At 63.7% G+C, this 266,223-nt stretch overlaps 19 protein-coding genes across 41 annotated transcripts in view; 8 read left to right on the top strand and 11 right to left on the bottom strand.

Moving 5' to 3' along the window:
• The window catches only part of NHEJ1 (non-homologous end joining factor 1), a gene marked incomplete at both ends in the record, with an annotated part of 43,859 nt that extends 2,449 nt beyond the window's left edge, over positions 1-41,410 (bottom strand). The window contains 4 exons of the mRNA XM_082312459.1: positions 36,332-36,390; positions 37,899-38,037; positions 40,105-40,314; positions 41,225-41,410. Of these exons, the coding sequence (XP_082168585.1) occupies positions 36,332-36,390; positions 37,899-38,037; positions 40,105-40,314; positions 41,225-41,410 (594 nt within the window). The remainder of the gene's footprint in view (positions 1-36,331; positions 36,391-37,898; positions 38,038-40,104; positions 40,315-41,224) is intronic.
• Positions 41,411-44,426: 3,016 nt separating this feature from the next.
• On the bottom strand, positions 44,427-48,995 carry SLC23A3 (solute carrier family 23 member 3; the record flags this gene model as incomplete). Its single annotated transcript, XM_082311778.1, has 12 exons — positions 48,869-48,995; positions 48,459-48,619; positions 47,835-47,929; positions 47,431-47,504; positions 46,936-47,117; positions 46,663-46,786; positions 46,149-46,296; positions 45,815-46,068; positions 45,507-45,612; positions 45,247-45,414; positions 44,949-45,044; positions 44,427-44,767 (listed from the first exon to the last, which is right to left on the bottom strand). Exons 1-12 carry the CDS (start codon positions 48,974-48,976, stop codon positions 44,427-44,429), a joined length of 1,857 nt encoding a protein of 618 aa, XP_082167904.1. The 5' UTR covers positions 48,977-48,995.
• A 1,083-nt stretch (positions 48,996-50,078) lies between these two features.
• Positions 50,079-56,864, bottom strand: CNPPD1 (cyclin Pas1/PHO80 domain containing 1). The gene is made up of 8 exons (XM_082313549.1): positions 56,663-56,864; positions 56,320-56,422; positions 53,587-53,668; positions 52,869-52,989; positions 52,646-52,774; positions 52,407-52,468; positions 52,137-52,254; positions 50,079-51,607 (listed from the first exon to the last, which is right to left on the bottom strand). Exons 1-8 carry the CDS (start codon positions 56,729-56,731, stop codon positions 50,975-50,977), a joined length of 1,317 nt encoding a protein of 438 aa, XP_082169675.1. The 5' UTR covers positions 56,732-56,864; the 3' UTR covers positions 50,079-50,974.
• A 211-nt stretch (positions 56,865-57,075) lies between these two features.
• Positions 57,076-71,869, top strand: RETREG2 (reticulophagy regulator family member 2). 2 transcript variants are annotated; one of them, XM_082314182.1, is made up of 10 exons: positions 57,076-57,338; positions 59,757-59,863; positions 64,662-64,692; positions 65,437-65,572; positions 66,928-67,012; positions 67,792-67,929; positions 68,271-68,365; positions 69,312-69,447; positions 70,196-71,209; positions 71,657-71,869. In XM_082314182.1, the coding sequence occupies exons 1-9, from the start codon at positions 57,127-57,129 to the stop codon at positions 70,924-70,926; spliced, it is 1,671 nt and encodes a 556-aa protein (XP_082170308.1). In that variant the 5' UTR covers positions 57,076-57,126; the 3' UTR covers positions 70,927-71,209; positions 71,657-71,869. The 2 variants fall into 2 exon arrangements, with proteins under 2 accessions (XP_082170308.1, XP_082170309.1); XM_082314183.1 differs by lacking the exon at positions 57,076-57,338 and adding an exon at positions 57,538-57,736.
• Positions 71,870-72,118: 249 nt separating this feature from the next.
• Positions 72,119-78,204, top strand: ZFAND2B (zinc finger AN1-type containing 2B). 4 transcript variants are annotated; one of them, XR_014228389.1, is made up of 9 exons: positions 72,119-72,271; positions 72,923-73,017; positions 73,430-73,561; positions 74,187-74,338; positions 74,818-74,925; positions 75,096-75,165; positions 75,716-75,792; positions 76,199-76,465; positions 76,730-76,750. XR_014228389.1 is itself a non-coding variant. In XM_082314184.1 (9 exons), the coding sequence occupies exons 1-9, from the start codon at positions 72,217-72,219 to the stop codon at positions 76,766-76,768; spliced, it is 810 nt and encodes a 269-aa protein (XP_082170310.1). In that variant the 5' UTR covers positions 72,119-72,216; the 3' UTR covers positions 76,769-78,204. The 4 variants fall into 4 exon arrangements, 2 of the variants coding, with proteins under 2 accessions (XP_082170310.1, XP_082170311.1); XM_082314184.1 differs by having other exon boundaries at positions 76,384-76,465; positions 76,730-78,204; XM_082314185.1 differs by having other exon boundaries at positions 76,387-76,465; positions 76,730-78,197.
• Positions 78,205-78,444: 240 nt separating this feature from the next.
• ABCB6 (ATP binding cassette subfamily B member 6 (LAN blood group)) lies at positions 78,445-87,935 on the bottom strand. 4 transcript variants are annotated; one of them, XM_082314179.1, is made up of 20 exons: positions 87,846-87,935; positions 83,959-84,490; positions 83,267-83,404; positions 82,804-82,993; positions 82,536-82,628; positions 82,087-82,279; positions 81,879-82,000; positions 81,687-81,796; positions 81,517-81,582; positions 81,256-81,381; positions 81,091-81,167; positions 80,922-80,985; positions 80,739-80,824; positions 80,566-80,623; positions 80,278-80,382; positions 79,692-79,866; positions 79,305-79,417; positions 79,111-79,205; positions 78,860-78,928; positions 78,445-78,759 (listed from the first exon to the last, which is right to left on the bottom strand). In XM_082314179.1, the coding sequence occupies exons 2-20, from the start codon at positions 84,472-84,474 to the stop codon at positions 78,633-78,635; spliced, it is 2,523 nt and encodes an 840-aa protein (XP_082170305.1). In that variant the 5' UTR covers positions 84,475-84,490; positions 87,846-87,935; the 3' UTR covers positions 78,445-78,632. The 4 variants fall into 4 exon arrangements, 3 of the variants coding, with proteins under 3 accessions (XP_082170305.1, XP_082170306.1, XP_082170307.1); XM_082314180.1 differs by lacking the exon at positions 87,846-87,935 and adding an exon at positions 85,151-85,255; XM_082314181.1 differs by lacking the exon at positions 87,846-87,935 and adding an exon at positions 84,919-84,966.
• On the bottom strand, positions 85,563-96,317 carry ATG9A (autophagy related 9A). The gene is made up of 14 exons (XM_082314178.1): positions 96,158-96,317; positions 95,781-95,823; positions 94,377-94,442; positions 93,919-94,080; positions 93,674-93,815; positions 91,970-92,718; positions 91,442-91,595; positions 91,039-91,218; positions 89,912-90,157; positions 89,389-89,609; positions 88,896-89,013; positions 88,480-88,702; positions 88,194-88,336; positions 85,563-88,086 (listed from the first exon to the last, which is right to left on the bottom strand). Exons 1-14 carry the CDS (start codon positions 96,258-96,260, stop codon positions 88,081-88,083), a joined length of 2,556 nt encoding a protein of 851 aa, XP_082170304.1. The 5' UTR covers positions 96,261-96,317; the 3' UTR covers positions 85,563-88,080.
• Positions 96,318-96,458: 141 nt separating this feature from the next.
• Positions 96,459-103,593, top strand: ANKZF1 (ankyrin repeat and zinc finger peptidyl tRNA hydrolase 1). 6 transcript variants are annotated; one of them, XM_082313186.1, is made up of 16 exons: positions 96,459-96,502; positions 96,728-96,859; positions 97,341-97,450; positions 97,806-97,908; positions 98,305-98,489; positions 98,769-98,884; positions 99,169-99,322; positions 99,548-99,770; positions 99,967-100,068; positions 100,279-100,437; positions 100,552-100,668; positions 101,110-101,383; positions 101,842-101,953; positions 102,047-102,245; positions 102,361-102,431; positions 103,018-103,593. In XM_082313186.1, exons 2-16 carry the CDS (start codon positions 96,733-96,735, stop codon positions 103,189-103,191), a joined length of 2,226 nt encoding a protein of 741 aa, XP_082169312.1. In that variant the 5' UTR covers positions 96,459-96,502; positions 96,728-96,732; the 3' UTR covers positions 103,192-103,593. The 6 variants fall into 6 exon arrangements, with proteins under 6 accessions (XP_082169312.1, XP_082169310.1, XP_082169315.1 ...); XM_082313184.1 differs by having other exon boundaries at positions 100,255-100,437; XM_082313189.1 differs by having other exon boundaries at positions 102,078-102,245; positions 103,018-103,235.
• Positions 103,594-103,881: 288 nt separating this feature from the next.
• GLB1L (galactosidase beta 1 like) lies at positions 103,882-110,080 on the bottom strand (the record flags this gene model as incomplete). 2 transcript variants are annotated; one of them, XM_082311758.1, is made up of 17 exons in its annotated part: positions 109,960-110,080; positions 109,260-109,430; positions 108,611-108,783; positions 108,160-108,310; positions 107,849-107,909; positions 107,481-107,575; positions 106,912-107,092; positions 106,764-106,822; positions 106,454-106,575; positions 106,194-106,234; positions 105,778-105,896; positions 105,563-105,637; positions 105,402-105,491; positions 105,155-105,268; positions 104,730-104,861; positions 104,176-104,391; positions 103,882-104,100 (listed from the first exon to the last, which is right to left on the bottom strand). In XM_082311758.1, the coding sequence occupies exons 2-17, from the start codon at positions 109,371-109,373 to the stop codon at positions 103,882-103,884; spliced, it is 1,962 nt and encodes a 653-aa protein (XP_082167884.1). In that variant the 5' UTR covers positions 109,374-109,430; positions 109,960-110,080. The 2 variants fall into 2 exon arrangements, with proteins under 2 accessions (XP_082167884.1, XP_082167883.1); XM_082311757.1 differs by lacking the exon at positions 109,960-110,080 and adding an exon at positions 109,725-109,751 and having other exon boundaries at positions 106,912-107,137.
• A 172-nt stretch (positions 110,081-110,252) lies between these two features.
• STK16 (serine/threonine kinase 16) lies at positions 110,253-112,698 on the top strand. The gene is made up of 7 exons (XM_082313978.1): positions 110,253-110,345; positions 111,345-111,564; positions 111,645-111,778; positions 111,857-111,977; positions 112,078-112,173; positions 112,241-112,362; positions 112,452-112,698. The coding sequence occupies exons 1-7, from the start codon at positions 110,260-110,262 to the stop codon at positions 112,588-112,590; spliced, it is 918 nt and encodes a 305-aa protein (XP_082170104.1). The 5' UTR covers positions 110,253-110,259; the 3' UTR covers positions 112,591-112,698.
• A 932-nt stretch (positions 112,699-113,630) lies between these two features.
• LOC309591836 (tubulin alpha-5 chain) lies at positions 113,631-116,225 on the bottom strand (the record flags this gene model as incomplete). Its single annotated transcript, XM_082314681.1, has 3 exons — positions 113,631-115,205; positions 115,414-115,562; positions 116,045-116,225. 3 exons carry the CDS (start codon positions 116,223-116,225, stop codon positions 114,234-114,236), a joined length of 1,302 nt encoding a protein of 433 aa, XP_082170807.1. The 3' UTR covers positions 113,631-114,233.
• A 3,583-nt stretch (positions 116,226-119,808) lies between these two features.
• On the bottom strand, positions 119,809-123,684 carry LOC309590484 (tubulin alpha-5 chain-like). The gene is made up of 4 exons (XM_082311737.1): positions 123,657-123,684; positions 121,321-121,543; positions 121,032-121,180; positions 119,809-120,849 (listed from the first exon to the last, which is right to left on the bottom strand). The coding sequence occupies exons 1-4, from the start codon at positions 123,657-123,659 to the stop codon at positions 119,878-119,880; spliced, it is 1,347 nt and encodes a 448-aa protein (XP_082167863.1). The 5' UTR covers positions 123,660-123,684; the 3' UTR covers positions 119,809-119,877.
• Positions 123,685-135,332: 11,648 nt separating this feature from the next.
• On the top strand, positions 135,333-140,639 carry DNAJB2 (DnaJ heat shock protein family (Hsp40) member B2). 9 transcript variants are annotated; one of them, XM_082313202.1, is made up of 10 exons: positions 135,333-135,449; positions 136,312-136,507; positions 137,384-137,493; positions 137,937-137,990; positions 138,141-138,260; positions 138,442-138,531; positions 138,660-138,765; positions 138,903-138,973; positions 139,225-139,446; positions 140,409-140,639. In XM_082313202.1, exons 2-10 carry the CDS (start codon positions 136,374-136,376, stop codon positions 140,417-140,419), a joined length of 918 nt encoding a protein of 305 aa, XP_082169328.1. In that variant the 5' UTR covers positions 135,333-135,449; positions 136,312-136,373; the 3' UTR covers positions 140,420-140,639. The 9 variants fall into 9 exon arrangements, with proteins under 9 accessions (XP_082169328.1, XP_082169324.1, XP_082169321.1 ...); XM_082313198.1 differs by lacking the exon at positions 140,409-140,639 and having other exon boundaries at positions 138,144-138,260; positions 139,225-140,401; XM_082313195.1 differs by lacking the exon at positions 140,409-140,639 and having other exon boundaries at positions 139,225-140,401.
• A 920-nt stretch (positions 140,640-141,559) lies between these two features.
• On the bottom strand, positions 141,560-152,586 carry PTPRN (protein tyrosine phosphatase receptor type N; the record flags this gene model as incomplete). Its single annotated transcript, XM_082312525.1, has 23 exons — positions 141,560-141,631; positions 141,738-141,811; positions 141,916-141,980; positions 142,094-142,147; positions 143,203-143,369; positions 143,478-143,597; positions 143,731-143,808; positions 144,108-144,181; positions 144,342-144,489; positions 144,579-144,779; positions 144,908-145,120; positions 147,423-147,487; positions 147,727-147,806; positions 147,954-148,040; positions 148,497-148,783; positions 148,869-148,951; positions 149,080-149,196; positions 149,345-149,669; positions 149,852-150,050; positions 150,185-150,290; positions 150,530-150,643; positions 150,839-150,889; positions 152,490-152,586. The coding sequence occupies 23 exons, from the start codon at positions 152,584-152,586 to the stop codon at positions 141,560-141,562; spliced, it is 2,877 nt and encodes a 958-aa protein (XP_082168651.1).
• Positions 152,587-153,189: 603 nt separating this feature from the next.
• On the bottom strand, positions 153,190-158,413 carry DNPEP (aspartyl aminopeptidase). The gene is made up of 15 exons (XM_082312506.1): positions 158,395-158,413; positions 158,182-158,269; positions 157,996-158,084; positions 157,802-157,915; positions 157,375-157,500; positions 157,105-157,235; positions 156,648-156,732; positions 156,054-156,161; positions 155,772-155,849; positions 155,333-155,416; positions 154,891-155,051; positions 154,697-154,736; positions 154,206-154,307; positions 153,679-153,846; positions 153,190-153,302 (listed from the first exon to the last, which is right to left on the bottom strand). The coding sequence occupies exons 1-15, from the start codon at positions 158,398-158,400 to the stop codon at positions 153,252-153,254; spliced, it is 1,431 nt and encodes a 476-aa protein (XP_082168632.1). The 5' UTR covers positions 158,401-158,413; the 3' UTR covers positions 153,190-153,251.
• Positions 158,414-165,593: 7,180 nt separating this feature from the next.
• On the top strand, positions 165,594-171,294 carry DES (desmin). The gene is made up of 9 exons (XM_082312563.1): positions 165,594-166,209; positions 167,987-168,047; positions 168,250-168,345; positions 168,434-168,595; positions 168,687-168,812; positions 169,537-169,757; positions 169,891-169,940; positions 170,115-170,197; positions 170,346-171,294. Exons 1-9 carry the CDS (start codon positions 165,656-165,658, stop codon positions 170,385-170,387), a joined length of 1,395 nt encoding a protein of 464 aa, XP_082168689.1. The 5' UTR covers positions 165,594-165,655; the 3' UTR covers positions 170,388-171,294.
• A 2,539-nt stretch (positions 171,295-173,833) lies between these two features.
• On the top strand, positions 173,834-213,357 carry SPEG (striated muscle enriched protein kinase; the record flags this gene model as incomplete). Its single annotated transcript, XM_082311504.1, has 43 exons — positions 173,834-174,242; positions 185,532-185,571; positions 186,902-186,936; positions 187,370-187,459; positions 187,708-188,089; positions 189,185-190,716; positions 191,738-191,881; positions 192,581-192,763; positions 194,395-194,609; positions 194,886-194,974; positions 195,175-195,356; positions 197,440-197,700; positions 198,998-199,156; positions 199,294-199,483; positions 199,630-199,859; positions 200,039-200,158; positions 200,539-200,643; positions 200,755-200,961; positions 201,089-201,212; positions 201,607-201,779; positions 202,572-202,684; positions 202,895-203,063; positions 203,147-203,240; positions 203,603-203,803; positions 203,964-204,024; positions 204,206-204,283; positions 204,443-204,615; positions 204,721-204,747; positions 204,990-205,142; positions 205,357-205,399; positions 205,495-205,563; positions 205,720-207,910; positions 208,022-208,174; positions 208,247-208,363; positions 208,447-208,614; positions 208,889-209,011; positions 209,204-209,368; positions 209,559-210,249; positions 210,340-210,579; positions 210,652-210,875; positions 211,278-211,353; positions 211,606-211,755; positions 212,056-213,357. 43 exons carry the CDS (start codon positions 173,834-173,836, stop codon positions 212,261-212,263), a joined length of 10,557 nt encoding a protein of 3,518 aa, XP_082167630.1. The 3' UTR covers positions 212,264-213,357.
• A 550-nt stretch (positions 213,358-213,907) lies between these two features.
• Positions 213,908-218,751, top strand: GMPPA (GDP-mannose pyrophosphorylase A). Of its 2 annotated transcripts, XM_082314526.1 has the most exons (12): positions 213,908-214,033; positions 214,105-214,202; positions 214,277-214,380; positions 214,774-214,966; positions 215,137-215,196; positions 215,336-215,466; positions 216,237-216,371; positions 216,528-216,625; positions 216,781-216,827; positions 216,925-217,017; positions 217,109-217,277; positions 217,368-218,751. In XM_082314526.1, the coding sequence occupies exons 1-12, from the start codon at positions 213,991-213,993 to the stop codon at positions 217,466-217,468; spliced, it is 1,272 nt and encodes a 423-aa protein (XP_082170652.1). In that variant the 5' UTR covers positions 213,908-213,990; the 3' UTR covers positions 217,469-218,751. The 2 variants fall into 2 exon arrangements, with proteins under 2 accessions (XP_082170652.1, XP_082170653.1); XM_082314527.1 differs by lacking the exon at positions 214,105-214,202 and having other exon boundaries at positions 213,972-214,033; positions 217,368-218,750.
• Positions 218,752-219,729: 978 nt separating this feature from the next.
• Positions 219,730-224,352, bottom strand: LOC309590411 (rac GTPase-activating protein 1-like; the record flags this gene model as incomplete). Its single annotated transcript, XM_082311556.1, has 16 exons — positions 219,730-219,781; positions 219,856-219,973; positions 220,089-220,191; positions 220,267-220,399; positions 220,539-220,644; positions 220,724-220,925; positions 220,997-221,092; positions 221,238-221,399; positions 221,609-221,805; positions 222,027-222,141; positions 222,482-222,559; positions 223,190-223,243; positions 223,448-223,526; positions 223,720-223,856; positions 223,941-224,143; positions 224,268-224,352. 16 exons carry the CDS (start codon positions 224,350-224,352, stop codon positions 219,730-219,732), a joined length of 1,920 nt encoding a protein of 639 aa, XP_082167682.1.
• Between the last annotated feature and the right edge of the window lie 41,871 nt (positions 224,353-266,223).

Below are 266,223 nucleotides of genomic sequence, written 5' to 3'. Positions count from 1 at the left end.
GGGATGCTCTTGCCCTGGATGCCTCAGCCCCACGGGGCCAGGGTTGCACTCGAGGTTGCAAAAGCAGCGTCCGAGGCCGGGAAGGCGACTGCACTTCAAAGGCAGGAGAGGGGCTGGCAATGGGTGGCCGACACAGTCCAGATCAAAGGCACAAGCTGGAGTCATAATTCAGAGAAAAGCAAACAGCAGCTCCCAGGAAAGCCAGGAACAGTGGTGGAGTGAGCAAAGTGTACTAGATAGCACTGCGTGGGTCAATGCCCCAGCAGGGCGGGAGAGTCCCCTGCAGAGCCACCCGACCCTGGGTGCCACTACCCTGCTGCCCACCACCTCTCCCCACCACCAAGGGGTCCCCAAGGCAGTGGGGCAGGCTGTGCACCCAGGTGTAGGGTGCTGCCCACCCTGCTCCGCTCCAACCCAGCCTGGACATGGGCTGCAGTGCAGGATGGCAACCTGGGACATACCCCAGGCTGCGGGGCTGCCCAGGCTGCTCCTTTTCCCAGCATCCAAGTGAGGATCCAGGCAGGGCAGCTGCTCTCTCAGTGCTCAGCCCCAGCTGCCTGGAGCCAGCACAGCGTCCCCATGGTGTCCCTGCAGACAGGTCAATGCTGTGGTGTGCCCACCGTGCTTGTAACCATCTGGTGTCCCCGAGACCTGCGCACACGCACCCACTGGGGTGGCACCCTGGAAGAAGGGTGCCCCGTACCGCCAGCTCCCCGGGGAAGGATGGGCACCTGGGGTGGCACAGGGGTCTGCAGGTGCAGGGTACCCGCTGCCCATGCCTCTGGGAAGGGCCCAGCTCCGGCAAGCCCGGGGTGGAATTTGGGAGTCACTGGCCACCCTCTGCCGCTGCCCTTCCCGGCAGCTCGAGTCCGCAGGCTTGGAGCCATCGGGCCGCCAGAGCTGGCCTGCACCGGGATGGGAGGGTCACGCTTCACAGCCTCGGAGGGAAATGGGTTTATAACCAGAGCTGGAAGCCTTTCCCCGCAGAGCCGTGACTCAGCAGGGAGCGGAGCGTGCTGTGCCAGTCACCGGCCACCTGATGGCCCCGGAGGCTGAGAGGGACAAGAAGGTGTCCCCAGAAGGGGCTGGATGGGGGACAAGCCCTGGGTACCAGTGACTTTCCCCTTCCTCCTTGCCCCACTGCCCCAGTACATCCCAAAGCTGAACTTGTCCCCACTGCAACATCAGCCCTGGCCTCCGGTGACTTGTTTTTCTCTGATTACCCATCTCTGGGATAAACATGATGCCAGGGGTCCGGGGAGCGGCACGAGCAGAGAGCTGGCACCCGGGGCAGTGCCGGCCGGGTTGCCCCACGTGGCTCGCCGGGTGTCGGGGACCGATGCCCAGGGAGCTGGCACGGCTTGCCCTGCGTGTTATGACTACCTGGCCACAAGGCCAAGTGGGATGCCCCGGTATCAGGAGCGACTCAAGGCTGCGGGAGGCTCCGCAGCACACCCTGAACTGCGATTAGCCCAGCCGGGGGGGCTGCCCGGCGAAGGGGGGCAGGCGCCTGACCTCGTGCCAGGAGCAAGCCGTGCTCGCTGGCAGCCCTGCAGCGGTGTGGGTAGCTCACGGGTAGCTGGACTGCAGCCTCACTCGGTGCCCCCCATGCCAGACGGCTCTGCTATGGGGCTGTACCCCAGCGTGGGGAGGTGGCAAGGCCAGTGGTGGGCAGGGTACAGCATCCATCTCCCAGGAATCTTGCCTTCACCCACCCCTGCCCAGACTCCCTTCTCAAGAGGCCATAAGAGATGGCGATTTGGATATCCTCTTGACAGCATGGGCAGGAGGGGCACGCCACCCAGCCCGGCACTGTGCCACCGATGCAGAAGCATCACCTTCCCCTGGCCCAGGCCCGGGGGGGGTTTGCAGGAAGGCTGGACCATGCTGGGCCCCCGCGGTGGTGCCAAGCACCAGAGTCTAAATCGGTCGTGCTCAAAGCTGGGGACTGACCCTTTCATTATCACACCAGACGTTCGAAGTGGTTACCAACATTCTTCGCTACAAACCCCACATTCCTATTTTTTAATATATTTTTAACTGGAAAACAGAGCGAACGGGGCCTGTTTGGAAATTACAGCCTGGCTGCTGTGGCTTGTATGTCAGATCTGCCCACATTCCCGTGGCCAGCCTCAGCACATGCTCCACAGGGGCACACTTAATAATTCCTGCCGGGGCTGGGAGCCAAGGGGTGTGGGCCGGGGGGGGGCATGGCTTCCCCGGGCTCCCTCCGCCAGCGGGCTCTGCAGAAGCAGCGTGGTGGAGCGGCAGTTCGGGAACGGCACAGCGGCTCTCCGGCGATGGGTACGGCCGCCACCGTGCTGGCACAGGCGAAGCCTGGCGATGCTGTGGCAGCCCACGGTGGGCAGGGGAAGGGCTCCATGGCCGGGGCGTTCCCGTGCCTTGGGGCCAGGCTGCTCTCGTGCTCTCCCCTGCCATGAGCTTTGTTCATGCTCCTGGGAACGGGGCTAGCGTGGCTCACTGGATGCGCGCTGGGCATCTCTGCCCATGGTCGTGCCAACATCAGTCAGACTGGGGAGGGATCCATCCTGGGATCCAGGTAGATGAGGACCGATCTGTGCTAGCCGCTCACCCAGCCTCTACCAACAGTGCCGGACTAAGAGATCCCACCAAGATCTACCTGCAGGAGGACAGAGCTGAAGGGGTTTGAACTGCTCCCTCCTGGCTGGGGTCCAGGGCAGGCAAAGGGGCAGATCATCCCCCTGGGATGGAGCAGGACAAACCAGCCTGGCCTCCCACCCCAGCTCCCTCTCTCTCGGGGCAGAGCTGCCCCAAAGCACCCCAAGCTGCCCGAAAGCGCCCTGAGCTGCCCCACACTGAGTACCAACGCCCTTTCCCAGCTCCTCCAGCCCTTGGCACTGCTTGCACATGCTCACCCTGGCTTGCAGCAGTCCTTGGGGCACTGCGTACCCCAGCAGCGGACAAGCTAAGGGACCTGCCCTGCGCTGTCCCCATCACCCCCTACCATGCGCAGCCCTGGGGATGCGCAGCAGCAGCAGCGCAGCAGCTAGGAGAGCTGGCGGTGCTGCCAGCCCGCCCGTGGAGCAGGCAGGGGCAGGATGGCCAGGGCTTCCCAGGCAGGGAGCCAGGCTGAGCACACCTGGCAGGAAGCACGGTGCCGGCAGGGGAAGGCAGCCGGAGAGCTGCCGAGAGGTGAAGGGGTCACCCCGGGGAAGAGCAGGCGGTGAGGCTGGGACGGCCGAGCATCCCAGCCCAACCCAGCCCAGCCCGGCACGGCACGGCACTCCTCCCAGCGTCGCTCCAGCCCTGCTGCGGGCAATGTTTTCCTTTCCCCCTGACTTTCGGGGCCTTTCCAGCGAGCAAATGTCAGGCGCATAAAGAGCGGCACTGTGAGCGGAAGATGGAGCGAGAATGCCTGCCCGCGTCCCTCCGTAAGTGCTGTCTCACACTTCATCAAGGCAGCCTTTGCAAGCGAGGCACCCGCTTAACAACCAGCAGTCTATGCTGGCCGGTGACCGCAGCAGCCCCGCCGCTCAATACCCTTTTCTTTTCTCCTTGTGCTGTTTTCGCGGCTTGGGTTACAGCTTTTCTCGCAGACACTGAGCGGAGGGGCGCGGTGGCAGCAGGGGCTCTGCATTGTGCCGCCTCTGCGCCGGGGTGGATGCAGGTCCCCCCCATGCAGGGATGCTGGGGGGGGGGTCCTGCCCCTGCCCTGCCCACCCTCTGCTGCTTCCAGCTCCCAGGGATAAATCCCAGGAAAAGGAGAGTCAGCGGCAGTGCAGAGGTAGGGCAGGAGGTTGCAGCATCTCCTCCGCAGCCACGTGAGGACCAGCCCACCAGGAGCAGCTGGGGGCTTGGCAGAGGGCTGGTGGGGGGTGAGGGGCTCCAGCCCCCAGTGGGCACAGCCCCTACCCCATCACACCTGGAGAGAGGCCATCCTGCTGTGCTGCCCAGCAAACCCACGGGCATCAGCGCCCTCCCGCTGCCCAAGTGCCAACAAACTCCCTGAAAAAGAGCAGGGTCCAGCAGACCAGCCCTTGCTACAGGCACCAGCCTTGCCTCCCCGCCTGGGTGACCCTGCAAGAAGCTGGGCATGCCTGCCCAGGGACTGGGGGCAGCTGTTGGTGGCACCCCCAGCTCCATCCTGACCATGGGCACTTGTCCTCCCATCCAGCAGCCTGTGGGGCAAGAGCAGGCGAGTGTCTGGGGCATCTGGCATTGGGTGCCAGCTTGGCAAGGAGGATGTTGTGAAGAGCAGCAGGTCCCAGCATGCCAGGTCTTGTGAGGACTTGCTGCTGGCTTCCAGGAAGGCAGAGCCACAGGCCGATGGCACCTATGGGCATCACCCCTGCCAGCCTGGCCCACCACTGACATGGGGTGCCTTCTCCAGGGGCCAGTGCAGGCAGGGGAGGGCCTGCACAAGCCCAGGAGCAGAAGACATGGAGACCTGGTGGCCAGGGTCCCTCCTGTCCCAGGGGAACAGCTCAGGGACCTCTCTTCTCTGCGAGGAAGCTGGATGGCTCACACTGCCTTGTTATTGTAGGATGGCTCGGTGAATATGGACACATCACCCAGGCTTATTATTGTAGGGTTCCTCCACAAAGTGTGCCAGCTCATGCGGGTTTATTATTGTCTGTCCAGGAAAGCTGGACACATTGCGCTGGTTTGTTATTGTAGGGTTGCTCAGGAAGGCTGGCCAGCTCATCCCAGCTTGTTATTATTGCGCAGGGCTCGAGGGGGGCTGGCCGGGAAACTTCCTGCAAAGTGGGGTGACGGAAAGCGAGCCACACCTGGTGAATCACAAGGATGCTGTGTGGCGATAAGGAACAGCGAAGGGTGGGATCCAGCACCCTGGCTCCACCTGGTGAGGACAAGACGCTCATTCATGGGCACAAACACTGGTGGCTGCCCTGGGACCCGTGGGGCAGTGGGGCTCGCAGAGGCAGCAGGAGCGTGGGTCGGGGCTGAGGACTGGCAGAGCAGCCTGCAGACCCCTTGAGAAGCAAAATCTGGGGGTCATGGGGGGAGACCCACGGGGGTGCTGCACCCAGCGCATCCCTAAACGCGGCACACAAGGGATTAGCTGGGCTAACAGGGCCCAGAGCGGAAGCTGGGGCTGAGCCAGGTGGGATTAGGGGCTTTTGGGGGAATTTGGGCGCGTTCAGGACCGGGCTGAGCAGGAGGCAGCAGCCGCTCCACCCCGGCGGCTTTGCAGTTCCTCCCAAGCGTGGGTGCAGCCGGAGGGGCAGCCCCTGGGGACGCTGCCCCATCGTCACCCGAAACTGCAGCAGGAAGCGTTGCTGCGTGGGGCAGGGGGGCAGCAGGGCTCGCCCCCGGGCTGGCTCAGGCGGCTCCCCAGGCACAGGGCCCCGGCAGGGCTGGGTCCGACATGCCCCGGTGGCCCTGGCACCACTGCCAGCACAGCCACTGAGTCACCGTCACTTCCTCTTGCTCTGCGACAGTCCATGTTTCCCAGCCCCGGCAGCCTGCCGGTGTCCCTGCAGGCAGTGCCCAGGTGTCCCCCAGGCAGTGCCAGCTGCCCAGGTGTCCCTCAGGCAGTGCCCAGCTGTGCCGGGTGCCCAGGTGTCCCGCGGGCAGTGCCCAGCTGTGCTGGGTGCCCAGGTGTCCCTCAGGCAGTGCCCAGCTGTGCCGGGTGCCCAGGTGTCCCGCGGGCAGTGCCCAGATGCTCAGCGCAGATGTTGGTCCCCAGCCAGGCAAGGATTGAGTGTCAGGCGAGCTCTCTGTGCACAGCAGCGGCGGCAGGAGGCCAGGCTGCCCTGCGAGCACACAGCCCCTTCATTCATGGCAAAAAATAGCCCCCCGGGGTGTGGTCCAGCCTGGAAAAGCCCCCTCCAGCCCCGGCCAGCCCATGTTTATTCAGTACGGGGGGGGGACGCATTGCCCTCCCACTGCCCGCCGGCCCTGCGCACCATCTCCCTGCCAGAGCGGCTGCTCTTGGACGCAGTTCCCTGGGTCCCCCCTGGCCAAAACACACAGGCTGGGGCGGGGGGGATGGCAAACCCCTAAAAAACACTGGGTTTCTCTCCGGGAGGAGCAGCCCCCGGTGATGTCATGAGAGCTTGCGAGCGGCCACATGAAAGGGACTTGCTGCCCAGGAAATCCACAGGTCCATGCTCCGCCAGACAAGCCAGCGATTCTTCAGTGGGCCAGGAAGGAAACCTCGGGGAGCCCGAGCCAAGCCTGCCCTTGCCCCGGGGACAGAGCCTACTCCCAGCCCCACAGGCCCCCAGGGTCCCCAGCCTTGCTCTGCAGTCCCCCTGTATCCCTTTCTCAACATCTACAGTTCACATCAGCTCAATCCCTGCCCCCAAATTGGTACCCCTGGGTACCAATCCCTGCCTTGCGGTCCCCAGGGCACCAAGCCTCGCCCCATAGCCTTCCAGCATCCTAATCCCTGCTCTGCAGCCTCCAGAGTCTGGACCCCTGCCCCACAGACCCCAGACCCTCTCTCTCCAGTGGCCTGGGGGGCAGCACCCCCATTTCCATGGTGATCCATCAGGCTGGGAGCGGCAGGTGATTTAGGGCCAGGCGGTGCTGCCACTAGACAACGGGGATGCAGCAGGGCAGGGGATTCTCTTTCGTGAGGGATTATGCTGGGGACAGCTGGGAACACACAGACACAGCCCCCGCCAGCCCCCTCCCCAAGAACCAGCCGCAATCTCGCCCCGCTCCAGCGGGCACTGGAGACATGGGCTCTGAAACCGAATCCGCTGCCCAGGGCCTCCCCTCCCCATTTCCCACAGGCGCAGGACGCAGTGGCTGGAGCGATGGGGAGGCTCTGCCTTCCTCCTCCTCCCCATGCAGGCGACACCCCTGGGCTCCCATTCAAGCCCAGAGCCCCAGCTCTGCACCCCACTCTGCCCTACATGTCCCAGCCCCACCACGGATCCCACATCGCATGGGAACTGGGGATGGAGCTGCCTCCCCTGCCCCATCGCCGGCTGCAGCCCAGAAGGAGCCGAGTGGCAAGTGAAGATCAGGGTGGTTTTGACTTCACACCCCCAGCACCTCCCATGCACCATTTTAGGAGGCTGCAAGCATCCAGCCCGTCCACCTGTAACTTGCCCACGGAGACACTCTCCTGCTCCACTTGCTCCGTCTCCCTCCGCACAGGCGCAGGGTGACAAGACCTCTCCACACCCCCAAAGGTGTCTGGGGTCCAGTGCATACCCCAGGCTGGTGCCGCGGCACATGGGGCCACCGGCTGGGACACCCTCTGTGGAGCAACGGGCACAGGTGTCTTCACAGCACAGTGCTGGGGCGGAGGGCTCTTTGGGGCGAGCTGAGCAGTGACAAAAAGGACCCTGTGACTGAGACCCCGCTGCCCTCAGCAGACAGAGGCTGCTTGCAAAAGGGCTGGCTCCGAGCAGACCACAGCCTGGGACATCTAGGATGTGGGGCATCTCCATCCTGCTGGTACCCAAATCCATCCATGACAGCACTGGGCTCGTGGAGGGGATAGGGCCAGCGGAGAAGAGACGGGAGCCCCCAGGGCCAGCGCAGGGCTCGCAGGACTGTTCCCTCTCCCCGGCAGGACCAGGGTGGGATGTTTGCTCCCGCTGTCCCTGTCCCAGCAAAGAGAGGGGACTCAGTCTCTGGGACTGTCAATCAGGCACCTTTCACCAGAGCTAAAAATGCACTCTCAGAAGGAAAACAAAATAAAAACACAAAACAAAACAGAAAGGTGAAAAATTCCTTGACATTTCTCTCCTGCAAGTCCCCAGGGCCAGCAGAGAGACGAGAGCCCCCGGAGTTTGTCAAGCAAACACTTTCACACCCTCGGCCGCGCTCGGCACGCTGCCGCTGGAATGCCAAATATATATTTAAGCCCTGCTCATCAAAGGAGTCTGTTCGGAGTCGGTCTCGGGCAACGTGTATGTGGGTTTGGCCCAGAGAGAAAACCAGAGACGCTGAGAACATTTCTTGGGGATGGGAGACAGCTCGCGCGCGCACACACACACACACACACACACACGTGAGATAAATGACAACCTTCAAGGTCGTGTGGCTGTAAGGTCGCGGGCTGGGCACGAGATACCTGCCCGCTGCGGCACTCACCCTTATCAGCTCCTGTCGCACCATGGGGTGGGGATGTTTAGGCTGGAGGGAGGCCAGCAGCCATTCTGCATTCCAGCGCACTATAAACTTTGTCAAAGCTGAATGAGCTCAGCCAACAAAGCTGGGGTCCAGGGAGACGAGCGGGAAGTGACACTCCGGGAGAGGACAAGCTCGCGGGGACACGGAGGGCTGGCCAGGGCTGTGCATCCCGCGAGGAGGGGATGAGTATCCTCAGCCCAGGCACAGCACCATGCAACAGGGAGGCGCAGATACAGTGCTCATGCAAGTCCAGGGTTGGTGCTTGCCAGGGTGCCACGGCATCCCTGGCCGCTGCATGGATCCTGCCCTGCCTCCCGCTGGCACTAGCTGCCCCAGGCGGCCAGCCCCAGCCCTCCCGCAGGGCACCGCTGCTCATCTGCTGCCAAACCACCCCCGGCCCCTTGCTTGGAGGAGCCGAGGGCAGGGGGATGCTGGCTGCATCTGCACCGTGCTGCCCCACAGCTCCTCCTCCCAGCCACGGTTTTGGTGGATGAGCTGTCTGAGCATGGCAAGGAGCACTTTGGGAGGGACGCTGCAGGCAGGAAAGGGGAGAGCCCTTCTGCATGGACCACTCCGGTTCCTGAGCTCCCTCCCTTGGGAGCATCCCCTTGGTTTGCTGCAGACGGCCCAGGGACCTATGCCCATCTCATGGACCACCTCAGAGCTGGAGAGATGGGGGAGTCTCTGCCTTCCTCCTTTTCTATACAGAGTTTGCTCCCAGCCATGGCGGTGCCATGGTGTTTGCAAAGCCCTGGTGCTGCCTGCAGACCTGCGATGCTCCTGCCCCATCTCTGGAGACAGGTCTGGGAGCTGCCATGCGCAGGACGGAGGGCAGGGCAGGAGCTCCATCTCCAGAGATGATGGGCCGGGCTTTCCCCTCTCTGTCATTGCTCCAGCCAGGAGCAAAGAGGTCTTAGCCTAAATCTTGTGTCTAATCCCAGCTGACAGAGCTGCAGGTCGGGGTCTGGCCAGGGGCTGGATCTGGCCGGGGCAGGAGAGATCATTGCCACAAGCAAACAGAGTATGCCGGCGCTGTGAAATCAGGCATTACGCGCCTGTCGCCCGTGGCAGGACCAGCCCATCAGGCTGCTGGGGAGCCGCTCTGGTTACGGCAGGGGTAATCCCGGCACCGGCGGGGCCTGACCCTGCACAGTCGTGCCCCCCAACCCGGGTTCATCTCCAGGTGAGGGGAGGGATTGCTGAGCTGCGAGTTGGGTTTCAGGCACCTGCTGCTAATAAAACACTCTGTCAGGGCACCTTCTCCCTCTCAGCCCTTGGAGAGAGGGATGGGGTCCCTGCGGTGCTGCCTGCGGGGGGCACAGAGGGCTGGGGGAGCTGGGAGCCATGGCCCTGACCCTGCCCCACGCTGTGCCCATCCCCCCGGGCAAGCAGACCTCCCCTTGCTGCTGCAGCCTCGTCCATCTCTGCCCTGCCAGGCTCGGCCGCTGCAGCCCAAGTCGCTGCTCATTTTCAAGGGCAGGGATCCCAGCCTGTGCCGGGAGCGTGATCCTCCAAGCCCTACCACTCCTCTGCGGGCGATGAGGAGCAGAGACCTCCCCCGGCTCCAGCGACTGCTGCTTTTTCCAGCCCCCTGCCCACTCATCACACTGCTCTCTCCGTTTGGGCTTGCCTTGCTCTAAAGGGTTCACCCACCCCTTGCCATCTCCAGACAGCAAAACCATGCCCTTTGGCTAAATACAGGGTTTTTTAAAAGCCTCACCATTTTCATCCCTATTTTTCTAGGCGTTTTCTTCCATGCAGCACTGGAAAACAAGGTACCCAGGGCGCTGGCTTGCAGCTCCCCTGTGCTCACGTCAAACCTCATCTGTCTGCAGTCACTCTCTCCTGGACCACCACCTTCCAGTGTAAAAACTGGTTTATCTTTAACCTTATCCATAATAACATGCTCCAATATATTGTCTCCTATACGGTGCCAGGCTAGAAAATCCTCCTCTGTAACTTAAACCCCTGCCATCCCCATGGCCCTGCTCTTTGCCAGCCTTAAAGACATCAGCGGGCTTGACAAGCTGGACCGTGCTGGCTCCTGCCCCTTCTCCCCCTTGCCAGACCCCAGCTTTCAGTGGGGCTGCTGGCTGGGGGGCCAATTTCCAGAGCTGCTGGGGCACTGTGCAGCATGATCTTCTCCCTCCCCAGCCAGGTCTTTCTGCAGCCTCGGGGGAAATGGGGGACCTCTACACCCCCCCCTGCACTGCCGCCAGCTGCCGTTGTCTCAAAACATGAGCCTGTCACCGACAGACACAACAGTGACATTTGGGGAGCTGTTTCTTTGCACCCCAACAATCCCATCTCCTCCAGAAGTCCCAAGACAGGGCGAGCAGGGTCCCCCCAAATCCTCTGCCTCCAGGAGATGAGGCTGGGAGAGAACCTCTCCGAACACCTGGAAACTCAAAAGGCAGCTCTTAAGGCAGATGCCAGAGCCAAGGCAAGGACTGGGCTGCTCCTTGCCCTGCCCGGGCTGGCTCCTGGAGCTGGTACCCACAGCCCGCTGCCTCCTACCAGGCTGCACATCTGCAGCCTCCACCCGCGCAGGAGAGCAGGAATCAATTACAGGGCTGGCAAAAGGCAGGGCTGCTCCGGGGCTGGCGAGCGGCACCAGCTCCAGCGGCCGCAAAGCACGTGGCGCGGCACCGGAGGCAGCCCGCCGGCCGGCCCCGCGCCTGGGCTGAGCACAGATGTGCCACTGGCTCATGGGGAAGAGGCAGGGGAACCACTTGAAAGCCATGGTATGAAAGCGCTGGTAAACCAGGGCCACTCCTCTGCTCCTCTGGCTCCACACGCTATTTATAGTGCTCTGGGTGCCCACCCCAGGGGAGTTCAACTCCTGGGGTGCAGACTTCTGCCAAGCCAGCTCTCTTCTCTGCCATGCAGCTCTCTGGACTCCCAGCAAGGCCTGCAAAACGTCCTGGACTCACCTGATAGCTAAGATGCTCTAGGGTGGGCTGTCCCAGCTGGGTCTAGGACCCAGCCAGCCACAGGGGCTCACAGCACAGCCACGTCAGCCTGCACTGGAGGGGCCAGTCTGCGTGCAGCACCCTCGGACAACCAGCATGTACAGCAGGAACATATGGACAAGCCCCGCCACACCGGTCTGGAGACAAGGAAAGACCCAGCCAAACCATGGTCCCTCCTTGGAGCCCCACCGCCAGTAACCCCGGGTGGCTGTGGCTGGGCTGTGGGGAGATGACCCTGCTCTCTCCAGCTGCAAAGGGAGGGCTGGGTGGAAAGGCTGTGGGGATGCTCCTAGTTTCCTTGTTGCATGGGAGGGTGTCAGGCTTCGGCCCTGTGTACCAGCACCCAGCACCTCCTGGGCATTTGTGGGGACCTCTTGAGTCACCGCGGGTAGAGGAGAGCTGAGTTTGCACTGGTGAAACATGATTCTGCCAACCCAGAGGGCTTCGGGGAAGGTGGGCAGCGAGGAAGAGCAGCAGTGCTATGCCCTCAGCAGCTCCCAAGGCGCTAGCCCCGTATCCTCTCCTCCTGCCAAGCAGCACGTACAGGCATGGCTCTGCGCCCAACACTGGCTCTGCCAGCTGCAGCATGGCAAGAGCAAGCTGTGGGGAGGGATGCCAGCATTCCCCGTGTTGTGGCTGGGGGGTCACAGCCATCAGCAACCACAGGGCAGGGGACAAGGCAGACCCCTCCCATGGTCTCTGCAGCACAGACACCCACCTCTTGCAGCCCCGTGGGGCAGGACAACCACTGCAGTGGTGGTGGCAGCTGGGGGATGAGCCAGGCAAACACCAGGTCACACTGTGACAGCCGAGAACCTGGGTGCCCGGGCTGTAGCCCCATGCCTCCTCACCCCCCCGAGCAGAGGTTTGGAGGCTCCCGGCATCTCCCGAGGGCTGCAGGGTGAGGATGCTGCCCGCACAGCCCAGAGCGGTGGTGACGCCCGGGGTGGGGGTTTAGGACCGCGCTGATCGGGAGCAGGTGGCTGCTGCTGGCGCTCCCCCAGCCAGCAGCTGAGGAGGAACTAAATTTATTCCACTAATATGTGGGCAGCGGGAGGGGACCGGGGGGCTCCTCCAGCCCATCTGCCCCATGCACGGCGCATGTCCCGCCGCCCTCCTCGGCGCTGGCGTGGCCGACCCTGCCTCGACACCAGTGACGGGAACAGAGCCCTTCTGGACCGTCTCTTTGGCACCCGCGTGTCCTGATGACTGGCCCCGAGCGGACCCAAGTCCTTCCTCCCCCGACCACAGAGGGGAAAGTTTCCAAATTAAAAACCTAAAACTGGCAACAAGGTGCCCATGGCAGGAACCTTTTAAACTGGCCATTAAAGTTTATAAGTTAGACGGGCACCAGGAGCAAGCGGTGGAGCTGCAGGAAAACAGCCGCCCCTCCTTGAGCAGCCTAACCACGGCTGTCCCCAAAGCCGCAGGGCTGACGTCACGGCATGACTTCACCTCCATCACCCACCGCCTGGCCGGCCCCAGCCCCGTGTTTACCCCTGCCCGTCCCCGCTGCTGTCCCTCGCAGCCCGCTTTTCCCTTTGAGGTCAGTCAGCAGCCCCGGGGCCTGGCGAGGAAGAGGAAAAGAGCAGAGAGAAGGAAACCAAACCTCAGCGCCCACAAGGCGGGCTGCAAAACACGGAGCCCCAGCAGTCACGCTGCGGGGATGGTGGGCTCTGTCCCAGCCCTCCTGCCTCTCCCCAGCTGCGTCCACCCTTTCTGCCCCCAAGCTTCTGTCCCTGGGGTGGGAGACCAGGAAAACTCTGGTGGCCAGGGCTGTGTCTCCTGTTATTCTCCCGTTTTCCAAAAGGCAACACACTCTATGCCCTCGGCAAGATGGGCTGGGGCAGGGTATTGGGCCCGACCTGGTGTCCCGTCCTGCCCCGGGATGCTGGGATGCACCATGGGTACCTGAGAGAACCCAGCCTCTGTCCCAAGGTGTGAGATGTGATGGGGTGGGTGAGATGCACAGCCGGTCCCCAAGCCCAGCTGTGAACATGTGGCCAGCCCCGGGGTGAAGCACAGCACAGGGTTTCAGCTAGAAGAGCTTTGGGAGTAGCAGAAACAGAAGCCTCTGGTGCCTGGGCGCAGACTGGGGCAGTCCTGTTCCCCTCTCCCCTGCCAGCGCAGGGGCACTTCAGCTCTAGACCTCTCAAAGAGGAGCCACCAGCCTCAGTGAGGTGTTGCAGGTGCGTGTGGAATGCGGGTTTGCTTTGCACAGCGGGGTGGGAGGGCAGGCAGGGAGGGATAAAACCCCATGGATAGTGATACTGGAAGAGCCCTGGATGAAACGCCACGGTTGTTTTTGGAGTGGCTGTGCACGGGGGCCAGTGCTGAGCCCTCCGAGCCCTGTGCAAAGCCAGCACTGCACGCTGGAACCGGCCTGAACGATGCACTCAGCTCGGAGATGCACTTTGCCAGAACATGGGTGAGAGCCACAAAAGCCACACGGGTTCAGGAGGGGCAAGGCTGGGGGCTGTGCGGCTGCAGAGCTGCCTGCAGCAAGCCCAGGGCACCAGTCAGAACAGGCTGGGGAAGCCACCATCCCCATCGGCTGCTGTTCGGAGCCTCATGGGGCACATTTTGCCCGCCGTCACCTCCCGGAGAGGTCTGTGGGTTGCATTTATAGAGTCGGCCACAGACCCTGGTCCTTGTCCTCTGGACCACACAGTGCTGCCCCTGCATCCGGAGCATCTCCGGGAGCGGGGAGCCGCGCTGACCCCCTCTGCGCCCTGGTGAGTCGGTGCACGCACGCGAGCCGCTCGCACGCCTCCCCGCGAGCATCGATCGATGGGGAAGCACACACACACGCGCGCACACACACACAAACAGGGCAGCCTCTGCAAACAACTGCTTGTTAAGTTAAAATTAAACTCTGCACAAATATTGACCTTTGGAGGGGACACAAACTCTGCCGATATATTTACCAGCTTTATAAATGGGCCTGACCACAGTGCCCTATACGCTGAGCTGGAGGAGACGAGGGCTGCAGAGGTGCCCAAAAGAGGTTCACCCCCCAGTCCCCGAATGAGGCTCTCACCAGAGAACACCACTGTGCCCCCCAGCTGCCCCCTCCCCTCCCCAAAGTCCCCACTCCAGCCTGAAGGAGGATGGGTGCTGGGCATGAGGATGAGCTGGATCCTTTTTTGCCACCAACTCATGGTTTCGGCAGCTCACAGACAGCCCTGGGGCACCCAGGGGAACCTCTTGTCCCCTCTGGACTTGTGAAATTGGTCCAGCAGAGTAGTCCTGAAGCTGCCTCTCATCTTCCAACCTTTCCAAACCTCTGCATTGACCAAAGCCTCACTCTCTGGCAGGGGCACCCACTGCCAAACCCCAGCCGCCCAGCGTTTGGGCAGGCTGCTCTGCCCACGAGTCTATGCCTGCTGTGCAGAGCGCTCAGCACATCCTGAGGGTTCCCATCTCTCAAGGGGAATCCAGAGCTCAGGGCTCAGTCCTCCATCTGGGAACACTTTGGGAGCTGCAGAAACACCGGCAGCCTGAAGCTGAGGGGGCAAAAAGCACCCAGCGACAGAAACGATGCAAAGAGAAGGTGCAGCACTGCTCTGTGGTGGGAAGTCCCCCCTCGCAAACCCACCAGAGCTCTCGGAAGGGGCCAGCACACCCAGATGAACGTACTGGGGGATGCATTGGGACTGTGAAGATACTTAGGGCAAGTTGTTTCCCCAAGGATGGCTGTTGTGGGAGAAGAGGCAAGCTCTTCTCACAGCCTACGCCTAGGGTAAAGCACAGGAGGCAAGTTGGAATCAAGGGTGGCTTTTGCAGGCAGAGGGTACAAGTGGGGTAGCACAGGAGGCACGGGCATTTCTCAATGATATAAAACTCTTCGGGGCAGTGGGAAAAACTGCTGAGTGCAACAAGTTGCTGTTGAATAGCCGGGCAATGAAGGAGGCATGAAATCAGTGCTGATAAATGCAGCACAAAGGACATGGGGAACTGCCAGCTATGCAGTGCACGGTGCAGGGGAGACATCCCCGTGTTAATGCAAGGGGAACACACCAGCCCGGGGCTCAGCAAGAGAGAAAAGGACTCTGCACATTCCAAGGAGACCAGGATGGGGCCAGTGTGCCCAGGGCTGTCACTGCCCCTCAGTCCTTGGCCAAAGAGGATGACAAGGCAGTGGGCACAAGGTCTGGCGGAGCGTGCACCAGCGGGCAGTGGTGCTCAGCGTGCAAGAGGGATGATGGAGGGTGGATTTAGGAGATGGCCCCAAGGAGCTGAGCGTGCAAACCCAAGGCTATGCACACCAAGGAGAGGGGTGCAGAGAGGGTGTGCACGCAGCAGGCACAAGTCCTGCGCCAAGAGAAGTGCACGCACCGGCTGGGCGGTGGGAGGAAGGCTGGTGCCCGTGCCAGCTGCCCAGTCCCCGGCCCCAGGGATGCAGGGAGGAGAGCACGACACATACAGCAGGGGATGCCCAAGTTCCAGCGCTTGGAAATACTGAATAGAGTCTTATTCAGGCTGATGTAAAACACTGTTAAAACACACAAAAATCCTTTGAGTAATGGGCGAGCGGGAAAGAGGCATCTATAATTAACAGTAACTGTTCGAGACGGTCGCTGCCCAGAGACGTGTACTGTGCAAAACCACTTGAAAAGGCCTCGTCTGAAAGGCGAAGCCTGGGGTTTTTCAAGAAGCCCGTCATGTAACGATCCTGGCCCTTCCAAAATAATTCTGCCATATTAAAAAAACCCAAAACCTCAGCTTAATCGCCCTGCAGCACTGGGACTGGAGAGCTCTGAGAAGAGGGGAAGGGAAGCACAACCGGCTTCCAATTAGAGCCTCGTTAGAAAGGAAAGCTGGGGAGCTATTAGAGAGCAGGCCAGGAGTGAGCTGAGCTGAGCTGAGCCAGCTGCCTGGAGACCCACTGCAGGAGGGGTGTCCCCACCAGCCCTGCCCCTTCTTCCCCCCTTGGTGTGTGCTCTGGGACCCCAAGGGTGGCATGGTCCCGGCTGTGGGCACTTGGCGCGAGCAGATGTAGAAAGAGGTTGCTGCAGTTGCATGCCTAAAAGCCCCCCGGGAAGTCCTGGCCCTACACAGGGCAGGGTTTGGGGATGCTCATGGAGCTGTGCAGGGATTGCCAGGGATGGAGAAGGGAAGTGAAACAGGGGTCTGTGGGCTTCACTGCCTCCTGCCACCCTTGGAGGCACAGAGCCAGGGCCAGAGACTGCCGCAGCCTGCATGTCCCTGTGACACCAGGATGGGGCTCCTGGCTCTGCCAAGCCCTGGGTTGCAGCTGTGGGGGGAGAGGACAGTCCTGCTGTGAGCGCATCCACCCTCCTGCCCCGCAGGCACAACTTGCCACCTTCCCTGGCACCCCGGGTCCCCATCCATGCCCACGCAGAGCAGTGTCTCCCAGTGCCCAGCGTGCCTGCAGCTCAAGGATGGCTTGTACAGTGGCTACAGCCAGTCATCAAAGTGCCAGAGCTCGGCCAGGTTGGCGTGAGTACCAGGGCACCATTGCCCGCAGCACAGGTTCAGCCACAGCATCCACCCCAGACCATTTGCTTCGTCAGCTCTGGCTTTAATTGTGCCGCCAGCCTGGGCCAGGGCACCGGGCACCCACTCGCCTGCCTGCAGCCCGGCTCTGAGGCCGGCCGGGCGGGAGGCACGCTGCCCGGAGCAGCCTCCCCTTCCCATACCACAGCCTGGGACCCATCCAACACAAAGTTAATTTCTAACCATGGGTAACCACCAGTGCCCAAGCTGGGATGATTTATCCCCTATCTGCCTGGGTCGGATTTATGAGCCACACATCCCCTAGGCTGTGATAAAGGCCATGTCTGTGCTCCTCCATCCCCCCGCTTCCCGTAGCCCCTCCATGCGGACACACTGCCCCCCCCCCCATTTACAAGCCTTCCCCCAGCGCGGAAACCTGACAGCCCGCAGAAGAACAGTAAACAGCACAGAAAATAGCACACGCTGGAGGCCAAGGAGAGACGCGCCGGCCGGAGAAGCCACAAATGGTTCCTGCTTTCAGGACCTGTTCAAGAAAACAGAGTGGGATGTACCCTGGGCTCCCACCAGCCTTCAAAAGGGAAGAGGGGAGCTGCTATTAATAGCCAAGGCCGGGTGCTGCTCGCATGCAGGGCTGGGTCGGATGATGCCACGGCCGTGCTGGGGATGGCCAAGCAGTGAGGAGCGGTCCCCGTGGCATCGGCCAGAGGCAGCGCCGGGTGGGAGCGGGCATTTCCCCTGCAAATGGGAAGTCACATGCGGAGTGGAAAATTCCTCAGTGCATTGGTGCAGAGTGAGGCGGGGAGAACTGGGAACTCAAAGCAGGGCTGGGTGCTGCTACAGTTGCCCCTGCCATGTGGCACTGGGCAGGGGGTGCCAAGGGAGGGCTCATCCCTGCACCCACTTGCCCCAGTCCATCCTCCACTGCAGATGGTGCTCAGCAGCCCAGCACCTGGGCATGCTGTCAGGGGGATGCCCTAGATTTGCACTTCAGGATGCTCCAGGGTCTGACCGTGGTGGTGATGAAGGCATGTGTCACCTGGCTTCTTTTTAGACAAGGTCTGAAGCTTCTCCCCCTGTGCTGGGAACCCAAGCAGCCACTGAGCAGCACTAGGCATTACTGCAGTGCTGGCAGCCTCTGCAGCATGCCAAAATGTGTGGAGAGCACCTGGATCCATTTTCTGTCCCTTTGCCAGCCAGAGACTGCCTTGCCGGAGCTCAGATGCTCTGCACGCACTGTGGCAGCCAAGATGCTCCAGAGCCTTGTGCGGCAGCATCACTGCCCTGCCAGCCAGGATGGCATCACCCTTTGTACCACCACCGAGGGCTTCTAGTCCCCGCAGCCAGCTGGATGCACAGACCAACAGGCGGATAAACGGGCCAGATCATGGCAACCTGGCCATACAGATTGTGGTCCTGAGCTGCACCGAGCAGCCCGGCCCAAAGCAGCTCCCCACCAGTGGCAGCCAGCTGGGGAGGGAGCAAGGGACAGCAGTGACAGCCCTGGGGTTTGCAGGATGAGGCCACAAGGAGCAGGATGGATGAGGCTGCAGGCAGCATCCTGGCTCTCGGGGCAGGCACTGCCAGCCCCCCGCCGTCCCCCAGCCCTCTGCAGTGCTGATAGCGGCAGCCCCGGCAAGGGAGAGAAGAGAGCCTTGTTCTGGGGCCAAGACTAAGGCGATTCAGTGCTCTGCTCCCCTGAGGTTTCTCGGGTGAAACCTGGCTCTGTAATGGCTGTGTCTGTAAAACGTATGGAAATGCCCATAAAACCTGTATCAAATGCTATATGGATGTATATGGATATATGGAGAAAACTATGAAATTAGGAGCACGCGGGGAATTGGGGCAGGACGGCTCCCTCCAAGCCATAAAAACACACAAGTGAAAGGCAGGGGAGGCAGCAGTGCCGGGAGCCGGGCAGACAGGCCGGCACGGCCAGGAGCCAGGGGAAGGGCACCCCGGCTCCGCGCTGTGCGGCTCTGCAGAGACCTGCGCCCACGGGAAGGCTCCGGGATGGAGGGACCTCTCTGTGGGGCTGCATGGGACAGATCCAGCAGCCCACTGCGGTATCAATGTCTGAGAGCCATCGGGAGCCTAAAGCGAGGGATGAGAGGACAGGGGAGAGGTGCAGGGGCAGTGGGAAAATAACCACTGAACCCAGCTGGAAAAAAAGAGCCAGCACTGGCTGAGCACGGTGGAGCAGCTGATGGCAGCCCTGGAGATGCAGCAACCTGTATGTCCCTTCAGGAATGCCCCGTCCCCAAGGGAGAGTACAAGCGTGAGAAGATGGCATGGCACTGACTAGAGCAAGTGACTTCTATTTTTGCTCCAAGGGCAGACACCAAATGAAAAGCACATGTGCAACCCCAAACACGCAGTGCTTCTGAGATGGGCTCACGGCACAAGGAGTTCTTGGGGGGGTCTCTCCTTGCCCGCTGGGCTTCATGCCCTCCTCTGCAGGGCTAGAGATGCAAGGACATGGGCAAAGGGACACGCTTGGCAGCAAGCAGAGCCTTGCTGCCATCAGCATCCCATCATATATACCTGCCATGAGCAGGCCGAGCCCCTCTGATCCTATACAATGCATTCGGCTTTTTCTACAATCCCATCACTTCGAGAGCTGAGGTTTTCGGAAAATCTCTAATATCAACAGGTTTTGCAGCAAAGTCATAAATGAATAGGCAAACAGAGGGCCCTTGCCAAGGAGTAAGCAATAAATGATGACAGAGGAGGCGAGCCGCGGCAGTTTGCTGTCACCACTGACGCTGTTTGCTCCCCGCACCACTCTGGGCAGAACCCAGTTGGCTCCAGTCCTTTTTGCCTTGCCCCAGCAGGGGCCGGGGAGCTGTGACCCCACACCCAGGCCTCTGTTGTTCCCACTGAAACCTTTCCTCTTCTTGTAGCCTTCCTAAAGAAGAAAACAGGCCCAGAACCCCCAGATCTGGGGCCTAACCCCACTCATCTGCCCTGATCCATTTGCCCTGAGAGCAGTGAGCATGGAGGGACCTGTGCAGCAGGGAAACCCAGGGCAGGATCCAGCCCCAGGCATGTCCCTGCTCCTAACCCACATGGGGCTGATGCTGTGGCGATGGGGGAAAGCTCCTTGGCTGCTCCACCTGGCATCCGTGCTGCGTGACAGCCCCTACGTGGCTCCCCGCTGAGCAGCTAACCAGGGCGAAAGCACAATTCTGGTACCAGCCCCGCTGCCCAGAAGCATCCTTGTCACAGAGGCTGCAGCCAGAGCGATGCAGAAATGCAATGTCAGGGCTGCAGAGATGCAGCGCCCGGGCTGCAGAGATGCAATGGCAGGGTTGCAGTGATGCAGTGCCTGGGATGCAGAGTTACAAAGCCAGGATGTGGAAATGCAGTGCCAGGGCTGCAGCGATGTGGTGCTGGGATTGCAGAGGTGCAATGCTGGGGTTGCAGAGTTGCAAAGCCGCAACGCAGAAATGCAGTGCCAGGGCTGCAGTGATGCCGTGCCCAGGATGCAGAAACGCAGTGCTGGGGTTGCAGAGATATGAAGCTGGGATGCAGAAATGCAATGCCGGGGCTGCAGTGATGCATCAGGCAGCCGCTGACCGGAGACAGGGCGCCATCTGCCGCGTCCCTGTCACACGCCAGGGCATGGCATGTCCCCAAACCCGCCAGCACAGAGCCAGCCACCCTACCCAGCCAGGGGGGTGAGTGCTGCCTGCTCTGCTCACCCCTGTCCCCTTCTGCCTGCGGGCGTGACAACCAGGAGAGGTCACAGCCCGGCACAGGATGGGTGCAGTGCAAGGTTTGGTGCTTCTGGGGTGCAAGGGCAGCCCACAGCACTGTGGGCACAGCTCGGAGAGCCTCAGCCACCTCCCCTGTGGCTCTGACACCCAGGGCACCCATTTTCTGGCAGTGTGGTCGTGATGAGGATGCAAATGCCTCCAGGCTGCCTCCTTTGGGCTCCTAGTGCTGGGGCTGGGGGGAAATTAGGGTTGTCCTACAAAATAAATCCAGGGAGCAGGGCAGTTAGGTGGCCGTTCAGGGGGACATTGGCAGCAGAAACAGCCAGAGAGGGACAGAGAGGGAGTGAGGCATGGAAGGGACAGGATGGAGCATTACAGGGGACAGAGGTACCTGAGACCCTCCTGGCACTCTGCTCTACATCACCAGGCTCAGACCCTGCCAAGGGCTTCCAGAGGCACTGGGCAGCTTTTGCAGGACAGGTTTAGGGGGTGCCCCACCAAGGCAGGGGTGCCAGGCAGGGACAGGGCTGCAGGGACTGGAGGCCATGCCAGGCTGCAGGGGAGAGCAGGGACACTGGAGGGTCCCTGTTGCCGAGTGCTACCCATGGGTCTGCCTGGCTCTGAGCTCACCTGGGTGGCCACAAAACAGGGCAGCACCCAGGGAGAGCCAGTCCCCAAATCCCCATGGCAGAAGCACCCCACAGCTGAGCCTGTGCCAGCACTCAGGGCCATTGCTCCCGGCACCACGTGCTCAGCCCCAGCCGGTGGCAGGTTGGCACCTCCAGCTCTGCACGGTGCCACCTTCCCGGGCACCACACTGCCAAGCAGGTGAAAATCAACACACAGGGGCTGTGCAGTCGAGGGATGCGGCATGAATATGGATGAGGCCGAGTGGGCTCATGAATATTAATGCCCGTTGTGGCTTTCAGGAACACTAACGCGGCGCAAAGATCTAATATTACTCTTGGCCGTGCAAATACAGCGATATCCTCACGTCAACTCTGACTGCCCACTGCCAGGACCGTGCCAGGCGTGCTCCCGCTGGCAGGGCCGGGGTGGCATGCCCGGACTCAGCCCATGCCCCCAGGCTCTGTGCCCCAGCGCTCAGGCAGCCCCCGGGGGGAGTGGGACGGGAGCCCTGCTGTCTCTGCAACCCCGAGGTCCTGAAATGCAGGGAGGAAGAGCCAGGCAGGCAGGGAGCTGACTGCTCTGCGACCGTGGCACTTGTGCCCTGCCAGCCCCGGCAGCCAGCCAAGGGATGCTGCCTGGGGAGCAGGAGGGTGCCTGGGGCTGGCACACCCCGTGGCTGGGGAAAATTGCACTGACCGGCTCCAGCCCCTCTGGGCAAGGGGCAGCCCAAGCTGGCAGGGTGCACACGGGCCAGTAATGCTTTAAAAAGGCACGACTGATGAAGGTTACAGAGCCAGAGGGAGGATTCCCCAGGGAGCTGGGAGTGTCTGAGCATCCTTCCAGCCGTGCCACTGGCAGGCTCCACGGGAGGGGAGGGCAGGCAGGGCGTCGGGGAGGCACGGGGATGGCAGGTGGGATGTGACCGCACTTGGGACACACACTTCCCCTCCTCCCTGTCCTTGGGCAGGATGGGACCTGGGGAGCAGCTGTCCTGCAGCTTCCCAAAGACCCTGGGCCAGAGAGCTCCCAAGCTGGGACCTGAGGATCAGCCACGCTGAGGGCCGTGAGGACCTAAGGTTGCTCCCCCACATCCGTCCTTCCTCCCTCTGCCCAGATATCCATCTGCATCTCCTCTCAGCAGCTACACCTCCCAGGACAGCACTGCTGCCAGCAGGGACACGGCTGGGAAGGATTTTAGGGGTGTAAGCCTTTTGGCTTGGCAGAGCATCCCACCACATACCCCCAGCGCCAGGCTGGAGGGTGCCCTGGGCCACCTGTGTCCCCTTGGCGAGGCTGGCAGGCCCGGGGCCGGCGCGGCGGTCCCCGGGCACGGCGGCAGGCTCCCGCGCTCGGCCGGTGCAGCGTGAGGTCACACCCAGGCCCGTGAACCCGGGCAGGCACAGGGGGAACCTTCTAGTCACACAATTACTATATTATGTAGCACCAATAAAAAAAAAAAGGGGGGGGGGGAGGAAAAAGGGCTTGAAGTTTTCTTAGTGCCACATAGTAAACTATTTATAGAAAGCCAGGCGTGAATGGGCCGCTCACAGGCCACACTCCTCCTCGGCGTCAGGATCTCCAGGAATTATTCTGTGCAGTCACATTGTTGTATTCACCCAGAGATTGAGTTTAATTACAGACACGCGGGCGAACAGGCTGTCAGTGTTCCAGCCTCGCCAGGGAAAGGGCAACTGAGCTCCCTTTAATGAACGTATTTTAAAAAGACCCAAGGTTGAAATAGAGAGGGGGAGGAGGGGGGCTGGCAGAGGCAGGGATGGGGGTGGCAGGGTTGGGGAGAAGGGGCCACGGGGGGGATGCGGGGTACCGGGAGAGCCACGGGGGCTCTCTGGGTGGGGGAATAGGGCTGGGATGCCGGGGAGAGGACGGGGACAGCGGGCACGGGGTGTGCGGGGCACACAGAGCAAGAGGCGCGCGGCCCAGATGTGGCCAGAGCTGCTCACAGGATGCAGGGCCCCGAGCATCCGCTGCGCGTGGGATGGCAGATCCCTTTGGAGACCCGGAGGAGCTTCCCAAAGAAAACGGGGGGGAGTGGGGAGGGCTCCCAACTTATTACAGAGCAGGGTATAAACAGAACAAATAAATATAGAGCTGCTTTATTACAAGGCTGGCCAGCTCTGGTGGCTGGCTGATTACAGGGCAGGCTGCTCCAGTGCTACGCAAGCCCAGACCTCAATAAAGGCCAGATTGGAGCTGCCTTTTGCTCATTGACAACTTCGGCGCGCTCCCGCCGTGCCGCTCAGCTCCAGCGCGCCGCTGGCTGCCCCCGCGCCCCAGCACGGGGAGAAGGGGAAAATAAAAGCTTAAACAAATAGTGAGTAAGCGATGAGCAGGGGCAGGCGGGATCAGCAGCCTTGCAGACAAGCACTAAAAATACAGCTTATTTTCCTAAGGAGCCAGCAACTTCCAAAACTGGAGATTTAACCAAAAAAAAAAAGGAAAGAATAAAATGCCATAAGAATTATAGATCCATGACGGGGGTGGGGGAAAGACCCAAGAACAAGGAAAGAAAAACACAGCGATGAGTAAGACACACACATGACGTACATAAATACACCGAGACGGAAATGTATAAGCCTCCTGCACACAGAGCCACATGCAGGCACACGCAGAGGCACACGTGCGGGGCCGGCTCCCGGCTCCTGGCTCCCGGCTCCTGGCTCCCAGCTCCCGGCTCCCGGTTCCCGGCGGGGATGGAGCCAGCCCGCGCTCTCTCCTCTCCTCTCCCTTGGGCCGAGGGCATTAACCTCCGCACACACACACACACATCTTTCCAGGGCTCGGGCTGAAAGGGCACTTTGTCTCCCGGTCCCCGGCACTCTCTACACCTGGGCTCCCAAGCCACCACTGGCGAGGTGGTGGCCGCTGTCCCCGAGGGCTCCCGCGACCACCTTGGTGCTGAATCCTTGGCACCCGTCACAATCCGCGGACCCTGTGGTGGGACGGAGGGTCGGGGCACAGACCCAGCCAGGCCAGGAGCCTCCTGGCCAGCAGCCGAGGCAGCCCCATGCCCGGGCGGCCGGCCAACGCACCAGACCCCGGCGTGCCCACAGGAGATGAGGGAGGGATGGAGACCAGCACGTCCGTGGGGCTGCGGGTCGGGAGGCTTTAAAGGAGTTGATTTAGTATTGTCCCACCTGCCCTGAAATGGGCACTTGAGCAAGGGATGGAGGTTGCCTCGGGTCATCCTAGTGCTGAACAGAGCCCTTATAGCGCGGGGCAGGAGAAAGGGGCTGTTTTGGGATGAGCCGGCTCCCCTGGGCACAGCTGGGTGGGACTGCTGTGGTCCCACATGTCCCCCATCCACAGCTCTGCCAAGGAGATGCTCCCCCAAACACCTCCCCATGGTGATGGATGAACATTGCCCTGACCACCAGCCCCACCAAAGTCCCCACGGCACCTCGGCACCCCTGCATGCTCCCCAGGGCATGAATTTAGCAGAAGGGGCAGAGCTGGAAGGGAAAGCAGGCAGTCCCGCTGCTGTGCAGCCTTTCTCTGGTTTGCAAGGGTCCCTTCCCTGAAGGCATCACTGTGTGCCCCAAGGGACCCCGGCCCCCAGCCCCACACACTGCCCACCCTGCTCCACAGCAGAGCCTGGCCATGGTGCTCTCAGGGAAGCTGCATGGGACAAAGCGAGATACAGCAGAGCCCCAAATCTCCTTCCATGCCCTGCATGGGATGGCAGCACCCAGGCCATGCCAAGGCACCTGCCACCTCTGCTTTTCTTTTGCCCTCACCATCCACCATCATCTGCAGGGGCAGGTCCCCCGCCAGGCGCACGGTGCACATCACACGGCACACGGTGAGCCCGGGGCTGGCCGGGGCCACCGCGGCAGCCCCCACTGCTGTCCCCCCCCAACCCAAGGAGCGGAAAACAGATCTCTGCAAAGGGCAGCTCATGCGGAAGCTGTTCGCATCCCGTACTGCGGGCTCGACGGGTGAGGAGCAGGGCAGCTCCTGGGTCGCCGGGTTATCGGATGATAACAAGCCAGCACAGCCCGAGCACGCGACTTCCAGCAATGCAAGGCTGCTTCCTTTGTTTTGGGAAAACAAGAGGGGAACAAGACCTTTTCTGGCACGTTCTTGCCCGGCCTGAAGCTGTCCCCCACTTGCACCGGCTCGGAGCAGGGCCATCCCCTCTGCACCGCTCCCAGCAGGAGGAGGGGGCCGGGGCCAGCCCTCGCCCTTTTCGCCTTTCCCGCCTCCGTGAGGAGCAGGGCTGGACCTGGTGACCCACCAAGCAGGGCTGGACAGCCGCTCCTTGCATCTGGTGGGGGTCCCGGCTGCCTCCCCAGCCTGGCTGTGCCACGGGCTTGCAGTCCTGCTGGAGACCCCCTGGTCCTGCCTGCACAAGCCCATCTCCTAAGCACCCTCAGAGGGCAATGCTAAGGTTCAAGAGGGCCAAGACACCCACACTTTGGGCTGCAGGGACCCTACCATGGCAGGGTTAGCTCAATGTCTCCCCCATCCCCAAATGTGGGGCTGAGCTCTGTATCAGCGCAGGGGAGCGGCACAAGGCGGCACAGGGCTTGGGCAGCCATTCCCACCTTCCCCTCCATCCCATGGACCTGCTCTATCCTCACAGCGGTACCCCCCGCTCCCCAGAGAGCTGCGGGTTTGATGGGGGGGGTGGGAGACCCCCCCACCCCTTCCCCAGCGGAGGAGGAAACATAATAAGAAAAATAAAATTTATAAGCGAGGCAGTAATTACAGTGTGGCTACAAAAGGCTGCCTCCTCAGGGCCATCATTATGTGGCTAAATTTAACACCCCGCGTGGCTGCTCGGAGGGGGGGAGCCGCGTCCCAGGGCTCTGAGCATCCACACAGACGCCGGCTCCTGCTACCTTCCCTCCGTGCCGGCCAGGGCAGCACAGCTGAACGGCAGCCAAGAAAGCCATAAAGCAGGTCAGAATTTTTTAATAGTCTATTTACCAAGATGCTGTTTTTACTGCCGAGGTTTCTCTCGTTTTATCTCTGGCTTTTTTTTTTTCCCCCTCTCTCTCTTTTTCCCCTGACTCCTGAACAGACTGGGCTGTATTTTCTGTTTTAGGTTCCTCTCTCTCACTTGCTCTAAATACTATTTTCAGAACTCTAATTTTATACGGTATGTCCCTTTTTTTTCTTTCTCTTTTTTTTTTTTTTTTTTGGTAAATATTTGCCATGACTAAGCCAGGACACATCCCGTTTAAAAGGCTCCCATCCCACAAAACATCAGCCCTTTAATGACATGAATCTCATTAACTCTCCCCATGAAAAGAGGTATAGAAAGGGAGCATCACTCAGCCCCTCTGAGTTCCTGTATCTGCACAGACATATATTTAGCTGTGTGTACTGTACAGTCACAGGAGGGGACAGTCTGGGCACACGCACACCACCTCATTCAGCCAGAGGGACCCAGAGCAGGGGCCCCTGGGACCAGTGGGTTTTGGGATATCCGTCTGTCTGGGATGGGGTTGGGAAGGGCTCCGGGCCCAGTGGAGCCGGAGCCGGTCCCCAAGAGCTGGCGGCCAGGCACAGAAGAGCCTCAGAACCCCTCCAAGCTGGGATTTGGGATCCTCTGAAGGACCTTCTCCAGCCTGCAGGGCCGGTTGTGTAGAGCCCACCTGTGCAAGGAGCAGGGCTGTGAGGGGAGGCCAGGCACTGCCCTCTCCAGGTCCTCAGCCCCACCAGTCGGGTTCGGCACTGGGCGGCAGACGTTGGCTGCACACTTGGAGCTTGACCCTGAAGGGCCAGCACAGGGTCCCGGGAGAGCTACTGGGTCTGACAGCCCAGTGAGGTTTCCTTACTGAGGTGAGGGTCCATCTGCACCCACTACAGATACCCAACACTGGAGCTGGCAGAGCATCTGCAGCCCAGTTGCAAGCACCGCATCCCTGGGGAGCAAGCAGGGCTCCCAAGAGCTCAGGCTCTTCCAGCCTTCCTCCCAGCAGAGGAGGAGGCTCTGCCTCCATCCATAACAGCATCTTCTGTTGGAGAACCTGTTCATCCACAGTCCCATGCTGGGCATGGTCATCCCTACTTCAGCATGGTCTTCCCTTCCCCAGCATGGCCACCCCTTCCTTGGTTTGGGGTTTCCTTCCTCAGCATGGTCATCCCTTCTTTAACATTGTCATCCCTTCCTTGGCATGGTCATCCCTCCCTCAGGATGGTCACTCTTTACTCTTGGTTCAACAGCTGTCTGGTGCCAAAGGGTGAAACCCCAGGAGATGCCACAGGCTTCCCCATGGCTGAGATCTCACCCACAGACCCTGAAGCCAAACACAGCAGGAGAGGTCCATGGAGAAGAATCTGATCTCTCTTTCCCAGATGCTCTCTGCGTTTTCCCTCTCATTTCTAGTCCAACCAGGTTATAGTGCTATCCCTCAGCCCCACCACACCCCTACCATGCTGGCATCGGGTGAGCATGTTAGCACGACCTCCTCCTCCTCCTCCAGAGCTGTCCCCAGCAAGCTGGGTGTGAAAGCTGTGCAAACGTACTGCTGAGCCCACAGCATGGGGCATGGCTGCGCTCACCACCTTCACATGGGTGCTTCTCCACATTTTGGGGGAGACAGCAAGAGAAATAACCCCAAGAAGGGCTGCAGACAGGCAGTGCCGTGCAGAGACCAGCACTGCTGCAGTCGTTGCACTGAGCAGCACAAGCTCTCCAACCCATAAATAAACCTGGGGGGATTTCACTTCTCTGCTGTTTTCTTTACATTGCTTTAAAGATTTGGTTTCGGCAGCCGAGGAGACCCAGCATTAAGCAATACCACCGGCTCAGGCAGCAGATGCCCACAGTCAAAAGATAACACATCCACACTGGCTTCATGCATACTCTCTGGTTTGGGACCCTCTCCCCATGACAGGGCCACATTTCCAAGCATTACCACAACCCGGAGAGCAAGACACGACTGGAAGGGGAGACTCACACCTCCCCAAGCGCATGGCTCCCAGAGCTGGGGCTTTCTGCAGCCGTGCCGGGAGCCGGAGCCCGTGTGCCGGGCAGGGTTCTGCGCGCGCATGCCCCGCCGAGCCAGGCTCCCCCCCGGCCCCCAGCAGCCAACATTAATTCATTAACAGTCCCATTAACACCCAGCTGTGGTTTCCCCCCAAACTCAGGCAGGGACCCGCTCCCCTGTGACAGCTGCTGACAGGCCAAGTTTCCACCTTCAGCCCTTCTGGAGTTCTATATAAAAATAAGCGGGGCTTTTTTTTCAAAAGGAAAACTGTATTTCCCCTATCCGCACGCCCGTGCACACGTGCAGGACTGCAGCAGGAATTTGCTCCAATTTCCCCCACCCACAAACACATCACCTTTGGCCAGAGACCAAACATGGGCATTTTCAGCCCAAAATATCAGGTTTTTCAGCACCCAGAAGACAAGAAGCTGGCATGACCCTAAGCTGGGCTAACTAGGGCGCCCGCTCCCCTGCCACGGGGTGCTGGGAGACCCAGCGGTGCTCCCGCCAGGGCCTCATCCAGCATCTTCAGCAAGGCAGCTGCCAGCTGCCCTCCTGGCATGGCCGAGCATCCTGTTTGCGGTCTGGTACCCAATTTCTATTTTCCCCTTTTCATCGTCTTTCCCAGACAGCTGTGAGCACCAGATGCTCCAGCATCCCAAGGAGATGCCCAGCCCAGAACCTACCTGGGACCTGGTAACCAACATCTATTTTCTCCTTTTCCACATCATCATCTTTCCTTGACAGCTGTGAGCACCAGTTGATGTTCAGGAGGCAACCCCTGACCCCCCAGAAGCCCTGGACCACCCTGTGCCCCAGAGGGGCTGATGTCCTTGCCCTGCTGCAGCCGGCTGCATACCAGGCTCTGCAGCCTGCGTCAGCAGCACAGGAGCTGGCTCTCTGGCTCTCTCACTGGGAAACTGGAGACCAGGGAGCAGAGACCTCCATGAAATGAAGGCCCCAGGGGATCAGAGCACTGCTCAGGGCTGGCTGGGTGTGCTTCCTTGGGTATGTCACCAATGGAGTGGCTTCAGCTCCCTGGAGAGGACAAAGCAAGGGCCACCTATCCCCCAAGGTGCCTGGCCCCTAGCAGAGTGCCCTGCTTCCCTTTGATCCGGAGGTGTTTGCCTCACCGAGAGCCCTTTAACTACTCGTTCCTTTAAATAGCAAAGCTCACAAATGCCCTATACGGCTCCGTGTCTATACGTTGTCTATATATTTGTGTACACACACGCACACAACACACAGAGATTTATTCGTGTTTTCAGAGTGGTTCAGGATACATTCCAGGACGAAATTCCAGCCAGTGCTGGAGCCAAGAACATCAGTGGCCCCGGCGTTCGCTGCCCCCTCTGCCTGCGCACACACTAAATACGGAAAGGGAGAGGTATAAATAGAGAGAGAAATACATGAATGGCCCTGTTTCCTTACTCAGATAGATAGGACGCGAAGGTCCGAGCGGAGTGGGAGCAGGCAGCCTCAGGAATCCGATGGTTGTGCCCCCTGGGGTGCAGCGCAACCCTCCCTGGGTGCTGCTGCCTGCCCAGATGTGCCCAGCTGTTCGGTACCACCTCTGCATGGGCTGGCACGACTGGCAGAGGCTACAGGGGCATTGGCTCGAGGGATAGGGATGGACCAGCTCTTGGAAACACTGAAAAAAGCTGCCCGTGTATGTCATAGGAGAAGGGGCACAGCTGGAGGTATTGGGGGAGCCTGGGAAGGGCTCAGGACAGGCAGGGACATGGTGAATAAACCTGGCAGCCTCTTTCGGGCACAGCGGGGGTGCAGGGTGCTGGAGAAGGCAGCACCGGGGGTGCAGGCAGCACCGCTCCTCTGCCCTGCCCGTGGCCGGTGGAGCCGGCGGGGATGGCAACCCCCCAGTCCAGACCCCATCAGCTGGGGATGGAGAAGCCGCCACATCCCTTGCTGACACAGAGCAGTGCCTTTAGAGCCCTGTCAAAGTCCACCTTGTTCTCCTCCCCAAAAGGTCCTTTGCTTGTAGGAGCCGCTGCCACATCCTGAGCTGAAGGGCTGGAACAGGCAGCCGCGGGGCACAGCAGCAAGGGGCAGCCTGTGCCCTGTACCTTCCCCCTGCCAGCCATTCCCGCATCCCCCCTTTGCCCTCCTCTAACCCAAACACAGCCCCAGCGAGCTCAGCCTGGTGAGGCCGGGACCCCAGACGCCTGCGCGCTCCCCGCTGCCCCCCGCGTGCTCCCCAGTGCCGGGCAGCTGCTGTGGCCGCGGGGCCAATAATGCCCAAGATGTGGGAGCGGGGCCGGGGGTGGCAGCGGGGGGATTGCTGCTCCGCTTTCCGGAGGGGGAAGGGGCTCTCCCCCTTCAATGCTCCCGTTTGAGCTGAGGCCTGGCACTGGCTCAAACCACTGCTTGCTGACACGAGATCAATCATCCCCCGAGCTGAGCTGCTGCTCGGCAGCACCGCACGGCCGGTGCCCATGCATGGGCTGGGGCCTCTCCTGCAGGAGTGGGGTCTGGCCCCTTCTGCCAGACAGCCTGTGATGCCCCTCCGCCTGCTTGCAGCAGTACCCGGCGTGGCGTGGCGTGGCGTGGCACAGCATGGCACGGCACAGCTTTACATGGCATGGCACAGCATGGCATGGCATGGAGAGGATGAGGAAGACTTCGACTTGCAAAGGACAGTTCCCTGCACATGCCAGACCACATACCACTGCAGAGCCAAGGGCCATGCAGTGCCCCAGAGAGGGTGGCTGTGGTGGCGCTTGTCCATCCCTCCATCCCCAAACAAGCCATGCTGGGCTGAAGTGGGGCCGGGACCAAGCAGGCAGCTGCCCACACCTGGCCCGGGTGCCACCCACTCTCCGCAGTAGCAGTGCCAGAGCTGCGGCCAGGCACAGCCGCAGTCACAGGGGGTCAGGCTGTGAAACCCCCTCATCCCCACGGGGCTCCCAGGACAGCAGCCGCTGCTGCCACGGCACATCCCCATCCCTGGCAGAAGCAAGGGCTGGAGCAATCACAGCCAGCCCGGCCCCGGCCCGGCTGCTGGGGGCTCGCTCCTTGCCTGCACTCTGGGTACTATTTTGGGCAGGCTGCTGCCCCAGGGTGTCTGTGCCAAGTCTGGTTTTAGCAGCATGCAGCTCCACTGACTCACTGCTTGTGCAAGCGGCCTGTGGCTGCCGGCGGCAACCCAGAAAGCACGCCCTGGCCGGGCCCCCCTCACCTGATGGGGCCTCAGCAAATAAATAAATAACACCGCAGTGCCACAACACCGCCTGCCACGCGCCTCCACGGCAAACACCGCGGCGGGGCCAGTGCCCATGCAGCGGTCGGCCCCCACGCAGTAATGAGTGCCTGTGCTCCTCCCCAAATGCCCCACTGTGGGCACAAAGTGCTGGCCCCTGGCCCCCGTCCCCTCCAGTCATCAGATGTGGCACTCTGCCCCTTGCGCCCGTCGGTGCCGGCATGCACGTTCCTGCTCTTGTGAGCATGCTCGTGCTCTTGCACACGCGCTCATGCTGAGCACAGGCGATCCTCTGCTCCTCCCAACTGCAGCAGCGTGCAGCTCCTTGCGTACATGTGTGCCCCGCTCCCCCCCGCACGGCCACAGCCCACCGCGTTTCCAGCATGGGACCCAGACCCCAGGGCAGCAATGAAATGGGGTGACCAAGGTTTGCTCAGGAATGAAGCAAGGACCGCACAAGCGGCCCCAATCCAGAACCGGACACTGGCACCCATGGGTCTCACTGGACTAGCACAGCACAGATGCTTGGCTGCACACAAGAGCTTGCTCTGCTCATGCAAGCATCCCCAAAAGCCAGTCCCACGCTGCCACCTCTGCCCCGAGCCAGCCTGCCTGAGGCCTTGCAACTTTTGCACTGTTCAGCCCTGCTAGCCACAGCGCCACGGCCACCGGCTCCTTCCCCAGCTCTGTGCCGAGGGAGCCCGGCATGGCTGAGCACTCGCAGCATCTTCTCCCCCGGACCATGCACCCTGCGTGCAAGCAGCCCATGTCGCGCCCACACCGCCGGCCCCACTCTGGCCCGGTCACAGCTGCAAAGCCGCAGCCACCTTGCGCTAATTAAAAACATCCCTCATTGGAAAGAGCCAAAGGGCTGCTTCCTCCCCACCGCACCAGGCTGGCGTGGGTTTGAGGGATGCCGTCCCCGCCCTGCAAAACGCGCGGCCCACCACCGCCTTCGCCCTCGGCCAGACCACGGCAGATCCGCTCCCCGGGGCTTATTTTTAGCGCCTGTTAAAAAGGAGAGGCAGGGCACTGAAGGCCGGCAGCGTGCAGGCAGGTGCCTGGCTGGACCCTGAGGCAGTGATGGCCGGTGGCTCCAGCGGGCGCCCTGGCCGCCCTCCACCTGCCCCGCTGGCCCGTGTCCCCTCGCGGGAGGGGGACGGGCGCCTGGCCCCCGTCCCAGCCCCGGTGAGGAACAATAAGAGGGACACTGACCCCCGGGCGCCCTGACGTCAGCCGGCACCGCCGCCGGCACCGCCGCCAGCCCTGGCTCAGGGCTCCCGCTCGCCCTCGGCCAGGGCCGCGCTGGAAGCCGCCTGTTTGTTTATCTTCCTCTCCGGCATTGCTTGTTTTGATGGCACATCCTCCTCCTCCTCACCGGGCCCCGGGGTCGAGCCGTGAACCCACTGCGTCCTGTTTGCCGAGGTCCCGCGCTCAGCTTGCAGAGGCATGGAGCAGCCGCCCCCGTGCACACCGGCCGCAGCAGATAAAAATACGCAGGGCGAAGCATCCTGGGGCGCGGGGGGGACTATTTGCACTGATGGTATCAGTGGGTTTGTCCCCAGAGTACCTGTCCCTGCCTTCCCCAGGGTGGGGGGCACGGTGCCACATGGACCCCCTGACCCTGCCCTCCTCGCAGAGCCGGACCACAGGCTCTGGCAGAAGCTGTGTCACAAAACTCCAACCATAGCCAGGCCGGGACAAGCTCTCAAAACCATGCGTGAGCACCCCATGCTGCCCCATGGGGTCATCTCTGCAGCCCAAAGGGACACCTGAGGACAAAACACCTCCAACCCGCTGGGTCTTAGGCTGCTGGGAAGGGTGCTGAGGCAGCCCCGGGGTGCTGAGCCCTCTCCAGCCGCCTGCTCTTTCCCCTCACGGCGTGAACCCCTGGGCTTGCCAATAAAAGCTGCCGGCTTTGCTTCGGCTCGTACACGGCCGCCGCTCTCCTTCCAGCTCTGCCCAAGCCCAGGCAGCTGCTCAGCAGTGAACCCTTGCCAAAAACTGCGTGTGTGAAAGCGTCGTTTCCTAAACGTATAAATATTCCCAGGGCTTTGCTGGAAAACTCCCCATGATTAGTTAAAATGCCCTGGACAGCCGAGTGCACACAAGCCCAGGGAAAGGGCATGTTTAAGCTGAGAGGCAGGAGCGTCCATGTACCGTTCTGCCCTGGGGAACTGGCAGGTCCTTTCCTCTCCATGGGGGATGCAGCAAAGGTTTGGGAAGCAAGCGCTTTCCCGCATCCCGCCAGGCCTGCACCACACCATCACAGCCCCTTCCAGCCAGGAGGTGCTTACCGCTACCAAACATCCACAACCTGAAGCCCCGTTTCCCAGAAGGAGAGGCTGGAAGGACCATCAGATCTCTCCTCCTGACCTCCTGCCCACTGACGTTCAACCACGCACATCCCGAAAACAAGGCCAGCAACTTGGTTTTCTTCCAGGCGGGCTCCCAGCCCACTTTTGGAGACATCAAGAGATGGAGGATCAACCACTGCCCTTGGGAGCGTGCCCCGATCACTAATCACCCGCGGGAGCAAACCCAAGTGCCTCCATCCTAGCTCCAAATTGCCTGGCTCCGTCTCCCAGTGCCTGGCTCATGCTCCGCTGCTCTCCATGAGATTAAAGAGAGCCCTTCACTAACCAGCATTTTCTCCTTGTAAAGACCCTCACGCACTGTAATCAAGGCGCCTCTCAATTTTCTCCCTGATAAGCTAGACGGAGCTCTTCCCTTCCAAGTCTCTCAATGCCCGGCTCATTCCCCAGCCCTCAATTCATTCCTGCGACTCCACGCTGATTGTCCGGCGTCTTTTTGAAAAACCAGACACAGGAGTCGGTCGCAGCATTCCCAGCTTGCCACAGCATGTCCCAACGGACCCCAGCCCCTCTTGCTGCTCCTTTTTGGAGCTGGCAAATGGAGTACAAAATTGTGTGGGGGCTCTGAAATGCCTGCCCAGAGACAACAAGATCATCTAGCCCACCCTTCTGCTGCAGGAAGAGATGGGAGACTGGGGTGAACAGCCAGATTTGGTGGTGGAGAGCTGCAAAGCTATATTTGGAGTTCCTCACTAACACAAGACCTAGGAGGCATCAGGAGGAACGACGAGGTACCACGTTCAAACCAAAGGCAGCAGCTGCTCGCATCTCCTGGCTCATTGCCGTGGGATGGTACATGGGCCAAAAGCATCATCAGCAGGTTTATAAAGCAACGGGATGAATGCAGAGAGGACAGATCCCCGCGGGCAAACTGAAAGCACAACTGCATCCCTCAGACCCGGCTGCCTGGGGATGCAGAGGGGAAGCATTTCCCAAGCCCTGCCATTCCCTGTCCAGTGCTCCAGCCCCAAGATGATGCTCCTGGGCTGTTCCCGGGACACACAGTGCCAACTGCCCTCCCATCTTTTAAGTCTCTGCCGGATGAGCTCCCCACCAGCCACTTTTGCCCAGCTTTGTGCAGGGCTGCGTTGCTCCCCTCCTGCCGGCCCCGCTGCCCGAGCAGCCACCTGGCACCACCGAGCACCTTCCCCCGTGTCCCACACCCTACCAGCTCTTGGAAGACTCTGAGTTTCAAGCCTGATGTTCATCTTTAGCAGATGTTGTTCAGCCGACCCTTGGACAAAGACGTACTTCATCATCCCCTGATCCTGGCACGTCCGCCTGCATCCTTCCAGCGACAGCACCGAAACATTTACTGACTGCTTCTGCCATGTCTGCTCCAGTATCAATCATTTTACCACCTCCGTCTACTAATAAGCTTATCCCGTTGCTGGGAGCTTGGGGTTTTCTCCTACTACACTAAATAAAAGCCTTTCCTTCTGTCCTTCGCCATGATTTTTCCCTGATGTCTTTAGCTTCTGTTATCCATTTTCTACACTTCATAATTTCTAATTTATATTGATTGCTATCTACTCCCGCTTTCCCATTTGTTATAAACTGCTCTTTTATTTCTAATTGCTGCCTTCACTTCGCCGCTGAACCAGAACGGGCTCTCGGCCAGCGCTGCCCTCTTTCTTGATTGTGGAATTGTGGCTTTTTGTGGCTTCTGAAATTCTTCTGAAAGAGCTCACCATTTTCATTCACATTTTTCTATCTAAATGTTTCCTCTGAGCTGATTTCACTCATAATTTTCCCTCTGCTTTGGGAAATTAGCCCTTTCAAAGCATGAAGGATATAAATTACTATTTAGGAATGTCCTTTCTTTGCCCAGGGTGAATGTAATCTGGTCATGATCATCAGTCCCTAGGCAACCTCCAAGTTGCAGTCCAGCAGTGAATTCATCTCTATCCATCATAACCGGGGGGAAACAAAAGTTGCCTGCGCTGGATGCAATGCCTCTTGTATAAAAAAGGGATCATCTCTAATTTTTAGAAACTCTGCAGATGCTTTATTGCTGGCTGTGCAAGAGCATCAGCGTGTGTCTCACAAAGTGATGTCCTCTCGAAGCCCATGTGACCCCACAGACACCCTGGCTGACTCCCTGGTCCCCAGCAGACACCGCTGCTCCCCACTCCTGCGCCTTCACAGCGAGCACAGCAACGCTCAGAAGCATCCTGAGTCTTTTTTGCATTGATGGGCATCGATCATTTCTGATCTTGCCACATCGGTTTGAATCATTTTAGTGCTTCTGTGATTATTTCCAGTACTGAAAAAGGATCAGAGGAAAAACTCTCTCCTTCCAGCCCCAGTTTCTCCAAAGCACATGTCTCATTTTAGAGCTGAGCGTGCCAAGGGGAGAGTGGTGGGCACAGCACAGATAACAGGCAGAAAGGCACTTGTCACCGCAATGCACCACTGCAAAGCCACCCCTAAAAGCAGCAGAGGAACCAAAAGGACCAAATGGTTTCTCCTCATTCACCTGCTCCCTGCTTGCCATCAGCATCGGTGTTTCAGGTCCACGGCAAGTGCGGGAGGCAGGTGAGGATGCCCCAGCCATGGCACGCTCCCATGAAGCAGCCAGCCTGGCTCGCACCCCTGGCAACTCCCAGAAGCCAGGCAGCAGCGAGAGGGTGACAAAATACGGCGCCACGTCCCCATCCAGTCATGCCAGATGTGCCCCCAGCTCTGCTCACCCTGCAGACAAGGTGCAAGGACACAAGGAGGGCCATGGGGGAGCCAGTGGGCATTACCTCTCTCCCAGCAAGTCCAGCCATCCCCACCAGTGCCCCCATCCAGCCCAGCACACCCCACAGTGGGGCTGCTGGTGCCGGCTCCCCACCACCCCTTTGCCAAAGAAGAGAGGATTTGCACCACTCCTTACCTCAGCCATGAAGTTCTGCTGAAACATCTTCTCCTGGAAGGGCTCTGTCCGCAGGCGGTCTGCAAGGGAAAGCAGGGATCAGCTCGGGCAGGTCTGGCCAGACCTCCCACCCTAGCTTCCCCTTCCCCTGCCCATGAGGCGAGGGGGCTGCAGTGGCACAGCTCCAGCATGCTCATCCCAGAGCCAGCAGGAGAGGCCAGTGGGCCCCTCAGGCTAGGGAGACATCACCCGGCTAGCAGAAGGTGCAAGGACCACAGGGAAGTGGAGGAATAAGGTTGAGCCTGTTGATGTACGCAGCAGCCAGGTAGCAGAGCCCAGAGCGCACCCACGCTTGTCCCAGCACCCTCCTGCAGAGAGGAGCAGGGGACAGTGGCAGAACATGCTCAGCACCATTCCCAGCTTGAAAGAGCTGCCTGGGTCTGAGCACCACACAGCCATGCTCCACGGGGCAGGGGACTGCTTGTCTCCAGCTGCTTTTCTGGAGGAGTGAGCCAGGCTATGCCTTCCTCTTGCAGGACAGGGACAAACCCCTGTTATCCCTCATTCTTCTCTGCACCTCCTTCAAAGCACTATTTTTTCCCCATCATTGCTAAGATGTTGTCTGGAGAAGCACCTGGCCAGCTTTGCTCAACAGCACTGGTGCAAACCTTCCTCCCAGCTTCCTGCCCAGGCAAGGGACAAGAGAGGATGCCTGCCCCCCAGCATGAGTCCCTGGACCCAAACTGGGTTGTCCTGGCTGCTCCAAGCCCTGAAGAGCGAGCACACAGCAAGGGAAAAGAGAGCATGGCCAACTGGCACAGCTCTAGCGCAGCTGCAGGGCAGATCCAGGCTCCTGTGGTGGGGTACCTGCCATGGTAGGGGGTCTGGACCACATCACCTTCCTGGCCATGATACACAAGTCAGGGCTGGCCCCCATTGGACCCCACATCCTGGGGGGGCAAGGTTCACACGGAAGGGCAAGTATCACCTCTGGCAGCAGGACAGAGCACGGTGCTAGCAAGGGAAAACCCAAAAAACAGTGCCCAGCCAACCTCCATGGGCAGAGAACACCCCCCCGGGTGGCTCCCCCAGGCAGGTCCTGACCCACGTCCTACCTGACGGGGCTTCCTCCCGCCTGTCCCCCCCAGTGGTGAGGCAGGCTGGGCACTGGAGGGGGGCCCATGCACATGGCTGCGCTTCCCGTGGTGCGGAGAGCTGGGAGCCCCTGGTTGCTCTCCAAGTGCTCGGCGAGCTACCGCACTCGGGAAAGGAGCCTGACACCACTCCAGGGCCAGCCCTTGGCATCCCCGCCGGCTCCTGGGGAGCGGCCAGGTGCTCTCGGCGAAGCGGAGAGCCCCTTGGCGACTCCCCAACTCCTCTGGCTACCGGTAAGGGCTGTTCCTCCCCCAGCTCTCCCCAGGGGCTACTCCCCAGCCTTCTGGCTACCATCTCTCTGCCAGCGCGGCTGAACATGAAACACAAGCCTGGCTGGGTAATAGCCAGAGGGAGCAGAGCACGCCAGCCCCGTGCTAAGGAGGAAACTCGTTCCCTGCTTGCTTGTCTCTCAGCCCCGGGCATTCCTCCTCACCTCTGCTGAGAGCAGCCCCGCTCTCCCTGTAGTCTTCGATCTCAGCATCCTTCTGGAGCAGCAGGGAGGTCAGCTCTTGTACCTGGTACTGCAGCGCCAGGCTCACCCGAATCAGGGGCCGCACGAGGTGACGGGACACCTAGGATGGAGGAGGGACACTCTAGGGAAGGTCCAGGGATGCACGCAGCTGTCCATAGAACGGTCAAAGCAGGGCAACCAGCAAGGTCCTAGCAAGAGCTGCACTCCTGGTCACACAGGGCTCCCCAAGACACCCCACATCTCACCCAAATCCAGTGGCAAGCAGTCAAAAAACATGAGCTGGGAGAAGGGAGCCAGAATGCTGCAGGACACGTCCCTCCATCCCAGCCCCTTTCACAGCTGGGGACTGCAGCATGGGAGAGTTTGGGTGGGAGAGCCCAATGGGGACAGGATGCAGGGGTGGGCAATGCTCCAGCCGCCATTTGGGGTGCAGCAGGAGGCAGAGAGGCCCCGCTGTGCCACCCAGACCCTCCCCACAGCTCTGCACACCCCAAGGCATGTTCCTACGCAGGAAACGGGCACAGCTGGATGAAAAACCAGAAGGGCCCGAGGTGTGAAACTGCGGCTCGGGGAACAGGAGAGACTTTCCCAGGGAGGCAAGATCAAAAGCAGCAGGGATCCCAATGCGCAGGACTCGCGCAGGCTGCAGCTCCCCATTGCAGCCCACTGTGCCCACCCTTAGCTTACGGCCGTGCAAGCCCGATGCAGAGCTCTGGGCTCGTCCCCTGCCCCGGAGCCAGGCTGGGCTGCCCTGGCCCACCATGTGTACGAAGCAGCCTCCTGCCCGTCACCTCTCGCAGCCCCTGGGAGGGCGTTTGGGATCCCCCCACCCCAGCACGCCCCTTGTCTTTGTGGCCAGGCTGAGCCCATGGGTGAGAGGGCAGCAAACCCAGCATCGCCTGCGAAGCCTTCTTGCTCCTGTGGCAAGCCCACGGTGGCCTCCATGCTCTGCTCAGCCCCAGGCATGAGCCACAGAGGTGACGGCCATCAGCCACCCAAGCGCTCAGAGGGCACCGTCCGCTGCAGAGCTGGGACGGGGCAAGCAGCGGTTTGCCAGGTGGGCTCCGTGCCCATCTCGAGCCCCTGGCCAGCTGCTGAGTAGAGCTTAGCAAGGCAGAGTTGGTCCCCATTCCTTCATCCACCCCAGCCACGCTCAGTACCCCAACTGCTTCCCGCCTCCTGGGTGCCCTGCAGACATCCAGCACGATTCCAAGCAAAGGGAGAAGAGCAGCTACCAGCCGAGAGCTAGGGCTTTGCATCAGCTCAGCCTCCACGCTTCTTGCCCAGGGAGGGACAGCAAGTCCCTAGGGCGAGCCAAGCCAGGACCCCGAGTTTATTTGCTCCCCAGTTCAACCTTGAAAGGAAGGACAGACACCCGGACAGCGGCTGGGGAGCCCAGCTCTCCTCCCCCTGGTGCCCAAGCACAGCCAGCCGCGGGGGAGAAGGGACCCGGGGGATTTCGGGCGATGCCTCCCCCGGCCGCCCGCCGGCAGCGGAGCCGCAGGGCCGGCCCCGGGGCCGGTGCTGCCGCCGGAGGCTCCCGCCGAGGCGGTTAGCGGGTACCGGGCGCCCTCTTGTGCGCGCAGGGCCGCAGGGCCCCGGGGTGCCGGCGGCGGCGGGGGCCGGCCCGGGCAGCCCCGGCCCCGCAGCGCCCATCCCGCCTGGCGAGGTGCTGCCCCGGGGTGCCCGGCTTGCCACAGCGGGATCCAGGGGCTGCTTCCCGAAACCCAGAATGGCAGGCAGCCCCGTGGTAAGAGCAACTCCTTAACAGCCGGGGAGACCCCGCTTTAATTCCCTCCGTCCCCTCGGGTACCTTCGGGGGTACCCGCCGCTCTGCGCCCCGCTTCACGGCGCGCACAAAGGAGAAGAGCATCGCCCTGCTATGCGGGGCGCTGGCAGGGCATCGTCCCAAACTGGACATCTCCCTGCTGCCCTGGTAGCAGCATGCGCTGGGCCACCCCTGCCTTGCCGCAAGGCACCAGCCAAGGTGCCAAAGCCTCAGTGGGAAGAAACGGGGACAGTGAACCCCTCGGCAGGGGCAGCAGGCGGAGCCAGGCACCCTACAGCCACCAGCAAGGCCCGAGACCACGCAAAAGCCTCCAAGCATTAGGAGACAGTCCTTAATTTTGGCCGTCACCCTCCCCAAACTCTCTACAGCTTTGCTCACCATCTCCACGGGCGCGGGGCAGCAGTGGAAGTCCCAGTAGAAGGGCAGTCCCGAGAGCTCGCTCTTCACGTGCAGGCTGAGGCCGCCGGCAGCGCGGTGGCAGGAGAAGGAGGTGGCGGCGTCCGGCTGCCCTGCCAGCAAGGGGCACATCAGGTTGCACAAGCGGTGCAGGAAGGAGGACACGGGGACCGTCAGCCGCTTGTTCAGCTCCTGGGGAAAGGCAAGAAGGTTAGGGGTACAGCTCCCGGGGAGCTCAGCACTGGGAAAAAAGCAGCAGAAACTCCAGCATAGAAGGAGCCAAACTACTTCTGTGTGTCCCAGTGCTGCAAAAAGCCATCCCTCGGCCTCGGCTTCCAGCCCCATGACAGGACGTTCCCCACTGGTTCTCCCAGGCCAGCTGAGCTGGAAAGGCTCTCCTGCCCCGCCAGCCCAGGAGGGTCTGGGTGGTGGGCAGGGTGCAATAGCCTCCAGTAGCGCATCTGCCCCACATGCCACCACAGTGTCACAGGCTGGAGGAGAGCTGTCACAGCTCAGCTAACAGCCAGAGCTGGGGGATGGCTGCCACTGCATGCCCACCCCTCCTGCCACCAGCCGCTCAGCACAGCCACTCTGTGATACAGGGACATGGCAGACAGGGGTGGCACATGGGGGCCTGGGCACACAGGCTAGGGTGAGGGGATGAGGCATGGCCCCATGTGTTTTGGGGGCCATGCTGACAGGACACCCCATGGGAACTTGTGCCTGGCTATGAAGGCGAGCAGGAGTCTCTCCGTCACTGGTGGGAAGACAGCCTCGTTTCAAGCTCCTCCTTGGTCCTGGGGAAATCAGCTGCCCATCCAGCCCACAAGTGAAACGAGTGTGCCAGCCTCAGCACGCAGCCCCAGTGAACACCTGGCTGCCCTGGGCATGCTAAATAGCCTGGCGCACTCTCCCAGGAGGAGGGTGCTTGGCCAGCCTGGGGTGACAGTGCTTGGGCAGAGCCGCCCGGGGACTCCCCAGGCTGGGCGTTTGCACCTGAGCCCTGTCAGATCCAACAGCCATTGTGTCACTAAGCAGTTTATGCTGGGATGTCAGCTGCTGCGAGGAGAAAAGGAGGTCCCTGGACTTTCCAGACACTCACCTTGGACCTTTGTCCCACGGCCTCAGCGTCTGCACTCTCGTACCAGACGCTGCTGAGGTCGGAGATCAGCAGGATGTAGCCAGTATCCCTGAAGCACGCTTTGGCAAGAAAAGCAGACTCACCAAAGCAAACAGAAGCCCAGGGCTGTGTCAGGAGGCTGCTCTCCAGCTCCTCAGAGCTCTCCATCTGAAAAAGAGCAATCAGGTCTCTGCCTCACACCCCACCCAGGAAGACCCGGGTCCCTGAGGTGGCCTCACGAGGACCCTCGGTCCCTGCTGGCCCCTCCATGATGCCAGCCCCACCTTGCAGCCAGGAGGTGAGGATGCTCAGCCAGCTCTGGTCACGTACATTCCCACACGTGCATGCAGCTCTGCTGGCACTAGCATTTTGGGAAGCTCTGTGCAGGGCAGTTCCTACCCCAGCTCATAATAAACACCCCCAAATCTACCAGCAATGTAACTGCTGCCTCCCCGACATTATCCGGCGCTTGCTGCCATTAATACAGCAAGACCTCTACATCCAAATTAACATTTAAGCTGCCCTGCTTGCATTAGGATGGGGAGCAGGATACTGCAGCCCTCCTCCTGCTCAGACGTCCCGTCCCTGTGCTCCGCGTGAGCCACGTGCCGTCCCCTGCCTGCACTGGTGCTGGCAGAGTGCCGGCAGCAGCCCATGCTGCCCGCCAGCACTGCTGCTTCCCACTCCTCCCTGTGACAGGCTCCATGCCTGCCAAAACACTCGGGGACCCGGTGTCCCTGGGGTGCCTGCAGGACTGGGGCTCTGCGGAGCCGCGGAGTTACCCGAGGGCAAGAGGAGCAGGCGGGCCAACGGCTGTCGGGGCAAGGGGCTTTGCAGAGGCGAGCAATGCCAGGCCGGAGGCAAGGGCCAGACTACGGCTCCCAGCATGCTGCTCTCTTCCGCAGCGTGCAAGGTGCCAGGGCATGCTGGGATGTGCAGCACCGCACGCCATGGGCCAGCGGTACGGGGAAACAGCCACGGCCGTCGCTTCCTCAGGGCCCAGGGAGCGACTGCTCCTGCTCCCTTGCCTGCTGACGAGGATGGGGACCCAAGCTGGCACATCCCTCTCGAGCATCCCCAGTTGTCACAGGAGGTGCCATGGCCAAGACGCTGTACAAAGCGATGGGGACTGAAATGCCTTAAGACTTTGTTTTGCACTTGCTTCTGTTATGAAATGTCCTGGTACAAGTGCCCAGCTGGGTACAGCCCTCAGGCTGCGGGCACGGTACAGCCCGGAGCGGCAGCAGCAGCCGGGGGCTCCTGTCCCTTGGCCCCGGGCTTATTCCTCAGCCCCAGCAGCCGCAGGGTGCCCGCGCAGGCATGGCACAGGGCATGCACCTGCACCGCTGCTCTCCCCGCCTTGCACTGGGACTCGGCTGCTGCACCCCAGCAAGCCCCGCACAGCTGGGGCTGCAGGTCCCTGTCCCCCCCATGCCCAGGGACTGGGCTCACAAGAGACCACAGAGCAGAGCTGTGCCGGACTGGCAGGGGCTGCACCGGACTGGCAGGGGCTGCGGACACCGCGCACCCCCAGCCCTTGAGCCTCCTCCACACTGAGCACAGCCCCCTCCTTGCCCTGGGCACCGACCCCCCCGACTCCCAGCACCCATGCACTGACTGTCATCCCCCACCTGCACCCATGTATTGAGGCCATCCACCCTGCACCCACAAACTGCCCCACCCCCCACCCATGCACTGCCCCGAGCCCCCTATTTACACCCTATTCACACCCCCTCACTCGCCCCTCCTCCCTACCGTGCAGGCTGCAGCCACCCTTGGGGTGGGGCCGGGGGAAGGTGGTCATCCCGGAGGGTTTGCATCCCAGGGAAGGTGGGAGCAGGCAGGGGCTTTGGGGTGCAGGACCCAGGCAGGGTGCAGGACAGATTGGGTTGCATGGCCAGGTTAGGGCACAGGAGGGTTTGGAGTGCAGGACCCAGCTGGGCTTTGGGCACAGCTGGAGTGCAGGGCCAGGTTGGGGTGCAGGGCAGGGTGCTGGCTGGGCGAGGCCGGGCTGTGCATTGCACCCCGTGCCCACTGGGTGCACAGGGCCCAGCTGTAGCAACCACAGGTAGCTGAGGAAAGGGGGCTCACCCATGGGGACCTGCACGCAGAGTGGCACCGTGTCCCTCCCACCCTGCAGCCACCTTGGGGTGTTCCTGGACATTGGGGGCTCCCCAGGACCAGGTGGAGGGGGTAGCCACAACCTGGAGCTGCGGCCCAGCCTGAGCATGTCACTCCTGTGGACCAGCTCTGTCGTCCTCCCAGCCTAAGTCAGTCTTTCCTTGGAGCTTGCACCCAGGGCCGGCTTGCATCACCCAAAGGCTGCAAAGCTCCAGGCTTTCCTAGCCCAGGATTGGGTTTTCACAGGCCAGTTCAGGCTGGTGGAGGCAGCACTGGGAGCGCAGGGCCCTGCGTGCGGACTCTGATCTGCTGTAAACACTGGAGCAGCGAGCAGGGCTGGTGCAGACTCCACTGCAGTCAGCGTAACCAGCCAGCAGCGGGAAGCCAACCCAGGCACTTAATCATGGGGGTCAAAGGCGATGTTTTTTTCCCCAGAGAACTGCTGCTGGCTCATTTAAGAGCAAGAGCAATACCTGGGGGGCAGTTAAGCAGTGAGCGCTTGTTGGATCAACTCACTGCAGGTGAAAGTGGGTTCACTGTTTTGGGGAACTGAGCTGCACCCCCAGCCTGGGGCATCCTGGTGTGCCAGAGCATTAATATACACCTGGTGCCATGGGCATCAAGGGGTCCTGGGCACAGCTAGGCGATGGCCGTGAGGAGGGGGAGAGCCAGCCCTTCCCCAGCACGGTGCCAGCAGGTGAGCAGAGCCAGGGGCGACAGCTCTTTGGGGCTGGACAAAGCACTGAGCCCTTCCCCAGCCACATCCAGAAGGTGATGGTGGGCTTTAGGGGCAGCCCCAGCCTCAGCTGCAGTGGCACCAAGTGGAGGGTGGGCTGGCATCTCCCAGGCAAATCCTGGCTGGAAAGGAAACCCCTGGAAAGGGTAAAGGTGGTTGAAGGTTTTTATAGCTCACTCCCAAGAAGGGACATGAGGTTTGTGCTGGGAGTGTGGAAGTGCAGGTCCCTCCAGTCCACGTGGGCTTCAGAAACGAGGAGCAAAGTGGCCCACAGCTGCCTTGGGGGCACAGCCCCGGACCCCCCTGAGGTGTCCCTGCGCCGCAGGATCAGGCCACGGTGTGCCACACAGGCATCTCCGTCTCGCTCAGCCTCCTGACCAGCTGCAGCTCTCCTGAGCCGGGTTTGGGGAGCAGGTGTGTCCCTTCCCCTGGTGCAGCAGTCCCCTCCTCGGTGGCATGGCTGCCCTCCTCCTTCTCCTCCTCCTCACTCCCTGGGCAGAGGAAGCAGCAGGGGAAGGCTTTGCAGGAGGATGGCAGCAGCCTCCTCAGCCTGGCAGGGAGCCCATACGCATGACTGGCTTCTCCCCTCTCTCCACAGGGGTGGTGATTGCCTGCCCCGGCTTTCTGCAGCGCCAGCTCAGAGAGCAGCCCTCGCTCCTCCACGGTTCCTGCAACCAGGGCGGCGGGCAGTGAGATGGGAGCCCCTTCCTCCGGCTGCACCCTCCCAGCCCACGCCAGCCCCGGGACCCCCAGCAGGGCTGCCGGGAGGCAGAGCCGGTGGTTCGGGGAGAGTCCCCTGGCCAGATCCAGCCCTCAGAGCAGGGGCTCATGCAGACATCATCCCCTCACCTGAGACCGTGTTCTCCAGGAAAAATGACAAGAAGCCGGTTAAGAAGACAGGCACCATGAGCAGGGAGAGGAAGAGGAGGTCCAGGGGCACCCAGCCTGCAGGGACAGCACCAGAATCACCTAGGATATCCCAACCCAGCAGGAGGGAAGAGGCAGGAGCTCCTGCAGCAGATGCAGGTGTCGGAGAGGGAGCTGCCTGCTGCGGTGAGCCACCCCAGCCTCCCGGGATATCGGAGATGTGTGGTCACCATGCCACGGGGCCCAAGACTTTGCCTTGCCCAGGGAGCGTCCCCACTACCTGTGGCCAGGTGAGCTGGAGCAACGCCGAGCCACCGTGGCACCAGCAGCGCCATAAACATGGCAAAGCCGACGATGAAGATGTTCCTCCCCGAGTCGATGTCTGCGTACTGGAAGTAGGAGATCCCCGTGCCCACGGCCACGGCATAGGTTACGCAGAGCACCCCCCCTGCGAGAGGCAGGAGTCAGGCAGTGCCAGGCGTCAGGCAGTGCCAGGCAGGCTGTGGGCACCACAGTGCAGGGGAAGGGCAGGGTACGCACCGTGAACTGCCAGCGGGATGCGGGTGAGGAGCCCTGCCAGCCTCGGGGACATGCCCAGCACCACGCACGCCAGCGCGCTTACTTGCACCGAGGGGCGAGAGCCAGCCTGGCAGAAAGAAGGACGGGAAAGTGAGGATGAGGAGTGTCAGTCCCCCACTGTGTATCCCCATCCTGCCTTAGAGACCTGCCTTTCACCTCCAGCACTGGCTCAGGGACAGCCTGTGTGCCACGGGTGCCCCACACCTACTACCCCCTTGCCTCCCCCTCCCCATCCCTTGCTGACCTTCCTCTCCCCACCCTGGGCGTACCTGCGTGAGGCCGGTGGCGCAGGTGTTGGCGATGCTGGCGGCTGTGCCCCCCGGGGTGCCCAGCAGCCCTGCCAGGAGGCTGCCCAGCCCTTCCATGCAGAGCCCCCGGTTGCAGGCATGGGGGGGCAGCCGGGGGGCTCGCAGCAGCCTCCCGCACAGCACGTAGCAGCCCACCGAGTTCATGCTGCAACCGATAGCCATGGCGATGCCCGCTGCCAGCGCCCGGAGGGTGAGCAGCGGCCACCCCCACTCGCCTGCAGCAGAGGGAGAGGGGATGGGTGACAGGGGCCCTTGCTGAGGGCGGATGGCTGCACCCAGCCCTGCCGTCCCCCACCTGCATAGGGGATGCGGAGCCAAGGGGCATGGAAGGTGCTGTTGGCCCAGGACAGCTGTGCCATGGCCAGGTCCAGCGATTCCCAGGGGATGTGGAGATGGCTGAGGATGGCACAAATAATGCAGACACCAGCAAATGGGAGCAGTACCTGCAAGGCATCAAGGGGAACCTCAGCAGGGAATTCTCCTCTGCTGGCCAGCACCCTGCTTGCTGTGCCCCAAACAATAGGCCCTTGTCCTGTCACCTCTCCCAAGGAGCCATGCCACATCTCCCCTTACCCCTGCAGGGAGCATCCCAGGCCCTGCTGCTCCAACACCCTTGAGCACAGGTCCCCTGCGCTCCCCCAGCAGCACCCACAGCCCAGGAGCTGCACCAGAACTTCCCCCTGCCTCTGCTCCCAGCACCCAGCTCTGCTCCAGGCCCACTGGGTTCAATCTAACCCTGCACCAAAGAGCCAGGCTTGGAGAAAAGCCTGGGCGCAGTGGAGGGGGCAGGGGTAGACAAGCCCCAGTACCGAGAACGTGCGCAGGGTGGGGACGGATGGCTCCGTGGAGCCCCTCCGAGCCTGGGGCCAGGCGCAGAAGGGCAGGCGGCAGGACCCCAGGTGCTGGGAGAAGGTGACAGCAAGGAACATGAGCCTAGGAGAGGAAGGACAGGTCACCATGCAGCATCACGGCGATGGGCCCCAAATGCATGCCCTGCGCTGCAGGGATGCCCTGTTCCCGTCCCCATGGTGAAGGGAAGCCCCAGGGGCTGCACACTGGTGTGGCCGCCCAGGCCCACGTACAGCAGGGCTACCCCCCAGTTAGTGGAGCAGAAGAAAGCGGCCTCCTTGTATGCTGACAGCCCAATGATGGAGAGGGTGGGGGCCAGGACCATGGGCCCGCAGTGCCGGGCTGCCCACCCACACATGCCGGACACTCCCAGCGCCAGCTGAATCAGCCCAGAGACCAGCACAGCTCCGGAGACCTGTGAGAGGAAAGGATGGCACCCATGGGGCAGGATACACGGGGAGCAGCCCAAGAGCCCCTCCTTGGCCACACTCCCACTGCCCCAGTAGCATCACCCGTTCCCTGTGTTCCAACCATGCTCTGCTTGCCCAAAGCCCAGGAGAACATATGCACCATGACCTCCATTACCTTCGCACATCCCCTTGTGTCCCCCCTTATTTGTGGTGATCCCCAGGAGGGCTGGAAAAGGGGCTGGGGGAACAGGGATGCAGGTGACACCCGGGGTGCTGGTGGAGCAGGAGGACAGGGACCCCCAGCCCAGGAGCACCCACCTCTCGCAGTGAGGCAGCCCGGCTCCCCACAACGGCGCAGTGTGGTGCAGGGCATGCGCTGGCCACAGCCGTGCCTGGAAGGGAATTTCGGAGGGATGTGATGCATGTGTATGCTGGGCTTCTGGAGCCGGGTCCAAGAGCGTGCCATGTGGAGGCTGCTGGCTGGAGAAGGGCCAGTGTGCTAGCATCCCCGTCCCCATGAGCCCTGACCCTGGGGAGGGGACCAGATGCGCTGCAGGTGCGCTCAGGGGTGAGTAGGGTTCTGTGTACCATCACCAGAAGGGCGAGCAAGACAGGACCCCTTGCTACCCCTCATCCCTACCCCGTGCGCCTCATCACTGCCGTTCCCCTGGCACCGGCATGGCCCCGGCCCTGCAGGACACAGGCTCCAGGGCTGTGCTCACCGTTCCTGTTTGTGCTGGCACCGAGGGACAGGTGGGAGCTCAGCACCATGGCAGGGACCAGGTACTCGAAGGATGGGATTTGAACCAGCGGCAGCCTGGGGAAGGGGACAGCAAGGGCACTTTAGGGAGGAAAGAGGGGACAGGGCTGCTCCCAAAGCCCTGGCTGCCAGAGGAGCAATGGATGGGAAGAGGAGATGAGAACCCCAAAGCGGCAGGAAGTCACCCCATATCCCAAATGTGCCCTAGCGCATCATAAGCGGCAGCACGTGGGATGTGCGCAGAGGCCGGGGCTTTGCCAAAGCACACACCCAGGCCCTGCCTGGGGCACGGGCAGCTCAGGCACGGGACGGTCTGGAGGAGCTGCGTGCAATGCCGGAGCAAGGCAGTGAGGAGCTAGAGGGAAAGCACAGCAGTTTTTCTAGAGGGATGTGTGAGAGAGGAGGATGGAGTGATGGCAGGGAGGGACAGCCGTGCAGAGATGCAGGGCAAGGGGTTGTCCTCGTGCCCCTTCCCACCTCCAGCAAAGCCTGTCTTCCCACAGCCTAGGAGTAGGCAGAGGCATGCCCTGCCATGGCGTCACCCTCCTTCGGCAACAGCGGCATCCCCTTCGTCCCCCTTGCTCACCCGCTCCCCAGGGTGGTCTGCAGCACCGTGGAGATGCCGCAGGCAAAGAGGCTGCGTGCCAGCAGCTCGCTGGTGGCCTGGGCGTGGGGCGGCTCCTCGGGCAGGGCGGGCAGCAGGAGGAGGTGGAAGATGCAGAGCAAGGAGGCCTGCACGGCTAGGTGCTGTGCGGGGAAGAGAGGGGGTGGTCGCAACTCCCAGAGCTGCAGCCCCCCACACCCGGCCCCCCCGAGCGGATGCAGGCTCACTGACGCATCCCCAGCAGCGCCCATCACTGCCCACTCCCCTCCCAGCACACCCAGGCCAGAGCCCCACGCACCCTTTGCCTGGCAGGATGCGGCCCCTGCACTGCCATCCCAGTCCTCTCCCCATCGCCCCATCTCTCTGGCTGCTCACCGTGGTTCCCCCCTTACCTGAAGGGCTAAGCAACAGCTCAGCATCCAGGAGCACATCTTCTGCAGGGAGCAGGATGGGAGCATGGGGCTCCCGGCACCAGGCGCTCCGCAGTGGCCCCCATTCATGCTGCTGCCTCCCTGCACCGCTCCCAGTTTGCGGTGCAGAGGGGGTGGGCGGGCTCCCACCCCCCCCCTCCCCAAGGGCTCCTCGCAGCCCGCACACAGCTGAACTTCCACCTTCTGCAGGAGCTGCCCCAGCGTTAGCCATTAACTCGAGTTGGTGAGTAACCTGCCCTTGCAGACAGGAATGCAAGTGTCACCCTGGGTTGTCACCGCAAGGGCCAGGCAACAGCCACCCATGGCCAGGACAACAGATGCTGGCACAGTGCCAGCTGCCCTCAGCCCAGGTCCCGTCCCTGCCTCTTGGGGTACGCGGCGCAGGGACTGGGGGGGGGGGCCACAGCACAGCTTCCTTCACATGCTTGGAGCATCCTCACCAACAAGCGTCCTCCAGCTCCAGCGTGTCCTGCCCGTGCTTGGAACAAGGCTGGAGGATGGCATCCCCCTGCCCTCCTGGTCCAGCCCTTCCTCACCATCAGGCCCCGAGGAGCCCGTTAATAGCTGCACAGCTCCCCCCGGGTCCTGCCACTCCCCTCTGTGGGCACCGCGCCCACGCCAGGAGGGTCTCCGATGGGGTTCTGTCACATTCCCCATGCTCCTAGGAGAGGGGCATTGAATCCTGCTGTAGGACGAGGATGCCAGGGATGAGGTCAGCCTGTGTGGCTGCGAAGGTCCCCAAGAGGGCACAGGCAGGGGTTGCTCGTGTTTTTGTCACAGAGCAGAGGTGGCTGTGCCAGCGACCACAACGGCGACCCTGCCAAGCCCTTGCCGCTCGGGGCTCACTCATTAACCGGACAGACTTCGGAGAGCAAAGAGCAGTGAAGACCATGCATTCCCCACATTCCCAAGGATGGGGAAACTCCTCTCTCCCGCTGCCCCGGCCTTCCCCAGGCACCAGACCTGATGTCTCTCCTGCCCCCTGTCACCAGAAAGCCTGGTCCCTCCTGAGCCCGGCAGGACAGGCCTTGCTGGTCCGGGGCTTACTTGCCAGCACCTAGGATCTGCCTTGCACCCTGGCTCAGAGAGCAAGCACAGCTGCATCGATGGGGCTCCGCAGTGGGGTACCCGTGCTGCCAGCACGGAGCGGCTCAGCAGGACAAGGCAGGCGCACAGCAAGAACTACTTTTATTGGAAGATATTTGCATCTACAAAAGAGTGAAAAACAGGTGTAAAATCCACAGTAAAAAGAAGGGGCACAATGAGCCGGGCTGGTCAGCAAGACACAGTGCCTTCTCCCCGCCCCGAGGAGCAGTCAGGCACCGTTTGCTCACAGCCAGACAGCTGGGGTTTGGGATGGGGTCACAGAGCACCCCAGTTTCAAAGCACCCAACACAAGCAGGATAAGGAAGCTCAGCCTTAAACACACCTCACCACCTCCAAACCCAGCAGGGCACAACCTTTCCCTGGGGCACGGCCACATTGGGGTCCCCTTGTAGTGTGACCCTTGCGCCTCCTGAGAAGTGGCCTGGCAGCCCCCAAGGCAAATTGCCGCTATGGCCAGCCAGCTCGGGCTGCTCGCTCTCCCCTCCTTCTACCTCCTCTCCCCTCACCCAGGCACCCCACCTCCTCCTGGAGCACCCCGCTGCCCCACTGGGGTCACTGCCCCAGGCCCTCCACCCTGCACACGCAGCCCCAGCATCCTACATCCCACACACCACCTCTGCCCAGCACCACCAAGGGGCACCCACTTGCTGTAGGAAGAGGTAAAACACCCCCCTTGCCCTAGCACCCCAGCCCAAGGGCACCCCATTTCAACCCTCCAGATAGTAGGTTCCCACCCCAGCACCCCAACAGCAAGCCAGCTCTGCCCCAACCTGTCCCAGCAGCCCCCAAAGTGAAGGACACCCTTGCCCTGGGCCGGGGGACACACATAAATGCTGGTTTGGAAGTAACGCAGGGGCCTCCAGCCCCACGCAGCCCCAGGGATCAGAGGTCCCAGAAGTGCAAGGAAGCAAGTTGTGCCACACTAGGAGGGAAGGGGAAAGGGGCTGCTGCCCCGTGCTCCTAGCTGGGAAAAATGAAGCTCTTGATTCTGCTGAGATCCATGGCAGTGTGCAAGGAGCACTGCCTCAGCCCCAGGGGGTCCAGCCAGTCCTTGCGGTTTGGGGCTGCATCCCATGTGGGGCCCGCACCGGTTGAGCAGGCATGGCAGTGGAGTGCCGGAGGAACCGGGAGCACAGCAAGTCCAAAGGGGCCAGGCTGGCCGGGGGCTGTGGCGGGGGCACTATGGTTAGATCTCTCACAGGCGGTGGGTATCCTCCGGAAGGGGCCTTGCGGGGGGCTCCTGTGTTGGGCTAGATCAGGTGCCTTTGGGTAAGACAGAGCCGTCATGACGCTGCCCCACAGGTAGAGCGCAGTCGCCGTGACACCTCCGCGACGCGGCTCCTCGGTTGTCTCATTCTCCCCCAAGCAACGGGTGCCACTGGCTGGAGAGATGTCAGGCAGCTCGGGCTGGGGCTGGTCAGGGGCTGGGGCTGGCTGGGCATCCAGCTGGCAGCTGCCCTCCTCGGGGAACAGCACAGGCCGGGGGGCTGCGGGGCTGATGCTCCTCATGCACATGGACCGGTGCACCACAGTGACGGAGGCGAAGACGGCAGCAAAGCCAGTCAGGTACACTACGCCCAGGAGGCAGGCCAGCTGCAGAGAAGCCGATGGTTAGCCCAGACCCCCCAGCAGCCTCCTGCACCCAGCTGTGACCCAGCATGGCCACGCATCGACCCACCAGCCACGATGGCAAACGGCACAACCAGCACCGGGGCCGGATGCCAGGGAGCAGGCAGACATGCTGCTAACAGCGGGGGGCACACAGCCTGTTCAAATCAGGGCCTAAATACCACAAACAAAAATGCCCCAGCTGAAACCTAATGGTCCCTGTTTAAATCCCCAGCCAGCACCCCATTCCCTCCATGCCACCACCATGACCTTGCACCATGACTTGTGGGGCTGTGGGCCAGCCACAGGGCACAGACTAACCCAGCACCAGGCTGCAGTGCCTCAGGCAGCAGAGCTGCAAATCAGCATCTTCTGGCTTCTGACAGCTTCCCTTGGGAATAAACCAAGGGAATAAACCAAGCTGCTGCTTCCAGTGGAAAAGAGGGTCCTGCCCCAAACCCATGGCCTGCTGGGCCAGACGTTGTTGCAAGCAGCTGCCGCCCCATTCCCTTACCTTCACCACTTGCTGGTAGAACTGGCCCAGCACATGCTGCCACACGGACTGCTCCATGAGGACACACAGATCTGTGTAGGTGAACCAGCCACGCCACATGCCCTGCTTTTCTGCCACACTGCAGGAAAAAAAGGGGAATGGTGGATGTGGCATGGACCTTCTCCATCAAAGAAGCTTCAGCCCAGGCAGGCTTGGAGAAGAGCCTGCTCCAGGTCTATGGAAGGGAGCTGCAGAGCGGATGAAAGGCTCACCCCCAGCCCACACACCTACCGTCCTTCCAGCCAGCTCAGCACTTCAAACAGCTCCCGGGGGTCTGTGTAGAGACTCCAGTCCTGCGGGGACAGCAGTGAAACATCAGCACAGTCAGGGCAGGCCACCCAGCACCCAGACACATCCTTCTCCATTCTTTCATGGGAGCACATTGGGGAAAAGCAGAAATCCAGACTCCCCTTAACACCTCCTTTCCCCCGCCTTGTGAACTACTTGGCTGCAGTGACAGCCCCACTTACAATGGCGCTCAGGAAGTTCATCTCCAGTGTGTTCATGGTCTGGACGTCCACCTTCCCTGCTGCTCCCCACTCATCGTTGAACACCTCCTCCTCCTCACCCTCGTCGTACAGGTACTTGCTAGCAACCATCTAAAAGCAGCACAAAGGACAGGACCTCAGTCCCCCTTGCACTTCTCCAGGCCTCCCTCCAACCCAGTGACCCCCCCCAGCCCACACTGCTCACCATGGAGATCAGGAAGAGGTCTGAAGATGAGATCTGTTGGAGGTATTCGGGGTTCCGGTGCCGGAGTCTCTCAATGTAAACCAGTGCCAGCATCATGGAGCAGGGCGAGATGCAAGCTTCCCTGTGGGACCAGGCAAGAGCCAACCCGAAGGTTATTTGCGTGCTACAAACATATCAGTCACCGCAGCACAACTTGGCTGCTCCCTCCCCATGGAGGTAGTGGGGAGGTTTAGTGAACAGACAGCTAGACATGTCCCAGCCTTGCCAGCTCTGCGCTGGCTGCCCTGAGCTGCAGCAAGAGAAAGCGCAGGGGATGCAGGATGGAGAGCAGAAAGCCCTGGCTCCTGTACCCAGGCACAGCCAGCTCCGAACTGGGCAGCCCTGCCTGCAGCCAGGCACGCTGCAGGGGCTTGGCTGCTGAGAGCAGAGCCAGGGTTCAGACCTGGCTGCCCAGTGAGCTCCAGATCCAGCCAGTGCAGACTCCCAGTAACAAGAGCACCCCTGCACCCCAGAGAGCAGGACCAACCTGAAGCAGGCCTGGCTGTGTCAGGAAGCCACTGTGCCTGCTGGCCTTGCCACCCACCCCCAGCTCCTCTTTGACACTAATCAGGCCTAAGCACAAAGCCAGTGCTGGCCCAGGGGACAGCAGTGAGTCACAGGCAGGACCAGAGCTCCCAGTTCTGACACAGGACACGAAGGGACAGGTTTTGCTTCTTACCGAGATACATGAGACACGTATTTCTTCTGGAGTCTGCGGATAGGGCTGGGAGCCACTTTCTGCAGCAACTCCACAGCAATATCTAGGACAGAAAAGCATCAAAAGGGGTTAGCCCCATATGGCACAGTCTACTCCCACCCTTCCCTTTTTCCCCACAAGCCCATTGAGCCTTGGTGCTTGCTCAGCCCCCCAAGTTTGAATTAAACTATGAAGGTAGGGCAGGCCTTATCAGAAGTCAGGGATGAGGGAAGAACAAACAAATAGGCAGGACAGCCAGACCAAAGCAGGAAGAGGATGTCAGTGTCCAAGGCCCAGCAGCAGCACCAGATCCAGATTAGCATGTCTGCGTCATGGGGAGTTACCAGCAGTCAGCTGCAGAGAGAGGCTAACGCCCTCCCTTCAACCCACAAGACCTCAGGCAGCCCTTTCGGAGGCTTTCCAGGACCTGATGTCAACACCAGGTCTTCCCAGTCCTTTGCTCCCAGGTCTTCCCAGTCCTTTGCTCCCCTCCAACAAGCATCCTCCTCCAGAGCTGGTCAGCACTGGCCCAGCTTTCTCCCCAGCACAGCCCTAGTGCCCCCAAGATGACGATGGACAACACATTCATGTGAACAGGAGCCTGAAGGCACTAACAGGGTACGGAAGCAGCAATACGATATAACTGCAGCTCCTCACCTCAGCCCGTTTCCCCCCCACCCACGGACATGCCTCAGCATTCAAGCACTGAAAAGGACAGAGACTAGCGGATGCTGGCAGATGGCTTCAGCAGCTCCTGTCTCACTTCTCAGTGCGATAGGACCAGCTGGGAGCATCCCAACCAGCACTGCAGTCTGGTGCTCGGCAAGAAGTGTCTGACAGGCAACTCCAGCTCCCTTGTGCTGCTAAGCCCTTGGCTGGCAGACTTGAGAGCAGAGCTCATCCCAGCAGCCTCGCATTTCCAGCTCCCAGAGGAAGCACCACCACACCACCTCTTCTCTCCACATCCCTCCTTTTCATGTCTCTCCAGCAACTACGAGAACAGCTGCAGTCCCACAGGAATTATTTGCCTGACAGCAGCCACCAAGCTCAGAAACACACTGCTCTAAGGGACCTTCCCAGGTCATTCAAGCTAGGATCCACAGCCGGGCAGACACAGCTCCAGCTACCCACCAGCAGCTCCCACTTCTCGCACTGCTGCTCCTCTCCCTGCCCTGCTTGGCCACCCTTGTGCTGAGCAGGGACACACACACCGGCCAATGCAGAGACAGCGGCAGGGCTCTGAGGGATAGAAAGTGCATGAGATCCGCTCCCCCCGTGAGACCTTGTCCCAACACCACACCTAATCCTTCAGCTCACAAATCCAACCCATGACAACGTGTCCTGCCCTAGAGGACAAGGAGAGCAGCTGATCGCGGTCCCCATGTCACAGCCACGGCATGCTGAGGGGTGGTGACGGTGCTTCCTTTCCAGAAGGAACAAATTCACTTTTCAACATCTTTCTCCTCAGCCAGCCCCACGTTGCCTCCTGCGACTGCCCCCCAATGCCAAAGACCTTTTCCAGCTCCTCTTGCTACTCTGGACTCTCCCCACAATTGCCTCTATCTCGTCTGAAGAGCAGCGCCAAGAAGTCTCCATGTAGCAGTGGCACAGCTGCACCAAGACAGATGCCGTAGTGCTAGATCCTGGTTTTTGACAGCGGCTGATAGCAGCTGGCCAAGCAAGGCTGTAAGAGCAGATAAGCTTGCAAAGATATTCTCTGCGCATCGCTCCCGCCCCCAGCTGCTGGAGCCGAGGCATTTCCTGGGAGTGAGGCAGTCTTAATAGTTAATAGCCCTCTAGAGAGTCTTCTTCCATGAGTGTGTCCTTTGAACTCTCCACACTGGTAGCGTCCTGTGGAACAGTCCCATCTCGCACCTGGGTGTGACACCAGCCCCAAAGACGAGCCGCGCGCCTCCCTCGCGCCGCTCGCGTCAGAACTCATGACTCCCAGCAGCGCCCAGGCAGCCAGCTGCCCTGCCCGGCCCTGCTCCGGCACCACGCGCCCAGAATCCCCCTCCTCGCTTGGGGGGATCACACGCAGCCTCTCAGCGACTTCAGGCCGTTTCCCCAAAACTATTGCAAGAGTTGTGAATGCAAGCACCCTTCCCCACCTGCTCAACGCCCCCTGCAAGCTGTGCGAGCATGCAGCTAATGGAATCGCTAATGTGACCCCACTCTGAAGGCCCTCCAGCAAAACACTGCTTGCCCTTGACCGCTCCTCTCAGCTGTCACCTGCAGCAGCTCCTCAGCCTCAACCCAGCTGCATCCTTCTGCTCCCCCAAAACACTGCTGAATCAACAGGAAAAAAGGGATGCGATCCAGACAAACACGTGGCATGAACTTGTCCCCTTGCTCACAACTAGAAGTTAAATGAATTCCTCAGTACCTTGCAAAGCACAAGAAGCTGTCCAAGACACCTCTCATCAGGGACAGGGACGCAGCCTTCACTGCCAAGGAATTTCAAGCAACCTAAAGGAATCTGCACACCAGCAAGGTGCCAAAAATGCAGCAGTGGGCCAGACAGGGCAATAAAACAGAGAGCAGGAGCCATGAGGCTCTGGCGCCCTGCCCGCTGTGCTGCGCACATGGAGGAAGGCTGGGCAGGGGTGGGATTTGGCGCTGGGGAGGGAGCGGGTGACTTGTTGGTCTCAGCCCCTGGGCTACTTCCAACCCCCTTGACTCAGCATTCCCGCCTGGGGACGCCCAGCAACCCACCTGCCACGGGGCTGGAGAGATTATCCAGGCTGCAGTCTTTGTCCCAGCCATAATAGAGCCGCTTCCGCACCCTCTCGCTCAGCTGCTGGTGCCTGGGCAGGAACTGCAGGCAGACAGGAGGAACGTGAGAGAAGCCCTGAGCGCTCCCCGTACCGGGCTCTCCACCTCGGTCCGGCTTAGGGGCAGGGTGGGCCCGGTAGGGCCCCCCCCAGAGCTCGGCCAGGGGCCCGGGTGCGCGGCCGCAGGGGCCGGGGTTGAAGGAGGGAAGGCCTCGGCGGCCTGCGGAGGCGTGGGGCTGGGGACAGGCTGGGCCGGGGACCCCGGGCACCGCCAGTTCGCTCACCGTGAACTCCTGGAAGCCGCTGAGGGAGAAGGCGCCCTCCTCGTCCAGCAGCAGCCCGTCCAGCTCCATCCCGCCCGCGGCGCAGGGGCCGCCGGGTCCCCTCCGGTGGCCGCCGGGTGCCGGGCCCGCTCCGAGGCCGCAGGGCCGCGCCGAGGCCGGTGACCGGAGCCGAGGCCGCGGAGGCGCCGCCAGGCCGAGCCCTCCCGCCCGCCTTCCTCTTCCGGCGCGGGGGGGCGTGGCCTGGGGCGCGCCTGCGCGCAGCGCCCCGCCCCTCCCGCCCCCCGGGGCGCGTGCGCGGCCGGGCCCTCCCCGCCGCGGGGCGGGCTGCGCATGCGCGCGGCGCCAGCGGCCGCCGGTCCCCGTCAGGCGGTGCCGCCCGCCCGGGCCGCTGCAGCGCTCGCCGCCCCCCCCCCCCGCCATCGCCGGCGGTGACAGCGGCCCCAGTCTCCTCCCCTCCCGCAGCCATGGCGAGCGGCCGGGCCGAGGAGGCGGCGGCGGCGGCGGCCGAGGAGGAGGAGGAGGAGGCGGCGGCAGCGGCGGCGGAGCGGCTGGCGGCGGCGCTGCGGCAGCGGCTGCGGGGCTGGGAGGCGGCGCTGGCGGCGGCGCAGCGGTTGTTGGTGTGGGAGAGGCCGCTGCACAGCCTGGTCACCGCCGCCGCGCTCGGCGGGGCCCTCTGGTGAGCCGGGGCGGGGGTAGGCCGCGGGGCGGCGGGGGGCCGGGCCGGCAGCGGGGCCCGGCCCCGCCGAGGCCGGGCGGGCGGCTCCGGCAGCGGCCGGGCGGCTGTCGGGGTGCTGCTCCTCCAGCCCTCGGCGGCGGCAGTGGCCGGCGGCCGCCCGGCAGCCCTGCGGGTGGGTGGCGGCCCCCCCGGGCGCCCCCGGCCTGTGTTGCCGCAGCAGGGCCAGGGCGGCCGCAGCCCCTAACGCCGCGGGTGCGCTTCGCCGCGGGCCACCGCGCTGTTTTCCTCCGACCAGCACCAACAGGCCCCTCCCCACGGGGAGAAAGTGCCAAGAGCTCGGGCGGGATTTGCCCCCGCGATAATAAAAGGCGGCTGGGCCCAACTGGAGGCTCGCCCAGGCACGTTTCTGGTTAATTTTTGCATCCGCGCTTTATCGGTTCGCTTCACCCCCTAATCACGGTCGCTAAGCCCCGTGGCCTCCTGCAGCGGCAGGCTGCCGTGCGGCGTTTTATTTAAGCTCTTCTGCTCGTTAATCTTTTCCTGGAGGGTGCCGATGTTTTGCATGGAGGCTGCGGCCGCTGGGTTTGGGCGTGAGCGTATTCCCCCTGCCCTGCCTTCCCTTCTCCTCTGCCTCTCAGGCAGGGCAGCCGCCCCAGGAGCCGGGAGTGTGAGTGGCAGAGCCCAGCTGTGGATGGGAATGAAAAACATCCTGTTTGTTTGTGTAAACAGTGAGTCAGTTTTACTGGCAAAAACGCTCTCAGCCAGCGGCTTTCCCAGCAGGAAAGGTCAAAACTGGCCGGGTAAAGAGTTAAAACATTGGTTGCAGATGAGATAGGAAGGGACAGACTCTGAAGTCAGAGAAGGGGAAAGTATGTGACCATACAGCTTTGAAGTCACCCTGAGGAGGCTGCTTACGTTCTGTTCCTGCATCCATATGATTATCAGAGGCGTATGTGGTAGCCGGGTACATAAATGGTTTCGGACTCCTTTACCAGCTGGAAAGGTCTGAACGCAGAGCCCTGAAGTTAGTGGGAGGGGGAGAGGCATGCCATGAGATGGCAGGGCTGGTAGACAATGATGGCTAAGGGACTGTGCATAAAAAGGCCAAAAGGAACAAAGAGTGCCCAGAATATGGGACAGCAGAGAGAGATTTAAATATCATGGAGGGGGAGGGATTATTTACAGTCCCATGGAGGATTCAGCCGGCATCCTTCAACTGCAATCCATAAATGAGGCGGAATAGGAGGAAATTCTTCCAGAGCTGACGTGTTAAGCTACAGAATTGTTGTCCCATGAGAATGGATAAAAACATTGTTGTTTAGGTCATTACAGGTCCTGTAAGCCCTTGGAAAGCGTGCGGCTTTCGTTCTGTGCTGCCCAGTGAGACAGATCTCTCTTCCAAGTCCTTTGCCTCTGACTGTGGCTCGGTGGGGAGTGCAGCCCTTCCCTGCGCTGCACGGCGAGATGCTCTCTGACTCTGATCAGTTTGGTTCATTTGAGATTAGTTATTGGCAAATATCTGCTGAAGAGGAGCAAGGTGAAATAGCGGAGCGGCTCTTCCTTTCTGGAGAGGAGTTTTCATTAAAGGAGAGAGGGTGGATGCATTTTCCCAGCAGTTGTTTCTGGAGAGACTTAAAAAGAGCTCCTCTGAGCTGGAGGGGAGTGCTGAGGCTCTTTTTCGGAGGAAAGGAGGAATGCAGACAGCCGCTGCTGGCACAAGCGCCACCCTGGGACCTTTGCTGTTGAATCTATATGGAGTGGGGAGATAAACTCTTTGATGGTGGGATTGCGTGTCTATGTGTGAGTAGTATTGTGTGAGCTGGTGTTTGGCTCAAGCCAATGTGTTGTTGAGGGACATGAAAGGTTTTGCGATAGAGTCAAGTGAGCAACGAAAGCATTTAAGTGCTAGGCCCTGATTAAATGGGGAGAGGTTTGTGATAGAAATACGGGAATCTAGAAGCAGGTGCAGAATGCGTTTTGGTGCTACTTGTGGGTGGTGCTGGACCTTGTGATCACAAATAGGATGTAAGTTTTCAGCAAACAGGCTGATTCTCAACCAGTCTTCTGCTACAGCAATCTGTATTTATGTTATTTAGAGCCTCCACCTTGAGGATTCAGAGGTACTTGTACTCATACAAGGGAGCATTAGCCTTGTTTTACAACCGAAGGAGTTGCTCAGGAGCAGGGGAGGAGGGCACTGGGAGACGGCAGGTAGTCAGCTGCCTGGTGGTGGGCAAAGGCGCCATTTGAGAACGTGCTGTGGTGGGGGTGGGCATCTGTGGAATACAATGCTTTCTGCAGTGGCCGGTAGCAGTCGGATGTTTCTGCTTGCCGTACTCTGAGCTGTATCTGTTTGCTCATCTAGAGCAGTAACTTACTGCCTTTTTCCTGCGTAACAATTTCTCCTTTGGTTTCTAGGTTGTTTTCCTCCACCTCCCTGAGACCCCTCTTTCTCCTCAGCATGTCCCTTCTTGGCATCCTCTTGCTGGAGAGGTGGAAGCCCAGGTTCCTGTTTGATTTCTCAGGTACGTGATGAGTAGCACTGTAGCCAGTGACACAGTTCTAGTGTTACCAGCTGCTGGGCTCTGGCCACAGCCAGTCCTTGCCTGGCTCTCTCATAGGTCACGTAAGCCTTGTTCCTACTGTAACCGCAGGCTTTGGTGTTGGTGCTGCCTCTTGCCTATTTGTGTCAGAGTATGTATCAGAGGATGTATCCTAATACTCTGGGCATGGGGAGAATTGCTCCTGGTGCTGAGAAGTTCTGGGAGTAGCTCGTTTTGAGAGTGACTAAGGGGGCCCAGCTAGCTTGTCAGGGAAGCTGGTGACAGGGATGATGCAGTGTTTCTGCTCTGTCCTTTCTCTCCTGCAAATGTCATGGTGAAAAGATCCTTCCCAGGTCTGAGCATATATGGCCAGCTGAGCTGGGGGAAGGAAACGGGGGGGCTGAAGCGTACTGGTTTTAGTTAAGTGCAGCGTGGGCTTGTGCCCTGAAAGAGGCAGAGCAGATGAGAGCCACTTCTCCTTGCGGCAGGTAGCAGAGTGGATGATGAGGTCTGACAGCAGGGACAGTTAGTGTATTGTACCCGTACTGAGCAGCATCTGGTTTCCAGCTAATCAGTGAGTCTGATCACTTGGCTTATCTTTCCCATTTACTGAAGGGTCTTTGCCAACATTAGACACAAAAGCAACAAGAGGAATAGCCTCATAACGATGATAGGCATGGATTGGCTGCTGTCTGCTTTGAGTGCCTCCTTCATTGGAGTTTATTAAATGACTGGACCCAGACCTGCCTCCTGCATCTACTGCTGCTGTTCAAAGGCAGCTTGGGGCCCTCCATCCCTGCCCCCCTACTCTAGGGAGGCTTTCTGAATGAAAGCCCCTCTATATGTGTGTTTGTAAGGTGCCCTTTATTTGACCTAAAAGGGTACTGACTTAAAGGGTGCTTTCACAGAAGGTCTGATAAGATTAGATATGTTTCAGCTGTAGTCTTGAAACTGTTTGCTTTGTGTGGTTCAGGTAACTAGGCAGCCAAACTGGACTGGCCAATTTAATTTCCTGCTTATTCACATAGTTTTTTTAAGGGAATAGTTTAAAGCCAACCCAAAACATCTCACTTGAAACATGCCCAGAAATGCAAAAGCCTTGTGTCCAGTACAGAATAGTGTCATTGACGCAGGTGGGGGTAGAAGCGCTCCAGCAAGTACCAGGCCTGTAAAAGTTATGTTATCACAGAAGAAATAGGAAATCCCTACTGATATCAATTTATATGATACAGAGCAGTGAGAAATAAAAAAAAAAAAAAAAAAAAAAACAAAAAAAAACAAAAACCAAAACAACACACCAGGGGTTAGACTGATCCTGTGTCATCAGCTCTGCAAGAAGTCAGTGCACATCCTACTGAGCCGCTCCTCAGTGGTGTTCTTCCCCATATTTCGCTCCTTGCTGCTTCTCTGCTGCTGACAGCAAAGAACAGGGACACCTTTCTGATGTGCCTGGTTAGGTCACAGCCCTGATTTCGACATGGTCCATTGGACCGTGTTTCCTCAGCCTCTGCAAGGAAGGAGTGGTGCTCTGCGTTCCTGAGGGGCCTCCTGTTGAATTGGCACTGCTGAATACTTAGGGGTTCTTGTGTGGCTCTTGCTTCCCGCTGAAGCAGAGTTGCAGCTCTGTGGCTTTCCTCCTCAGTGCTTCCTGTAAGCCTTTCCTGGAGATTTTGGAAGTAGGTCAGTACCACACCTTCAAGAGTCAGCACGTATATACACAAACCTCAGCTTGTGGCAGTTCTGTATGTCTCGGGTGACTGCTTACAACATCACTTCTGAAGGAATGCTAAAACCTCAGCGTGTATTTTGCAGTTACTCACACACTGTGATCAGGGATGCGCTAACATCAGCGAGATGCACAACCTTTTTAGGTCCCGTCAGAAGGGACTGCATATTTTCAGCTCCCACGCAGGGTATTCTCTCCATATGTAACCACCTCTACGTAGGATTCCACTTAAATATTATTTAAGGACTTAGGAGGCACCCCCACTTTCTCCTGAAATGGGTATCAAGTAGGGATGTTTTCTGTACCGTTGTTTGGCAACTTGTGTTTTGGTCAGTGTAGGGGAGTGTAGCATGGAAGAGCTTTAGCAAAGCCTGCATTGCAATTGAATGCCGGTACTCCTTAAAAAGGACCCCTGCTTTCTAGCTAAAGTTTACGCACAGATGAAGAATGCCTCGTGGGGAAGCGTTGAAAACCTGTAAGAGCCAAGGAATCCATCAACGATAATTTGTCAGTACCAACATGGAACGTAAACTCTTGTGCGGCTGACCGGTCTCCCAGAAGAGTCTGGTGTATGTCAAGTGGTTTGTATTAATCCACAATCCAGTGTGAAATGGTGACGGCAAGATTTCAGCCGGTTATTGATGATCTGAGGCTGGCTGTGGGTGTCCTGCTTGCTGGCTTAGTTGTACCAGTGCTAGACAGTGTTGCAGCACAGGTTGGAGTTAAGCCTTACCTAAGTGAACGTTTCCTCTCAGAAATGCTCTAGGTTTTTTGTGGTTGGGCTGTTCCTCCAACTGGTGTAAGACTCCAGTGCTTTGGGATGGACAGCAGGCAGGGTACTCTACTACAGGAAGCAAGATACTGTTGATTTTAAAGACAGCTTGTGTTTTGCCAGATAGTTGAAGTCACGTGAACACTCTGCAGCCTGCTGAAATGTTCTGCAGCTCCCCAAAGTGTCTCTGAAACCTTCAGAAGCAACCGAGAAGAATTGTTTCACTCCCTCTGCTGGCATATTTTGGATGGCTTGGATTACTGCAGCCAGTCGGAGAGGAGTGGGGTTCCTGTGCCATCCCGCTTACGGTGTTGCTGGCACATCTGTTCCCCAGAGTACGGCGAGCATCCCATCACCTCGTTTGGTAGCTGGTACAACCAGTATAGCCAGCCGTCACGGAGGGGCCAGTGCCAAATGTAATTTATTTGGTGATTTAGTGCAGGTAATAGACGAAGCTTTGAGATATAGCTGGATGTCTGCATGCTGCGATTAAGCAGCTTTAGATTCCTGAGCACAATAACAAAATACAGCAACGGCAGTTGTGCGAGAGAAGCAACCGCCCCGTGGTGGGTGGAGCTGCATCCATAATATTCACTTCACACCCCGAGCTCCCTTCGTGAGCAGTGCTTGCCAGCTGCTGTGCCAAACGGAGAGCAGTTGACTCCTCTTGTCAAGCCCGATTACTGGAAATCTGGGTCACGCTCTCAAAGAATCGCCTCCTCCCCTGGGCGGATGGCCTCCCGCTCCGCTGCGCAAGCCGGCTGCTGCGGTGCCTGCGGCGGTAGGAGGGGTCTGACACGCTTGGCCCAACGTCCTGCGTCTTGGGAGAACGGTGGCAAGGCTGCTGCAAGCGGTTGCTCTCTTCTGTGGCTGGAACTGGAGTCTGAAGCCTCACTGGGCGTTGGCAGTGACGGATGTTCACCTCTTCTCTGCGTTTCCCTGGGGGAGGCATTGCCGCTCTTGGGCTTTGCGTCTGGCTGATGACTCCAAGAAAGATTCAAACCCCTTTTTGCTGAGGTTGCATTTTTAAGCCCGTTTCCAACAAGTAGCCCGGACTTTGAACATAAACTCCCCACCTTTATTTTAGTCCTGTTCACATGGTGACGTGCAGTGTGGGGGATAGGGTCCCACTGATTTTTGGAACCTCTTGGATGGCCTGAACCAAGTTTGCTGTTGGCCAGACAGCATCACAGTTGTATCTGTCCCCACCAGCTTTAGGACATTAGGCGGACAGGTAGAGGAGGGTAGACCTCAAGGGGCCTTTACAGCATGATCAGGGCATGTTAAACACAAGGGACTTAGAGAGACTCTGTTGCTGCAAGAGCTTTGGTTGAGCCCTGTGCATCCCCAGACACCAGTCAGCTAGCCAGGACACCCAAATCCGTGGGCAGCCAGGCTCATGAGTTCCAGTTGTCATAGAAATATTTGGGTTTTTTTCCCTCTATGTATCTAAAAGCAGAGCATAATCGTATATGAGCTCTGCCATTGAAACACTTCTCCTCCCTTCAGTACTGCATGGAGTAAGTCCCTGTTTGATCATCACTGGGTTGGGTGCAGAGAGGAACGGGAGAAGCTTTCCCTTGCTCTTATCCAGACTGCCAGACCTTAGGAGCGTAGTTATATCTGTGCCTGGCACAAAGGGCTGTCAGGGGGTATAAAAGAGCCCTGAAATTAGGTAATTATACACAAGACTGCTATTTGTTACTTAATTCCGTGCGAAAGGACAGAGACAGCAGGGAGGTCTCTGGCATTTGTACACAGCATCCTGCCAGGGACTGTGATCTGGACTGGTCAGTGGGAAGCGCGGCTCAGACCTGCTGGTGCCATGATGAGCTCCGAGGTGGGAGCTGAAGCTTTCCCCAGCTCAGCCCTCTGTGCATGGCAAGGGCTAGGCAGCTGCCCTGGGGATGGCACTGCCCGGACGCGTGGGACACCGGGGCAAGCTGTGCAGTCCCTGCAGCCGAGAGCCCACATGCTAGCGGCAGGGTGCACCTCGGATAACAAGTGTCGTCCCACGTGTTTGTCAACACAGGTTGCAAGTGTGCTGGGGCACCCTGAGACCAGTGCTCTGACTGCTCCAAGTCTCCAGGCGTGCTTCACTGAAGCCTGCACAGCTCAAACTCCAAGCCAGTGATTCCTGCTTGCATGAGAGCATGAAGAAGGTCCCCAGGGTGCATCCCTAGCTAAGGATGATACATCTCCAGCTCTGCTCTGTTCAAGTGGTAAAAATGTCAGGTTGTGTTTTTCACTTGGCTGACTAATCTGCTGTCTTCTCTCTACAGCACAGCCGTCGGAGGAGCCGGGAGGGGAGAGGTAAGCTCACTGATGTGTTCCTTGGTGAGAGGGGAGAGTGGGCAAGCCTTAATTCAGTGTGGTGATCTCACCTGCCCTTTTTGCTGTTGTCGATAGACTGCATGGCTCCTGCTGTGAAACATTGGTAGCGGTTTCTCCTGCACTGGGAGCTGCTTATCAGCTCAGGAGCTGGTTTTAGACTCTGGGGAAAGCTAATGTTCTTTCAGTAGCAATAAAGCTCAAGTGCTTCTGATGTTAGGAACTCTCGAGTTTCTTCCCTGGATCTATTCTGGACTATTTTAAGAATCCTCCATAGAGAAGGAAATCCCCAAGACTGACTTTTGCAGGTCATATGTGCTGTCTGTGGTGGCGTAGCTTGCATCCCGTGCTTGGCCATGGTTATAGGTCTGAGCACCACGCTCTGGCTACCTCGGACTCGGTGCCAGAGGAGGCCACGTGACTAGTCGCACCTCCAGCGCTTCTGTCTGCCTGGCTTTGAGTAAACCGCTTTGCGTCTTGGGCCTGTGGCACAGGGATGCTGTGGCATGGTGTCTGCTGCTGCTGCTTGGCTCAGGTGTCTCTCGGCTGTCTTCCTGATGAAAGGAAAAAAGTATCTCCAAATCGAGCGCCTTCCATAGTTCAGTTGAAGATGCAGTCAGTATTGTCAAGCCTTTGGCAGGGATCTCCGCTTCCCAGTGCAGCTGTTCCCCCCCGACAAAACAGACCATGTTCAAAGATTGTCTTCTTGCTCTTGTCTGTCTCTAGTGAGGGGGTGACTTCAGGGGCACAACCTCACCTGCTCAGTGTCCCTGAGCTGTGCCACTGTCTGGCAGAGAGCTGGGTCACCTTCAGGCTGTACCTGCAGGAACTGCTACAGTACAAGAGGCAAAATCCTGCCAAGGTAAGCTGGAGATACCTACTCTTCTGTGCAGGGGCTTTTCTTTCCATTACTAGTGGCCTAGGAGATGGAATAATGTCAAATCAATATTTTTACATTTGCTATCCCTGTTTAACATTTGCTGTTCATTCCTTTCAGACTTTGTGCCATGGGAAGCTTAAATAATGAGTAATTTGCTTCCAGTATTTGTAAACTGGAGCTGAACTTAACCCCTTCTGTGAATGGCTAGCTAAACTTAGTTTTATTTCTTAGCGTGCAAAGGAAGGTCTTAGATTGGGAGTGGGGAGAAAAAAGGGGAGCCTACAGTCTCTGCCTCTTTCACAGGCTCCATTCAACCCTTTAAGCTGGTCTTACATATTTTGCTAGCCAAGTCCAAATGCAGCGGTGTTTTTGAGTGCATGGGAACTTGTCATAAACCATGTTCTGATGGCTGACGTGTTTCTAGACAGGGTTCTAGAAAGGGTTGGAAAGGGTTTCTAGACAGGAGTTGCCTCAGCATCACAAACAGTAGGACAGACCAGCCAGTAGGATTGTTATCAGGCTTGCTGGCATCCAGTGTGCCGAAAGGAGTGGGTTTCTATCACTGCTGATTACTCCTCTTCCGTTAAAACACTGTCCAAACTATAGAGAGTAGGAGACCAGGACCAAGATGCCCATAAAGCCTGAATTCATTGGGAGCAAAGCCCTTAGAGGGCCCTAGCTTTTGTAGACCCTTTCCGTTGCGAATGAAACTCTTCGTTGCTGGATTTAGTTGATATTTGAACCCATGCCCTGGCTTGCAGGGTGCATGTTCTCACTTCTCCCCCTCCCCAGGAGAATGCAGGGCAAGCCCTCAGGGCTGCACCATTATACTTCCACTTTTTCCAGAGGAAGAAGGTCCTGGTCCGGTGGGAGCCTGGGTTCTGCTAATGCTTCTGCCGGCTGGTTTATTGCGTAGCAGTGGCACAGCATCTGGTGACTCCATAACAGCTTCCTGTCTCTGTCAGGACAGTACAGGCTTCTCTTCAAGTGCTGAGCTCTTCAGGGGAGATGTACTCTAAAATGGCAATTTGCAATATACCGTCCTAGCCTCAGGGAACATCATTTACTTCATAAAGAACTGTCTGATAAAGTTTTGATTCATTTTACTGGGGTCTTGGGTTACCTTGGTCTTCCTGCGCTTGAACCTCTAATGCTTACAGCTTAACCCAACCAAGCTGAGTTGTGATTGTCAGCATCTGAATGTACTCAGTGCAAAGCTGGTGTGCTGACTTTGTTAGGATCATCCCTCGTTTTGCTCTAACTGGGTTTCCCGCACTGGTTGCATAGATGTATCTCTGCCTCTTGTCACTTCTGTTTGTTCCTCTCTCTTCCTTCAGTTCTGCATGAGTGTCTGTTCAGGCTGCCTGATTCTGGCTGTAGTTGGACACTATGTTCCAGGCATAATGATCTCCTACATCATTTGTGAGTATGAGCAGCTCTCTTGTCTTACTTAAGCTGAAACATGACCTAACTGTGCTATTGATAAGCTGGTAGAAGCATATTTGTGGTTTTCTTGAGGGGGTCTGTGCTAGATTATTAATCAATACAGGCAACGTGACCTGGGAAGTTTCTTACTTTAAGTGCATGCATGCAGTACAACTGCAAAATCAGGAGAGGGAGCCGTCGCTAAAACATTGCTTTCCTCTTCTACCCATGGCTGGGGCTGTGCTGTGAGGTCCCAGAGAAGCAGAAACCTGCAGTCTCTCAGTTCCTAGAGTGGGCAAATCCATATCGAGAGAGTTGTTAAAGAAGCTGCATGTTTAGCAAATAAGACCTTTTTCACTGCATCGTGAGTCCCTGCTAACTCTGAAGACTGTTCAGGTGGTCTGCTGCTAGCGCATCTACATATGAGCTCTGTGCTGCTACCCTTATAAAAGGTTTGGTGATTTTTAGTTTTAATAACCTCATTTCAGGGCCTCTATTGCATGTTGGGGCTGCGATGCAGTGGCTGAAGAGGAGGGCTTGCGCTTCATCTTAACATAAATCCACATCCTAACAGAGATCTGTTAGGAAAACCTGATTAATCAAGCAGCTTTGGAATGAGCAAGAATAGCCATGGATGAGGATTTTAGGCCAAGTCAGATGGGAAAGCAAATGCCATTCAACTGGGCTTCCCTTCATGCAGAGTTTCTTGCTGGCGCCCCGTAAAGGGCTGGGTTGTGCTCGGCCTGTCTCACACTCCCCGCGTCCTGTGTTCACAGTGCTCAGCATTCTGCTCTGGCCTCTGGTGGTCTACCACGAGCTGATCCAGAGGATGTACACGCGTTTGGAGCCTGTCCTGATGAAACTGGACTACAGTATGAAGGCAGAGACGCTGCACCACAAGCATGAGAAAAAGAGTAAGGACCCAACTTCGCTCTGATGTTTTCTGGTGCCGTACTCCCAGGGTGGAGCCTTAGCAAAGGGACCATGGGTGAGCAGGCCTGCCAACGCTGTGTGGTGAAAGGCTGCAGCAGAGCAGGGGAAAACAGACCGAAACCTGAGGGTTATGGGGAGAGCAACTGGGCAGGTGATCCTGGGAATGGCAAACGAGAGCAACAGATTACAATTGTCTCTGGGAACCTCGGGCTTCTTGGAAACCTGTGCAGTGTCACAGGGTAGTAGAAGTAGTGGGAAGGTGGTGCATAAAGGCATAAAATTCCTTCAGTCTCATGTAAAGCCTTTCTTCTCTTTCTCATAGAACGACAAGGGAAGAGTGAGCCTGCAGCAGGTGATGAGCCAACAGCAGAGACGGAGAGTGAGAGTGAGGCAGAGCTGTCGGGCTTCTCCCCAGTGGTAAGAGCATGAAGAGCTGTGCAGGAACCAGTCCCTCCTCTCTGGTCCGTAGCAGCTTGAGAGCTGAGGGGTGGTCTGAGTACAGCTGCATTGATAACGAGCAGCAGAGCAACAAGTCACTTTGCAGAATCCTAAGGGGAGAAGGGTATTAGTTGTATTAGTTTGATGAAGGCTGTTGTCTCCAATCTGGGTGTTGAGAATTCAGTGCCACAGGGCTGGTGATGCAGCAGCTGGACAGGGCGAGCCATGCTCCGGCCTCCTGCTGACCTGTGGAATTGCTTTGATAGCTATGCTTCATGCTCAGAGAATGCAAGTCTCTCCTAAAGAAATCAGCTGTCCTGGTGTCATGTACAGAGGCTCCTCACCACCGGAAAAGGGAGATGAGCAGCACTGGTGTCTCTTACACAATTCCCTGCTCTCAGTCAGACTGAGTGGGACCTTTCTATATGTGCACCACAGAAATGGACCAAGTGTCTTCCTTTACAGAAGCTCTGGGCATGTAGCTGGGCTGTGAGATGGGAAGCTTCAGCTTCCAAAGGAATGCAGATGCTTGAACTGCAGGCTTCATTGGGCCCAGCGTAACTGCAAAAGGGAAGGGGTGTTTTGCTCCTTGGTGATCCCAGGAGAGGAAGAAGGATCAAAGCCTTCTGAGACTCCTACAGGCTGATCCCATCTTGTGCTGGCTCTTTTGGGTTCTTCGCTGAGGGCAGAAAAAGCTTCAGGCAGTGAATTATTGCAGGAAAGCCAGTGAGCTGAGACTGTCCTTCCCTGGCAGTTCAATGAGCTCTTTGCCCAGCCCCGTCCTGCTTTCGTACTGTCCCTGTGCAGCAGAGTCTCTCCAGCAAAGCATTTCTGCCAGGAAGCTCTGGTCTGTGCGGAGGTGCCTGTAGGCAGTGCTGGTAGTCAGACACCCAGGAATTTGTCCCTCTGCCTTCATCCCATGCAGGTGGATGTGAAAAAGACTGCCCTGGCGCTGTCAATCACTGATTCTGAGCTCTCTGATGAGGAGGCTTCCATCCTGGAGAGTGGGGGCTTTTCTGTCTCAAGGGCTACCACCCCACAGCTGACGGATGTTTCTGAAGGTACGTGACAGGACACTTTGCTGCCTTCCTGACCCTGAGCGTTTTGTCCCAGAAAAGCTGTCCCTCCAAGCACGGGGAGAGAACCTAGCTATTTGTAGGGGGAAGAGCATTCAAAGGAGGAAGGGGTAATAGCAGTGCAGCGTGCCTGGCTTCGTGGCTGATGAGGAGCTGGTCCTGAGTGGACATCTGCCTCTGATTACTGCCCCACAAGACAATGTTCTCTTGTCTCTCCTGGAAGGGAGCAAGGCCATCCACCAAGTCTCGCAGAAATAATTGCATGGTATAGTCACGCCCATATATGATGCTGGGTGAAACGAGTCAGACACCCTGCCCTGTCAGACTGGCAAGCTCAGAGAAAGACTGGTTCATGGTGAGAAATGTGAAGGTAACCACTCGGATGTGGTCACTTGAGTGTCCAGGGAGGACCAGGCAGGTGATGTGCTGTAAGCACAATTTTCCTGACCCTGTGGGTTTTAGTGGAGGGCTCTAGATGCAGAGAGTGTGAGCTGGAGAAGGAAGTCCTCTGTGAGCACAGAGCACGTAGAACAGGCTGAGAAAAGGGACGCTCCAGGTGAGTCGTGCCACTGGGAGAAGGGAATAACTGCAGACCCCTTCCTGCTGTGCTCCCAGCGCTGGGAGGATGCCCAAAAGTGAGCCCTGGTGTGTCAGCTGGGGGGAGGTGGGCGGGAGGTGTTGGTGCCCTGGGTTGAGGTGAGGGGACCTGTGCCTTAATGCTGGTGCCTTTCAGACCTGGATCAGCAGAGCCTGCACAGCGAGCCGGAGGAGTCGTTTTCCAAGGACCTGGCAGAGTTTCCCTCCGTGGAAGAATATCATTCCAGAGACCTGGGACCACAGAGCGATGAAGATGCGTTTGGCGTGCCTCTGGGTCCTGAGCTTGCCCACGCTGCCCGTGAGCTGGACTCGGCAGAGGAGGCAGCCGCGGACTCTGACCTCTCCATCCTTCACCTAGCGTCTCCTCTCCATTTTGTAAATACGCACTTCAATGGGAGCGGGCAAGCGGCAGGAGGCAACGCAGAGCCAGAGACTGTCCCTGCCCCGGGCCTGGGCATCTGCATCAACACACTGAGCGAGGAGATCGTCACCACTGCCATTACCACGGCGGTGCAGAACACCCTCTCTGCCCTGCTGCGGTCCTCGGAGGCCAGCGAGGGGCCCTCCCTCTCCGAGTTCCTGCCCACTGAGCCTGAAGAGAAACTGAGCTTCCAAGCACAGCTGTCAGAGACCGAAGCGGTGGAGACAGAGACAGCGGCTTCACCGGAGGATGAGGAGGAAGCAGATGACTTTGAGCTGCTGGATCAGGGGGAGCTGGAGCAAATGGATGTAGAGCTGGGGCTTGGAGAGGAGCAGGAGGCACAAGAGTCTCCTGCCGCGCCGGCTCCCCCCTCTCCCACGCTTGCTGAGCTGCCAAAGCAAGGAGATGAGGAGGAGGCAGTGATGACAGCAGCATCTATGTCTTAGGTCTTCTTCACGCACCCCCTTTTCCTCCATTGTCACTGGAAAGAAGGAAGAACTCACGTGGTGAACGTGCAGTGGGTTTTTAGATGTTTGTGTTGACTGGGATGGAAATGCGTCAGTGTTAATGTGCTGTGTCTGGAATAACGAATCCTTTCCATCCTTCTAGAGCCCGGCCTTCGCTGGCTGAGCGGGAGATGCCCCTGCCCTGTGGCGGGGGAGGAGCCGGCTCCTAGAAGCTTTACGCCACAATCGAAACACCAACCCCAGCAAATGCTTCCTAGTAATGGTGCGGTATTTTGGTCTGTCTTCTGTTTGTCTTTTGTTTTGCACGCAGAGTACCAAGCTAGCTGTAGCTGCTGCTAATACCCACATCCCCAGTAGGACATATGCAATCTTATTTTATTGGGTTTTTAAATGGCTAAAAGTGTAAATAATTTTAACTTTCATTGGTTTTGTTTGGGGGGAGGGATGGGGTGCACAGTCAAACCTGGGTCTCGGGGGCTGGGGGAGGGTGAGGGGGCTTTGGAGGGGAGGGTAGCAGCACGGGGACAGGAGCGGATGGGCGCTGCGCGGCGAAGAGGCCCCTTCTGCGCACCGTCACTGTCTTTCACCTCGCTGCTGGCACCGGGCATGGGGTGATGCCCGGGTTGTTTCCCCTGTCGGATTTGAGCGCTGCTGCTGGGTGGCTGTGGAGATTTTGCAATCAATGAAATTCGCTCCTGGCCCTGTGCAGTACTCCGGTTTCTTCCTGCCGCCGCCTCTCCCGGGCATCCCTCGCCGTCCACGCCGCTGACCCTGCCAGCACCGGGTCGGGCACGGTGGTGTGGCACCTGAAGACTTCGAAGCGGCTTGAGGAGAGCCAGGAGCGCCCTTACACAGCGGAGGACGGGAGTTTTGTGCCTCTTTCGGGGCTGGGGAAGGGAAGGAGGGAGGGCTGGGGCGGGGCAGGGCACGGGAGGAGAGGGACGGAGGGAAACACGGAGGGGAACCCCCCGAGTCCGAGCTGCCGCCCGCGGGCGGCCTCCCCTCCGCTCTTGCCCGGGTCCCGGCTGGCGGGGGGGGGTGGGGGGGGGTGGCTCCCCCGGGCTCCCCCAGGCCGGGGCCGGCCTCTCCGGAGCTGCCCGCGGGGAAGCGCCCGCCCCGGGGCCTCTCCCCGCCATGGCCGCGCCGGGGGCGGGGCTCGCGGGGGGCGGGGCTCGGCCGGGGGCGGGGCCGGGGTGGCCCCGCCCTGCGCGGCGCCGTGCCGGAAGCGGGCGCGGCGGGAGGCGCTGCCGGTACCGGTGGGAGACTGCCATGGAGTTCCCGGACCTGGGCGCCCACTGCTCCTGGCCCGCCTGCCAGCGCCTGGGTGAGGGCCGCGGGGGCACCGCAGGGGCGGGGCGGGGCGGAGGGTGCGGGGCGGCCCGGCCCCGCTCCCGCCCGGGCCCGGCAGACCGCAGGCCCGGGCCTAGGCGGGCGCCCGCTCGGCGTGGCGGGGGGTGAAGGGCGGGCCGTGCCGCCCGGCCTGCCCTTGGCGGAGGGGACGCCGTCTCCGGTCCTTCCCTCTGCCCGCCGGGGCGGAGCTGGCTTCCGGTACCGGTAGCCCGGGGCTGGCTCTGCCCGCGTACGCGGCTCTCCCCGGCCGGCCGGGGGCAGGAGGGCAGGGACCGGAGGCCCGGCTGCCCGGGCTGAGTGCCCCGGGGGCCGCCCCGCGGCCCGTCCTTCCCCCGGGGCGCACGGCAGCGGTTGTCCCGGGGGGGTCGGCCCCGTGGCGGGCGCCGCAGCACCGCTCGCCTCCGGCTTGCGGCCAGCAGCCCCCGGGGAGCTCGGTGCGATGTCAGGATGCCAGCCCTGGACGCGGGGAGGGTGTACTTTAAGGAGGAGCCCTAGGTGTTTCTGCAGACATGGACCTGCAGCCCTTCTCTTTCCACGCTGGGAGCTGGGGGAAGGGAGGAGCGGCCGTGGCTTGGCCGGGGCGGGCGCCTCGGCGCTCCCTGCCACTGCCTCTCCCTGCTCCCAGACTTCCTCCCCCTGAAGTGCGACGCCTGCGAGCGGATCTTCTGCACCGACCACGTCGCTTACGCCCAGCACGACTGCACCTCCGCCTACAAGAAGGTAAGCGCGGAGGGGAGGGCTAATCCGGCTTCGTGCGCGGAGCTGCTGAGCGTTCCCAGCCAGCGATCGGAGTAACTGGTGACTTCTTCGGTCACTTGGGGTGCGCGCTGAGTCCGGAGGTGTCCCTGAAAGCCAGGACCTATATCTCAGTGCCGCAAACTTCCAGCCCGCCCTTTCCCACTGGGTGAAATGGTTTGGGCATCCCCCGGCCCTGCTGCCTTCCCTTCCCAGAGCGTGTGTCCGTGCTGGGTCAGAAACAGCGAGCTCTTTGGAGGGCGGCGAGCAGGATCTCAAACTGCAGGTGACGCTGCGGAAGCCACAGCAGGCAGATCCTGCAAGGGAGAGAGATGGCCGCACAGCACTTGAGGTTGCCCAGCTGCATGCTCCCAGCCCCCTTTTCTTGTCTCCACAGGACGTGCAGGTGCCTGTGTGTCCCCTCTGCAACACCCCGGTCCCCGTGAGGCGGGGAGAGATGCCCGATGTCGTGGTGGGTGAGCACATTGACCGCGACTGCAAGTCCGACCCCGCGCAGCGCAAGCGCAAGGTAGGAACCCAGCGCTCTCCGTCTCACTGCTGAGCTCCGCTGGGTCCCTGCCGAAGCCTGGGGGTGGGATGAAAATGCCACACAACTCTGCTCTGCCCGGTGCCCTCCCTGTTTGCACAGGCCAAGGGCAGGAGGGCTTGGTGGGCTGGAGGCGTACGCATCTGCGGGGCTTTGTGGTGTGGGGCTGGGCAGCTGCGTGGGACACAAGGAAAGGCAGGATGAAGATGGGAAATTGCATGCTGCCATTAGGAAAATGCGATCAGCAATTAGCTGCCCCTTCTTGCCAGGAGAGGAAATTGCCACAGGGAGCTGGTGCTGCAGGAGCCCAGCCCAGCAGCAGCTGGAGGGCTCTGGGCTGTCGCACTGCCCTGGCAGGGCAGGCAGGAGTCCTTGGGCGAGGAGGTCTCTCCTGCTGCGCGTTCTGTGATCGTGGAGACCGAAGCACTAGTGAATTACTAAAAAACTACCTAAAGAAAACTAGTATTCAGAGACTAACTCCAGAGCCCCACAGAAGTGGCACTGGGAGAGAAAGCTGCTCAGTGCCCCGGGCATGGTGTGGAGGGAAGGGACAGCCCCAGCCCTGCCGGGTGTGTTCCTTTTTCACCACCGCTGTGTTGTCTTTCAGATATTCACCAACAAGTGTATGAAGCTCGGCTGCAAGCAGAAGGAGATGATGAAGGTGATCTGTGACCAGTGCCACAAGAACTACTGCCTCAAGCACCGGCACCCTCTGGACCACGACTGCAGTGGGGCAGGGCGTCCCCTCTCCAAAGCAGGGTGAGGGCCTGGGGACAGATAGGCTGGCAGGGATGGGGCTGTGCTTGTAAGATGGGTGACAGGGAAGAAGCTGAGCTCCTCCTGCCCCATTGTCTGGGACTGCTGCATTCTCACATTCCCTGTCCTGGGTGCCGGGGTGTTCTCCAGCAGCGTTAAGGTTTGTCGAGTCAGCACAGCTGTATATGTAGTCTCTCCTTCCTGCAGCAAAAGCCGCCAGTACTGCCTGTGGGCTGTTTTGTTCTTGCTTCTTCGTCCAGTCCCTTATTCTGTAGCCGATGATTTCTGCCTATCATGGCACAGTGTTTTGTGGAGAGAAACGGCACTTGAAACTCTTGGGTGTAGCTGAGCTGCCACATGGGTTGGGAGGAAGAGAGGGAGCTGGATGCCAGGGAGGTGTCTTATCCAGCTTCATCTCCCGGGGTATTCAGTGCCCAGGGATGGCCCACAATGGTAAAACAGTCGCGTCCTGTCTGTCCTAGGCATGCTGCAGTGGCGAGAGCCCAGGCATCCTCCTCCAAAACAGTAACTGCATTGAGCAGCGGAGCTGCCCGGCCAGCGGACAGCCCCTCTTCTCCAGCCTCTGCCAGGTATGGTGACAGCCCGACTTGTAATTCCGCGGTGGGCGCGACCAGGCTCAGCTTGGCTCCCTGCAAGACACAGGAGCGATAGCTCCTTGCTTCATGTGCACCAGCAAGGCTGCGTGCTCATACCAGGGCTCCACGCCTTGACAATAACCCAGCTTCTCTCCTGTTTGCAGAGGAGGCAGAGCAGCTGCGCCGCAGGCTCCCAGCACCTCCCCTCCAGCTGTCATGCTGCAGAATGGGCTGGTGAGTGGCCTGGCCCAGGCATTTGGGGTGGGTTTGGGTGGTTCCTGTGCCCTGGGGAGCTACTGCAGCAACTGCTTTGTAACCCATGCTCTGTAGGTGACCATGGTGCTCCCCAGCTGGGCCTCCCCTGGCAAACGGGGATCCCAGACGTTCGGTGGGGCGTCAGAGTTTGCTCTGGTGCCTGCGAATGGCAGCTCTCAGCTGTGCTTGGTGCTCAGCTTTCCCCAAAGGGGCAAAGCGTGCTGGCTGTTTTCCCTGGGTGTTGTCTTTCTGTTCTGTAAGCCAAGGGCAGAGGAGGAGGCTGGAAGCTGCTTCCCGCTGGTATTCTTAGCATGCTCCCTGCACTGGCAGGCAGGGCTGCACTCCCTCTGGCACGGGGAGGGAGAGCTGCAGGTCTGTCCTGAGCCCCAGGCCTTCACCCTGGCTGTGTCTGGCCTTGGAGAGGGGAGGTGCACCCACCCTTGGCCAGGAAAGACTGTGCCTGCTGCATGTCCCTCGGGGCTGCCTCCTGCCACCTCAGCCAAGCTGGTGATGAGATGTTTCGTTTCAGAGCGAGGAAGAGGCCCTGCAGCGAGCTCTGGAGATGTCCCTGGCAGAGTCAGCACGCAGCTCGGCGCATCCACCCAGGTGCGGTCCAGGGACACGTGGTGTCACGCCCCAAGCCTACATGCGAGAGGTGCCCGGGGCAGTCATGGGGCTGCAGGATGACATTCCTCTCAGCACGTGGCTCTGGATGATGCCTCAGTGTGGCTGACGGGGGGGCGGGGAAAAAGGAAGAGTCCGGAGCCATCACGGAGCGCTGTACAGTGAGCAAGCTCTGGTGTGCTGGGAGGGGACAGCGACTGACAGCACAGAGTAGGGCGAACCATTGTCTGACCACTTGTCAGCTAATGAGCATGGCTAGACCGTGACAGAGGTGGAGTAGGGGTGCTCACAGGGGACACCCGGGAGCCCACGTCCTCGGGCACATTACCTGATGCTGCTAAAAGCACCATCTTACAGACTGGAATTAATGTGGTTCTCCTCGGCCCAGGGTGCTGGCTGCCAGCCCCAGCTGGATCCCCTGGTCCCTCCCCAGCCCCTGGCTTGTTCAGGGCGATCCTCAGTTGCTCCCTGCCCTTAGCTGTCCTGGAGGGTTGCGGTGACAGGAGACCCTGCCACCCCGAAGGGCTCTGAGCCCGGGGGAGCCTGAGGCACACAATGCACCGCTGTCCCCAGCAGCACGCAGGAGGAGGAGGATCTGGCACTGGCCCAGGCGCTGTCAGCGAGTGAAGCCGAGTACCAGCAGTCGCAGCGGCAGGTGAGTGAGGCTGGCTGTAGGCTCTACACCGTGGTGGGGTTGATCCCAGCTGGGCTGTGGCATGGTGGGGTCTTCCCTGGGTTCTGTTTCCTCTGGGCTCTGTCTTAGGGTCACTTTTCTCACCAGGACAGCCTGGCCTAGGGCAGCGGCAGCATCGCTGCTGAGCACACAGCCCTGGGGACTCGAGCACTGGATGTGCGCCCTTGTAGGACAGAGGAAGAAGCCAGTCTTCCCTTGCTTACTGTGTGCTTCTTCCCGTTCCAGGCGCACGGTTCAAAGCCATCAAACTGCAGCATGTCATAGGCAGGCGAGGCAGGGTGTGCCAGTGGACGTGGGATCCCGCTTGTGACCTGAGGAGCAGCTCTGGCCTCCCACGTGGATGCCAAGGGGTTCTGGCCTGGACACTGATGACAAGAGACCCTCGCCAGGGACAGTTCCTCTCCCTGGGGGCTGTAAGCGAGCCACCAAACACACACTGACACCTCAGCCCTAGTACCTGTGTAAAAATCAGTGCAGCAAATTGCTGATGCTCCTGGAGAGGTGAAGACAATGTGGGACAAGGCTGAGCACACACTGACCAAAGCAAGCAGCAGCTCATGGCATGCACTTAGCCACAGCTGCTGCGGCTGTGTCCTGGGACTGTGGGGTGAGGGCACAGCCGGCCTGGCGGGGAAGTGCTGCGTGGGGACATCTCTGCATGCTCGGACATACAGCCAGGATGCGGCTGCCTGCTGCAGTAGTGGGGAGCTGGATTTTGTGCTCCGGGGAGGGCTGTGCCAGCCCCTTGGCAAGAGCAGCTGTGGCTGGGATGGTCTCTCGCACAGGCATGGCATGGCTGAATGTGGGGCCAGCTGGCAGCGTGAAGGCAGCCCCTTCCCCACTCCCCATGCCCTCGGTGCCTCCCCTGCTGTTTGCATGCACAAGAGCACGTTGGGCCTTACCCAAATTGGCTGGGGCCCAGGACCCCTCTGAGAGTGAATGGAGCTGTGTTTCCTTTCTGGCTTAATTTAACAAGGGCCATTAACTGAGAAGTAACCTCAGCAGTGACTTGACAGTGCCAGCGTCGCTCGCACGGGAGGACTGCAGCTGCCTTCCTGCTGCTGGCTGCTCCTCTGCTGCCCTAAGTTATTCCAGGGCCCTGTTTTAACGCTGCTGGGGCAGGAACGCCTCCCTCCTTCCAGCCGTGCTGCAGGGGTCCCCTCCTGGGGAGCAGCAGCACAGAACCCCTCTTTGCAAACCCAGCCCTGAGCCTGGAGCCAGCCCTTCCTTGCTGGTGTTTGGCAGCAGGAGCTGATGCCTGGGTGGGGGGGACTTGTCCTGCTGGCCTCTTGCAGGGGGGTCTGCAGCCGTGCGGAGCCGTGCTGCTTTCCCACCCGCTCTCTCGAGTTTCCCTACTGGAATTGCTCTTGCCTGCAGGGCTGGGCCCAGTTCTGCACAGGGCTGAGCTGTCCCGCTCCGAGCAGCCTACGGCTGAGGGGGGGTTAGCTGCTGGCAGTGCCTCCCTGGGGCGGGAGGTGGGTTCCATCTGGGCTGAGGGAATGCTGAGACTTGTCAAAGTGCTGCTTGGGAGAAAATAAAAGCATAGCATAAGGTGCAGAGACACTCTGTGGGAGTGATCCAGCTTGGTGTCCAGCGCAGAGCAGTGCATCTCTGCAGATGGGGGCACAAGGAGGTGCAAGGTGGGGCATGCAGGGGTGAAGTGGGCACCAGCTGGGCTGTTTCTTCCCTCCTTTGCTGTTGAGCCCAGGCCCCTGCCATGCTCAGCCCTCTGTGCGGGGATGGGGCAGGCGCTGACAGCCTGCGCTGACAGCCTGCTCTGCCCCTCGCCCGCCTGAGCCCCGGGAGCTCAGCCCCGCAGCGGAGCTGCTGCTCGACCCAAGGGCAGCGGCAGTAACCCTGCCTGCCCTGCCCGGAGCACGGCCCCTGCCGGGGGGGTCCCTGCAGGCGCATACCCTGCCCAGAGCACACAGGCACAGAGCTGGGAAGGACCTGGTTTAAGAAACTACACAACAGCAAACCAAACGGGTACAAACGTAGTGGAGTGTCCAACCCAGCCCTTGCAGCTCCCGGGGCACGCGAGGCCCCGGCCCGCAGCCGGCAAAGGGCTCCCTGGCAGCACGGGGGCCGGGGCCCCGGGTCAGCGTCACAGCAGACCCCCCAGCCGTGCTCATGGCCCCTTCTTGCTGCCCTGGGGCTTCTCGGTGCGGCGCTCCTTGCTCTCGCCCTCGTCCCCAGCCTGCTGCTGCAGCCACATGCCAGCGTACACGCCGCCCTTCTGCAGCAGCTCCTCGTGCCTGCGGGGAGAGCGTGGGGGTGCAGGGTCCCGAGCTGGCCCCGGAGCCAGGGAGGGGGTCCCCGCGGGCAAACAGCACCAAGCCCTCCCCCTGTGCTCACCTCCCTCGCTCCGCGACGCGCCCGTCCTTGAGCACCAGGATCTGGTCTGCGCCCACCACGGTGGAGAGCCTGCAGGGAAAGGCAGGGTATTATCCTGGCTCAGAGAGAGGGTCCGGAGGGCTTTGCACAGTGCAAGGAGCCACAGTTGTCACCTCCTGGGCAGGAGGACAGGTCTGCAAGTGCCTCTGCGGGGGCCTGGCCAGCTCGGAGAGCTCAGAACCTCCCGGATCAGCCCGTTCGCCTGTCCCTACCTATGTGCAACAACGATGGTGGTGCGGTGGGCGCAGACCTTGGCGAGGGAGGCCTGGATGTTCCTCTCGGTCTCTGTGTCGAGCGCAGACGTGGCCTGCGGGAGAGGCAGGGCGTCGGGAAGGGATGCAGGCAGCCACTGGGGCAGGGGCTGCTGCAGAGCAGGGCAAGGCTGGCTGGGGGCCGCTGCTGTTACCTCATCCAGCAGGATGATGCGAGGACCCTTCAGGATGGTGCGTGCGATGGCAACGCGCTGCTTCTCCCCCCCGCTCAGCTTCAGCCCCCGCTCCCCTACCTGGGTGTTGTATCCTGCAGGCACAAGGGCAGGAACGTGCTGTGGGATGGGGATGGGGACCGGGGCTCTGCTGCACGGGGGGGGTCCTGCCAGGACCATGCAGCCGCCTGGCGCAGCCTCAGCCCATCCCTGCCCAGGGCCTGATTTAGCCCTAGAGAGACGGCAGGGAGAGGGTCACACAGGTGTCCCCATGGGGAATGTCACCCAAGGACAACCGTGAGGGCAGCTACAAGGTCACGGGGGACAGGATGGCAGGGGAAGGCAGGGAGGGGACTGCGGGGGTCTCACCATCAGGGAAGGAAAGGATGCGGTCGTGGATGTCAGCAGCCCGGGCTGCCTCCTGCACCTCCTGGTCGGTGGCCAGGATCCGCCCGTAGCGGATGTTGTTGGCGATGGTGTCATTGAAGAGCACCGTGTCCTGGGGCACCACCCCGATGTGAGCGCGCAGTGATGCCTGCTTCACCTGGGGAGGGGGAGAGGGCTCAGCCAGACACACACCCCCAGCAAAGACCCCCCAAAACCCAATCCTACCCCTCAGCTGCGAGCCCAACACCCCACTCCTCGCAGTGTCTGCTCCAGGGTTCCCCCAGACCACAGGCTCAGCCGCATCTCCACCCTGCGGTGGGGGAACCCCGCCAGTGTCCCAGCCCTTCCCGGGGAGCCCTTGCCAGTCCCCAGCATTTCAGCCCAGGGGGTCCCGCAGTCGCCCCACTCACCCCAATCCTGGCACAGACACCAGCCTTCAAAGGGGCTGTGGGGGCCGTGTGCCTCATGCCTGCCCTGGGGAGATGCCAGTGCCTGCACCGAGCAGCGTGGTGAGGCCCAGAGGAGCTGGTGTCCCCCCTGCCGGTCCCCGGAGGTCTCCCACCCTCACCTGGGAGATGTCCTGCCCGTCGATGCGGATGCAGCCGCCCCGCACGTCGTAGAAGCGGAAGAGCAGGCGGATGACGGTGCTCTTCCCCGAGCCCGAAGGTCCCACCTGCACGCGAAGGTAAAGGGACTTGGAGACACCAGAGACTCCCTGCTGCTGGAGGCCAGGGGCTGGGCAGGGAAGCACCAGCCCTGTTGGGGGTCTCTGTCCTTCCCACCCCCATACTTCCCAGCCCCTCTTCCCCCATGCCACCCTCCAGCAGTGAACCCAGACCCAAGGTCCCGCTCTCACCAGGGCCAGGGTCTGCCCGGGCATCACAGAGAAGGAGACGTCCTGCAGGATTTCCTTCCTGGGAGAGGGAGACGGAGAGGGGCTCAGGGCCACCTCCCCTGCCCCACGTCCCTGTGCCAGGCCCCATAGCTCGACGCGTCCCACCCTGCCACCCCATGCCTGCCGCCCCGTACCCATCCACGTAGCTGAAGTGCACGTTCTCAAACTCGATCCGCCCGGCCTCCAAGCGCAGGTCGCCGGCGTTCACCGCATCCTTCACCTGCCGGAGGGTGAGACAGGGCCTCAGAGCCAGCCCTTCCCCGGGGCAGGAGCACGGGGCCGTGCCAGGGAGCAGGGTCCAGGAAGGTGGCACCCACCTCCTGCTCCTCGTGGAAGAGCTCAAACATGTTCTCCATGTCTATGAAGGAGTTTTGGATCATCCTGGAAGGGGGCGAAGACCAGAGGGAAGGGTTTGGGGGTGCGCATCCCAGCCCAGGTGCCCATGGGGAGGAGGACCCCAGGCACCCCCACAGCTCCCAGCATTACCTGTAGTAAGTCCCAAACCAGTTGAGCGGCGTGTAGAGCTGGATGATGTAGGTGCCGAAGAGGACAAAGTCCCCCACCTGGAAGGGACAGGGGAGAGGTGCCTGTCACGGCCAGCCCCGGGGCCCCACGCCAGGCAGGGGCTGCCCAAACTGGCACCAGCTTTACCTGCAGCTTGTTTTCGGTGACAAAGTAGGCGCAGAGCAGGGACCCTGCCAGCAGCCCCAGGCCGATGACCAGGTTCTGGGTCTGGTTGAGGAGACCCAGCGAGGCACTGACCTTCCACTCTGAGACCTGGAAGAGGCAAGGTCCTTTGGGATGCTGCCGCCTCCAAACCAGACCCACGGTGAGCTCCATCCTCCCACCAGGTGCCCATGAGGCTCGGCTCCGTCCGCCCCGGCTCCCCCACTGGTGCTGAGCGCCCCGTACCTGGTACTTGACGATGGCATCGTTAAAGCGGTTCACCTCGTAGCTCTCTGCATTGTAGTACTTCACCTGCAGGACACAGAGCCGGGATCAACGCCCGGATCAGCCCGCCCCCCCCCTCCCCCCCCCCCAGCGCCAGGCAGTGCTCAGCAACGCCCCACCGCCTACGGTACCGTCTCGAAATTGAGAAGCGAGTCCACAGCCCGGGACTTGGCCTCGTTGTCCCGTGTGTTCATGTCCCGCCGGTACTTGGTCCTCCACTCGGTGATGAAGATGGTCAGAGCTGCAGGCAGGAGGGGGCTGTGTCAGCAGGCGCCCACTGCTCCACAGCCCGGCACAGCACCCCTGCACGACCCCCTACTCACTCAGGTAGAGGCTCATACAGACGAAGATGATGAGGCCGAACCAGGCGCTGAAGACCGAGGTGAAGTAAACGATGCCGATGACAATGTCCGCAATGGTGGGGATGATGCTGAAGACGATGTAGCTGGGGGGTGGGAAGGGGGATGCCACATCAGCCCGGCCTGGTGGAACTGCCCGGCCACCCCCTGCCCACCGCGGGCGCGCTCTGACCTGAGCAGGCTGTTGATGCTGCTGGTGCCCCGGTCCACGCTGCGCAGGACCTCGCCGGTGCGACGCCCCAGGTGCCAGCGCAGGGACAGCCCGTGCAGGTGGGCGAAGAGCTGCACCTGCACCTGCCGGTTGGTGAACTGCTGCACCCACACCCACAGGAAGGTGCGCAGGTTGCTCACGAAGCCGGTGGAGCCTGCGGGGCACCACGGGACGGTCAGCGGGGACTGGCACCACTGGGGCATGCAGCTAGCTCAGAAAGCCCAGCTGGGAAAGAGGGATTTGGGATGGGGCCCCACTGCTGTCCCCAGCCCAGGACCAGCCCTGGTTGCTGCTCCCAAGAGAGAGAAGCAGTGATGGAGGCATAAGGGCATCCCCGGCCACCCCAGCCCCAGCACGATGTGCCCCACGCCATCTCTCCCCAGCGCCCTGTCCTTCCCGCCAGTCCTTACCAGCACCTCCGCCCTGCAGGAACTTCAGCCCCACGTAGATGCAGACAGTCCAGGCCAGGGTGTGCCAGGGAGCGCCCTCCGTCAGCTCGTTCACTGGGGAGAGGGTGGCAAGGGTCAGGGAGCATCGCCGGGTGCCCCATGGGAACCAGCCCCAGCACCCAGTGCTGGGCCCTGACCCCCTGGCCCCTGCTCCTGCCAGGTCCCTGCAGCCCCCCAGCACTTGGTGAGGCCGTGGGCAGCCTCCCACGCCGAGCTGCAGGCGCCTCACCGATGTTCTTGTAGAAGATGGGGACGAAGACGTTGATGGCCCGCTCCAGACCCATGAGCGCCATGCAGAACAGCACCAGCCCCTGCAGCAGGTGGTTGCCCCTCGGCCACAGGTACGGCACCAGCAGCCGCAGCTTCCTCCGGAAATCCTTCCAGGTGGAAGTCGTCCTGCCGGCGTCGGGCAGGAGCGGCTAGGGGAAAGCAGAGCGAGGGGTCACTGCCCCGGCACCCCAGCCCAGCTGGCAACGGCCCCGGGGGAACACTCCAGCAAGAAAACCAGCCCCGTCCTCCCAGGGCCCCCGCTCCATCCTCCCAGCAGGGCCGCACCCCGCTGACAGCGGGCAGGGAGCTTGGGCAGCCCTAAACCTCGCTCCTCCCCGGTCTCCTGAAGATGCTGATCCCAGGGCATCCTGATCCTCCCTCCCATGTCCCCAAGCTGCTCCGGCTCCGGCCCCGGGACTCACCTGGCTGTTCTCCACGTCCCGCTCCTCCTCGTTGACCAGCAGCATGTAGGGCTTGCGGGGCAGCCCCGGGGCCTTCATGCCCAGGATGAAGAGCATGAACGTGCAGATGTAACGCAACAGCCAGAAGCCAAACTGCACCTGGATGGAGAGCAAGGGGTCAGCACCGCAGCCGGCCCTCGGCAAAGCCTGGCGCGGCACGGGATGAGTGTGAGCTGAGAGAGCAAGGAGCCAGGCACGGGAATGGGGTACAGTGCAGCCAGGGGAGAGGGGACACCCCACACAGCTCAGCGGGACCCCCTGGCTGAGCACAGCACAGCACAGCACCTCAGGCAGCACCCAGACCCCTTCCTTCCTCCCTCCCTGCCGCGTCTGGCTCTGTGCCCTCCGGCTTGGGGTGTGCCTGCCCTGGGGGGAGCAGGGAGGTAAAGGGCTGGGGGGAGCAGGCAGACACCCCCCGCCCCTGCGCTTGGGGCTGGGCCAGGCAGGAGCAGGAGCTGAGCTGGATGAGGACACGGAGAGATGCGCGATAGCTGGGCTCGGGGCCGAGATATGTGGCAGATGCGTGGGTGCAACCCTTGTCTGGGCATGGCAGGGCAAGGCACGCACACCCCACCCCAGCACCGCGATGCTGCAGCCCCTCACCCTGCAAAGGGCCCCATCCCCCTGTCCCTGCCCACCGCCCCCCAGCCCACCTTCTGGTTGGTGTCCTCCAGTGCCCACCACCACAGCGGGCTCCTCCAGCACACCAGGGTCAGGTTCTCGGCGGCGAAGGCCAGCGCCCAGAAAAGGAGGAGGACGGTGCCATGGCCCCGCGTCCGGTCGTGCGCCAGCACCCGCGTATGCTCCAGCTGCAGGAGGGCGACGGCGCAGCCCCAGCTGAGGGCCCAGAGGCCGGCGTGCAGCAACATGTACCCGTAGAGCCGTCCTGGCCCTTCTGCTTGCCACAGCAGCCCGCCGAAGGGCTGCAGGGCCAGGAGCAGGGACAGCAGGACCTGGCCACGGTAGAGGCGGGAGCGGGGGATGTACTTGGGCTCCATGGCGCGGCCGAAGCGGACGTAGCAGGCGTACTGCAGGGCTCCCAGCAGCAGGCAGACGCTCAGCAGCACGGCCGGCACCAGCGTGAAGAAGAAGCAGGGCTGGAAACCCTGCTGGGCCCAGGCCTGGGCGATGGAGCTGTTGCCCTCACAGTAGCCCCCCAGCACTGCCATCCTGGCAGGTCACCGGCTGCGGAGAGAAGAGGGGATGGAGCAAGGTCTCACGATGGGTACGGCTGCAAGGAGGGACCCACGGTGGGACGGCACGGCCGAGGGACGGGGCAAGCACCACCGGACACAGGCACAGGGGACGCGCTGCGTGCAACACGCACCCCCGTGCATGCAAGCCGGGCCAGCTCTGCGTCGGGATGAACACGAGCCCTGTGCCAGGATCCCCTTGCGGGGCCTGCCAGTGCCCTGGGCAGGGGGGGTAACCCTGCACTGGGCCCCCCCAGAGCCACCGGGGCCCTTGGGGCTGCAGTCGGACACGGGGGGTGGTGAGACCGCGGGGACGGGAAGGCAGAGGGGTGCTGGGACCGGCGTTGAGCGGTGGGGGGGGGCAATGGGGGCCATGCAGCGGCAGTGCGGGGGGGGCGGTGTTAATGCAAGGGAACGCACGGGGAAACGCAGGGCGACGCTGTGGAAAGGCAAGGGCGAGGGCAGGGGACACGCGTGGGCGAGGGCAGGGGACACGCGTGGGCGAGGCAGCGGCCGTGCCGGGGCCGATGCCCGTGCGGTGCCGGCGCCGCTCGGCCCCGGGACAGGCGGTGCCGGTTCAGCCGCCGCCCCGCTGCCCGCGCAGCCGCCGCCCCGGCCCCGCCGCCCCGCCCGCGTCCCCGCGCCCGCTCACCTGCCCCGGGCCCGCCGGCCCCGGCCCGCTCCGGGCCGCCGCGCCGCCGCCGCCAGCCGGGCCCCGGCTCCGCCCCGCCCCGCCCCCGCCCCGCCGGGCTCCTGCGCGCCCTCCCCGGCGCCGGGACCGCATCCCCCGGCCCCCCCCGGGCCTCGGTGCCCGGCCCCGGGCCGCAGGGACCCTGCCCCCCCCCCACCCCCCCGCAGAGACGGGACCGGGGAGGTGCCGGTGGCGTGGGACCAACTCCCGGGCCGGGGGCCAAGGTGGGGTCCCCGAAGCCGAGGCGGGGTGCCCCGTCCCCGCTTATCGCCGCCGGCAGCCCGGCCCTGCGGCACGGAGATAGCCCCCGCCGCCCCGGCGAGGGCCCGGCCCGCCGCAGAGGTCAGGCAGGACGAGGCGCTGCCCTTCCAGGGATAAATATAGCCCCTGCCTCCGGCGGAGCGGCCGGCGGGCACCTCGCAGCCTCCCGCCGCCATCACGGCCACCAGCCCGTCCAGCTTCCTCCGTCCTCCGCGCCGTGGCCGGCTCCGGGCGGGCCGCAGGGTGCCGCAGGGTGAAGGGAGACTCGGAGCAGCGTTGGGATGATACAGCCCATCTTTATTAGACGGCTATACAGCTGTACAGCGAGGGCACGGGGCGTGCCATGCCGCGCTCCCCGGGGACCCCCGCGCCCGCACGCCCCGGCGGGAGATGAAGAAGAGTGGCTCGCCATGCACATGGGACACCGACGACACAAGCACAACATGCGGCAAGGACTCCGGCCTGCTCCTGCCCGTCCCGTCCCGTCCCTCCTGCCAGCCCAGGGAAAGGCCCGGACGTCCCCCCAGCCCCAGAGCACTGCCAGCCTTCAGCCGCTCAGCTTAGAGACCGGCAACAAGTCTGCCGGGAAGCCCAGACGCGGCATCCCGCAGCCCCGGGGGAGGCTCACCTCCATGCAGGGTGGCAGCCCTGAGTGCTAGGGGAAGCCACTGGAAAGCTTGGGTTCCCGGGAAATTTGCTTTCAGTTTCCCTTCACCATGCCATGACAGCCCCAAGCTGAAGCTGCTGCGGGGTGGTTGCAGCTGCTCCTCCGTGGGAGGACCCCAGCAGCACCCAGCTCTGCGGAGCTCCTGCCCAGCTCAGTCCTGACCCCATCTCGAGCTCTGCTTTAGCACACTCTGTTCGGTCCCTTACAGACCCCAGAGCGGCTGGAGCTCCGTCCTGTCCTGCCCCACGGCAGCCAGGAACCTGCCACCCCCAAAAAAGCCTGCCCCTGCATGAGCACCCCGTCCCTGCTCATGCCCTGGCTACCTGGGTGCGCGCACCCCTGCAGCGCTGGGAGCAGCCGGATCATCACCGTGCGCCCAGCCCGGGCTCAAAGGGCAGAGGGTGACAACCCTGGCAGGGGAAGAGAGGCGGCCCTGGGCTCCGGGCACGGCAGAGGAGGCCCTGCAGTGCTCACGGAGGGCATGGCAAAAGCAAGCAGCTCCTGCCAGAGGCAAGGGGAGGGAGGAGGGGAAAGCAAAGCCTTAGCTGGGATGCAGATCCTCACAAGCTGCCGCTGGAAGAGAGGAGAGGGGAACCAGAACGATGGTGGGAAGGTCTTGTCTGAGGCCACGCTGCACAGCCGGGATCCTGATCCCCACCACCGCCACCCCAGGGCTGGACTGGGGTTCGCATCTCCCTTCTGGGTTCAGGGCACCCCTCCTTGTCCCCCCCAGGCACGAGCCAGCTGCTTGGTATATGGTCTCTGCAGCAGCTGAAGCCATGTTGCAAGCAAAAGGATGGTTTCAGGAGGGAAGGAGGAGCTGGGAGCCCCTGGGTGAGATGTGAGACGCACCAAAGCCTTTGCTTGGGAAAGGGGAAAGGCCTGATACCACAGAAATGGCCACATCGGGAGGACAGACCTGATACACCACAGCCTGGGCGTGGGGAAGAGGCCTTTATCATGCCTGGGGGAAGGGAACCAATACGCAGAGCACGAGACCTTCAGGGCAGGCTCCGAGGGGGCTGCGAGCACTCCCGAGGGACGCGGGGCTGCCCCATCCCAGGGTCCCTTTGGCACTGCAGGAGGGCCCGCTGGCAGCCCGCATCCCATGGGTGCCGCGCAGGGGGGAGGACGCTGCCCTAGCCCAGAGGTATGGCACAGGTGCTGCCAGCTGGGAGGGACATCAGGGACCCCACCGACCCTTGCTTGCGTGCAGGGGACGGGGCAGCTGTCATGGGAGTTAGGGAAGAGCTGCAGCATCCCTGCATCCTGGCCAGAGCTGTCCCCACCAGCTCTGGATCCCACCCCTACCCACGCCAGCAGCAGCTGGGGCCTGTCCCTCTGCAGGGTGCTGGGGCAGAGGGGTGGGTGACTGCCCCACTGCTGTCCTGCTCTGGGCTGAAGGGCACAACACTGGTCCTCTCCAGGAGGGCGAACACGGCCCTGGGCACCTCCCCAGGGCCGCAGGCAGGGCAGGTGTGGTGCTGCAGGCTGAGCCAGACCCCCCACAACAGCTCCTGCCTTCATGTCGGAGGGAAGTCCAGCCCCAGGCAGACAGCTGGAGCTGGTGCCATCTCATGTCCCTTCGAAGAGCAGCTGCTGCTGCCACCTCCAAGCCAGTCCACAGTTCCCCACTGCTATTCCTGTCATGTCAGCTTTCGCAGGCTCTGCAGCGATCCTCCGACACGGACGACACAGATGTGAACACAGACACATGTATGTACTCACACACGCATTCACCCCACGAGTCAGAGTGGCGTTGACTTGACACACGGCTGGACACAAAGTGCCACCGCAAAGCCGCCGGCCTGGCAGTTTTGTCTCTTCGGCAACTGATGGCAACAAAATGGAGCCCAGGACTATCCTGTCCACTCGGGACGGGAGAAGAATCAGGCTGATGCCACATCCTGCTGCCCAGGCGGCTCCCAGTCTGCAACCCCCACGAGATCCCCAGTCTACAAGGCTATACCTGCAAGACAGAGAGGGGATGTGGCACCTATCGGGGCCAGCTGCCAGCACCCCAACCTGGCGTCCCGAGTACACCTTGCCCCTCTCAGCCACAGCCTTCACCCCTACCTTGTGGATCTGCGGTGGAAGCTCATCCTCTGAGCTCTCCTCTGGCACGGGCTCTGGGTGTCTCGCTGACTGCCCGTCCTCAGCCCAGCCTCCCAGCGGGAGGCGAGAGAAGTGTGATGGGGCTCTGTGTACTGTGCCTGGGTCTGCAGGAGAGGCAAGGAGGAAGATTAGCTACCTGGGGGACTGTCAGTCTTCAGGGGCAGGCAGGCTGCTCGTGCCAGTCCATACAAGGCATCGGTTATGGGGCTTTGACCCGGAGCTCAGATCTCTGCCCTGGCTCCCATACCTGTGATGCCACCGTATCGCCGCTGGAAGCCGGTCTGCAGCGTGGCCGTCTCCTCGGCAGGCTGCCGCGGCGAGGAGAAGGGATAGCTGGCAGAGCGAGGGATGGGGACGGGGGCACCCCGCTGAGTGTCCAGCTCCTCATGGGTGCTCTCCCCGCTCTCGTCACTCTCTCGCCGGTGCCAAGTGTGCCGCTCGGGCTCCAGCTGGGCGTGCTGCTTGTGCAACTGCAGGCAAAACATGAGTGAGTTGGCTGTGTGGGAGAGTCCAGACGCCTGAACACGCCCTCTCCCCAACACTGCACACACACTGGTCTCAGCTCTCACTCACACTGGTATCCCAATCACACCAGACAGGGCACCCCAGCCCTGCCTGTCCTGCCCCGCACCCCTCTGGCTGGCCGAGCTCCAGGTTGCTCACCTCGTGCATGTAGAGCGCGTGGAGACTCATCTCAGTGGAGGCGTACTCCGACAGGATCATGCTCTGTAGCTGACCCTCCCAGGCGCTGCTCCCCGAGCTCACGGTCCTCGCATCGGCACTGCCACAGGACACACAAGTGGTGTTTGCTGCCCAGGTGCCCCTCACGCCACCCAGCCCCTCTCTGCTCTAACGTCAGGCCTGCAGACATCCGCTCCCCAGATGCACAAGGTGACCAGCCCTGCTATGGCACTGCCTCTTCCCCACCAGGGGTTTCTCACCACTGTGGTACCTACGGGAGAACAGCAGAACCCCAACACTGTCCTCTGGGGCCAGCCTAAGCACCTGGGCCTAACTCTGTTTATGAACATGCCCCTTGCTGGTCCAGGCTGCAGAGACAAATGCCACGTGCACTTAGGACAACAGGATGGCAATCAGGCAAGGGTTTAAGGAATCTGCAAGGTGTCCAGCTGCCCCTCTCCAGCCTGCAGCTTACCCAGAGGCTGTCATGGCACTGGCGCCACGAGGCTGGGCTCCCTCTCCATCCCTTCCCGCCGTCTGAAAGCCACTGGGAGGCTGCTGGGCAGACTGCAGTGGAGAGAAGGAACGCAGGGCCGAGGCCACTTCGGAGAGATGGCGGGAGGCCTGTCCATCCCGGCCCATGTGGAAGCCCAGTGCCGAGGAGCCCGCTATCACATTGGCAATCAGGCTGTGAGGCTGGAGAGTTGAAAGAAACAGAATCACTGTCCTGTGCAGACTTGGAGGCCTGATTCCCATCAGCGGCACAGAACTGAGGCACCCCAGCTCTCTCAGTCCCTCTCCCGCCTCACAGGGCCCCAGGACAGCCTGCTGCCTTCTCTAGAAATCCAGCAGCAGTCCCAACTAGTGCTGATCTATCACATTTGCAACCCCAGATACAGCCCAGGCAAGGGCAAAATTGCCCAGAGGACCTGATGATCAGTTTGCCAGCACCCAGCAAACACCCCAAGAACACCCCGCATCCCCCCCAGCCTGGGCACCTCCGACTCTGACTGCAGGGACTGGATGGAGCTGAAGAGGGCGTTTTCGGGGAGCACAGCCTGCTGAGCCAGTGCCACACTGCTGTCCCGGTGCACTCGCTCCTTCAGGAAGCCGATGAAGGCTGTGCTCTCCCGAGGCGGCTGCCACTTGGGGTTGGTGATGGCAAAGTGCATGAGGGACAGCTCCGTCTTGCCGTCCTCGGCCTGCTGGTAAATGGAGGCCTCCGTCTTTCCTGCTGACATCCACTGCAGAGCACAGACAGATAATGAGGGACAGGATCTGCTTTACACCCCCGCCAGGCACAGGAATCCTGCAATCAGTCTGGGCAAAGCACGCAACACCCAGCATAAGCTGGGCCACGGCTCCCCATGTAGCAGGCACTACACCAAAAGCACCCCACTACTTCAGCCCTCACAGCCTGGGGAAGAAGCAGCAGGCACAGCCTCTGCCACCTCCACCCCAGAACATGCACCGCTGCAAGGGAACCGGAGAGACAGGGACTGGCCACAAAATACAGAGCTGAAAGCCTCGAATTGCATTCTCCAGCTCCCAGCAGGAGCGACAACAGCCAACAAATGACTGCTCTTAAAAGCTTTCTGCCACAGTGAGTCCACCCCCTCCCTCGTTCATGGCCCTGTCACTAGGGAGTCTTTCCTGACAAGTGTCCTAAATTCCCAGGCACAGGAAATAGATGGATCCCCTTTCCCTCTGCACTAGATTTTACATAATGGAAAATGCTTCTCGTCTCCCTGAGGCTGCCTCTCTCCTGGGCACAAGCAGCCCAGCTTCTTTAAGTCAGTTCTCAATGGTCACACTTTCTAAATGTCCAAATAATCCCATTCCTCTCTCCTGAGGATACAGGACTCCTCATTGTGAAGACAGGCAAGGACATCAAATAAAGAAATGACAAAGCCTGGTTCACAAAATATCGGGTTAATAATCACAGCTGGGCCACAAGAGCCTTCTGGGGCTGGTGACCTGTGTTCGCAGCCCCAGACACCCAGCAGAGAGGCGGGTGGCTGGGCTGGGCTGCCAGGAGTGGTGAGTTACGGCCTCTCATGGGTCTAAAGGACCAGACGGGCTGGTGGGGAGCCCAGGCTGCTCCCCCGCCACCCACGGGACCTACCGCCGGGTGGCCATGCTGGCGCACGTCCATCTGGGCAAAAGAGCAGGTGTCGCCCACACCCACCACCTCCACAGTGAAGTTGCGGAAGAAGTCAACGATGTCCAAGGACTTGGGTCGCAGGAAGACGATGAGAATCAGGGGGGTAATGATGGGACTCAGGAGCTCCTCCAGGATGAAGACCTGAGCACAGAGACAATAGGCTCAGCACAAGCTTGAGGATGTCAAAAACCCCGCAATCCCAAAGCCAGCCCCCAGCTCCAGCCCATCTTCTGGGGCAGGGTGTTTCTGAGAAAGCTGCCTTGTTCCTCTGCCAGCCCAGGAGCTGCTCAGCTCTCCGGCAGCTTCTCCTTCCTGCAGGGATGGGGGTGAGTGCCCATCCCCGCCCCTTGCAAGCCAAGCTCACCGCTTTGTACTGGAAGAGCTGGGCAAACTCATCCCTGGTCTCATAGCGGTGGGCATTGCCCTGCCAGTGGTCAGGCATGTAGTGGATGTGCGCCAGGATGACTCGTAGCAGCTGCTCTGGGCAAAACACCAGGTGCTGGTCAGGGATGAAGGACCTGTAGGACAGGACAGGGAAACATCACACCTCAGTTCCTGGGAGATCTCATCCTGGGAGGGCGGGGCGATCGGCCCATATCACAGCTCCACCTGCAGCCTTCACACCCAACCCAAACCTTCCTGCCAGCCCAGCCCTGGGGTGTTGCTGTACAGCTCCAGCATATCATATCAACCCTCGTATCATAGAGCCACCCCACCCAAGATCACCACTACCCCCTTCTCCTGCCTGCCCTGACTCTCTCCAGCCGTGCCCTTCACTCAGGCAGATTCACGTCCGCTTGCAACCAAACAGCATGTTTGCACGGAGGGCTGTCAGCCTCACTGCTCCCTGCAGCGCTGCCAGGAGCACGGGGGCAGCACAGACCCACCTCACCTGCACACCGTGATGCCCACCCCGAGCAGGGTGACCGTGGTCAGGACGTGCTCGACCGCCAACACGTCCTCATCGTAGATGGTGAGAGCGATGAGCACAGCCAGGATGGAGCCAGCAAAGAAGGCCACGTTCTTGGCCACGATGGTGAGGAGCGGCGAGATAAAGCAGTTCATGTACTTGGAAGCTGGCTTGTACCCCTTGCTGAGGCGTGAGTGCAGTTCGTGGTCCAGCTCGTTGAAGTGACGGAGGTAACAGCGGCCATAGAGAGACCAGCAGCGGGCGCCCAGGCTGCCCGGCTCCCGCTTCAGGATTTCCGTGTAGCTGAAGAAGGCGTAGAGGATCTGCCAGATGAGGATGAGGGGGCAGAGGAGGAAGTTAGCAATGCCAATCCAGAGGATACGAGTGCTGAGCTTCTCAGCCAGCTCCAGGCGGTTCCCGGCCCGCTTGTACTCGGCCTTCAGGCTCCATTCGTTCTCAAACAGGGAGCCAGGCCCCCAGAAGAAGATGAGTTCAAAGTTGTACTTGAGCCCACGCGTGTAGAAGACGGTGTCTCCCAGCAGGGGCAGGCGGAAGCGGATGGGCAGCAGTGACTTGTTCACCATGGCCACCATGTAGTTCTTGAAGCGGAGGATGCGGTGGTAGATGTCCAGCTCTGTCAGCTCCTTCTTGTGGATGCAGATTTGGTGCTCCTTCTGGATCTGCACGATGCGGGCCTGCACCTCCTGCCAGGTGTAGTACGGCAGGGTGGACTGGAAGGGGGCAAGCGGCAAGGTTAGGCGCAGGACGCGTCCAGGGACAGAGGCTGGGCTGAGCCCCCTCACAGAGCCGGTCCCAGCGCACGCCTCGGGGTGCTGACGAGGCACATGCAACACCAGGACACGAGGCACCTCCTTGCACCGCTTCAGCCTGCAGCGAGCAAATCCCATGCCTTGCCCTGGTGCCCTTTACCCCTGAATTAGAGCAGATGACTGTTTCCCAGCCACTCACAGGCCAACTGCCTTGGAGGCACAAATGCAGCTCCAGGCTTGCATGGGTCCTCCCAGAGCTGCCAGTTGCAGTCAGCAAGCAGACAGGAACAGGGGAAGGGACTTAACCAGTGTCCCAGAGGGGGCCTGTAGGAAAGCCGGGGACAAACCAAGCCTCTTGGCTCACCCCACCTTTCTCAAGACACAGTCTCTCCTCAAAGGATGCGCACACACCTTTTGATGTTGCTCGTCAGAGCAAGGACTCTGGACTAGGATATATGTGCAAGCCTCAAACCCCATCTTTGACACTCCAATCTCCAGAGTGGCCTTCAGCAAGGCACTGAGGAAGCTCCATGCCTCAGTTTCCCCCCCAGTAAACAAGGAAGATGACGTCGTCCACAACCCAGGGAGGTATGCGGATATCGTTGCTTATGCCTTCTCTGCTGAAAGGCATCACAGAAAAGGCCACTGCCGAAGAATAAACATATTGGGTGGCAGATGGCAGAGGCGTGTGCCAGCAGGCAGAGGCAGGCTGGGCAGAGAGGGGTTAACAGGCTGCTGGAGAAGAGGCTGAAAGGACACCCATGCGGTTATGGAGCAGAGGGAAGAGCGCTCGGTACAGGTCTCCCGGAGAAGCTGGCCCCAGAGAGGAGTGAAGGCGAGTTGCTTCTCACCACTCAGCAAATGCCTCCCGTGTCCTTTAGTGGCCCCACACGTGACCCTTGGCCCAGCTACTTACCATGGGGATTCTGAGGGCATTGATGTAGAAAGAGTGAATCTCCCAGTAGCAGCAAATGTTGTAGATGAATTTGACGAGTCGGTGGATCCAGAAAACCCCGGCTATCACCAGGATGCAGATGAGGAAGCTGTTTGCCTGGATTCTGCAAGCAAGAAGAGGCAAGTAGTGGGAGACAGGCCCAGGCAGCTGCCCTGAGTAACTGGGAAAGGAAGAGCAGTGGCTAACATGCCCTCGGCTGCCCCTACCTCGCGCTGCAGACATTTGGAGGCAGGAAGGCATCTGGCAGAGTCACCTTAATGGGCTCACTGGGATGCTGACTGTGATTTACCGCTTTGTTGGCAAAAAGGATGTCGTAATCAACGCAGCTGATAAGAAAGGTGGTGAACGCCACCACGAAGATGAACTGCCTGTGAAGAAAGGGAGCAGCCGTGAGGGAATCGCCCTTCTGCCCCCCAAAACGTGAAGCAGGCAGGGTCACGCGTCACAGAGATGCATTCCCACAGCCATGGCAGCAGGAAAGCTCAAGGGCACCAGTTCCTCGAAGTGGAATGCAGGTTTGGGGCACGGAAAACCCTAACGAAGGGGAGACAAGACAACTGTAAAGGGAACCCTCCCGCCCACCCAGCTGCAGGAGCTCGGTGGATTCCTGTGGCTGTTCCCCAGCAGCTGTCACAGCCACAGCAGAGGGGGAGCCTGCACTTACATGAGCTCAAAGATCTCTCCAATGAGCATGCAGGTGAAGCCATTCTTCTGATGCAGGTTATAGACGTGAAAGCTACAGTCAAGGAGAACAGTTTGGAGACTCCTTCCCTCTGACGAAGGATGGAGAGGCTTCTGTCCCACTGGCATCCGCAGCTCCCCAGCCAAGTCTCCCTCCACCACCAACGGAAACGCCCTCACATCCCTACTCATCAGCAAGCTGGTTCTCCACTGCAGGGAAACACACTCTGCCCAGGTAAAGCACAGCTGGGATAAGAGGACTTGGCTCCATCCAAGCTCCTTTCTTCCCCTACCTAACACCCAGAGGGGGGTCTATCCCAGCACAGAGCAGAAACTCAGCGTGCCCTCAGGCCGCACAAGGGTGGGCAGGGCAGGATGACACAGAGACAAGCAAAAATGCATTTAATACCGCCAGCACGTGTGACCGGTACCCCCTGCTCCTGACCCCAGTAATGGGATTAACAGAACTAACACCATTTTATAAGGCAAGCAGCCATTCTCCGTGACTGAGCAGGTCACGTATTAGTTTCCTTTCCCTCATTATCAGGCCCTGAAGGTCCTGTGAACCAAGGAGACAAACCAAACAGATTTCTTCTTCCCCTCCCTACCGGCCTCAAGACTCCTGGGCACCAGGCCAATTACTCCCTTCCTTGCTGGCCTTGGAGGTCCCAGGCACCCAGCCAACCCAGTTGCAGTGATGATCCCGTCACAGAACAGGGAAGCGTAACAGCACACAGGGCGCTGTCCACAAAATCACAGAGTTGCAAGTCCTAAGTGGGAACTTAGACGGGAACTGCTGCTGGACAGCGAGACCATGGTCAGGGACACCTCCACCATCATCTGCTTCCTCCGAGGACTGAGTGACTTGTATGCTTTTATATGATTTTCAAGTCTAGATGATGATTGTTATACTGACACAGCAAACCATGTGTTAAGATCTGACCCGATCTGCAGAGAGTCCAGGTGATTAGAAACCATAAGCTAAGCAGTGCCATAAAATTTTGTACTAGGCTACTTATACAATTGCACTACACTGATTCTGCTTACAGAAATCCTGTGCTATTCTGATTATAAATTCTGTGCTATGCTAATCATAAAATCCTGTTAAGGAAATAAAGCTTTAACTGTAACTACAACTCAGTGGTGTCATTGCTCTGCCAAGGATCCCTAAAAAAACCTGCCTGTCCCCTCAGTGTCCGTGACAGCACCCCAAAGGCATGGGGGTTCTGCCATCCCCCAGCCCCTCTGGAGCCGTGCCGTGTCCTCCGGAAGGGGCAGACGCTGCCCCAGCCCCGAGTACCACCAAACCCAGTGTTCCCAGCAGCACCGAGAGCTCAAGAGGCGGTGGGGTGCGTCCCGCCTGAACCCCCTCCTGCCAAAGGATATGCGAGAGAAGAAGAGGTCCAGGTTCTCGATGTGATGCCACGGAGCTGATAGAAGAGAAGCGGGGGGTGAGGGTCCCTCGGGCACACCCCGCCTCCCCGCCTGTGGGGCACAACCCCACCTCTTCCCCCCGTCCGGGCCCCCCGAGGCCCCAAACCGGCCCCGCAGCCCCCAGCCCCGGCTCCCTTCGGTCCCTGCCTGCTCCCCCCGTCCCCGGCCACCCGCACCAGCCTGGATCTGCCCCCCGCAGCCCGGCCACCGCCGGTCCCCAAGGCCTCCGCCGCCTCACGCTTCCCCACCCCGCTCCCCAGCTCCCCTCAGGCTCAGGCCGCCGCCGGCCAGGCCCCAAGCCCCGGTGCCGCTGCCGGTGCCGCCGCTCACACTTGGCGCCCTCGGGGACGTGGACGAGCAGGTCCCCGCCGCCGGGGGGGGACTCGGTGGAGGAGCTCTCCAGGCGCTGGTACTGCGTCTCGAAGTGGGCCATGGCGGGGCCCCCCGCCGCCGCCGCTACCGGCCCCGGCCCGGCCCGGCCCGCTCGGCCCCCGCCCCGCCCCGCGACTGGCGGCCGCGGCGCCCAGTGGCAATGGCGGGGCGGGGCGGGGGCCGGCCAATGGGAAGGCGGGAGGGAGGGAGGCCGGGCTGAGCCTAGCGGCGGCCCGTAGCTGGGCAGGATGTGACGTAAGGTAGCGGAGGGGCGCTTCCGGGCCGGGGCGGCAGCGGCCGCACGTGAGTGATGGGGCGCGCGCCGCCGTTACCGGCGGGGGGGGGGGATCCCGGGGGTAGCGGCCCCGGCGGGGTCCCGGCCGCAGGGAGGGCTCGGGCGGGGGGAGAGGGGCGGACCCGTGTGGCGGGGACCCCCGGGGGGGGGCCCGCCCGGTCACCCACGGGTGGTTCCCGCCGCCCCCGGGGCCAGGCCCGTCGCTCAGGCGCTGTCCCTTCCCCTGGCCGCAGGAGCGATGCCGGCCCCGGAGAGCAGGTCGGTTTTCGAGGCCTCCCAGGACGCCGGCCTCCTGCGCGGGCTGATCCTCCTCACCGGCGCCGCGGCGGATGCGTGGGCCGCCGAGCCGGCACCAGCGAGCCACGGTGCGTGGGGCTCCGCGGGGGGGGCGGTGTTTGGCCACGCTCGTGTCCGCCAGCCCCGAGGCGCGAAGAAGGAGCTCTGTCCTCAGCAGGGCTTGGGTGGCCGCCCTGGAGCGGGGCGGGTGGGCTTTCCTCGGTCACCCCAGGGTCCCCAGAGCTCCTTCTGCAGCCACGGGGCTCTCTGAGTGCCTGAGGAGAGGCCCAGGAGGCCCCGCTCCTTGCGGTGCAGCTGGGGAGCCGCCTGTGCACAGACCTTCCTTCTTCTGATATTACGAAAAACTTCTTCATTGAAAGGGCAGTCAGGCCCTGGCACAGGCTGCCCAGGGAAGTGGTTCAGTCTCCATCCCTGGAGGTATTTAAAAGGCGGGTAGGCGTGGTGCTCGAGGACATGGTTTAGTGGTGGACTTGGCAGTGCTAGGTTGACAGTTGGACTTGATGATCTTAAGGGTCTTTTCCAACCTTAACGATTCTATGGTTCTTGCAGAGAAACCTGCAGATGCCAGCAGTGAGGAGAAGGCCCATGGGGTCCCTGAGGTGCCGGAGCGGATGTGCTGCTTGACCTGCGGGCAGGTGTTCAGCAGCCGGGAGGAGCAGGTGAGCGGGGCCGAGCGGCCAGCGTGAGGTGGGAGCGGGGCTGGTGGGGCCCTGCTGCGGAGGCTCAGCCCCAGCGCGGTGCAGCCCAGTTCTGGCTGCTTCCCAGAGCTCCACTGCCTGCATCCTATTGGGATCTGGCACTCAGATCCTGCATATTATCACTTAAAATGCCATTTACTGCAGCTAAATGGTATGTGCAGCACAGTCCTGCGCCTGTTCAGGTTGACTGTTGCGTGGGATGATGCAGAGTCCCAGCATCGGTTCAGTCCTCTGAGTCTGTCACCTCAGACCCTTTGGTGCTGGGGTTTCTGTGGACCACCAAGACCCTGCCAGCTCATACCTCTTTCTTCCACAGACTGAGCACTACCGTCTCGACTGGCACCGCTTCAACCTGAAGCAGCGACTCCTGGGGCGCCGGACGCTGCCGGCAGAAGTGTTTGAGGAGAAGACCCGTGCAGGTGAGGAACAGGGCTGTCCTCAGCGGAGCCCAGGGGCCATCAGCAGCCCGCTGGGGCTGTTCTGGCCAGAGATGGAGCCCCAGCTACCTCTGCCAGCTCTGGGTCCCTTTATTCTGCCCCTGTGGGGTCTCCTGGGGGTCCAGTACTGCTCCTGAGTCCTGCTGACTTGTTATGGGGAGAAGGGGGTGTTCTGCCTGAGCCCTGCCTATGCATACCTGGGGGTCCAGAGCCCCAGACGCCTGTTTCCCCAGCCCACAGCCCCCGTGTGATAGGCGGGGTATCGGACAGGACAGTTCTGGGGCTGTGGGCTGGCCCTTGGAGCCACCTGCAAAGTAGTGGGGAGGCTGTTTGTTAATCTTTGCCCTGCTCCACTGCTCCATTTTTTTTCCCATGCAGGTGATGTTTCCAGCATCTCGGGGTCCGATTCGGAGAGCTCCGATGCGAGCAGTGAGTCAGAGTTGCTGCCTTCTGCCAGTGACAGCCCCGGGACCGCCCAGACTCCCCGCTCCCACAAGGTGCTGCTCCGCAATGAGAAGGGCCAGCTCATCTCCGCCTACCGCTGCGTGCTGGGCATCGGGAAGGCAAGTCACAGCCTAGCTTGTTGGGAGAGGGACCCCCGAGAAGGCGAGTGGCACTAGGATGTAGACATCTGTATGACAGTCCCTCACGTCTCGCGATGGGAAGGGTGGTCTCTGGTGCTGGGTCAGAGCCCCAGGCTTGCTGGTGGCCTGTTTTTTGGCTCTGGGTTGCTCCCAGAAACCTGCTTCTGGTGCCAGCAGAGGGCCTGGTCTCTGTCCTGGGGGACAGTAAGAGGTGGCAAGGTGATCCCGTGGGTGCTAGCAGGGGTGTCTGTGTCTCAGGGTGGCAGCGAGGACCCAGCAGAGCTGACAGCGTCACTGCAGAGCCTCAGCGCGAGCACGTGCTGGGTTGTGCTGATGATGGGCGGCGGGCACTTCGCAGGAGCTGTGTTCCGGGGGTGAGTACAGGGGGACAGAGCTGGGGTTGCCCCTCTGGGCAGGGTCGGGTGGGGCTAGGCGTTGGATGGCCATCCTCTCCCTGCTCCTCCATTGCAGTGCTTCCCACACCCTGGGCACCTGCAGCTCCTGGGCTTTGCTTGAGAGTTGGCTAAGCCCAGTTGCGCTGCAAGGGAAGTATTAATCTTTAGGGCCCCAGGGGCAAGCCCTCTGGGGTCCCAGGAGGATCAGCTCACCTCCTCTCCATGCATGGGCCCTTGTTGCTCATGCTTGCCCCTCTCTGCAGCCCCCAGGTGCAGGAGCACAAGACCTTCCATCGCTACACGGTGCGAGCCCGTCGGGGCACAGCCCAGGGCCTACGGGACGCCCAGACCCCAGGGTCGGCACCCAGGTCGGCTGGAGCCTCCCTGCGGCGTTACAACGAGGCCGCGCTGCTCAAGGTGGGGCTGGACCACAGCACCGGGCTCTTGGCAGGGAGATGTGGTCATGGCTGGCTCCCTGGGGTGGTACCATACTGCTGCTGGAGGGCGTGGGTGGGGTGTGAGCTCCGGAAGGGGGTCAGGGCCCAACTGAGGCTGCTCTGTCCTGGGTCTGTCCCTGCTCCAGAGGTGCCTGTGCCCACGCAGTGTGCTCAGGACCCCATAGCGCCTCCCCTTCCTCCCCAGGACATTCAGGACCTGCTGGCAGCCTGGGCACAGCACTTGAATGAAGCTCAGCGCATCTTCCTCCGGGCCCCGCGCCACAACCGGGCGCTGCTCTTTGGTGGCAGGAACCCACCCCTCACCCGAGGCGACCCTCGCGTCTGCCACATCCCCCTCAGCACCCGCAGGGCCACCCTGCGAGAGGTGCTGCGAGTCCACGCCGCGCTGGCCACCCTGCAGGTGTATGGTGAGTCAGCCCAGCCCTGGTGCCCCAGTGCCTGTGGGTCAGAGCAGACAGAGTGACGTGGCCCCTCGTGTAATCCCATGTGTGTTAGGGGATGCTGCCCTATGGGGTTGAGGTGCTAGCTCCCCAACCCTCAATCCCTGGAGACATGGGGTGCTCCCTGTCCCCAGGCAATGACAGGAGCACCCTTGCTGCCCAGGGAAGGACACACCACTGGAGGACATCACTGGGTCCCCCCGGAAGGGCTGGCAGAAGAGGCAGCGGAAAGCAGAGATGGATCCCCCGCAGGAGGACACAAGTGGTGAGTTGAGCCGTGGAGCAAGCAGGGGGTCTGGTGTTATGGTACAGGGCCTGGGTTTGCAGCTCTGTGACAGGGCCTGGCACCATGGTGGGAATCTGCAGAGTGTGGCCTCGTGCTGGGCAGGAGAAGGGCAGGGTGTGCTTAGCTGAGAGCCCTGAGTGATTCGTGCTGTGTGTGGGGCCTCAGCCCCTGTCTTATCACCCCTCTCAGCCCCAGAGGAGGAGGAGGAGGAAGAGGAGGAGGAAAGCCCTGCAGGGGAACTGGAGACTGTGGAAGTGACATTGGGGACCTTGGACCTCCGGGAGTTTGAAGTGATGCCCAAGCGAAACCGCAAAAGGAGGAAGAAGAGAGACAAGAAGGTGGAGAAAGGTGAGGGGGAAGAACTGGCCAGGGACAGTGTAGGAAAGTGTTGGGGAAGGGACTGCTATGCCTGGGGTGCAGGCTGGCCCTGGCCCTCTTCCTCAACATGTGCTCCCTGCGCAGGGCCCCGTGCCGAAGATTCGGGATGCCGTGGTAGCCAGTGTGGGCAGCCCAGCCTGGAGCTGGTGACGGAGCTGCAGGGGGAGGCTGGGGCTGAGCCCCTTCCCTGGGGCGATGGAGGTAAGTGGGGTCGGGAGCTGGGCCGGGTGGATGCCTGCCCTGTTTGCTGGGGGTTTTGCAGTGGGGTGAAGAGCACGTTGTCACGCAGGTGCCCAGAGCAGCTGGGTGCGGGATGGCTGTAGTGAAGCCACGTGCCTTTGAAAGAGCTGAGTGTGCGGAGCAGTAGCTCTGAACCGGGGGCAGGCAACATCTGGCTAAGCTGGGTGTGTTGGGGGGATTGGAGTGGGTCTCGCCTCAGGAGAGAGGGCTCGGCTGCTGCCAGCAGTGCCCAGCAATGCCATGGCACATTGTCACAGACTCTGAAGGTGCTGGAGATCCTGCAGTGCCCAAATCCAGCTAGCAGGATGCTGCTTTAACTGCACGCCGTGGATTTACTGGTCAGACCAGAGCACCACTCTGCCCAGGGAACCATCAGACTCCCCTCCTGTTCTTCCCTCACAGGAGACCCTCAGACCCAGCTCCGCAACACCCTGTTCACCGCCTGCAAAACAGGGGATGTGGGGATGCTGCAGCACCTCCTGGGTGTGCCAGAGAGTGGGGACCTGCCGGGGGACCACGAGGACAGGGAGGGCGCGCAGCCCCTGGATATGCCCCGCTCCCTGCTCAACCAGCCCTTGGATGAGCGCGGCTGCACCCTGCTTCACGTGGCAGCGCGCGCGGGGAAGGCTGAGGCTGTGTGCCTGCTGCTGGAGGCGGGGGCGGACCCTGCCCTCAGGTATGGCCGCAGGGCGCCCAGCCGTGGATGAGCACAGCTCCGCTGTGGGAGCCCAGCAACTCACTCCTGTCTCAGCCATGGGAGACTGGTGCCAGCTTTGCCCTGGGACAGCCAGGGTTGGTCTCTGCCAACCGTGATGTCTGGGTTTGTTACGGGAGGCCTGAGAGCTGAACCACTGTTCTCTCTGCCTGCCTCGTCTGGCACAGCGGCAGGCGGGCACTGCCCCGAAGTGCTTCCAGGTTTATTGGTAGGCAGTTCAGAGGGCAGGGATGACACCACCCTTTGCAGGGCATTTGAGATGCAAGAAGGGGAGGATTTGAGGGATTCTGGTGCAGGGATAAGCAACTTTCCCCTCCTTGGCTGTGATACCCTGGCCTGCAGTACCCATTGCACAATTCTGGGGAGTCGCTGGGCTCACAGGCAGTAAGATGGCAGGGTGAGCTGGTCTTGTCTCGCAGAGACGGGCAGGAGAGGACTCCCTACTGTGTCTCTGCTGACAAACTGACCCGCAACGCCTTCCGCAAGTTCATGGTGAACCATCCAGACAAGTACGACTACAGCCGTGCCCAGGTGGGTGCCTGCCCGCTGCCCTCGCCTTCTGAGGGCTGGGGGATCCCGGAGCAAAGCACCCCTCACCCACTTATGCTGTTGCCCCTGGCTCAGTGGGAGATGCTGACTGCCCTCTGCCCCCAAGGTGCCAGGGCCCCTGACGCAGGAGATGGAGGCCAAGAAGCTGGAGAAGAAGCGGGCACAGAAAGCCCAGCGGAAGCAGCGGGAGCAGGCACAGAGGGAGGAGCGGCAACGCTGGGAGCAGGAGCAGGGAGAGAAGCAGCGGTTCGCGGCCCTGTCCGACAGGGAGAAGGTGAGGCTGTGCATGGGGAAGGGGATGCACCCCGGCTGGGGCAGTGCGGATGCGGTGGGCTCTGGGCACAGCAGCTCCTGGGGCTGGGGGGCTGAGCTGTCTCTCTGCTCCCCAGAGGGCCCTGGCTGCCGAGCGGAGGCTGGCTGCGCAGCTGCAGGACGCCGGCACAGCTCTTGCCAACATCAGGTAACAGCCCTGGCAGCACGGCTCCGCAGACAAACTCTCCCGCGTGAGCACAGCTGTCCCCTGCCCTTCTTGCTCCAGTTCTCATTTCCAGTCTAAAGCTATTCCTGTCCACTCGATTCCCAGCAGTGCCTGTCTAAAAGCTTTCTCTCTCTCTCTTCTTCTGCCCCCCTGAAATATTTTGGAAAGGACAACTTGGTCCGCTTGCAGCCAGATCTATGGCAAGCCAATCCCCCAGCCACACCTGTGCCCCTCACCCTGCATCCCACGTCCCTTCCCTGTGCCACCCCACAGGCTTGTGGGCAGCCAGCCCTGCCCGAGGTGATCCAGGCAGGGGCTTTACAGCCCCCTGTGGGGCCAAATTCCCCCACGTTCAGCCTGCCTTAAAGTGCCTCACCCCACACAGCGTTGCCTCCTGGGAGCGCATCCTGGCCGGGCTGCTGGGTGAGCCCCGTAGGACCAGAGGAGCCCCAGCTCCCTCATGCTGCTGCTGTCTCACATCACAGCCCAGGCAGTGAATCCTCTCTGCTCCTCTAACCCTCTTTCAAGTGTCCCCTTCGCTCAGGGCCACCTCTGCTCTTTCCTGCAGCCGCTGCTGGCATTGCGGAGAGTCCCTGCTGGGCCGGATCCCTTTCCATTACCTCGACTTCTCCTTCTGCTCTACGGCCTGCCTGCAAACCCACCGCCGGGCCCGGGCCAGCCACACGTGAGGCTGGGGACTGCTGCTGCCTGCCAAGGACCAACGTGGTGGAGACACGGCTGAGCACTGGCTGTGCAGCGATGGAGAGCCTGTGGAGCAGCACTGGTCAGAGGGACTGAGCTGGCCATGTCACTCTCAGAGGCAACTCTGGCAAGGCTCGGGGCAAGAATGTCACTCTGGGTGGTAACTCTGGGGACATTACAACCAGGAGGTCCCTACGTACTAGTGTGAGGGGCCAGGACTGCTCTGTGGCCCAGCTCCAGCTGGGGGGTATTAGTGGCTGGCTTTTCTCATGGCTACCTCGTAGACTGCTGCCCATGGCCGTGGGACAGATCCTGACCTATCTGGACCCTGCAGCCCTGAGCTGCCTGTGGGCACCCTCTGGGCTGTGCTTTGCCCTCTCCTCTCCTGGATGACATTGATGTCTCGGCTGTATCATGTTAGCAACTACCTCCTCTGCCTGCATTGTCAATAAAGAGGTGCCTTGACCCCCTAGGCGTGGGGTGTGTTAGCATGAGCACTGGAATTATTTGGGATTAACATACAAAACAAGCTCAATTCTGAGCCCCTTTCTCCTTAGCACAGACCCTGCCTGTCCCCAGGGGAGGGCAGGAGCTCTGGATGTCCATGCCAGGACGTGTGCCACTTTCCTAGAGCCCTGCAGCCCCTCCGCTGGCCCCTGTCCCTCACCAGCCCCCCCGCTATCTCCACAGCCCCAGCCAGAGGCGATGCCAGTGCCCGGCAGCCCTGCGTTTATTCTGTGCGTGTGCTGCTGTGGCTGAGGGTCCTGTTGAAAAGGGGTCGGTCGAGGAAGAGCAGGAAGGGGTCGGGGGGTGCCCCCTCCAGCTCCAGCACTGTGATGTTGTTGGGGCGGCTAACATGCAGCACCGAGCTGGGCACAAAGAGGGTCTGCTGGGGTCCGCGGCGGGGCCAGTACCGGCCCAGGTTGAAGCCGTTTATCCACAGTTGGCCCTGGAAGATGGGAGACAGGACTGGGCTGTGCCCCTCTCCGCCCTCACCCCCTCTCCTGGCTATGCACTGCCTTACCTTGCTCCAACCTGGGAACTTCACAAAGGTGTCCCAGGCGATGCCAGGGGTCTCAAAGGTCCCAGTGTAGAAGGCTGGCCCTGCTCTGCCCCCGCTGCTTGATTTTGGCAGGGCAGCATGTGGCCAGCCCTGCTGGATGGCAGTGTCTATGGCCAGGGGGTAGATCAGCCAGTTGCTAAGAGGGCTGGAGTCCAAGGAGAGGTTCCCCAGCAAGCCCTGAGATGGAGCAGAAGGGAAAATGAGGCAGCAGGGTCTGCCACGGGCAGGAGGATGCTTGGCTTCCCCAGGGCACGTCCCCCTCGCAGCAGTGAAGGTGGGATGGGATCCCCTCCGAGGGGCTGCGCTGCCCTGGCTGCCATGGCAGCCTAAAGTGGGAGAGAGGGGTGCCGATCTCACAGCCTCATCCTGGCCCTGGCAGGTTTGCCAGGGGTGGTGTGAGACTAAGCAGGGAGCAGGTCTGGGGTGGCCCTGTCGTGGGTGGCAGGAGAGCAGGTGTTTGGCCACGCGAGTGGCCAGGCCATCCCCTCCAGAGTCCCAGGGCACCCTCCCCTCACCTTGAAGTCACTGATGTTGGCCCCGAAGCTGATCCTGCCCATGTTCTCCAGGAGCACGTCCAGGGTGTCCCCTGCCCTGCCCGTCACACGCAGCGTTGTCTGCCCGTCCCGCTCCAGTGTCCCCCGGTACTCCTGCAGCCACAGGGTCAGCGCTGCCGCCCCGTGCCCAGATCCCACCGCCCCGAACGCTGCCAGCAGCCTGCCAGCCTAGCATCCCACTGCCGACCCCCCAGAGCTGGCCCAGGGCTGCCCTCTGCCCCCAAAGGGGGCAAATTCGGGCCAGAGGGCTACCCCACAAGGGCTCAGTGTGGTTCTCAGCACCCTGGCTGTCCCTGAGACCCTGGCATGGCATGGCCCCGCTGCCGGCAGGTCCCTCAGCCCTCCCGAGCGCTGGGCCAGGGATGGGTGCTTTCCCGCAGCCTCACCTGCCGCAGCACCACGTAGCCGCGGTCGCAGACGCTGTGGGGAGGAGCGCCCAGCGTGGCTGGGTCCAGGACGTCCCGGGGCAGCTGTGTGCGGTACACCACAAAGCCGTGGGTCTGCAGGACACAGTGGAGCGGCACAGAAAGGGAAACAGGGCTGGAGACGAGCTCTGCTCCTCCACCCCGGGGACAGGGCAGACAAGCCTAGGAGCGTGTCCCCCAGTGTCCCCCACTGCACCCAGCCCCTTACCTGCTTTATGGCCTCAAAGGTGAGGGGGAACTGGCTCTGGATGGGCCCGGAGGGGCACAGCACGTCCAAGACATCCAGGAGGTCGGCATACTGCAAAGAGAGGGACAGGCAGCCGGGCAGCGCCAGGCAGGGGCAGCACAGCCCTGGGGACAGGCACTCACCTTCCGCAGGGCCACCCAGCCATAGGCGTACTTGGGGGTGGCGGGTGGCATCGGACCGACTGGCAGGGGCTGGAACTGAACAGCAAACTGTCAGCTGCCCCCCGGGGCACGCAGGGAGATGTCCTCTGCCCTGCCAGGTCCCTCTGTGTCCCCCTCTTTCCTGGCACTGGCAGCGGTGCCCAGTGCTGTCCCCCTCCTCCTGCCAGGCTCAGCACCTTGCTAATGACTGTGCGGATGGCAAACAGCTTCTCAGTAGGGTCTCCTGCTTCCGAGAGGGGAGCATCATAGTCGTAGCTGGTGGTCACTGGTTTGTACTGGTCCTTGAAGTCAGCACCTGGCCGGGGAAGCGATGGGAGCTGGAGGAAGGGGCTCTGGCAGAGTCCAGGGTGTGGAACCCAGCCCCAGGCTGGCTGCAATGCAATGGGGGGCACGACCCAGAACTGGGAGCCCCTGCCTGGGGACAAAAGGAGTCCCCAGGGAGGGACAAGCTTGGGTTCAGGGGCCCTTGGGTATGTGTCAGCCTGCCCTGTGGGGCAGAACAGAAGCCTGAAGCAGGCTCTTCGGGGATGGCCAAGGAAAGCCCCCCAGCTCCGCAGTGTGCCCCCCCTCCCCAGGGCAGGGCCCTACTCACCGCTCCAGTAGGCGAAGTTCGTCCCCCCATGGAACATGTACCTATGGGACACCCCAGAGAGCCCCATCAGCACCCCCACAGACCCAGCGGGGGCTCACCAGGCTCTGCCCCTTTCCTGCTGCACCCGCAGTCCCAGCCCTGCCTGCCTCCCCCTGCCCGAGCCCTGCTGGACGAAGGCGAGTGGCAATGCCCACGCCAATGCTGGCAGATGGGAGGGCATCGTCCCCCCAGGCTGTGCCCCCCACCAGCTGACTACTTGCATGTTGACGCTGGCTCCCAGCTGCAGCATGTCCTCCAGCCCCCGGGCCACCCGCGCCGGGCTGGTGCTAGCGTGCGCCTCCCCCCAGTAGTCCAGCCAGCCCGTGTAGTACTCTGAGTTCACCTGGGGGAGAAAGGGACTGTCACCTGCCCGGAGCTGGGACTTCTGGCACCCCTCTGTCAGCCACATCCCCCCTGCTCACCTGCAGCCTGGCCCCAGCAGCCCTTTTTGCCTCACCCCCCCCCCAGCCCCTCTGCCTCCCCAAAGCCATCGTGGGTCATTCCCCGTGACGGCGCCCACGCCAAGCTCACCAGGGGCCCCTTCGGCTCGACCCGGCGCTGGGCACCAAACGCCTCCGTCACATTGGAGCCTGCAGAGGTGGTGGGAGGGAGGCTGGAGCAGGACAGAGCTGGGACCCCCATCCCCTCTCCTCCTCCTCCTCCTCCCCCACAGGGGTACCTGGCCCAAAGTCGACGGTGGCGTAGAGCCCCTGCAGCGTGCCGCAGCGCAGCTCCTCCGCCCGCGTGCCGTCGGTGGTGAAGAGCAGCACCTCGCTCCCCAGCAGCGTCCGGAAGGAGCCCAGCAGGTGCCGCAGGTACTCGTAGTCGCAGGCGTAGTAGCTCCCGTATTCATTCTCCACCTGCGAGTCGGGCAGGGGCCGGCACCCAGCGTGCACATGGCAGGGCTACAGCCAGGTCCCACCATGCACTGGGATGAGCACCCAGCTCCCCTCTTCCCTCCCGACAATCATTAGATGTTGTGACAGCCCCCAGGGGTGTCCCAAGACTGACCTTCCAGCCCCACTATGACCCCCAGCTCTGCCAGTGTCCCTCAAACCACAACCAGGGTGGTGGCAGGTACCCCAGAGTCCCAGCCCTTGGATTTAAACCCAGGTCCAGAAGTCGAGAGGGATTTATCTAAGAGCTGTGCCAGATGAGGGCATGGGGTAGGGGGTACAGGTGGCTTTTTGGGGCATATCCAAAGATGACCTAGAGCAGGGCACAGGACTGGGTCTCACGGCACCCTACCTGCACGCTGATGATGTTCCCCCCGTGCTGGTACAGGCGTGGCTTGATCTTGGGTAGCAGGACATGGAGCCAGGAGTCCACAGCTTCCAGGTAGGCTGGGGAGAGAGAGGGCAGCTCAGCCTTGCTGCGGCATCCACCCCAGCCCACCTGCAGCCAGCCCTGCCAGGAGGAGGATGGAGCAGATGGGGCAGAGCCAAGCACGGTGGGGAAGGAGAGATGGAGGACCAACTATGGCGCTCCCAAAAGATGGAGAAGAGGATGGGAGAGACCACACAGTGGGCTGGCGGGTGCGTGGAGAGAGACCGGTGTGCCGGGACTGGCAGCAGGCTGTAAGGACACGGTGGCCAGAGCCCCGTGCTGAGGCTTACCGGGGTCGGAGGAGCGCAGGACGATGTCTGGTTTCCACAGCAGCCAGGCGGGCAGGCCACCCTGAAGAAACACCCACAGCCAAGAGGGAGGCAGAGAAACCGCTCAGCAGCCCGGGCTGGCACACAGCCAAAACCAGGCCAGGGCAAGGCTAATGCTTGGCACTGGAGTGGCACGCGCCCCTCAGAGCGGCAGCCTGGGCATGGCTGGCACGGCACCGGGGTCAGCGTGCCAGCCAGAAGGGCCAGCCCTGCTGTGCCCTTCCCGGGCCACCCATGATCCCTCCGTCCCAGGTCTGGGGGCTGGGGCTCACCATCTCCCACTCCGCACAGATGTAGGGCCCCGGCCGCAGGATCACCAGAAGCCCCAGCTCAGCTGTCAGGTCCAGGAAGGCTTCCACATCCCGGTCCCCAGCAAAGTCATAAACCCCCGGCAGCGGCTCGTGGTAGTTCCAGGGGACGTAGCTGGGGCGAGAGGGGAGATATTGGCATGTGGGGGCTAAGGGCACCCCGGCACAACGGGGAACCCTCCCACAGGCCGATCCCTCTGCTCCTGGGAACTGGCCTCCAGCCTGGGCTGAGGGCGGCAACTGGGGCTGGACTGGGACTAGCCCAGGCTCATGCTGGTGTCTGGCAGGGGCGTTCTGGGGATCACAGTCAGCCCAGTGCAAGGGCTGGTCCCTGCTCCCTGTGATCAAATCACCCTTGCCTCTGTCCCTGCTCCGGGGACCCCAGAGACCCCGAGGGGCTGCCCCCGTTGCTTACACCTGCACGGCACTGAGCCCACTCATGTACATCTTGAGGAGCCGGTCCCTCCAGGCGGGGCGCGGGATGCGGGCGTAGTGGATGCTGCCCGAGATGTAGCGGAAAGGGGCACCATCCTTGCGGAAGCAGTCCTCCTTGTAATCCAGCTGGAAGGAGCGGTCCAGGGGGGAGGCCTGCGGGAGAGGGGCAGTGCTGGGGGGGCTGCAGACCCTCCCCAAGCCCAGCCACCCCCTCCCACGCTCCCTGGGACAGGAACTGAGGGGGGCTGGTTCGTGGGGGAGACCCTTCCCATCCTCGGTGCCGGGACGAGGCAGGTACCACGCTGTCCCGGGAGAGCAGGAGGGACAAGCAGGGCAGCCGTTTGCACTGCCTGATGGCCCCCCCCCTCGCTAATCAAACACCCTGCGGCTGAGCTGGTGACATTTTGGGGGACGGGTGCTGCTGGGGACGGGTGCTGGGAGGGCAGGCAGGGAGCTGGAAGCGCAAGCAGGACATTGGGGCGGGACACGGGCTGCAGAAGAAGGCAGCCATAGCAGGAAGAGCAGGGACGGAGGGGAGGAAAGCAAGGCAGATCCCAGAGCCCTCCCACCGGATCCTTCGCAGCTCAGCCCCGCGCGCTTCTCCCAACTTTCCACCCGCGTTTGCTAACCTGCGTGTGCAGGAGCCCCACCGCCAGCAGCAGAGCGAGAGCCAGCAGCCCCATCCTCGCTGGGCGCTCGGCAGGCCCAGGATGGGGGACGAAGGGGGACGTGGACACCACCATCACATGATCCTTCTCCGCCAGCGCCGGGCGCTTCCTCCGGGTCCGAAGTGCAGGCAGCTGGAAAAGCAGCACAGCTTGGAAGGGGGAGCGTGGGATAGGGGGTGGGTGGCTCTGGCCCCCCGCGCCTGGGCCAGCCACACATCATCCCCCCCGAAGCCCACCCAGCACGGGATGCAGGCACCACGCCACCGCCTGAGCCAGCTCCAGCCGGCGGAGACATCCCCGGTGCCCCCCGGGGTGGTGGGCGACACACGTGAGGGACAAGGAGCCTCATAAAAGTGTCACCACCAGACAAAACACCTCCGAGGGAGCTGAGCCCACTTGTTTCATCGGAAAGGTGGTGATGGAAACCTCGGTTATAGCTGCGGGGGGGGGGATGCTGCTGCTGCTGCTGCCTGAAGGAAAGGAAAACGTCCCTGGACCGAGGGCTGGAGCCTGGTGACACAGCTGGTGACAAAGCTGGTGACAGAGGTGCCGGGGAGGTACCGCAAGGGTGATGCCCTCGGGGACGAGCCCTGCTGGGGTGGCCTCGCCATCTCTGCCCCTGCACCGCCGACCCGCCCGCCCGCCGCGGGGCTTGGCTCACCGGGGCCAGCCGCGGGGAGCGGCGGGGCTGCGGGGAGCCGCTGCGGCGGCCGGGGGATGCCACCGCGCCGGGGACACGGCGTTCCGCCCCGGTCACAATGCGGGGCGAGCCCGGGGCTCGGCGCTGCCCCCCCGCCCCGCTCCGCTCCCCGCCGCCCGCCCGCTCCGGAGGGGGGTGCGCGATCCCCGCCGCGGCGGCGGCACCGGCAACCGGGAAGGCTGCAGCGCCCCGCCCGGTGCGTGACGTGGCGGGTGACGCAATGGGTGACGCGCGGCGGCGGGCGATGACGCGGGGGGGGCGATGGGGCAGGCGCTGTGCGTCTGCTCCCGCGGCACCGTCAGCCTGGGGGGCGTGCGGTACCTCCTGCTCCACCGCCTGGCAGAGGGGTCCGCGGGGGACCGGGGCACGGGGGGGACCACGGGCACGGGGGGTGCTTGGGCATAAGGGGTGCTCGGGCATGGGGGGTGCTCGGGCATCGGGGGTGCTTGTGCGTGGGGGGGATGCTCAGGCACGGAGGTGATGCTGGGGCACGGGGATGCTGGGGCACAGGGGGATGCTTGGGCATGGGGGTGCTTGTGGATGGGGGCTGCTCGGCCGTGGGGGGAATGCTCGGGCATGGAAGTGATGCTGAGACACGGGGTGATGCTCAGGCATAGGGGATGTTCAGGCATGGCGGGATGCTCGGGCACGGGGGTGATGCTCAGGCATGGGGGATGCGTGGGCCTGTGGGTGCTTGTGGATAGGGGTGCTTGTGCATGGGGGATACTCGGCCAAGGGGGGAATGCTTGGGCATGGAGGTGATGCTGAGGCACGGAGTGATGCTCGGGCATAGGGGATGCTCGGACATGGGGGTGATGCTCAGGCATAGGGGATGCTCGGGCATGGGGGGATGCTCAGGTGTGGGGGCTATGCTTGGGTGTGTGTGGGATGCTCGGGCACAGTGGGGTATGCTTGGGTGTGTGGGGGATGCTCAGGCATGGGGGGGAGATGCTTGAGCACAAGGGGTGTTTGGGCATGGGGGAGATACTTGGGCATGGTGGAGGAGATGCTTGAGCATAGGGGGTGCTTGTGCATGGAGGACGATTCTCATGCTGGGTGGCAGGGGTCGGTCATGCCCAGGAGTGGGTGCTTGGACCCATGGGAGTGGGGGCAATTGGGCCAGTGGGGTTGTTCATGCAGAGGGGGGATGCTTTGGGTGCCTGGCAGGTGCCCCCAAGGTGCGGGGAACGTGCATGCCTGGGGGGTTCCCATGGAGAGGGGTGCAAGCACCTGCTGCCCTCTGCCCCCCTCTCCTGGGTGCTCACAGTTGAGGCTGGGTGCAAGGCCCCGACGCGGGTGCCGCAGCGGTGGGACATCCAGCCCACACCGCGCTCGGCTCCTCGCAGGGGCTTCAGCTACGTGGACCTGGTGGAGGGGCTGCGGGACGGGCGCTTCTATGCCCTGAAGCGCATCCTGTGCCATGACAAGGAGGACCGCCAGGCCGCCCTGCACGAGGTGAAGATGCACGGCCTCTTCGACCACCCCAACATCCTGCGTCTGGAGGCCCACTGCATGGTGGAGAAGGGCGCCAAGCATGAAGCCTGGCTCCTCCTGCCCTACGTGAAGGTGAGGGGGGCTCCCCCAGTCACCCCCAGCCCCTTGCCTCTGGGAAACGGTAGTGGTGACCGGCTGCTTGCATTTGCCAGGGGGGGACCCTCTGGAGCGAGGTGGAAGCACTGCGAAAGAAAGGGACCTTCATGCCAGAGCAGCGGATCCTCCTCATCCTCCATGGCATCTGCCGTGGGCTGCAGGCCATCCACAGCAAGGGCTACGCGCACAGGTGGGGGGCTGGCAGCCCCGGTTGGGGGGGGGGTTGGCAGGGGGACCAGCGGGCTCTCGGTGACGTCCATCCCCGCAGGGACCTCAAGCCCACCAACGTGCTGCTGGATGAGGATGACCGGCCTGTGCTGATGGACCTGGGCTCCATGAACCAAGCTCGCATCGAAGTCAACAGCTCTCGGGAGGCCATGGCCGTGCAGGTGGGTGCCGTGAGACATCACCCCACCAGCCCATCCCTGCCCTGAGCCCTTCATCCCCACCCTCACCCCTTCATCCCCACCCTCACCCTCCTCTCTGCAGGACTGGGCTGCCCAGCGCTGCACCATCTCCTACCGTGCCCCTGAGCTCTTCACGGTGCCGAGCCAGTGCGTCATAGACGAGCGCACAGATATCTGGGTAAGGATCCAGCCCCCTGGCCCCCAGCCCCCTGCTGCGGGGCTACGCTGACCCCACCACGGTCCAGTCCCTAGGCTGCGTGCTGTACTGCATGATGTTTGGGGAGGGCCCCTTCGACGCCATCTTCCAGAAGGGCGACAGCGTGGCTCTGGCAGTGCAGAACCCCGTCACTGTGCCCCCCACGACCAGGTGAGGGACTGGGGAGGGCGACCCTGCCCCCAGGCAGCCCCCTGTGCTGTGCACCGTGCAGACCCCCCCCCTCGCTGTCTTTCCTCCAGGTACTCAGCTGCCTTGCAGTGCCTGCTCTCCTCCATGATGACACTGAACCCCCAGGAGCGACCCAGCATAAATGAAGTCCTCCACCAGCTGGAGGGGCTGCAGCCAGCACCAGCGGGCCAGGACACCACGCAAATCTGAGCCCGTCCCAGACCGCAGCAGCGATGCACCCTGAGGATGAGCTGGGGGAACAGCGGCTGCCCTTGTCCCTGCTCCCCCGTGGAGCCGTTGCAGAGGGGATTGCTGCACTCGGGGAGAGCTGCTGCTCAGTGCCGAAGGCGTGTTGGGTTTGGCGTGTTCTGGATGCTGCTGCCTGGGACTTGGTCTGTGCCCCCGAACTGTGGACGTGTGACCTGCTGCTAAACACAGGGCCTTCGCCAGCTGCTGCCTCCCCTGGGGGTTGCAGAGGAGGATGCTGTGGGATCCCCCGGGTGATGGCAGCCGTGGCCCTGCAGCTCTGTGCCCCAGGAGGGTCACTCCTGCCCGGGGCAGAGCTGCAGTCCAGGTCCCAGTGCAGTGCTGGAGCGAGGCAGGGGGGACCTGGCCCCCGCTCCGCCGCTGCTCTCGGCGCCAGCGCTGCCTTGTGTTGGAGTAAAAGTTGTTCTTGCGGAGGTGTGGACGTGTCCCTGTCTGCAGGGAGGGGGTCCCACCAGGGGCACGAGGAGAGCAGGGCACGCTGTCTGGGTTGAGCAGCCAAGTGTTGCTGGAGGGGAAGAGCAGCAGAGGACAGCCCTGGTGAGGCAGCACGTCCGGAGCATTAGCAATAAGCAGGGAAAGTTAATCCCTGGCCCCAGCGCACTCCTAATGGGAGTTAACACAACTCTGCAGCGGGAGGCAGGCGCCACTGTTCAGAGCGTCTGGGGCTGGGCACTGCGGGAAGGGGGCTCAGCACAGCGCAGGCAGGCAGGCGGTGGCAGGGGGACAGGCAGAGCTTCTCAGCTGCCCAAGGAGAGGGAGGTGGGTGCCCAGGCTGGGGAGCTGCCAGAGCCTGGGGGCAAGGAGCAGCAGCCCTGCTCCAGTGGGGGTGAGCAGAGCCTGGGGATGGCACGACCACCCTTGGCTGGAGAGGCTCACTGGGACACGCAGTATTGAGCTGCCCGTGGAAGGGTTGGGTAAAAAAAAAGAGATACAGACAAGCTGTTTCAAAGGGAGCATTCCCCTCCTTTAATCCTCTCACCACAACACAGCAGAAAAGCAGCCGCGGGGGTTTGTACCATGCTGGATGCCCTTGTGGGGTGCACCCGCGGCACTGTGGAGCCAGGCATGCCCCTTGTCCCGCACTGTGGCCACAGGGAGAGGGGTGCCAGGCTGCTCCCACTGCTTCAACCACTCTCCTTCCAGGCGAGCCCACCTACCCTGCGGCTGCACATGGGAAGAAGTCCCAGCAGCTGCAGATTTTTTCCTGCTCAGGCTAAATCTGCTCCCCTGGGCTCCAAGATACAACACGGGGCCATATACCAAGGGGCCACAGACCACACAAGGGAAGCGGTACCCACCCCTGCCTGGAGCAGTGAGGGGGGTGGGATGTGTGCCACAGCCCCGGGGAGCCGCCCCGGGGGGCTCTTACCTATGTGAGGAGCAAGCCGGAGCTGGAGCAGAGCGCTGGGAGGAAGCATAGCAGCACCAGCAGCAGAGCTGAAGCACTCACCACACACCTGACCTGGCAAGAAACCGATACGGCTGGGGGGTTAGTGGGAGACACGGAGGCTCTGAAATGGTTTATTGCAAAGGGTTTCTGCAGGTAACACGGGGAAGGAGCACGGTCCTTTCTGGCAGGGGCTTGTCTACTCCTCGCCCTCCTCTTCGTCCTCGTAGGAGTCCAGGCCCACCTCCTCGTAATCCTTCTCCAGAGCGGCCATGTCTTCCCGCGCCTCGGAGAACTCCCCTTCCTCCATGCCCTCGCCCACGTACCAGTGCACGAAGGCTCGCTTGGCGTACATCAGGTCGAACTTGTGGTCCAGGCGAGCCCAGGCCTCGGCGATGGCCGTGGTGTTGCTCAGCATGCAGACGGCGCGCTGCACCTTGGCCAGGTCCCCCCCTGGCACCACCGTGGGCGGCTGGTAGTTGATGCCCACCTTGAAGCCCGTGGGGCACCAGTCCACAAACTGGATGCTGCGCTTGGTCTTGATGGTAGCGATGGCGGCGTTGACGTCCTTGGGCACCACGTCCCCGCGGTACAGCAGGCAGCAGGCCATGTACTTGCCATGGCGAGGGTCGCACTTCACCATCTGGTTGGCTGGCTCAAAGCAGGAGTTGGTGATCTCGGCCACCGACAGCTGCTCGTGATAGGCCTTCTCAGCAGAGATGACGGGGGCATAGGTGGCCAGGGGAAAGTGGATGCGAGGGTAGGGCACCAGGTTGGTCTGGAACTCGGTCAGGTCAACGTTCAGGGCTCCGTCAAACCGCAGTGACGCCGTGATGGATGAGACGATCTGGCTGATGAGGCGGTTGAGGTTGGTGTAGGTTGGGCGCTCGATGTCCAGGTTCCTGCGGCAGATGTCATAGATGGCTTCGTTGTCCACCATAAATGCACAGTCCGAGTGCTCCAGGGTGGTGTGTGTGGTGAGGATGGAGTTGTAGGGCTCCACCACGGCAGTGGAGACCTGTGGTGCGGGGTAGATGGAGAACTCCAGCTTGGACTTCTTGCCGTAGTCAACGGAGAGTCGCTCCATCAACAGGGAGGTGAATCCGGAGCCAGTGCCACCTCCAAAGCTGTGAAACACGAGGAAGCCCTGGAGGCCTGTGCATTGGTCAGCCTGCGGAGAGAGACGCATGAGATCATTCTGAGATGGATTTCCTTGTGAACATCTGACTGTTCAGAAGTCCTTCAGGACCTGGTGCATCTCCGCCATGGGCAGCTGCAGAGCCCTCCCGGGGCGCAGCAGGGCTTGCAGTGTACTCTGACCCCCATCCGGATGCCGGAGCCCAGCCCAGGGGACACATCCCCCCTTGGCGGTCACCTACCAGCTTCCGGATCCTGTCCAGCACTTGGTCGATGATCTCTTTACCGATGGTGTAGTGCCCGCGCGCGTAGTTGTTGGCAGCATCCTCCTTGCCGGTGATCAGCTGCTCGGGGTGGAAGAGCTGGCGGTAGATTCCAGCCCGAACCTCATCTGGGAGAGAGCAGGGGAGGGTTGAGCCTGGTGCAGGCTGTTGGTTTGAGCCGGCCACCAAGCAGCCGAGTCGGTGCGAGCACCCATCCCTCGCCCTCCTCCTGGCTCCGCCTGCTGAGGACTCGGCCAAGGACCCAAACGTCAGCAGGGCCACCATCAGCATCAGGTTTCACCACTTCCCTGAGCAGAAGCTCAGCTTCTCCCACCCATCGGAGCCACCTGTCCACAGCGTGCAGCGGCACAGAAGGAGCTGCCGTGCCGGTTGGGCTGGTTTCTCTCCACACACATGTGGTAGCAGAGACTACCAGCACCGCTGCCTCCAGGACACTTCAGGAACAAAAGCTCAGGTTTGTGGCTTCTCCTGGGGAAAGGAGGGCTCTCAGGTTGAACCCGGTGCAGGATACTGCCAGCCGACCACAAGCACCAGGCACTTGCTACCCACCCAGGGGTGCACCCCAGGCCATGCAAACTCCAGCACTCACCAATCACGGTGGGCTCCAGGTCCACGAAGATGGCCCGTGGGACGTGCTTCCCGGCCCCAGTCTCGCAGAAGAAGGTGGTGAAGGAGTCGTCCCCTCCACCGATGGTTTTGTCGCTGGGCATCTGCCCGTCGGGCTGGATGCCGTGCTCCAGGCAGTACAGCTCCCAGCAGGTGTTGCCCATCTGGACGCCGGCCTGGCCGACGTGGACGGAGATGCACTCGCGCTGGGGAGGGGGAGGCAGGGTCAGATCCTGGCATGGCTCTGTCCTGCCCATCCCAGGGAGGGCTCTGCCTGGTGCCAGTGTCACACAGCCACCCGCACAGGACCTGCTCTGGCCAGTGGCCCCAGGGAGCACGTTTTCCTTTGGGTGACCTCCTGCCTGCCCCTGAGGGGTCCCACACAGCTGTCATTGCCCTCAGCCATGCACAGGCACTGTGCTGGGTTGGGAGCCAGCTCTGACGTCCCTCCTGCCCAGCCCTTGCTGGGGGCCACCAGCCCCACGGACTCTGGCTGGGGCTGTCCTCCAGCATCGCAGGGAGCAGAGCCTGGCCCAGTTCCCCCGCCCCAGTCGCCCTGCCAGGCTCCCTGGCAGCCTCAGCCCCTTCCCCATGCCACAGCATCGTGGACACATGCTGAGCTGATGCAGGCACATGTTTAACCCACGAGGTGCAGCCAGCACAGGGGACCCCCCCTGCTTGCTGCTCCAGAGCCAGGTAAGCACTCAGCCTCCTGGGGCGAGGGGCCTTGGGGACGCAGGGGCAGGGGGTGGCAGCCAGGGGAGGGCTGGTGGTGAAGCCCAGCAGTCTCCAAAGCAGCACAGAGACTCCCTGGGCTATGCAGTCCCAACCCCATGCTGCAAAACTTGCGTGGGCAGAAGTGCCGGGGAGCGGGCTTTGAGCTGGAGATGTGCCTCCTGTGCTCCCACCCTGCAGGTGCACTTCTGCCCCACTGACCCCGGCATCCCTTCTCCACTAGCCTCAGCACCCTTGGTCTCCTATCCCTGGCATCCCTCTTCTGCTACCCCTAGCATCCCCGCTCTTCTACTCCTGGCATCCCTCCTCCACTAGCCCCAGCGTCCTTGGTCCCCTGTCCCTGGCATCCCTCCTCCGCTACCCTTAGCATCCCCGCTCTGCTGCTCCCAGCATCCCTACGCCGCTACTCCAGCTACCCCGCTCCCCCGGGCAGGACACCACAACTCAGCCTGGGGGCCCCCGGGGCTCTTCACTCCCTCGTTCCCCGACCGCGCCGGGGGTCACAAGGACTCCTGCCTCCTCCGGGGGGGCCGGGGCAGCCTCAGCCCGCCGGGAGGAAGGGCTGCCCGAGGCAGGGTCCCCGGCAGAGCCCGGTCAATGCTGCGGCGGGCGGAGCGCTGCGCCGCCCCTCCTGGCACGGCCGCGTCCCCCTCCCGAGCCGCTAAATATAGCCCCGGCCCCCGGCGAGGGCAGCGGCCACTGCCCGCTTTGGACAGCGGCCCCGGCCCGCTCCGCCGCTGCCAGACCCCCACGGGACGGGACGGGACAGGGGAGATGGGGGGGACGGGACCCCCACGCCCGCCCCCCGCCGCCATCCCCGACGGGGCGCCCGCTGCCGCGGGGGGAGCCCCGCCGAGCGCCCAGCTCCGGCCCCCGGTGCCCGCCTGGCGCCTCCACCCCCGGCAGCTGTCCCCGTCCGTCCGCGGCCACCGTTCCCCACCGGCGGGGTCACCTCCCTCCATCCCCAGCGCCCAGCCCCGCCGCGGCGGCGGGGAGACCCAGACACCCCGGGACCGGTGGCGGCGGCGGCGGGGGCTGGGGGACTGGGCAGAAGCGGCGGGGGGGCACGGCCGCCCCCGGGCAGGGGCCGGTGGGGCTGCCCAAGGTCACGGCCGGGAACGGGGAGCGTCGCGGCGGCCCCGCCGTGCCCGCTGCCCCGGAGCGGCTGCCGGGCGCGCTCCCCGCCGCCGCGCCCGCCGCCCGCCCCGCACTCACCATGCTGCGGCTGGGGTCCGGGCTCTCCCGGCGGCTCGGTGCTGCGGGGCTCGGCGCGGAGCTGCGGCTGCTGCAATCCCCGCCGCAGCGCCCTCTTATAGGTGGGAGGGGCCTGCTGTCGCCACGCCCCTTTATTTGGGTACATTTGCATGCGGGGCGGGAGTACCCACTCTGGGGGGCAGTGGGAGCCTGCCTGGGTCCCTCCCGGCTGCGGAGGGACCCCAAGGGGCAGGGGCCGGGGCTGGGGCTGCTCTCCCTCCTCGGCCGGGAGGGAAGCCGGGGGCACCCAGCCAGGCTGCGGGCAGGAGGTCGGGGCTGCAGCCCTCGGGGGTTGCAGGCGGTGCTCAGCCACCGGGACGGGGCAGGTACAGCAGCCCCTGCCCTGCTCTGCTCTGCCCTGCCACCGGCTGCCCCGCACTGCGGGCTGCCCGGGAGCTGGGGGCGCCCCCAGGCCACCTGTGCCTCTACAGCAGGAGAAAGGAGGAGAAAGGAGGAGAAACACGTTAGAGAAACGGGTCAGGCTCGGGAGACCAGGGTGACTTGTGACTACACTCAGAGAAGCCCCTCCGTTTGAACCCTGGCTAGCACAGCCTTCCCCACCGGGGCCAGGGCTGGTCCTGCTGCTGAGGATGCCTGAACCACCAGCCTGGCTGCGGGCTGGGGGGAAAACAGAGCCCAGAACCCCACCCCTGCACCCTTCAGGCAGCAGGGAGAGAGGGCTCTGTCCTTGCTGCTGGGGCACGGGCTCACACGGCTATCCCTGCCCGTGGGGATGGGGGCTCTGCTGCCTGGGAGCATGCCAGGAGACACTGCTGTGCCCCTCTGCAGCGGGGTCCAGGTCAGAGATGCAGGATAATCTTTAAGAAAAAAGGAACAGGACACAACTCCAACTCCTACATGTTTTTTGGCAGCAGGGTCAGGTCTCTCTGAAGACATGGGGAGAAGGTGTCTCTGTAGTGAGATCAGAGCAGTGCCTGGCGTGAGGGGCAGCGACTCCTGCCCTGGTGCAGCAGCAGGCACTGCTCAGTCTGAGGCCGGGGCTGTGGTCACGGGCAAGGGGAACGGTGCCAGGAGCCTTGCGCAGTGGGATGAGCGCCTGGCTGCGCTCCAGAAATCTGTGCAGCCCGGTGCTGGCTCACACTTTCCCCTCCAGCTGACATGGGTGCATGCTGGGAGGAGGAGGGCAGGGGAGGACAGCCCCTGTGGGTCAATATAGCTGGAGCATTAGTGGTAAGCAGGGAAAATTAACCTCTGGACCCAGCGTGCTGGATAATGGATAACAGAAATCTCCCATTTGCAGCCGGAGCCAGGAGCTGATGTTCAGACTCCTGACCGCTGGGCAGGGCAGGGAGAGGGCTTAGCACAGGGCCAGGGCAGAAGACGGGCCAGGGCAGAAGACGAGCCAGGGCAGAAGACGAGCCAGGGCAGTCAGAGCGGGGCCACGTACCCCAGGGGGATGGCAGAGCATGGGCAGAGCCAGGCGGGGAGTGGGCAGAGGTGCTCCCAGACGGGAAAGCCCATGCCTGAGCTAGGTTCTCCTCCCATCACATCACCAGGACTCTTCCGAATGCCTTTGATGGACATGCTTGGGCACTTCCCCAGAGCATGCCATGTGTCCTGGCCAGAGTCCCCTGGTATGGGGCTCTTACCTATGTGGGGAGCAAGCCGGAGCTGGAGCAGAGCGCTGGGAGGAAGCATAGCAGCACCAGCAGCAGAGCTGAAGCACTCACCACACACCTGACCTGGCAAGAAACCGATACAGCTGGGGGGTTAGTGGGAGACACGGAGGCTCTGAAATGGTTTATTGCAAAGGGTTTCTGCAGGTAACACGGGGAAGGAGCACGGTCCTTTCTGGCAGGGGCTTGTCTACTCCTCGCCCTCCTCTTCGTCCTCGTAGGAGTCCAGGCCCACCTCCTCGTAATCCTTCTCCAGAGCGGCCATGTCTTCCCGCGCCTCGGAGAACTCCCCTTCCTCCATGCCCTCGCCCACGTACCAGTGCACGAAGGCTCGCTTGGCGTACATCAGGTCGAACTTGTGGTCCAGGCGAGCCCAGGCCTCGGCGATGGCCGTGGTGTTGCTCAGCATGCAGACGGCGCGCTGCACCTTGGCCAGGTCCCCCCCTGGCACCACTGTGGGCGGCTGGTAGTTGATGCCCACCTTGAAGCCCGTGGGGCACCAGTCCACAAACTGGATGCTGCGCTTGGTCTTGATGGTAGCGATGGCGGCGTTGACATCCTTGGGCACCACGTCCCCACGGTACAGCAGGCAGCAGGCCATGTACTTGCCATGGCGAGGGTCGCACTTCACCATCTGGTTGGCCGGCTCAAAGCAGGAGTTGGTGATCTCGGCCACCGACAGCTGCTCGTGATAAGCTCTCTCGGCCGAAACCACGGGGGCATAGGTGGCCAGGGGAAAGTGGATGCGAGGGTAGGGCACCAGGTTGGTCTGGAACTCGGTCAGGTCAACGTTCAGGGCTCCGTCAAACCGCAGTGACGCCGTGATGGATGAGACAACCTGGCTGATGAGTCTGTTCAAGTTGGTGTAGGTTGGGCGCTCGATGTCCAGGTTCCTGCGGCAGATGTCATAGATGGCTTCGTTGTCCACCATGAAAGCACAGTCCGAGTGCTCCAATGTGCTGTGTGTGGTGAGGATGGAGTTGTAGGGCTCCACCACGGCAGTGGAGACCTGTGGTGCGGGGTAGATGGAGAACTCCAGCTTGGACTTCTTGCCGTAGTCAACGGAGAGTCGCTCCATCAACAGGGAGGTGAATCCGGAGCCAGTGCCACCTCCAAAACTACGAAACACGAGGAAGCCCTGGAGGCCTGTGCATTGGTCAGCCTGCAGAGAGAGCCAAGTAAGATTCCTCCAAGCACTGACTTTGCTGGAGGGGAGTTTCAAACTTTTGCTTGGGCAGCCACAGATCCTTCCCAGGGCAGAGCGGGGCTCACCCCATGCTCCCACCCCCATCCGGATGCCGGAGCCCAGCCCAGGGGACACGTCCCCCGTCAGCGGTCACCTACCAGCTTCCGGATCCTGTCCAGCACTTGGTCGATGATCTCTTTGCCGATGGTGTAGTGCCCGCGGGCGTAGTTGTTGGCAGCATCCTCCTTGCCGGTGATCATCTGTTCAGGGTGGAAGAGCTGGCGGTAGACTCCTCCCCGAACCTCGTCTAGGAGAGGTTGGCACAGTGTCAGAGATTTTCTAACTGGCGCTGGGGAAAGGTGGCAGGAGCCACCCTAGGGACTGTCCCGCAGTGGGTTGTTCTCAGAGATAGTGACCACCGTCACTGCCCAACTGCGGCGCACTCACCAATCACGGTGGGCTCCAGGTCCACGAAGATGGCCCGTGGGACGTGCTTCCCGGCCCCGGTCTCGCAGAAGAAGGTGGTGAAGGAGTCATCCCCTCCGCCGATGGTTTTGTCGCTGGGCATCTGCCCGTCGGGCTGGATGCCGTGCTCCAGGCAGTACAGCTCCCAGCAGGTGTTGCCCATCTGGACGCCGGCCTGGCCGACGTGGACGGAGATGCACTCGCGCTGGGGAGGGGGAGGCAGGGTCAGATCCCAGCCGGGACCGCACATGCAATCGCTGCATACGATGAGCTGTGCAGCCCAGGCAGAGCTGCCCAGGCCCTCGGCAGCTGGTGCAAGCCACGCTGCCCGATAGCCTCAGTGCCTTGTGTTCATCCCAGTCTGCTGCCCTCCCCCAAATCTGGTGCTCTGCCTCCCATCACTGCACTGCCCACCTCAGGGGCCCAGGGAGATGGAGACCCATCTGCTGGAGCCGGGGACACCAGGCCAGCACATACCCTGGACTGCCCCCACCCAGAGCCCTGGGAAGCACCCAGTGAGCATCTTCCCCATTGCCCAAACACCCATTTGGCTTAAGGGCTGGAGCCCACAGCAGCTGGCACGGCCCCTGTTGCTACTCCAACAACAGGGCTGTGGGCTGAGATGATGGAGCATCACCCAGGCGCTGGGAGCCGAGGAGGTGACGGCACTGAGGATGGGTGCCCAGCAAGGGCGGGGATTTGCAGCAGTGAACGGTTGCCATGCTCTGAGGCTCGGCTTCCCTAAATTAGCTCTGGAGGAGGAGGAAGCATCAGCTGCACTTCTTAACTGAAGCGAAGGGCTGAGGTGGGAGGGTCCACTAGCTCAGGGCTTCAAGGACAGCCTCAGGTCCCTCAGGGGAAGCGAGGCTGAGGTGAGCTCTGCAGCATCGCTCCCTCCAGGTAAGGCATCCCAGAGGCTGCAGCCCTTTTGACAAGAACCAAAACATTCACTGCCTCAGCCCTGCTGTTGCCAAGGACTTGGATGTGTCATCAGGCACAACCGAGGCAGAGGAGCATCCAAACCAAACTGGATTTCCAGAGCCACGGGTGCCCCGCTGTGAGTCAGCGGCAGGAAGCCGGTGGAGCCAGCCATTTTGCGCTCAGGAGCACAGCAGCGATTGCCGCCCAAGAAAGTTGCACGGGTCACAGCAAGTCCTGCCTCTGTGCATCTAGGGTGCTCTCAGTGCTGCATTTCGGAGGCAGCGGTGACAGTGAGGGATGACAGAAAAATAAGCCCTTGATACCCATGGTGAGAGTCAGAAGTCCATCTCCTCACCTTTCCCAAAGCTGAGGTGCAAGGAGCCGCAAAGTGACAACCCCCCTTATCCCTCCCAGCAGATCCATAAAGGTTTTGTAACACAAGGAGCTGACAGTAAGTCCTGAGGAAGCTCCAGGATCCTCAGCAGAAGTGCACAGCAAACACTGAGGCAGCAGCAAGCACCCTTGGATGGCCACAGGAAAGGAGACATGAGAAAGACCTCCCCCCTGGCCAAGGACCTTGCGAATCAGAGCGCGGAGCAGAGGGTTATGCTGGTCACCGCGCTTCATCCCGCCAACATGCGGCAGCCAGGACTGGGTTTGGGACCCAGCGCTGAGCCCAGCAGCGCCAGGGACGCAGCAGCGCTGGTCACCAGCCAGCAGACTCTGCCTTCTGCACGGCAAGGTCTGGCTCAGGAAGGGCAGGGAGCACGGCCCCGCGGGGCAGCGGGCAGGGTGCCCGGGCACCCCGGGGCTGGGATGCTCTCCGGAGCGGCCGGAGAGCTCAGGAGCCAGAGCTCGCAGCAGGACCACGGCGGCAGGGCAGACGGGAGGCTCACCCACAGTGGTGCCCACCCGTGGGCTGGCCCCTGGCGCCCGAGGTGCAGGGCAGCGGGTGAAGCCAGAGCTCGCTCCCGGGGCTCAGCCGTGGGTCTGCAGCACGGGGGGCCGGCAGCCGGGGCGCACTCCCCGCAGCCGGAGATGCTACCGGCGGAGACGGGCAGGAACCCTGGCTGTTAACAGGGAGGAGAGGTGAGGGGGCAGCCCAAACGCCGGTCTCCGCACACGGCGGGGCTTGGGGGGCGGCCTCCTTGCCTCCGACCTGTCAGACGGGGGCAAGGGGGTGCTCAAAGGAGGGAGGCTGCTGGGTGCCTGGGAGGGAGCAGCTCGGAAAAGGCTGAAGCCAGGCAGAGGCAGGGCAGGCACGGCGGGCTCCTCCGGCCTCCCGTGGAGCTCCGGGGGTGGCAGCCCGCTCCGGGGAGGGCCCCGCCAGGGTCACCCCGCTCCTGGGAGCTCCCCGCGGGCCCGGAGGGAGGGGGCAGCCCGGGGCCGGCACTCACCATGATGCCGCCGCCGCAGGACCTGCCTCTCCCCGGGCTGCCGCAGCTCCGCACGCCGGGACGGCCCCGCCGCCGCCGCCTTATAGCGGGGGCGGCACCGGCGCTCCGGGGCGAGCCGCCCCGCCCGAAACCGTTCCGTACCTTTGCATAAATTTGCGTGCATTGCGCATATTCGCATACATTTGCATAGATGCGGCTGCGCTGCCCGGCGGCCGGCCGGGTGCATTGGCGGAGCCGCCGAGGAGCTGCAGCCCCCGGGCCCCCCCACGTCCCCTGCCTCGCAGGGGCCACGGGAGACCCGGGGTCCTCCCGAGGGAAGGGCAGGGGGTATAAAGGTTGGTCTTGCTGCGCTTGCCGGTCTTGGCAGAGGGGCTTCCACTGAGGGGCAGAGATGGCACCTTTGTGCTGGGTGTCCTGCTGCTGCGGGGCACCATCCAGGCGTTAACCGGGACAGACTGAGGGAGCTGAGGAAGGGAAGGCAGCAGAGACCCTGGCTCAGGTCTTCCCTCCTGCTGGGCAGAGGTGCTGATGTGATCCCCAGGCGAGCACGGAGCTGGGTCTCTGCCAGCCATCCAAGGCCCCTGAGGAACACCTGGGAGAATTTCTGGAGAAAACACGGGCAGAGGAAACGCTTCAGAGGCAAGCACAAGCTTTCCTGGCCTCTTTGGAGATCAGTGAGGAAAAAGCAGGAAAACTCTGTCCTGTCCTTTGCCACAAGCCCCTCAAGGACAGTCGTGCCCCAGGGCTGTGGCTGAAAGCCCTGCCTGCTGCTGGGCTCCTCCTTCTCCAGCCTGGCTCTGCTTTACCTCCCTGGTTTTGATCTGATTTCACAAAGCTTTATGAAATGGCCGGTGAGGGGATGGGGAGAGCCTGGAGCACCTGGAGGGGGGTTTATTGGAGTCTCTTTGTGGTGGCTTCACTGATGCCTGGCTTTGCTACAATGAATAACGTCTCCATCCTTTCCTCCCCCCTTCAAAATGTTCACAGCATCCCTTGCCGTGCAGAACCAGCCCTGCCTCTGCCCGAGCCCTCCGACTTAATGAGATTTCACTGAAAGGCGCTGTCATCTCTCAGCTCGCTCCAAAAGTTGAAAGCTGGACCGAAATTATCCATCTACAATGGCCTTTCTTTGTGCCTGAGTCACCTGGAAAGTGTCACCTTCCCTGCTGAAGACGTGTAAAGTGACTGAAAGCAGCGGTACTGCTGTGAAGCCTGTGCTAGTGTCTAAGCAACACATTTTGAGACCTGCAGAAATGGCTGAGCCAAACGATCAGAGTGGGTTCAATCAAGCCGGTGGGACAAGGCTTTTTCCCACAGAGACGCCCCAGGTTGTGAGTGCTGCTGAACCTGGGCAGGATGCTGTGGCGACAGATAGCTCTGGAAATGCCTGAACTCCTCCCTGTGGTATAAATTTCCTTTGAGTGACCTCAGAGATCACTAGATAACACAGACCATGCTGATGCAGGCAGCCCAGGAGAGTGAGAGAGTAATTGGTAGCACTGAGGCATCAAAATTTGACCCCCAGAAGCTAATTGGTGTGAAAAGGAGAGATGGGATCACCTTTCCCTGTGAAAATCTTCGCCGGGGTGCTTGCTGAAATGCATGCTGGATGCTAAGGCGTCACTTCTGACTTGGTGTCTCCTAGCACCCTCCTTGGTTGCATGGTGCCAATTAGTTCTGGGGCATTTATAGCACGAATGCTTTGCAGCAGTGGTTGGGAGCACAAGCGTCGGAGCTAGGCAGCGAGCAGCATTTCAGGCAGCCGCGCAAGGTTTGTGTAGTTCACCTAACTTTCGAAGATTTGTATGACAATCTGGTGGCACCTCGGGGTGTAAAATGATGTGATACTTCTCCGAGAGATGCCTGGATCTGTTTACCTACCATTGTGGTAGAGATCTGGGGGTGAAATGTCCCTGATTTGTCATCGCTGCAAATGCATGCTCACAGTGAAAATAACAATTCAGATGCTGTCATGTTGAACGAGCAGGGCAGCAATGACTGACAAGAGAACCGTGAGTCATTCTGAGCTACGCATCTCCATGTACCTCTGATCTGAAAAGCCCAAACAGATGTCTAAGCTTTTTTTAAATGCTTAAGAACAGCTGGCTAAATCCACGGAGCACCAATGGGCTGCGTCTTGTCGGTGCCTAACTGCTCAGCAGCCTGCCAGATGCTGGTAGCAGCGGCCTGCAAGCACATGGCAGAGGCTGAGCTCACCCTGGCTGGAAGAAGGTTTGTCCCGAGGTGACCCCTCTCTCAGGGATGTTACCCACATGTCTAAGGAGACCCTGCAAATGTTTTCAGGCCACATCAGAAATCACTAGGTTGCAAGAATTGCTCGGGAGACATTTTCACCATCGCTCAGAACAAAGTTGGACCCTGCACCAGCACCCAGAGAGGTACAAAAAGCAAGCAAGGCAAATTTTAGGCTAGTGAGTCAGAATTCAACCATCTTGTTATGGAAGAATAGGAAAAACAGATTGAAGATACCCCAGGAGCAGAGAGCTGCATGCTACAGGGGAGACCCCTGCTTGCTGCTTCCCATGGAGCCGTGGAGATCAGCCAGCTCTTGGACACCCCTGTGTTGGGAGGGGAAGGCAGCATGCTGTATTGCAGGTGTGCAATCCCCCCATCAAGGGCAGACACTTGCACTAAAAAGCTCTTCATTAGAAGTTATTATGAAGGTTTGGGGTGTTTTTTTTTTTTTCGTGTCCAATACACTTCTCACCAGAGGAGAGGTGCTGCTGCTGGTACAGGAACCACCGTCAGCAGAGCTTGCAGTTACCCAAACAAAGCCTCGCAGTCAGCTGTCTTCCAGAAAGAAGTTAAAGTCTGCCACACCTAAAAGCACCCAGACCTGAAACTGGGGGAGGAGATGACTCGTTCGGAGCCCAGCCTGGTACACCCCATCCACGCCCCAGTCCCCCCCCTTCACTGCGGAAAGCCCGTACTACTTTTCCCACTTTTCAGACCTCAGCCCCACCCAGGCTGGTCCAGGCAGAGCAAACAGTGTCACAGGGCACTTTGGGATGCTCCTGTCCGCATCTCTAACCACAGCCAGGCGCTTCCCAAAGTGCTTGTATCCGAGCCTGCTTACCCCTCACTCCATCCTTGCACAGTTGCTCTGCCCATAATCCTCTTAGCAGCACGGTTCAGCAGGGAGGTGGAGGAGCCGGGATACGCCTCCAGCCCGTCAGTGTCCTGTGTAGTTTGCTCTCCAGCAGTGGTTGCACTAGATGATACGGCAGCACCCTGAGCCCAGGAGCAACCAGGCAGGAGGGAGCTCCTACAGCTCGCACGGCTCCCAGAGCCCCGTATGGCCAAGCACTGCCTCCCGCTTGGCTGAGGACTCGGGCAGCAAACCCAGCTCCTGGACTGGTAAGCCTGGAGAACCAGCGATGCTCTGCTGCAGGGTGAGTCGTGATGACAACCTTTTCAAAGTAGAAAGGCAGATCTGCGTTAACACAGGGCGGACAACATTGGCTGGTAAAACTAATGAGTCTGTTGAAAGCGTGGGGCTTGACTTCATCTTGCAGCTGTTGTGACTTCAAGCAAGTCCCGTGTGATGCTGACTGCTCCAGCAGTGTCCCAGCCATCCATCATGCAGGGTCCCTAAAGCACAGCTTGCTCCTGATGACGGCCCAGCAACGCACGTCTGATTGCTGCTGCAGTTCTAGCGTGACAGCATTTGGGACATACTTTGCCACCCTGAAATGTTCTAGCACAGCATGGAGATGGGCAGGAAATGCTCCCTTTGCCATTCCTTAAGATATGTATGCCTTGTTAAGGCCAGAAAGGGGCCTCTGAGCCCCTCATCCTTTGCCTGGAGTAGATGGAGATGATCCAGAGATGAGAAATGAGGGTGACTGGAAGGCTAGGTGCCAGGAGCTGAATGAAAGGTTGAAAGAATGGGGACTATCTAGAAGCAGAGACTCAATAAAGGCCTTAAAATATATTTAAGGCAGATGCAGATAGGAAGGGGATTAACTCTTCCGCATGCTCGGGGCAAGACGATGCAAGTTTAAGACTTGCTAGCAGTAAGGGTAGCGAAGCATGATTGTCTCAGGGTCAAGGGAGCTTCATCGGTGTTAGTCTGGCATTTACTGATGGGATGCAGAGCATGGTGGTGATCTGACAGAGGTCCTCTCTGCTGGAGCCGAGCAACAGCAGCGTAATTGCTGGTTCAGATAAAATGAAGTCAATTGTGCAACGTCTGCTGCATTGCCCGGAGCGTGTGCCGCGTTACAGGAACAATAACGCTAATTCCAGATCTCGCTACAGTCCTAAGCCCTGAATCACCGGGCAGTGGCAAGAGCAGGGAGGCACTCCCAGGGACGCAGGCAGCCCTGCACCCATGCCGAGCCCCAACCTGCAAGGCTAAAAGGGACCGGCGGACGAGTTGGGACTAGCTCTTTTTCAGGCACAGCAGCCCTGGGTGAGCAGCCTCCCTGGCTGCCAGTGTCACCCGCCTTTCTTCACGTCCTGGGAAAAGCAGCTACACACCCACGGGAGCAAAATAAAACCGCAGCTGGCTAATTGCAGTGACTTCATGTCAGGGCTCTGAGCATGCCTGGTTTGAACAAGCTGCCTCCAGGCAGGTGATGGAGGGGCTGAACCTGCTGAGGTGTCCCTGTGCTCACAGGGGATGCCGGCATTCAGCTCTGGGGGGCTGCATGGAGGAGCCAGCGCTGCTTTTCCTCTCTTCCAGCAGCTCTCGGAGCTGGCGGTGGCACGAGAAGCATAGGAATAGCTGGAAACAGAAATGCAATGAATTCTGCGTGGCCGGGTGATGGTAGAGCACCTGGAGAGGCACAGGTTATCCCGTGAGGCTGGAGGGGCTCTGCCAGCTCCAGGCAGGATCGCAGGCACAGAGTCAGGCCAACCCCGGCCTTTTAGGCCTTCCCATCTTACAAGTTCTCAGGAATTGCAACAGAGCTGTGGTCAGCTCTGTTGCAATGCTGCAGAGCGTGCTTGTGTGAGCGATGGGGCAAGAGGCAGTGATTGCTTCGCTGCTCCCGCGAGTGCACACCTCGTCTGCGGGACTGTGACTGAGCCCCCAGCCTCCGGGCAGCCAAGGGGACACGGCAGATCCAAGCTGGGCAGCTCTGCAGATGTACCCACTCCTTCGAGGTAGATAAACCACTACCAGGTGGGCAAGTCCAACATCCCCTGGGAGAGCAAACAATTCCTGGCACAGGAGCATCTCACCAACAGCTTTTCTCTGTCTTTGGGGAGCAGTTGAGCCTCTGATGGCTGGACAGATGTGTGCAAGGGGGGGTTTTCGCACATGGAAGTGGGTTGTATATAATGCAAACAGCTTGCTGGCCCGAGGGCACACTGAGCACAGAGCTGGGCCTGGAGAAACTAGCCCGGAGTCTTGGGGATTGCAGAGTCGTTAAAAGCGGAAGGGAGGTGCTGGCGGCCGGCCAAGCGCTGGTGGATGTCAGAGGGAAGCAGTTAGCAAGATAAAAGATGCATTTAATAACCCAGCTGGGCAATGGCTCCCGGGGCGCTCCCGCTCAGAGCTGTTCCTGCGGTATGGGAGAGAGTGCGGTATGCGAAACCAGGGCTGTCCTCCCTGCTCCGCCCAGAGCCCTGGGCTCCGCGACCTGGTGGCTGGGGTCACTGGGCTGAGAGCTTGCATTTGACGATCATCCTGAGGATGCCTGGCTCAAACACATCCCCGAGAGCACCACAGCAGAGTTAACTCAGATGCCAAGGGGCTGTACATGTGAAAAAAACAGTTATTCTGGAGGATTTCCCTGTTGTAAGGACTCAGGAGCCCTGATTTGCTGAGCTCCCATGCCTAATGTGGCCCTCCTCGTTAGGACGAGCCATCCCCCAGAACAGCCTGGCCGGAGGAATTAGCAGGTGGGAATATAACCGCTGCTTTCCACCTGATGCTGTGGAAAACCCACCTTGCCAAACAAGCCTGGTTTCATTCCTTGAGATGACAGGTCTGGCTACTCAGGAGAAAGGCAGAGCTGTAACCTGCTTGTGGTGCCGAGGGTGTTGGTGTCAGCACTCCAGGGACCGAGCAGCAGTGTCGGTGCGTGCCGGTGAGTGTCAGTGAGGGTGAATCACCAGCAAAGGGCTGCCGGGCTTCTGCGGGGATCCCTGCCAGGCACCGCCGGCTTCGGCGCTTCAATCAACGGTCTTGGAATGAATCCCGAATTGCCACTGATAAAGTTTGAGGGTGACAAGTGGATTTGCAGAGTAATAAGTGACAAGACTGCCCCTTCCTCCAAATTCCCAAATTAATTACTTTGCATTTCACTGTATTAAAGCAAATTTTCATAGAATTGTAGAATCATTTAGGTTGGAAAAGACCTTTAAGATCATCGAGTCCAACCGCTAACCTAACACAGCCAAGTCCAGGTGTTGCAGATGTACAGTTTGAGTCTCCCCTTTATGTTAGTATTAAAGGCAGGAATAAGGTGTCCCCTGGCCTGAGGGGCAGGAGCAGGAAAAGCAATGACTTCACCAGCAACGGAAGGACCGAAGGAAACAGGATAATGAGAGAGGCAAACCAAAGAGACGGGAGCAGTGCATAAGGTTAGGAGCCCAAGGGACAATGAGAAAACGAATAGCAGGCAGCGAGGAGAGGAGAGGGAAAGCCCAAGAAGAAGCAGTTGTGGACAAAAGAGCTCAGCTGTGCCCTTTGCAGAGTCCCCTCGCCTGTCGCTGTCTGCGCGCGGCCCGAAGCCACTGCACCTGGGGATTCCCAGCAGCGGCGCAGAATGCCACCTCTTCCACTCCTCCACTCTCCTGCCTCAAATGCCTGCTGCATTAAAGCAAATTTACCTGCAAGATAGCCTTTTCATCGGGCAATTCTAAACCATCCCTACCAGTTAATTCACTAGCTACTACCCTACCATGCTTAGTCTTAGTCCTAGCTTTTCTTAGTAGACATTTTTTAGCACTGTGGGCCTTGCACCCATCCCCAGGGTTCCCCACTCCAAAGGCCCCTGGCAGCGTACCCCCTGGCTAACAGGCACACCTTTGCTATTGATGCAGCTGGTGCGTCCTTAGCAATGCAGGAATATAAACAGGCTGGCTTGGCATGCCAAGAGAAATATTCTGGGACAACACAAAAAGTAGATCTGAAAAGACCTTCGGCAGCAGCTACGAGTCTCCTTCTTCTATGGACATGGAAAACAGATTATTCCATCCCTCTTTGCGGCAATGTCGTGATTTATGCAAATGCTGTTATCATTATCTCCTGCCGGCTTCCAGGTAAGGATGTCATGCCAGTGGTGTTGATCTGAATCAGCCAGACGTGTAATCGTGCTGAAAGGTGATGACAAGTTTGCATAGCAATACCTGCCTTCCCTGAGATGAGGCTGATCAGTACTAAATGCATTTTTCAGTCTTTAATTCTCTGCTGACAGAATCAAAATTAATTCTTCTGTTATTTTTTTCTGGTATTATCAGTAACCTAGAGTTTTCTGGGTCAATCGGTTTATTTTCTTAATGATTGGAGTGATTTCTGTCCTTCAGTCCTTTGGCATTACCCTAGTTTTCCTAGCTCTGTTAAAAATCACCATTAACAGCTCAGTAAGACCCTCGGTTAGGTTCGTTAATACTCTCAGTGTGGGCCTGATGAATTGGAAATGTCAATTTTAGCAGGTGATGCTTCACACAGAGATGGCATCCAAATTGTAGCCTTCTCCATTGCATCCCCCATGTTGCACTGGATTTAGGCACTGAGGGCTATGGAAAACAGCAGAAGGCTGCTTACCAGCATCCTTTTGTGCTTTTTCTTGTTTTCTTCTAAAGCAAATGCAGGCACCCCATCTCCTTTTTCATTTCATCTTGCTTGGCTTGTTTGTCACCTTTGAGCCATGCCTAGCAGGCAGGCAATGGGCCAAGGCTGGGCATGTAGGTGGAGGGCATGGTGAGGACCAGGCAGCCGGTGCCCCCAGTCCTACCAGGCACGGCGGGAAATCCTGGCCAAGCCGGCTGGACACAGGGGTCTTGGTGCTTGGGAGCACGTGGGCATGAGCGTGTTGGGCTGCGTGAGTGAAATCAGGCTTGGTTTGCAATAAAATCCCTTCCTGTCCCATGTCAGCTGCAGCTTCTGCTTCCCTCTGCGGCTGAAGGGCTCCCCAGCATTTGGAGGGGGTGCGTGTGGCATCGGTCTTTTCGCTGCCCCCATCTCCCTTCCCTTGGGTCAGGCCCAGACCACGCAGCCCCCAGCCTTACCCGCGGGTGGGTGTGGGGTGCCTGGCTCCTGTGCATCACGGGATTATCCAGGCTCTGCAGCCCACCCTGTTCTCACCACATGCCAGGGATGGGGGTGAAACCCCTTGCTGCCGTGAAGCTCAGCCGCTGCCTGGGTCCATGCCTGTGTTCATCGTGGATAACCTATTTAGTCATGGGCTTCTGCCACCTCCACCAGCCTCTGAATCTGTTGATTTAAAATCTGCAAGCACCTCTGTTTTGCCTGGGTTTTGGCTGGGGCAGCAGCCTCGGCGTCAGCACAGGCGAGCGCTCCCGCGGGGCGGTGCCTGCGATGCACAGCCTGCGTCTAGCAGATCGCTGAACCTGGCCCAAAGTCATTGCCCTGCTTGAATGAAAGTCACCCTGACTTTGCTGTTTCTCACTTCTCTGTCCTGTTGCACTGACTTCTGCTAAAAGCGCCCGGGTGACTTTGCCTCCCTGAATGCTCCCCAGCTCCTAGAAGGTGCAATTCTAGAAAAGCCAGCGGGGGTGAGAACGGAGCGGCTTGGGAAAGAGACGGGCAGGCGGCTGAGAGCGCAGCCGTCGAGACAAACATGAGGAGCATCAAAAACACGAGGGTGTGGAGAAATCGGCTGTGCAGGGAAGCCAGGGGAGCTGGGCAGGGCTGTTCAGATGAGACAGCAGGGCTGGGGGTAAAAGAATGAATGTGGATTTTTAAAATGGATGTCCCCGGCTGTCACCGGCCCTCTGTGCTTGCGGGTCCCAACCCCGGCACAGCCTTCCCAGGGGTGAGCAAACCCCCTGTTCCCACTGACCCCTTTTCGGGGGACTGCACCAACCCAGCGGCTGTGCCCAGAGATGGGGAGCATGGCCATGGGCGCTGCCGTTGTCTCTCCTGGGAGCGGGCAGGCAGAGGAAGGCGGCATGGCAATGGCACCCAAGAGCCTGCCTCGCTCTGCTCAACCGCTTCTCACCCCATCCCACTGGGTCCAGATCCTGCTCCCTCCCTGCTGCATCTCCACACACTGCCCCGGAGTGGGGACCTTCCCTCCGGGAGCAGGGAGAAGGGGAGGGGAGACGGCTGGGTGCGATGAGGGGAGCAGTGGGCACACAACTCCCCAAGCACATCACTCCACAGCTCAAAAATCACCAAGAATATGATTTTGCAGTACCTAAGTGCCAGTTTTGAGGAGGCTGTGAAAGGTTTGTGTTCTCCTGAGGAAATCAAAAGCTGAAATGTTGTGCAGCACTGAAAAGAATCTCTCTCTTAATATGTGGTTTGCATAATAATATAGCACGAGTTTATGACACAATTTGTTTGGCTTCCTAAGAGATGGGGTAACCAGGATAAAACAAATTGGTCCTTTGGCATCCTGCTTTGCTCACCCAAAAGCTTTTTTCTCAGAAAGCCTCAAGAGTATTTAATGAATATTTTTGTGACCCTGGAAAGCTAAAAACTGGGTTGCAACACAGCAGTCCCCAGAATTTGTAAAGAAATAAAGGTCTCCTTGAGACACGCTCAAGATGCCTGTGCTGGTTCAAAGCTGGTGTGAGGCAGGCTGGCAGGTAGGTGCACCAGGACTTTGGGCAGAGCTGGGAGGAGAGGGCAGGGTGCTGTGGCTGAAGGTGTGCGCCGCGTCAGGCAGCAGCAGGCGACGGGCTGCCGCTCTGCTGCTGCTGCAGGGTGGCCGGCTTTGCTCATTTAAGTGGGGGAGCGATTGTGGCAGCTCTGGGGCGAGGTGCGGTCGGCACAGCATCCTCTCTTCTACCAATGCCGTGGTGGTGGTCTATTGCCCAACTCTGCACGGCCTCCCCTAAGGACATTAGGGAGGTGTAAGTCCTTCTCACTGCATATCCTGGTCTCAGGGGCGAGGGACACACGTGCCACGAAGGCAGCAGCGACGCATTCCCCTGGCCCAAGAGTCCCAGCCATCATGTGGGTTCCTCTCCTTTCCCCAGCACGGAGGCCTCCCCATCTGGTGGGCACAGAGCGGGCTGAGACTTGGCAGCTCCGGGGCCTCCTCGTCCCCACATCAGCTGCAAAAGCCAGGGAAAGGAAAGCAAGGTGTCAAGACATGGCTAGGTCCTGGTGGCATCTCCCCGGCTTCCCAGCCAGCAGGATGGGGTCCCTGTGAGGCAGCCTGTGGCTCCATCTAGTGCCCGTGCCAGCCCGGCCCCGGCCAGCCCTGCACCCATGGCTGGGCAGATGGCCCAAATCAGAGCCCCTGGCAGCAAGCGAGGGCACCCTGGCTGGGGACAGCCACCCCAGGGAGCCCGCTCCCTGCTCCTGGGCAGGCAGGTACAGGAGGGCAGCACCGCAACGGCATCCAGGAAAAAAAACCAAACACAACAACAGGGAATACTCCAAGCAGTCGCTGGAGGAAATCATCAAGTGCTGTCTGATGGCAGGGGATGGGCCTCCCATCCCTTGGAGAGGAGATGCCCTTGGCACAGGAGATGCCCTTGGCATTTCACCCGTCCCAGTGCGCACCCAGGCCCGCTGCTCATCCCACAGGAATGACTGTCCTGAAACCGGTCCCCGAGAAGTGCTGGGAACGGCCTGTCTCAACACCCACGTCTCCCCAGCCTGCCTGGTAAAGCAGCACTGGGAAAGTTTGCCAAGCTTCCCAGCTAGGGATTTACAGGAGGTGAGGAAGATATCCCAGCTGCAATGCAGGGGTGGCAGCGGGATTTACAGGAGGTGAGGAAGATATCCCAGCTGCAATGCAGGGGTGGCAAAAGGCTCTGGCCCTGCAGAGAGACCAGGCTCCCTCCTTCTCCCATCCAGACAGCAAGAGGGAATGGAATAGCGTGATCTCCATGGCCAGGACAGGTTCACGGATGCAGGCGAGTGGCCTTGAGTCTGCCTATGACTCTCAGGATGGGCGAGCAGCCCCTTTGCGGGGGCTGCCCAGGCAAGGGGCCACGAAAAGTCCACATCAAAGCCATCCCCCGAGCCCCGATGCTTGGGCACCCCGGTGCTGCTCGGGGCCCCTCACTGGTGGCCACTCACTCCACCATCACCCGGCGGGCGCAGGGCTGGCGATGCTCGGCCATAGCGGTGCCAGGCAGCCCAGGCTGCTGGCAGGGAGCCGTGCCCGCCAGCCTGGCAGGCTGCACCCCGTCCTGTCCGTCCCCCCCCGCGGCGGGACGGCCGGGGCAAAGCGCTGAGTCACCCCGGCTGTCCCCTCCCGCTGGCCTTTCCGCCGGGCAGCTGACTCGGCAGGAGGCCAGCGGCAAGCGGCGCCCGGTGGCCACCCCGGGGCGGTGGCCGTGCCCCGGTGTGCTCGCAGCGGGCGAGGTCAGTGCCGTGCGCCCCCCCCCCTTGCCGGTGCTACCCCGGGGAGCGCCGGAGCGGTGCTCTGGGTCCCAGCTCACCGCCAAACCCCGTGTTCAAACACGCCTCCTTATGACCTCACCCGCTGGAAAGACGAGCGCGTGACGTCACGAGGCGGCGACGCCGCGATTGGCTGCAGCCGCCGTTCGTCGTGCAGCGGAACCCGCCCACCAAGGCCCCGCGGCGGCCCGGGCCGGGGTGGGGGCGGGAAAAAGCGACGCCGGCCGCGGGCGGCCCGGGGCGGGCGGGGAGGGCTCGGCTGCGGCACTCAGGTGGGCGTCGGATCGGGGAGGAGGGGGGCGGCAGGCGGGGGGGAGCGGGGCCGGGCCGGTGCGGTCCCTTCCCGTGCTGCCGCCGCCACCGGCGGGCAGCCCTGGGCTGCGGCCAACTGGCCGCAGCCCAGGGCTGCCCGCCGGTGGCGGCGAGGAGAGGTTGCTGGGGGGGGTGGGGTGGTGGTGGTCACGGAAACTTCCAGCAGTTACCGGGCCGGGCAGCCCCGGGAGCGCCGTGTTTACAACCGGGGCGGCGGAGGGCGGGCCCCGGCGGCACCGCCCCGCCGCGCTCCCGGTGCCGCCCTCCCCGTCAGCTGATGCGCCCGGGCGGGGGGCGAGTACCGGGGAGAGAGGGGTCGGTACCCCGGGGCCTGCGGGGGAGGCATCCCGCTCCCGTCCCCGATCCGGAGCGGGTCGGCCGGTTGAAGTGCCCCGGGGAGGGTCCCCGCTGAGCCCTTAATCGGCTCCAGGCGCTAAGCACCTTAGCGGGCCGCTCCTGCTGCCTCCCCCCGCCGCCCTGCCCCGGGGCAGAGCCCTCCGGGGGGGACGGGAGGGGAGCCAGCGGGGCCGGCAGCGAGGAGCCCCCTCCCCTTGGCAAGTTGGGGGGATGCAGGGGGGGCGGCGGCGGCGCGGCAGCAGCAAGGGGTCCCCGGCTGGGGCTGTGCGTGCATCCAGGTGGCCGAGGCGCAAGGCGGGGTGCTGGGGAGCCCTGCGTGGGGTTGCTACTGAGCCGCTCTCGGGGGGGACCCGTGGGGCGGCCGGGGCGCCTGGGGAGGGCAGGGCAGCCCGCTCGGCTCTCTCACACCCGGTACTGCCAGGCTGTGCCTGCAGACCCCCTGACGTTGTCTTTCCCCCTCCGCAGTGACCCTGCGGGACAGTCACACGTCATGGTGGACTACTACGAAGCGCTGGGGGTGAGCCGCAATGCCACCGCCGAGGACATCAAGAAGGCGTAAGTGGGTGGCAGGCTGGCAGGCCACCGAGCCACCCCCCTGTCCCCAGCGCCAGCGAGGTGGGGGCTCCCTGCGGGCCGGTGGGGACAGGGCCCAGCTCCAGAGGTGACAATCCAGCCTTTGTTTCCTTTGTGCGGAGGCCAGAGCGGGGCCGGGCTTCGCTGCTGCACAAAGGCATCCCTTGGTGGGGTTTGGTCCCTTTGTCCCCGCTTTCAGCCCGGCGCTGGGGACGGAGGCGGGAGGTGGTCCCGTGGGTGTTTGCAGGCATCCCCTCTCCCTGCCCGAGGGTGCAGGGATGGCAGAGGGCTGGGGCACGGGGGCTCTGCTGGCATCAGGGTCAGGGGGCTGGAGCTCGCGGGGTGAGGAGCAGCGTGTCCCCCGGCACGGGGACCGGGCCCCGCTGGCAGGTCCTGTGCTGCACCCCGGGCACCACAGGGGAGTCCCCGGGGGCGGACGGAGCCTCCTGCCTGGCGCCCTGCCCAGGTCTTGCTGCTCTCGCTGGGGAGAGGCATCACCCGGGGGGAGTAGGTGCGGACTGGTGGCTTGCCTGGGGGGACGGAGGTTCCTAAGAGTGGGTGAGAGAAGCTGGGCAGTCTGGGTAACCCCAGCTAGCTGTGGGTGGGAGGAAAGGGCTGCTTGTGCTCACCTGGCCCCAGGAGCCCCCCAGCGACCCCTGGTCCATGCACGCCTACGGTGGAGCCCAGAAAGGCTCCGGAGCAAACCTGTGAGCATTGTCCAGAGCTGCTGCCGAGGGCAGCTGGGGCAGACACAGGCTGGGGTCATGCCGCAAATATTTGCTCGGGAGGTGAACCAGTCCAGGAAGCTCCCACTTGATGCCTGCGGCTGTGGGGCACTGGGTGAAGCGGGCTTGGGGTGCCCCTGCCTGCGGGGTCGGAGGCGTGCGCTCAGAGGGGGGTTGCTGGCGTGAGAGCCCCCGCTACCCGAGGGCTGCTGTGTGCCCATCACTGCCCGTCTGCGCAGGTACAGGAAGGCTGCACTGAAATGGCACCCGGATAAAAACCCAGACAACAAGGAGTATGCCGAGCAGAGGTTCAAGGAGATCGCTGAGGCGTATGAAGTGCTGTCGGACAGTAAGAGGCCATAGTGCTGTCTCCTGTGTCCCCCCCAGCCCTTGGGGGTGCTCACCCTGGGGTGTCCTGCTGCTGGACTTGCCTGGGTGGCATCCCTGGATGTCCCCGGGAGGTAGTAGGGCCCTCCAGCTTTATCACCCAGCTTGTGGGGTTTAATTACCTCCCCATGCATCCCCCGAAATGGCTCTTGGGAAAGATGCTGGGGTGCTGGCCTCCGGGATGAGGTCTCCCCAGCGCGGCTGAGGCTTGCGCATCCTCGCCCAATGCCCCAACTTGGGTTTGGGAGCGGTGCTGGTGTGGTGGGGGCTCGTGCCGCCCCCCTCCTCTTGCTGTTCTGCACCTCCCTTGGCTGGGGGAAACGTCAGTGCTCCTGCCCGTGCTGCTGCTCCCGGCCCCGTGCCTGGCAGCCGGCTTCCCCGCAGCCCCCTCTCTTCTCCTTCCAGAGCAGAAGCGCGATGTCTATGACCGTTACGGCAAGGACGGACTCATGGGGGCAGGTGAGTGGGCGAGCAGGGCCATGGGAGGTTAGTGCAGCTCTGGATACGGCCCCATCTGAAGGCTCGGTGTGGGTCTGCACCCACTGGGGCTCCTCGCCCTTCGGGGGGTTCCCACCTGGGGCTCCACTTAACTCAGCCTCTTCCCTCCAGCAGGACCGGGGGGCTCCAGGGCCGATGCTGGGGCCCCTGAATTCACCTTCACCTTCCGCAGTGCTCACGATGTCTTCCGGGAGTTCTTCGGCGGGCGAGACCCCTTCGCCGACTTCTTTGGTGCGTGCGGGGTGGTGGTGGCCGAGGGCCAGCTCTGGGGCACCTCTCTGGCCCCGGGGCAGCCACTGGGCTCAGGGACGGGGTGCATGACTGGTCCTGGGGTGGGTCCCCTTGGCAGTGCCCTGCTTCTGGCTTGCCAAGCCGCAGGGGCGATGCTGACGAGGGGCTCCCTGCCTTCCAGATGACATGCTGCCCTTCTCTGAGCTGCGAGGACCTGGTCCACGGCACCACGGGGGAGGCCACTTCTTTTCCCCCTTCCCAGGATCCTCAGGTAGGAGACGCTGCCAGCCCCTACCCTGCAGAGGAGTCCCAGGACATGGCGTCCCCCTGCGCAGGGTCCGTCCCCTGCCTTCCTCCTGCCCCCCACCCCGGCACTGACCTTGTCGCTCCCTTCTCCAGATTTCTTCGCCTCGTCCTTCAGCTCCGGCGCCGACGCAGGGCTGGGCTTCCGCTCCGTCTCCACCTCCACCACCTTCGTTAACGGCAGGCGCATCACCACCAAGCGGTGAGGGCAGCGCCAGCCCACCTCGACCCTGCGGACCCCCCTCATCAGCGGGCCTCGGACCCTGCAGCTTGCCGCTGCCATGCTCTGGCTGCCTGGCCCTTGACCGTCCGTCTGTCTGTCTGTCTGTCTGTCTGCAGGATTATCGAGAACGGGCGGGAGCGGGTGGAAGTGGAGGAGGACGGGGAGCTGAAGTCAATCCACATCGATGGTGAGAAGCGGCACCGCAGACCGACTTGTTGGGGTCTGGCGCTGCCATCTCCCAGCCCCCTTTCCCTTTGGGGACCCCTCTCCTCCTGTGGGGTGGCCGGGAGGTGCCGCATCCGGGCTTGGTTTTGGGCTGAGCCCTTCTGGGCCCTGGTTTGGGGCTGTGACATGGAGGTTTGGTGGGGTGGGCAGGAGGTGCTGGGAGCTGGAGTGGATGTGACCCCTGTCCCCTGCCCCCTGCCCCTGTCCCCACAGGTGTCCCCGATGACATGGCGCTGGGGCTGGAGCTGAGCCGGCGGGAGCAGCAAGCCTTCCCCAGCCCACGGCCTCCCTCGCCCCCGCCGCCCGCCCCGCAGCGGCCCCCGAGCTCCTCGCCCGTCTGCCTCTACACGGACAGCGAGGACGAGGACGAGGACTTGCAGCTGGCCATGGCCTACAGCCTCTCTGAGATGGAGGCCGCGGGGCACCACCGAGCAGGTGGGCACGGCCCCGGCACCCTGCCGGCACCGGGGGGCAGCCCCGGCACCCCGTCCTGCGCCCGCAGAGCCCACGGTCCCCGGGGGGGGCTGGAGCGGGAGCCGCCGGGGGCCGGCAGCCCCACCACAGCGGGGCACGAACCTGCCCCCAAAGCGAAGCAGTGGCACTGCCCCCTGCTCTGAGCGTGGGGCTGGGGTTGTGCCCCCCGCCGTGGGGCAGGGAGAGGAAAGGGGGGGTGGGGACTGGCTGCCTGGGGCTTGGCTCCTGCCTCCCCCAGCAAGGGAGGGGGTCTCTCCTGCCCTGCCTCCTTGTTGCTGCTCAGGTGGGTGGGCGGCTGGTGGCACCCCGGGGTGGGGGGGCTGCCAGAGTTGGGGGTCGTGGCTGGAAGAGGGGCCCTTGATGGGGTCCCGGGAAGAGGGGCAGCTCCCTGCCCTGGCTCCTGGAAGCGCGGGGTGCCTGTGGGCAGGCGTGCCCCGGCTCTGCCCGCTCCTCTCTCCCTGCCTGCCTTGCAGAGGGGCAGGGGCTGCAGCCGGTGCCTCCCTGGCTGCTGCCTGCCCCTGCCCAGGCTGGGGAGTACTGGGTCGGGCTCTCCCTCCTTGCAAGGAGGGGTGTGCATGTGGGCTCTGCTTGGTGCCTTGTCTCTGTCTTTCCCCTCTGGATGCTGTCGATCCTGCCTGTACCCCCTCGTCCTCTGTCCCCCCCCATCGCAGACCCTGCCTGGTCACCCCCTTCCCTACGCCTTGCACACCCTGCAGGGCACTGTCCCTCCCTGCTTCCCGCAGCAGCAACGACCCTCAGTGATGCTCACAGTCGTTCCCAACCTCGCTATTGCCCGTGATCCTGCCTTGGCTCTCTTCCTCCTCCTGGGACCTTCCTCCCTCCCTCCCTGCCCCTCCCCAGCCCTGGGCCAAGGAGGGTTTCACGGGTGCTGTTGTGTCCCCCCCCTCCGCTTGTCTCCCCAGGTGTGTTCTGAGGCTGCTGCGCCCGGGGACCGCGCACGCCCGCTCGCCCACGGAGGCTCTCCCAGCCAGGACTCCGCTTTGTCCCTGCACGGCCACCCCCTGCCACCCCCTTCCCCCAGCACCCTCTGGCTCCGTGGGATGCGGGGGGGGGGGGGGCACGGCGGGGCTTATGGCTGAGCAATGCCTAGGGCTGGGGGGGAAAATGCCCCACGAGGTTGTGGGGAGGGTGGTGATGGGGGGCTGGAGGGGAGGGGGGTTGCTGTAGATTAGGCTGCTGGGGGGTGCTGGCGGCAGGCAGCGAGGGGCAGCATGGCTGGGCTCAGCCAGCGGGGCTGGGCTCTGTCCCCCTCCTTGCTGCAGCCCCCCCTCCCTGACCCCCTTCTGCTGACAGCCATCAATAAACCTGTTTGCAGTAGCTGCCGCCTGCGGGGTGTCTCTGGGCTGGGGGTTGCAGGGTCCCCCCCATCCTTGCCTGCAGGGCGGGGGGGGGGCTAGTCCCAGCTGCATTTGCCTGGCGGTTGTGGGGTGCAGGCTGTGCTTCTGCGGGGACGGGACGGGGACTCCCTGTGCCCCCCCATATACACACAGTCAGAGGCCAGGCCTGGCTGCAGCTGCACGAACGCGACACGAGAACTTTATTCACATCAAGATACAAAATTATATTTCTCTAGAAATTTCTCTTCTGCTCGAGTGACGAGGTGGGGGAGCACACGGAGGGGACCTGGGGCTGGGCCAGGCCCCCCCCCCGCCCCCAGTGCTCCCCCCAACCATGGGGGACCCCTGCCCATTCCTGCCCCCCACCTGGCCACAGGGAGGGAGCTGACACAGGACCGCCAGGTTGGGGTGCAGGAGAGCGGCTGGGGGGGCCCCACAGCCACCTCCCAGCAGCATCACCTGGTCCCCTCCTCTACAGGGGACAGGGGACACGAGCCCCATCCCCGCTGCAGTGGCAAGGGGTGCAGTGGGGTTCTGTGCCCTGCACACAGAGGGGCTGAGCCACGTGTCCCTAGGGAGAGGGGCTGGGGGGGGGCAGAAACAGAGCCAGGAGCACAGACAGCATTTTACAGGGAGAGCAGCCCCACGGGCAGGGCGAGGAGAGCGTGCGAAGCCGGGGGGCATGGGGGAAGACGAGAGGGGAGGGCTCCTCGCCATCACTGCGGCAGTGCCTTCAGGATGGCGTTCACTTCCTCGGCCACGGCCGTCAGTGCGAACTCAAACTGGTCCTGGGGGAGCAGAGGAGGGGGTATGAGGGTCGCCGCCGGCCCAGCCCCGGGGGCTGTGTCTGCTCAGGGAGGGAGGGGATCCCCAGTTTGGGGGGGGAGGGGGTACCTTGGTCTGCACCATGCCGGGCCGCTGGTCTCGGATGTGCTCCAGTGTAGCAGCTATGTCTATCTCCTTCACCCCTGGGGCAGAGGGGGAGAAGGGTGCTAGGAGGGGGGGTCCACAGGCCGAGCACATGGCCCTGCACCCTCCAGACAGGGCAGAAGCGGTGCTGCCCTACACCTACCTTTGGCCATTCGGTTCAGGACCATGTCGACGAGGATGTAGGTCCCGGTCCTGCCTGCGCCGTCACTGCAAGACGCAGATGCTTGGACCAGGGGGACGGGCTCCAGGGACTGGTCCTGGCCAGCAGGTCCCAGCCTTGCAGCCACCCCAGCCCCCACCCGCCCCATCCCCGGCAGTACCTGCAGTGCACAATAATAGGGCAGGAGCGACCCCGGTAGCACTTGTTCACCTTCCTGCAAGGACAAGAGGGAGCAGGTCAGTGCCCTGCCATGGTGGGGACAAGGCTGCGCTAGGTGCCCCTCGCTGTGCCAAGCCGGGGGGGGCAGCGGGCACCCCATGATGTGGCCCTGGGGGTCCGGCACATGGTTCCTCCTGCCTCCCCAGTGACGCTGGGCATGGGATGGGGACCATGGGTGGAAAGGGGCCGGGGCAGGGAGAGGAGCCCGGCTCCTTGGGTGCCCAGCCCAGGGAGGGAAGCAGTGGCAGGACCCCAAGGGGAGCAGCTCTGGTCCGGTGGGGCGCGAAGCTGGGGGCCAGGCGCCGGCGGGGCTCCCGACATGCTCCATGCAGCAGGCACGGCTGCCAACGATCACTTTTGTGACTATGCAACTGGAGCCAGATTACTAGCTGCAAATCACAAAAATGACGCCGGCAGCTGCGAGAGAGAGACAGAGACAGACAGAGAGACAGAGAGAGCGTGAGCGGGGCAGAGAGGAGGGCGACGTGCTTGGGGGACCCCCCCTAAGCCCTAAGTGACTGGCCAGCCCCCGCCAGGAGCCCACCACCACCCAGGGCCCCCAAAACCCCAGCAGGCGCTGCCTGCAGACCTCCTGGGAGCGGTCCCAGCCCCGCAGCCCTCTCCCCGGGCCAGCTGGGGACCCACTGCTGGCTGTAGGGCACAGGGAGCAATGGGTCACAACTGTTCAAGGCTGGCTCTGGGGGTTTCTTCTTTGCACCCATGGCTGGGGAGGGTGCCAGGCGGTGCTGTCCCCTATGCCAGCTCTGGGCAAGAGCAATTTCCCACCCTCCCCATGAAGGCTGGAGAGCCCTGGCAACCTCAGCTGGAGGTTTCTTGCCCACCAAGCTCTGCTGAGCCTCATCCCAAGCTGGCCAGAACCCGGTTCTTCTGCTTCTCCCCATGCATGGCAGCCCTTTGTCCCTCCAGCCCATCCATGCCACAGCCCTGACCCTCATCGCACCGGCAGCGATGTCCTCGCCCGTCAGTCCCCTGCGGTGTGGACCACCACCGGCTCCCCGGGGGCTGGCATGGCACCCGGTGGGCACTCACCTGCGGAAGTCGAGGAGGGGCCGGGTGGTGGCGGGGATGCCCTCGGCCGGCCAGCTGAGGAAGTGGAACTGCGTCAGGGTGCGGGTCTCCTGCGACTGCACGTTCTTCAGGTAGAAGCTGCGCACCAGGAAATCCTCGCACCAGATGTGCTCCGACACCAGGTTCACCTGCCCGAGAGAGGCAGCCGGTGGGCGTCAGCGCTGGGCAGGGGGGCTGCACGCGAGGGAACGGGGGCTGAAGGATGCTCCTAGCCCTGGGCTACCGGCCGCACTTGCCTCGTAGATGTGGTAGAGAGAGGAGCCTTCGTCAGGCCAGTAGCGGTCACACTGCTTGACGCTGTCCTCGGCCAGTGGGCTCAGCATGACGATGACAGTGCAGCCGTGCTCCCACACCATCTGCAGGCAAGGCATGGGGGTTGTCACCGCTGGGTGACAGCCTAGGCAGGAGGGTGGCCGAGCCGCTGTGACCCATCTGGTGGGCAGCACCCAGAGGGACCCTGATGGGCTGGCACAGCCGGGTGACGCTCACCTGCCAGAAGTCAGCGATAGTGTGGGACAGCGGCCCCTGCGTGGCGATGTACGCTGGCATCCGCGGGTCGTGCTCGATCTGGAGCAGGAAAGGGGGTGTCAGACTGCACGCTCTTCGGCCAGGGGTTGGTGACACCGGGAGGAGCAGGGGGGATACTCCAGGGGTGATGGGAGGGCTGGGGAGGGAGCTTCGGGTGCCACGGCCAGGAGGGAAATGGACTTTAACCACATCTGAGCAATGGGGCAGGCGCATTGCTCCCATCCGTAGCCCACAGGGACATGAGCTCAGTCCAGCTCCATCCCAGAGCGGGAGCCTTGACCAGGCTGAGCACATCACGGAGTGGGGTGGCAATGCAGGAGCCCCTGGTGATCACTCACGATAGGACTGGCGTTGATGAAGTCGCTGCGGGATGGGTTGCTCTCGGCTTTCAGCTTGATCCGCACGTGGTCATCTGGGGAAACGGAGGCCAGGGGATGTGGTGAGCGCCTTGGGGAACTGGGGGCAACCCACGACGCAGCCTGCCGTGGCCCCAAGCATTCCCGTGCCCCGCATCACCCTCCTGCTATGGCCCTGGGAGCTGGTCCCCGGGGCAGGGCAGCTGGGATGCTCACAGGGCACGTAGTCGGGGTTGCGGTTCTTCTTCAGGTTGGCTTCGCTTTGGGCAATGGAGCAGACGCTGGGCTCAGCCTGGTAGGCACAGAGAGCCTGCCACTCCTTGGCCAGCCGGTCCCGGTTGCGGAGGTGGTCCTCCATATAGGCCTGGGGCAGAGGGACGGGGGTCAGCCTGGCAGCCAGGGGGTACACGGTGGGGCTGGGGAGGAGGCTGCCACCCCACCAGGCCGGCTCACCAGGATCATGTGTCCAGTGGAGATGTCCATGTTGGACTGGACGGGCTCCTCGCACCAGGAGGGTGTGCTGCTGTGGGAGCTGGGGCTGGGCTGCGGGGCATCACTGAACTGGGACGAGACGCTGCTGACGCGTGAGGTCTCCGCCGGTGCCTCAGCACGGCCAAAGAGAGACTTGGCAGCCATGTGCTGGCGGCACAGCTCCTGGGGAACCCCAGCAAGAGCCCTGTCCCTTGGCCACAGCACTGCCGTAGGACAGCCCCGTGCACCCTGAGTGATGCTGACGCAGCGGTGCCGCATCCCTCAGGGTCCCGCATCCCGTGGGGTCCTACCTGGTACTCAAAGGTGGTGTCGGCAGCGCCCTCGGGCCCCAGGGCGGCCAGGCGCTCCTTCTCCCGCTGCTTGACATGGCGCCGGAGGCAGAAGGCTGCAGCGGCCGCGATGGCGATGCCCGCCACGCAGGCCAGCGCGATGAAGGTCAGCAGCACCGAGTGGAAGCCGTCCCCGAAGCGGGATGGGCGCGAGTAGGCAGCAGCCTCATTTCGCTGCGGGCAGAGCCGAGCAAAGGTTAGTAGGGGAGGTATCTGCATGGGGCTGGGGGGCAGACAGCCCATTCTGCACCACATTTGGGGTTGTTGGGGGCTAAAACAGAGCAAGGACACTCAGTGCTGTGCTGATTCTCCCAGCACCCTCAGCTGGGGCAGAACTGGTGTCACTGGGGCAAGGCACGGTGCACCCACATGCATGTCGCAAGGGGTGTTGGTCACGCTGGTGTCCCTGGGGCTGCAGGAGGAGACAGAGCCTGGACAAGCCCAGGCAGCAGCGACCTGCTGCTCCCCTGCTCCCAGCACCCAGGGCTGCTCCCCAGGGCAGCCCCAGCCCAGGCCTCCCCATCCAGGGAAGGCAGTGGTCCTGTGGAGCTTGGGTTCAACGGGCTCCTGCCCAGCTGGAGGTCAACGAGGGCTGGATTCAGCCTCAGGGGTTAATGGCAAAGGATGGGCCACTGCAGCGCTGGGTCCAGGGCAGCAATCGCTGCTCCCAGGGGACTTCCCCAAATGGGGATGGCTGTCCCCTGCAGCCACTGCTCCACGGCAGGACACGGGGTGGGGTGGATGTGCCAGCACTGCCAGAGGGCTGGGGGACAGGTCCTCCCTATCGCTCTCCTCATCTGGGACACAGAGCAACCCCTGCCACCTTGCAGGCAGTGCCTGCAGGGCTCCTGCCCTGTAGCGGGGGGACACACAGCCCAATCCATGCCTGTCCCACGCTGGAATGGGGTGGCACTGAGCCCTTGCTGTATGAGACCTTGTCCCGGAGCTGCTGGTGATCAGGATGCTGCCTGCCCCACCACAGCCAGGTCCTGGGGCAGCACAGGGATGCTGGGGCATTACCACCACCACCACCAAATACCCTGTGCCCAATGAGGCGCCAGAGCCCAGCATTACCTCACTGCCACGGCCTCCCATTGGCCACAAGCCTGATGAGGTTACCGAGGGAACACTGCATCATCACCACCTACATCGTCATCATCATTGCCTGGGGATGCCCCCGCCCCAGGGGTCCCCGCTGCCACCTACCCCCCCAGCCTCGCCAGCCCCCAGCTCCCTGGGACACCCAAGCAGGAGCAGCCCCGCAGCCCCTGGAGGTGTCAGAAGGTCTGGAGGTGTCAGCAGGGCTGGGGGGACAGAAGGGACCTCCATCCCAAGGCCTGCCCTGGCCCTGCTGTCCCCCTGCCTCTCTACATCCCTCCTTCCCCAAATCATGCACCAGTCCCACTGGGTTCAGAGCCCGGGGCGGCAGGGTGAAGGAAAAGCACAAGCTGGTCTGGACCGGGGAGGTCTGTGCAGAAGAGGGCTCGCAAAGCTGCTTCAGCCTCCTCTGAGCTCCAGCTCCGTCATCTCTGCCATCTCTCCCAGCTCCTGCCACTTGCCACATCAAAAGGCATTGCCATAGCAACGCTCCACATGTTGCTGATGGAGACAGGTTGCCTCAGTGGCCAGGCCACCCCTTCTCCATGGCCTCCTCCTCCCAGGTCCCCCCTTCCTTCCTCCCTGCCGACAGCTACGGCCACAGGGCAGGAAGGTGGGAAATAGGGACCCTGGGTTGGGGATGTCCTGCACTTCCCCTCCCCAGGCTGCAGATACAGGAGCCAGGCTCGGTCCCCCATCTCCAGCCCCGGCTCCCCCCCCCCGGAGACTGTTCCTGGGGATCCCTGGAGGAGCACAGGGAGGGGGACCCCCTCTCCAAGCAGATGGCTCCTGCTCCATCCCTGCCTTCAGCTGCTTTGCCGTTCCCTGGGGGCACAATGGCATTTTGCCTGCCTAGCTATGGTCTCTGGGGTGCTCTGGGCACTGCCCAGTGCTGGGGTACCCAAGCCGCAGCCAGGATGGGGTGCACAGGCTGGAGGGAGGCAAGGGTGAGGATGAGTCCTGCGGGGTGCAGCCTGCAGCCCCCCAGTCTTGGATGGAGGGGGGAAAGCCTCCGGGAGACCCTCCCAGATTGCCTTCAAATCCTGCGGAGCTTTTGTTTTAGAAAGAGCAGAGTGCCCCGGGAGCGCAGGCGGCCAGGCAGCATCTCGCTGCCGGGTAGAAGGGGGTCACTGGAGCAGTCCTGCTCCAGCCCATCCCAGCTAACCTGAGTCTGTCTCCAACACAGCAGCCCAAACACTGCCCAGAGCCCTCTGCTCCCCAGCTGCCCCACAGACCCCCGGGGATGGCTTGCTCACGAGGAGCCCTGCGCCCCAGGGCTGGGGCACAGCACGCTTCTCGGCTCGTACCTGGTGGCAGCACCCCACTGCCCTGTCCCCAGCCGCCCCAGCCCCGAGGGCCGGGCATGCCTTGCTCCTACCTCTCCCACTCCTGTTTGCACGACCTTCAGGCCCAGCTCTGCCTCCAGCTCTGCCTTCACTTGCTCTGTGGATGGAGAAGAGAGAGGTTAGAAGGGGGCTTCCCTTCTACCCAAGAGACTCGCCCCCCAGAGACAGAGCCAAGGGATATCCCCGACACCTGCCCACCCCACACCAGCTTCCCAGTTCAGCCAGTGGCACTGGGATGTATGGTGGGAGCCTCCTCTTCCTGGCCCCTGGGAAGGGGCCCCCCACAACTCGGGGAGGAAAGGGGGGCACGGCCAGGGGGAGCCCGGCCCAACTCACCAGCCTGGCTGGCCACGTCCGCCAGCGAGAGGTTCTGGGGGTTCTGCCGGATGCGGAAGGTGAGCGCGGGACCCACGACGCTGCCGGGGACGGGGGGACACAGTGTGAGACCGGGGAGCGCAGAACCCATCCCCACCACAGCCCTGTTCCTCCTGGCCCCCCGGCTCGGGGCAGCCGTGCGTGGCCAGGGCTGCGACAGCAGCACCCCGCAGCCCAGCTCCCCTCACCTGATGTTGATGAAGCTGGCCGTGGAGAGGTGGAGGCGCTTGGCGAGCAGCTCCAGCAGCCGCACGCCGGCGGCCAGCCCCAGGGGCCTGTGGGGACAGCGGCAGGGTGAGGGGCGGGCAGTGGGGGCAAGGGGAGAGCCCACGCTCCCCGCAGCTGGGGAAGGGGGACAGGCAGGCATGGGGAGTCCCACGTATGGAGCGAGGGCTGTCAGGGCGGGCAGGAGGTAAGGCAGAGCATGGGGACACGTGGTGATGGAGGTGAGCTGACCCCCCCCTCGTACATGAGTGTGCGTGGAGGCAGTTGTGCAAACATTTGGCTGAGCCTGTCCTAGCCTCCCATCCTGCAGCAGCGAGCTCCAGCCTTGGCGTGGGCTGAGGGGAAGGCTTTGGGGTGGGATAAGGGCTGTGGATGGAAGGGGATGGGGAGCTGACCCCACTGGAGACCCACACAGGCTCAGCTGAGCACACGGAGCTGCGACAGCTAGCCTGGGGGGATACAGCCCCTCCACACACCGCCCCCCTCGCCCGATCCCCGGCTCTCACTTCTGGTCCGTGACGATGTAGCCGTACTCATCCGGTGGCCGTGTGCCCCGCTGCGCCCCACCATCCTTCGCCTCTGTGTAGCTCTTCTTCTCCACCGCGATCGGCTTCCCGGGGCTGAGTGTGTCACTGCCATGCCCCCGCTGCGGCTCTGCCCGGGGGGCTGGCGAGGACGCTGCCCTGCCCCTCGGTCTGTCCCCTGGGGAGCTGGTGGCTGGGATTTTGGGGGGCGGCGCTGTGGAGGAAGGGGGCACTGGCTCCTCTCCGTGCTGCATATCCCCCTCCGACACCTGGAGGAGGGAAAGGGAGGAGCTGGGACCCCCGAGGAGAGCCCTGGGGGGGCTGCCCCCTCCTATACACACACACCCCCCCCACCTGCGGCGTGGCACCTCCTCCAGCACCACCCTGCTGCAAACCCACCCGTTTCTTCGCTGTAGGCACTTCAGGGCCAGCAACACCTGGGAAGGAGAGAGATAGAGGTCCTGTGGCACCCACCCCAAGAGGCAACACCCCCTATCCCAAAACAGGGCGTGCTGGCACCCGCTGCTGCCAGTCCCTGCCCACCCCATCCCTGCACCCCGCTCACCAGAGCTCTGGAGCAGCTGGAGAAGGGTGGAGAGGCTGCTCAGCTGCTGGGGGCTCAGCTCCGGCAGCCCCAAGCCATAGCTGGCCAAGAGGGAGGCCAGTCTCTTCAGGGCAGCATCTGCAAGAGGATGCAGCATCAGGTCAGATGCCCTGCATCCACGTGGGGACCATGGGCCAGGGACGCAGCAGAGTCTGAGCCACGAGGAATGTGGCTGTGGGGACAGGATGGGGATGAGGGCTCGGTGCCTGGCTGGGGGACACAGTACCCGTCTGTGCAGGGGGTGGCTGGGCAGCCAGGGGCACTGGCTGCTCCCTCTCCTCCATGTCCCTGTAGTCACCGGGCAGCCGTAAGCTATGCTGGAGCCTGGTGCCAGCAGGGTCCAGGCGGCCAGCTTTCTCTCTGGGCAGGGAGAGCATGCCCAAGTCCTGGAAGAGATGCCCCCCGTCCGTTCCTGGCTGCCCGCCGTAGGAGGGCACAGGGCCAGCCCCAAAAAGGGCCTGGGCAGGCACCCGGCCCAGCAGCGAGGAGGTCTCAGGGCTCTGCCTGGCTGAGCTGCCGGGGAGCTGGTGAGTACCATCCTGGTAGCCGAACTGCAACCAAAACACAGAACCACCATGGTCAAACCCCACAGGGCCCCTGCCACCCCATGGCAGGGCACCCCCAAGCCTGGGTTACCCCAGCACCAGAAGAAGGAGGGTGCTGGGAGTGCCGCAGCCCCCTGCCCATCCCTACCTTTCCACCCGGGAGAGGGGGGCTCCCCCCCATCTCTTACCTTGTGGTAGGAGTAGGGGTTGAGCAGAGCCTCCTCGTAGCCCAGCTGGGGAGGGGGGGACAGCAGGAGGTGCTCCAGGTACCGCTGCAGCAGCGGGGAGGGCAGCAGTGGCGGGGGCTGCCCCAGATGCTGAGCGGCCGGCAGGCCGGGGTCCACGGGGAGCGGGGCTCGCCGGGGGGAGCCGCGGAGGGGCAGGAACCTCGGAGGCAAACAGCGCTGGGGTGACTCACCTGGGTACGGGGGAGCCCCCCTCCCTAAAACCCCATTTGGGGGGTGAAGCTCTCGCTGCCCTGCCAGGCTCTGCTCGCAGGCTGGCAGCTGGCACTGCCCTACCTGTCCCTGGCCGCCGGCTCCAGCGAGGGCGGCGGGCGGAGGCGGGGGATGCGCTCCATCTCCTGCGAGATCACATACTGGGTGATGCCGTCCTGCCACGAGAGCCCTGCCATGGGAAGGGGCTGTGAGACATGGAGCAGGCCTGGGGACCACCGGGAGAGTGCACGGGAGGCCACCCTGGTGTCCTGACCGTGCCCCATGGCTTAGGTTTGGCCCCAATCCTCCTAGAATCAGCTGGACCTCTCCTCAGCCCACCCGGGCCCCCGGGGCCAGCAGGACCCCAGACAGCCCTAGTGGCACTCGGCAATGCTGCCCGGCACCCCCGCCCCACACTCCCCCCTTCACCTTGTGCCATGAGATGCCGCAAGACATCCTGCAGGCGCTGGAGCACGGGAGAGGTGACCTGGAAGTAGGGTCTGTCCTGCACGGAGCCCACCTGGCACTGCCCAAACAGCCCATCTGCAAGAGAGGGGAGGCGGGGGGGCGGAGGGATGAATGCCCCACGGTGAGGAGGGTCTCTGGGCACAGCCCCAACTTTCTCCTGCCGTGCCCCCCCCCCCGCTGCACCCCAAGTTCCCCTGCAAGGCAGCCCTGCGCCCTCCACACCCCCGTGGGAAGGAAGAAGGGATCCCCGCACCCCCTCTAGCCACTTACCCTGCACGCACACCTCCTGGGGGGAGCACAGCCTCCGGTCAAACAGGCAGCCTAGGACGGACAGACAGACAGACAGGCCAGTCAGCATAGCCTCCAAAGGGGGGCTCCAACGGGGTTTACTCATCACCAGCTGCTCGGGGCCCCCCACTCTCCAGGAAAGTGCCATGGGGGTGCAATGTGTTGATGTGGGGGGCACAGGCTGGTAGCCCAGGGCAGGGCCTCGGTGCCAGCTTCCCCCCGCCCCCCAAAAGCCAAGATGAGGGCTGTGCACAGAGCCTGCCCCTGCCTCTGGGGAGCGGGGGGAGCCCTGGAGTTTTCCTGGGGTGCTGGCAGTTAGGAAGGGAAGGCCGAGGGGGCAGAGACCTGCAAGACCCCGTCTGTTGCCCTCCCCCATGTGGCAGGGACGCAGTCCGGTGACACCGGGGACCCCCTCTCCCCGCGCGGGGACCCCAAAGCACGCATGCAGCGGGGGGGAGGGGGTGTCTCTCTACCCCCTTCGGGGGGCAGCACTTGGGCGGGGGGCGGCTTCCCCCTTCCTCTCCCCCCCCTCCCGCCTCGGTCCAAGCCCGTCAGCAGCGAGACGGCAGCAGGCGATGACTCAGCCCCGGATGGCGAGGAAGGAACGAGAAAACAACCGGGGGGAGGGGAGGGAGGGGCCCGCCGAGCCCGCCGCCGGGGAGAGGGGGTCCCCGAAAGGCGGGCACCCGCGGGCCGGCTCCCCCCGCGGCGGGGGGCAAGGCGGGTGCGGGGCGCAGGGCCCCGCTGCCGAGGGGCGACCCCGGGGGGCGGCGGGAGCGGGGAGGGCCGGGCCGGGCCGGCGGGGCCGGGCGGGCGCTGTCCGCGGTGCTGAAGCGGCGCGGCCGCCTCCCGCCGGGACGCCCCGCTCCGCCGGGAGGGGCGGCGGTACCGGCCCCGGGAGGCTCCCCCGGGCGGGACGGGGCTGGAGCTCGGCCGCAGCCGCTCCGGCACCGTCCCCGCCTGCTCCCGGGAGGCGGCGGGGTTCCCCGCGCTGCGGCCGGACCCGTCCCGGCGCTGCCGGGCCCGCCGGAGGACGAGGGACGCAGCAGCCCCGGGCGCCCGGTAGTGAGTCAGCGGCCGCCGGGGCCGAGCCGTGCGGGGGGGGGCTGCAGCCCTGCTACCGGCAGCGGCACCCCGGGACCCCCGGGCGGGGGCCGCGCGGGCCGAGCTGGAGGAGAGCGGGTGCACCGGCCCGCCCCCGCGTCCCGGGCCCGGCCGCGCTTACCGGCGGGGGCCGGCTAAAGGGCGCCGGGGTCCCGGAGGGAGCCGCCGCTCAGGGCCGCTGCCCCGGGCTCCCCATCCCCGCGGCAGCCCCGGGCACCGGCTTTGCCCCGGGCAGGGTATCTGAGCGAGCACCGCTCTGCTCCCGGTCCCGTCCCACCGGCCCCGGGGGCGGCAGCAACTCTCCGGCCGGCGGGGTGCCCCGGGGCCAGCCCCAGGAGAGGGGCGCCCCCGCTGCCGCACCCGCCGTGCCGGTACCGGTACCGGTGCCGGGCTACCCTCTCCCGCTCTCCGCCGGGGGCCAGGCCTGCCGCTGCCCGCCGTGACAGCATCCACGCCAGCGGTGACAGCACCGGGCGCGGAGCCCCCCGCCCCGCCCCGGGCACCGCCCTGCCCGGGGCCCCGGTCTCACCGTGCGCGGCGGTAGCGGAGACGCCGCCGTCCCGCAGCAGCCCGCGGCCGGCCAGGAGGAGGAGGCAGAGGAGCGCCCGGAGCAGCCGCCGCCCCATGCTCCGCTCACGGCCGCAGCATGGCGCACCCGCCGGCCGCGCCCCCGCCGCCGCCGCCAACCCGCGCCCCGCCGCGCCGCGCGCCCCGCCCGCCACCGGTGGCGCAACGCCCCCCCCCGCCGCAGCCAATCAGAGACGCGGGCTCCGTTCCCCTCGCCTCGGGTTCACGCCCCCCTGTTGCCGAGTCAGGCCAATGACGCGGCGGCCCGGGGGGAGACGGCCATGCACCGCGCCAATCGCGGCCTCCCTGAGGGCGAGCCACGCCCCCCCGGGGGCGTGCCACCGCCCCACCCACCCCGTCCCAGCCCCGCGGCCCCACTGGCTCCCGCCCGGGCCACGCCCCTGTGCTGTGACCAATGAGCGGCGAGCACCGGGCCACACCCTCACACCCCCGCCCAGCGGCACCGCCCCGGGGAGGGCGGGAGGGGAGCGGGCGGCCCCGGCCCCCCCGGCGCCGGGAGCAGGAGCAGCTCTGGGGCCCGCAGGACCCGGCAGGACCCGGCAGCACGGCCCGGGCCCCGGCAGGGCAGGCACGGCCCCCCCGGCGGCCCTCGGACCCGGGCCCGTCACCCCGCCCCCCGCGCTCATGGACCACTCGCCGGCGAGACAAGAGATGCTTTAATGGCCCCGGGGCTGAACCCGCAGCCGCTCCCGCCCCGCCGCGCTCAGTCGACCACCAGGCTGCTGCTGACCGCCGGCAGGAGCTCGAAGAAGCCCTGGAAGGAGACAGGCCGTCAGGGTGGGCCGGGCAGGGCAGCGCGGGGCAGGGAGGGGGGGCAGGCGGCGGCTCCCTGTCGGGTTACGCGTGCGGCGTCATAGCAAGCAGCTACTGGCAGGGAGCAGGACCGCGTTGCCATAGCAACCCATCACTGACTCAAGGCTAGCGCCGGTTGCCATAGGAACCATTTGGGGATGGCAGTCGCCAGGGAAGGCTGGGATGCGAGGGGGCACCTCCGGAAGCAGCCGGCACCGGCGCTGCCCCAGAGGGTACTTGCCCCCCCAAGGCAGGGGCTGGACGGGGACGTGGGGATGCGGGGGAGGTGGAGCAGCGGGGAGGGGGGTTTGGCGCAGGACGGGGGACACGGGGCTCACCTTGAAGAGGGTGATGCTCTGGAGCACCCCCGAGGTGCAGCACATCTCCCGGATGGAGTGCATGGCCAGCTGCGGGCAGCCGATGTCCAGCACACGCAGCCCCAGGCGGGAGGCCAGAATGGGGCCGATGGTGGTGCCGCAGGGCGTGTCGTTGCGCACCATGAACTCCTGCACCGGGACATGGCCTCAGCGGCTCCCCACGCCACCCCATGGCCTCCCACACAGGCCCCCGGGCCTGAAGGGAGGCAACCTGGGATGGGGAAGCAGCACCGTCCCCCAGCCAGGGTGCAAAATCCCCCAGAGACAGGACGTGCTCAGGCCAGGCCCTCCCCTCCTGTTCCCGAGCCTGCTCCCCGTGGCAGCCCCGGAGCTGGGGCCCCTGAGCAGCACACAGCGCAGACCCCGGCGGGGCCAGGCACAGTAACTGCAGGGTGGGGGGCTGGCACAGGCCCCCTCTCCTGAAGGCACGGGCAGGACCGTGGCACAAGCTGGTAATGTTCAGAGAGGGCTCGCCCAGCCCCGCTCACCTGCAGAGGGACACCCACACGGCCGGCGATGTCCCGGATGATGGCTTCGGTGACAGCCGTGGAGGCGTAGCGCTGGTTGCTGTTCACTTTGATGACGGGGCCCTGCACAAGGGAAGGCACCGCGGGCCCGCAATTGGCACCGGGGATAGTCGGTGGCTCTGGAAACACCCGTGCCCAGGCAACGCCGTCCCGTCCCAACCCACCAGTCCATTCTCCCCTCCCTGGGTGATCCGTGGGGATGAGGACAACCCTGCCATGGGGACAGCCCCGGCTCAGAGCCAGGAAGGGCTCCAGGGCCAAGGCTGTGGTCCCAAGTCACGAACACCAGACGTGTGGCACGGCCAAACCGTGCTGCGTGACAAACGTCTCCCATCTGAGTGCCGTTGAGGTGCATCCCGGGATTGTGCCCCAGGGAGCAGCTGGGCGTTTCACAGCGCTGCAGGACAGATGGACAGTGCCTGTCCCAGCCCAAAGCAGAGGGCTGCCCTCACCTTGTGGAAGGCAGGACGATGATTCTCCTCATGCTTGTCCCTGCAAAAGAGAAGCAGGAGTTTCATGCTACAGCCCTCCCTCTCTGCCCCAACAAGGACTGTCCTGTCTGTACTCCTTGGGGAATGACAGGGATCCATCCCCGCAGCCGGCAGGGCAGGCTGCCCTGGCCTGCAGCACTGCTCAGACTACTCACACGTAGTTAGGGTGCACAGCGTGGGCCATATCGGCACTGATCATGTAGGACTTGGCCACAGCCTCCTCGAAGGCTGTCAGGTTTTGCGGCGATGCCGAGATCCGGCGCAGCACCAGCTCCGTCAGCAAGGACTCTGCGCCCTGTGCACTCTCTGACCCTACCTGCCAAGGACCACCATCAGCACCACCCACGCAGCACAGCCCCCCGGCACCCCAGGGGCTGGCTGAGTGACAGGGGGCTCCACAAAGCCAGCAGAGCAGCTTCCAACCACGCCGGTGTTTCCCAACCGCTGCCTGGGCCATGCTCCATGGGGGGGTAAGCAAACACCCCCTTGCCCCGCTGGGGCCTGGGATCTCTCTCCTGCTAAGCACAGCTGGGGCAGAACAAAGAAGATAAAGCCCCTGCCTGTGCCAGCCACCCCATGGCTGTGCCCCTTGCTCACCTCCTCGTTGTCATAGAGCGCGACGAGACGCACGTTGGGCTCCTGGGAGAGGGAGGAGGGCGCCGCGCACGAATCAATCAAGGCCTGCGGGGTTAGAGGAGAAAGGACACCAGCTTGAGCGCCACCCCAACCTGGGAAGCTCAGCACTGAGCCAGCAGGAACTTTCCCAGGAGAGCCCGAAGCACCAAGGAATGGAGCTGTGGGCACGTGCATTGCCCAGCGAGAGCAGGAGTCACCCCTGGGAGCTGCTGGGAACCCCACGCACCCAGCAAAGGGGGCAGCCCCCATTCAACTCCAGATCCTCCAACAAACCAGACCCACCCCACAAGAAACACGCCTCCCTGCAGAGCCTGGGGCCAGCCTGCGGCCCCGCTAAGCTGAGCCAGGGTGCACAGGGGCCACGCTGCGGCCTCCAGGCTCCTCTCCCCCTCCTGCTCACCTGCAGGGCGCAGTAGCAGCTGTGCAGGTTGTCCAGACGTGGGGAGAAGATGAACTCATCGAAGGCACCACCCAGCGTCTGCAGGCAGAGAACCAGGAGGAGCGGGGCACAGGCTCTGGGTCACCAAAAAGTACTTGCCACTGAGTCCCCATTCCAGTCCCCTCATCCCTGCCTCCTCTCATTCCACTCCGCCCCAGGCAGAGGAAGCGTGCTGGGTAAAACCTGTGCAGTGCCAGCCTGCAGGCTGTGTGCAGCCAGACGGAGGCTCCCGCCCTTACTCACCGCTGGCTGCGTATCCGCCAGGCATAGTTCCAGCTCCACAATCTGCTCTGGTTTCACCCCCAGCTGGGGGCAGAGCAGGGAAAGCAGGACAGGGCTGTGCCGCTCTGCCTGGGAAGAAAGCAGAGCTGCGGGCAGGGTAGGCAGCGGATGGCAGGGGAAAAATAAATCCCTGTTCCCCCGGCAGAGCTGTCCCATACCCCACTCACATTGGCACGGTCCTCCCTCCTACTAACACATCCCGCCTTCAAGCCCCCACCTCACACAAGACAGCAGGGCCATTCACAGGGCGCAGAGAGGGGCTCTCTGCCCCCTGTGCAATCCCCGCTCCCTGCCCTGCCTCCCCAGGGAGACTGCAAGAGCTTTACAGGGGCTGCACCCCCTTCTATACGATGGCTGCAGACCAGGGTGGGAACAGAGAGATGGCTGAGCAGATGTGTTGTGCACACAGCTCCGGGGCAGAGCGGAAGGTTACCAGCAGTCCACGGGGAGAAGGGGAAGGGGAACCTGCTGGCAGGTCCCTGAGGACTGGAAATCACAGGTGACAAGTGTGAGGTCCTAGCAAGCACTCCTGCTAGTCCTTGGCACCTGGCTCACCTGGGCTGCAGCATCGCAAGGTGTAGCCTCCATGAGCACCTCCTTTTCCAGCTCCTCCTGCACAGCAGTGGCCAGAACAGGAACCCTGTGGGGAGACGGTGCCATTAGCTCCCAGGGCTCTGCTCACCTCTCCTGCTTGGGTCACACACAACCAGCCCTTCTGGGGGGCCTGCCTTGCTCCTCCAGGGAGCGATTGCCATGCCAAACGGCGGAAGGACACACAACATTTCAAGCACAGATCTATTGTGCCACCTCAGGACACCCCAGTGTCCTTTCCCAAGTCCCAGGCTTGGAAGCACCCCCTGGGAGGACTCTATGGGGCTAAGAAAAGCCATTGCAGACCTCCCCACTGCGATGAGCGGCTGCCAAAGGGAGAGAGCGGAGGCTGGGCACCGCTGCAGCTGGGTCCCAGCCCTCCCGAGGGCTGGCCAGGGGTCAGGGCCGAGCCAGGCCTTACAGGTGGTGCTCGGTGTTGGGCCCGAAGTTCTCATTGATGCTACGCTGCAGATGGATGGCCAGGTGGGGAATGCGGAGGACGGGCCGTTCCACACGTACCAGGCGCTGCTCCAGGCGCCCCGTGGCCGGGTCCTGAAAAACAAGGAGGACTGCTGGAGCCAGGCCTGCAGGGCTGAGAGGTTGCAGTAGGTCCCCGCTCTGGGTGGGAGTCATGGATGCAGAGCCAGGGGCACACAGCTAGCCCACCATGCCGGTCCCGAATCAGGCTCACCTTTATGATCACCCTCCCGGCCACGGTGAGGTCACGGTCGAACCAGGTGTTCCAGATGCCCCCTCCGTAGGTCTCCACGCCGACCTGCACCATGCCCACCTGCCCCCGCTTCGAGCGCCGCTTCACCTGGGCGAGAGCAGAGGTGTCACTGCCGGCACCGCAAAGCCCCAGGGACCGGGTAACTGGCGGGGACCGGGCAGAGCATGCCCAGAGTCTCATGGCTGATCCTGTCAGCGCAGGCTGCTGCGAGGCGCTCTGTCCGACAGGGGCCACAGAGGCGATAACACAGCGATGTAGGGGGTCAGCACAGATTTGGGGGGCAGATTTGGGAGGTGTAGGGACCCAGCAACGGTGCTGTGGGGCACGGGGGGAGTCGGGGCAGTTTTCGCTTGTGGAGTGAAACTGGAGGGCAGCGGGCCGGCCTTACCCGCAGGCAGGGGCTGTCGGTGTGGGCCCCCAGCAGGCTGAACCCATTCCCGGGCTGGAACTGGCCGCCGACGGCGAAGGCGATGAGGGTAGAGTAGTTCCTGGTGACGAAGTACTGGGGGCAGAGGGGCCGGGGTGAGGGAGGAGGGAGGAGGGCCGGCCGCCCCCCGCCGCCCCGCCGCCGGCCGGGCCCACCTTCTGCGCCGGCCGCACCTCCCAGTGCTCCGTCTCCTTCAGCTCCTGGAAGCCGGCCTGCAGCAGCCGGCTGCGGCACTCGGCCACCACTGCGGGGGGAAGAGAAGAGCCGTCGGGGGGCCGCGCCGAGGGGAGGGGAAGGGGAAGACGCGGGGGCCGGGCCGCGCGGGCCCGGCGGCTCCTCACCGTGGTAGGGCGAGGGGCTCCGGTTCACGAACTTCACCAGCTCCTGCGCCGCCGCCTGCGCGGCCTGCTTCGAGCCCTGCGCCGCCGCCTGCGGGCACCGCCGTCAGCGGACAGCGCCCACACCGCCCCCGCCCCGGGCCGGGACCCCCCGTGGGGCCGGGGACCCCCCAGCCCCGGGCAGGGCCCGACCCCCGCCCCGCGCCCGCCCGGTACCTGCATGGCCGCCGCCGCCGCCCGCCCCGCCCCGCCCCGCCCCGCGCGCCCCCTGCTGGCGCGGAGGAACGCGCCCGGCAGCGCCACCCCGCAATCCACAGCCCGCGTCCTGCACCCCGCAATCTGCACCCCGCAATCCGCACCCCGCAATCCGCACCCCGCACCCTGCACCTCACAATCCACACCCTGCACCCCGCAATCCACACCCCGGAATCCGCACCCCAAACCCTGTACATCGCGTCCTGCACCCCGCAATCCACACCCTGCACCTCGCATCCTGCACCCCGCAATCCGCACACCAAACCCTGCACCCTGCATCCTGCACCACACACCCTGCACCCCACACCCTGCACCCCACAATCCACACCCCTCACCTCGCATCCTGCACCCCGCAATCCGCACCCCAAAACCTGCACCCTGCATCCTGCACCCCACACCCTGCACCCCACAATCCACACCCCTCACCTCGCATCCTGCACCCCGCAATCCACAACCTGCAATCCGCACCCCAAGCCCTAACCCCACACCCTGCACCCCACAATCCACACCCTGCACCTCGCATCCCACACCCCGCAATCCACACCCTGCAATCCACACCCCACACCCTGCACCCTGAACCCTGCAATCCACAGCCTGCACCTCGCACCCTGCACCCCACAATCCACACCCTGCGCCCCGTACCTTGCACCCTGAACCCTGCAATCCACAGCCTGAACCCTGCACCCTGCACCCCACAATCCACACCCTGCACCTTGCACCCTGCACCCTGCAATCCACACTCTGCACCCCGTACCCTGCACCCTGCACCTTGCAATCCACAGCCTGCACCCTGCACTCTGCACCCTGCACCCCACAATCCACAGCCTGCACCCCACATCCTGCACCCTGCACCCTACAATCCACACCCCGCACCCTGCAATCCACACCCTGCACCCTTCACCCCACAACCTACCCCCCCCACCCTGCACCCTGCACTCTGCACCCTGGTCCAGGGCCAGGCAAACCCAGTGCCTGCCAAAGCCGGGGCAGAGCTGTGGGCTGGGTGGGTGGAAGCGGGGCACAGCCGGGAGGGGCTGGGGTGGGAGCCAAGGGGCAGGGACGGGCTCCCCAGGGATGGTCACCCAGTGCTGCCCCAGGGTGCCCCAACTCCGGGCACCGGGTGAGTAGGGGATGCCCCAAAACGGCTTGGCCCACCCGCAGCTGTCCCCGCGCTGCCCAGGGGTGCGAGTGCACAGGGGAACACGCATGCTTCCCAAAGGCCGGGTGTCCTTGGGGCGAGTTGCTGGCGTTAGCCAAGCTGCAGCCCCCCATCCTTGCTGCTCCCCTGCCTTGGTACTGCTCGGCCCTCACGGAAAACAAGGCACAAGCCCCTGGTGCCACGTTGGGGACCGATGCTCCTGAGTGACGCGGGAGTTGGCACGGCAGCAGGGCAGCACCCCAGCTGCCTGCCAGCCCCAGCAGGGGCACGGCCTGGGCGCATCTAGGGGACAGGATCCCTGGGTCTCGCACGGATCGGGGTGGCTCCTGCCCTTGGCTGTGTCCCCTGCATGGGCTGGGTGTGGCAGTGGGGTTTTGAGTTTCCATCAGCGCTCGTGCATCGTTTTCCAGGAGGATCCTGTGTCTTCCCGGCAATGGGTGTGCAGCCTTAGGAGGGACGTGGCAGCCTGTGAGTGCTGCATGGGGCCCAGGTGCTCGGTGCCAGCCAGATTCCCAGCTCCTGAGTCACCAGTGTGGGCACCCTGTTAGTCAGAGATGCTGTCCGTGTCCTGGGGACTGGAAACTAGCGGTCCTGTTGCCCCGACCCTGGGACCTGCCGTGCCGGGAGCTCACGACAGCTCTGGATTTACGGTCCCAGCCCCCAGCACCTGCCTCTCCCCCCCGCAAAAGGGAACGAGCACCCCCACCGCCTGGCACCCCGCAGGCAGACAGCTGGAGGGTCTCTATGTCAACCACACCAAAACACAGGACCAGGCTGGGAGCAGGCACCCAGCACCCCAGCCCGGAGCTGGGCCATGCACGGCCCCTGCCCAGCACCCTCCTGCCGAAGGGACATGGGTGCCAGGCAGCCGTCCCCCCGCTCCTCCTGCCAGCATCGCCCCCCGCTGCTGCAGGCAGCCCAGGGCCGGGTGCTGCCAGGCAGTCCCCAGGCCATGCCTAGGGGACATTTGGGGACATTTGCAGCGTGGGTGCCTGGAGCCCGTGGCCCCTCCAAGCCGGTGGGTGCCCGGATCGGGTGGGTACCCATCGGACGCGGGTGCCCAGGGCAGATGGGTCCCAGTGGGGTGGGTGCGGGAGCGGGGGGTGCCCGGATCCGGGGTGGCCGGAGCGGGGGGTGAGTGGCAGGGCCGGGTGTGGCCCTTGCCCAGCCCCGCAGGCGCGAGCAAAGGGCAGCGCCTTGGCATGCCGCAGCTATTCCCGGAGCAGCGGGGGCTTCCAGAAAAAGCTCCCGCTGGCTATTTCCGGGTGGGCTCTGACTCACCCCTGGCTGGATGCCGGGGGCTGCACAGCACCTGCCGCGGCCGCCCCCCACCCCGTCACCGCGCTCCTGGGAAGGCACTGCTCCCGTCCCCATCCCTCTCTGCCCAACTGACCCCCCAGTGTAGCAGGGAGCCCCAAAAACGGCGCCAGCTCCTCCTCGGGGTGCTTGCACACATGTGCCCAGGGGTGGCTGGCAGGGACAGGACCGGTGGGGACAGGGCACTGTGCCCCTTCCCGCGTCCCCTGGCAGCCCAGGGTGGGGTGCCGTGCAGGCTTTGCTCCGGGAAGCGTTCCCTGGGGTGGCGGGTGGCTCTGGGGATGAGCAGCCAGAGCTGAGCCCTGCTGGAAGGGGTTAATGGAGAAATGGCCCAGGGCAGAGCCTGTAAACACAGCGGAGCTCCAGGAAGTGCCGCCTCCTTCTCCCGCTGCCCGCCAGCCAAGCTGCCTGGATCCCCTCCCTGCCCGCCCTGCCAGGATGAGCGCAGGGATGGCACCCATCGTCCCCCCCCATCCCGGCCCACGTGTCTGAGCATGGGAAAGTGAAATCATTGCCCGGGCATTGCTGGAGGCTGAGCGAATGGCCACCATGCCTTACATGAGCCGCCAGTGATGCAGCGGGTAACCGCTACCTCATCTCACTGGTATGGGTGATGCTGTCGAGGCCTGTGGGAGGGCAGACAGACACCCCAGCATCCTCGTGCACCACGAGGGTGGCCAGTCATCCCTACATCCACATGGACCGCGAGGGCAGCTGGGCACCCCCAGCATCCCCGTGGCTACTGGGGCAGGTGAACATCCCCATGGACCATGAGGGCAGGTGGACATCCTCAGCCTGCCCCTGGGCTGTGGGGACAGGTGAACACCCTCAGCATCCCCACAGATTGCAGGGATAGATGGAGATGAGTGACGGGGGCAGGTATATGCCTCGAGCATCCGCATGGAAACAGACGCAGCTGGTCTTCTCCAGCATCTACATGGCCCTGGGGGCAACAGGTCACCCCAGCATCCTCATGGACCACGGAGGCAACAACTCACCCTGAGGACCTACATAGACCCAGGGGGCCAAGCAAACACACTCCAGCATCCATACAGGTTATGGGGGAGAGCTGGACAACCCAGCATCCACGCATGCCACGGGGCAGCCAGGCACCCCCAGCATCCCTGTGCTGCTCGGAGACAGGCCAGCATCCCCAGCATCCCCATCACCTGGGGACACAGGGGTGGGGACCAGGGGCAGCCAGACAGGCTGTGCGCCCACACTGCTGGCCCCGAGCCCTGGCATGGGCGAAGGCATGGGGGCAGCTGAGGTGAGCAGCGGGTGGGGGGCTGCTGCCTGTAGGGCACCCACCAGCTCCCGGGACCCCAGCGGGCCAGGCTGGGCTGCAGTCCAGGCAGGGAAGGAGAACCATCTCCTATTTAGACAATAGCACGCACCCTGGGTCCGTCAGCGCCGGGGAATGGGCCGCACGGTCCTTCCCTCTTAGGGTAAAGGCGCCTGGGAGGCTCATGGCTGTAAAAGGAGCAGGATGGAGGGAGACGGCCAGGGGCCAGGAGGGAGGGGGATGGACGCCCTCGCTGCTTCATTCCCATCCCTCCGCTCACCCCTGAGCCCAGGCCAGGCGTGAGCGGGGCATGGGGGCCCCGGTGGCAGGGTACAGGGCTGAGGAAGGGCTGGCACCCCATCCCCACATCCTGCCCGGCTCCAAGCCCCAAGACGCCCGCAGCCTGGGGAGGCTGTGCCTGGCTCCCGGGGCGGCTTAAATCCTGGGGGAGCAACGGGGAGGGAGGGCCGGGGAGGAGGGGCGGCTGCGGGATGCAGCTGGCTTTGCTCACAGGGATGTCATGACCGGAGGGAGTTGTTTGACGTTCCAGTTCCCGACGCCTTCCCGGCAGTCCCAGGGCCTGGCGGGAGCTGGGGTTGGGCCAGTGCAGGGGCTCGGGGGCCGCTTCCCAGGCTCTGTCGGTCTGGGTCAGCCCGGCCTGGGACACAGCCGCAGGGAGGCTGGGCAGGACAGGAGGCACCCGTGCACTGCTGCTCTCCGCAGCCTCCTCGCTTTTGCTGGCAGGGACTGCTCGGGGCCACGTCCCTGGGATGGGACTCTGGCAGGGTCCCCGGGTCCTGCTCCTCACCCCCTGCTTCTCGTGCCGCCGGGTCCTGCATGCAGACGGGGCTTTCCTAGGAGGCTGTGGAAAGTCCAAGGCGTCCATCCACCCTCTGCCAGACACGGGGCCCCTGCCTGCACAGAGCCATCCCGGAAGGCTGTCACGGCAGCTGAGGAAAGGCCACTTGAAACAGTTTGTCCTAGAGTGGGGTCAGGAGGATGCTCCTGGTTAACCCCTCTGAGCCGCTTCCCCTCCTAGCTGCAGAGCCCAAGAGTGCATTTCCCCTCCCCGGGGCATCCCAACCCTGCACCTCCCTGCTTGGTGGGATGGGGATGGGGACAAGGCCGGCCAGGACTCTGGGGGGGTTGCATCACTGCAGCCCTACCTGAAGAACCAGGGCAGGGTGCTGAGCACCGCTGGGCACGCCACCCCTGGGGGCCCATCATCCCCACACCCCAGCTAGCATGGCAGCGGGATGGGGTCACAGGAAGGGACAGCTGAACAGTACGGCTGGCACTGTGCTGGCCCAGACCCCTGGGGTCCCCCATGCTGCCGTGGGGACCCACCTGCCCTTCTGCACCCCAGCCAAGGGCTGGCATGCCACCCTGCCGGCACTCACGGGGCAAGCAAGGCACACGTGCAGGGCTCAGGGATGCGCTGGGTGCGCTCGGAGCAGGGCCAGGAGGAAGGATGCTGTCTGTTTTTCCATCTTCTCCCCCCCCACACCCCACAAGCCCCCCTTCCATCCTTTCCCCTGTGCTGGGATGAAACAACCCCATCTGGAAATACCTTCCCTTTTAAAGGCAGGCTCCGCCAGGCAGCGTGCGCCCTCTGGGAAGCTGCTGCATTACGCTGCATCCAGGCGGCCGGGAAGGGCTCCAAGGATGGGGGGCTTGGGGTGGCAGCCTGGATGCACAGCATCGAGCCTCTGCCCACTTGCATGGCCACAGGGCCCAGACCTTTGCTGGCCTCCCCCGAGTGGCAAGGGGATGGCAGGGAGCAGGCAGGAGTGCCTTCCAAAGCCGGGGCAGTTGAGGATGCTGCTGTGACCAAGCCCAAGCCTTTGCTGTGCCGGTGCCACCACAGGCGAGCCCTGGCACCGCTTGGCATCTGTGTTGCAGCCAAGGGGCCAGGAGGTGCGGGGCCAGGCAGGGCTGAGCACTGCTCCTGCTGCTGAGTCACCCGGTGCCCGGTGGCATGACGGTCCCCTCTGCCAGGGCCCCCAGGGGCAGAGGCACTGGGGCTGTGCCAGCTGATGTCAGCCAAAACAGCCCGGCTTGGGCAGGGCTGGGGGTCACCAGGTGTGCCGGTGGGCCTGGGGAGGATGGAGTGCTGCCCAGGCGAGGGGGACCCCCGTGAGGGCATCCCCCAGCACGGCCCCTCTCTGTCAGAATGTCCTCTTTAGCTGGCATGGGTTTGTGCGTGGTACGGGGGGGTCCCTGCCCTGGCCCACCACTTGTCCAGGAGGTGAGAAGCTGCAGTGGGGGTCCTGGGGTGAACTGGGGTATTCCCCATTCTGGGAAGTTTTGGGGAGCTGGTCTGGGCTTTCTGCTCCCCAGAGTATTGCCAGGCCAAGGGGGAGGCTGAGGAGACAGGGCAGAGCCTGCAGCACCCCAGGATGACCTGGGGACCTTGTCCTGCTCTTGGGGTGATGGGGACCAGCTCAGCTGGGGCTGCTCCGGGCAGGGTCCCTGTCCAGCCATGCTCTCTGTACGCCTGGTGCAAGAAGGGTTAACAGGGTGCCTCCCCCGGCTATAAATACCATGTATGTCCCACGCGTATGAGCTGGGGAGGCTATTTTGGTTGGGTGCCTGCTGCTTCGGGAATGTGCCTGAGTGAGGACCTGGGGGGTGACGTCACCGGGACCGCTCCGGACCCAGCACCTGCTCGGGGTCACTCAGCAGCACCCCGAAAACGCCCAGCCCCGGGCTGGCGCTCAGCCCCCCGGATCAGAAAGGGGGGTTTGGGTGGTGGGTCAGCACAAGCACACTCAGGCCAGGGGTCCCCCCCACATCACCCCCTCCCCAGGGCCCTTCCTTGCCCCCTCTCTGGGTCAGGGGGCTGGAGGCTGGCCCCACATGGAGAGCTGAGCCTGGTGCTCTTGCCATGGGGTGGGTCAAGGCACCATCGGGGACATTTTGGGGTGCTCAAGGCCAATTTGGGGACTGTGGCCACCGGGCATGGGGTCTGGCTCAAGGAGGGGTGAGTGAGGGTGTGAAGGGCTGAGTCCCCTTCTTTTGCCCCTGGTGTCAGCCCTGGCTGTCTGTCTGTCCAGGCCCCCCGTGGGTGGCACTGCACCCTGATGGGGGTCTGGGCAGTGCTGGTGGGCTCACCACCAGCATGGCCCCCTTCGTCCCCTCACACCTCCAGGGATGGGGCAGTGCGGTGGGGACCGGGGGGAAGGCTGATACACCGGTGGGGTCTGGGGGTGCCCGGGGGTCCGCCCGGGGGTCCGCAGCCCAGCAGTGCAGGCAGGTGAGGGGTGGTGGGCGGGGGCTGGCGGCCGTCCCCCCCCGCAGCAGCATCCCCCAGCTGCCCGGCAGCAGGAGGGGCGAGTGATGTCAGCAGGATACAAATAGCGGCAGCGCGGGTCCCCTCCCGACGCCTCGCCGAGCTGCCGGCCGCTCGCCAGCCCCGCTGCCTGCTCCCTGCTCCGGCCTCGCCGCCCCACGCCGCCGCCATGAGCCAGTCCTACTCCTCCAGCCAGCGGGTCTCTTCCTACCGCCGCACCTTCGGCGGTGGATCCCCGGTCTTCTCCCGCGCCTCCTTCGGGGGCAAGGGCAGCAGCGGCAGCTCCGTCACCTCCCGCGTCTACCAGGTGTCCCGCACCTCGGCCGTCCCCAGCCTGTCCAGCTTCCGCACCACTCGCGTGACGCCCCTGCGCTCCTACCAAAGTGCCTACCAAGGTGCCGGCGAGCTGCTGGACTTCAGCCTGGCCGATGCCATGAACCAGGAGTTCCTCCAGACCCGCACTAATGAGAAAGTGGAGCTGCAGGAGCTCAACGACCGCTTCGCCAACTACATCGAGAAGGTGCGCTTCTTGGAGCAACAGAATGCCCTCATGGTGGCCGAGGTGAACCGCCTGCGGGGCAAGGAGCCCACCCGTGTGGCCGAGATGTACGAGGAGGAGCTGCGGGAGCTCCGGCGTCAGGTGGACCTGCTCACCAACCAGCGGGCTCGTGTTGAAGTCGAGCGCGACAACCTGCTGGATGACCTGCAGAAGCTCAAGCAGAGGTGAGGAGGGGCCCCGACATGTCCCTGTGGGTGTCCATCCCTGCATCTCCATCCCTAGGGATGGGCGGTGGCAGAGCTCGCCCTGGCAGCCCTTTGGGTGCTCACTGCCGTCCTTGTGCCCCATGCTCGGTGCCCATTGTGTCCCCGCTCCTCCGTCCCCCTCACCCTGTTCCCTGGGGCGGGAGAGCACCCCGGCCGTGCCTTTTGCTCGGTGCACCCGCCTGCAGGGCACTTTGCATGGTGCCAGGTCCTGGCATGGTGGCTACGAGTTTTGGGAGGGAGAAGGGCACCCGTGACCCAGTACACCAGTGCTGGGTGCTCCCTGACCCACGGTGTGGGGCAGGCGGGGGGCAGCTGGCCCAGTGTCATGGGACAGGGTGAGGGAGGTGCCCACAGCCTGGGTATCTCAGCAGGGCACTCTGGATGGCCGCTGCTGGCCCTCGCCAGGTGCCCAGGCAGCACCCAGCAGGCAGAACGGCTTCAGCAGCAGGGGTGTCCCCTGCACCCTCCCTTGCAGCGGGACCAAGGCCAGGCTCTGATGCCATGGGATCCCAGAGCTGGGGGGTTGGAGTGCCCCCCCTCCGGGGTCCCCATCCCAGCTCACGCTGGGGAGGGCTGGCCAGCCCATGGGTGCACTGAGCCTTGCGGGATGGACAGACGGACAGAGCCAGCCAGGCAGGCGGAAGCGGGGGGGAGGATGACCGGGGTGGGGGGGTGGGAGGGGTGCTCCGCCAGCTCCGGAGGCGAAGGAGGGAGGGGAGGAAGCGGACACACTTCCGCAGGCCAGGGATGCTCCAGGCCTGCCGTGGGTGTTCACGGTGCCCTGGGAGCAGCGGGGACCCTCAAGGATGCCACAGGCCTCGCTGGTGGTGGGGAGGGGGTTGGGGCCAGGGGGGAATAGCCAGAGGGGCGGCCGGGCCAAGTGACCCCCCAGGACCGACCAGCGTGGTGGCACCCAGCAGCAGCAGCGGATGCTCGGTGGGAGCTGCTTGTTCTGATGCTGGTCTGTGCCTTCCCTCCTGGCCTCTGTGCCCCAGGAACGCCGAGTCCCCATCTCCTGGGGGTGACACAGCCTGCTGCCTCCCCCTCGCAGCCCCAGCCTCTGCCCCAGGCGGCCAGCACTGGGGTGCCGGTGGGGCAGAGCCCCTGATGCTGGGAGGCTGAGGGATGGCAGCACGGAGGACCCCTGAATGTCAGGGGAGGAGCAGGGTGCAGAACAAACGGGTGTCAGGTTCCCGTCACCCCGTGTGCCAGCACTGCCCGGGCACCTCCTTCTCCTCCCCGCCGCCTTCGCCTGACCAGCAGCCCGTGGCACTGCCCTCTCCCCTGGCACAGCCCAGCTCCCCAGCCCTGACCTTGGGCTCACACCCCAGCAGTCCCTGCTCCATACCCCCATCCCACAGCACCGCTGAGACCCGCCTGTCCTCCTGCTGTCCCCAGGACAGCTCACCCAGTGGCCATCCCTTGGGCCCCCTGTGCCGGATCCTGCACCCCGTCCCCCCGGCTGCTGGCCACTCTGCCCTATAAGGGCCGGGGCAGCGCGCGTGGCACCGAGCTGACCTCATGCCTTTGTGCTCTCTCTGGCGTTGACTATAATAGGGAATGGGAGGAAGAGCCCCTGGCCCCACGCCAGCCCTCCCGCCGCCCACTGGGAATGCAGGACAATCCGCCGTCTTTCCACCGGGCCATGCTGGGCTCAGGGACAGCAAGGGGGGACACTGCTGCCGGGGGACGGGGCTCCCTCTGGGTGCCCCTGACCTCCCCTCTCTGCCCCCAGGCTGCAAGAGGAGATCCAGCTGAAGGAGGAGGCTGAGAACAACCTGGCTGCTTTCAGAGCCGTGAGTACCTGCCCCACCACGCGGCGTGGGACCCCCGCCTCCCCTCCCACCCCCATCTCCACCCGGCAGCCCGGCCCCAGCACCGGGGCATGGCCCTTGGCACAGCTTTGCACCCTCCAGCCCCAATGCGTGGTCCCTGCGCTCCCCCCGTGCCCCCAGGGGTGTTCACCCCCCCGCTGCCCCTCACTCTGTGTCCCCCCAGGACGTGGACGCGGCCACGCTGGCACGCATCGACCTGGAAAGACGCATCGAGTCCCTGCAGGAGGAGATCGCCTTCCTCAAGAAGGTGCACGAAGAGGTAGGTGGGGGGTGGCCCCGTTTCCCGCGGGCACCCATGGGGCTAGGGGATGGAGCGGGTGCCCTGAGGTGTCGCCTTGTCCCTCCAGGAAATCCGGGAGCTGCAGGCTCAGCTACAGGAGCAGCACATCCAGGTGGAGATGGACATCTCCAAGCCCGACCTGACGGCTGCACTGCGGGACATCCGTGCCCAGTACGAGAGCATCGCTGCCAAGAACATTGCCGAGGCTGAGGAGTGGTACAAGTCCAAGGTGCGGGAGGCGGCAGGCTCCAGGCTGGCCCCGGCGTGGTGTGTCCTGGCCATCCCAGTGGCCATGCCCGCTGACCCTGGCCTCTCCCCAGGTGTCTGACCTGACACAGGCGGCCAACAAGAACAACGACGCGCTGCGGCAGGCGAAACAGGAGATGCTGGAGTACCGGCACCAGATCCAGTCCTACACCTGCGAGATTGATGCCCTCAAGGGCACGGTGAGCCATGGGCAGCGTCGAGGAGACCCCCAGCCTCCCTGCAAGGACCCACTGCTCCAGGGCTGCTTGGAGACCTCTGGGACATCTCTGGGTTGGGAGGCTTTTCCCAGCTCTCTGAGTTGCTGCCATGGGGGGACTTGTCCCCGAGATTTGGGCTGTGCCTCCCCCAGCAGCACTCTGGGCCTCTGCAGGGTGTTTTGGCAGAGCCCCCGGGGTCAAGGCGCAGATTGCAAAAGGTGCCCCAGCCCGGGAGGCTCCAGGCAGGCGGGCGCAGTGCTCAGGGTGTCTGGTTGCAGGCTGGGAAGGTGGTTGCAAACAAACAGGGCACCACAGTCCCACTTCAGCATGGTCACGGTCACAGGAGCCAGCCAGCAGCCACCAGTTTAGCAGTGCCACCCCCGGGCAGCCATCGGGTGCTCCTGCGCCTCTCTGCGCCCTCCTGCCGGGGTAGGATGGCTTTGCTGGGGGGCCTGGGTAGGTGGGCAGAGGGTGCTGGGGTTGCCCAGCACCTGCCCAGCTTTCCCCCACCAGACCCTGCTGCCCAGCGCTGGGCAGATGGAGGGTGACGGCCGCCCACCATGGTCCCACGTCAGCTGGACCCAGCCCAGGGCTGACCATGGCCCTCGCCATGTCCCTAGGACACCCTCAGCACCCCCAGGCCCCACCCCATGTGCCCCCTGGCCCCTCCGGGTCTCCCCCTTGCTGAACCCCCCTGTCCCCCCAGAACGACTCACTGGTGCGCCAGATGCGGGAGATGGAGGAGCGCTTCGCGGGGGAGGCCAGCGGGTACCAGGACACCATCGCCCGGCTGGAGGAGGAGATCCGGCACCTGAAGGACGAGATGGCCCGGCACCTGCGTGAGTACCAGGACCTGCTCAATGTCAAGATGGCCCTGGACGTGGAGATCGCCACATACCGCAAGCTGCTGGAGGGCGAGGAGAACCGGTGAGCGGCAGGGGGGCAGGACAAGGTGGGGGGACCAGCAGGGTCAGCTGTTTTCCGGGCCTTCCACCCCATGAGCAGCTGCCCAAGGGCTGGGGCTGGCTGGCGCTGAGCTCTCCCCTCTCTGTCCCCGCAGGATCAGCATCCCCATGCACCAGACCTTCGCCTCTGCACTCAATTTCCGAGGTGAGCATCACCCCATGAGGAGGGGGGCCTGGGACGAGTCCCCGGGGGTCCCCAGGGTGGGGGCAAATCTCCTTCCTGGGGGGCTGAAGCCAGGCGGGCAGGTTGGGGACCCACGGATGTGCCCCCATGCCACACGTCCCCACGGTCCCATCCCCTGTGTCCTCCCGCCTGCAGAGACCAGCCCAGAGCAGCGCGGCTCCGAGGTGCACACCAAAAAGACCGTGATGATTAAAACCATTGAAACCCGCGACGGGGAGGTGAGCGCAGGGCAGCACCGGGGGGTGGTGGGGAGGCAGGGGGGCCGAGCATGGTGCCGGTCCCCGTGCTCGGGGTTCCGGTGCTGGCATGGCATGGGGCTCTGGTGCTGGCACAGCATTGCATCTCACGGTGCCTCTCTCCCGGCAGGTGGTGAGCGAGGCGACCCAGCAGCAGCATGAAGTACTGTAGAGGAGGCTGCTCCGGCAGCCTACTGGCACCTTCTGTCCCTGCCTCCGTCCTGCCGCCAAGCCCCCCTCCTGCCCCCCACCTCGCCCCCCGGTGCTCCCCTGGCACTGCCCGAGGGGTCCCCCCCGCGCAGCCACCTCTGGGCCCCCCGCAACCCCCGGGCTCTCTCCTTCGGCTTCGAAAGGCTCGCTCTGCTTTCGCAGCTTTGCAGCGGCAACGCCAGCGTCAGGATCAGGCCCGGGCCGGGGGGGCGGCAGGAGGGAGGGAGGGAGGGGACAGGCAGGAGGGGCTGGGGGGAGCAGGTGGTGGCCTGGGCCAGCTCCCCGGAGAGCCGGACGGTCCCAGCAGCGGGTTCTGGATCCCCCCGCAGACCCCTCCCCGCGCCGGGCACGGGCTCGGGGTTCGTCCTGCGGGAGCAGCGACCCGTCACCCCCACACCGGCATCACCAGCCTCCCCGCAGCTGGCACTTCTCCGGGTGCACGGTGGCGATGCCGGGGATGGGGAGAAGCGGGGTCCGGGCTGAGCCCCCCTCGTTCTCTGCCTGGCTCGGAGCCAGGGTGCTCCCAACCTGCGTCCCCCCCCGGCCCCGGGGGGGTGGGGCCCTGCTCTCCCCCGGCCCGAGAGGCAGCCCCATGGGGCAGAGGAGGGCAGCGCCCGTCCCCCCCATCGCGGGGACCCCCAGCAGCAGGAGGCTGCGCGGGGCCAGGCTCGTGAGCCGAGAGGGTACCCGTAGGTGGACACAGGAGAGAGGAGGAGTGAGTGAGTGGGAGAGAGGGGGGAGAGAAGGAGAGGAGCCGGAGAGAGGCCCGGGGGCCAGGGCAGGCGTCCCCACCCCTCGCCCCACCGCACCCCCACCCCACAGCGTCTACGTGACTCTTCAGGCGGCTGAAATAAACAGCGGAGCATCAACCCCTTCCTCCTGGCGCATCTCTGGGGCAGGGATGGGATGGGGTGGTGGGGAGGTGGCACCCAGGGGGGCATCGCACAGGCGGGGGTGGATGGGGGGGCCAGCACGCCCCCGAGCCATCTTTTCCCTAGGCTGCTGGTCCCCCCAAAATGTGTGTGTCCCTCGCACTGAAGGTGCCGCAGAGCACTTTGCTGCCTGTGGTGGTGGGTTTCCCAGTTGCACTGGCTGGGGGAGCCCTGCTGGGGCTGGGGGCAGTGTGAGCAGGTTTGGAGGGGCTCTGGGTGACTGTCCCTTGTCCCCCCCATCCACCCAGGGACTCACACCATGGCCCGGGTGGCTCTCAGCCCCACAGCCGCCCCCTTTCTGCCCTCACCCGGGTCAGCCCTGCCCCAGACCCACACCTGCCTGGGACCTCTCCAACCCTCCCCACCATTGCCATCGACCTGCAAGCAGAGCCCCCCTCATCCCAAATCTACCTCCTCCCCGACACCCCACAGGCATCAGCCCCACCACCCCACACCTGCCCCTGCCCCAGGCTCAACCTCCAGCCTCAACCTGCCCCCTACGCCCTCTCCCCCCAACACATGTGCCCCCCTCCCTGTGGTCAGTGTTTGGGGGTCTTGGCTTCAGCTCCTTCACCCCAGTGATGGGGGATGCAGCCAGGGAACCCATGGTCGAGCATCCCACGGGGGAGTGAGATTCAGGGCTGCTCTGCCCCGGGAGGTGTTGGAGGGTCCGCACCCCGCTGCCAGGCAGCAGAGCCCTGGGATGCCAGTGGGCTTGGTAGGGGGTGGCATTTTTAGGAACAAGGCAGGTGCTGCTGCCAGTAATGGGGACGGGGCTGGGGGGTCCCTGATGGAGAGGCCAGCATGGCGAACCCCAGTTTTGGCTGCGGGGTCGGCCAGGGCCCGGGGGGGGGTGTTGGATCTCAAGGGCTGTCTCCAGCAGGTGGCCCTGTGACATCGAGGACAGTCCCCAGGGCTTGCCTGGGGAGGGACAACACCTCCCTCCCTGCCCGACCCAGGCTGGGCCAGGGCTCTGCCCCTGGGGCTGGGGGGGACAGGCAGGGCACAGAGCAGCCCTTTGCCCGCAGGGCAGCGCAGGCAGGGAAAAGCCCCCCAAGCCTCTCGTGGGCTTCTCCCCCAGCCCCCAGAGACCCTGGGGCTTGCTCAGCTGCTCTGCAGCCTGGCTGTGGGTCTAGCAGGGCATGCCGCTCCCGCCTGCCCCAGCCACCCAAGCCGGAGGGATCCTGGGATCTTCTCCTCTCCGGTGATGCTCCACTGATGCAGGCACCCTTGGTCTAAAGCCGGCGGAGCTGGTCTGCAGCCGGGAAGCAGCGTGCCGTGTCGGGAGCTGGTCTGCAGCTGGGAAGCAGCGTGCCGTGTCGCTTGCGTCCTGCTCACCCAGATTTACAGCCCCCGGCGAGGGCGGCCAGGGCCAGGTGCCGAGACGTGTGCCATCGTGCCGGGAGCCGGGGAAGCCCTGCCTTGCCTGGGGGTGGTGAGGCAGCGTGAGGCACAGGCGGTCCCTGGTCACTCGCTGCCTGGAGCACAGCATGTGGGAGCTCTCATGGGGCACTCCAAACCCGAACAGCGGGGTGCTCTTGCTCCAAGCAGGGCTTGAATGGGGGGCTGGCCGGACCCACACTGCCCAGGGCAGTGAGGCAGGGGCTCGGTGAGAGAAATGAGGTTTCGCTGTGTTTGGATTTGGGGTAAGCAGGGATGCAGGGATCCCTCCCCCTGCTGCCTGCTGGGGATGGGGCAAAGGGGCCCTGCGGGGCTGGCTCCTGCCCGGGGTCTCGCGTTGCAGGAAGCATGACGGTGTCCTTTCCCTCCACATGCCACCAGGGTCTCTCTGTCCCGATCCGGTGACACCGCTGGAGAAGGGGAAGGGGGGGAGGAAGGTTGGGTCCCCCCCGAGCCTCGCTGCTAATATGGAAAGGTGCTGGCCCCTTTCTATCTTTGCAAGCGGAGCTGGGCTGCAGGGCCGGGGCGGCGGGCGCGGAGAGGGGGAGCCCGGCCAAGGAATGTGACATATCAGAGGCAGCTGCCACTTCGGGAGAGGGGGCAGAGGGAGCGCAGCTTGCTGGGGGCCGCGCGGGACAGGACGGGAGAGGGGGGGGACGCCACGGCCCCAGCGCCGGGACGGCTCAGCGAGCAGCCGGCACCCGCGGGACTCACACCCAGGCTGGCGGAGGAGCAGGTGCCGAGGCGCTGGGCAGGCTCGGGGTCGCAGCGGAGCATGGGGTGTGGGTGCCGCACTGCACCGGGTGCTCGGTGAGTGGTGGCTCGGCAAGCAGCAACCCGAGCCCCTGCCTAAAAATAGCCCCTCGCTTGCCCACGGCGCTGCGACCTTCGGGGCTGCAGCCGGCGGGGGGGAGGCACCGAACCGGACGGCACCTGGACCGGGGGGCCACCTCTGCCCCAGCACCCCTGGCAGGCACCCAGCACCCCCGAGCTGCGGGCAGGGGGAGAAGAGGGGCACGGTGCTGCCGGCTCAGGGCGGCGAGGGTCACGGGCGTGGGCAGGGGAGCTACAGACCATGCACCGAGCACAGGGACACGGCGGCACAAGTAGGGCCGGTGGGGAGCCCCGAGCGGCCCCGCCGAGCCCTGGCATCCCCCCGAAGCGCGCCAAGGTCACGGCGGAGCCGGGGGCACCCGAGGAGGGCCCAGCTCGCCCGGTAGCGCCATTTTTTGCGCGGAAGCTGAAGAATGCGGCAATCGGCACTGGCTGCGACATCCGGCTGAGGGTGGTGGCGGTGGGCAACCCCCAGCCCAGCCTCCGCTGGTACCGAAACGAGGAGCTGCTGGCCCCGAGTGAGGAGGAGTACGGGACCCTCTGGATCCGGGACAGCAAGAAGGAGGATGCCGGCGTGTACACCTGCATCGCTGAGAATGAGCGGGGAGAGGCCATGACCAGCGCCGTGCTGGCCATCATTGACATGGAAGGTAAGGGCGGCGTGGCCACTGGCACAGCTGTGCTGGCACAGCCGTGGGCACGGGTTTGCTGAGGGTGGCAGCGGTGCTTTGCAGGCTCCTGCTGCAGAGCATGCCTGGCACCAGCCAGGGCTCGGCTTTGCTGCGCGTGCCCCGCTGCAGGCTGGGGTGCCCGGTGCCGGCAGTGCCGGGGCAGCTCTCTGGCCTGGAGCGAGCATGTGGCTGCAGCACTCGCTGCCAGGCCAGGCAGGGTGCCAGGGCCGCGCACGGAGGTGTTGGGAGCATGTGATGCCAAGCCTGCTTGGGGCAGGAGGAGAGAGAGAGAAAGAGATGGGGCTTGGGTGCACAGCACCAATGGTGCCACCCTCCGCAGCTGCCGACACGGTCCCCGGTACCCCCCGGTGCCCCTGCACCAGCTGCCCGTGGGCAGAGCTGCCCCTGGCATCACCATCACAGCTGTGCCAGGCACTGGGGCTGCACTGGGAGAACTGGGACTGGTGGGAGGAGCCTAACACTGCAGGAGGTGGGGCTGTCAAGTGGGTGGAGCCAATGTCCTGCAGTGGGCGTGGCCTGATGGTTAATTAGCAGGGGTGGAACCAGTTTTTGCTGGCCCCTTAGAGCCCTATGGCAGCCCCTCTGCTCATTGCCCCCGGGTGCAGCAGCTGGGCACGCTGCTCGGGTGCACAGGGAGTGCCTGGGGGCTGCTGTGGGCCCTTGCATGGGTGAGCCTCATCCTGCAGAGGGGCCAGGCAGGTTTGGGGCCACCTCCCTGGGGCATTGCAGACCTGGGTGTTGGGGAGCGTGTGGTGCTGGCTGGTGACACTGGAGATGTGCTGTCTGCGTGGGGACAGCGAGGGCAGGGAGTGAGGGAGGCGGTGCTGAGCCCCGAGGCTCCAGGGAAGGAGCTGCACCTGGGGCTTTGCAGCAGGAGAGGCACGCTGGAGATGCTGCACCTTGAGAGGGGGACTGGGTGGCAGTGGGGGGCAGAAGGAGCCTTTGCAGTGCTGAAGGGGAGCAATGGAGGAAGAGGAGGTGATGCTCTGTGTGAGCTGGGAGGCTGGAGGAGTGGTGTTTGGAGGGTGGAGGAAGGTGCATGTGGTGCTTGTGGGCCTGGTGGGGGGAGAGGGGGAGCAGAGAAGTGTGCAGGAGGGGTCCTGCCCTGCAGCGGGTCTGCACGGGGTCACCGTGCATTGCACCTTTGGGGACCGTGGCACTGTGCAGTCAGATGCATGGCGCTGTGTGTGCAGAGAGACTGGGAGATGTGCATCGCCCCAGAGGGTGAGAGCAGCCTGTCCTGGGGGGCTGAGGGCAGGGGTCACTCTGTTCTCACACTCCAGTGTGCAGCAGCACCTGTCCATGGCACCGCCGGCCCGGGCCCCCCGCCTCTGCCCAGCGGTGCGGCACCGCCTGATTTCCCCAGGTGCCCGTTCCTGTAGTGCTGACGCACTCATCCCTGGTCCCGATTCCCAGCTGTCGGCCCTCGCTGCTGCCTTTCTGGAGCAACTGAGGGAGGGACGGAGCAGCCAGAATTGCCTAATGCTCAGGGTGAATGTCACCCTGCCCCGGGCATTCCTCCCGGCAGGCGCTTGGCTGTGGGTGCACCGCCATTGAGCAAACAGCCGCCCAAAAAGCCAGTCCCGGGGCAGAGGTGCCTCAGGAGCCACCCAGGCTCCAGGGCACCAGGCTGGGTGAGGAGCACGGCAGCCCCTGTGGCTTTGCCCTTGCCCCGGGGCAGAATGGTTTCTGCAGTGTGCAGCAGCAGCGCACAGGGAGCACCATGTCCTGCTGGGTGCTGGAGAGGGGTGCTGGTGTGGAGGTGACGGGATGTGGTGGGGGTCCAGCCCTACCGCCTGGCCCCGTTGCAGGGCTCTGGCACTTGGCATGTTGTTCCCCCGAGGCCATTTTCTCCATGCTGGCAGTCGAGTGGTGAGATGGGTCATCGTGTGAAATGGAGGAGCCGTGCCACCGCTCTACACCCGCCTGCCCTGATACCCTGCCAGGATGTGTGCTGTGGCTCGCCAGCCTCCAGCATGGAGGCCCTGGCTGCTCAGGGGCTCCCCATGCTCCCTGCTGAGACTCAGCTTTCCAGGGACTATGGAAGTGCCACTGGTGTCTGTGTCATCCCTGTGCCAGGCAGGGACACCCCATCCTTGTTCCCTGGGGAGCCCTGTGAGTCGGGTCATCGGCCAGTTATGGGGCAAGGGGGATGTGTGCAAGGTCCCCGGGCAGGATAAGGTCTTTCTCTGGGCTCGGGGTCCCAGCCCCCAGTGTCTGGAGGTATTGGGGTGCCCTTGCTCCGCTTGCCTCTGACGGGTCATAGTTTCTGGTGGGCCCAGAGCCTGGTCCTCCACCTACTCTCCCTGGCGCACGGGCCAGGCTGCAGCTCTCCGTGGGGCCAGCATCAGCTCTTCCCAAGGTGGCTCAGGTCACTGCTGGTGGGGTGGGGGGATTCTGTGCTGCCCAGCTCCACGCTTGGCCCCGGCAGCTCCTCCTGCTCCAGCTCAGCATTCCCCCTTGCTCACACGAGCCCAATTTAGCTCCTCTAATCCCTTGCCCTGAATCTGTCGCTCCACCCCACTAATGATTTTCTCCTGCTCTTCTCCCAGGTCCCCCGAGTGCGTCAGTGCCGGGTGTGGGGAGCGGGGAGCGTACGTGTGGGTCTGGCCAGGCAGCCGGGCGCAGGGGCTCCCAGGGGCACACTGTCCCGCTGTGTCCCACCACTCTGCCCCTCTCCTGCTTCAGCTTCTCCCTCGTGCCCTGCTCCATGGGTGCAGGTGGGGTGCATTGGCCCTTCTCACACCAGCACCAGGCTGGTCCAGGGGCTTCCCAGGTCCATCCAGGGACCCTCCAGACCCTTCCAGCCAGCCCTGGTCCCCACCACGTCTCCATCGCCCCCAGGCTCACTAAAGCCTGTATCACCTCTCAGCTGCATCTCCTGAATTTTTTCCCCATAAACCGGATTAAATCACCTCTTAAGAACCCAAGCTAATCTCCTTTTAGAGCCCAGCCCTCCCTTGCAGTGCCAGTGCTGCCTGATCCTCCCCGCTGGGGCTGCCTCTTGTTTCAAGGTTGGATGTGCCCGTCTTAGGCTCCCAGTGCAGAGTCTTGCTCCGCTTGCCTCCACCTGCACTCAGCAATCAAACCGTCTTGGAACCTTTCCTCTGCCCAGGGAACAGCCTGCACCCGCCTGGATTTGAGGGCAGGGAAGGGGCAGGAGCTGCCTGTGCGTGGTGGCCCTGCAGGGCCCCTTCCCGTCCAGCCCAGAGTTACAGCGGGGCAACATGGGCAGGCTTTTGCAGCTGGTGGTGCACGGCGATGGCAATGGCACCCTGGTGGGTATGGCTGCGTTGACAGTGTTCCTGGTGGCTCAGCACCTCTGTCCATTTATCTCAGTGCCTAATTTTAGTCCCTTACATTGCAGCACCATGCCCATATTTAATGCCAACTGCCCCTTCCCTCCGGAGCCCCTGCCAGCCCTGCTCAGGGACTGAGCGGGACCTAAAGCCTCCCTTTGCCACCTCCTCCCTCCTGTGGGACTCTCTGGGGCTGTCTCAGTTTCCCCTTGCTGCCTCTGGCTGTCCCCCCAGCCCCGGGGCACAACAGCATCTCGGAGGAGCTTGGGATGCAGCAAGGCTGCCATGCCCCACCATGGGGTGGGCACCGTGCCCGGCTGTGCCAGCGCAGGGGCTGTGCCAGCGCAGGGGCTGCCCCTGCAGAGCTGCTTGGCCAGTGCCACCCTGGGTGCTGGTCTCAGCTGACGCAGGGACAGGTGCCTGGGGCTGGGCAGTGCAGGGGGGACGGGGCTGGACCTGGCCCTCAGGATGCCCGCAGCCAGCAGGGCCGGCGGGTGGGCTAGCTGTGCAGCCACCAGTCCCCAAGCCCAGCCACGCGCCCTGGGGCTGCATCCGTTCCCTGGCCCTGAGGGTGGCATCGGGGCCAGCCCACAGGCAGCTGCCGGGGACCGGAGCTCCCAGCTCTGCCCCCAGCCACCTGGGCAGGGGGCTGGCGTGGTGGCCACGCGTAGCGGCCACACGTAGCGGGTCCCCGTCCTGGGGCACCACAGACCGGGAGGGCTGCTCCCTGGTGAGCGGAGCGGTGGGTGCAGCTGTCCAGTCAGTCACCTCCACCCCTGCCCTCTCGCCCGCTGCCGGGGGGCTATTTTTGCTGAGGAATGTGCCGTCCCCTTGGATTCTGGCAGGTTGCAGGGTTTGTGTTACAGGCAAGAGGCTGAGACCCAGGCCTGCGGGCGGATAAATATAGCACCACCGCTCAGGGCTGCGTGATGGGGCGACGGCCTCTTCCTCCTCCCGGGGCTGCCCAGCGCTCCCCATGCCCCTCCTGCCTCCCAACACCGGGTTGCTGGCTTGTGCCCTGGCACGGTGGCACTGGGAAGGGGCTAGCTGCTTCTGCCCTGCTGCCTGCACTCTTGTCTGCTTCCCCCCCACCCTCTGCTTGCAGCCCCTCAGCCCCAGGCAGGGGGAATGCCGGGAGCGGGGCTGCCAGGGCAGGGACAAAATGCCTCCTGCCATCCCGCTCCGTGCCCAGGCACCTGGAGCCAAGGTCACATTGCTGTCCTCTGTCCCCACGTCCTCCACCTGCAGCGGGCACTGTGTGCCTGGGCATCCTTCTAGTGATGGCAAGGGGAGGTGATGCTGGGGAGGGCACCTGGGGTGTCCCTGGCCCTCGGGAGAGGGGTCACAGCAGTGCATTGCTCTTCCCCAGGGCCAGAAAGCTGCTGCGGTGCTCCCCTGCCCCGTGACGAGGGCCATCCCACTGCATTTATTTCCCCCTGGGGACAGGGCTGGGGATGGTCCCTACCTACCCAGGCTCCCAGCACATCCCCACCTCCCGCAGACCATCCCCAGCGGCTCCAGGAGGCACAAACACATGAAAGATTCATGCCCAGACCTCCTCCTACCCGAGACGGCTGCATGCACCCGCCGCCATCAATTATTCAAGCACCGAGACAAGGGGGCTGATGGCCAGGGCCGGGTGGCCGGTGCCCAGCTGGTGCTGAGGTGCAGGGGCAGGATCCGTGCAGAGCTGCCGGGGAGGCCCAGCACGGTGTGGGGAGCCGCTGCTCTCTGAGCAGCAGAATTAATGCTGCATTTTGAGCCAGTGTTTGCTATCTATCTGCTTTGCTCGGGGCCGGTGTGTGTCCAGCAGGCGAAGCTGGAGCTGGGTTGCAATGGGCCCACCTGCTCCAGCTCTGCCCCTTGTCCATGCCACTGCCGCGCTGGCCCCCGTCCCCTGCCCCGTGTCGCTGTCCTGCAGAGGAGCAGGGCAGTGCCAGGGCTGCCCCCGGGCTAGGGCAGGGCAGAGGGGCCGCCCTGGGTGCACGCTGCCCTCACCTCCCACCAGACACCTGCAGGGACTCTGGCTTTGCCCTTGCGGGGGGATTTGCAGGTGCCGCTGCCTCTGGAGAGGACTTTTGGGCCCCACAGCAGGCGCAGCCCCTCACAAGTGACCCAGCTGCTCCCAGGGGTGCAGCATCTCTAGGGCAGCGCAGAACCACCTCTGGGGCTTTTGCTGAGGGATGGCTGGGCGGCAGAGCCACAGTCGCAGGGAAGGGCTGTGTGCCCGGCCAGCCAGGAGCCATGGCTGATGGGGCAGCAGACGTGGCAGTCAGGGGATACCCAAATGACTGCATTTTGGCTGGGCACATGTCGTCCCTCCCTGGGGCCAGCCCTGGGGCTGTCTCTGCAGGTGCTGTAGTGGCAGCACCCTTGCCCTGGCACCACCGTGTGCCAAGCCCAAGCCTCGGTGCTCCTTCCTGGCATCCCTGATCAGGCTTTTTGAGTGTGAAAAAAAGGCACGGGCTGTGCAGGTCTGCGGCAGGACCACAGGCATGCACAGCCTGGGTGACAGCACCTGGCAGGGAGACCCTGGGTGCAGAGACCCTGGCAGACATGAGCCCCACAGCCCACCCCTTTACCCAGCCCTGGCTCAGGGGTACCCACCTCTGTCCCCACCCAGGGCTGGGGCGCCCAGCAGAGTCCTCTGGCTCTGACAGGAGATTCCCTTAGTGCCAGCTCTGGCATTCGTGGGACTCGCCTGACATGCGAGGTCTCCACGGAAACCCCGCAGCATCACTCGAATTGTGGGACTGTCAGAAATGTTGTATAAACAGCTCCTTTTGTACTGGGTAATTTGCAAGTTATTATGGAGCCATGAAAAGCCTCACGTTGGGAGTCATGGGCTGGGAGGGGAAGCAGAGAAAAGCTGCCGGAGCTGCCAAGCTTCGCGGGGAGCGTGATGCCTGTGTGCAGCCCCGCGTGGGGCGGCCGGCTCCCCAGGGGACAGGTGAGCAGCATGGGGACAAGCGCTGGGTGGGGAGGCCTCCAGCAGTGTCCCCACGGATGCTCTGCAGTGGGAGTGGGCAGTGCGGACAGCCAGTGGGGCTGGGACCTTGGCAGCCTCTCCAGGAGCCTGGAAAGGGGGCTGATGGGTGCTGCGGGGCTCCACGGCTTGGTGAGCTGGTGATGCAGGGCACCGAGAGCTGTGGGGGGCACGGCAGGCAGGAAAGGCCCCGCTGAGGCTGTGGGGCTGGGACTGCCTCTCCGGCTTATTTGCAGTGTCTCCCAGGGAACAGGGACAGGCCAGCAGGGCTGGGGACACTCGGCTGGGGAGGGCATGCTGGGGTTGTGCCAGCACCCCAGGAGCACTAATAGGTTGTAATGGCCCTGACCAGCCCCAGCAGGGACCCCCACCCACAGCTCCTGCCCACACCCCAGGAGCCCCATCGCAGCTCAGTCCTGGGCACCCAGTCCTGCCCTGGGCTGTGCCGTGGGTCCTCGCCCCAGCACAAGGGGAGGTCTTGTCTGTGTTGTGCAACAGGGACGGGGACGACGGCCTACCTCCCCGGGTCAAGCTTGCGTCCCCACCAGCCACAAAGCAGTGATGCTAGCCCAGCGCTGAGCAGTCCAGCCCTGCCATCCCGCATGGGTCCTAAGGCACCTGTGGGGCAGGGTGCAAGGTCTGCCTTAGGGCACTGGGTGCCTGGGGCTGGAGGCTGTGTGGTTCGCAAGGGGGGCTCATGCGATGGCATGGGCAGTGCCGGGGGGCTGCTGTGAAGGACTGTGCCCGTATTAGCTCTCATTTGCATGCAGGCGGGTCAGCGGTGCTGGGACACACACCCGTGTCTTGGTAAGGGGACCTTTCTGCATCGCTGATGGCTGGAGGATGCAGGGGACTGAGCGGAGGCTGGCAGAGTGCTCGTGAGCCTGGATTTTGGCTGGGCAGCGCCATGGCACGCTGCGTCTGTGCTGCTGTGTGCAGGGCTGTGGCGGTGGAGCTGCCCTGTTTGGGGGGCACTTCGGGGGCGGTGAGCGGAGGGCAGGCGTGCGCAGCGCTGGCGTGGTGTGTCGTCTTATTCCTGTCCCCGTCGGGGTGCGTGTGGGAGCCGCGGTGCTGAGCACGGGAGAGAAGAGCAGCCCCTGCCCCGGGCGGCGGGGCAGGACGGACCGGTGCAGGGGGCAGCGGTGCAGCCGCATTGCTGGGCCGGGGGCTCGGGCCCCTGGGTGCCCTGGAGCCAAAGCCAGCGGGGGGGAGGACGTGTGCCCGCCCCAGCCGCGGCCCCCCCCGCCCCGCGGCTGCCCTCGCCCCCCGCCACCTGTGCCCTGCCCGTCCCCCGCCGCTGTCACTGTGTGCCAGGGCTGGCGGGGAGGCGGAGGCGGAGGCAGGCGGGGGAAGGATGGAGGGAGGAGCACTCCAGTGATGCTTCATGCTCACAGCTCCAGCCCTCCCGGGAGCCCAACCTGGAGAGCCCCTTCCTCTCCCTCCGCCGTCCCCGGCTGCCGGCGGCGGAGGATGCTCGGAGCATCGCTCGCCCCCGCGGCGTGCTGACAGCGGGGACCCCGCCGGGAGCGGGCTGGCGTCCTGCCGGGCCTGAGCCGGTGTGACCGGGCCAGCGGGGCTCTGCAGAAGCATGAAGAAGATCTGGGTGAAGAAGCGTTTCCAGGTAAGGGCTCCGGGCTGCCGCGCCGGGGGGTGCCGGGAGGTGGGGGCAGTGCCGGGGAGCGGGAGCGCATCGGGATGGGGATGGGGATGGGGATGGGGATGGGGATGGGGATGGGGATAGGGATGGGGATGGGGATGGAGATGGGGATGGGGATGAGAGTGTCCCTCCGGCCCTGCCGCTGCCACCCGGGGCTCCCCAGGGCTTCGCCCATCGCCGGCTCCAGCCCCGCTCGCAGAGCCGCCAGCTGCCTGCCTGTCCTCGCCAGCCCGGGCAGGAGGGGCAGAGGGCAGGTGCTCAGCACCGCCTGTGCCAGCAGCGGGGCTGGGACCCCCGCCGGGGGCTTCCCCCCATGCCACAGCCTCCCCCCTCTGCCCTCCGGAGCCGGGGCAGCAAATGGAGGCTGCTTCATGGCTTCCTCCAGCCCCGCTGCCGGTGGTCACAGAGCTGGAGACAAGGCTTTGCATGCGTCATCCCCTCCGCGTCAGGAGCATGGCTGGCACAGGCACGGCTCCTCCGCGGGCCCCGCCGCACGCTCCGCTGCCGAGCAAGGAACAAGGACGTCACTTGGCCTCAATGGGAGTGGAGGATGGGGGGCATCCTTCCAGGAAGCCCCCCGCCCCTGGCTACCCGGGGTGCACAAGCCCACCCCGTTGCTCCACCCAGCGCGGGCACGTAGTCTCCCCACTGTCACCCTGCCTGGTGGCCCAGCAGCGGCTGGGGAGGGGCTGTCACCCACAGCCCCTTCCCAGGGGTGCGGGACGTGCCAGGGGACACAGGTCCCCAGGGATGCTGGGAGCCAGGTGGGGGGGGGTCCCTCCAGGGCAGGGTGGGTGGTGCTGCCTGGCTGCCCCATCTGCCCTTGGGGGCAGCAAGCCCAGGGGCTTGCCCGTGTGGTGGGGCAGGGTCCTGCTCCGCTGGCTGAGCGTGGGGGTATGGGGACACCCACAGCATCTGTCCTTCCACACCAGGCAAGCCACCCACTGCCTCCCCACCTCAGCTCATCCCCGCTCCCTGTCTGCCTGTCTTTGCACCAGTGGCACCAGTGCCATGTGGTGCTGGGCTCCACGTGCCAGGCGGTGGCAGGCAGCACGGGCTGTGCTCCGCGGCCCCAGGAGCCCCTTCTACCCCCTGACTCGCCTTGGCCCCATGGCCATGGCTAGGCATGCCCCGTGCCAGGGCCAGGGCAGGACCCCGGCCCAGGCAGGGTGGGTCTGTGCCTGGCACGGGGAAAGGAGGCAGCTCCAGCTCTCACCCGGCTGCCCCATGGGGTGGGGCTGAAGCCAGGTGCTGATCCCAGTCAGTCCTTCTCCCCACCCCGGGCTGGGTGGGCACAGAACAGGCTCCTGGCGCTCCCCCACTCCTTTTCCCAGGGGGCAAATGAAATCCCAGGCAGGGAGCACAAACCCTGCTCTCCAGCTGGCCCCTTTGCCCAGGCCCTGGCCCAGCAGTGAGCCCCAAGCTGCTCCTGCCCCCTTTCCACCTTCTTGCTCAGGGGGGACCCTGCATCACTCGCTCGCTGCCAAGCAGTGCGTGGGTGCTGCGTCCGAGGGGGGTCCGGGCTGCAGGGTGCCCCAGTCTCGCGGGGACCTGTTGCAGGGCAGAGGGGAGGGGGCTCAGCCACCCCATAGCTCTGGGCGATGGAGCCCAGCCCAGGCCCACTGGGTGCTGCCACCATATTTGATGGGGAGCTGATGGCGCCAGTCCCTGGGGAAGCCACAAGAGCACCCGATAATGGCACTCAATTGCATTTTCATTTTTTAATGGGGGAATTATCCGCCGATGGTGCAGTTAATCACTCATCTATCTTTCCCTGGCCTGGAAGACGGGCTGCCAGCCAGAACGAGCACAGTCAGCCGAGGAGCGGAGGTGAAGCCTGGCTCAGCCTGAATACAAATGTGTCTCGTGCAGCCGCTGCCCTCTGGCCAGCACTGCATGCAGGCAGGGGGCTCGCAGGAGACCCCAAGCGCTGCCCACCAGCAGGGGCTGCTGCTGCAGTGGCAGCAGCTTTGAGGCGTGTGAAATAAGCCTGCTGCCCTTCCAAGGGCAACTAACTGCTGGCCATGCTTGGCTGGCTGTCCCCGGGGCTGGCTGTCCCCAGGGCTGGCTGTCCCTGGGGGCCGTCTGTCCGTGACCCTGCCTGGGAGCTGTGGGGAGGCAGGAGGGGCTGGCAGAGCAAAGGGCTTCAAGAAAGCTGGGTTGTCCAGCCCTGGGCTCCACGCTGGGGAGACAGGGCATGGGGTGTCAATGTCCTGGGGAGACCCCGTCACCCAGACTGGCTGGGAAGGATGCTCAGTCCTGGCAGCCCAACCGTGCCTGTCTGCACGCTGCATCCCCGCTCCTGCCTGCCTTGGAGATCACCCCATCCCTCAGCTTCCCTGGGAGATGGCGGCGGTGCACGCCAGGCCTGGCAGCCGGCTCGCCCTCGGCCAGTCCCCCCCTTGGCAAGTGGGTGCCCGGCCCTGGGCTGCGGCGCAGAGGGCAGCCGAGCTGGCAGCCAGCTCCCAGCGCCTCTGCCCCGTGCTCGGGTCCTGCCTGCCTGCCCAGACGGCGCGGGCGAGCGTGGCTCCCACGCCTCCAGCCCCGCGCAGACAGGCCGGTCCCATGCTGCTTGTGCCAGGCAGCCTCTTGCAGCTGGCATGGTCTCCGCCGGGGACGGGGGATGCTGTCCCCGTGCTGGGCCGGTGCCCGTGGCGGTGTCTGGGCCAGTGCCTGGAAGACGCTTTGCTGGCCTGGTCCCCATGCTGGCGCGGGCGGTGGCTTCGAAGGGGCTGTGGAGCATTTGGGCACCCGCCCGGGCAAAGACCTTGCTGCAGGCGGTGCTGGCTGCAGGCAGCGGTGCCAGGGCAGCTGTGCTGCCCAGGGCTGTCGCTCCCCGGGCACGGGCAGCAGCATAGGGCTGGGGTGCATGGTATCACCCACTGGGCATGGGCAGCGGCGCAGGGCTGGGGTGCACAGTGCCATCACCAAGGGATATGTGTGTATGTGTGCGTGAGCGTGTGTGTGCACGGCTGGGCATGTGCTACACGTGTCCACCTACACCCATCCATGGCTGCGAGCGCGGGGGTGTGTGCCTGGGGGCGTGTGCCTGTGGGTACCCCGGGGGTGTGCAGCCGTGGGGTGGTGTGTGTGAGCGGTGCCGGGTGTGCCCTGCCAGCAGGAGGGTGTGAGCGGCACCACGCGTGCTGTGCCGGTGTGTGAGCAATTGTGGGTGTGAGCGGTGCCGCATGTGCCCTGATGGGATGGATGGGCGCGGGTGTGCTGTGCCAGCAGTGTGCGTGCATGCGTGAGCAGGCGCGTGGCACCGTGCCGTGGGTAACGCTCTCTTCTTTTTTCCTTTGCAGAAGACCGGCCACTCGCGGCGCTTTGGGCGCTTCACGCATGGTGCGTTGAGTTACCAGGACCCGGCTCCCCCTGCCGCCCTTAGCGCGCCGGGATGGGGTCCAGCCCCACCGCCATGCCCAGGGGGGCAGCGAGCAGAGGCTGGGCAGGGATGGGCTGCAGCTCGCCAGCCCCACAACAGGGTCCCGGTCAGCCAGGGACTCCCGGTGTCCCCCACGAGGCCAGGCTCCTCCTGGCCCCGCAGCTCTGGTTCCTTGGGGACTGCCAGGCTATCATGGCCGGGCTGGGGAGCCTGGTGTGGTGGAGTGCATGGGGCAGCTGGCAGTGTGCCGGGCTGTGGAGGGGTGGCTTGGAGTGTGGGGGGGCAGCATGCCCCCCCCCCCTCCCCCCCATGGCAGCGCAGTGGAGGGGAGTGGTGGTGGGGCAGGGGACGCGTCCCTTGCCACAGGGGTCTGTTGCGGCAGCTTGCGAGGGCTTGAGCAGTGGTGGGAAGGAAAGGTTTACCCTCCCTGGCTGCATGACATCGACTTTCCTGGGTGTTAGGCGTTAGAGTGGCACAGATCTGGCCTGCCTGCATCCTGCCTGTGGGGGGGCTCCCACTGGTGCTCTACCCCGAGCATCCCTGCTTTATCAGCTGGGGCTGTGCTCTGGGGCATGGCTGTATCGCGCAGCACTTGCCACTGGTAGGGTAGGAGATGCACGTGTATGTGCCAGAGGGAGGGTGCTTGCACATGGACACACATGTCCGCGTGCCCCAGCACCTCCAGGAGCACCCAGCTGGGGCACAGGCTGGGGGGTCTGGCCTCGAGCTGCGGTGCCCCGCAGAGCATGGGGATGTGCAGGTACTGCGGCGGCGAGGCCAGCCCACGGAGCAGCTCTGGGGACAGGAGGTGGCTGTCCTGCGAGCCGGATGTGGCCGTGGCGTGGGGAGGGGATGGTGCCGTGCACTGTGCAGGCAGGACAGTCTGTGTGCAAGGAGGGTCTGTGTGCAGTGCCAGAGCGGAGTGCGGTGAACATGGGGGCAGAGTGGAGAGGTGGTGGGGAAGTCTGGGGGAGCCAGACATATTTCCATGCCCCATGAGCACCTGGCCCCTGCCATGGGGCCGGGCAGGGCATGGTGTGCCCCTTGTGGGATCCTGAGATGGGCAAACGCCCAGTCCTGGCCCCATCCTCAGACCCAAAGCCTGTCACAGGGTGCCAGGCTCTCCGAGCCAGCACGGCCCACCCAGGTGCTGCCCTGGCAGGTCCCTGCCCACGGCAGCGTGGGGAGATGCTGGGGACAAGGTGCCTCCCTGCTGTCCCCCGCGTCTCCGCAGGCCGGGCCGATAACCGGGTGTTGATGTCTCTCTCTCTCTTGCTGCCCCTATGGAAGCGAAGTTTTCCGCTCCTGCAGGAAACAAAGCTACGGTAGGAAGACCCCTGCCCGATGCCAGCCCTGTCCCTAGAGCGGGCCCTGTGCCCCAGCCTGCTGCCCTGCCCCATCGCTGCCATCATCCCCCTGCCCTGCCTCCCTGTCCCCACGCCGCCTCTGCCAGCTGCATTCCCACTGCCGGCACCGTCTCCCTCCCATCATCTAACGGCGCTCCTGCCCGCTTTGCCTGCCCTCCCCTGCCTGCCCTTGCCCTGATGGACTCTCCCACCCCTGGTCCTGCCTTTCCCTGCTGGCAGCTTGTCCCTGCAGGTCACGGTCGTGCCCTCCGCCCCGGCGCTGCCTCCTCCCGGAGCTGCCCGGGCACTGCTCTCCTGCCCCTGGAGCCGGTGGGTCTGCAAGGGGCAGCGCCAGCCTGGCCTGCTGTCCCCGTGTCCCCTCACCCCCTGTTCTCCCCCCACCCCTCCCCAGACTCGGAGACGGGTGAGGATGAGCCCAGCGATCCCCAGGTGACGCAGCGCAGCGAGCTCCAGGATGAGACGGCCTTCAGCACCCCCACGGGTGAGCAGGGGGCACCCGGCTGGCACCGAGCCCCGGCACCAACTGCCGCACACGGCCCCCCCACAAGGGCTCTGCTGGCCCAGCTTTGGGGGCCTCCATGGGAGGGGGGACTGTGGTCCACCCATGCAAAGGGGAGAGGGCTTGGGGCAGCCTGCTTGGGACACCCCATGGCAGCTCAGCCCTCTCTGAGCAGGGTGCTGGGCTTGTCCCCGTGGGCACCCGGTGTCGGCTCACCCCTCTCCTTCCAGGTGGGTCCGACACTCTGGTGGACGCCTCCATGAACACAACGCCGACCTCGGTGCTGGCCCTGTCGCAGGCAGAGGAGCGCTCCAGCTGGTCGGGCAGCCAGCAGACTGTGGTGGAGAAGGAGACGGACGCCAGCCTCCCCGCACGGGGACCCTACCTCCGTCCCGCTGCCTGGCAGCAGCCGCAGGGAACCCCAAGGCAAGCAAACGCGCCGACTCCGCGCGGCGCCGAGGTCCGGCACCTGGGCGTGGAGCCACTGGTGCGGGCATCACGGGCTAATCTGGTGGGCACGAGCTGGGGGTCGGAGGATAGCCTTTCGGTGGCCAGCGACCCGTATGGCAGCGCCTTCAGCCTGTACCGAGGACGGGCGCTCTCGCTCCACGTGTAAGTAGCTGAGGGAAGTGCGTGGAGGGGACATCTCGCTGGGGCCATCTCCTTCCAACCCCCGCAGCCATCTTCTCCCCTCCGCCTGGGCTTTCTTTGCCTTCGCCATGCCCAGATGAGGAATGGGCGCTCTGAGCAGTAGGCAGCCTGTTCCCGGTGAGGAGGTGGGAGCAACCTGGGCCAGGGGGGGTACAGGCCCTTGGGTAAGGGGGGGACACGTGGAGTGGGGTCCCTTTCTGCTGTGGCCAGGTTGGGGCTGGGGGTAACCCCTGCGCCGCTGCACGAGCTGCAGCATCCCACCCGCAGGCTGTGCCATGGGTGTTCCCCCATCCCACCCAGCCCCAGGGGCTCTGCGTTGCCCAGGGGGTGGGGACCTGGGGGTTCGGGGCAGCCTGGGACACCTGCTGGCAAGGGGTGGCAGCAGGGGCCAGGGACATGCTGCCTCCCCAGGACCTGCTGACGTGCTCAGAGCCCCCGTTCCTCCCTGCCACCTGCAATGCCCATCCCCGCAGGCCTGCTCCTTCAGCCTCCATCCCACCCCTTCTTTTGTTCGAGGCTGCTTTTTCCACCAGAACCTCATCTCCACCTTATGATTTCTGCACCACGAATGCCGAGCCTCCCAGGGGGCAGTGGGGCGGGGGGACGTGCCTGCAGCAGCATGTGTGCGGAGGGGGGCTTGTAGCCTCGGGGACCCCCTCCGCCTTGCGGAAGAGCTGGCCTGTGCCACGCTGCCCTGGCATGCCTGGACACCCCGGAAAACTGGGGCACTCCCCGGCCCTTGGTCCTGTCTGCATGGCGGCCCTGGAGAGGGGACTCGCTGGGTATCCCAGCATCACGGGGTACCCCTGGGCAAGGGGACACCGCTGTGTCACAGCAGCCCAGGGCTCTCATCCAACCCAGCTGGCTCCTGGTGGTCTCTGGGTGGCTGGATTCACTTGCTGGGGCCCCTTGAGGCTCCCTGGTCCTGGGGCTGCCCTGGCCGCCTGCCCCCCTTGCTGTGCCCCATTGGGCACCGTGGTGTGGGCTGGGAGCAGGGATGCAGCCAGGCGGTGAGGGTGGGCTCTGAACCGCACTCCTCCGTCTCTCCCCTTGCAGCAGCATCCCCCAGGGGGGCTACCGGAGAGATGACACCCACAGCGGCCCCGTCTCTCCGAAGCCCGGTGCTGAGCCCCCGAGGTCCCCCGCTGCCCTGCCACTGACTGCCAAGCCACCCATCCTCCGCTCGCCATCTCCCCGCGCCGGCCCGTGCCTGCCGACGCCCGCCGGCGCCGCGTCCCAGCCTGCCGCCCGTGGCCCTGGCGTCCCCTCCTTCACGCCTGTGACCCCCCGCAAGAAGTCCTCGGTGCCGGCAGAGTACCAGGACACCGTCCCCGAGGAGTACGAGGAGAAGATCAAGAAGCCCAAGTCCTCGGGGTACTCGCAGGGCAGCACGCAAGAGTCCCGTCCCGCGACACCGATGAGCGACGCCTCCGGCCGCATCTCCGTCCGGGCATCCCCCAAGCTGGTGCGTGCCGGCTCCAAGATCTTCGAGAGACTGCAGTACTTCGAGGAGCGGCGGAGGAGCCTGGAGCAGGCAGACAGCCCCTTCCCCGCACACCCCTGCCTGCCCTTGCGCAAGACGCGTTCCTTCGACCAGCCCGGCTCCGGTTCCCGCCGTGCCAGCACGCTGGGTGGCTCGCGGGAGGACGTGCGGGAAGGCGGCCGCTGGGAGTCAGGCAGCACGGCGGCATGCCGGCGTTTGGCCTTCCGGCAGAAAGCCGCATCCTTCGACGAGCGGGGCAAGTTCGCCGGCCGCGTCTACGCCATCGAGCACAAGTTTGCAGAGGAGCTGACCCGCATCAAGCGGACGGTCTCCAAGCAGCAGCTGCGGCGCTCCCAGGAGCTGTGCAAAGCCGGGCTGCCCCCGGCCCCCTCGCCCCCGGCGGCCAGCGAGCCCGCCGCCCCCCGCGCCCCCCGCACCCCTTCCTCACAGGGCGCCAGCGGGCGCAAGGCGCTGCTGCCGAAGACCTTCCTGCCGCCGGAGAGCACGCATGTCATCCAGCACCTGGCACTTTCCAGCGTGGCGCTGGTGGGACCTGACGGGGAGCCGGAGCCGGGGGGGCAGCGTGGCAGGAAAGCCCCGGCGCGGGGCAGCGCGGTGGCTGGTCAGCCCACCGAGGTGGAGGATGCGGGCGCCAGGAAGGGTCCGCAGCAAGAAGGCACTGGGGAAGTGAAGAAGAAGGAGCAGTGGCCGTTAGCGCAAGCCACCCCGCAGGGACGGGCTGCCCTTTCGCAGGCGGGTCCCGCCGAAGGCAGCCCGTGCCCGGACGGGGGCCCCGCCGGTGGAGCCCGTGCCCCCGGGGCAGTGAGCGAAGCCCTGGCCGCCCGGCTGGCCGTGCCCCACGGGCTGTACCGGCGGCCAGAGGCGCCCGTGGAGGTGCGGTTCCTGCCCTGGGCGAAGCCGGGGATGGAGCAGGAGGCTCGCCTGGAGAGGAGCTGGGCAGGGCAGCACGGTGTGGGCAGGGAGGTGGAGAGAAGGCAGACGAAAGTGTCGGAGAAGAAAGAGAGTGGCCGGATGGCTCAAGAAGGCAGGAGCACGCGGAGCAAGGGGAAGGGGCGGCGAGCCAGGCCCACCTCTCCGGAGCTAGGTAGGGGCAGGGCTTTCTGCCCTCCTGCGGGCACAGAGCTGGCCCAGCCAGCCCCTGAGTGGGATGTGGGACCCCCAGCCTGCCCCTGGGAGGTGTGGGGAGCCCAGGCTGTGCCAGAGAGCACAGGGGTGGGGTGGGGGGACACAGCTCTGGAGGCTGGGGATGTTGGCACCAACCAGGCCCGTAAGACAGACCAGCCTGGGTACCAGTTTGCTGGGCCTTGAGGTCGTGACACTTGCTGATGTCTCCGTCCCTCCTGCCTGACACGGGAAGGATGCAGGGTGCTGACCTCTGGCACCCAGCCCTGGCTGGTCCCGGCCCCGCCGGGGCACAGGGCACCCATTGCGGCTTGTCCCAGCTGGACCGTGCTCAGTGCTCCGGGCAGGGCGTGCAGCCCAAGCGTCCCCAGGGGATGCTGCAGTGGCTTGGCCGGGGGAGATGTGCCTGGCCCATCCCAGCATGCAGGGGTGAGACCAGACTGCACTCGGGCCGGGAGCTCCTTCCAGGCTCCGCTCTGGACAGAGCGGTGCCAGGCCCATGTGCCTGAGGTTCCTGGCGCAGCCCCAGGACTCTTGCCCATGTGCTGGGGCCATGGGAGGGGAGGGAGCTGGGAGGCCGATGCCGATGTGGCAGGGCAGAGCAGCCAGCACCCCGGGGGGGCTGGGGGGAGCTCGGAACGGGGGCTGCGATGGGCTGTACAACCCTCCTCCTTCCACATCCCGCTGTCGCCTCATCCCTTATGCTGTACGGGGATGTACAGCAGGCTGTACACTCCCTGCCCCGTGGTCCCCTGCCTCGTCCCGCTGCAGGTACTGTGCTGTGGTGGCCCCTGATGTGGCCCTTTCCGCTACTGCACGGCCTGGGGACCTGCTAATGACCCAGTAAGGGCGAGGGGCATGTGGTGGCAGGGATGGGCAGAGGGTTGCAGGGACCCTGCTCTGCCTGCACGCAGCCTGGCACGGCACAGGACGCACTCGCTTCACCCTGCTGACAGCCACGGGGCCCGTCTCTCCCTGTCCAGAGTCCTCGGACGACTCCTACGTCTCAGCGGGTGAAGACCCCCTGGAAGCCCCCATCTTTGAGATCCCCATCCAGGACATGGCGGTGGCCGTGGGGGCAGAGGTGCTGCTCAAGTGCATTGTTACTGCCAACCCCCAGCCAGAAGGTGAGCGACCGCAGGGCTGGGGGGGTCGGGGGGGTGCGAGCGTGGCAGAGGGGCTCTCTGCATGTCCGCGTCCCACCCGTTGAGCCATCCCTTGGGCCACCTGAGCTGTGCAGAGTGGGACACGCGGCCCCAGGCTGGGTGTCTCAGGGAGGTGATGTGCCCACCTCGGGATCACCCTTTTCACCCCGCCTCTCCCCAGGCAGGAGAGAAGTGCTTGGGCAGGGTGTGGGCAGGGTGTCCGCTGTTCCCCCGCGCTGGGCTGGGCTGTAGGGAGAGCGGGAGCGGGGCCACTGAGCACTGAGCGGGCAGGGCCGGGTGATGCTCTGGGCTGCTGTCGGGTATCCCGGGGGCAGAGCCCCAGCGCCCGGCTCAGGGCTGATGGGCTGCGGGCGTGCTGTTAGCCAGGACGTGGGCAGGGGCAGCTGGGCAGCCAGAGCTGGTGCCAGCCACCGGGGCCGGGCAGAAGCGAAGCGGCCTTGATTCCCTCCTCCAGCCTCCACTGGAGGGCAGGAGGATGCCAGGAATCCGGCAGGAGCCAGGCTCTCTCCGTCAGAGGCCGTGGGAACCCGGGGCTGCTCCCCATGGCAAAGGGGTCCCCAGGCCAGGCAAGGGAGCGCTTGGCCTCACCGGGACCCTGCACAGACCCCCGGGGGAGCCTGGGCTCTCCTGCCCACGAGTGACCCTCGCCTCTGCCGGCAGTGTCCTGGAGGAAGGACGGGGTCCCACTGCGGAGCAGCACGACGCGGCCCATCAAGGCGGAGGGCGAGCGTCATACCCTGCTGGTCAGGAGTGCCCGGGTAGCCGACGCTGGCCTCTACACCGTCACCGCGGCCAACGAGGTGGGAGCGACCTGCTGCAGTGCCATCCTCAGCGTGCGGCCCGGTGAGTGCCGGCGGCCTGGCGGCGGGAGCGCGGCCGGCGGTGGGAGGGCCGGCGCCGCGGCAGGCTGGCTGCCAGCTCGGCCGCTGCTGTCACTGGGAAGAAACCGGCTTCCTTACCCTACAAGGCTCTGTCTGAACCAAAGCAGCTGACGTGCTCCCGGCAAGCACGGAGGGATCCTGCCATGGGGGGGAGCGGGGTCAGGCTGTGAGCATCCCCCGGTGCCCAGCAAGTAGCCCAGTGTCTGGCCTCCCCCGCACCTGCCCCGCTAGCCATGGGGATACCCCAGCCTGCCCTTCAACCCACAAACCGTGGGGGTGCCCCTGCCTCCAGCCTGCAAACCATGGGGACACCCCTGCCTGCCCTCCAACCTGCAAATTGTGGGGCTACCCCTGCTCTCCAACCTGCTAGCCGTGCGGATACTGCTGCCCCACAAGATATTAGCTGTGGGGACACACAGCCTGCCCACCAAGCTGCTAGCCAGGGGGGTAGCCAGCCTGCCCTCCACCCTGCTGGCCGTGGGATACCCACCCCGCCGCAGCCCCACGGCGCTCCCCATCCCCAGAGCGTCCCTGGGGAGCGTGCAGAGCCTCAGAGCTGCCCTGGGGGCTGGAAGCACCCAAAAAACCCCACCCGCTCCGCGGCGCAGCGGGGCCGCACGCCCAGGGGCAGCAGCGGCCGGGCAGGGCCGGCCCGGGGCAGGGCGGCGGGGGGCCGGGAAGGGGCCCGGCAGCCCCCGGCCCGGCGGCGGGCCCTCCCCCGCGCTGCTGGCCCGGCCCCGGGGGCCGGGCGGCGCTGGGGCGGGGAGGGCTCAGCGGGCCGGCGGCGCCGGGGGCTGGAGGCGCGCCCGGTACGGCCGCACCGGCCCCGGTAGCGGCGGCGGCGGCTCGGCGGTGCGGTGCGGTGCGGTGCGGCGCGGCTCGGTCCGGGGCGGGGGCTGCCGGGGCCGCGCCCCGCGGTGAGTGCGGGGGGCGGCGGGGGATGCGGGCGGGCGGGCGGGGGGCAGCCGGGGGTGGGCTCTCCGCCGCGGGGCTGCCCGCGGGCATGGCGGGGGCGGGGGGGCGCAGCTCTCGGCCTGCACCGGGCAGCCCGCCCGCCTGCCCCGGGGAGGGGCGGTGAGGGAGCTCCGGCGGCCGGGCTGGAGCGGGGCCAGCACCCCCAGCGCGGCGGCCGGGCTCTGCCCGCACCCCTCGCCGCTCCCCGCCTCGCACAGCCGGCCCCCGGGTGGGCTCCCCACGCAGGCGGGTCCGGTCCCCCGGGGAGCGGGCGGGCGGGCGGGGGAGCGCAGCTGCCAATGTCACCTTCAGCCCTCGCCGGCTCGGGGCAGGGGCAGCCATCCCGGGAATCCGGGCGGCTTAAGGATGGGAGCGCGGGCTGCTGCGTAAGAGCCACTTGAGCCCTGCTGTCGCCTTGCGGGATATCGCGTCCCCTTATCGTCCCGTGGAGTGCTTCTCACCCCCTCCCCCTGCGCGGCCCCCGCACCCCTTCGCTGCTGGCTGCTGCCGAGCTGGGATGTGGCCTGGAATGGGTGTCCCCGGGCACCCCTGGGGTGCAGGGTGGTGGGGAGGGGTGTCCTGACCCGCCTGCCCGGCTCTGGCTGCTGCCAGCTCCTTACCCAGCCTCTCCTCTGCTAGCCCCCCCCGCCGTGGAGCGGCATGGGAACTTGGCACCCCCCCTCGGCCAGGCCAGCCCCATCACCTCGGACGAGGAGTACCTGAGCCCCCTGGAAGAGTTCCCCGAGTCTGGCACCCCCCAGCACCGACCGGCCATGAAGCTGCAGCCTAGAGCCGAGCATGGGGCTGCCCACAGCTCCCCGGAGAGCACCTTCAAGGCTGCACCCACCTTTGAGGTGAGCCGACACCCCCGCCCCGGGCCCTGGCAGAGGGGGAGCAGTGCCCGTGACCACAGCCCGGTGGTCCCCGGTGCCAGGAGGTGCCGGGTCAGGCCTTCCTGCCCCCCGATCTGGGGTGCTCCTGGCACCTGGGCAGCTTCCACCCCACCAGCTCCCCTGGTACTGCAGGGCTGCTGTCATGATGAGTGACACATAGCCCTGGGTGCAGAGGTGGGGTTGCATGGGCCTGGGTGCAGGTGGGTGCTCGCTGCTCTCTGACCCCTGTTTCCCCAGGTGTCCCTGTCGGACCAGTCGGTGCTGGAGGGGCAGGATGTCAGCATGAGCGTCCGCGTCCGTGGGGAGCCCAAGCCCATCATATACTGGTGAGTCCTGGTGCTTGCTGGGTCACAGCTGGGCAGGGAAGGAGGGGACAGGCACGGTGACCTCCCCATTTGGGAATGGCCAGTTCAGAGCTCTGATGCTGAGCAGGGTTGGGGTTGGAGGAGTGGGGTCTTTTGGGGACAGCCAGGCTGGGCATGCAGGGCCAGGTGTGACCATGCCGCTGTGCCCATGTCCCGAGCAGGCTGAGGAACCGGCAGCCGGTGAAGTACGGCCGTCGGCACCATGCAGAGGAGGTGGAGGGGGCGCGGGGGCTCTTCACGCTGCACATCCTGGCGGCGGAACGCACCGACACCGGCTTCTACACCTGCAAGGCCGTCAATGAGTATGGCACCAAGCAGTGCGAGGCCAAGCTGGAGGTCAGAGGTAAAGCTCCCCGAATGTGTCCCCGCTGGCCCCGAGAGGCCAGCTGGCTCCAGTGCCCTGCATGAGCTGTGTGGGGAAGGGGCCACTGCAGACCCCTCCTTGGCGGTGCTGTGGGAGAAGGGGGCGAGCCACCCCGCCCTTCCCTGCCGCGGCGCAGGTGGGTGCAAGCCGGGAGCAGGAAAGTGGAGCTGCGTGCCTGGGGCTGCCCTGCTGCCCCGTCCAGATGTGTGGCCCCATGGCCCTGGGTCCCACTGCCCAGCTGTGCCAGGGCCCCCGCTGGCCAGACCCAGAGCCTGCTGCTCCCCACAACCCAGCTTCACCCCACATCCCCCTGCCCCCACACGTGCCCACTGCTGGGGCTGGGTGCTGCCCGTGCGCAGGGAGTGCTTTTGCCCTTGGTGGCCCTGCAGGGGACATGTCCCCCCACCATGCCGTGCCGACAGCTCCCTCCCTCCCTGTCCCAGGCAGCCTGCAAGCTGTGTGCCAGGCACAGGGCAGCCTGGAGAGGTCCCCCCGACCCGTTTCCAGCAATAGCCCATATGCATGGGACTGGGCTGTCCAGCCCCCTTCCCCTGCCATCCCTCCCCAGCCCTGCTGTGGTCCTCCTAGGACCCCAATATATATGTGCAAATGTGGGGGGGCTTGGGACTGATAGCCAGGCTCTGTCTGGCATCCCCCGAGGCCAGGGAAGGAGCCTGCGGGGACGAGTGATGCTACCTCCCTCCTCTTGCCCTTTGCTGTGTGTGCCCTGCTCCCCCCAGCCCTCCCCGCTGACGGCTGCCTGAGCCCCCTGGGCTGCACCCATCCCGCCCTGGCCTTGGCTGCACTGCTTGTACCCTGCTAGGATCCCGCTCCCAGCCTCCAGCAAAGCGCAGCGGCACGGGGGTGGGAGCGGGAGCCAGCCCCGTGCCCCACGGCTGGCAGGAGCTGGGCTGAGGGGGCGACGGCCCAAGCCCCGGCCCCTCTCAGGGGGCTCGGTGGGTGGCTTCACGCCTTGGTGCACACTCACACCCCTCGTGCCGGCGCTGGTGTATGCGTGCGTGCGTGCCGGCCCCGTCGCTGCTGCACTAACCCTTCCGCTTGCTGACTGCGGTTTTTGTCTGTACGCAGGGGGAGTACGATAAGGGGGTGCATCTCTCAGAGCCGCGGCCGCGGGGCTCTTAGTTGGACACCTCTTAGGCAGTGGACCTCACCTTGTGTTATTACCTTCTGCTCCATCCGCCGCCTCGTCCTGGACGCACCGCGGGGATGCGCGGGCCCTCGACTGCGGGCAGGGGCTCGCCGGATAGCTGGGGGAGGCGTAACCAAGGCGGGGCGGGGGGAGCAGCGGGGAGCACCAGGCACCCCCTCAGCCGGGCCAGGGCGGCCGTATGATGCTGTCTTGTCTCTTGCTCCGCCCGTTTGTCCCTGTCTGCGTGTCCTGCTGCTCCTCTCCTTGCTGCCCAGGGAAGGGGAGCAGGGAGCTGAGCCCACGGTCACTGCCGTGCCGGCCGGGGCTGTAGGGAAGGGGCTGCAGCGTGGTGGCAGCTCTGCAACGGTCACCTTGGAGCGTGGGGGATAGGAGACCCCGGGGACCCCTGCGGGGGAGCACCCTGCCCCAGCTGCAGGGCGGGAGGGAGAGCATTGGCCCCTTTGGCTTCGTGGCGGCCACCCAGGTACCGTCCGGGCCACCGCGAGATGTCCCTCGCAGCCCCAGGGCTCGGGGTCCGCCCGAGAACCCCCTGGCTCCGGGTCTCTTCTCCCCGGGGAGGGGGCTTGGTGGGAGGGTGGGCTGCGAGGCCGTGACCCTTTTTTTTTGTAGTTCTAATAAAATCTGTTTGGTAAAGCGCTGTGTGGTGTGTTCCTGGCACGGACACCTCCCCTCACCCCCGGCCCCCTCCCTGGCTCAGCTCCGCTTTCCACATCTCGATCCCCTCCCGCCCTTCCCCGCTGCACTCCCTGCCCGCCGCACCGGGCCCCCTCCCCGCATGCCCCCCTCTTCCCCGCACGTTCCCCCTCTCCATCCCCGCCACCTCTCATGGTTGCTTTTCAGTTGCTGAGACGCGTCTCTCTTTCTTTCTCTCTCTCCCCCCTTCCCGGGCAGCTCGCCCCGAGTGCCAGTCCCTGGCCATCGTGGTTCCCCTGCAGGACGTGGTGGTCGGGGCGGGGGAGCTGGCACTCTTTGAGTGCCTGGTGGCTGGCCCTCCAGACATGGACGTGGACTGGCTATCCCGGGGCCGGCTGCTCCAGCCCGCCCTGCTCAAATGCAAGATGCATTTTGACGGGCGCAAGTGCAAGCTGCTGCTCACCTCCGTGCATGAGGACGACAGCGGGATCTACACCTGCAAGCTCAGCACCGCCAAAGGTAAGCAGCGGTCACGCAGCTCCCCGGGGGGGTCTCGCTCGGGGCTTGGCCATAGCGGGGTGCTGGGGGCGGACAGCCCCCCCCTGCCACTGGGTTTGGGGCTCTGGTCCCCCCAGGATGTCGCTGTGAGTGCTGGAGGTGGGGGCCACGGGGACAGGGAGTGGTTGCTGCCCCAGGAGCTGGGGGAGCTTTCCCCGGCTGGGAAACCTGGTGTGCATCAGTCCTGCGGCTACAGTACCGTGAGCCCTGCAGCCCCGTCCCATCCCACTCAGCTCCTCCGCCGGCGTGCCTGCAGCCCCAGAAATGTAGAGAGATGCATTTGCACAGTGGCTGCACCAGCTGGATGCAGCCCTGGAGCCCAGCTGTCCCTGTCCCCTGGCTCCAGAGCCTCCAGGCACCCGGCTCTGGTACCGACCTCTCTGCTGGTCTGGGAGGTGGCAGGGGCAACGGGCAGGGGGTCAGGGCCGCCCAGCCTCTCCCACCAAGCCATCGCTGGTGGCAGCTGAGGAAGAGCAGCAGGACCCGGCGTCTGTCCCATGGCTCCGACACCCCCCTGTGCCTGCACATGCTGCACACAGCCTCTGTCCCCTGCAGCGGCGCAGGGACAAGGGTCCCTTTCCCATTCCCCAGCCTGTCTGGGCAGCCCCTCGGCAGTAACCCAGGCTGCGGTGGGTGCAGGCGGCAGCAGCATTCCCAGCACCCTGCAGCTGGTGCCCGTGCGTCCCTCCATAGAGGAGGCTGTATGGCTGCAGGGATTTGAGGGCAGCAGTAGTTTTGGGTGCAGGGAGGTGAGGCTGTGCCTGAGCATGGTGTCAATGGGTGGGCGACGACACCATCATTGCAAAGTGGTCCCAGCTGCAAAGCTCCTCATCTGGAGCACCCAGCCTGCGCCGATCCCCATGCTGCACCTGGGTGCTGCATGTGCTGGCACTGCCTGCTTCAGCATCACCGCCCTGTCCCCAGGGGGCTAGGCCAGCTGTGATCCCCTGCCCTGTGGGGGGACAGGGCATCCTCCCACCGCACCTTGCTGCTGGCATCTGTGCTGCTGTGAGGGGAGGAAAGAGGCACCCCGCCGCCAGCAGAGCCCCAGCCCTGGGCACGGGGACCTTGCACACACTTGTACCCCTGCTGCCCCGTGCAGGGACGGAGCCTGGCAACCAGCACACCCGGGCTCAGCCCCCGCATTGGCTACAACCACGTTGGCTGCGGGGGCTGCAGGCAGGGGGGTCGCAGGCTGCCTCCTGCCCTGCACACACGCATGCCGTGCAGGGCTCACCCCTACCCACTCTCCTTGCAGACGAGCTGACCTGCAGCGCCCGGCTGACGGTGCAGCCCTCTGTGCAACCGCTCTTCACCCGCAAGCTGGAGGATGTGGATGTGGTGGAAGGGCGGACGGCGCGTTTCGACTGCATGATCAGTGGGACTCCTCCTCCGACGGTCACCTGGACCCACTTTGGTAACCCCCAAGCCCAGAGAGCTTGCCCAGGGCCCTGCAGGGAGACCTCTCCCCATCCCCTTGAGGGCTGCACCCAAGGGCTCGTGCCCAGCCCAGGAGGGGTGCTGATGCTGATGCTGGTGTGTGACTCTGTGCAGGCCAGCCGGTGCAGGAGGGGGAGAACGTGCGGATTCAGCGGGACAGGGGGCTGCACTCGCTGGTCATCGTGCACGTGGGCAGCGAGGACGAGGGGCAGTATGTGGTGACTGCCAGGAATGCCCACGGCCATGTGGAGTGCTCTGCCGAGCTCTACGTGGAGGAGCCGCGGCCATCTGCTGCCTCCCAGATGTAAGAGTTGGGGGTCTCCAGGATCTGCATCTCCCCTGCTTGCTCCCCCCTGGGATTTGGGGGACAATGGGTTTGTGCAAAGCCTGGGGTCGGGGCTGGGCTGGTGGCACCGTGCTCCCGCCGTAATCATGTGTGGGCTCTTGCAGCTCCAAGTTGGAGAAGATGCCATCCATCCCCGAGGAGCCGGAGCAGGCGGAGACGGAGGCAGAGTGCTTCACCATGCCTGATTTCCTGAAGCCGCTGCACAACCTGGACGTGGTGGAGTCGAAGGAGGCTGTGCTGGAGTGCCAAGTGGCCGGGCTGCCCTACCCCTCCATCACCTGGTTCCACAACGGCTCCCGCATTGACAGCACTGACGACCGCAAGATGATGCAGTGTAGGGCTCCCCGCTGCCCTCCCCACCCCCTTGGGGGTCCCTCCACCAGGGGCAGAGGAAAGGGGGAACACCCTGGGAGGAGGCATCACCCCCCAGACCTTCATGCCCCGTGAGGCAGGGAGGGGAGCTCTACGCACATGGCTGGCAGGGTCTTACCCCTGTCCCCTGTTCCCCCCCAGATAAGGATGTCCATCGTCTGGTGTTCACGGCCGTCAGCCACGCTCATGCTGGCGTCTATAAAAGCGTCATCGCCAACAAAGTGGGGAAGGCCACGTGCTATGCGCACCTCTACGTCACCGGTAAGCAGCAGCACCGGGGATGTGTGGCCACTCGCTGCCACCCTGCCAGGCTGCGCCCTGGGGCTTGGGGTTGGTGGCCTTGTAGCGAGGTCCTAGGGTGACAGGATCACAGGGCAGTTCAGGCTGGAGGGGACCTCAGGAGATCTCTAATCCAATCTAAAAGCAGGGTCAGCTGTGCAGTCCTCACCATGCAGGGTCAGGACCCATCCCTGGACCGCCAGGTCCCACATGGGACTTGCCGGCAGCCCCCGCCGGGGAACCAGTGAGGGTGGCTGGCCCTGTCCCTCTCCTCCAGCCCATGTCTCCCGGGGCGTAAGGCAGATGCCCCGAGGAGCTGTGGCAGTGGCTGTGCTTACACCCCTGCCCACTTCCCCATGCAGACGTGGTGCCGACCCCCCCGGACGGGCCCCCCACCGTGGCCTCGGTGACCGGCAGAGCCATCACGCTGACCTGGAACAAGCCCAAGTGGCTGGACACCGCCATAGGTGAGGGGGCCAGGGCTGGGCAGGGGCTGGGCAGGGCGAGGGCAATGCCGTGATGGGGTGCGTGGGCCGGGCCGACGCTGGGGGCTCTGCACTGACCCTCTCCCCCTGCAGACCCCAAGTCGGTGACCTACCTGGTGCAAATGCAAGTGCTGGGCACGACGCAGTGGCTGGTGCTGGTGGCCGGCGTGCGGGACACCACTTACACGGTGCACGGGCTGACCAAGGGTGCCCAGTACCTCTTCCGTGTCATCACCGCCACCCCCAAGACCAACAGCAAGCCCTCCCCGCCTGTGGGGCCCGTGCAGCTCCTGGACCGGGGTGAGAGGGGCAGTGGGTAGAGGACAGGTGGCTGGGGTGGAGGGGCTTCTGTCCGCGGTGGGGTGGTAAGATGGCCAGGGCTGGGCAGCATGGGGTCCAGAGGTGGTGTTGATGATGCCTGTCGCAGGTCCCTACCTGGAAGAGGCCCCGGTCATCCTGGACAAGCCAGATGTGGTGTACGTGGTGGAGGGTCAGCCAGCCTCCATTACCATCACCATCAACCACGTGGAGGCCACTGTCACCTGGAAGAGGTAGGACGTGGTGCTGTGCCCGTTGCCTGCCCCATGCACAAAGAGGGGCTCCTGCACCAGCTCCTCATGCAGCCCGTGGTGGGTGGGGGGTCCTTCCCTGGGGCTGGGCTGGGCGTGCACCCAAGGGTGATGGCCAGGGCTGCGCAGAGCTGCATGAGGGGGCCTTTTTTTGGGGGGGGTGCTGTCTGTGGGGTGCTAAGGGTTGAGAGCCGTTCAGGAGGCAGAGCTAGCAATGGGGTCTGAGCTGTTTGTGGGGGCTGCAGGGTGGGAGCCGGGGCTGGGGCTGTCTGCGGGTCAGGAGGTGGCCATGGGGCTGTGGGGTGGGAGCTATGGATGGGGCAGTGGGTCTGGGGCTGCCTGTGGGGCTGTGATGTGGCAGCTGGTGCGCCCGCAGGGGCGGGCAGGTGCTGGGGGAGCAGGAGGGCACGTGCGAGGTGACGATGCCGGACGACGACCAGCACTGCCTGCGGCTGCTTCACGTGGGCCAGGGGGCCGCGGGGCCGCTGGCCTGCGAGGTGAGCAACCGCCACGGCACTGCCCGCTGCACCCTCCGCCTCCGCCTCGCAGGTAGGTGCCCCCACGACGGGGGGCCGTGCCCCTCTGCCGGGGGGTGGCATTGACCTACAGTGCTCCAAGCCTGTGTGCCATGGGGAGGGAGGGGACATTGCCCCGCAGGGTGGCACTGCTCCACAGTGCCCCATACCCATGTGTCATGGGGGCACTGCCACATAGCATAGCACTGCTCCTCAGTGCTCGATGCTCCTGTGCCATGGGGATGCTGCTCTATAGGGTGGCAATGCCCCATGGGGCTGAAAACCCATGAGCCACGTGTTGGTACTGCTGCCCGGTGTCCTGTACCCATATCTGACTTGGGTAGAAGTGTCCCACGTGCCCCGTGATCATGTGCATAGGGTGGCACTGCCCCATGATGTCCCTCAGCCATGTGCCATGGGTGGCACTGCTGCAGGGTGTCCCATACCTGTGTATAATGGGGTGGCACTGCCCACAGTGCCCTATAGCCAAGAGCCATGGGGGACACCTCCACAATGCCCCACAGAGGTGTCACGGGTGGCACTGCCCTACAGTACCCCACATCCATATGTAACGGGGAGATGCAACCCCACAGTGCCCCATGCCCATGTGCCATGAGTGGCACTGCCCCACGGTGCCCCACACCAATGGTGGCCTGCCCCGTAGCATCCCGCTCTCGTGCGCATTGGGGTGGCGCTGCCCCATGGTGCTCCGTGCCCCTGTACCGTGGGCTGGCACCTCCTCGCAGTGCCCCACAGCCGTACACCCCGTGCCAGTGGCAGGGGGGTGGCAGTGCCCTGTGGTGCCCCATGCCCCATCTCTCGGCAGAGGCACCGCGCTTTGAGTCCATCATGGAGGACATCGATGCCCAGGAAGGGGAGACGCCGCGCTTTGCCGTGGTGGTGGAGGGGAAGCCGCTGCCGGACATCATGTGGTACAAGGTGGGCTGGGATCCCCCACCCCCTTCCTGACCCACAGGCCCCCCAGACCCACACCCTCCACTGCCTCACCTGGGTCGCTGTGTTGGGGCTTTGGGGCTGCGTTCACCCCCAGTGACGCAGGATGCGCCCCATGCCCCATCCATCGGGAAAGGGTGGCGGGAGCTGGTCAGGGACAGGATGGGACCCCCCTGATGCCCCTGCCACCCCCAGGATGGGGAGCTGCTGGAGGAAAGCAGCCACCTGAGCTTCGTGTACGAGGACAACGAGTGCTCACTGGTGGTGCTGGGCGCCGCCGAACCCGACAGCGGCGTCTACACCTGCACAGCCAAGAACCTGGCCGGGGAGGTCTCCTGCAAGGCGGAGCTGGTGGTGCGGGCAGGTACGGCCGGCCAGCCCCCCGGCCCAGCGGGGCAGAGCCTGGGTGCCCGGCTTGCCCCCCGCCAGCGCCTTTCCTTCCCCCAGCCCAGCCCCCTGCCGATGCCGCCATGGAGGAGGAGGCACTGCACAAGGCGCGACGCCTGACCGACTACTACGACGTGCACGAGGAGATCGGGAGGTATGGGGCCACCGGGACGGTGGGCAACGGGGCAGCCTGGGCACCACAGGGACAGGGGTGCTGGAGCCAGGCTGCACCCCAGGGTTCTGTCCCTCAGGACTGAGCTCCATGGTACTCCAAATCCTGATGTGCTGGGGCTCCTCTCGGCCATCGTTGGATGCCCCGGTGCTGGCTCAGGGTGGGGAGCTGGGGCAGCCGGAGCAACGCCAGGCCTGAGGTCCCTCCATGGGTGGTCCTGGAGGGCTGCCGGGGCTGTGGGCAGCTCCTTGCACAGCGGCCGCCTGCCCCAGCTGCTAGGGGAAGGGGAGGTCTCCTGCTCCCCCACCTTCTCATCCCCCCTTGCCCCCATCGCTGCGTTGCAGGGGGGCTTTCTCCTACCTGCGGAGGGTGACGGAGAAGAGCAGCCGGCTGGACTTTGCCGCCAAGTTCGTCCCTGGGAGAACCAAGGCCAAGCAGTCAGCACGCCGGGAGCTGCACATCCTCTCGCAGCTGGACCACGAGCGCATCGTCTTCTTCCATGACGCCTTCGAGAAGAAGAACGCCGTCATCATGGTCATGGAGCTGTATCCTCTGGGCCCTGCTCGGGGAGCAGGCAGGCTGGGGGATGAGGGGAGGCTTTTGGGGGGGATGGGTGGGCAGAGCGGGTGCGGAGAAGCTGGGTGCCCAGGAGGGTGCAGGGCACAGCAGGGCATGGAGTTTCTGTGCTCCTTGACTGGGACCCAGCTGCGCCAAGGAAGAGCTGCTGGACAGGATGGCGAGGAAGCCCTCGGTGTGCGAGTCCGAGGTGGGTGAACCTTGGGGGGCAAAGTGATGGGGGAGGGAGGGAGCCTGGGGACACCGGGGTCTGTCCTAACCCAGGGACGTGCAATGCTTATTGTATCAGGCTACAAAGGGGGCTACAGCCCATGCCCTCCTCTGCACAGAGCCATGCTTGGGGTGCCCACCCTCCCTCTGCTCTCTCGCAGGTCCGGTCCTACATGCGGCAGGTCCTGGAGGGGATCTGCTACCTGCACCAGCACAGCGTCCTGCACCTGGACATCAAAGTGAGTGCGGGGCTCTCCCGCTCCCTCCTGCCCCATGCCCGCACGGACGGGCTCCTGCCACGCTGTGGGGGGCTCGGTCCTGCTGACGGGGGACATCCCTTCCCTGCGGGGAGCCCCTGCCTCCTGCCAAGCTCCCCTCCGCTCCGTGCTGTCCTGTAGCCAGAAAACCTCCTGATGGCGGATTCGAGCAGCGAGCAGGTCCGGATCTGCGACTTCGGCAACGCGCAGGAGCTGACGCCCGAGGAGCCGCAGTACTGCAAGTATGGCACCCCCGAATTCGTGGGCCCCGAGATCGTCAACCAGAGCCCCGTCTCCAGCGTCACCGACATCTGGTAAGGGCAGCCGTGGGGCAGACGGTGGGCTCCCCACGATGCCGGGAGGGACGGGGCACCCCGGAGGGCTCGTGCTGTGCAGTAACCATGCTCTCCCCTCTGCAGGCCCGTGGGGGTCATCGCCTACCTCTGGTAAGTGCCCCGGTGGGCCCCCATGGCAGGGACCCCCTTCCTGCCCCCTTGCCGTTGCAGTTCTGGGGCTGCGGCCATGCACATTGCTCCTTGCAGACTCAGCCTCCTCCCTGGCTGCTCCTGCCTCTGCCCTCCCTGTGGCACCCGGGCTGGGGTCCGGGGTCCTATCCTCGGTCCCCCGTACTTGCCATGCTGTTCCCCATGTCCCCCCCGGCCCGATGACAGTGTCCCCTCCTCGGCAGCCTGACGGGAATCTCCCCCTTTGTGGGGGAGAATGACAAGACGACGTTGATGAACATCCGCAACTACAACGTGGCCTTCGAGGAGAGGATGTTCCAGGGGCTCACTCGGGAAGCCAAGGGCTTTGTCATCAAAGTGCTGGTCAATGACAGGCTGTGAGTGCCGCGGGGTCCCCAGCCCCCACCCCTCTGGCATGAGCCTTGTGCTTGAGGGAGGGTGGGGACCCCTGTGCATCGGGGTCCCCGAGGGCAGGCTGGCTGCACAGCCCTGCCGGGCTGCAGCACGGGCAGCCAGACCCTCCTGCCCTTCCCGGGGCTGGCCAAAGCCCCCCAGGCCAGGTAGTTCTCACCCGGCGGTGTTGGTTCACAGGAGACCCAATGCGGAGCAGACCCTGGAGCATCCCTGGTTCAAGGTGAGCCTGGACAGGGACCCAGCGCCCGACGGCAGCGGGGTTCTCCTGAGCCTGCTGTAGGCTCCGTGGGACACCGCTGTCCCCTCGCCCTGCAGACGCTGGCCAAGGGGAAGGTCATCAGCACCGACCACCTAAAGCTCTTCCTCTCCCGTCGGAAATGGCAGGTGAAGGCAGGAGCTGGGGCAGGAGGGGGGCAGGCGGAGCTGTGTGCTGGGCAGGATGGGGTGACGTGCCCTGGGCAGGATGGGGTGATGTGCACTGGGTAGGATGATGCCATGCAGCCTGCCTGGGCCTGATCCAGCCCTCTCCGCCGGCTGCAGCGCTCGCAGATCAGCTACAAGTGCAACATGGTGCTGCGGCCGATCCCGGAGCTGCTGGAGGACACGTCCAACCACCTCTCCATCGCTGTGCCCCGGCACCTCAAGGAGTCGCCGGCGCTGTCATCCTCCTCGGACTCGGACGACCTGGACGAGCTGCCCTTCATCCCCATGCCACACCAGGTGGAGTTCTCCGGCTCCCGCATGTCGCTCAATGAGATCCCCACGGATGACGAGGCCATGGGGACACCTGAGGGGCCGCGGTTGGAGGTGGTCACGCCGGGGGACGTCTCTGCCATGGAGTGGCAGAGTCAGGGTGCGGGGAAGCCCGGGGTGGCCCTGGGAAAGCGGCCAAGGGGCGCCGGGCCACGGCGGCCGTGCGTGGAGGCAGAGGCGCCTGGCTCTTCCGATGAAGAAGCCCCCGAAGCCCAGAAGCGTCCGGAGTATCCCCGCAAAGCCATGAGGAAGGGGTCCAGCCTGGAGTCCCCGGGGAGTGCCCGGCGGGGAGAGCTGAAGAGGGGCGGCTCGGCTGACAGCGCCCTGCTGCTCCACCAGCCCCCGGGGACCGAGGAGGGGGCTGAGGCAGGCCGGGACCCCCGCCGGGCCCTGGCCAAGGCGGCCTCCATGGAGCTGCCGCGGCGGAAAGGGACCTGGGGGGAGGACGATCACGCCCAGCGCCTGGAGCTGATGCGCCAGCGGCTGCTGCGGGGCGGCCCCGGGGACGGCAAGGTCAGCGGCCTGCGGGGTCCCCTCCTGGAGACCCTGGGGGTCAGCCCTGACAAGAAGGTCCCGCGGCCGACCCGGTTGGAGCCACCGGCGCCAGCGGTACCACGACTGGTGCGGGCAGCCTCCAGCGAGGCCACCTCGCCGCGCCTCCTCCCCGCCGAGCACCGGCTGCAGAAGAGCAGCTCCTTCAGCCATGGGGACGCCGAGCCCGTTGTCCGGCACCGCCGCTCCGGCGCGCCCCTGGAGATCCCGGTGGCCCACCTGGAGGCCCAGCGGCTCAAGGAATCCCCATCGCTCTCGGCCCTCTCTGATGCCCGGCCTCCAGTACCACCGGACGCCCCCGGCCCGCCGACACCCTCCACGGTGGAGACCACTGTCCCCCGAGCCCCCGCCGCCAAGGCTGCCCTGGGGAGGAGGCGCATCCCCGAGGAGCGCAGCCAGCCCGGGGCCAGCACGGCCGCCACTACCATGGGGAAGAAGCCCACAGCTGGGGGGCAGGAGGAAAAGACACCCACCAAGGCCACTGGAGCCAGCGGGGAGGGGGCTGCCAGGACGGGAGCACCCGCCACACCGCAGCCCCTGGCTCCTGGCACCCAAGCCCCCAAAACGTCTTCCTATGCCAAGGTCATGCAAGCCATGGGAGCTGTGCAAGGCGGGGAGCCAGCCACCGAGGAAGCCCCCCGGTCCCCGCCGGCCACCCCTGCCGAGCCTCCCGCAGCAGCACCAGCACCAGCACCGGCATCGAGGAGGGAGGCGAAGCCCGGTGGCTCCTCCAGCTCCCTGCTCATCCAGGACATCGACTCGGAGGAGGTCTTCGAGGCCAAGTTCAAGCGGGGCCGGGAGTCATCGCTCAGCCGCGGGCTGAAGCTCCTCACCCGCTCCCGCTCTGAGGACCGGCACCTGGCTGGCCCCCCAGCCACCGACGAGGGCATCTACCGTCCCACGCCGGCCGGTGTGCCCCTGGAGCTGCGCAGGGACCGGCCCGCCGGGCTGGCAGCCAAGTCCATGTCAGTGCAGGACCTGCACGAGGTTGAAAAGGACAGGGGCTTCCTCCGGAGGATGTCCGTGCTCCTTAAGCGGACCCCGCCTGCCGAGAGGAAGAAGAGCAGGGGGCAGGACGGAGGCAGTGAGACCCCAACCAGCGGCCGCCGCTTCTCCTGGAGCCTGGCCCTGGGTGGCTCCAAGGAGCGGAGGGACTCGGAGAGCCTCAAGTCGGAGCCGGTGGGTGGCGGGGAGAGCGATTCGCCAGTGGTGGCCGTGCGGAGGAAGATCAGTGCCACGATGGAGCGGGTCTCTGCCCGGCTGCGCAGCCTGTCGGACGAGCGGCCGGAGGGCGAGGGGCCCGGGGAGCTCCGCCGTGCCAGCTCCGAGGGGGAGAGCCTGCGGCCAGGGCCTCCCCCGGCGCCCGCACCCTCCTCTGAGTCCCTGCGCTCGGAGGGAAGCACCCGCTCCTCTGCCTCCACCAAAGGTGAGTGGCGAGGAGGGGTCCCACTGGCACCCCGTGGCCCAGCCGCCCTGGGTGCAGCGGGCTCGGCCACCCTGGCTTGGCCCCGCTCTCAGCCGCCCCGGGTGCCCGCAGGTGGGGGTGAGAGCCAGAAGCGGTCCCGCTGGGAGCGTTGGGGTCTCTCGCGGAGCAAGAAGGAGAAGGTGGCCTCCCAGCCCAGCATCCCCTCCAGCCTGCTGCGGGAGGAGGGACCCGCTGCTGGCCGGCCACATGCGCCCAGCGAGTCGGGTAGGTGCAGCCCCGGGACGGGGTGGCGGGTGCCCGTTGCTGCCCCAGCCTGACCCCCGCTCTGCTTTCCAGATTTCCCCCCCGTTTTCCACATCAAGCTGAAGGACCAGGTGCTGCTGGAGGGCGAGGCGCTGACCCTCTGCTGCCTGCCCGCCGGCAGCCCAACCCCCAGGATCATCTGGATGAAAGGTGGGGGGCTGCCTGTGCTGCCTCGGTGGGTGAGCGCCAGGGCAGGCACTGTAGCATCCCTCTCCTCTGCTCCCCCCCTGCAGATAAGAGGTCCCTGCAGCCGGACAGTGCACTGAACGTCGTCTCCTGCAAGGACGGCCGGCAGATGCTCACCATCGCCAAGGTGTCCAGGAAGGATGCGGGGCTGTACGAGTGTGCAGCCGCCAACGCCCTGGGCACGGCCATCAGCTCCTGTACCCTGGCTGTGGCACGTAAGGATGCAAGGGAGGGACCTCAGGGGACAGAGGTGCTGTCCTACGGGGGGAGAGCATGTGCCAGGCACGCACCCCGGCGCTGGGGACCGGTCGGAGCAGGTCACTTGATCTCCACATCTGCAAGAGACTGGAACTTCTGAGGGGGGACAGGCTGGTTTTACCCGGGCACCTCCAGCATCTCCGAGCCCACTTGTGCTGTCCTCGCCCTGCAGCATCTCTGCCCTGCCCCTGGCTGAGCACCCAGCCCACCCAGATGTCTGTCCCCTTGCAGGGCTGCCCGGGCGGCCGGGCACGCCGGAGATCCCCCAGAAGTACAAGAACACGGTGCTGGTGCTGTGGAAGCCTGCAGAGAGCAAAGCCCCCTGCACCTACACGCTGGAGCGCAGGCTGGATGGTACGTGGGGCTGCCTCCCATTCCCCAGCAGCTCCATCCAGAAAGATGGGCTCACACAGGGACACCAAGCCAGGACAAAAGTGCCCAATGTCCTTGCTGTCCCCTGGGGCTTGGCAGGGTCCCGGGTGGGGGACGGGGGTCTGCCCCCTGCCCGCAGTCTGCCCTCATCTCACCTTGCCCCCACACCGGCAGGAGAGCACGAGTGGAAGATCGTCAGCACCGGCATTGCCGACTGCTACTTCAACGTGACGGAGCTGCCCCCCGGGAGCACCGCCAGGTTTCGGGTGGCCTGCGTCAACAAGGCCGGGCAGGGGCCCTACAGCACCCCCTCGGGGAAGGTGCACCTCGATGCCGCAGGTGAGCGAGCCTTGTCCCACAGGGTGTGGGGCAGCCGTGGGGCCAGCTGTGGGGCTGAGGCCTCTGGAATGCTCTTGGGGTCCTCAAGTCCCTGGGGATCTTCCCCCCAAGGCTTTGGGGAACAAGGTGCTGCTTGCACCCGTTCCTGGCTTACCCATGCCTGGCTCATACCTCCCTTTGCTCCCTGCAGATGCCCGAGCTGCCCCAGCCAAGGACATCGCTGTCCCTGTCCCTGTCCCCATCCCTGTCCCCGAGAAGGTGGCTTCCAGCCGGTCAACCCAGACACCCGTGGAGCAGCTGGAGCCACCAGCCGTGGGAGCCACCCCCACCACGCCACCCCGCAAGCAGAAGGGAGCGGTGCAGAAGGCAGACGGGGCGGTGCAGGCGGACGCCCCCCCCGGGGTCCTCCAGCCCCCTGTGCCCCGCGAGGAGGGGCCACGGCCGGACCCCGAGCTCCCGCCTGACATCACCATCTGCGTGCCCCCGGAGCTGATGTTCACCCCGCCTCGGACTGTCACCTCGCCCCCTACAGACACCCCCGCCCGGGGCTCCCCTGTGCCCCCCACGGACACGTCCCCCCCACCTCGGTCTCCATCCCCTTCCAAGTTCTCCCCCGTTTCCCCAGTGTCAACCACCCCCGGCTCAGCCCCCACGCTATCTCCCACCCCCAATGCTGCACCTGCGCGGAAGATGCCCCCCTACATGGTCACCTCCTTCGTCTCCATGCCCCCCACGTCGTCCTCCCCGCAGGAGCCCCCCGCCACTGCCCCATCCTCCAAGGAGCCCCCGGCTGAGAGCGGGACCCCGGGGGCAAAGGACAGCACTACGCTGCGGCAGGGCGTCCCCCAAAAGCCATACACCTTCTTGGATGAGAAGGCGAGGTGAGGAGCAGTGGGATGAGATGCTCTGCTGGGGGTGTCCCCCCCGCAGCATCCCACGCTGGGGATGCTGAGCGCTGCCCTGTGCCGCAGGGGCCGTTTTGGGGTGATCCGTCTGTGCAAGGAGAATGCCACAGGGAAGCACTTCATGGCCAAGATCGTGCCCTACGAGGCGGAGAGGAAGCAGAGCGTGCTGCAAGAGTATGAGATCCTCAAGGCGCTGCACCACGAGCGCATCATGGCCCTGCACGAGGCATACATCACCCCCCGCTACCTGGTGCTCATCTGCGAGAACTGCGCCGGCAAGGAGATCCTCTACAGCATCGTGGACAGGTATGGGCAGGCGTGGGGCTGCCGGCAACGGCCGCTGGCATGGGGCCGCCCACTGATCTCATTTACCCCCAGGTTTCGCTACTCGGAGGACGATGTGGTGAGCTACGTGCTGCAGCTCCTGCAGGGCCTCGAGTACCTGCACGGCCGCCGCATCGTGCACCTCGATATCAAGCCGGACAACGTCGTCGTCTCAGGCATGAACGCCCTCAAGATCATTGATTTCGGCAGCGCCCAGACCTACAACCCCCTCGTGCTGCGGCAGCTGGGGCGGCGTGTTGGCACCCTGGAGTACATGTGTGAGTGGGGCACTGGGGGTGCGGTGGCATTGAGACGGGGACGGGGCATGCTTGTGCCTGAGGGGGGCTTGGGACTGGGAGGGGGAGTTGAGGTGTCCTCGGGGAAGCTGGGGGGTCTTTGGGGCACTGGGGGCATCTACTGAGGGTTTCTGTAGGATTGCTGGGCTCAGTGGGAGAGTTTGGGTGCTGTGGAGCAGTTGGGGTATCCTTGGAGGTGCTGGCCTCTGTCAGGGTATTAGGGTGTCAGGGAGGGGTGCTGGAGGGTGCAATGGTGGGGTGCTGTGGGTGCTGGGGACGCTGGGGATGCTGTGGGTGCTGGGGATGCTGTGAGTGCTAGAGGTGCTGTGGGTGCTGGGGCTGGGCCCCACAGTGCGTATGACAGCCCTGCTCTCCTGCCTGCAGCGCCAGAGGTGGTGAAGGGTGACCCAGTGGGCTCCGCAGCAGATGTCTGGGGCGTTGGCGTCCTCACCTACATCATGTAAGAGAAGGAGCTGGGGGCACGAGCACCCTGAGGTGTAGTCAGCCCTACCCAGGGCTCAGTACCATGGGGGATACCAGGCTGGTGGTGGGTGGGGGGATGCTGTAGCCCTGCAGACCCTTCCCAGCTGGACAAGGGGATCGAGGCCCTGGGCAGCTGTGGCTGTTCCAAACCAGGGATGGGTGGGTAGGGGGTCCTGGGTGCCCTCCCACCACTGACCCCCAGCCCCTGCCACCCCCTTCGCCCTCACAGGCTCAGCGGGCGGTCACCGTTCTTTGAACTGGACCCCATCGAGACGGAGAACCGCATCCTGGCAGGGCGCTTTGATGCCTTCAAGCTGTACCCCAATGTCTCGCAGAGCGCTGCCCTCTTCATCCGCAAGGTCCTCGCCGTCCACCCCTGGTGAGTGCCCGGCCCAGGCAGGGAGGACATGTGGCCCTGGACTGCGCCCATGACTGGGCCAGGCGGGCAGCTTCCTACCCCACAGGGACCCTCCAGGCATCATCAGTGGGACCCTGGGGTCCATCCCTGTTCCTGGAGAGGGCTGGAATCTCCTGAGCCCAGGATCCTGGGATCCATCCCTGTTCCTGGAGAGGGCTGGGACCCCCTGCGCCTTGCAGGGCAGGGGTGGTGGCCAGGTTTGGGGGGTGCAGCGGCAGTGGGCACCCCACGGCCCCTGACTCAGCACCGCCCCTGCCCCAGGAGCCGCCCCACGGTGAAGGACTGCTTTGCCAACGCCTGGCTCCAGGACGCCTACCTGATGAAGCTGCGCCGCCAGACCCTGACCTTCACCACCAACCGCCTCAAGGAGTTCCTGGTGGAGCACCAGCGGCGCCGCGGCGAGGCCGTCACCAAGCACAAGGTCTTACTCCGCTCCTACCAGGGCGGCCAGCCGCCGGGGCCGCAGTAGCCAGTGCCTCGGCCGCGGCCGCGAGGGGCCGAGGAGCCAGAGGAACATTCCAGGGGCCGCGGGACGGGGCGGCCGAGGAAGAGCCAGGACGCGCCGGGATGAGCCCACGGACCTCATGTGCTGCCGCCGGGGATGCTGGCGGCTGGCATCTCATTTTGGCGGTGCCGAGGGAGGGAGGAGGTGCTGCCCCAGCCGGCCCAGCCGTAGGGTCTGGCAGCGGGCAGGAGATGGGAAGCCTTGCTGGGAGGAACGGAGAATGTGGCAGAGGGTTGAGGGAAGGATGGGATGGGGATGGGGGGGCCGAGGGAAGGCCCAGAGAGGAGCGGGAGAGCCGCCAGCACGCCGGCCAGCCCTGGCCACCTGGGTCCCGTCAGCCGTGTGCCTTACGCCGCAGCCTGCAGCTGCCCCCGGCCACGGCGCGGGGGTCCCTGCGCTCCCCCCGGTTTGCACGCCAGCGCCCGAGGACTGAGGCTGCTCCAGCGGTTCCTGCAGAGAGGGGCCCGCTCACAGCCCCCCGCCAGCCGGCACGGCCCCGGTCCTCGTGGCTGGGAGCGGGGGCCACCAGCCCCCTGCCTTCCGCTCCTCCCAGCCCCGATCCTGGCAAGCGGGTTTGCGGCCCCAGGACCGACGCCGGTGCCTTCCCTGGGGCCGTCGGCTGCTCCCCAAACCGGGGTGGCCGGGGCAGGGGGGAGCAGGGGGGCACCCATGTGCCACGCACACCTCCTGCACCTGCTCAGGCCCACGCTGCTCACGCTCCGCCCGCCCGGCTCCGGCCCTCGCCCCGCCGCCCGCCCGCCTCCCCCCGCCGTCCCCCCGCGCCCCTCGGTGCCACGGCACAGCCGAGCCCCGCGCCCCCCTCCCCGGCTGGCGGCAGGACGCTGCGGCGTGGCCGGGGTGCCCTGGGCGGGGGGACGGGGGCAGCGGCTGGGCACCCGCCTTCCAGATGCTGCTGTAGCGATTAGGGCTTTATTTATTGACTGTGGGGAGAGGGCCTCTGCCCGTCCCCGTCCCCTCCTCTCTGCCGGGCTCCGGAGTCGCCAACGTCCCCGTGGTTTGGAGCAAGCAACGTGCCAGAGCAGCAATAAAGACCCTGAGCAGCCGCTCCCGTCTCCGTGCCTCGCTGGGAGGGGACGGGGAGGCTGGGGTGGGCGCCTCGGGAGGGTCCTGTCCCCAAACCCAGGCACCCGAAGCCAGGAAGGCTTCCAGGAAGGCTGGGAAGGGTGTGGGAAACTTGGGGGAAGGAGCCGGGAAAGCTGCGAAGCGCCGGGGCGGGCGGCTGACGGGGCGCTCACGTCATGGAGCGAAAATACCGGCTGCCGGAGGGCCCGGCGGTGGCACGGTCCCCACACACGCCCCCACCACACAGAGACACCCCCCCCCCCCCCCCACCCTCACCCCCACCCACACCCTCACACCCCCACACCCCCTCACACCCACCCTCACCCCCCCCCCGCCCCGCGGCGCTGCTGCAGCCGCCCCCGTGCACCCCAGCGTGCACGCGCCCGCCCGTGCCAACGGCCGCGGCCCCGCACGCCCAGGCGCGGGCACGCGCAGGCGCAGCTCCCGCCTCCCGCCGCTGCGGCGCCCCCTGGCGGTCGGCGGGCAGCACCGCCCGGCGCGATGACGCAGTGAGGGGGGCGAGGGAGCTGCGCGCTGACGTGTCGCAGCCACGTGTGCGGAAGCGGCGGCGGGGCCGGGGCCGGGGCCAGAGCCGCAGCGGAGCCGCGATGCCGCTGAAGGCGGTGATCCTCATCGGGGGCCCGCAGAAGGGTAAGTGCGCCGGGCCCGCGGGGACGCCCCGCCGACCCCGGGCCCCGCCGACCCCGCTCTGCTCCCGGCAGGGACCCGGTTCCGGCCGCTGTCCTTCGAGGTGCCCAAGCCGCTCTTCCCCGTGGCCGGGGTGCCCATGGTGCAGCACCACATCGAGGCCTGCGCCAAGGTAGGGGGGGGCCGGGGCTGGGGGGGGCCGAGGTCGCCCTCCCCACGCTGTCCCATCCCTCCCTCCCTCCCCAGGTGCCCGGCATGAAGGAGATCCTGCTGATGGGCTTCTACCAGCCCCACGAAGCCCTCAGCCGCTTCTTGGTGTCGGCGCAGCAGGAGTTCAAGATCCCCATCAGGTGGGCAGGAGCCCCCCGGCCGCCGGGGTACCCACGGTGGCGCAGCCCAGCTCCGTCCCGCACCTGCCTTCCCCGGGCTGCAGCCCCCAGCCAGGGCCTGGGCCTCGGGCAGGTGGGCCCTGTCCCGGTGTGGATGGGCACAGCTAGCCTCCCGCGTTAGTTCTGCCAAATCTCCTTGCCCCGAGCCCTGCCCAGGCTGATTGCTGCTCCAAAGGTGCTTCTCCAGCACAGTTCCAGGCTGCCACTGCCTCCTTCCCCTCTGCCAGCATCCATGTGAGCCCCGCCGCTGCATGGCAGGACTGTGTCCCTCCAGCCCTTCCCTGCCCTGCTGCCGGGCGGTGCCGCCACACCCCCGCTTCCCTAAGACCTCGCTTTTCCCTGCTTGGCTCGCAGGTATCTCCAGGAGTATGCGGCGCTGGGCACGGGTGGTGGCATCTATCACTTCCGAGACCAGATCCTGTCGGGTGGTGCTGAGGCCTTCTTTGTCCTCAACGCAGACGTGTGCTCAGAGTTCCCCTTGCAGGAGATGCTGGAGTTCCGGCAGCAGCACGGGGACGCGCACAGCTTTGTCATTCTGGGTACCACAGTGAGTGGCAGTGCTGGGGAGCAGAGGAGCAGCAGTGCGCTGCTGTGGGCTTGTCAAGAAGCCAGTGGCTGCTGCGGTAGATGGGTCGCTGGGTGCGAGCTCCGGGTCTCACCTGCTCTGCATCCGCCTGCCTGCTGCTCCACTGTGGCTAACGCATCCTTGCTCCACAGGCCAACAGGACGCAGGCGCTGAATTACGGCTGTATCGTGGCGAACGCGGACACGCAGGAGGTACTGAAGGGTCTCGGGCCTCGGGGAGCCGGGCACAGCGTGGGCAGCGGGTGCCATGTGTTCCCAGCGTGCCACAGAGGGTGTGACGCCGGCCAGAGGGGCTGTACCCCGGGACTCACATCTCTTCCCTCGCCTCCAGGTCCAGCACTACGTGGAGAAGCCCAGCACGTTTGTCAGTGAGATCATTAACTGTGGCATCTATCTGTTCACACCGGCCATCTTCCAGCACATTGGTGAGGTCTTCCAGAGGAACCAGCAGGAGCTAGTGCTGTGAGTGCCTCTCTCTGCCCCGGGTCCCTCCCACCCCACTGTTTCCCGGGGCTGCAGCGGCACACTCATCCTCCATTCTTTCTCTATCTTCTTTCCTCCTCTGCCATCACTCACTTGTTTCCTGGTCCTGCACCAGCTGTCCTTACCTTGGGTAAGTCTCCCTCTCTGTCTGCACTGGCTGCTCTCCGGGCTGGATCGTCCCTAGTGGTAATGCATGCTTTCCTCCCTGCTCCAGGCTGCTCTGCAAGGCTCCTCTTTCCTCTGCTCCCCTCCTGGCCTGCTTGAGACTCCCCCTCTCCCTTCCTCTCCTCCCACCCCATCTTCATTGAGCTCTGGACAAGGGGCTGAGCAAGCCTTTCACCTAGAAACGCTCTGCTCCTGCCTCCAGCTCTCTGCACCAGCAGCCTGTCACCTGGCATCTCCACCACCACCCAAGCAAAAATCCAGCTGTGCAGGGTTCTGGAGCGGGGGCAGGATCATAGGATCCATTGCTCTTACACCCACCTGAACTGGGTGGGGCTCTTGCACCATCAACTTCTGGCTAAGAGCTTGTTTCAGCTGGCAGAGCCCCGTCCCTCTGCTGCTCTGGGGCTCAGCGGGGCTGGGCAGGCCTAGCCTGGCAGCTGGGGCTGTCCCCACCTTTGGGGAGAAGTGCATGGCTAGGAAGGAGTCCAGAATCACCAGAGCCCCCAGATTTGGGGAGGGTAGCTGCCGCGTCCCTGGCTGAGGCTGTGATGGGGGTGGGTGTCTAACGGGCCTCTCGCTTGCAGAGAGGAGAGCTCCAATGGCTGGCAGCGTGCAGAAGTGATCCGGCTGGAGCAGGACGTTTTCACGGCCCTGGCTGGGAGCGGCAAACTCTATGTCTACAAAACCGATGGCTTCTGGAGCCAGATCAAATCAGCAGGGTAAGAGCTGGGGCATTGAGCGGTCCGTACTGGAGATGGGAGAGGAGGGTGCCCAGGCAGGGCCCTGTGGGTGAGTGGGGAACGCTGAGTTCAGACCCTCCTCTGCCCTAGCAGTGCTGGAAACTTAATGACAAGCGTTTGCTTTTCCTCCCCCAGCTCTGCTATCTATGCCAGCCGCCTTTACCTGAACCAGTACAGCAAAAGCCACCCCGAGAGGCTGGCCCAGAACAAGCCTGGAGGCCCTGTCATCCGAGGTACCCCTCTGACACCCCCCACTGCCTTGGGGGCTGCCCGCATGGGGACAGGGCTGCCTTGGGAGGAAATGGGACACCCGGGCAGGACCTCCCCGATCCAAGAGGCAGGTGCTCCTGCGAGCTGCCTCTCCTGACGCAGTTGCCTTGTGTTGCAGGGAACGTGTACATCCACCCAACGGCCTCCATCGACAGCACAGCAGTGGTGAGTGCAGACCTGGGGGACTCTGCAGCAGGGCGATGCTCGGGGGTGCTGAGGGTGCCCTTGTCCTTGACCTTATCGCCTTCCTCTGTCCTCACAGCTGGGCCCCAACGTCTCCATTGGGGAGGGGGTGACGGTGGGAGCTGGTGTGCGTGTGCGAGAGTCCATTGTCCTGCACGGTGCCTCACTCCATGTAAGTAGGGTTTGCCCGAGGGTGCGGGTGTCAGCCCCCACCCCTTGCAGGGAGGCAGCAGCACCCTTCACCCCCCTCTCCTTCGCCCCAGGACCACACCTGTGTCCTCAATACCATTGTGGGCTGGGACAGCACCATTGGGCGCTGGGCCCGGGTTGAAGGAACGCCCAGTGACCCCAACCCCAACGATCCCTATGCCAAGATCGACAGCGAGACCCTCTTCCGGGACGGGCGCCTTACGCCATCCATCACAATCCTGGGTAGGTCCTACCCGCACCCAGCTGCCCCGGCCCCGCGCGGTGGGGCAGAGTCTCTCCCCCCCTGCTTACCCACCCATACTCTCCCCACAGGCTGCAGTGTCACCATCCCCGCCGAGGTCGTTATTCTCAACTCCATCGTCCTTCCTCACAAAGAGCTGAGCCGCAGCTACAAGAACCAGATTATCCTGTGAGTCAGCTGCTCACTGGGTTGCAGCGGTGGGGGGCTAGTACCAGCCCCCCACTCCCTGCTGTGCCCCACAGCAAGAGCCTGTGCTGGAGCTTTGGCTCCTGGGAGGTTCCCAGCACCCCCAAGAGGGGTAGGTGCAGGCCAGGAGCCCTGCAAGTGCCTGACTCCTACTCCAGACAGACATTAAAGCTGGTGAGCATCAGCCTTGCGTGCTGCTTCTCTTGCAGCCCGGGGACCAGCCCTGGGGCAGAGTGAAGGCTTCAGGGACAGCACGTGGCCCTTGCAGCAGGCTGGGTGCCTGTGCAGAGAGCCCTGGGCTGAGGCTGTTGAGGGAGCATTTGCTGCCTGCAGCATCTTGTGGAGGTCCTGAGCTTTGGGTGTTTCTCCACCAAAGGGCACTACCAGAACAGTCTCACTACCCCTCGCTGGGCTCTCCCTGCTCTGCAAAAGTTTCTGTCAGCAGCTCCCTGGAAGGGCTTGGCCCATCTCAGAGGCTGGGGAGCTTTGAACATGTCTGTCCTGCATAGGCAACTTGCCCTGCAGGAGCTGGTTGTGAGGATCCCAATTTCAGCAGCGTGATTGCAACAGCCTGAGCTGGGCTCCTGCCTACGACTGGGAAAACAGAGCAGCACCAGGCTGTCCTAAGGGCACTGGCACAGGAGGGCTGGGTTGGGCAGGCAGGCTGCTGGCCCTGGAGAGAGCTGCAAAAGCACCCCTTCCCCAGCACGCCCTGCACCCCCAAGGGCCCAGTATGAGTCAGGAGAGCTGCCGAGCCTGCTCCCATCAGGCTGAGACCTGCACAGGCTGCCTAGGCAGGGCTCACGGTGATGGCAGCAGGCCCCTGCCACCCCGGTGGGCTAACAGCCTGGGGGGCTTGCTGCATGTCTCCCCTCGCACCCAGCCCTGTCTACAGGGCACCAGAGCAATCAACTTACATGTGTGCAGGTGGCAGAGATCTACCACCTTGCTGTGTCTGAAAAAAAACCTGTTTTTATTGAAGGCAGCTCCCTGCTGATCCTGGCACACTCTATGATAACCAATGCTGCCCTTTATCCACTTACCTCCCTCTCTTCTCCTCTGGTTTTGGAGCTCTGTGCTAAAGCCCTGCACTCTGCCGAGGGCCCAATCACGCCTCTTGCCTTCAGTGAGGCGCTGCATTAGGGATTCTCCATCCATCTGGTACCACCCCAGTTTGATTTGCAGTAAATCCTTGCTCCCAGCCCCGTGCCTTCCTGCACCAGTTCCCCTGTGGTCCTGGGCGGGGATTAGCTGTTCCCTGGCTTTAAGCACATTAAACTCCTTCAGTTTCAGCCTCTGCCTTGGATGTGCTAATTTCCTTGCCTGCTGGTGAACACCCCTGTGCTGGGGGAAACTGCACCAAAGTACTTGCTTTTAGGATTGTACATGAATTTTCTCCTGTGTCCCACATCTGGCCTGGGTTTTAGTATGGACAAAGGTTTCTCAGCTGCTGGATGTGGCCCTGGAGCAATTCTCAGCCCTGTTGTGCAAGGCCCCTTTTCCCTGAGCTCCCCTTGTTGTGGCTGTCCCTTGTGCAGAGTTATCAGGGGGGACAAGCCCTTCCTGGGCCCTTGCTCCATTACAGCCTCCGCCAGCTTCCCCCTCTTGGAGGGAATGCGAGCTGTGCATCCCAGCCCTGCTTGGGCTTTGCAGCTCCCACCCAGGGCCTGGAGGGTAGGAAGGAGTTAAAGGGGCCTCTGCTGAGGTGCCAGGAAGTCTGGAAATGCTTTAAGGTTGTCCTGCCCTCAGCAGCAGCTCCTCTGATTACTTGAGGCCAACATCTGGTCTGAAAGGGGGGCCTCCCATATCCTGGGCTCCAGGGCAGGGAGAGGAGGGCTTCAGCTAGGGCGGGAGGGGGCCCTCCCTGCCCAGCAAAAGCAGGGGTTTTGGGGAGCACTGCTCACCCTTGCTGTTTGTACAGCTCTTGCCTGCTGCCCAGCCAGGCTCTGTCATGCCAGCAAGCCCCAAACCCTGGCACCTGACAGCAGCAGGGAGGGACAGACAGCAGCCACAGCCAGGCTTGTTTTGCTGCAAACATTTAATACAAACCAGGCCCTAAGTACAGTGCTGGGGCAGCGTCCCCGCCACCGCAGCTGAGCGGAGCTGGCCCTGCTCCCCAGCCCCCAGGGAAGCAGAGCAGGGCTTGGAGCCCTGCACCACCAGCCCACAGGCAGCTGCCTGGTCCCACAGGCTTCGTTCCTCCTCTGGTGCCAGCTCTGTGCCCCCTGAGAGAGCCACTGCTGCAGGCTACACCGGAGAAGGGAAGAACCGACCCACCTTCCTCGGGGCTGGCCCCTGCCTGCGTGGGGAGAGATGAGTCAGGGGTGCAAAGCGAGCTCCCCTGGGCCCCCCACCCACCGCGGCAGCACTCACGGGGGCCGGGCGGCCGTGCCCACGCAGCTCCGCAGGGTGCTGGGGAGGCAGCAGGTGCCGGCTGGGCTCAGTTGGCCTGGCTTGGGCTCTGGGGAGGCGATGGGGCGGAAAAACAGCTCTGTGGGACAGAGGAGGGGGACGGTCATCGCACCCCAGCCCAGCCCCGGGCACTCAGGACCCTTCAGCAGCCACAGGGCAAGGGCAGGGAGGGGGCTGGGGCTCCTGTGCCTCACCGCGTTCACCCCCCGGGGCTGGTGTTGGCACCAGGTTCTCCTGCTCTGTCCCCACGAAGGCTCTCCAGAAGTCGGGCGGCAGTGAGAGGAGCCGAGCCACCACCTGGGCAGGGAGGGATGGAGGATGGGGATGCCAGCAGCGCCCGGGGTACACCCCGCACCTTGGGGACCCCCTCACCTTGCACTGCCGCGGCGTGTCCTCCATGATGGCGAGCGGTGTGGGGTTGGCTGAGCTGTGTCCCACCAGTGTGGGACCAAACACGCGGGACAGGTTGAGGACGTCCATCTTGCAGTCGGGGCTGCGCGACACCCTGCGAGGGGCGATGGACAGTTTGAGCGTGCTGCCGGGCCGAGGGGCCCCTCATCCTCAGCTCAGCTTCCCAGCTCTGGGCGGAGAGCCAGGAGATGGGGACAGACCCATGGGAGCCCATGCCGGGGCGAGCCCCTCACCTGAGCAGGTGCAGCATGAGGAAGGCCAGGGTGTCCCTGTTGGCTGGGGGCAGCTTGCTCACCACGTGGCGCAGGGCTGTGCCGCAGGCGGCATCGTCCGGGATGTCTGCGGCAGCACCGCAGACAGACCTGTTAGGGGAGGAGCAGCCCCTTCCCACCCCCCCGGGCTCGGGACCCCCGCTCACCGGCAGCCCGCAAGAAGGCAGGGTGGAGGCTGAAGGTGACCAGCGGCTCCTTGAGCCCCCGCAGAAAATCCTTGAGCACTCCGCACACCACATGGATGTCGGCCACGCTGCCGAGGGCGGGCAGTGCACCTCTGGCCCGCAGCAGCCTCCGCTTCCACTCCCGCACCAGCTGCTCCGCACCTGGCACCCGGTACAGCCCTGTCTGGGGCATAGGGAGAGGGGCTCAGCCCCCGGGGACCGCAGCATTGCCACCCCCACCGCCCCGGCCCCTACCTCCATCAAGCCTCGCGTCTCCACCTCGGTCACACACTGCACCACCAGCGCGGGCACCAGGGGCGGCGTGGCGGGGGCGAAGTCAGCCAGCACGCCCTGGGGAGGAAAACGCCGATCCGCTCTGCGCCTGCTGCCTGGCCCTGCAGCCGGGGCGGCCAGAGCCCCAGCATCCTGGGGCCGATAGCCTGACAGCCCCACCAGGACATGGAGGAGCCCCCAGGAACTGCCGTGCCCCCCTCACCTCGCGGGGCCAGGCATGGTGATGAGGCCGGGGCATGCAGGGGCTGGGGCACTGCTCCCGGCACTTGGGGTGCAGCAGCAGCTGGCACTGGCGGCACTTGACAGCAGCTTTCCCAAAGCGAATGCGGGAGCAGCAGACACCGCACGGCTCGGGGCGGATCACCTGGAGAGGGGGAACAGTCAGGGGCCCCCCTTCCTGCAGGTACCCAGTACCACTCCTTCATCCCACCCAAACCAGCCCCCACCGCCTTCATCCATTCCCCACACAAGTACAGCTGGGATGGGGGGAATGGAGGAGAGCTTTTCCCCCTGCCCAGACCCACTCCCTTCTCCACAGCAGCCAAGAGGAGGGAGAGCGGCTGGGGCACCCACCGTTTTGGAGGTGAACTGGTGCTGGAGCGGCGGGAGGCCCCGTGGAGGCGAGGGGAACAGGGCTGGCACCGGCTGCCCCACGGAGCCGCCCTCGGTGTGGCTCTCCTGCCCCAGGACACGGCAGCCCAGATCCTCGGTCGGCTCTGCAGAGAGAGGAGGCAGTGGAAGAGGCCCCGAAAAGCCAACTGCCCCAGCTCCTGGCTGGGATGTGGGGAGGCTTCCCACCTCCCAGGGAGCCCCTGCAGCATCCCAGCTGCCCTGGGACAGTGGCATTTAGCATGTCCAGATGACCCCAGTACCCCCATGGTGGGGACAAGCATCCCCCAGCAGATCCCCTCCCTCCCCCATGACAACAGCACCCTGAGGCTGGCCCCACACCACCATGAGCCCCCTCCCCAGCCCTTCCCGTAACCTGCACGCGTGGAGACACGGTGTCCCTGGCGAGAATAGCGTCGTGGCACCAAAGCAGTGGGCAGGAGGCTGCCAGCAGGGCCCGGGACCTCGTCAGGAGGGGGCACGGGGGGGACACTTGCCTGCTGAGATGGGGGACAGTAAGAACGAGCCTGGCTGCAGCCCCATGGTGCTCCAACGTCTCCCCATGAACTCTGCTCTGCCTGCTCCACATCCCTGCGGTCCTGCACAGCCTGGGATGCTGTCACCATGGGTATGGGGGGCGATACAGGCTGCAGGGCACTGGTCCAGCACAGCCAGGGATGCAGTCCCCACTGGGACCAGGGGGATACAGGCTGCAGGGCACAGGCACCCAGAGGGGACAGCTGAGCACCCCCAAGACCCCACAGCACCCACAGGACCGAAGGTTTCAGTGTTGCCTTCTGGCAACACCCTGCCCAGGGCACTGGGGTCCCTACTCACGGCGTTGTGGGGTGCCACAGAAGACCGGTGCCGCTTCGCCACAACCACAGGGCCGATCTGAGGGGCCAGGGACACACGCTGTGGACAGAGAAGATGGGGTGAAGGGTAGGCAGGGACCCCCCTCCCTGACTCTGCTCCCCCACCCCAGAGCACCCAAGCCAAGCGGTCTCAGCCCCACAAAAGGTCCCAGTCTCACCCCGCCCCCCAGCATTGCCTGCCCCACACCAGGCACCGTGGAGACCCATGGGCACCCAGGCCCCCCATCTGGGTCAGAGCCAGCCCTGGGGCTGGGGAGGCGAGGCCAGGCCAGGCCTGCAATGCAGAGGTGTGAGCGGAGCGGGGTGCGGGATGCCTGCACGTGGGGATGAATTATTGAGGAGCCCGGCTGGGCCACGGTGGAGGGTAATGGAGTTTCTATTGATCGCGGGAGGTTTGCTGAGAGATGACGCTCCCAGCCCAGCATCAATAAATTAAACCCCCTGCCAGGCTCCCTGCAGCCTCCCGTGCGGGGATGGAGAAGTATCTGGGTGCCCTAACCCTGCATGGCCCAGGACGAGCACCCCAGCCCAGGCTGCTGACCTGTGTGGGCAGAGGGTCCCATGGGCACAGTGCAGGAGCAGAGCCAAGGGATCCTCACCCACGCAGGGGCACAGACCCCACCCCAGCACCAGCCGCCAGGGCTGCAGCATCCCAGCATCTCCCTCATACCTGCCTCTCCTGGGCTTTGCGCTTCAGGGTCCGCACCACCGTCATATCGACATCCTGAAAGGCAGTGGGGAGGCCAGGGGCTGGCAGGGCTGCACAGGGCCAGGGGCACCCCCAGCATCCGTGCTCCGGCTCTGATGGCAACCTGCCCCCAACCATGGACATGCAAAGGGGCTGCCCCACTGAGGGAGTGGAGCAAAACCAGCCCCTCGCTGCTGGGGAGAAGCCAAACCCTGGGACTTGCAGCAGGTCACTCCTTACCACATCGTCCTCAGTACGGTCGTAGCTGATGTCCGAGTGGGACAGGAGGGACTGGCATGACTCGTCCACCGCAGATGACCTGCGGAGCGAGCTGGGGGTCAGCCCAGCTAGGGCAAACCCCCCTGGCCAGCACCTGCTCCTGGGAGCCTAGAGCTGACACCTCTGTGGAGCCCAGCCAGCCCCTCGAGCCCAGCAGAGGTGAGGGGCAGAGGGGCACAGCTGAGCCCAGGGCTGCCCGAGGGGCTGGGGTGGGGACCACCAGCCCTGCTCACCTCCTGCCCGGCGTCAGGGCCGCCCCAAGGCGCCGGCCAGCCAGGGCGCTGAGGACAGAGCACTGCTCCCCACTCAGCACCCCGCTGCCCCACGGCTCCCGCATCAGGGACTCGAAGACCAGCTGAAGTTTGCGCTCCTGCAAGCGAAACAGGGCGGCAGTGAGCGGGCTGGGGTCCCCACAGCCAGCCCCGTGGGGTACGCCTGCAGCCAGCCCTCAGACCTGCTTCTCCAGCTCAGCCTCCGCCCGGTGCCGCTTCTTCATCTCCACCTCCACCTGGTTGCGGGCATGCTTGAGCTTCACCTCCAGCGCTGCCCGCTCGGCCTCCACGCGGGCCAGCTGCTCGCGGGCCCGTCGCCCGTCCTGCTCCAGGCGGCAGCATCTCTGGCGCGTCGCCTCGAAGCACTGAGCGATCTGGATGTAGTCTGGGGGCAACACAAGCGAGCGGCCGGGTGGGATGGGGGGCCGGCCCCCAGCTCCCCCAGCCCCTGCTGGCAGCGGGGCCGGGGGGTCCGGTGTGCCCCAGGACGAGGGGCTGCGAGCACCCACCTTCCTCCACGCTGCCGCCGAGCTCCAGCAGCTGCAGCGCCCGCTCCAGCCGGGCCAGGAGCCGCCCGCAGCGCTGCCGCAGCATCCCGCAGCACCCCCCGGGACGGGACCCCCCGCAGGGAGGGAGGCAGCACGGCCCCCCCCTTCCCACCCCTCCCGGGGAGCCCCCCGCAGCTCCCGCCCCGCGCTCTCCCCCCGCCGCCGCGGCTCCGCCGTGCGCTCCCGGGTCGGCGCAGGCTCCGGGGGCGAGGGGCCCCTCCCGGCCGGCCTATGTGGGCCGGGGGCCGGGGTGGAGCCCGGCCCGGCTCCGCCTCCGCTTCCCGCCGCCACCGGGGCCCGGCCCGCCGCCCCGACGGCTCCCGACGAGGGGGGAGCCCTCCCGGGACCCTTGGGCGTGGGGTGCCCCGCGGTGCTGGCTGCAGGGCGAGTGCAGGAGGAGGGTGCTGGGTGGGCGTCACCTTTTGGGGTGGGGTGCCCTGGCAGCGGGGGTACCAGATGGGAGCGCTTGAGGGGTGCGGGCGCAGGGGGTGCGGGGTGCCTTGGGGATGCACCGGCGTCGGGCGGGAGGACCGGGAGGGGTGGGAAGGGGGGGCCCAGCACCGCTTCCCCCAGCGCCCCCTCCGCTTCCCGGGAGCGACGCGGGTGGGAGCCGGAGCAGCCGGTGTCCTTGTCCGCCGTCCTCCACCGCTGCGCCCCGCACACAAAGCGGCTGGCGGCTGCCCGCGGCGGTGGGGACCCCCGGCACCGGGGCTCCCGGCCGGGGCCGTGTCCTGCAGATGGAGCCACCTCCCCGCCTCAAAGCCCGGCCGCTGCCCGCCGCTGCGGGGGGCCGTGCCCCGCGGGGTCCCCTGCCCAGGGGCCCCCGGCCCAGCCCCGGGGCCCCTCTCCCTGCCGCAGCCCCCAGGTCCTGGTGGCCCTACGTCCCCGCGGGGGCTCCGGGCGGGTTTGCGGGGGGTCCCGGTGAGCAGCAGCTCCCCCTCCTCGGTGCCTGTCCCGACCTGCTGCGAATACCGGGAATAGCAGCGGGGCTGGCGGCAGGGCTGGGCGTGCAAGCCCCTGCACACACACACACCCCCCTCACACACATGCACCCACATACACACGCGCAGGCCCCTCGCCTGCCTCTGACCTAGAGAAGGGGTTTTTGCACCCCATGGGCACATGGCAGGGTCCCCCCAGCACCCTGGTGCCTCTCAGGGGCGGCTGCAGGTTCAGCTGTGCCAGTCCCACACAGGGCCCAGGCAGTGACAAACCTTGCATGGGGGAGCACCCACACATCCCAGGGAGGTGCCTGAGGTTCTTGGTGAGAAAATAGCCTGGGCTTATCCTGGGCGATAGGGTCTGGGCGGCATGGACCAAACCCCGAGGGCTGAGGCTCGTAAGGGTCATTGCGGGGCTCTGCGGTGCTGGGGACACTGGCTGGGATGCTGCCTGATGGGGTGCTGCTGCCCTGGGCCCCAGGCAGTCCCAAGGCAGGGTGCCCCTTGGGGACATTGCCCAGCAGGGTGCTGGGACAGGCTGGCAGCACCCCGGTGGGGCTGAGCTCTGTGCTGTGCTGGTGCACGGGGAGCAGAGGGTGCTTCTCAGAGAAGCTCCTTCCTCCCAAGGTTGAATATGAGTCAGGTTTTGGAGCGACTTTAATTACTGCTGGATCGATAGGCTCGGCACGGCCAAGCAAAATCCAATCACAGCCCTGGGGTCCTGCCTGCTCAGCCCTCCGCTGCCTGCTCAGCCCTCACTGCTCAGCCCTCCCTGCCTGCTCAGCCCTTGCTGCCTGCTCAGCCATCCCTGCCTGCCCTCCGCTGCCTGCTCAGCCCTCCCTGCCTGCTCAGCCCTCCCTGTCTGCTCGCCTCTGGGGAGGCACACACTCCCTGCCTGCGGGTGTTCCCCAGCGCCTGTCGGCGCAGCACCCAGACCCAGGAGGTGGGGCCCCATCCTGCACATGGAGCCAGCATCCCTCTTGCTCAGCCCTAGCAGGGGCCATGCATCCCTTGGGGCAGGGAAGCAGATGGAGATACCTCCAGCCTTGCAGAACACAGCCAGTGCTGCCTGGGGCACCCCATGCACACCTGAGCCCCTTCTCTCACCCGATGCATGGAGCAGGTTTGTGGCTCCTGAACCCCCCCTGCACCCTGGGCACAAGCCTGGGAGCCCCCAGGAGGGCAGAGTCACCCTGGCATCAGGCAGGCAGCCCCTCTCATGCCCAGGGATGGGGGGGGGGGCACTTGCCACCCACTCTGTGCTCCCCTCTGCCTGCTCCCCCCTTCCCAAGCCACCCCAGCTTGGCTAGGCGCTGCATAACTAGCTGTTTGTGTCTCCGCTTGGCCCCTGCGTGGGAAATAATATCGGTTGATGGAACATAATGCCCTGCTTCACATGTTCAATTTTATCATTTTCTGAGGCAGGCAATCTTCGTTTAAAGCTGAATGGGCTGGGGAATGTTAATGAAGCACCGGCGCTGCTGTGCACCGCGCTTTATCTCTTCAAGAATAATTTGGGTGAGCTTGGAAATAGAGTTCCCAGTCCCAATTCAAGCGGCGGCAGCACCACGCCGATAAAAGTGTAATTCCTGGCCAGCGCGTGGCCCTGAATACATGACAACTTAACCCTTGGGGCCCCGCTGGGATGGTGCTGCCCGCAGCTGCCTGCATTGGGCCCAGTTGCCCTGCGTGTCCAGCACCAGCCTGGGTGCTCAGCCCAGGCAGGATGGGGTCTATCGCTCTTGCTTGCCCGGGCCGTGGAGTGAGGCTTGCAGCCCGGGGAGGAGAGATAAGAGGGCAGGAGCAGAGCTGGAGGAAATCAGTCTCCCTGGACAGACAGGACCCCACAGGCGGATCTGCAGCAGCGCCAGCCTGCAGGGTGACCAGGGATGGGGGCTCTGCTGGGAGAGCGATGCCCCAGATCCAGGGATGCCCAGGCACTGGGGTTGGGGAGGGATGGAGAGGTGAGGAGTCTGGGAAAGGGGTAGGGGCTGGGCTGGGGAAGCTGGCTGCAGGGAGAGGGCAGGGGAGATGGGTCGAAGGGAGCAGACCCACGCGTGAGCATCCCACCCCGGAGAGACCAGCAGAGCAGGGCAGGCGCTCACAGGCTGAGGGCACATGTCTGCCCCGACGGCTGAGTGAGAGGCTCCCCCAGGAAGGGCCCTGGGCCCCAGTGCTGACTGCGGGAAGCAAGGTGAATTTGCAGGAGGTGCTTGCTGGTCCAGGGAAGGAGAAATGCAGGTTAGCAGGAGCAGCAACTTGGACCCCAAGGAGAAAGCCTTCGGTGGTCTGCCTGGTCCTGCTGAGCCCAGCCATGGGGCTGGCTCCAGCTCTCACCAGCTGTGCTCTGGCAGCGGGTCCCTGCTCAGGGCGACCCTTGGGCGCTGCCCTCCCCGTCCTGTGTGCAGCTCCCTCGGGCTCCAGACGCAGCAGACGGCTGTGCCCGGGGCAGAGCAGCACTCTCCAAGTGACGGTCCCCACGTCCTGGACCACCCCACCCCGAAGATGCTGGACAGGGAATGCCTTGGCCCAGCGAGGGGTCAGCAGAGCCCCTTGGGCACCAGCCTGGGCTCCCTCCAGCAGGACGGCAAGTGGGTGCTGGGATGGACCCTTCCCCTGGGAATGAGCAGGGTGGGCAGGTTTCCAGCACCGTTAATCAGGGCTGCGAGAGCTGGGATTAATGTGTACTCCAAGGCTCTCCAGTCCCAGCTGTGATCCAGCCCTCTGCTCTCAGCCAGAGCCGCCTCCACGCGCTGAATTATCAGCCTGAGTAATTAAGTGGAGAGCTTTGTTTTAATGCAGACATCTGATGCCTTCGCACCAAGGAGCACAACAACTGTCGCGGGTGTTTATGCTCCGTGCAACACATCTGGCTCACAGGGAGAAAATCCATCTCTGCTGCTGTGCGAGATTAAAGGGAACGCGGCCCGGGTGCGGAGAGAGGAAGGACAGCTCGGCAGCCAGCGTGGCGGGCAGGATTCGGCCCCGAGCATCGCCCTGCTGGCTCCTTGAACCCCGCTGGCAAGAGGCTGTGGTCTAGGGCTGCCCAGCAAAGCACCCATCCCCTCCACTCCTCAGCGCACAAGGCAGCACAACGCGTTGCGAGATGAGGGCTAATTACGGGCTCAGAGATAAACAGAAATAGGGCAAAATAAAACATGTGTTTATCAGGGGTAGATGGTGCCTGGCTCACCTGATACCTGCTGCTGATAAGGGAGCTGGCTTTCGGGGGAGGAGGGATGTAGATCTCAAACCAGCCACTGTGCCACAGAGAAAATTGTTGCTTTGCACAGATTAAGGGATTAGCACCAGCGCGAGGAGCTGGAAAGAGGCTGGAGCGGGAAGGAACCAGGCTGCGTGGAGAGAGGAGATAGCGGGAAGGGGAGAGGCTGCTGCTGGGACCCCTGCGGATGCGCCTCATTTAATAGCTTCCTCTGTCACCCTGAAAGTGGGGGGTTTGGGGGGATCTGCTGATGCCACAAAAACACACGTCTTTTCTCTCCGCTCGGCCCCCAAACCACTGGTGCTTTGCTCATCACACCCACTTGGGATGTCTGGATGGTCTCACAGATATTTAGTGCCTTTTTTATGGAGCATCTTGGCTGGCCAGGCACCGGGGCGAGCTGTGCCTTCGCAAGCCCCTTCTCCACCCGCTTGCTCCGGCATCTTGCACCTCCCGGGGACCCCATCACTTTGTGGGCGCTGGCAGCAGCAGGACTCCCTCACTCGCTGCCCCGTAGCAGGATTGTTTCCGTGAGAGAGCCTGCCATCGCCTCCAGCACCTCCAGTCCCAGCTCCTCGGCACCGCCAGGACAGGGGAAGGGCTGCCGGGGCCGAAGGGGACGGCAAGAGGGGACTCCTGGGTGAGGGGAAAGGTGGATCCAGCCAGGACTGTAACTGCTGCGTGCGGTGCTCCCAGTGTGAGCATCAAAGGAACCCCGTTGGGAGAAACTGTTTTCAAGGAGAAACGCTCCAGGTGGTTTCCAGCAAAGCCCACACTCTGGGCTGCTCCCCCGCTGAGAAAAACATGTCAAAATTTGGCCTGGGACCTCTGACCCTGTGCTGATCTGGCCGAGGAGCAAATGCCATTACGGTTGAGTGAAGCCGCCTTGCGGAGGCTCATCCGGCTCATCCGGCTCCCCACGGCGCTGGGCAGCCAGGGCTGGCACAGCTCTGCTCCCCGGCAGGGCTGCCCATGGGGACTGGGCGCCGGGAGGTGCTGCTCCTGGGCATGGGGACACTCAAGGGCCTTTGGCAAAATCTGGTGACAGAAATGGAGCTGGGGGAATTTGGACAAGCAGCACAAAACCAGCCGGCTCTCAGGCAGCCCAGAGTAATTTGAGACTGGGAAATACGAGCTGAAGCAGCAGGGGCCGCGCAGCCACCTCCAGGCAAGCAGGCTGATTTATTGCCTGTACCGAGTCGAAATTGCCGCCCATGCTGGGCAGAAAGGCAGGACCAGATCCCCCGCCTGGAGACGCTCATGGCAGAAGATCAGAAACACCATGCAAAGGAGACACATGGGAACAGCTTGAGACATCCCAGCCAGTCGTGCCTGGCTGGGCATGACCACTGCCCACACTCGATGCCGCTTCCCAGCCAGAGCTCTGCAGGCAGAGCCCACGGCAGGAGCAGAAGCACCCTGAAGCTGCAGGATGGCCCTGGGCACATGGAGGTGGTGGCCCCGAATGGGTGCAGTGGGGGCACTGGGCTGGCTACGGGCACTGTCCCATGAGGACTGGGCATGGGGCTGCATCCAACAGCTGGTCCAGATGTGACCCTGGTGCTTGTGGCACAGCCACCCCCGGAGCCAGGGCACGGAGCAGGAGCTGCGGCATGTTCACCTGGAGTGGGAGAAGAGGGACTGCCCCCGCCGGCGCTGCCCACGCTGGTGTCACTTGATGCCACCACACGCTCCGGGGCTGCCCCGTCCCCCTCGCCTCCCGATGGTGCACCCAGCCCAGGCTGGGGACGGCTGTCCCTGCCAACTGGAATGAATTCCCTGAGATGCTATATCAAATGCTTTAATAAAAGCCTGATATATCACACCTCTTGTCTTCTCTCCATCGATTCATTTAGCAATTTTACCCAAAAAAGGCAATCAAGTCGGACTGGGCAGATTTATTCTGTGTGAGCTCTGAGCATATCTTTATTGCTCCCCGTTCCCCTGCCCTCGAGGTCCTCAGAAGCATTTTTCTCTTAATATTTGTTCTATTATTTTACTAGGGATGAAGCTGTGTTGATGGGCAGTAATTGCCTGGACTGCACTGCCTTTCTGTGATAAAGATTGGTACCTTACTGGTGGCTGCCTCTCGCTACCCTGCTCTCCTGTCCTTCCTCGGCAACATTATTGACTAGGAAAGTTCATTAACAAGCCCCGTAATGACTGCAGCCGCGCCAGCCCAGCCCACGACGCTAATCTCTCCCATGGTTTCCCTTGGTGCCTGCTTGCACGAGGAGACGTCGCGGGATGTTTTCTGCACCTCCGGAGCTGCGTGGGTGCCTGAGCCACTTCTAAAACCCTGCTGACTCCCCTCGCCAGCGGATGCTGTCCCTGCATCGGCTCTCATCCTCCCTGTTTTTGGGGACCAACCCCTCTGGGCAGGCTGTGTTGGCCAGGCAGTGCAGGGGAGGTCTAGGTCACCAGTGGGGGAGAGATTTTGGGGGGTCCTGGGAGCATCCCTGAAGCCACCTCTGGCCCCCCGGCAGTGTTTGGCTCCCCTGCACCGGTGTTTGCTCTGCTGCCTGCTGTCCCAGCGCCGGCAGCCTCGTGAGCCAGGCTGGCGCTGAGCCAAGCGTGATGCCGGGATTAGGCACTGCCTCCTACAAATGAGCTGTTAATTATCATAATCTGGTAATTGAGAAAAATCTAATTATGCAAAGCTAATGGATTTAGAGCTGTGCTGGGGAGCACAGGCCAGGGGAGCGCAGCTGGGCAGGGCCAGCATTGCGGGCCGGTGGCTGCAGACACCGCAGGGCCTTGCAGCACTTTTCGCTCCACTCTAGGGCCCTGCTGGGCGCCCGACCAGGTCCGAGCATCCACAGGAGAGAGCCCAGCTGTCTCGCCCCTCTCCAGCCCCACAGGGCCTGGGCACCACCTCCTCCCTGTGTCCGGGCATCCTCGCCTCTTGTTTCCCCACCTTCCCTCCTGGGAGGTTCCTGCGCCCAGTGTGGGTAGCAGCGTGGGGAACGCAGCCCCTGCTCCCAGCTTGGGCATCCTTCCTGATCCCAACCTGTCCTCCCCAGCCCCATGGGTGTGGTTCTGCTCTGCGTCTCCGCTCTGCTTCCACTGCCAGCAAAACAGCACTGCGGGATCTGCCCAGGTGGGTGCACACGTGGCGAGCCTGATTGGGAAAGGCAATATCTTTTACTAGACCAGCTGAGATGGTTCAGAAAGGGAGATAAGCTTTTGGGCACATGGGTGCTTCTCAGTGCTCGCAAGCAGCTGTTTTCCTCAGCTATATCGCTGGCCTCATAAAAGATTTTTGCCTCTTCCTGCACACCTTGAGGGTGAGGGATGCTGAGCTGTGCCAGCCTCAGCACCACACCAGAGCTCCTGGCCTCGAGGTAGCGCCACGCCGGAGAGCATGGCAGCATCCCCGCAGTGGCATGCAGGTGGTACCAGCACCCGGAGCTCCCCTGGGGTCTGTGTCACTGCCCCCGAGCACGGCGCTCGGGGGGCCACCCCCCACCCTTGCCCTGTGCTCATGGGAGCCTGACCCCTCACAGCTTTTGGGGAGCCCAGAGGAGGTGCTTGAGCCCAAGGGTGCATGAGCTGTGACAAGAGTGACGCTCAGCACCTTGGCTCCTTGGCCAGCCCGTTGTCTCGGAGCTGTGCTCCTGCAAGGCTGGTGCAGAGCTTGGGGTCCCCCCACAGCCCCGTGGCCAAAGAGCCATTGTCCCCCAAGACGCACCTGCCCACTCACCTTTCAACATTCAAGAAGTGATTGGACAATGCCCTCGGACATATGGTATGATTTTTGGGGTTGTTCTATGCAGAGACAGGAGTTGGACTCGAAGATCCTTGTGGGTCCCTTCCAACTCAGGATATTCTATGATTCTATGATTTCCTGTGCCCAGGGCCATGCAGCCCTGCCCAGGTGGCTCCTATATGCCTGGCAGGGGGATGTGAGGAGTTTGCCCACCTCTCCCTCCCTAGGGAGGCCACTCTAAGTGCACAGAGATGACGGAAGTGAGCAGGACTCCAGCTAATTGCCTGCACCCCCGGGGGACAGGCAGTGAGAGTGCCCTGAGCTTTCTGGCATGTTTCAGCCTCTGGCTCCGGTTCCTGCAGGATGCGGCGATCGCTAAGTACTGTGGTCTCAGCACTTAGCGAGCTTCCCGCTCGGGGCAGGGTGCGGGCAGCACCACGCCGCACCGATCCCGCCCCGGCACTGGCGCACGCTGCCTGCCGCACAGCCTGCCCGCCCGTCACCGTGCCGGCCATCCACTCCTCAAACCTCCTCCAGCGCCTTGGGCTCAGTGGGGAGAGGCAGAGCTGGGCGGCAGCATGTGGCTGGAGGAAGCCCGGAGCCCCCCCCCCCGCCCCTGGGGTCCCCCCCGGCCCTCGGCAGCCCTTCCCGCGGGGGGCTGCCCCGCCGGGCACCCAGCATGCGATGCCCCGGCCCCGCAGCAGCGCCCATGCAGCCTGGAGGAGTTTGCCGTCCGTTCCACGCTCCATGGTATCCAGCACATCTTCCGGCACCAGCGCTACACCACCCGCAACCTGCTGTGGCTGCTGGCCTTCCTGGGCTCGCTGGCCCTCCTCATCCACGTCTATGCCAAGTGTGTGGGCTTGTACTTCCAGTACCCCCACAGCACCCAGCTGGAGGAGGAGATGGCACGCAGCAAGATCTTCCCCGCCATCACGCTATGCAACCTCAACCCCGCCCGCTTCTCACAGCTCTCTGGCCACGACCTGTACTGGGCAGGGGAGATGCTGGGTCTCCTGGATGGGGCTGGCCGGCCCCTGGTGCTGGAGAGCGCAGAGAGGAGCAGGCTGGAGGCTCTGCTAGGGACGCTGGCCGTGAGCGAGGAGGAGAAGAGCCGCCCCTTCAACCTGGAGGAGTTTTACGGGCGCGTGGGCCACCAGCTGGACCTGGGCGAGATGCTTGTCCACTGCATGTTCAGCGGTGAGGAGTGCAATGGCAGCGACTTCCAGACGGTGAGTGCCCAGTGGCAGGACGTCCCAGGGGGCAGGGAGGGCTGGGCACGGCCCCTGTGCCGGCACTGGCAGCCCTGGGCACTGGTGGGGTGCTGACAAGGGGATCCTAGCCCCTGATGATCGGGGATCAGGGAAAGGGAAAGCTGCCAGGAGCCAGTTTTTGCAGGCTGTGAGGCTGCCTGGTTTGATGTGGGATTTGTCGGGGCTGGGGCAGAGCCCCGTGCAGAGTAGGGGTGCACTGGGCTGGGCTGGGCATGCTCCGGCGGGGCTTGTGCCGTGAAGCTGGGCTGAGAGGCGCAGGGAAAGGATAGGTTGGGGAGCCCAGCCCTGGGACTCGCCCCAGCTGGCTCAGTCCCAGCAGAGGCAGGCTGTGACCTGCATCCTTGCTCCAGCCCGGCCGGGAAGCCTGGCTCCTTACCCCTCCCGCGGGCTCTGGGGGAGAGCCGGGCTCCCGAAGGCTTGTGGAGGGAGGGAAGGCAAATCCCTGCCTGGAGGGCTTTGCAAGGGCACATCCCATCCTAACAGAGCAGGGGCCAGGGGATGGGCTGCATCCAAGCAACAGCATAAGTGAGCAGAGGGAGGTACAATCCTGCCCTCCCAGCCAGCATGGCGAGATGCCTGTGCGCACCAGCACAGGGAGGTGGCTGAGCTCTCTAGCGTTATCAGAGCCGGAAGAATTACAAAAGCTCATGAAAGTCCCAGTGATGGATGCCACACAAGTGCCCTTGCCTCAGATGCTTGGCACAGGTTTGCATGACCCCAGCTCGGCCAAGGGTGAGGGAGAGTGGTGGAGGGCTTGCGGGGAGCCTGCAGCCTCCCTGGGGCACCGAGTGGGTGCCCACTGCCGTTGTGCTGGGCTCTCATGGCTGGTAGCTGCTGCCGGCTTGGCAGATGCAGAGCTGCGAGACGGGAGGGTCCCTAATTTAGCGTGACGGCTCTGCTCATTGCACTAATGAGAACAAAGCGGGGCTGCCGCACTGGGCCCTGTGACCAGGTGTCAGGCAGCTGGCGGGAGGCACAGCCGCGTGCCAGGAGAGCGCCACCGGCAAGGGGGGACCCGCAGCCGCCTACGCGGGCCAGCTCATGCAGGGCCATGGCCACTGCTACAGCCAGGCTCCTGCCACCGTGTCACCCTCCATTGTCTCCCCAGGGGCCGCGGAGACCCTGGTGCCCAGGCAGGCGCTGCAGGGCTTGGGTGCATTTCACCCCGGTGCGCCGGAGCCAGGCGGGCATTGCGCGGGGATGCAGGCAGGGCAGAGGCGATGGCCAAGAGGGAGCCACCTTCTCCCTCCTCTCCTCTTTGCTCCTGAGTCAACAGCTGAGGATTACAGGGCTGTAAACAAGGGGATCAATGGTGCTGATGGGAACATTTCCTGGTAATAGCTCCGGCCTGTAAAACACAGAGCAGGGGGAGGAAGGGGAGGCTCTGCTCTCACAGCTGTTAACCCTTCCCACGCGCAGGCATGCGCTGGCTTCTTGGTGGCGAGGGCTTGGGCTCGGTGGCGAGGGCTTGGGCTCGGGCTCGCTGGGGCTGGGCTGGGTGCACGAGGCTAGGCAAGGGCTGGGTGCTGCTGAGCCCCAGGGATACGAGTGCCAGCGGCTCGCAGGGCTATTGGTCACCCTAGAGACCTGGGTGACCAGCTGCAGGCCAGACTGCTGTGCCTTGGCTTGGGCAAGCACCCTGAGCCACTGGGCGTGCAGCAAGGTCAACATCTGCTCAGTGGTGGGATGCCAAGCCAGCGATGCCGGAGGAGGCGTTTTGACCTCTGTGGCTGTGGGGCAGCGGGCCTGCGCTGCTCAGAGATGGCTGTGAATAGGCAAGTGTCATCCTAGGGAGGAGCTGCCAGCACCGACGGGAAACGTTAATGCCATCTTAGAAGGATGCTCAGCCCTGGTCCGTGGTGCATGGGAAGATAGGGGCTGCTGCGGGCAGATGGAGAGGTGGGAACAGCCGCTGCAGCATCCCCTGGCTCCTGAGCGGGGCAGAGCGTGCCGCCAGCCCTTCCCAGCAGCCCGGGCTGCAGGGCTTCGGGCAGGTGAAGATGCTTCTTTCTGCTCATTGCAGGGGAGGACGCCCAGGCGATCAGAGAGGGGTTTCCTTCACCTTTCTCGCACACCTCCCAGGGCACCTCTACCGGGGATCCTAGCCCTGCCTGTTCTTGTCACTACCATCCCCCTGGGAGGAATGTGTCCCCGAGCAGGCTCCATGCTCAGGCACCAGCCCTGCCCCGAGCTCACCCCCCGGCCCATGCCACGGCTGCCCACCTCGCTGCCAGCCACCTTGCTGCTCACCTCCACGTACAGGCAGCCCTGAGCACGCCACAGCCCCAGCACACACGGCTGGCTGTCCCGTCGCCCTGCCATCAATGCCTGCGTGTGCCTGCACGCGCCCCTGCCTTGGCGGGACTCCCCAGGGCGCTGCCCTGCACACACACGGCCGCACCACCGCATGTCACACTGTCCCTACAGCCTGAGCAGGACAGCGGGCAGTGAGTGCCTGGCACTCGAGCAGATGCCTGCATCCCTCAGTGGGCACGGCCTGGCCACGGTGCCCTCCACCCGCCCTGCCTGGGGCTGGCAGGTAAATGTCAGCCTATTTTTATCTGCTCCCCCACGGGGCGGCTGTTCCTTCCATTCGGATGAGCAGATGTACCTCCATTTCCCATCCCGCTGGGGAGCAGTGTTAATCTCCCTGAAATTCACCTTCCCTGCTTCCAGAGCTGCCCTCCCTGGGGCTGGGCAGCAGGGGATCATGGATTAATCCTCCCAAAATGAGCCAGGCTGCGGCAGGCTCTCGGTGTCACAGCTCGGCGGCTCCCGAGAGCATCACCTGTGGGTGGGGAAGGCCAGCTCCCCCCTCCAGGCTGGCAGGGGCTGCCTCCTGCCCGCGGCTCAGCCAGGCTGCACGGGGCCAGGCTGGCTGCGGAGGATGGAGAAGGCATTAGGGTGGAGCGGGGATGTGCCACAGGGTTTGCTCGGTGCTGGCTCACTGTGGGACTGGAGACATGGGGCTTGGAGGACGACCCAGGCAGCATTGAATAGCATCAGTGCAATGTGTACAGCACAGGTAATGGGGCTGCAGCTGAAACACCCCCAGCAGGCCCCGTCTCATATAATTATACCTGTTTCCAGTGGTTTTCCTGGTGAGCGCAGTCCACGGCACTGCCGAGGGGCTGGCGTGGCGGCCGCAGCCGTGCGCTGAGTGATGGTGTGTGTAATAGCAGGGCTGGCAGGTAATAGCAGCCTTGGAGTCCATCAACAACCCCACTCCCTGATGGATGCCGCCCTCCCCTCTCCTGGCACAGCCTGCGATTAGTTACAGCAACGCCTGCCGCTCTCCGGCACCGGTAGCGCCGGGGCTTTAGGCAGGACCAGGGATTGCTGTCCAGGTCATCCCAGCACCCTCGCCTTCACTCCCACCTTCGTGCCTCAGACGAGAGCAGATATTTTAACGTTCTGTTATTACCCCCTTAAATTATTGATCCGAATTTACAGCCAGAGCTGCCAGTTTAACGACAAGCTTTCTCAGGAATCAGCCTGGGATCCTGCACAGGAGATTGGGGGCAGAGGGGAGGATGGGAGCAAGAGACAGCCGGGCTGGGGGCACGGCGCAGGGCTGGGCATGGGAGGCAGCACGGTGTGGGGCTCCCCAGCTACCCCGCTCACCTCCCACCTCTGCTGAGCTGTCTCAGGATGATGCTCTCATGATTTCCTCCATGAACGCCGAGCCCAGGCCCTTTCTTCCTGGCTGGCAGGTGCCAGCAAGCCCTGGGCAGCCGGCGGGGACAGCACTGCTATCTCTGCCGCCCAGCCGCTGCCTGGCTGCTCTCACCCTGCGGGAGCATCTGTGCTCGAGCTCACCTCCGTGAATTATTTAAAGCTTCCCCGGGTGCCGTGAGAAGATGATAACGTCGGAACTGGGGATGGATGGGGAGCTGGGGGTGCGGGGTGGCTGGTGGGGAGCTGCTCCTGCCCACGCTCGGGGTCTGTGTCACCCCCTGGATGGGTCCCTCTGCAGCCGGGCTGGCCTTGGGGACAGGGCTGACCCCTCCAGAGGAGCCGGCATGGGGCTGCAACCCTGGAGCTGGCAGGGGAGACGTGCCCGATACAGGAGAGGAGCGTGTTGCCCCTCCTGTGAGCACCCAGGATTGTTCCCAAGGGTGCAGGCAGGCAGGCTGCGCTGGCGGGCAGGGAGCCGAGGCAGGCAGAGGTGACAGGGCCAGGCAAGGTGCCCTGGTGCGGGGGTGGCACAGCGGCAGGGAGGGCGGGAGGGGCGCGCAGGTGGGGAGCCATGGGCCCTCTTGACGCTGATTGCGGATCCGCCTGGCAGGGGATGCGGAACCTGCCGAAATAGCGGATTTAATTATCTCCGCAGAGCAGCGGGAAACCAGCAAGCGGGGAGGGGGTGCGAGTACACGGGGCTGGGGCGTCTCGGAGGGGGAGCAGTGAGGGCTTGATCTAGCAGGGCTGTGCCCCCCACAGCCTCCAGCCCCACGGCACCCACCCACCGCTCCCGTGCCAAGAGCCCCCTCCTGCCTCCCCTCCAGGAGAGGCACAGCCTCATACTGCGGAGCAGCCCCCCCAGTCCGGGTCCCCATGCGGTGCTGGGGACCCCCTCAGCCGTGCAGCCCCCTGCAGCCCCCTCCCCAGCCCCAACCCCTGCTCAGTATGCTGCACGCTCCCTCTGGGCACTGGGCAGGAACTCTTCATTTCACACATCGTTTACTGCTGCTGCTGCAGAGCCACCTGCAGTCCCATCCCCGTCCCCCCTCGGCTGCCCCCCGTCCCCATCCCCTGGGCATCAGCCCCTCAGCTGGCCCTGGGACTGCTCAGTGCACCCTGCCATCCATGTGCCCTTGGCACTGCCTGTGGCCATCACACCCTGTCCCTTGGGCACCATCCCTTTGTCACCACCTGCCATCCCCGTACGCTCAGCACTAATCCCTGGCGCCATGCCCCATCCCCTCTGCGCTGTCACCTTATCGCTGCCTGCCACCCCCTGCCCACAGCTCTGCTCCTCCCACCTCCCCCCTCTCTTTGCCAAGGGGTGCTCCCCACTGCCAACCCAGCCAAACCTCCCCTGCTTGCTCTGCTCTGAGCTCCGGCCGGGGAAAACGCTACTCTTCTCCTGAGAGATGGCCCCTAGCATCCCGTTTCCCCTGGCCTCTGTTCATTCCTCATCAGAGGGGTTTCTGGTGTCCCACATCCCACCTGCCAGGTCCCATCCTTGGGGTTTTACAGCACCTACCAACACTGGCACTGGCCTGGCCCAGCTCGGGTTCCCCTGGCACAGCACCAGCTGCCAGCCTGCGCTGCCCCTGCTCTGCTGCCAGCCTTGCCCCTCTGCCCAGGTCCTTCCAACACAGCCCCCCCCAACACCCCAGGGGCTTCAGCTCCCTTGCACACACTGAGAGCAACTGGGACTCCCGCTAGACCGGAGCCTGCTGCTGGGCTTTCTCGGTGCTGGCTGCGGGGAGCCCTGCGAGGTGCAGCCACTGGGACCCCCAGGCAGGGGCAGGGTGGGCAGGCAGCGACACGGGGACTCTGCAGGTGGCACCTGATACGAGATGTGGGCCAAAGACAGGGCTGCAAGGGAGCCTGGGGAGCAGGGTCCCCACCAGCCAGCCTGGACCTGGGGTGCTCCTTATTGCCCCAGCTGCTGCAGCACGGAGGGGTGCCTGGCCCCAGGTGTCCCCAGGTCTGGAAGAGTTAACAGGCAGGGCTGGCTTGCCCGACTCACCAGGCAGGAGGGGCTGGGAGGTGAGGGAGCGACGGGAGCAACCAGGAGTGATCAATACCGTGTGCTGGAGCCGCGCGCAAATCGCAGCTTGGAGCCATAAATCTCCCTCCCGTCACAGGCGATGAGGATGAGAGGGGAGCTTATCTCCCAGCTGCGGCGCTGCCAGCCACTCCTCCTACACGCGCCCGGCTGCGTGCCGCCGTGGGACCGCGCCAAGCCGGCCGGGAGCTGCAGCCTCCCGCCTCGCTGGGTACCCCGTGGCCTCTGCAGGGTGGGTGGTGGGTCAGTGGTGGGGAGGCTGGCAGCTCCCGGGCACAGGTATAGCCGGGCTGCATCCACAGGGAGTGCCTTCGTGGGAGCAGGTGTGCAGGTTTGGCCAAGGGCTGGAGGCCGGGGTGATGGGCTGGCTCTGGGCGAGACACCCCAGCCCTGCTGAAGCCGCCCTGGCTCTCCGTCCGCTCCTGCCAGCCGCCTGGGATGACTCACCCAGGGCGAGTGAGTCACCTGCCAGCCCCCCCCCTCTCCGGACCCGGCCACCTTGGTGGCAGGGCTGGGCCGCAGCAGTGGGGCTGTCACTGCTCAGCTTTCTGCAAGGGAAGAGCAGTGTGGGGGATGTCCAAGGGCTTGAGGACGGACAGACAGCACCAGGGACTCGGCAGGGTCCCCAAGAGTAACTCCAGTGCTCTGCGTGTCCCTTCCCAAGCCAGATGCCGGCTGACCCCCATCGGAGCACCAAATGCTTCAGGCAGGCTCGGACCACAGGCACGTGGCAAGCAGCCTGCCGCTGGCGTCTGGCCGGGATCAATTTAATCCATCCAACCTGAGGAAATTCAGCTCAGCCAGTTCTGGAAAGCACCAGCGCCTGGAGCAGCAGGCAGGCAGGCAGGCAGGCAGGCAGGCTGTGCTCGCAACCCCGTCCCGCGGCCCTGGCCAGCCTCCAGCTGCCCCGGTACGGCATGGCTGGTCGCTCACCGGAGTTGAGGTGGGGCCAGGGCTGCTCTGGCTGCATCCAGCTCACCGCCGGCTCTGTGCCAGCATGCTGCTGCCCAGAGCATCCCCCAGCTGAGCCAGCCGATGTCCCTGTGCCCAGAGGAGGGCACACACGCTGCTGCTTGCACTGCTGCACACAAGCCCAGGGGCTCCTGCCAGACAAAGCCCAGCCCTGTGCAGGCAGCGCTGGGCAGTGGTGCCCTGGCCAGGGGACGACCAGGACCCATCACTGGGCGCTGCCCGGACCCAAGCAGGAGGCAGTCCTGGCTGCCAAGGGCTGGCAGCTGCCGCCATCATGCCCAAGAGCCTGGGCTGGCATGGGTGAGGTGTCACTAGCCCAGTGTGGCATCAGCCATGAGCTGAGCCCCTGAAGCAAGCAGGGGTGGATGCCAGGACCCTGTGCCTCCCCAGGATCTCCCAACCAAGCCTGCACAGGAGCAAAGGGCTGTGCAGTCAGCAGCTGAGCCAGGATTGATATATTGATCTGGCATCCATAGGGGCGGGAGCTGGGAGGGGTTCGGGCTTTGATCAGCCTCCCGCAGATGAGCAGACATCAAAGGCTGGTGCGTGGGCAGTGGTGGCCTCCCTCTGGGACAGCGGGGAAATCCAGCTGCTGTCCTGCTGGGCATGGCCTGGGCTGGGGGCCCGGATGCCCACGGGGAGCTGGGGCTGGGCTTGGGCAGCCAGAACTGGCACCCCCACCCTTTCTGGTGGCGCTGGGGAGGGGAAAGGGCTGGCAGGGGCCAGGGCATCCCTGGATGAAGCTTATCCCCAGGGAGACATGGGTGCCACAAGGATGGGCAGTCAGGCTCCCTCTCCATGCTGCCGGCACTGGGCCATCCGCCATCCCCAGGAGAAGCAGCAGACCGGGCTGCAGCTGCATCCCAGGGGATGACGGGCAGCGGCGTGGGGTAGCGTGGCCCCTATGGCTGTGCCCAGCTCTGCCCCAAAGGTGGAGGAATGGGAGAGGTGAAGGGAGCAGGGCATATGTTAGTGCAGCTGCTAAGCAGGGGTGACAGGTGGGATAAACGAGCCCGGGCTCTCCAGGGGCCAGTAAATTAGAATCAATAGGAAGCAGGAATCATTTATTTGTTTGATATCGCCTGTTAATTAACTGGGCTGATGTGCATGATGGGGAGCGGCAGGAACCCCTCCACCTGCTCAGCTGGTGCCAATCCATGGGGGCTGGGAATGGCGTGGGGGAGTCCTGTCCCCACCAGCGCAGCATCTGTCCCCGCTCTCAGCAGTGGGGTGGGACGGGGACAGGAGGGGACGGCATGCGAGAAGTCCCCGCAACAGGGCACGGCAAGGCACTAGACGGGGAAGGGGCATGCACGGGGACGCCACGTGGCTGGGGGGCCAGCAGTGCGCACAGTCCCCTGGCTCAGCATCTCCTCCCTGCCAGGAGAGCCTACGGAGAGCAGGGGCTTAGGGCTGCAGGCAATGCCAGACCTCGGCTCCTGCAGCTCCCTGGCTGCTGCGGCACTGGTGTAGGCCACGTGTACGCTCCGCCAGCCGAGTGTACCTCGGACCGGGGCCACCTCTGCGGGCTGCCTCCACCTCCGCCCACATCTGCCCTGTCCCCAGAGCAGCTGGTGGCTGCCCCGGCAGGGCGGCTGGCTGGGCGCTCGTGCACGTGTCACCCGCGCTCCTGGCACATGTCCTTGGCCCTGCCTCGTCCGCGTCGTGCCGGGATCCACACGTCCTTGGCAGCTCCGGCGAGCACAGCTGGCTGGAGATGCGTCCCGAGGCAGCGGTGCCCTCACCAGGGTGCAGGCGAAGAGCTGTACCTGGGCCCCTGCCAGCGGGGTGCTGTGCTGCCCCGGCTCCACAGCCCTGCCTCGGCCCCCCAGCCCCAGGCAGCACCATCACATCCCTCTGTTTTTTTTTTAAAGAATAACATTTCTGCTAAATACTTTAATCAGATTAGTAGCAGTGTGTCTGCAGTGCTGTTAAATCAATGCTCCCCAACACATCTCGGCAGCTAGAAATCAATTACTGTTTAAGCTGTGCCTTGGTCCCTGGCCTGCGATCAATATGGGAGATGTATTACTCTCCCAGAGTCTTTCCCACTAAAAACCTTTCATTTGTATAACAGGAGCTCAGGCAAAGTGCCGATGCCCTCCCCTCCCACCTGCTCCCCGGGGACCAGGCAGCCCCATCCCAGCCCCATGTTGGGCGGCTGCTGGGGGTTACCTGGCTGGGGGGCTGTGTGCCACCGGGTTAGGACAGCCCCTGCTCCGCGGGGAGATATGCAAGACTGGGCCAGCAAGAAGGGGTCCCCCACACACTGGGGTGGCAGGTTAGAGACCCATGGGCAGGAGTGCCTGGAGCCCCCGGAGCTGCCTGGCCCCCGCTGCAGCGTGGCTGGATCCCCTGCCTGACCCAATGCCTGCTGCCCTGGCTTCTGCCCATCACTGCGTCCCCCACCAGGGCACTGCCAGACCCAGGCACCCCACAAGGAGGGTACCACCACTCCCCCTCGTGCCCCTGCGCCAGAGCTTTGCCCCTCTGCAGCACCCTTTCCCCACAGGGCTTTTTCCCCCCTCCTCCATCCTTGTCCCATAATTTGGAGAGTGAGCTCCATTATTCATGATAACGATCTTTAATTAGCTGTGAATATTAATGACTTACTCTGTAATTAATCATGCTTTGCATGCTGGGGAGGGGGTAGCTCCCACCACCACCATGGCTAAGTATGGGTAGGGAGACCCGCTCCAGCGGTGGGGGCAGCCCCGGGGTCCCACCCCACCCCATCCCGGGTGAGATGCGGGGCTGGGGGGAGGTTGCATGGGGTGCTGAGCTGAGACCCTGCATGCGGGGCAGGTGCCGCCAACCTGTCCTACTGCTTTGGGGTCAGCACCCCCACCCACCCCATGCGATGATGGGGAGAAACTGGCCCTCCATAAACACACTGGCAGCTTCCCAGCTGGGGGTCCAGCCTCCTGCCCCCAGACCCAGGCTGAGGGGTGCTGTGAGGCACAGTGGGGTGCTGCTCTCACCCTGCTCCCTGCCCTGGTCCTGCTTTAAGAGCTGGGAGCAACCTGGGCTGTGCTGGGATCATATCCCCCCACCCAGCTCCTGGCGGTGCCTGGTGAGGGATGAAAAGTGGCTTTCAAGCCATCACGTCCTCTTCTCCAGCAGGCTCCAGGCTGGGTCCTACCTCGGGGCTGCCAGGCCAAAGCACTCACCTGCGCGGGGCAGGTCTGCATTTGCCGAATCCCAGTCTCACCCCTATGCAGCTGCGGTGCCCTGCCTGAAGCAGGCAGGCACCATCCTGCCCACAGCTCCCTGCCGATCTGCCTGGCGCATTGCCTCTCAGCTCCTGCTGGCAAGGAATTTGCGTAGTCCCAAATCCTGCCTGGTCACCCCAAATGTGGCTCTCACCTTCCCTGCACCAAGGGTAAACTGAGGCACTGGGGCTGGCAGTGCAGGGAGAGCCCCTACGCTGGTCTCACATGCCTGTCCCCATCCTGACACGATAGGGACATCCCAGGTGCCGGGTGGGAGTGCCAGGGTTGGGTGCCCCGGCTGCCCTGGTGGCGTGTGGCAAGCGGAGGCACCCGCTGCCCGCTGGAGACCCCTGCCTGCCCCCGCCAAGTGCTCCCCTGAGGGCAGAGTTTGCTTAAACAGAGACAGATTTAACTATTTCCATTACAGCTAAATGATGAGGCCCATAAACTTTATGGCTCCGTGCGCGCGAGAGCGGCTCTAATGGCCTTCGCCATCTGGAGGAGACGGCTCCGTGGGGGACTCGCCGCCCGCCTGCCCGCCTGCCGCCAGGACCTGCGCGCCGAGCCAGCACCTTCCCGGCACTAGCAGCGGCGCGGGGCTGCCAGCACCTGCGGGTGGTACGATGCCGCCGGCTCTCCGTGCGGGGCCGGCTGTGTTTGACCCCGATGTGATCCTGCCGTGGAGCAGATGCGCTGGACGCGGAGGTGGCTAATACTAGCGCTTGTGGGGGTCCGCAGCCCTGCCTGTGCCCACACTGCAGCGGGGTGATGAGAGGGCACCCCTGGGTGCCTCTTCCTCGCGTCCTCTGCTCCACTGCTCTGCAGGGGTGGGCTGGGGGTAGGTACTCGCTTTGGTCCTGCCTGTGCCTCCAAATGCTGTGGCCTCCAGCACAGTCCCCGCCACTTCTCCGCCGGTGCTGTGCTGCAGGATCCGTCCCTGGCGGGAGCAGGCAGGCTGCCCAGCGAGGCCGTGCTCTGCACGCCCGACCGCCCCTGAATAGCCCCAGCCTGATGCCTGCTGGCTGCTGATTGTGGCGGGGATGCGGGGGGGGGCGTGGGGCGCCAGCACCAATTAGCCCCTACAAAGGGCTGCTGGTGGTATCGCTGCGGTCCAGGCAGGGATACTGCTGGGCTGGCGGTCCAGGCAGGGTGCTACGGGCACAGCCCTCTCCTCTGGAGGGGTGGAGGGACGGACTGGTGCAGGTGAGGACACACAAACCATCGCCTCCGTGCTGCTAACCCCTGATTTTTGTGGCTCTCATGGCAGCACCTCCATGGCACAGAGCCTCGCCCCATGATCATGGGCCAGGCTTGCTATGGGGGAGCAGGAGCAATGGGAACATGGCTGCATGGCCACCGCCGGCCAGGGTAGGAGGGCTCTGGGGCTGCTAGCAGCTGGCCCCCGCGCTGCGAGTGAGGGCTGCTGGCATGGTGCTGCAGCAGAGGATTAGGTTTGGTGCAGGGGAGCTAGGCGAGATGCTTTGAAGTCTCATAAATATGAATCAGTGGCTTGGGGCGGGAGCGGAGGGTCTACGGCTAATCTCTCCCTTGCCATGGTGACAGGTGTGACAAACAGCGTGGGGGCCAGCAGGCAAGGGCAGGGGGCAGGCAGGGGACAAGAGATGGGGCTGCCCTGCTGACACGAAGGGCAGCGCTGGCCAAGGGGGGCAGGTGGCTGTGGTGTGCTAGGGTGCTGCACCCCGGGGAGCCTCCCCCATCCTCGCACTCACCCCAGCTCCCTGTCCCCTCACCCTGGCAGGGTGCTGTCCCCAGGGATGCTGGCACCCCTCAAGGCAGCGGACCCCAGGGCAGAGGCGGTGGCGTGGCTGCTGGCAGTGGCCAGCTGGCACGGTACTGAGGGTGCCCGAGCTTGCCACCAGCGGCCAGGCAGGGAGTGCAACAGATGCAGGATGGGGCCCGTCGGGGCCAGCCGTGCGGGCAGCGGGCAGCTGCCTGGGCTCAGCCCTGCTGGGTGCTTGGGCAGGGGTGCAGGCACAGTTGGGGCTGGGGGGGCCACAGGTGGGGAAGGGACCCACCCCTGTCCCCAGCTCATCCCACCACCAGCCCAGCCCCCATATGAGCTGTTAGAGCCCCCACGGGTCCTGGACGGCTCCCATCGATCCAGGCCCCGGTGCCATCTGCTCGGCGGTGCTGTGGCCCTGCCTGCCGTACCCCGGGCTCCATGGAGATGTCATGTTTGGGTCCGCTCCTCCTGTGACAGCCTGAAGCCCTTGGTGCTCTCCTAGGAGACAGTAACTAGAGCGGATGCTTGCTTCTAGCAGGACGTGACTGGGGCTTGCAGAAGAGTTTCAGAGATCAATTTGGAGGTTGTTTTGATGCTCTCCTGGTTGCAGGATGGTGGTGGCAGCTGCTTGCTCAGCCCAGGGGACCATGCGTGGACAAGCACTGGCTGGCGATGCACGGTGGGGCTCAGCGAAACTGTTTGGGCTCGTATGAGCCACAGGGCAGGCTGTCAGCTTCACAGCCCCATGAAGGCTGCAGATGCTGGCAGTGAAGCTGCTGTTTGCTCCAAGGGCTGGCCTCTCTCTCCCAGCACCCATGGCCCGGGATGCTGTGCCTCCGGGCTGGGGCAGAGCGGTGAGCAGGGGATGCCATCCCGGTCCCGAGCGCTTGCTGGAGGACAGGGAGGGGAGAGCGAGGGCTGGAGCGACGTCACGGCAGGAAGACAGACAAATGCAGAGCAGATGTTTAATTATCAGCACAGTGTTCTTGGATCCCTGGAAATCTCTGCATCCAAATGTAGATGTTTTACGAGAGCATACGCTTCTGCCGAGAGCTGAGGCTGTAACAGAGTGCGCACAAGCCGGCCACCCCACCTTCCCACGGACCCTGTATCGCCGGGGCTGGTGCAGTTTGACTCTGCTGGGGATGGGGCATCCATGGGGCTGGAGCCGGGCTGCAGAGAGCCACCAGGAACTGCGTGCGGCTCTCAGGGACAAAGCTCTGCCACGGGCTTGCAGCCCCAGAGGCACAGCCCTCCGTCCATCCTGCCGCATCCCACTCTGCAAGGACTCACTGGGATGCAACGGCTGGCCCTGGCACCCTGCCGGGAGCCTGGCCAAGCACAGGGGCAGGCCGGGGCTGGAAACTGCCTTTTTATGCCCATCACCTCTCACAGCCAGTCTTTACTGGCCCAGGCAACTTGTAGACATTTCTTAAAGTCCTTTGAGACCTTTGAGGTCTCTGTTTTACACTGTAAGAATTGCTGGGTATAGGTGTGTGTGTCATCCCTGCGGACAGGCTGTCTCTCCCGTATCTCACATCCCTCCCATGGCCCTTGGCTGTTCTCCGGCGCGCCTGGGGCAGGTGGAGGCCTCTGTTGTCAGCAGAGCAGGAGTTGAGGGAGGCACAGGCAGGGCAGGCAGCAGAGCCACCCAGGGCTCTGGGCTGGCCCGAGCTTTGCACACCGCTTGCCTCTTGGCTGCTGGCGGAGTTGGAAAGGCTGCCTGCCCTCCCGCGGGCCACGTGCCTCTGTAGGTCGCTTGAGACAGGGATGTCCCTCCAGACACCCCAGCTTGAGGCTGCAGCCAGATGTGGGGCTTGTCTCCAGCCCAGAGCCCAGTGGCGTGTCTCTGTAGTAGCATCAGCCAGGCAAGGGCTGGCTGAGGGCAGCCCCGGTCTCCTTGCCTGGGCACGCGGGCACGGCGAACCCGGCTGGGCCAAATAAAGGAGTCAGCAAGAAGAAACAAATACAGGCTGGTTCTCACCCACGGGCAGGAGTGAGGGGCACTGGGGCAGAAAGCATTGAAGACCCCTCTCTGGCATCACCGCAAGAGACCTCTGCAGCCCGGGGGAGCCCCCCCCAGGGCTTTGCCGCAGGAGCGGGTTCGGCACAGGGGCACTGGGCTTCCCTGAGTGCCCCCCGACAGTCCCGCAGAGCTGCTGGGAACATGCCGGTGCTGAGGGAGGGATTTCCAACGGTACATCAGGGATGCCGGCGGTCTCTCCCCAGCGTGACCGGCTCATCCCTGGCAGCCCAGCCTGCCTTCCCTGCTCCGCAGTCGCCGCGTCCCCTGAGGCTGTAAACATTTTGGATTCCCTGCCTCGCCTGCTCAGGCACCTTGCAGATTCAGGGCATGTTGCTGTCTTAAAACCTATCAGGTTTCCTGTCACCTCCCGGGGCCCATGAATCTGCGGGCTGGTGGTGGAGCTGGGACTGAAATCACCCTGCGGGGAAGCGGCTCTGCACACCCCTTGCACCACCTCCAGCTCCCAACGCGGCTCCTCAGCCCACAGGTTTATAATTGCCCCCAACCCACGGGAAACTGCTCCAGCCCCACAGCGGGGAGAGCAGTCCCCAGCATGCTGAAACAGGCTGCTCTTCCCCAGCTCAGCTGGAGCTCCCAGGGACATCCCCGGCATCAGGTACCACCTCCAGACGTGGCTGGTGCCATGCCCTGGCTGCCAGCTCTGCCGGCAGGCTCAGAGCTAGGGCAGGCAAAGGGCCCATCACTCCTGCCAGACTAATAATCCAGGACTTAGAGGCCGGGACATTTTTCTTGCCACTGTCACACTGCTTGGACATGCTGGCTGTATCCCTGCCCCTGGGGGAGGGTGGAATTAGCGATGCCATGAGTGCCGGAGCCCCGCCGGGCAGCGGCGAACAAGGGCTACATGCACAGCCGACAACCCCAAACCCTCATAAATCTCCCTCGCATGGCCCATGGCTCACCTAAGTAGATTTGATTTGTCAAATATTAAAATTAATTTAGGATTGAGTGGTGGCCTGTGTGCGCGCTCTGCTCTCCTGCCTTCCCCCCGCCGCCACCTCTGCTCCTGCCCAATGCATCATCCCCAGCCCCACGCTCTCGCCCCAGCCGGGGTGCCGGGAGCCGGGATAAATCATCCTGCCGCCGCGCTCAAAGACGAGCCAATTGCTTGCTCGGCGGCAGGGGATCACAGGGGAAATCACACCGCGTGCCGCCCGCTCCGTGCCGGGGGCGGGGGAGACGCCACGCTTAGGCAGAGATTTATTTATTTGATTTTACTGGGCTGGGATTTTTTTTTTTTTTCATCTCTCAAACGCTCGCCAGGGAATTGCAGCCCCTGGAATATTAATGCCACGCTGGACGCCAGCTCGTTAAAATGTCACCTGGCTGTAATTTCTCCTGCGCTTATTATTCCCCGGGGACCACGAGCTCCCATCCCTCCCTGCCCGCGGCGGTCCCGGCACGCGGGGCAGCCCTGCCCGTCCCCTTTGCTGCAGCATGAGCGCTGCTCCATCACGTCGCCCGAAATGTTCCTGGCCCTCTTCCACCACCGCAGCGGTGGGCTGCACCACCTCCGGCATCTCCTGCTGAGCCGAACCCCGGGGACCGGTGCTGGGAGAGCCCCGTGCCACTGGCCAGCACCAGTGTGGTGCAAACCAGCCTGGCCGGCACAAGGATTGAGGGATGCCGGCGTGGGCAGGGGTGGGCCAGGCAGGGGGTCGGGCAGCGGGCAGTGCCGGTGCGGGCTGGGGGCAGGGTGGCACGGGGAACAGCTGCCTTAAGGAAACTTTGGCTCAGTTCCTGCAAATTAATGTTTTTTTCCCAAACAGTTTCCCGGCGCTAAGCGCGACGCGGGGAGCAATTATCTTTAGTGTCGATGTTATTACCATAAAAATTGCATTGAGGACTTTTCTCCTCCGATTAGAAAGTTAACGATCATCACTGCCTTCATTGTTCCCCGCACCGTGCTTGCTCTAATAAAGAGTCTGTGCACTTTACTTTTCACTTAGCATGAAAATTACCCAGCTGCTGCTGCGTGCGCCTGTGCAGCCCCCGCGCTCGCCTCCCTGTGACGGGCCCCTGGCAGGTACCGGTGGGGAGCAGCCGCCGGCACGCTGGGGACAGCCGGACCGACCTTCGACCTTCGGGCTTCCCCGCACGGTGGGGGCCGGGGGTCGGCTTGGGGTGGGGGATGCCATGGGAGCACCTGAGGGATGCTTTTCCATGCACTCTCCTCCAGGGATGTGCCATCAGCAGTCGCTGTCCATGCCCATCTGCTGGGCATCCCCGGCTCCCCAAAACCCAAATCCGCTGGGGATCACACTTGCTCCCCTCGCCGAGGGCTTGGAGTCGCTGGGATGGGTCCAGCCTTGCTGTGGCCGCTGTGTGCTCTCCCCGGCACCCAGCATGAGCCTCTGCCACGGCTCTCCATCCACAGCCAAGCCGGGGATCCCTCCTGGCCACAATCCTGTTACCCCTCGTGGGCTGGGGGTGCGGGGTGAGCCCTGCCGCTCCCAGCTGCTTGCCTGCCCCGGCACGCAGGCAGCACAGCATTGCTGCTCACAGCGAGCCGGCACTGTGCCTGCCTGTGGGCATCCACGCTCCGGCACTCGCCGTCCATCCCACCGGCTGTGATTTTCACAGGGAATATTTGTATCGTTTTGCTCAATACCAGCGTAGCTCTTTAAATTCTCCAAGTGCTGTAAAAATCTTAGCTAATCTTCAGAGAGCATTTTTTTTCTGAAGCTCTTCATTACTCCCTAATTGTTCAAACTTCTCTTCTTTTCCTTCTGATTAAAAGCAGATTTTAAAAGTGCAGTTCAGTTTCTCAGCTATTTTCAAGTCAAATGGATTCCATCCCCCTCTCCATGTATTAATAACCTGTTCTCGTGCATCCCCCAGTGAGCCAGTAAAAGCCCTTCTGAGCAGAGACAAGGTGACAGCAGCGCTCCGGAGGGAGCGATTGGAAGGGGGTTACAGCTTGGAGGGAGAGAGATCCATCCATCCAGCTATCTATCATCCACCCCGCTATCATCCATCTACCAGAGAAATAACATTTGCAATTCCGCTTTAGCTCTTCCTAATAATCATTAATTTTTTTTTTTTAATGTTCCCAACCAGTAGCAGGAGGAGACGCGGGGGTTTGGGGCAGCGCCGTGGGGTTTGGGGAGGGGGTGGGAGCGGAGGGGGTACGGTGGGGTACTGGGAGGGGTGCAGAGGCTGGTGTGTCTGTATGCTGGTGTGTGGGATGGCTGCAATGCCAGGAAGCTGGATGAGGGGAAAGCAGGAGAACCCAGCACTGGTCCCCAGCACATCCCGCAGCGGGAGGGAGCACGGGCCAGGCTGGAGAAGCATCTTTCCAAAGGGATTGCAGGATGCGGGGACTCTGGGGGTGAAGAGCAGGTGTGGTGGTGTCCTGGGCTCTGCCCCTGCCTGGCAGGGTGAGCCTTGTGACAGTCCTGGGTGGTCACAGACAGCACCCAAAGGCGCAGCGTGCATCATCCTCTCACAGTCCCCTGGGACCGGTCCCAAGGACTCCTGCTCCCTCTGGCTGCTAACGCCGGACCCCCCTGCAGAGCCGTGGCCCCCAGCCCGGCTGGCCTGCCGCAGGAGACAGGGCAGTGATGGATTGCAGCACTTACACATCTTCCCAGGGAGGAAATGCCAGGTCCTGCGGGGCTCTGTCAGCTGTCGGCAGCAGGCAGGGCAGGACCGCGGCCCTGCTGGGGACTGGATGCCAGTTTCTGATGAGTGACACAGAAGGAAGGAGGGGGAATCCCAGGTGCCACTGCCCAGCCCGAGTGCTTCTTCCCTCTCTTGGGCACCTTCGCTCCTTTTAGTTACCACCGCACAACCCGCCTCGGACAGGGGCAATGGCCCCGTAAAGCACCTGCACTCATCTGGAGGTGCTGGGAGGAGACCCCAGCACGGCCCAGGGGATGAGCCGCCACAGTTGATGGTCCTGCTCTCCAGTGGGCTTCAGACCTGCCCTCAGGTTGGTTTGCACCAGCCACTTGCTGCTCTTAGACCATCATCCCCCAGTGACAGTGATGATAAAAGTGTTAGAGCTTGTGAGCCACCTCTTTGGTCACCAGGGTCCCTCAGACCCAGTCTAAGACACGCCTCTGCAGCTCTGAGCTTTGGTGTCCTCCTGGACGGGTACGCAGGAGCCCTGCACCCCCAGTCACATCCATGGCAAGTCCAAGATGTCCCCTGTGCCTGGCTGGAGAGATCTCCTCTTCAAAGTTCTCCTCATCCCTCTGGAAGGTTCAGGCCACCCCTCACGCTTCCCAGGGAGCAGTGTGGGACAATCCCAGGGAGCCAATGGGGCCGGGAGGTTCCAGAGCCAGGGGAGGTACCAGGGGCTGGCACCGGCACCTGGGAGAGGCTGCAGGCAGGGTCCCCCACACCAGGCTCAAACCTTTAGGAGATGCCAGCAGGCTCATGGCTGTGGCTATGCCGTGGGTGGACCAATGCTGGTGGCCCAGGCACAGGGAGAGCCGCTGTGTGCCGGGGTGCCGGTGTCCCCTCGGCTGGCCTGTCCCGGCAGATGGCAGCAGGGACACGCCGCAGCCTGGCAGCGCGTGGGGACCTGCCTCGCGCCCCGACCTTGGAATAATCTTCAGTAGGATTAAGAGCTTAAATGTATCCGTGTAATTGCCAGGCCCCTGCTGAGCTGGAGAGAGTGTGAGTGCCAGCATAGGGAGGCAGTGCCCAGGCATGCCTGCTGGTGCTGCCACCACCGTGGGCACCGCCGGGAGCCACCACCCTGAGCATGATGGACGGTGCAGGCGGGCGGCTCAAGAGGAGAGGGCACTTGGTGTGGACAAAGGAGGACACCAAGTGTGCAGAGCCCTGGGTGAGCTGCCCACACCTCCCCGGCACGGCCTCGGCCCTGCAACACCATGCAGGATGCTCCTGGGCACCTCTCCAGGCACCCCTCTGGGCACCCCTCCGGGCACCCGTCCGGCACCCACCAGCCTTGCACCCAGGGAAGGACGCAGGGCTGCTCCTGTACGTGCCTTGAGGAATAAGGAGGGCTCAGCCAGGACGCCGGCGGCCAGTGGAGCGTGTGTGTCCTGCCGGTCTGAGCCTGCCTGGGCGGATGATCCGGAAGGACTCATTCCTCTGGCCGGGAGGAGTGGGGCACGTGGCTGGCAGTGTCTGGATCTGTAGGGTGCTCAGTGTGGGTTTTCTGCACGCATAAGCAATCAGAAGACGTTCAGGGTTGGCAGAGGTGCCAGGGGGTTTCAGACACCCTCGAGGAGCACCCAGGTGCTGGGCTAGGGACACCTAGAGTACCAGCCGGGTACCAGCCAGCACCCTGGTCCCGGCCCATCCGGCTGGCACGGGGCTTGGCACAGAGCAGGGAGCTGCCATCCCAGCCCCCTCCCTATCTGCCTAATGGTCCCTGACATTTAAATGAGATTTAGTGCTCAGCCCGATGCTGAATATTCATGAGCCCACGCGGCCCTGACAGCCCGGCTGGGGCTGCTCTCATGATTAATAATTTGTTTTTCCCTTTACTGTAAACCTCACCTGCACTCGCTGCTTGCTCTGGCTCCGCCAGCCCCGTTGCTGCTGGGGAGTACCCATACCCTTGCCCAGGGGGTCCTTCACCTCCCTGCCTGATGTGGGGCACCCACTGCGGGGCCTGGCAGCCCCCCAGGCACCCAACCAGGGGGTGAGCGGCACTGGCCAAGCACCAGGAAACCTCTTCATTGCTCCAAGTGGGCCAAGCCCTGGGCAAGGGGAGCAAGCATCCTGCCTGCTCCTGCCCACTCCTGCCCGCGGAGGCAGCCCCAGATACCTGCCCTCCACAAAGGACCCCTGGGGATCCTGCGTGGGCCACCCCATGGAGGATCCTGCTGGCCACAGCAGTGCTGTCCCTTGCCCCCTCCCTGTGCCCTGGGCTGGGTGCAGACATAAGCCTATGGCGGTGGGTCCTGGGGTAATTCCAGTTGCCCCCAAATAGAGACACCCTGGAGAGATGCAACCAAGTCCTCCTGCTGCTTGCATGCTGGGCTCCATCTCCGTTGGCACCAGCCCAGGCGGTGCCAAGGCTGCCGGGCTCTCCCAGGCAGACAGGCAGCGGGCAGGCAGCCTCCAGCTGCAGCACAGCCCGCAGCCCACGAGCCCAGCGTCCGGGACCTGCTTTTGGTGCTATTTGCCTGGTTTGTGGCAGGTGCAGATGTTCCCACTGCAAATCTAGCATAGAAGTGCCCAGCCCCGCCTCGGACACCCTGCCCTCCCTTGCGTCCGTCCCCAAGGTCACTGGTCCCAGGACCCTTGCTTCCCATCTCTCTGCCTGCTGGCTGCGGTGTGGAGGTGTGCGCTGTGGCACAGCCGAGCGGGACCAGCCCCAGGGACGTCCCATGGGACCTGGAGGGAGCCGGGGGGCCAGGCTGCCATCTCCCCTCCGGCTCGGCAGCTTGGCTCCAGCAGCTCTGCGCAAATTGCATAAATATTCATGGCGAACCGAAGGAAATGTGACTGTCCCAGCTGATTACATGCGCCCGTCCTGAAGGCTGCGGCTGCTCCCCAGGTACTGCTGGCCGAGCGCCTGCCGCATGGCGAGAGGCGGTGGGGGCACCCCGTGCTGCCCATCTGCAGCATGGTGCTGGGCATGAAGCTGCTGGGACCGCGCACAGGGCTGGAACAAGGGCTGCGGGCTGGGGACATGCTCATCCTCACCCCTTCCACAAGCTCAAGCCAAGGATAAGGCTTTTCCAGAGAAGGTCCCGAGACACCCAGGGCTTTTCTGGAATGCCCCACCAGCCTCGCTACCGGGCTCAGGGACTGTCCTGAGTGCAGTCCTGGGATGCCTGCTCCCTGGTGACATGTCACACCCACTTTGGTGACCGTGGCACATTCAGCACTGCCTCCGCTCCCGAGTGCCTTGGGCAAACGTGGGCAGGGAGCGGGACAGAGCTGCTGGGAGGAGCCCTGGGAGGCAGCCCGGCTGGGATCCCTGCACACTGCAGAGATTAATCCCCCGCAGACCTGAGCAAGGTGCTGGGCTAATAGCCTGATTTATTCCTTCCCGTCTCTCCAGAGCACGCGAGGTTCCCCACTGTGTCCTGAACGACCTCAGGCATAATACCATGCACAATCCTATTAACGCCGCCCTGCCACGCGCTCCCTGCTTAGCGCCGCCACTTGCCAATGCAATTTCCCCATGATATATGGGAAAAATAATTGAACTATATTTGAAAATATATTGAGAATTACGGCTCGCACCCGGCGGGATTTATAGGGGCCATATTTCACAAAACCACAGTCCCGCACACCGAGGCGCCTGGTGCTCCCGGGGAACCGGAGGAGAGACCTGTGATCACGGTGGGTGCACGCACGGGGCCAGGCAATGGGGAAACTGGTCCCACCACGCTCGTGGGGCTCAGTGCCTGCCCACGGGAGTCGGTGCAGGGCACAAGGGACAGCCCTGTGCCCTGGGAGCACGTTAGGGGTGCCACAGGAGCAGGCGTTGGGCGCAGCAGGCACAGAGCACCCAGCTGTGCCGGGAGCTGAGGCGGCAGCTGCAGCCGCGGGTGCAGCCATGTGGGCACGGCCACTGCCAGCCAGAGCCGGGCTGAGCTTAATCCCCTCCTGGCGGGAGGGAGGAAACGCTCCTGGCATCACGCTGCCTGCTCAGCTGCACGGCTCTGCTCGCCATGCCAGGTGTCCAGTTAGCCGGGTGCTGGCATCCCCTGGCCTGCCGCGGGGTGTCCCCTCAAGGGGCTGGTGGCTCCCCGGCCAGGCCAAACCTGGAGGTTTGGGAAGGGAGGCAGGGAAGGGGCCAAGGGCTCTGTGCAGAGCTTCGAGACCTGCAACCCTCCACAGCCACCTCTCTAGCCCCTCTGGCCCTGACACTGCCCTGCCTGCGGAGCAGGATTTCCCTGCCTGGCTCTGGATGCCCGATGCAGTGACAGTGGCTTGGTGCCCAAGGGACACGTCCCTTCCCTCCTCATCCCCAGCCCTGCCTCCCACACTGCCCCCCTGCTCCCTGTCCACATGCCCCGGGCACCCCTGCCCCAGCCCTGGCGGCCCGGGTTGCCATGCCGGGCACGTCCTCAGCACCGTGGGTGCTGCCGGCACAGGTGCCGTGGGGAACATTAATCTTTAATTTCCTGTCAAAGCCTCTCGGTGGAGGGAGCAGCGCCTGGCACGGGGGCACAGCAGATGCCCGCTGCAATCGGGGGACCAGCAGGCAGGCTGCCCTGGGGCATGGGGGGCTCGGCTGGGGCACCCAGCCCTCCGCCGCATCCCGCAGCTGCGCAGCTCCACGCCTGAGGCGAGCAGGGAGCGGCGGTGACAGATATGTGCCTGCCCATGGGGAGGAAGAGGAGGGAGGCAGCGATGCTGCCCAGCTGAAGAAGCTCCCCCAGGGCCGCCGGCTGCCCGGGCTGAGCAGGGAGATGATGTGGGGGGAGCCCACCCTCTCCCTGGCCCTGCCTGGCCCCACTGCCCTCGTAGCCGCCCCTGCAAGGGGAGCAGGCGGGGATGGGGCGTCTTTGTGAGCAGCTTCCAGGACCGCGGGGCCGGAGAGCCTTCATCCCTGTGGCCCATTAAAGGGATCCCAGGGCATCGCTGTCTGGAGGAAACTCCCGGCGTGCCCTGGGGAAGGGGAGCTATAAATAGCCTCCCGGCGCAGGGCGGAGGGGACTGTTTGGGAAACCGCTTTGTGATCAGGACAAAGAAGAGGCGTCTTTGCACTTGCTCTTCATTAGCTGCCTTCCTCTGGCTGGCCGGGCCAGGATGCGCTCGCATCGAACGACAGCAGGATGTAGCTGCCGGTGTCAAGGACGCGAACAATAAGGGCTTTAAATAGCAGCACTGCCTTTGAAACCCGCTCGCCTGCGCCGCAGACAGAGCCCGGGAAAATTGTGCGGCGCGAGAAGACGGGGGATGCGGGAGCGAGGGTGCCCTCGCCCCCGTGAAGGGTCCCCCCAGTGCCACGGCTGCTGCCCGTGGGCAGGCGGTGCTCTGGCCGGGACACACGGATCCCTGCCCAGGAGCGGTCTGGGATGCCCAGGCGGATCCATCTTGGCCCCTCCAGCAGCTCCCAGAGCAGCAGAGTTCAAAGCTCCCCTTGTACGGTCCCCTGCAGCCCTGGGCGTGCGGTTAATTAGCAGCACCTCCCCGCGCTGCCAGAAAAGTGCCCCTTGGTTGCTGTCTGCTTTCCTCTCCCTCTGGCTCCCGGGCTCTGATCTCTTCCCGCCTTCCTCCAGGAGATGAAAGAGCCCCACGGGGGCTGCCAGCGGTCCCCCCCCAGTGCTGGGCACAGAGGCATCTCTTCACCTCCACCAAGATGAGCCAAACAGCCAAGCGGTGTCCGGCGGTGCTGGCAGGGATTTGGTGGCACATGAGATGGGGATAGAAGGTGCTCTGCTGTCTTGGGGAGTCCAGCTCCAAGCTGTGCTGGTGCAGGAGGGTCCCAGCCCTTGGTCGGACACGGGGTTGGGCACCCGGGAGCTGCACATCAGGCTGATGGAGAGAGATGGGAGCCGGCAAGCCACGTGTGGGCACGTGTGTGTGCACGGGGGGGCCTGGCTGTGCGTATTAGCAGGCCCTTAAATCAACATAGCACTTCAGACAGGAAGGAAATAGGCTTTGCCGACGGCAGGAGAGGCACTTGCTTTGTGCACATTACAGAACATCAGGAAAATGTCAAATTTACATAAAAATGATACAAACTCATTGGAAGAAACATGCATCCAATTATCGGCCCCAGCGCTGGCACGGCTCCGCAGCCAGAGGCTGGCCGGCCGGCTGGTTGCAAGGGACCCAGCCCCAGGGCACGCATTTCATCTCTGGGTGTTTAACATCAAAGCAACAAACAGCCCCGGCTCTGCTGTCCGCCCTGCTCGCCCGCTCGCTCCCGCCGGCTGCCACGCAGCCCAGGCACACCGGGTGCAGGGCAGGGGTGGCAGTGCCCGGCTGCGCCTGGGTGGGGTTTGGTCCTGCTCCTGCCAGGGCATGGTGGGGACGGGGCCATGCAGCTGCAGCATCCCTGTATGGCAGGGCCATTGGGGGAAGGTGGGGGCACCGCTGAGCAGCCCGGAGTAGCAAGGAAGGAGAGCCTGCTGGTGCAAAACCCCTCGAAGATTTTGCTGGCGTCAGGCTGGGACCGTGTTCCTGGCTCTGTGCCAGGCTGTCCCAGTGGCCCCTTCCCTCCTTCCTGCTCCCGCCTTTCCCAGAGAACGGCCACCGGCATCCCCACAGCTGGGAGAAGCCACATCTGACATGTCCCTCCTGCTGTGGCCACACAGCTGGGCAGCATGGGCTGGGCACGACAGCCTGCATTCACCCTGGGGCTGGGGGTACCCGGGGGGGACGGGGGCTGGACATGGGGACATGGGGAGGTGTGTCCCCAGTGGGTGTCCTCCAGCCATGCCCGCTCCCTGCCCGTGCTGGCATCCCACCCTGCTGCCCAGGATTGATGGCCCGTCCTGCGGCCCCTTCCCGGCACACTGAACGCTACGTTTCTATCCCTGCCGCCCACCGGGATTGATGTCTCACTGAGCGCAGGCAGGGCCGTAATTCACGCCCGGGAGCTGGGCTCCCAGCTCGTTACTCATTGGGCACCGTCACCACGTGAGTTACGGCTCTGCCTCGTGCCGGGACACCTCAGCCGTGAGGGATCAGCACATGGGGGGACACAGCTGAGGTGGGGCTGGGACGGGAGACAAACCTCTCTGAGCATCCCATGGGCTGGCAACCCCAGCACACCCACGTGCGACCCGCCAGCCACCTCCATCCCTGGCAGTGGGGCGGGAGGTGGGCACACGTGGCCCCTGAGGAGGGATGCTGGGGTCCCGGCCGGGGGCGGAGGGTGGCACCGGACCTGGGATTCCCCGCGCCGCACCCACCGGCTGGTGCCCAGGCTGTAGTGCGCCGGGGAGGCTGATGAGCTGTTAATTACAGGTGCTGCTTGGCTGGTGCAGCGCGTCTCTGCTGTTCGGCTGGCAGAGCTGTGCGGCGGGTGACACACTCCATGATAAATTGATATCCCGTTTAGCATCAATTTTCCCTTCTCTGGTGGCAGACAGCTGTGCTAATGGGATGGGACAAGTGAAAATGAAATAACAGGCCCTGAGCACACCGGCACGCGCCGCACCACTGGCCTTCCTGCACAGCTGTCGCTCCCCGAGAGACAGGCAGGACCCCACGCACCCCGGGCTGGGGGAGCCGTGGGGCTAGCAGCCTGCAGGCAGGGCTGATGTGTGCCGGCTGCATGCGGCTTGCCGGGTTGCTGTTGCACACCCGGGGCAGGTTTGTGACACGCGGTGTGCCAGGGCTTGGTGCCACCGCCAAGCCTGGTGCTTGCAGAGCACGCAGCGCCCGGGGGGAGCCGCTTGTTGCAGCGGGCTTTGAGGCGGGCGTTGGAAGAGGGCTGGTTGCAGCATGCCCAGCTCTCAGTGGTCAGCGTGGGGGTGCCTGGTGTCTGCATCTGTTTGGTGTTTGCAATGCATTTAGAGGGTGGTGCCTTGGCATGTTTCCTCTTTAGAGCGCAGCACACAACAAGGAGCCAGAGAAGCATTTGGTTGCCATTCAGTGCCCATACTATGTTGGGTATTTGCAACACACACAATGCCCGAGCTGACGTGTGCAGCACCCCCATTTCCCGCGCCACGTTTGGTGTACGGAATAGCCCGTGGCACTCTGTACCCACACTCATAGAGCTCTTTTTGGCATGCTCAGCACCAGCCACACGCTTGTTATCAGGAGTGTATTTGTCAAATTGGTGCCTGCAGTGTGTTTGCAGTCATGGTGTGTGCAGTGCTTGATGCCCACGGTTTGCTTGATAATTGCAGAGTGCTCAGCACTTAATACCTGTGGCATCGTTGTTATTTGCACAGTGCTCGCACTCAGCGTCGGCAGTGCTTGGCACACGTGGTGTGCTCGGGGTGTGGGGCCCACCACCACTGGTGTCTGCAGCACCTTCAGCGTTTGGTGTCAGCTGTGGTTTCATGTTTGCCAAGCACTCAGCAATCTCTGCAGGCACCGTTTCGTATTCAAGGTGTGCCCAGCGCCTGTTAGATTTGGCATTTGCAGCATACTCAGTGCTCGCACTGCCCTGCTCTCTGCTGTGTGCTCAGTGTTTTGGTCCCTGTGGTGTGATCAGTGTTCACAGCGGACTTCTGGCACTGTGGCCGGTGCTCAGTGCCAGTGCTGCATGCAGCGCTTGCGGTGGGCTCAGCCTGCGGCGCCTGCGGCGTGCTCCTGCTGCCCGTGCACTCCCCGCTCACTCCCGCAGGTGTGTGTGCTTGCTGCTTGCCATGCATCCAGCCCACAGTGCCTGATGCGCTGCTCGCTTGCTGTGTACTTTGCGATCGCAGCCCATGGTATGGTCGGTACAAGCTTCCTGATGCTTTTGCTATTTACAGAGCTTGTTGCACAGCGTTGGTGGTGTTTCTGCTATTTAGCCTGTGGTTGGTGCCAGATGCCAGCCCGCTTTGGAGCAGCAGCATGCTCTGTGCGCGCTGCTAGCTCAGGCGCTCGCATTAGCAGTGCCATCAGCCCGTGCTTTCCCTGCCGAGGCTCGCTCAGCAGCGCACTCAGCAGTCACAGCCTGCCGTGCATCCCATGTTCACAGAGCAGCTTTCAGTGCCTGTGGCACACATGGCACTGTCAGTGCCCTCAGTGCTCGGCGTCAGCCACCTGTTTGCAGGGAGCTGGCACTTGGTGCCTGAAGGCATTGCATTTGCAATGGCCCAGCTCACGTCTGGGGTCGACGCTTCCAGGATGCTCAGCAGTCAGATGCTTTCCCTATTCACAGCGTGCTCAGGATGAAGCCCAGCGAGGTGTTAGGCATTTGCAGCATGCTCCATGCTTGGTGCCAGCGGTGTGCCCGGGTTTGCAGCACACGGGGTGCTGAAGGCACCCGGCTCCGCAGTGCCTGGCATGGCACACGCGGCATGTTTGCTGTTAGCCATGTGCTCCGCAGCAGGCAGTACCCGCCATGCTGCTCAGCGCTCGTGGCCCATGCTGGGGCTGATTGATGCGGTGTGCTTGGCAGCCAGCTGTGCGCTGTGCCCGTGGCACGCTCAGCCCCAGGGCCCACCGCTGGGCTGGATCCCAGCCCCAGGAGCTGGGCTGTGGAGCTTGCATCGGGACTTCCCAGCGGCCTCCTCCAAATTCCTGCTCCCCCCTGCAGTCCGGCCACCACCTCTCCGCCAGCTGCCACGGGGCAGAGGCAGACCTGGGCTTGGCTTCCAGCCCCTTTGCCCAGCAGCCCGGGGAGGGCAGGCGGGGCGCCCCCACCACACATGCCATTGGTGGGGCCATGGCATTAAGGTTGAGGTTTTAATCACACAGATGTCAGGAAATGGGGAGCGATGGTTCCCATGGTAACGCTAACTCTGCCCCTTGCCCGCGGCACAGCGGCTGTGCATGCAACGGGCCATCATGGGCACCATGTGGCTGAGCTACGGCTGCTCGGGGACCCATAACTTCCAATCTCCTGACTTGGGTGCATTTAAAACCTCAGCCCTATTGCTGTGCTGAGGCAGCTCTGCTGGCAGTTTACGGCTCTGTTGGTTTTAGGAAAGGCAAACGGGAGGCAGGAGCCACCTGGGCGAAGCGCTGCGGATGGGGCAGGAGGAGCAGTCCAGGGCTGGGAGGAGTGGGAGGGTGCTGCCTGGGCACTGGGTGCCGGTGGCTGCAGGGGACGGTGCAGGACAGGGCCAGTCAAGCGTGAGGGAGCAGCTGAACGATGTCTCTCGGAGCATGAAGAATGGATCCGCACGCTCCGCTGGCTGGGCACACTCCCATCCGGCTCCTCGCATCCCTTAGGGCCAGGGCCAAGATGGAGGAGCCCTGGCCAGTGGGTACCAGCCCTGCTGCCCAGCGTGGGTGCTGCTGGGGTGCCAGCGCAAGCGTCACCTGCACCCTGCACTGGGCTGCTCGCACGCTGCACCTCTCCAGAGGTGCCCAGAGAGCCTGGTGATGGGCTCCCTGCCGCTGTTGTGCTGGGCTCCAGCCCTGCGGCATCCGTCGCCCTTCTGCTCCCATGACAGCGCAGGACAGACCTGCTCCCTGGGGCAGCATCAGGGCTGCTCGGGGTGGGATGGGGCTTTCATCCTCCCTGCGCAGCACGGCAAGGTTGCATCCAGCTGTGCCATATCCCTCCGGTGTGGCAAAGCTCTGGGCATGTCCCCTTGGCTATGAGATGCCCTCCCAGCTGTGCCAGCTGTGCCCGTACAGCTGTGTTCAGCAGCACCCATACCTGTGCATGCAGCTGTGCACGCTGGCATGCCAGCCCTGACAGGTGTGCACCAGGGTTGGCACTGTCGAGGCAGGACGTCCACCCGGCGGGTGCTCGGGGTTGCACACAGTGGCTGGTGCTCACCCCAGCAGGGAGCCCAGTGCCATGAGGGCCTCCCACTACCGGGAGCAGGGTGGTCCCCCAGGCTCAGCCCAGTTCATCCATCCAAGCATCCATGAGTCAGAAACTGATGGTAGGCTGCCTTAGGGGCTCATGCTTCTCCCAACTCCTTTTCCCCTGGAGGTCTCCTGGCCTGCCTTATGATCAGGGAGGACTGTGGCCAAGGTGGGCTGCCCGCCTTCCAGTCACCTTTGCTCGGCTGTCGCTTGGGAAGGAGCAAAGCAGGGAGGGTGCCCTGCTCACAGTGGAGTCAGGGGAGGCTTGACCATCTCCTGCAGCGCTGGCTGGAGCATCTCCCAGCCTCAATCCTGCCCTCTCTGCCTAACTGCTGCAGCTCCCATAATGTATTCATCCCAGGGTGCCCCGGTACAGCTGCAATATCATTATTGGAGTTTATTACACCATTAGCTTTAAAGTTTTATAAACCACCAGGCAGGTGACAAGTGGCGGGGGGGGCTCACGCTGCAGGCAGGGGGGCTGTGCAGGGATAGGGCTGGGGACCGTCCCAGCAGGGTGCAGAGCCCAGTTTTCCCACCATTGCCGGTGCTTTCGCCAGTCATGCAAACCCAGTGGCATCCCAGGCATGTGCCCTGCTGCCGAGCTGCTCGGCACAGCGCGGCCACGTGCCAGCCTGCCCGGCTGCCCTGCTCAAGATGGCAGAGAGCAGGGACGATCAACCAGCTGCAGCAGTAAAAGGCTATAAAACCAAACGAGTATCTCTGCATGCAGCAGCGATGGCTCCTGGGACGCTTTCCCCTTCCTAACAGCGCCGAGACCTGGAGGCACCACGCTCACCCCAGCGCCCTGCGCTCAGAGCCGGGGCTCCTGCTGCCACACAGCCACTCTCCGGTCACGTCTGCGATGGCCTTTGCAGCTGCGGGGGATGCTCTGAGGGCGGCGAGGCCGTTTCCTCCACTCTTCCTGCCCAGGACCGGAGGGCCGCATTAGCCGAGCCTGACCTCCTGCCGGTCACGGGCCAGCGAGCACCGCCGGTCCTGGAGCCTGGAGAGCAGTGCTGGGCTGGGCATCCTCCCAGGCATGCTGAATACCCTCTGTGCTGAAACATGTGCCCATCCTGCTGGGAAGGGGGCTCTGCTTTGCTCTTCTCCACAGATTTGGGAGGCTTTTAGATGTGTTTTCTCTCAGTGAGGATGTTTGTGTGGTGCAATCAAGTGGCTGACTCTATTTGGGGGTGGTTTGTACTGACGGGGTCAGAGCAGAACATGGATAGGGGATGCTGGTCACTGCTGCTTCTCTTGCTTTCAGCCCAGCAGAGCTGGGGCGGTGCAGATCCGTGGCACGTCGGGTGTCTCCGATGACAGAGACCAGGAGCGGGGGCTGCTGTGCATGGGTGGGCAGCCCACAGCAGCCGCTGCCTGCTGCCTCTCCCCGGACACAGGGAGAGGGGCTGGCTGGGATGGGGACACAGCTGAGCGTCGCTGCGTGGAGGAAGTCAGGAGGGCAACCAGCATGGTGTCAGCTGCTCCCCGGGGTTAAATACCATGGAATCAGCCTAGGCCCAGCACAGACCCTTTTCTCCTATGAACTGGGCTGGGATTTGACCCATTATCCCATTGAGAGTCCATGGGATCTAACCCAGCTCTGATGTGGGCAGACATTGTCCTCTCAGCCATCGCAGATGTTCCTACACCCAGATCCTACTGAAACCCACTCCTTAAATTCCTGAAGGCAGGACCCCAAAAGCCGCATAAACCCAGCATTGTTTTTCTGGCAACAGCAAAAGGTGTCCAGGGCACCTTGTGTGAGCTTGCGCACACAGCTTACAAAAGAGACTTCGTAATTGAGGTTTTGCGCTTAATGAAGGAATAAATTGAATGGGAGTGTTGTCCTTAATTGGGGTGTTGCATTAATTAAGGTATTGCACTTAATCGGGGTAAAGCATTTAATAAGGTATTGTGTTTAATGGGGGTAGTTTACGTAAATGGGGTCAGTGCGTTAATGGGGTGCTGCATCGCCGATGCATCTGCCGGCCCTGGCAGGCGGTGTCATCTGCCGCTGGGGGGTAAACCGGGGAGCGGCTCCCTGCACGTGGGGGAGCCCAGCCCAGCCCAGCCACCGCCTGTCCGGGGAACCGGGGCCACCAGCGAGGCTGGTCTGCGCCGCTGGAGCTGCCGTCCTCCCCATCCCAGCACCGCGCAGCTGGTAACGGTGTTCATAGCGATGGCTGTGCTCCCTGCCCTGGTGTGTACAGCTCCCTCCCGCCATTCCCAGCCCCGCTGCTCCCCACGGGCACAGGAGGATGGTGCAAAGGTTTTGCTGAGTGGGGTGCAAGCAGCATTACCACCCCCATGGCTGCCCCATGGCCAGCTCCACGGCGGGTAATGATGCCCGTCATGCTCATAACACCATCGCCAGCCCTGCTCTCCCGTAATTGGAGTGGATGTCTTGTCATCCCACATCTCCCCACAGCTGAGGTGCTTGCCACCCTTGCTGTGGAGCCCGACCTGCCAGGCAGGCGCCGGCAGTGTGACGGGGAGGCCAGGGAAAGAGGCTGTGCTTGTTAAGCCGATGTGTTTGCAAGGGTCTCGGAGGATCCGACCGGCATGAGGCAGAGCCGAGCGCTGTGGCCAGCTGAGCTCCACAGTCATGTTTCCTTCAATTAGATCAAAATTAATGATCGCCCCAGATGCACTTCCCTCTGGGTGCGGGGCTGCAGCCAGCGCCGGCTCCAGAGCGTGTGGAGCTGGCGAGGAAGACGTGGCAGCCGGCTCACGGGTTTGGGCTGGCGGCAGAAGCACCCAGCAAGCAGGATCCGGGTCCCGGCCAGCTCAGACCAGCAGGGCATCAGGTGGGGGCTGCCTGCTGGGGGTCTCCCCTCGGGCAGGTCCCTGCTGCCTGCCCGGTGCTGTAACCATCCCGTCACCTGTGTCCCCCACCCGCCCAGGCTGCCCCCGCCACGGCACCCTTCGGTGCCCCTGGGCTGATCCCCTGTGCCCGCACCGATGAGCCGCAGCCCTGCAGGGTGGCCGGGAGGGTGGGCTCACCACAGAGGTACAGCACCAGTGCCACAGCGTGGTGGGAGGTCAGGCGCTGGTACAGCAGACAGTCGATCCATCAGCTCGGTGGCAAGATAGAAAAATTTCCACCAAACCCTCACCCTGAGAATAGAAACTGTGTCTGTGTCTTGGGGGGATGAATCATCACAAGGGTGCTGGAGGGCACCACGGTGGGATCAGTCCCAGCAAGAACCCCTCCAGGCTGTGGGCCAGCTTCTCCTGTGTGGAGGCTCCACCTAACCCCTGCTGTCTTCTACAGTGTGTCAGCGCCCTGATGCTCTAGAAAGCCCCCTCCTGTTCTCACAGCAGTTATTTTGTCTATGGAAGCAGCCTTTTAGCCTCCTCTGCTCTGGCCCAAACCCCCAGTGCCTCCAGCCAGTCTCCAGCACTGCTCTCTGTTATTGCTATCCTCTCTACTCTTTCCAATTAGTCTGGATTTTTCTTGACGTTTCGTCCTGGACCAGGCACAGGGCTCCCGCCGAGGCCTCGCCGCCAGCAAGTACTTCAGATGCCTTGCGAATGATGCTCCTCACACAGCCTTGAGCAACGTCCTCCTTTCCGCCAAGCTCAGTGCAGTTACAGGGCAGCCAGACATCCCATATTACACTGGCAGATCCCATATCCCAAATGAATGAGACTTCTCTTGTTTTTTCCTAGCTTCCAGCTGCTTTTCCAAGCAGCTGTCTGGCTGCTGGGCATCTGGAAACGCAGCTTCTGCACACACGGATAACCGTACCTGCACAGCGCGTGCTGGCCGGGGGGGTCCGACCCTCTGCACGCCTTTTTTATCCACCTGGGACTGTCCCGGGTGTCAATGTTAAACTCGGACAAGCCGATGCTGCTGCCCGCTGCCAAGCCAGGGCTCTGCCCTGCCCTCCTGCCCGCTGGGTAGCCTTGCCCTCTGGCTGCTCACCCTCCGCTCACCGGGCAGATTTTCTTCCCGCCCCAGCCCAGCTCTTGGCGCTTGTCCTTTTGAATTGTATCTGATTGTTTTCAGGCCATTTCTCCGATTTGTCAACATCATTTCGAATTCCAGTCCTGTCTTCCCCAGCGCTCGCAGCCTTCCCCCGTCATCTGAGCACAGCGCGTGGGCCCTGCGCCAAGCCCCCGCCGCTCAGCATCTCCCCGGGGTGGGGGATGCGGGGGCAAGCAGGGGGGACCCCCCTTTCCCGATCTGCTGGCAAGCCCTTGGCTGGCTCTCCCATCCTGTTGGCTCATTTGTGCGGTGGCTAGTGAAGTTGGCACTCTGGAGCCCAGGGCATCAGGCTTCTCCTGGCTGTTAGCATCGAACCCAAGGGCTGGATGTGGGAGCATCAGCGGGCACACAGGCTATGCAGCTGCTCGTGGCCGGGTGGAGGGGCAGACGAGCCCCGCTGCACCCCACAGAGTCCCTCCTCGTGGCCTCGTGCCCCCCATGCGCAGGAGTGCCCTGCTCAGCCACAGGTGGGAGGCTCTGGTGCAGAACTGTGAGCCGCAGGCACGTTGCCAAGTGGCAGCACTGGCCATTCCCAGCTGCTGCTGCGCTCGCTGCCCTGTCTGGTCCCAGGAGAAAACAGTCCCTGAGCCCTGCTGCCTCCCCCCCAGCCGTGCTGCTTCCCCACTCCCTGCCCCTCCAGCCCAGGATCTCTCCAGGTGTGTCCTCTCCCTGGCTGCCGGTGGCGGCGAAGCCACAGCCCTCCCCACTCCACTGCAGGAGGCCTGCAGCCGCAGCTGGG

This window comes from Platalea leucorodia (assembly GCF_965183815.1).
Source record: "Platalea leucorodia genome assembly, chromosome: 5".
Taxonomy (NCBI): domain Eukaryota; kingdom Metazoa; phylum Chordata; class Aves; order Pelecaniformes; family Threskiornithidae; genus Platalea; species Platalea leucorodia.
The sequence above is the reverse complement of the archived record's forward strand: the minus strand, read 5'-3'. Positions and strand labels throughout refer to the sequence as shown.

Excerpts from the sequence above, each read along its gene's own strand:
- CNPPD1 (XM_082313549.1), bottom strand. The coding sequence starts at position 56,731 with ATGGAGCTGGACGGGCTGCTGCTGGACGAGGAGGGCGCCTTCTCCCTC. Across the intron at positions 53,669-56,319 it reads TCTCTCCAGCCCCGTGGCAG|ATATTGCTGTGGAGTTGCTG; the intron begins GTGGGTTGCTGG and ends TTTCTGTCCTAG. Across the intron at positions 52,990-53,586 it reads TACGTGTCTCATGTATCTCG|GGAAGCTTGCATCTCGCCCT; the intron begins GTAAGAAGCAAA and ends CTGGTCCCACAG.
- RETREG2 (XM_082314182.1), top strand. The coding sequence starts at position 57,127 with ATGGCGAGCGGCCGGGCCGAGGAGGCGGCGGCGGCGGCGGCCGAGGAG. Across the intron at positions 65,573-66,927 it reads AGAGGCAAAATCCTGCCAAG|TTCTGCATGAGTGTCTGTTC; the intron begins GTAAGCTGGAGA and ends CTCTTCCTTCAG. Across the intron at positions 68,366-69,311 it reads TGTCGGGCTTCTCCCCAGTG|GTGGATGTGAAAAAGACTGC; the intron begins GTAAGAGCATGA and ends CATCCCATGCAG.
- ZFAND2B (XM_082314184.1), top strand. The coding sequence starts at position 72,217 with ATGGAGTTCCCGGACCTGGGCGCCCACTGCTCCTGGCCCGCCTGCCAG. Across the intron at positions 74,339-74,817 it reads CGTCCCCTCTCCAAAGCAGG|GCATGCTGCAGTGGCGAGAG; the intron begins GTGAGGGCCTGG and ends TGTCTGTCCTAG. Across the intron at positions 75,166-75,715 it reads TCATGCTGCAGAATGGGCTG|AGCGAGGAAGAGGCCCTGCA; the intron begins GTGAGTGGCCTG and ends GTTTCGTTTCAG.
- ABCB6 (XM_082314179.1), bottom strand. The coding sequence starts at position 84,474 with ATGGCAGTGCTGGGGGGCTACTGTGAGGGCAACAGCTCCATCGCCCAG. Across the intron at positions 83,405-83,958 it reads TGGAGGACACCAACCAGAAG|GTGCAGTTTGGCTTCTGGCT; the intron begins GTGGGCTGGGGG and ends CTCTCCATCCAG. Across the intron at positions 81,797-81,878 it reads CTGTATGAGCCTCTACCTGA|CTCTGACCATCTTCATCACC; the intron begins GTGAGTAGGGGG and ends TCCTGCCTGCAG.
- ATG9A (XM_082314178.1), bottom strand. The coding sequence starts at position 96,260 with ATGGCCCACTTCGAGACGCAGTACCAGCGCCTGGAGAGCTCCTCCACC. Across the intron at positions 91,219-91,441 it reads AGCTCTTCCAGTACAAAGCG|GTCTTCATCCTGGAGGAGCT; the intron begins GTGAGCTTGGCT and ends CTCTGTGCTCAG. Across the intron at positions 90,158-91,038 it reads GCCAGCATGGCCACCCGGCG|TGGATGTCAGCAGGAAAGAC; the intron begins GTAGGTCCCGTG and ends TGTGCTCTGCAG.
- ANKZF1 (XM_082313184.1), top strand. The coding sequence starts at position 96,733 with ATGCCGGCCCCGGAGAGCAGGTCGGTTTTCGAGGCCTCCCAGGACGCC. Across the intron at positions 101,384-101,841 it reads GGGGCGGACCCTGCCCTCAG|AGACGGGCAGGAGAGGACTC; the intron begins GTATGGCCGCAG and ends CTTGTCTCGCAG. Across the intron at positions 101,954-102,046 it reads ACGACTACAGCCGTGCCCAG|TGGGAGATGCTGACTGCCCT; the intron begins GTGGGTGCCTGC and ends CCCCTGGCTCAG.
- STK16 (XM_082313978.1), top strand. The coding sequence starts at position 110,260 with ATGGGGCAGGCGCTGTGCGTCTGCTCCCGCGGCACCGTCAGCCTGGGG. Across the intron at positions 111,565-111,644 it reads TCCTCCTGCCCTACGTGAAG|GGGGGGACCCTCTGGAGCGA; the intron begins GTGAGGGGGGCT and ends TGCATTTGCCAG. Across the intron at positions 111,779-111,856 it reads AGCAAGGGCTACGCGCACAG|GGACCTCAAGCCCACCAACG; the intron begins GTGGGGGGCTGG and ends CCATCCCCGCAG.
- LOC309590484 (XM_082311737.1), bottom strand. Across the intron at positions 121,181-121,320 it reads CCTGGAGCCCACCGTGATTG|ACGAGGTTCGGGGAGGAGTC; the intron begins GTGAGTGCGCCG and ends AACCTCTCCTAG. Across the intron at positions 120,850-121,031 it reads TGGACAGGATCCGGAAGCTG|GCTGACCAATGCACAGGCCT; the intron begins GTAGGTGACCGC and ends CTCTCTCTGCAG.
- DNAJB2 (XM_082313195.1), top strand. The coding sequence starts at position 136,374 with ATGCCACCGCCGAGGACATCAAGAAGGCGTAAGTGGGTGGCAGGCTGG. Across the intron at positions 138,261-138,441 it reads CCCCTTCGCCGACTTCTTTG|ATGACATGCTGCCCTTCTCT; the intron begins GTGCGTGCGGGG and ends CCTGCCTTCCAG. Across the intron at positions 138,766-138,902 it reads AGGCGCATCACCACCAAGCG|GATTATCGAGAACGGGCGGG; the intron begins GTGAGGGCAGCG and ends GTCTGTCTGCAG.
- DNPEP (XM_082312506.1), bottom strand. Across the intron at positions 158,085-158,181 it reads GAGCCCCTCGCCCTACCACG|TGGTGGCCGAGTGCCGCAGC; the intron begins GTGAGGAGCCGC and ends TTCCCCCCGCAG. Across the intron at positions 155,850-156,053 it reads TGGCGGATACGCAGCCAGCG|ACGCTGGGTGGTGCCTTCGA; the intron begins GTGAGTAAGGGC and ends CTCTGCCTGCAG.
- DES (XM_082312563.1), top strand. The coding sequence starts at position 165,656 with ATGAGCCAGTCCTACTCCTCCAGCCAGCGGGTCTCTTCCTACCGCCGC. Across the intron at positions 166,210-167,986 it reads CTGCAGAAGCTCAAGCAGAG|GCTGCAAGAGGAGATCCAGC; the intron begins GTGAGGAGGGGC and ends CTCTGCCCCCAG. Across the intron at positions 168,346-168,433 it reads TCAAGAAGGTGCACGAAGAG|GAAATCCGGGAGCTGCAGGC; the intron begins GTAGGTGGGGGG and ends TTGTCCCTCCAG.
- GMPPA (XM_082314526.1), top strand. The coding sequence starts at position 213,991 with ATGCCGCTGAAGGCGGTGATCCTCATCGGGGGCCCGCAGAAGG. Across the intron at positions 214,034-214,104 it reads CATCGGGGGCCCGCAGAAGG|GGACCCGGTTCCGGCCGCTG; the intron begins GTAAGTGCGCCG and ends TGCTCCCGGCAG. Across the intron at positions 215,467-216,236 it reads AACCAGCAGGAGCTAGTGCT|AGAGGAGAGCTCCAATGGCT; the intron begins GTGAGTGCCTCT and ends TCTCGCTTGCAG.